The following is a 243,793-nucleotide window of genomic DNA, read 5'->3' on the forward strand; positions in this document are numbered from 1 at the left end:
GACCACAAAAAAGGCAGTTGCCTGTTACTGACCAGTGTGAGGATGAAATGTTGCATTATTGTGCAAACCCCTCTGCTGTGCTTTGTGGTTTTCATAGACAGGTGAAAGCAGTGCTCCCTAGAGAGGCGAAAGCGAAATTGCATGTTCTGGAGCCCAGAGACTGGGTGGTGGTAAAGGGTCACAGTTGAAAGAATTGGATGTCGCCAAGGTGGTTGGGACTGTTCCAAGTTCTGCTGATGGCCATGACCACAGTGAAATTCGCTGAGAGAGCCACGTGGATACATGCAAGACATTGCAAAAGGATGCCAGAATTAGAGGACAGCTCATCGACAGGTGAGTCAAACCTCAGCTATTAACCAAAGGGGATCCCTTCACCACTCTGTGGCATAGTCTGGGAAGGAGGGGGCGTGTACTTTCAGTGGCACGGATCTTGGCCCCAGTGAAGAAACTAACAACATCCAGAGCATAGGAAGGGCCCTCAGCAGAAGCAGCGAGGCAAGATGACACGCCTTAAGCACCAGAAGGGTGGCCTGAGGACAGTCATGGGTGCCCTGATGGTAACTGTATTGAACCTTATCATAGCAACATGGATTTTTGAACTATACTATTGCAGCTCTAGATGCCATAAAACAGCAATTAAATGAAACCTCATTAATGACAATGCAAAACAGGTCAATCTTAGAAACCATGCGAGCACCTGATGAAGGGGTCTGTACAGTAATTGGTGACCAGTGCTGCACACACATACCCATGAACACTGGGCCTGACGGAAATTTGACAAAAGCATTGGAGATGCTAAAAGAACTACAGGATGAACACATGTGATCCTGGGCCAGATCCAGCCAGTTGGATGTCATGGCTATTCTCATCAGATTGGAAGACTACATTGATTAGATTAGGGACACTGCATTCTGTTGTAATAATGATGTTGTTTGCTCTATCATGTTGTATCATACCCTTGCTGCAAAATATGGTAAAAAGATCGACTGCCTCTTTAGTAGGCTAATATACAAAGATGACTGATTATGATCCATATGATCCTGAAAAGCAGCCTGATTTGAACCCCGTCCCAGACTGGGTACCTGCATTCCACAAAGACACAGATTCTGAGGATGATACAGAAATATGATTACATAATGATTAATGGATTAGCCTAATGCTTGCAAGAAAGAAAGTGTCTTGACAAAAACAGCATTTAGCAATAGAAGTAATGTTTTTCATTGTATTACTACGGTTGAAATTTATGATAAAGTAGATCCTGTTAGTAGGAAATTGCTAATCTTTAAGTGAGCATAGAATGCTCAAAAGGAGGAAATTGTAATAGATCATAATCACATTTACTGTAAGTAGACTCATAGTCTCATACTGTGTTTCTGTGTGTGTGTGACTGAACACTCCCTGCATTTCTGAGAACAGTGTCGCCTCGCACCCCCGCCTCCTTGTGGTTATCTGACCAGAAACTCAAAAAGATAGTGTTGTCAAGGTTGAAACTGTCACAAGAGGCGAGGAGGATCTGGAGCAAGGAATTGTCTCTTTGCCTCTGGCGGGGGTGGCTGACTACAGCTGTGGCTGTCTACATCAATCCGTTATCAGAAATGCAGGGTGAAGGCATCCTAGTGCCCCATATAAGCTAGAGAATTTGAAGGATTCATGGCTAACTACCAGTTGGAGTTAAGAGTCTCTGTATGGTTTTGAGTCCACTTTGCAAGTGTGTTGATTAACCCTCTGGGGTCTGAGGGTGTTTTGGGCCCTGGAGAAGTTTTAACATGACTTGACATGTGCTTTTTTTCAGTTGCTTAAAAACATTAATGCCTAAAGTCTGATAACACTGTATTCAGCACAAACTGGGCTACAATATTATGCGAGCAACATGTACGTACATGTTTGTATTTTTGAAAAAACAAAAATGTTAAGTCACTGAAATAAGGCCATATAACACATACTAAACATTTGTTCACAAGACTTTAGGCTACAAGATCCAGTTCTCAAGAGTTTTTGCTACAAAATGACGTGAAAACTATCCTGATCACTCATTCATACATAACAATAGTCATTTAACTTTTGTAAGACACTTAGTGTTAGAAAGGCCATATGCAAGGAGGCATTGATGATCATGAATATTGATTTGATTCACACCTGAGATGACAAAGACCCCTCCCCTGGGCCTATCAATGAGGAATGTGACAGAGAATGAATGTGAGGAGACTTAATGATTGAATGTATTGTTTGTAGCTTATTCACAAAATCAATTTTAAGTTAAAAGAAATAATCTGACTATACATTTTCTTTATGTAAAGACTTTACTTAAACTTTAGACCTACACTACCATTTAAAAGTTTTAGATCTGTAAGATTTTATGTCTTTAAAAGTAGTCTCTTTTGCTCACCAAGGCTGCATTTATTTGATCCAGAATACAGCAAAAACAGTGATAGTGAAATATTTTTTACAATTTAAAATAACTTTTCTACTTGGATATTGTAAAACGCAATTTATTGCTCTGATCAAAGCTGAATTTTCAGCATCATTACTGCAGTCTTCAGTGTCACATGATCCTTCAGAAATCATTCTAATATGCTGATTTGCTGCTCAAGAATCTGCCGTTTTTTATATCATATAAATAAGCAATATCATACAGCATACAATGTAATACCTGCTTTAGCTGAAACACTTAAATGTAACTAAAACTTGCCTATTAGGACATTTCAAATTTCAATACTCTGAATACTGTCCAACTAGCAAAACATGTACATGTTTATATAAAATAGCATGTCAACTAAAGATTTACTCATCCGAAATTGTATCCTCAGCTGGATCAAGTCGCTCTTCAAAATGCAAACGTTCATCGGAGTCCCGCTCTTCTTAGAAAAATGTGAACTCATCACCATCCAGGACCATCTGTAGAGCTTCCTCACTGGTGTAGCATGCCATCTTCCAAATGCACAGGAAAGTGAATTAATATGATGATCAACTTGATGTTTAAAGGCATTGTAAACGCCCCCAACCACTTGCATAGATCGCCTCAGCACATTACCATATGAATAGCGCCCTCTGCGTTTGGGTGGGATCACATTAGTGATAATTAGCTGAGCCAGGAGAAACTGTACATCTCTTTAGTTTCATACAGATTACATTGCAGGAGAATTTGTTTTAAATTTGAGTTGTTTTATTTAAAAGTAGACATTTTATGCTTTCTTTAGACATACATTTCATGTTTGTCTGACAAGTAGTCGCTGAGTTTGTTCATTTTTGTGACGCGTTTCAGAAAGATGCTCGGAGACAGAGACAGCTGAAAGCGCACCCTGTTTATTTTCTTTATTTCACAAAAATACAAGGTTGTGTTATTGTGAGTGTACACAAGAGACCCTTTATAGTCTCTAATGATGCCTTACACTTATCTGTATTTTAAGTTGTTTCCGCTGTTATGAGGGGAAAAAAAAAAAAAACAGCAGAAAGCGCCGGCACGTCTGTCGACCCCTGAGGGTTAAATACTTATTAGAAAGGCACCACAGTCTTTGTCTCTTATTACAGAATTTGCACCACAATTTTTAAGGAAAGCAAGTTTCAGAGGAATAAAAAAAAAAAAAAAAAAAAAAAAAAAACACTAAATAGCCATTTAAAAAGGCTATATATCTTTTAGAATAAAGTGAACCAAGGACATTAAAACCAGGAACATGTATAGTACATGTCAATTTTTATTTTGTTCACTTTAAATCACATTGCTGAATAAGGCCATTAAATATCAGTAGGAGATAACTGACAAAAGATGTGCAACATTTCTGCATGGTCGTTTGAGGTCAATACATACATGAAACCTTTCTACAACGAGGATTTAAGGGGAAGCTGATGGAAATCTTTCTGGGAGATTTGTTTAGCTGTTCAGAAACAGCTGAACAGTTGACTAACCACAGCTATCAGCGACATCTCTGCAGAGTAGATAATGTAAAATGGAGCGAGAGGGAAAGAGGTAGATGCACTGTATGATAGATGCTGTTCTTAAGTGTAAATTAACTTCTCTTGGATATAAACAGCATTGCATTATGAACACTGCAGTGCTGCATTTACAGCTGAACTTGTACAAACGTAACTTCAGACCTGGAACCGTGCAAACCATACAAATATTCCTGAAGATATTGCTGCAGAACAATGAATCCTTGCTGCAAACGAGATTTTTTCTGCACTAACAAAGCTTTTGTCTTGTGTGCACATTTTATCATCATACATTCTTACCAATGCAACTAATTTAAAAGCAAAAAATACAAATTTACAGCATTTTCAAATTATGATTAGCAAATCAGTGAAATTTTACAGTGATGCTAGGCCTTCACTCAGAATCTCCTAACAATTAAACTCAATTCTTTGTGCTAACTCGCCAATACCTAGCCACGATTCTACTTTGCCAGTGGAGAAGACTAAATGTAAAATTCACAGCTTATCCTAAAATTTCTTAAGTCACAAAAGTATTCTTATACAGTTGTAAACTTGGTGACTTAAGTCTAGCTTTCTTGAGTTTCTAGAGGAATAGTTTGCCCAAAAGTGAAAATTTGCAGATAATTTACTCGCCCTCAGGCCATCCAAGATGTATCGGAGTTTTTCTTCATCAAAACAGAATTTAAGACTTTTAGGATTTCATTTCAGGCTTCCTCTTCTAGACAATGCAAGTGAATGTCCTCCATTTTTTAACGGCCTAAAATGCATATTTATAATCCATACGACTCCAGGCAACAAATAAATTTCTTCTGAACGCAAAGACTGATTATTTTGAGAAACAAAAACACTTATACTTGACTACAAATGTTCAGTTCTGTACAGCTCAGTGACATGCACTCATGAGAGGGATGACGTTAGCTCATTGATAAGGTCATGCGGAGTCAGGAAGCATGTCATTGTTTACAAGAGAACCTTGTGCCATTCACAAACCAAAACAATTTCAAAACACACAAACCCCCCCCCCCACACACACACACACCCAAATAATAAATGTAAACAGTAACGTGCTTCCCGACTCCTCCACGTGACCTTACATCATCCCTCTCATGAGCGCATGTCACAGATGTATGGAAGCAAACATTTGTAGTTAAAGTATATATTGTTTTGTTTCTCAAACTAATCAATCGTTTGGGTTCAGAAGAACTTTGTCGACTGGAGTCGTGTGGATTATTTTGATGCCCATTATATATGCATTTTGGATGGTCAAAAAAACAAACCATTCACTTGCATTATTTAGAAGGGGAGGCCTGAAATGAAATCCTAAAAGCCTTAAACTTTTGAAGAAAGAAACTCAAATACATCTTGGATGGCCTGAGGGCGAGTAAGTTTCAGTTTTGGGTTAACTAATCCTTTAACGTTGCTAGCAGCTTCATGGCAGAAACTAAAACAAATACAATGGATTCCCAGATAGCAAACCGACATAGAATCAACGTAGAAGCAATGTATCGTGAGGCATCAAACAATGTTGATCTCTGACGTTGATTCCACATTTTGCTCGAAGTCATGTTGAATCTACGTTGTTCACGCTATTGAAAACTAACAAAATCTAATTGATTTGCTTACCTGACATTTAAACAAAGTTGATTTCGGTTAAGTGATAACCAATATTTAAATACTCGATATTTTCTACTTTAAAAAAAAAAAAAAACTTGAATTATGGAACTTTGGACTCTTAACAAATGCATGCATGCTTGTCCATTAATTTGATAGATGTTGCAAATGTATCTTACAACCCACAGACAAATGCCTTTCAACTTTGTTAAAATCAAAATTGTGTTCTAGCATTTGTACAAATAGATACATGTGTGAAAACGAATGTTCCCTTTCGTATAAATATTTTCCAATTTGGGTATGCAACCAAAGGAAGATGTTCCAAATTAAGAGTCTTGAAGTATTGAAATGTGCATTTGTGGAACAAGCCATACACACATTCATTGACATCTATTGGTGTCAACTCCATTTGAATCTCGAGACTTCCTTTCCACTGGGTTTGACTTGCACGATCCACATGCAACTTTGTGTAAGCAACACAGCTACCACTAGATGGCAATCTCATTTTACATAAATGCCATCAGGCGGGCGTGGTTTATTCACAAGGTCAATGAGCAAGTGCTCTACAGTTAAAGCAAATGGAGGCTGACATCAGCACATAGGATCAGAGGTTTCTCAATTTCTCATATTGAACCAAGGATAACATTAAGAGGCAAAAAAAAAAAAAAAGCCAATTTTAGAGTGCACGTCCTATGCATTTGTTACATGTCAGTAGCTTCTAGTTAACAGGATTCCAATACCTGACTGATTCATTGTTTCTGGCACCAGTCAGCATTAAAGTCTGCTGTTTTAATCTTAACATTTATAGACTGACAGTGGGTTGCACCAACAAGGAATGTGATAAGCACTAAACTTTAAACCTTGTTTAAAAGTGATCACGGTTACAGTTGCGAGTACAATGGCTCAATTACCCGCTTCCCTATTGTTTACATGCGGAGACATGGGACACATGGATCTCTTTAACAGAAGGGGAGCATTAATTCAGCATTTAACAAGAGCACTTACAAGCGACAGGTCTTCGTTATTGCTTCCCTCTCATCAGTTGGCAGCCCTGCTCTGTCCGACTACAACAGTAGCGCTGACACTAGAGGTGGTGGTTGATCTGAGACCAGTGTGGTCCTTTTTTCTTAAATTATACTGCCATATTCAAGGCTTGTGACACTGTACATGCTGCGGAGACATTTTCATAACCTGCTTGATCGGCCCTGTGTATTAATGATCTACAGATAGGTTCAGAATTCACCAGGGCAGACAAAATTAATCTCAGATGAAGGTTTTAATCATGGGTTAAATTTAAATCTTAAATCTGGTTTAACAAATCAGATTTAAAAAAAGTGGTGCAAAATCTCAAATTAAGAAAATCTGGATCAACAAACCCTGGTTTAGCGAAGACGCCGGGACAGTAGTGTTAAGATCCAAGTGCAGTTTAATAAAGGCAAATAAATATTAAAAACAAGTAACAAAACAAAGAGCAAAAACAAAGGCAGGCAAGGGATCGATACACAGATAGGCAGTCCATAAAGGCAAACAAAGTAAGTCCAATAGTCAGAGGAGTAATCTATTAAACAGGCAGTAAATCCAAAACACTCACAAGAAGGCTGGGGAATTCGGAGAACAGGCAGGAGCCAAACACAGGGTAATCAATGATAGCAATAACGCTCAGAATCATAGACTAGGCAAACAAGACTTCAAGCTGAATGCATGGAAACTGGGAACTTAAATAGACTGGGTTAAATGTGATACAGGTGGAAGAGTAATCAGTCTGACTGGAGGATTATGGGAAATGTAGTTCATGAAATGTTAAAACTCAGGTGATGGCGACTTCTGGTGGCGTTCGGGGGAGATGGCAGGCACTGCAGGTGTTACACCTTGATTAGCTTTAAACTCTGCTTAATTTAATCCTTATTGGTGCAACCCACCCTGAAACTTTTGTCAACATAATTGTCAAATCATGAGTACAGTTCTTAATATTGTAGTATCCAAACACCTGGCACTGTCACATCCTTTCTTAGGTTTCACTTTGAGAAGCTGTTACTTCTTGGTCTCATGAAACACAATTAGATTGTAAAACTCATACTGTATTGTTCTTAAATTGTTTTTGGAAAAAATACAAAATAAAAATAAACAAGGTATAAATGCAGAAGAACAGCAGCACAGCTACAAGTGCCTTTATAAAACATGAATCATGTTTACAGGTGATTAACTGAAGAGCACATACCATAAATACTTTACATTAAGGTTTATACAAGATCTGCTGATGTAAAAATTGGTTTCCACATTATGTAAATGTAAATAATAAATAAGTTTTCCCCCCAATAAGGCAATAGATATGAATTCCGTGATATACTATTTAAAAATCAGACAATGATCTTAACTCATTGCTTATAACTTTTCAGATTTTTCCTGTGCATTGCCCATCAACAACACTAGACTCACCTTCTCCCAAACTCACTTGTTCCAGCTCCAGTACAGCATACATTTTAAAATGAATATGATCATTTATTGTTTTTTGATGTGAAGTCAGACTTTTTAAGTTATATTTCCATGTCTTCAAATAAAAGTGCAATAAACATTTACATAAATAATTAACATTGTCTTCTTTTGCCAGGAGTTTGTTTTGTGAAGATGAAAATAGAATGAAAGTTGTTATCATTTACTCACCCTTATGTTGTTCCAACCCATGACTCCTCTAGTCTCTTTACATACCTCCCTTTCATGGGATGTGAGTAAATGATGACAGTTTTAATATTTGGGTTAACTATCCCTTTAAATATGTAAATATTGTTTTACCACAGCATTTAAAGTAAGGTTTAAAAAAAAAAAGATTCAAATGGAAGTCTGTTTGCTGAAGAGGCATTTAATTTTATATGCACATAAACAACATGTGAAACAACATACAACTCAGTTGTTAGTACCAAGGAGCCGTCAGGAAATGTTGTTCCAGGCGGCTCATCATAGTCCAATGGCGGGTCATTTGGGACTGGGGAAAACACTAAGCCATCTCATGGCCCGTTTCTATTGGCCAGGCATTCACGGGGATGTTAGCCGGTGATGTGCGACATGCCGCGAATGTCAGCTGGAGAATCCGCCGGCCACTCTAAAAGAACCATTGCGCCCTCTTCCGTTGATTGAGGTTCCCTTTGACAGAGTTGGAATGGACCTCATCGGGCCATTAGAATGGTCAGCACACGGGCATCGATTTGTTCTGGTGGACTACGCAACACGATACCCGGAAGCAGTGCCTCTTCACAACATCTCAGCACGTAGTGTTGTGGAGGCACTCTTCAAAATGTTCTCCCGAGTGGGGATTCCAAAATAAATCCTCACTGATCAGGGCACTATTTTCATGTCAGGTAGACTATGCAAGCTGTATGAATTATTAGGTATTAAGTCGATTCGAAGCGTGTACCATCCACAAACAGACAGCTTTGTCGAATGATTAAATAAAACCTTAAAAAGTATGATTCGTAAGTTCGTACACGAAGATGCTCGGAATTGGGATTAGTGGCTCGAACCCGTTATTTGCAGTGCAAGAGGTCCCACAAGCCTCCATGGGGTTTTCCCCGTTTGAATTGTTATATGGGTGTAAGTCCCATGGTGTGTTAGACGTCATGAAGGAAAATTGGGAGGAGAGACCATCACAAAGCAAAATTTAATTCAATAAGTTCTTGACCTGAGAGCAAAACTCCACACACTGGGGTGTCTATCACAGAAGAATTTGCTACAGGCTCAAGAACGTTAGTCCCGGCTGTATAACGGGAGCTCAGCCACGTGAGTTTGCACAAGGAGATAAAGTACTTGTATTGCTGCCCACAACGAGCTCTAAATTACTTGCAAAGTAGCACCCATCTGGGGAGAGAGAAAGTGGTAAGGACATCCACCTGAGATTAACTGTGGCTAATTACAATTTCTATGTTCACAGTGAGAGTTGGGGGAGATAAAAGATGTCCCATTCCTCTGAAAGAGGGAGAGCTGAACCTGAGTACAGTCTGTGTGTTATGGAAGCTTCACTGTCTGGCTGAAAAGCAGCAGTTTTATGTTGGCCACTGAAAAGCGTTATTTTTGTTTGAGTTGCATTCAGAGTATGTAAATAAACTCACGTGATTCACTGAAGCTATCTCCCGCTTCCTCCTTTTGATTCCAAATACGAACATCTGTTACATCTGTTTAAAATGTTACGCAATAAAACAAGGCTGTTGCCATGAAGCCTTGTTATGCCTTACCAGTTGCACAAAGGTTCTATAGTGTCAATCTACAACAGGGGCCAGATTCACGAAACATTCTTAAGAAGAAAATGGTAGTTAAGAAGAATTTTGTTCTTAATAATATTTCATGAATCTGGACCCTGTGTGTGTTGTCAAAGCACAAGGAAATTTCTTAATGTTGTATCCAAACAGGTGCAGAGGTCAAGGAACTATCACAAAAATAAGAGAAGACTGATCAGTTAATTATGGACACCCAATAACACTCACAGGTTATCTATAAGAAAACAAAATAAGATGCAAGTTGACACATTGAGGATGGCTTTTGGCCGTTTGTTTTTAAATCCCTTCCTGCTAAATAATGAAAGACTCTATTAGAAACATTTTCAGGGTGCAGACCTTCTCTTATTATACTGGTACATCATTTCTCAGGGTTCAATGTCAAGCTGTAAGCTGTTACTTTTTGGTCTCATGTAAGGCATCATTGCAGAAGAACAGCAGCACAGCTATAAGTGCCTGCATTAAACATAAATCATGATTACAGACGATTAGCTGAAGAGCACATACTTTATATTAAGATTTATACAAGATCTGCTGTTGTAGAAATTGGTTTTCATGTAAATGAATTTCAAAAGCATTTCTTAAAAGTGATAGTTTACCCAAAAATGAAAATTCTCTCATGAAAAAAAAAACTCCGCCATGAACACCGCTGCCTCTCTACCGGATGAGCTAAATACTTTTTATGCTCGTTTCGAGGGAAATAACACCGCCCTCGCGGAGAGAACTCTCGCGGCTGAAGCTACAGAGGTTAGTTCACTCTCCGTCTCTGTAGCGGATGTAACCCGATCCTTCCAACGGGTGAATATCCGCAAAGCCGCGGGCCCAGACGGCATTCCGGGCCGCGTCATCAGAACGTGTGCGAACCAGCTGGCTGGTGTTTTTACGGACATTTTCAACCTTTCCGTCTCTTTGTCTGTAGTCCCCACATGCTTTAAAACATCCACCATTGTGCCTGTACCAAAACAATCAAAAATAACTTGTTTAAATGACTGGCGTCCTGTTGCTCTGACCCCCATCATCAGCAAATGTTTTGAGAGACTAATCAGAGATTACATCTGCTCTGTATTGCCACTCTCTCTCGACCCGCTGCAGTTTGCTTACCGCAACAACCGCTCCACTGATGATGCCATTGCATCTACAATACACACTGCTCTCTCCCACCTGGAAAAAAGAACACTTATGTGAGAATGCTGTTTGTAGACTACAGCTCAGCATTCAACACCATAGTGCCCTCCAAGCTAGATGAGAAACTCCGGGCTCTGGGCTTAAACAGCTCGCTGTGCAGCTGGATCCTGGACTTCCTGTCAAGCAGACGCCAGGTGGTTAGAATAGGCAGCAACATATCCTCATCACTAACCCTCAACACTGGAGCCCCACAGGGCTGTGTTCTCAGCCCACTACTGTATTCCTTGTACACACATGACTGTGTGGCAACACATAGCTCCAATGCCATCATTAAGTTTGCTGATGACATGACGGTGGTAGGTCTGATCACTGACAATGATGAAACAGCCTACAGAGAGGAGGTGCACACTCTGACACACTGGTGTCAGGAGCACAACCTCTCCCTCAACGTCAGTAAGACAAAGGAGCTTGTGGTGGACTTCAGAAGAAAAGACAGAGAACACAGTCCCATCACCATCAATGGAGCACCAGTGGAGAGAGTCAGCAGCTTCAAGTTCCTGGGTGTCCACATCACTGAGGAACTCACATGGTCCGTCCACACTGAAGTCGTTGTGAAGAAGGCACATCAGCACCTCTTCTTCCTCAGACGGCTGAGGAAGTTTGGAATGAACCGACACATCCTCACACGGTTCTACACCTGCACTGTGGAGAGCATCCTGACTGGCTGTATCTCCGCCTGGTACGGCAATAGCACCGCCCACAACCGCAAAGCACTGCAAAGGGTGGTGCGAACTGCCAGACACATCATCGGAGGTGAGCTTCCCTCCCTCCAGGAAATATATACAAGGCGGTGTGTGAAAAAAGCTCGGAGGATCATCAGAGACTCCAGCCACCCGAGCCATGGGCTGTTCTCACTGCTACCATCAGGCAGGCGGTATCGCAGCATCAGGACCCGCACCAACCGACTCCATGATAGCTTCTTCCCCCAAGCAATCAGACTTCTGAACTCTTGATCTCCCACGATCAAAATACCTCAGCACTGCACTTTATTACCCTTACTCTTATATCTCACACCGGACTGTCATAAATTATATTATTATTATTATATTATGTTCTCTCTTAACAACTGACTATCAACCGACAGCCTGAATGTCAATACAGTACAATACTGTACATTCTATATATATATATATGTATATATATATATATATATATATATATATATATTTACTTTTTTTTAATATATTTTTATTTTTAATTTTTATTGAATAATGTGTATCTATATAGTAAAAAAAAAAAAAAAACAGCGTATTGTATACTGTACAGTGTATGTTATTATTTGTATATTGTTGAGTGTAATTATGTGTATAACAGATGTTTAAATTGTGTTGTGTTAATTTGATGTTATTGTAAATTGGTATATGTCTCATCACTGTCACGACTGCTATGTTGATCGGAACTGCACCCAAGGATTTCACACACCATTGCACTTGTGTATATGGCTGTGTGACAATAAAGTGATTTGATTTGATTTGATTTGATTTACTCACCCTCCTGGCATCCCAGATGTGTATAACTTTCTTTCTTCTTCCCTTTAACACTCTTGTATTGTTATGGCAGACTAGTTCACTGTTATTCATTAGAAATACAAATGCTCTGTTAACCTTTTAAACATTCATGAAACATGAGCAGAACAAATTTTTTGTATAAATCGTTCTGATGTAAATTCTCAGATTCATTAATGTTTTTGTATTTTCAAAACACTAGTATAAATCAAAACCATGTATAAATCGTGTGTAAGACTTCCGAACGTGTTGTATTCTTTCAGGTAAACTGCCATGACTGCATTTTGATTGAAAAAAAAATTAACAAAAAAAGAAGAAGAAAAAGCTATGTTTACATTTTATACCATAGCCTATAGGCCTACTTATTTAGAAATGTTTCTTTACTGCTTGATTTTTTTTTTTTTTTTTTTTTTTAAAGTATAACAAAGTTGGAATGGAAACATCCCAGATTACATTTCAGTAAGCTGCATAGGCCGATTGACAAAGGTGGGCTAGGCCTACCCAAGATTGTTTTTTATTATTATTATGCATTCGGTCTCAGACATTTGGCTCATTGGTCGCTTCCACCTGAGAGAGCCCCTCCCTGGAAGTTCTTGCCCCTATTTTGCCATTGCAAAGTCTTTCTATCAAACTAACCAGAGAAGTTAAATTACACCCCGTTATCTCGCATTTACACTCGGTATGGACAAAAGTGTCCAGAGTGTTTAATTTGGACATTTATTTAAATGTTGCCTTGAGCATATGGCTGAACTCAAAATTATGTATTAATAAGTCCCCTTTCTGCTGGTCAGAGTGGATTGTGAGGGAGGTTAATACACTCGGTAACCTATATGAGAGCGGAGTGTTGAGATCCTTTGAAAATCTGGTTCAACATTTGGGGTTCCCAGATCTCAGTTCTTTAAATATTTACAGCTGCGCCACCTGCTCTCTACTATTTTTGGGAGTAGCATACACCCCTCTAAAGTGGAAGATACTCTGGGAGTGGTGATTACTGCTTTTCGAAAAGGTCATGAGGCATCAGTGTATTACTCCCTGCTAATTCAGAGTGTGGGAATGGAGCTTTAACTTCTCTCAAGAGATTATGGGAGAAAGATTTAAACTTGGTATTGGAGGAGGGAGAGTGGGCTAGGGTTCAAGGGTGTGCCTTACGCAATTCAAGATTTTACATTGATTCTATTGGGCCCCCCCTAGATTGTATAGGCTTGGTCTTAAAAACACACTCACATGCTGGTGATGCCAATCAGAGGATGGAAACATAACCCATGTCTTTTGGGGGTGTGGTAAGATCCAGGTACAGAGTATTGTGTGATGTATTGGGCACTCAGGTTTCATTTTGCCCCAGACTCTGTATTCTGGGCAATGGGGCGGCCATCGATGTTGAGAATAGACACATAAAGAGTTTGGTCCTAACCAGCGCCATGATCGCCAGACAGATTATTTTAAGGGGTTGGAGGTCGGCTGGAGCACCCTCATTTCAGGAGTGGTGCTTGGAGATGGGGAGGGTGTTTGGCCTTTTAAGAAGGGTCATTTTGAAGACTTGGGAATTAGAATTTATTTATGGAGAAATGGGGTGGAAATCTGATGTTGCTGGATGTGTTATTATTATTATTATTATTATTTTTTTTATTATGTGTGTGTGTGTGTGTGTGTGTGTGTATATAATCATGTACGACCCCTAGGATGTTGTTGGGGGCCAGGGTGGGGTTGGGTATTGGGAAGGCGAGGGGGAGGGGTGATAGTGGGGGTTAATTGTTGATTCTGTATATGTTTTTTTTTTTTTTCTGTTCAATATGTAAATCAATAAAATAAATGTAATAATAAAAAAATAAAAAAATAATAAAAAAAATAAAAAAAGTATAACAAAGTTTATCATCTTTTCCAGCAGAAGTGATTGATTTTTCTCAAAAAAATGACTGGTTGGACATTTCTTTTTTTTTTTATTTCTTTTTTTTACATAAGCTCTATAATTTAGGTTTCATTATTTAGTATAGGTATCAATACATTGCATTCAGTTGATAACATATGGTCAATGATAATGCTGTTAAACCCATAAATAAACACATTGCGGGCAGGTGCATATACAATACAATGGTGAAAAAATAGAAAAAGCCCGCACACTATTGTATAGCTTGCAAATCTGTAATATCTTACAATGTTTTAGTCAAAGATCTTCTTCAGGCATTCTTTTAATTTCTCAGAAGATTCTTCTTGTTGCAAGTATATCATTGTTACCATCATGATTTAGGCCCTTCCCGAGAAGTTTCACAGATGATGCTGGTGATGTGCTCAACTGAACCAGAGAAGGTTAATGGTGGTGGACATCCTCCTGGGAAATTTTTAACACTCATGTCAAACCATTTTTATTGACTTCTTGAACTGTTTGACTCACAAAAGAGCAAAAACATGCAATGACCAGTGCTGGGTAAAGTTACTTTTAAAAGTAACTCGTTAGAATATTGCGTTACTCCTTAAAAAAGTAACTAAATTAATTCAAAATTTACTTTTTATGGAAAGTAAAGCATTACTTTTGCGTTACTTTTTTTTCACCTCCACACTCTCTTCTGCTGTGCATTCAATACAAATACAACAGATATGTAGAGACATTACAGGTCATGCTAGCTACTGTACAATACTCATGTCAAAACAACATACCAAACAAACAGATATTTAGAAAGGAATAAGCCTGATGAATAAATGAATATTTTTCACTTAAACCATCTCAGTGCACACTTGTTTTGATCTGATCCACAGTGCGTACAGACGCCACTGTTTGATCACATACAACTGCAAACGCACATGTTGATACATCTTGAATGGAATCGTTTTTAATGCAACCAAATGTCTTCAAAATTGTATTTCACGAATCAAATTACTTGTTTATTATAGAACAAAAACTTTGAATATTTTAAGAAATTAAGACATTTTGTCCGCGTACACAAACCATGTAGTACGTTGCTCGCAGCTGCTGATCCAGAGTTAGCTTTTCTCATCCCATTCTCCCAGTTAAGTGGAGCTGTATCACGGAGCAGTTCGGCTGCATAAGTCAGTGAATTGAGTGAGTATTTCACCCTGTATATCATGCCGTGGCCAGTGGAAGACTAGTCTTATAATCCCTCTGCCTATATGCGTTTACTTTCACTCAGCCGAATGTTGAATGCTTTAACACAGAGCAGTTTGGATGCAAACTGATCCTAGAGAAGTACAGTACTCTGCAAAAGTCTTAGGCACATAAGATGTTTAACAAAAACATTTGTCTTAAGATGGTTATTTATATCTTTAGCTGTATTGTGTCAATAGGTAATATACATTTTAGACTCCCAAACATCCCTTCTGCAACTAGAATAGAACAGAAGAACATGTAGCCCTGCAATAGATGGCATGGCCCCACAGAGACCCCCACTGAACATCGAGTCAGTCTGGGATTACATGAAGAGACAGAAGCAATTGAGAATATATAGAAGAACTGTGGCGAATTCTCCAAGAAGCTTGGAACATCCTATCTGCCAACAACCAAGAAAAACTGTGTCCAGGTGTCCCTAGGAGAACTGGTGCTGTTTTGAAGGCAAAGTTAGTCACACCAAATATAGATTTAGCTTTTTTTTATGTTTACTAGACTTTGGATGATGTTAATTGAAAAATGAAAACTAATTATGGCACTATTTTTGAAGAAATCCTCACTATGCAACATTTTTCACAAGTGCCTAAAACTTTTCCACAGTGCTGTAGTTACGGATAGCTTTAAAACAAAGAAATTTGGATGCACAAACAGTCAGCAATCATTCCACGTTGTATGTATCTGTATAATCATGCCGTGGCCACAGGAAGTCTTCTCCGGCTTGTGCCTGTGCTATATTATACCACGAAAATGTGTGTTTAAACACTTTTAAATGCAGCCTACATGAATAGAATCAAAGTATCACTTAATCATCACTTCTCAATCATGGCCTCCTAATAATGCCCATCCATTAATTGGCTCTATAACTCTACTCTCTTCTCTCCACCAATAGCTGGTGTGTGGTGAGCATACTGGTGTACTGTGGCTGCCGTCATATCATCCAGGTGGATGCTGCACACTGGTGGTGGTTGAGGAGAGTCCCCTGTTCACTGTGTAAAGCGCTTTGAGTGTAGTGTCAGAAAAGCGCTATATACAGTAAATGTTCGTTCATTCATAATGTTCAATTTCAATAGACCATACTTATTGATGTAATACATGGACAAAATTATGAAAAACTAATGATAAAATAACATTTGTAAAATTGATTTGTCTGTAATTTAACAAGTTAGAAGGTCCCTTGTATAATAAATAACAGCATTAGCTGAAAGAAAATGTATTTAATAATTTATGCAAGCAAAATGGACATTATAACTGAACTATACCCAAATGAATTGAAATTAAAAGTGAAATAGAACCATGATATCGTGATGTATAGCAATATATCGAATCGTGACATGTGTTTAGCAATACGTTTCATATCGTGAGGTGGCTGGTGATACCCAGCCCTAATAAATAAACTGCAATGGTGATGTCAGAGTTGTTGTGTTCAGTCGACAGCTGTTGTATTGCATTGTCAGTGCTGTCTTGTTCGGTAGACAACTATATTAAATTACAGAGCCTGATTGGTTTCCATGATAGCAGGGCTGCCTGCTAATACTTCCTAAAAGGCTGATTTCATGTCTGTGATTCAGTTAGCTAGTTGTGTGTATTAATTTGCCGAACTGCTTGCGTTTTTAGCGACATGTACCTGTTTCAATCAGCTACTCTAGATGTAGAACATAGGCTAAATATAGAAAATTACTCAAAAGTTTCTTTCATTAAATATCGATATTGTTTTATCACCCAGCCATATCATTAGGTATAATTTTGGGAAAGGAGTTTCGCCCAGGGTGCCATACAAGCTAAAACCACTACTGTCTGGTCAGCGATCCTAATGAGCTATGTGGCTACACTACCCAATGTTTGTGACAGTACGATATTAGCTAGCTTTGTGTGTTAATTAAAGTGACTAACCATTGAGAATGTGTTCTTCCTGAAGTTTCTGCTTCTGAGGGCACAACCAAATGTGAGCACAAATGGTACGGCAGGTGCCATCATGTTTAATGGGACTCTTATCACATTTCGGGGTTTACGCGGTAATACATCATTGAATTCTATGAAAAAGGTCCGATCAATCATGACACATGGAGAAATGTGAAGCAGATATAATAAAACCATACAAATAAAACACAAATTCTTCCTTTAAGATATTAATAGTTAAGGTTAAAAGGCTTGAGTCGTTTTTGAAACATTCACGAGTCCTTTAAGTCGAGTCAAGTCCTGAAGTCATTTTCGATCAAGTCTGGAGTCGAGTCTGAAGTCTATTAAAATGCGACTTGAGTGCAACTCGAGTCCGAGTCTCTAACTCGAGTCCCCATCTCTGCACTGAAGGATAAAACAATTCAAATCTAAAGTAATATTCAATGATTTACTGACAAACTATTGTGTAAAATGATGAATAAAAAATACATTTTCCTTACCTTTTTCTAGCGACGCATCCACTGGCAGTTGGCCCCATGTAGAAAATGTGCATGCACAAAACGCTAACCAAGTTTCAACAAAGAAAAAAACGTTATGCTTTCAACCAAATCAGTCGGCGGTACATGTTAATGAATCAACCTCATTTCGACGTTGAATATATGTTATATTTTTGACCTAACAATGTTTTGATGTACCAATCAAATTGTGAATGTTGATTCAACATTGAAAATTGATTGACGACTGATCCCGACCATTACAACTAAAAATTGATGTTGAATCGATGCCACCTTGCTATCTGGGATTTGAGTACACTTCTTGGCAGTATTGTTCACTGGCATCTGTGCCTTCTCTCTTTTGAAAAGAGAATATGTGAATATATTCTTAAATGAGAATATATTTGATAAGAATACATTTGAATGTATTTAGGAAATCGGGACTTTAGTTGGGGATAGCGTTAACAGCAATCCCATAGTACGGGATCGTCCCGTATTTAAAGGGATAGTTAACACAAAAATGAAAATTTTGTCATCATTTACTCACCCTCATGCCATCCCAGAGGTGTATGACTTTCTTTGTTCTGCTGAACACAAACAAATGTTTTAGAAGAATATCTCAGCTCTGTATGTCCTCACAATGCAAGTGGATGGGTACCAAAATTTTTAAGCTCCAAAATGCACATAAAGTCAGCATAAAAGTAATCCATAAAATCAAAAAATCTCAATCATTATTTTACTATAAATTCTACTCCCTGCCCAGCAGGTGGTGATATTCACGAAGAATGCGAATCGGCAAAAACAAAAGAAGAAGAATGTGGAGTGAAAGTGGAGATTTATAGTATGCTGAAAAGCCTAAAATAGACTGTTTAATGCAGTCATAGATGCTGTTTTGGCTCACATTAAAGGTACATAACTATTTTAAAGGCAGGCTTTGTTGTTACAAAAAGTCAACATGTGTTCAATACCTTGGATTTGCAATAAACCTGTAGTTCCATGATCCAAAATCTTGACCACCAAGTTGTTGTGACCTATTTTTTTTTTTTTTTTTCACTCTTCTTTTCTTAGCCTTCATTATGATAGGGCTATTAGATCTTGGGCTTTGTACATTGTTCTCACCTCTCTTAGATAAAGGGAAATGAACAAATTCTCCAGGGACATTTAATGGCTTCCAGTAAACCTATGAAAGTCCCTGAGTGCCACTCCTGCTGGTCTCAGGCAGTGTTATCAAGTATCTATCATTTCTCTCTCAAGGCTAAGTGTTTCTGTGCTCCTCCAAGAGCTCCTCCAAGTGAGAGTGCTAAAATGCCTGGGAGATTGGACTCGCATGCGGCCCACACTGTGCTTATTGGAGCGATTTATCAAAGGATTGTGTGGAGAATTCCAAGAAGTAATACATGCAATTTCATACTTTGGCCAAGTTATTTTGTAATATTTCCTCAAGGAATTCACTGTGCTATAGTATTACAAGGCAAAATGTATATTAGCTTAATGATTTTTATTCATTCCAAATAAGCTAATTTTATAGAGGAAATGGCAGCAAGTTTTATTGGAGTCTTTAATACCCTGATAATGGCTTGGTATTTTCAAGTAAATTTTATTTTCCCTTCCCCCCAAAAAAAATAAAAAACAATAAATAAATAAATAATGGTATATCCATAGTTTCCACCAAAATACCTATTTCTGCAGTTATTAAATACTGTTACTAAATTACTGTTATTAAACACTAAGTGTGCAATCCTTTTATTAAAAATCACTGGTATAAGGAATGAAAACAAAATGACAAAGATTTTGAAAACATCTTAGGGGCCATTTACACAGAACGCATCTGTCTGCATTGTTTTTTTAATAGTTTTTTCTGTAAACACGCACTAGACTTGTTCTACGGCATGTCAAGTTATAAATAACTTAAACTTTAAAAAACTCATCTTGAGACCTGCGTTTTGTTGTATTCATTGTGCTGTGAATAAAGCCTTGACTGAACCAGATATTCCATCGCAGCACAACAGTAATGACTTCATGATTTTCTTTACTGATAAAATTTGAATCATCTGAATTAAAATTGGAATTATGCAATCGTCTTTCAAAGCACTTCAGAAAACAGTGTCTCATATTTTTTCTCATGAGAAACTTCAATCCTTTTCTGTCATAGTCATTAAGAGCTAACAAAACTTATTGAAACATCAAAAGCAACATGTTTGATCCAATACCAACTAAGCTCTTAAAAGAGGTGTTCCCTGTAATCTCAGAACCTCTTCTTAATATTATTAACTATCCTCTCTATCCTCATGTCCCAAGAAACTTTAAAATGGCAGTTGTAAAACCGCTTATTAAAAAGCCACAGCTTGATCCTGGAGAATTGGCTAATTATAGACCGATTTCAAATCTCCTTTTATGTCGAAAATACTAGAAAATGTAGTGTCTGACCAACTATGTTCATTTCTACAGAGAACTGGTATATAAGAACAATTTCAGTCAGGATTTAGGCCCCATCACAGTACAGAAACTGCACTTATCAGAGTTACAAATTACTTGCTCTTATCATCTGATTGAAGCTGCATTTCTTTTGCTTTTAGATCTTAGTGCTGCCTTCGACACCATAGATCACGACATTCTCTTGGATAGGCTTGAAAATTATGTTGGAATTTGTGGACTTGCATTAGCATGGTTTAGGTCCTATTTAGCAGACAACTTCCACTTTGTCTGTGTAAACGAAGAATTGTCAAATCAAACAAAAGTTAAGTATGGAGTGCCACGGGGATCAATTTTAGGGCCTCTGCTTTTCTTCTTATATGTGCTTCCCCTGGGAGACATTATCAGGATTTGTAGAATAAGTTTATGCAGACGATAGCCAACTTTATATTTCTTCAAAACCTGACAAAATTTCACAATTCTCCAAATTAGAGTATCAATGAAATCAAAGATTGGATGGCCAGAAATTTCCTTCTACTCAATTCCAACAAAACAGAGGTACTAATTATTGGACCAAAAACCTCAAAAAATAAGCTGCTAAAATATCATTTGACTCTCGATGGATGTACTATTACATCGTCTTCTAAAGCAAAGAACATAGGTATTATATTTGATACCAATCTGCCCTTTGAAAATCTAATTTTCAATTTTTGTAGAACAGCATTCTTCCACCTCAGAAATATTACTAAGTTATGACACATGCTCTCTGTTGCTGATGCCGAAAAAGGAATTAATGCGTTCATGACCTCAAGTCTAGATTATTGTAATTAATTACTGGGAGAATGTCCTGCAAGTTAAATAAATAAACTTCAGTTGGTTCAAAATGCAGCAGCCAGAGTGCTGACTAGTACCAAGAAATATGAACATATTAGCCCCATTTTATTGTCGTTACATTGGCTATCTGTTAAATTTCTTATTAATTTTAAAATTCCATTAACTACGTACAAAGCTTTGAATAGTCTAGCTCTGCAGTATTTCAGTGACCTTCTACCATGCTATATTCCATCGCGTTCATTACGATCGCAAAATTCTGGCCTGTTAATAGTACCTAGAATATCAAAATCCACAAAATCCACAAAAGGAGGTAGATCCTTTTCCTATTTGGCTCCTAAACTATGGAATAGTCTTCCTAACACTCTGTTCCTGCTTGGTGTCAGAATCCACTGCTCTGTGTCGGTAAGTGATAATGACTAAATTAAGTCGGTGCCAGCCAGACATCACTTCAGTCTACTACAATGGACTTCAGGGGATGAACTGATGCCAAAACATGGGATACTTCATGTGCCACTGCCTGAACATTGGACTTAGGATGGACCTCAACGAATCTCACCAAAATGACCAGCCGGTTGAACTGCGATGCACCTCACTAGCCTGCTTCACCTTGGTCTAATGATGGACTACACTCTTAAAAAGGAATACACAGACTATCAATTAATTGCCAACAAAAGCCTTCATTAGCCAAAGGACTAACAAAGGACAATGCATCTATGTGAACTTCTGAAGTTAATCCAGGATGGACATTAGTCATTAATCTTACATTTCATACAAAATCTTTGTTTAACACTGGCCCTTAACACTTACTTAGTTTACTAATTTTAAACCATGACTTGCACTACACACAAAATCTAATTCTGGCATTATATTCAAGCTGTTTAGCCAGAGGGGAACTGGCCCCCACAGTGAGCCTGGTTGCTACAAAGGTTATTTTTCTCCATTAACCAACATCTTATGGAGTTTTGTGTTCCTTGCCACAGTCGCCTTCGGCTTGCTCACTGGGGTTCTAAATACAGTTATTATTTACTTATTTACTTAAGTAATTATTTTTATTCACAATGTACAATAATATGTTTTATCAAAGTACACAATGATGACGCTAAGACTTTATAGATATTACAGTTTCATTTTCTGTTAAAGCATGATTTTCTGTAAAGCTGCTTTGAAATTGTGAAAATGGGTTGGTCTGAATGACCCTTTACACTGTTTGAAGTCAATCGTATTGTAATTTATCAGTGCCGCTTGATAAGGCAAACTTTACTATTATTATTGCTCATATTCATACAGAAATCTGATATATGGCAATACATGTAAAACACATATGAAAATGCTTATATATAGTTTTTACTAATGTGAAAAGTCACATGCTTATACATACAGTATATGAAACATTTATATTATCAAAATATTACATAAATTGCTGTTTTCATATATGTAACATATGAATATAACATATGAATATATACTCAATTATATGAACTATACATTTTTATGTGGCCAAAGGTGTGTGGTTATCATATGACACCATAGGCATCAATTCCCTATTTGCTGCACTGACAGCTTTCTCTTTTTCTGAGAAGGCTTTCCACTATACTTTATGTAGTAACATGGCTGCAGAGTTTTCAGACACAAGAGCATCAGTCAGGCACTGATGTAGGTCTATGGGGCCTGGCTCACAATTTGTGTTCCAATTTACCAGTGGCGTCTCAGGGTCATTATTTAGTGTGGGGCACAAACAGTCACTTAATCAATTTTTAACTGATCTTTGAAACATTGACAAATAATTCCAAATTCTGTCACAAATGTGCTTCTCATGTTACACTTTATGTTTACATCAGGGACTATGAAGTTCTGTACACTTGTGCATGTGTGTATGCGCTTTAACTGGCAAAGTTTAAAAACCTCATTTTAGCACAGCGGTTGATTGACAGGTAGAAGTTTCACACTAGAACTCATTGGTTTCACAGGACTCAAACAAGGGGTCAAAAAATAAAAGCTTATTATTATCTCACTGACTCGAATGAACAGTATAACAAAACTAATCAAAACGATGACAGACTTCCAATATTTATCAGTCATTGTAATCTAATGCAAACCAGTGCACCAACAACACAACACCTCAACACAATGGCATACAATTAACTGAAATGATGTACGGTGCACTTTATCTAATCCAACCAGCAGCACATTAGAATAAAATGTGCTTTTAAAACTTACCAATGAATTTCACTACACAGTTCTACTCTGCACACGGTAACTTCCGATGCTCATGTCAACAGCTTGACATAAATATGATCGAAGCTTTTGATTGGCTCAGGGGCAAAGACAAACTAGCCCCTCAGGCCATCGTTGAACGCTTGTTACACATGTGCATGTCGTTCTCCAGGTCTCCATTGATTAACATTGAGGATGAAGGGCTAGCCCCACGCATAGCAAATGAGAATGATTAAATGGCTTTTACTCAACATATCTTAATGATAATAGAATTTATCAAAAGAATATATAATGTTTTCTTGTATAATGGACTTAAAACACATTTAAGTTGCAGAAAATATATTATTTCTTAAAATAAATTTATGAGGATGCCATGCAATTTGCACAACAGCGCCACATCTGGCGGGGCTTTGCCCCACTTGCTCCTAATGTAGAGACTTGGCTGCAATTTACCACACAGATGCTCAGTGGGGTTCAGGTCTGTGCTTTGTGCAGGTCAGTCAAGTTTCTTTATGTCAAGTAAACCATTTCTTTATGGACCTCATTTTGTGCATTGTCATGCAGGAATAGAAAAGGGCTCCCAAACTGTTGCCACAAAGTTAATTGCCATTGTACTGTATGGAGTAGCATTATGATTTCTCTTCACTGGAATTAATGGAGTAATCAAACTCGTTAATGAGAAGGGGGTGTGCACAAACTTTCATTTATACATGGCCATTTATCAGATTTCTGTATTACTGGTCATATTGTTAGACATTTGAACAAAGTCCTAACCCTTAGTATTATATTTTGGTGTATATCCCAAATGGCACACTAAACTAGGGATGTCCTGATACCATTTTTTGGAAACCAAGTACAAATGTGAGGTTGGCTGGTATAAATGCACAACATAACTTTAATTAAAGCTGTACTATGAAATATTTTTTGGTTAAAAAATGAACGTCATGCTATTATTGAATGAGTACATAAAAAGAAAATCAGCATTCAAAACACTGCCCTTGCCTTATTCTAATTCACTATGATAAGCCTACAAAAATGGTTTGTATTTTGAGATATCAGGGTTGGATTTGATGAAAAATCGCAGGCTATCTTTTATCTTTGTGTTTTTATGTCATGTCCATAAATACAGAAAATAATTACTGTCTGTCGCATGTTCCCGTCTGAGAAAAATATGGTGTTCAGTCAGACCCATTGTTCAGGACATCAGCGTCAATACAGCAGACTGGACGGATGTTTATTTGTTAACGCTAAGCTTATATTGGTTGTCATGCTTTAATGAATTGAACATTACTCATCTGTTTTCTTTTGATGAGGCAGAGTGCCATTTTCCAGTTCATTTTATTATTTTTTTAGTCCAATGTAAATTCATCTTTTGGTTCCATTTGATAGTTACATAGCTTTCAGATTAAACCCATACAAATCTGAAATCTGATATATCAAAACAGATGAAATAAAAAGTAGGCCTATATAAAATGATATAAAAAAGTCACACGCACGCACGCACATGCAGCAACATATATTTAAAAATACGGAAAAATGACTATAATAAAAAATTGCTATATGTTAATTGCCATATATCAGATTTCTGTATGGGAAGACATTTGAAATACCTTTTGTCTTACACTGTTAAAGAGCATACAACACTTATATGTTTGTATGTTCACATTTATTAAATCATTTCAAATCAAAGAGTTTTTGCATTGTATTATTATTATAATTATTATTATTTTTACATTGCTTCAAAAACAATACCTAGGCCATACAGCAACAAGCATATTTAAATGTACACTCACCAAGCACTTATTAGGAACACGTTCACCTACTTATTCATACAATTTTCTAATCAGCCAATTGTGTGGCAGCAGTGCAATGCATAAAATCATGCAGATGCGGGTCAGGAGCGTCCGTTAAAGTTCACATAAAAAATGTGATCTTAGTGATTTTGACCATGGCATGGTTGATGGTGCCATACGGGTTGGTTTGAGTATTTCTGTAACTGCTGATCTCCTGGGATTTTCATGCACAACAGTCTCTAGAGTTTACTCAGAATGGAGCCAAAAACAAAAACGTCATGGTTACTTGCATAACCTCCGTTCCCTGATGGAGGGAACGAGATGTTGTGTCGATGTAGTGACACTAGGGGTCACTCTTGGGTAGACCCTACCCAACAGGGGAGAAGTTACTACAAACATGGAGACTGTGGCAGAGGGGGCTCTGCCCAAGGAAGACGCAGTTCGCCAACAGGGAAACTAATTAGCGGAAGATATACGTCGCATGGGGTTACCTTAGAGGGAACCGCCACAAGTGGAGCACCTACCCCAGAACAGGGCTCTTAGTTAGCACGTGTACTGGGCCGGCAGCAAGTCTCTCCAAAAACATGTCTGCCACAGGGCTCGGAAGAAGTCAAGCAGGGAACATAGTTTGTGAACACTACTGGGAATTAATGGCTCACGTCTTCAGCTCAGAGGAGGTGAAAAGGCACTATGTGCAAGCGATACACCCAGCTGGCTATCCCGGGCTTATCCGCTTGTATTGCATGCCACTACCCGGGACGAAACTGGTTCCACCCGGAGGTTGTAGAACCTCACAAGTTGTTGGGTGTTGCCTCCGCAGGGTTAGCAGAATTGCCAGCAACTCAAGGCAGTTGATGTGCCAACACAGCCGCGGGCCCGTCCATAAGCCGGCGGCTGCGTGCCCGTTGCAAACAGTGCCCCAGCCCATTTTGGAGGCGTCTGTCATGACCACGAAGTGGAGACCTGCTCTAGGGGAACGCCTGCCCGTAGAAACGTGAGGTTGGTCCAGGGGCTGAAGAGGCTGTGACAGACCGGCGTGATGACCACGTGATGTGTCCCACGGTGCCATGCCCATCTTGGGACTCGAGTCTCATATACATCAACCCGAGCGGAGTGGCCACCGCTGAGGATGCCATATGCCCTAGGAGCCTCTGAAACAGTTTCAGTGGAACCGCTGTCTTCTGTCTGAACACCTTCAAACAGGTCAGCACCGACTGTGCATGCTCGTTCGTGAGGCATGCCGTCAACAAGACTGAGTCCAACTCCAAGCCGAGAAAAGAGATGCTCTGAGGTGCTCTTTTCCCAGTTGACCTGAAGCCCAAGCCGGCTGAGGTGTGAGAGCACCAGGTCCCTGTGTACACAACACATCCCGAGAGTGAGCTAGGATTAGCCAATCATTGAGATAGTTGAGGATGCGAATGCCCACTTCCCTTAGTGGGTCAAGGGCAGCCTCTGTGACCTTCGTGAAGATGCAAGGGGACAAGGACAGACTGAAAGGGAGGACCTTGTACTCATACACCCAAACCTCGAATGCAAACCACAGGAAGGGTCTGTGTCGAGGTAGAATCGAGACGTGGAAATACGCATCCTTCAGGTCTACTGCCATGAACCAATCTTGATGCCGGACGCTCGCTAGAATGCGCTTTTGCATCAGCATCTTGAACAGGAATCTGTTTAAAGCTCGGTTCAGTACTCGCAGGTCCAAGATTGGCCGTAACCTACAGCCTTTCTTTGGTACAATGAAGTAGGGGCTGTAAAACCTCCTCTTCATCTCGGCCGGAGGGACAGGCTCTATTGCATCCTTCCGTAGGCGGAGAGCGATCTCCGCGTGCAAAGTAGCAGCGTTTTTGCCCTTTACCGAGGTGAAATGGACGCCGCTGAACCTGGGCGGACGCCTGGTGAACTGAATCACGTAGCCGAGTCGGACGGTCCGGACCAGCCATCGCGATGGGTTGGAAAGTGCAAGCCACGCTTCCAAGTTCCGGGCTAGGGGGACCAAGGGGACAATCTAGTCGGACGAATCGGTGGGTGGGGCCTCGTGGTGGGGCGGAGCCTGAGGTGCCATGCCGTGTCATGGCCATGCTGAGTTCAGGGACATCGAAGCACTTACCTGGCTCCTTGTGACTACCCCTGGAACAGCCTGGGACGGGGAGGAAGAGGTCTGTCCTCGTGACCCGTGGAGACTGTCACATTGGGGGTGGATTTGTGCCACAGCTGGGCGTGCAGGCACAAATCTTGGCGACGAGCAGACGGGGTGTGGGATCTTGAGCCGCGCCGGGGCAAGATGTGCCAGATAACCTCCGTCTGCGATTACTCTTTTATTCTACTTTTATTAAGTGCCCAAGGGCGTTCTCTGCAGTGCACCAGTGCAGAGGGGGGAGAAGCCGCTGAAATGCGCCGTCAGATCCAGCAGAGGTGAATGAACAGCCATGGAAATTCAGCTCAGTGAGCATCGACCGTTCGGCTCCGAAGAGAAAATCTGAATGAGTGGTTGCATACCAGCTCCTTTTATACCCGTATGTCCAGGGGAGTGTTATGCAAATACCACTCACCAATTTTCATTGGCCTTTTATCAAAGACCAGAGCCGTTTCGGGCTTCCAAGAGTGACCCCTAGTGTCACTACATCGACACAACGTTGAGTGAGTGACAGATAGGGAACAATGATTCAGCTCATAACAATTTAAAATATAATCTGCATGCACAATAAACAATAATACAATTAATTTACATCTCCCAATGAAACTAGTCATAAGCATATTTTCAGTGCATTTTTGTTTGATATTAAAGAAACTTATATTGCGCCCTATGCTCCTTCAAATCCTCGGTACACGCATGCTCATGGCATCAGCAGCTCACTCATCAGGCTCCTTGGCAATCCTCTGCAAACTTCGACAGTTATTTGGACCAGCTCATTCGGTTATTTTTGAGTTGGACACAACCAAAAAGATGACTTTCGATTCTGCCTGTAGGTTTGAGCCTTTCATTTCGAACAGGTTGTTTGGTTCACTAACCAATCTAGGTTAGAACATTAATAATTTGTATTAGTAACAACAGAGTAAAAATGGCTACTTAATTCTCGAGACCTTAATTTGCAAATGTTTTTAAAATAACAAAATAACAGAAACAAACATCTGTAGGTTTATAAATGTTTTATTCGGCTACTGCCATTAACATCTCAACACATAGTAAGTCCATGGTAATCCTCGGCAAACTTCGATAGTTCCTGGGACCAGTTCATTAGGTTCTTTTTGACAGTTCGACATGCTGTGTAGCCAGTAAGAACTTAAGCTATGCATATTGTGTCATCAACCTGGAACTAAAGTTCGATTTTGTGAACCGGCCCAACCGGTTACTTGCTGAGAATCGGCTCAAAAGAACGATCAAGAATCAGACATATTTATTGTTCATGTTAGTTGGTTGTTTACTGGGCAAATCGTTCGTCCCATTCATAGCAATCTGAGAGCATGAGAGGCAGGCATTATTGCATTGATTGATTGACAGTTGTAGGGCTTTACTGCTTGTTTAGATCAGTGTTACTATCAGAAATAATTGGTAATTATTTCTTTAGTTATTAATTAATATTTAAATTAAATAATAGAATCTAACTCAAAATCTCAGATGGGGCTCCTGTAAATGTAGTGCGCTATGTTTAGGAGCGGGTTTGGTTATTAGCAATAATTAATAATTATCAAAGATAATTATTAATTATTAAAATCAATAGTGTGTTGATTTAATCCTTTAAATCAACAATTATCAAAGATGATCATTAATTGTTAACATCAATGAAGCATTGATTAAAATTAACACTAGCTTTTTGATCCTTCAAATTCAACAAACATCAAAGATAATTATCAATTACCAAAAATCAATAGAATATTAATAAGGATTAATATTGCCGGGGCACCACCCTGGAATCAGGGACTAATAACCAGATAGTATAACAGTCTCAATATTAGATTGTTCTCTAAGGAAAATCAACATCCGAATATCGATTTTCGAAAAGAAACAATGAAGGCTTGAGTCCGAGCACTGACATCCTGTCAGCATTTGACACAGGTGTATGCAAAACAAACCAAAACACTTCTCTTTGAAATATAACAAAGTTTATTTATGCAGTAATATCAATTAATAATTAATACAATACAGTCAATAAACTTCCGACTTACAACTACAAACTAAACAGTGATATGATTAGATATGGAAATCAAAATAATCCTATAACACATGAGGGTGTGTGTGTATGAGAGAGAGTGTGTGTAAGGAGGGACGCGTACAAAATGGCGGACGTGAGTCTCGTGGAGAGTATGTCACATGAGACTTCCGGCCAGAGAATATGGCCGTGAATGTGGGCGGAGAGAAACCAGTCAATGGCATCTGCCAGTTTACTGCATGTATCCGCTTGTATGATAGCTTAGGGACAAAGCTGAGCTTTATCATGAAGCTATCTACTAGCCAAAAACGTGTGCGAGAATGTTTGTGAGGGGTCGCGTGTGCGCGCGCGTGTGTGTGTGTGGTTTGTATGAGAGAGAGAGAATAAAGTGACAGCCCCAAAGCCGATTTTGCGATCGTGGGAGAGAAAGCAGCTGTTAGTTTATCACTCAGAGACGCGGTGGACGGCTCGTAAACCGTCCTGTGGTCTTTGATTCTTTAATGGATAATCTCAGTATGCCGGTCTCACCCGCGATGGCGGAAATGCACAACAGTCCTATGTGGTTGGACTACAACACAGCAGATCTCATTCATGATAATTAAATACCTTGAGTATTAATCGGCGGTTAGTAAACTGTACAAGCAATAACCTTGATACACAAGAATAACACACTATAATATTCTATCTCTGCCCAGACGTAAACCTCTTACTTGAATTGCATGAGGATGCAGCTAGAATGTGTGTTCATCCATCCTTTAACTCCGACTCGGTTCCTCGAGGCTCAGGTGATGACGGGAGGCCATTTCCTCACTTTGTCGGAGGGCGGTATGGCTGCTGATTCTCGGCGGGCTGGCGGAAAAATCAGCAACATCAACTTGATTGAAGATGGAAGCAAAATCTTTTCTCTCTTCATTTCTGCAGGTAAACGGATGAAAATGCGGATTGCTCGGCGGTCTCCTTCGGATCCGTTAGAGTGTTCGGTGGAACACAGAGTAATCTCAACTCGTCCAGCGAGATGGAGATTGTATGGCCACAGTTTCAAGTTGGATGTTACTTCCTTGTGCCACGAGGCTACACCTGAGAGCAGGGATGACCTGCTTCTACACACGGTGAGCAAAGTTGCTGGAAGCTGGAAGTGTGTGGTCAGGCTTTTACGACTGTTAGACCTGCCTTTGTCTTCTATCTGAATACATGAGGCCCAACACAGTGTATTGAATGAATCAGCGCAAAGTGGAGCCAACGTCTCCCCTTACGTGACTTTTTGCTGTATTTGGTGGTTACGCTTTCTATATAGTAATGAGCTCTGAAACTATCGGCTGGTGTCACTGTATGATAGAGTGACTTTAGAAATATGACTGTGTAGAAGGTTCGTTGTCCTTCTACAAGGAACAGGTGTTAGAGATAACAACTCTGGTGATGAGCCTTACCGCTCTCTCTCTCCCACAGACAGACACACGACCACACCCCCGTCACCACATATCCCCATCACCCGCATCAGGCCAGGGCAACATCTGGCCTGCCCCAGTAGGTAGTAGCAGAGAGTGAGGACGGCCCACTTAATTGCCAGACACTTCTCCACGGTGCTGTAATTAGTCTCTCTCAGCTAGAGCTTACAACTAATGTACAGCACTGGTTGCTCTTCCAGCTCCTGCGAGAGCACTGCCCCCAGCCCTCTGTCAGATGCATCCCTCTGCAAAATAAAGGGGAGAGAGAAATTAGGAGCATGTAAAAGTGGCCCCCCCACAAAGCGCAGATTTTATTTTTAGGAAAGCCTGTTGGCACGACATGGATAGGGGGCCCCTTTTCTAGTAAGATCAGTCAGCAGGCTGGTGACGTCAGAGTAACTAGGCACAAACCTTCAGTAGTAGCCAGCCAGCCCCAGAAACTCACTTCCTTTTTGGTCTTGGGCCTCAGACACGCTGCGATTGCTGCGGTTTTGTTAACCTGGGGACGTACCTGCCCATGGCCCAAGTGGAACCCCAGATTCCAAACTTAGCTGGGAGATGAACTGCTGTAGTGTCACCAAATCGACTATCTCCAAGGCACTGCAGGCTCCCTCAGCCAGCAACCATTTCTGGCAGGCATCCCGGAGCCATTGTGGAAAAGCAAATGGGTGGCCATGTTTCCCAAACCTCAGGGACCTGAAACACTGGGGGCTCTGTTCAGGAGTATGCCCAGCCTGTTTCAATCCTTTAGTGAGCAAGGCTTCATGGGATTTGTAGATGTGGGCTCCGGGGTCGCAGCTGCAGCCCCCTCACGGTCCATCAAGCTTCGGAATGCCTGTCAGTCCTCCGCTTGAGCCAGGAGCAGGAGCAGCATTTCCAACTCCTGCTCCAGGCTCAAGTGGAGGACTGACAGGCATAACTCCATGAGGGCCTGATGTTGTGTTTGCTGGATGCCGGTGAGGGACTTGATGACTTCGCCCAGTGTGAAGACTCCATGACGACGTTGTCCTCCAAGAATTCTCAGGGTTCGGCACCACTGTAGAAGGTTCATTGTCTGGGTAATGAAGGAGTCAGGATGCAGCGAACTGTCAGCGTTAGTATGTTTATTACTCTTCAGCATCGTTCATAAAACAAACAAAAAGGCACTCAGTGGTCAAGTAGTCACACACACAAACGAGTAAAGGCTGCTATCGAGCACACACAGGTACAGTCTCTCTCTCTGGTCTCTCTCCATCACTCTGATGCAGGGGTGTAAAAAGTACTCAGAAATTATACTTAAGTGAAAGTATGGATACTGAGTAAATATTTTACTCAATTAAAAGTCCAAGTATCTAGCCAAAAACATACTTGAGTTAAAGAAAGAAAGTATTCACATTAATTTGTACTTAAGTATTAAAAAAGTAAAAAGTAACTTTTTTCCTAGCTAGAATCAAATCAAGAGAGGAAACTGTGTGAGTTAAGATGTTAAATTCGACTGGTTTAAGTCGCCTTTTTACTGTCTCTGACGATTGTCATATTTCTCCCCCAATGGCATTCGCAACCTGGTCCTAGAATCATGTTACAATAAACTTTTTATGAATGATTTTATTAAAATGATTTTTATGTGGCCTGTTGTATGTTACATGGCAATTTCGTGGTGGAGTGAACACTAGAGGCGCTAAAACAACAATTACTTTTATCCACTTTCACTCAAATCACAAGTAAAATGGCAGATTATCAGTTCATAAACACTTACTTTTCTCTCTGTTCCTTACGAAATGCTATCTTATGACATATAAACACTTTTACTATAGTGCATTACTCATTTTAACATTGGCATTACATAAACAATCTTGTAAATGTAGTTGGTTAAGTGTAATTAAATTGCACGGAAGCTCAACTGATAGACTGTTGCATATGCAACACAAAAGACCAGAGCACATGAGTCGACACGTGAGCCGAAAGTGTCATAGAAGCACCACAAAATGACATGGTTACTTCAGAAATTGTTTTTCATGTCACATTTGCTTTTTCTGACCCTGTCGGTTAGGTTTAGGTTTAAGGTTTAGGGTAGGGAGGTAAGTAGGTTTCAATCTCGATAGAACATTAACCTTAAAAACCTCATCTGTTTAGTAGAACATTTCACTCACTTTTAGCGCCACACAGTGGACATTTCACCTCAGAACTGCCCTGAGACGTGTAATGAACCACATCATTTTATTTTGCAAAAATGTTGCCAGTCACACAGTGTTCGTAGCATGGGAGAAGGCACTCACAAATTGCGATGTCAGAGCACCCAGCCCCTTGAAACAAAGAAAGATCCAAAAATTAAAAATGAAGCTTTGAAGAAAGTTAGTAATGTTGTTGGTTTTGATAATTGTATTCTAAGTTTTGTTACCAAACCTTGCTGTTGAGCAGATGGATGAATTCAATAAAATTCATAATTAATATTTACTCAGATTCCATTATGTTTATTATCATTATCATCATAATCATTGCTGGTTTTATAGATATTATTATAGTTAATAGTTGCCTAACAACAACAACAACAATAATTCAGCAAATAGGGAGTATAAATTCATAGATATGATTTAAATATGAAGGCAAGTGTAGAAATAAATGACATGTACACATTTAATTACAAAAGCTTTTTGTTATATATATATATATTTGCAACGTGAATGATAATTTTTGACTTATAACTGTCCAATCTGTAGAAGTAGCAGGTGTTTAGAATACAATTTTGTTCAAAAACCGTCAGTGTTTCTTATTTCGTGCTCATAGTTTTGAATAAATACATCACATTCAGTCGGGTGGTCACATACATTCGAGTCGCACAAATATTTAGACACAGCGCCACTCGACATTCTGCCATTTGTCAGTCTGTCGTTTGTCTGATGCAGTGAAAAGGCAGCATCAGTCCAGTAAGACGAAAATTTAATGAGTACTTTTCAAGTTTAAATAAAATTGTAAGGAGTAAAAAGTACAATTTTTTCTTTGGAAATGTAATTAAGTACAAGTATTCCATTTAAATTGCACTCGAGTAAAGTACAAATCCTCCAAAATAATACTTAAGTATATTACTTAAGTATTTTTACTCAATTGCTTTACACCCCTGCTCTGATGCCTCGTGCACCTTTTTATGTCTCCCTCTGCCATCACTATAACAAGAAACAGATGTTAGAGATAATGACAACCCAGGTGACGAGCCTTACCGCTCACTCTCTCCCGCAGACAGACACACAACCATGTCTCCATCACCACAGACTGCTATACACATTATTTGAGCTCACATTTCATAATATTTTATTTATGCACAGTCGATTATTTTTCACACCCAAATTTTTGAGGAGGCACTTCCTCTGCCTCCTCTGAGAAAACACCACTGATTGGTCTTGGCAGACTAGATCTGTTACACTGCTGCTGCTGCTGCTGTGGAGCAAGAAATGAGACTGGCTACTGCTAGAAAATACACATACATACTAAGACAAACATGTGGACCTGCTGCTGCTGCTCAATTAGACAAAACGCAAGACATATAGTATCAAGCATGTATGAACATGCTGCTGCACGAATAGAAATGACAAAAAATCCCCATGTAGCAGCTCTAGACAGGTGGAGGTGGGTTTCAGAGAATAAACACTCACAGAGCACTGCTGTGAAACCAGTCTGTCTGCAAAACTGAGCAATTTAAATGTTAGACAAAGAGAGAGACGCAAGTTGATTGGCAACCCGATTGCATGTCAAAGGACCAATAAGCTTACACCATGCGAGCCAATTGGCTTACCATGTCACATGTGAGTGAGCCTATTGGCTAACAGATAACAAGCTCAAAGAACCTATCAGCTTGCGCCACATAGAGTTGCATGGCTGAACTTTGGTCATTATATCGCCTGTGGGAAAGCATTAATTCTCTTCTGTCTTAATCTCTTATGAGATACTCATATTAATTCTAAAATCCTTTTTGAAAAGATAACAAAGTTTTAGTTTTGAGTTACTTACTATAATGAACGTAAACTTGCCCAAGAGAAAACTATTCAGTACAAACTGAATATATATATATATATATATATATATATATATATATATATATATATATATATATATATATATATGTTTGTTTTGTTTTTTTGTTTGTTTTTTACCAATTACACATTACATTAAAAGGTGATACTATATACATTACAAAAGCAAGTGACCCTTCAAAGAAAGAGAAACAATTTGAAAAATGTTTCAAAGAGAAAACAATTAAAGAAATCAATATAATTGTTTTTTTTCTTAGGCATAAATCTGCAGTCTGCTGAGAATAGCGTTGGTGGAAAAAGTACTACATTTTCATGCTTAAGTGAAAGTTCAGATAACTCACCAATTTATTAATTAAGTAAAAGTCATCCATTAAAATACTACTTAGGTGAAAGTAAAAAAGAACCTGGTTTTAAAACTACTTCAATGTCAAAAAGCAAAACTAAATACTGCAAATTCAAATGCATTCATCTTATAAAATGTGACCCATTCATGTTGATACATTTAAAGCCACATACTGTAATTGAGTCTTAGACAGGGAATGGAGTATTGTATGCAAGTGACTGCTGAGTACAATAAGCTATAAGAAACTAAGCTATTGTTCATGGAACTGAACATAAATAGCATATTATTCATTCAAACAACAGCATCATTAATTTTACTGTGTAATTTTAACACATTTACTTATTCTGTCCCTAAGCATTTTTGAGTTGAAGCTGCCCTTTTAAAAAGCTAACTACACCACAAGATATTAATAATAAGGCCTAACTACAATGAAGTTTTATCTTAAAAAAGAAAAGAAAAAAGCATTAAACCGCATTTGAACAGATACACTACTATGTAAATTAATGTAAACACATCCATGTAATTAAATCGGAAAATACAGTGGTGAACAGCATCGTTTAACTCAATATTCAGCAAGAAATAAGAAGACATGAAATGATGCAGAGGGCGTTCTGCATGCAACTTAAATCGTCCTTTAATACGGTTCATTTAAATTCTCTATAGTCCTTCATTAAAACATGCTTCACTGGTCAGATGCAGAGCTCATGTGCTTGCGTGTCTGAGCTTGTGCTGCCAACAGTCAAACACACTGTGTGCTGTTATATGCTGTTCCACTCTACTCTCTTTTAGCAAATAATGAAACAAACTTTTTTTTTTTTATAAGGGTAACAACAGTGAGAGGGTCTGTATCAGAGTAAAGAGTATTTATTTGGCAAAAAATAAATGAATAAGTTTTAAGAAAATGTAAAAATCTATGTGTATACAGTAGTAACAGTGACCGTACTAACTAAGGTATTTTGGTGGAAACTATAGTTATTGTGGAAAAGTTTTTTATGGGTTTTTAACAAGTGACCTCAACAGAGTGCCAGTATTTTAAAAAAAACCCCACAAGCCTAGGTAAGCATTCCCATTGACTCTGGAGGAGAGGACTCTTATTTAATTAAATGCCAAATGCTTTTATCTAATGCCGATGTACTCCCTAGTGTCAAGGAACTTTTTAAGGATCTGCTGTTTGGACCAAAGCCACTAATGTCAAGTATTTAGCTTTAGCTGATTGCTCGTAACAGAACCTTATTTACAACCCTCAAGGACAGAATTTATCTTCAGAAATATATTACTTTACCTGCCCTGTAGTCGAGGAAAGTAGAATTTAGTCATGTTTGCCTCAGTAATACAGAATTAATATCCTTTACCATAATCTATCTGTCCAATGTAAAGGGGCTGTCACACTACACTTCGCGCTCTATTCACTTCCGTCCAAACCCATACGAACATGGGAGACCAGAAACACAAGGTGGAAAATTCAAGTTTGGTGAACTCTGACCTGCGAATCGGGATGATGAGAAGATGTGTGACTAATATAGATTGAAACATCACACACTGATCGCTTGGCTTCCAAAGCTGTGTGTTTTAATTGTTGCTTAAAAGTGAGAAGACCGTAAATTCTAACATTTTTAATGTAATATTTTTGTTATTTATTACTTATTATAATGAAAAGTTATGATGATGTGCCATCATCCATTGAGTCCATTGCAATGTCCGGAATAATTTTGCCTGCTCAAAGCCAGGTGTGACCAGGGCTAAACAAAAGACTATCCTCTGGGACTGTAATTAGACATCACTTCAATGGCATAAGATTTTATTTTTCCCAGTGGTTTGAAATAAGTCATGGAAATGGGTTTGGGAAACCCAAGGGACACACTGTATTTTCCATAGGCTCATTCCGTGGAAATGTATTGATAAGATTGAAATAATTTGTGTTGGGATGCCATTTAAAGCATTGGCCGGGTAATACTGTGGTACAGCAATCAGTCTTATACCTGCTTTTTCCAACAAGAAGCAGTCAAATACATGTGCAGTCAACACCACAGTTGGCTTAAATTAATTTGTATGCCGTTTCAGCTTTAATAAATGTTTTTCACTATGTGCTTTCCAAACTAAAAACGAATTCCTCATCTACCCCTTACTTGGACTTGGTTGTTGCCATAAAGCTGAATTGGAATCCCAGTGAAGTTACAGCACACATTCGGCTAAACATATTTTTGTGCTTACATCTCAAAATGTCAGCTTAGTTCTGACTCAGTTAAACTGCTTTGTAAGACAGAGTATGTAGGATTTGATGCTGCTCAATCCAAGGTGGTACAGCCATGCCACTTGCCAGAAGATAGCAGTTGTGTGAGGAAATATTGAAGAAGCTTTTCCTATCTCTGTCACTGAAATGTCTGCAGCTTACGGTATTCACCTGGTTCTCAAATATTCATGGCTCGTCTTCCACTTGAGTGAAATTTGGATCATAGATTTATTAACTCAGTGGGGAAAAGAGGGAATGATGGATTTCTTTTATGACTCCATAAAAGAGCTGAAGGCAAATGACTGAAGTGTGAAGGGATTGCTTAGTGCAATAGGGCTCTAGCTTTGAAAATCATGCATTAACAGAAAATGAAACTGTAATATCTACATATAAAGTCTTAGAGTCATCATTGTGTAGTTTGATTAAATATGACTGTAAATTGTGTATAAAATAAATAATTAAATAATAATTGTATTTAGAACCCCAGTGAGCAAGCCAAAGGCGACTATGGCAAAACTCCATAAGATGTTGGTTAATGGAGAAAAATAACCTTGGGAGAAACCAGGCTCATTGTGGGGGCCAGTTCCCCTCTGGCTAAACAGCATGAATATAATGCCAATATTAGTTATTTATGTGCAGTGCAAGTCATGGTTTAATATTAGTAAACTAAGTAAGTGTTAAGGGCCAGTATTTAAACAAAGATTTTGTATGAACTGTAAGATTAATGACTAATGTCTTTGAAGTTCATCCTGGATTAACTGCAGAAGTTCACATAGATGCATTGTCCTTTGTTAGTTGGCTGATGAAGTATTTTGTTGGCAATTAATTGTTAGTCTACGTATTTCATTTTAAGAGTGTAGTCCATCATTAGACCAAGGTGATGCAGGCAGAGATCAGTGAGGTGCATCACAGTTCAACCGGTAGGTCATTTCAGTGAGGTCTATACTAAGTCCAAGGTTCAGGCAGTGGCATATGAAGTATCCCATGTCTTATGGTTGGAGTTGGCATCAGTTCATCCTCTGGATTTCATCATAATAGACTGAAGTGATGTCTGGCTGGCACCGGCTTCATTTAGTCTTCATCACTTAGAGACACATATCAGTGAAGTCCGACACCAAGCAGGAACGGAGCTCTTACCTTGAGACAAGGAAACAAATAGAATAATATTAGTGTAGATGCTATTCAATTTTAGTTAAAGATCATGATAAATGTTTCTGGTTCTGGCAGACCTAACTAAAGCAGCCTAATTGTGAGCTGATGGATAAATTATGTGTATGCCTGGCAAAATAGATGAGTCTTTAGTCTAGACTTAAACTGAGTGAGTGTGTCTGCGGCCCGAACAGTGTTAGGGAGACTATTCCATAATTTAGGAGCCAAATACGAAAAGGACCTACCTCCTTTTGTGGATTTTGATATTCTAGGAACTATTAACAGGCCAGTATTTTGCGATTGTAATGAACGTGATGGAATATAGCGTGGTAGAAGGTCACTTAAGTACTGCAGAGCTAGACCATTCAAAGCTTTATACGTAGTTAACAGAATTTTAAAATTAATACGAAATTAAACAGGTAGCCAATGTAACGGTGATACAATGGGGCTAATATGATCATATTCCTTAGTTCTAGTCAGCACTCTGGCTACTGCATTTTGAACCAATTGAAGTTTATTTATTGGACTTGCTGGACATCCTCCCAGTAATGCATTGCAATAATTTAGTCTTGAAGTCATGAACGCATTAATTAGTTTTACGGCATTGGCAACAGAGAGCATGTGTCGTAACTTAGCAATAATTCTGAGGTGGAAGAATGCTGTTCTACAAACATTGGAAATTTGATTTTCAAAAGACAGATTGGTATCAAATGTAACACCTGTTCTTTGCTGTAGGAGACGATGTAACTGCACTTCCATCGAGAGTTAAATGATATTTTAGTTGCTTATATTTAGAGGTTTTTGGTCCAATAATTAGTACCTCTGTTTGTCGGAATTGAGTAGAAAGAAATTTCTGGCCATCCAATCTTTGATTTCATTGATACACTCTGCTAATTTGGAGAATTGTGACATTTTGTCGGGTTTCGAAGAAATATAAAGTTGGGTATCATCTGCATAACAGTGGAATCATATTTCATGATTCCTGATAATATCTCCTAGGGGAAGCATACAGTATATAAGGAGAAAAGCAGAGGCCCTAAAACTGATCCTGTGGCACTCCATACTTAACTTTTGTTTGATTTGACAATTCCTCGTTTACACAGACAAAGTGGTAGTGGTCTGCTAAATAGGACCTAAACCATGCTAATGCAAGTCCACAAATGCCAACATAATTTTCAAGCCTATTCAAGAGAATGTTGTGATCTATGGTGTCGAAGCAGCACTGTATTGGCCTTTTATATGCTGCGTAATCTGTGTATAGAGTGAAACTGCAACTCTGTATATATCGTATATAGGTCATTCCTACAATTCGGTGATATTCCGGCTTTGAAAAATAAAACATTATTTTACAAGTATCTTAATGTCTCATCATTACAGGGGCATGTTAAAGATTGTATTAGTCATACTGGTCAAGCGAAATGACTTAAAAATTCAGATGTACATCCAGTTAAATGGGCAGCATCAGGGTGGAAATAACAGGATGGACATTCAGTGGATAAATTAGCCACTACATGGTCTGTGATTGATATCTAGCAAACATATTTGTAAACTAATATTGATGATTTTATTTCTGTTAGCATAAATACTGTATATTGAAGTTTTAAAATTACATTCCTTTCCCCACATATCTTTCCAATGTTATGCTTGACAACATATGACTAACACCACAAAATAAAGGACAACATAAATAAAACAAAGAAGTTGCAAACTTCAAATAACAAATATTTTGCAGAATGGCTGATGTCCACCTCCAGTGTGTGATGTCATTTCACAACATATATCTTCAATGAAAGTTCAAAGTATCATGACATAACAGGGTGGACAATAAGTCAAGGGATACATAAGAAACCTCCACTATCAGTGTAAAAATTACACATTAACCACAAACTAATACATTTTTGTGAGAGAATGTAACACTAAACTCTTAACTGTATAGGGGAAAAATAGAAATCCAATGATTTAGCATTTATTTTTGTCAAATATTTATGACGTGAAGTTTTGGGTACATGAGGAAATGACACAGTGCAATGGTTGAAAAGGATTTCAGTTATTTAAAATTTAGCTTTTAATCCCACATAAATGTTTAACATTATAAATAGTCTTATTCTTTTTAAAAAAACATCCCCTACTAAACTTAAAATGAAAAATGCTTTAATAAAACGATCAAGAAGACGAGAGAAAGGGAGAGAAAAGGTTTAACATGAAAATAGTATATTTCTCTCTGGATTAGTGTCGTTTTCTGGCAGTACAAAGGAAATGAAAGAAAATTACTAAATGTTTTAAATGAAAAGTGCCCCCCCCCCCCCCCTTACAATCCCAGTGGTGGAAAACAACTAACATGCACTCGAATGCTATATGTTTGACAAAATTCTCCTGCTTCTGACAGAAAACTTGACAGAAGACGTGTGCTGATTGTTATTTATTTTCCCCAGCCGCTTCTTTCAAGTGTGGTGTCCGTGTAAAGAAACAGCTGATATCTCACACATCTCATGCGAAAAGTGTGTTCATTTCTCTCGATTTGTGAAACATTCTCAGCAGTTTGGGTGTGTCGCTTATGGATTTTATATGGAACACAGTTTTTTCTATCAATTACATGATGATTCCTTAATTTACAGGATGTTTGGCAACATTTATTTAGCTAATTAACTGTACAAAATACTACTTCAGTGTGAGGGTGTCTCTCTCTCCATAAATATCTATCTATGTCTCTCTCTTTCTCTCTGTCTCTCTCTCTCTCTCTCTCTCTCTCTCTTTCTCTCTCTCTGTCCACTCACTGACGGCAGTGACAATGGTTGTCAGGCGCAGGGAATTTTAAATTTCGCACCATATAATGCACCAATTACAACAAAGAATCACCAGTTTCACAAAACAGTATTGAATACAGTTAAAATACAGTAGATTATGGACTTCTGATGCAGCAAAACAATGGGTATACCGAGGGTATATGCAAATATTGATCCTTAGAAGTCGTTATACCCAAACAGCCCTGGGAAAAAAGTACGCATACGACGTATACTTGCGTATGCCCCCGACTACACCACTGACCTGAGTAATAGAGTGGTGTAGATTGAGTAACATAAGCTGATTGCAGCATACAAGTGATGAGGTAATGATCTGAGATGTCACTGCTCTGCAGCAGAATTTCTATAGAATCAACATCAACTCCATATGACAGAATTAAATCGAGCATATGATTATGGCGATGAGTTGGTCCTGTCACATTTTGTCTGACTCCAAGAGAGTTGAGAATATCGATAAATGCTAATCCCAATGTGTAATTTTCATTATCTATGTGAATGTTGAGGTCACCAACAATTAAAGCTCTATCCACAGTAATTACTAGATCTAATAGAAAATTTGAGAAGTCACCAAAGAAATCAGAATACGGCCCGGGTGATCTATATACTGTAGTAAGTAAGGGAAAAAGATGACAAAGATTTTTTGTTTATACCTGACGGTGTCATGTTAAGGATTATTAGTTCAAAAGACTTAAACTTATATCCTGTTCTCTGAGTAACACCAAAAACTTCACTGTAAATTGCAGCAACACCTCCTCTGTGTCAGTGTCTGACATCCTTTTTGTAACAATAACCTGGGGGAGTAGATTCATTTAAACTAATATAATCATCCAGTTTAAGCCAGGTTTCAGTCAAACAGAGCGCATCCAAACTATGATCTGTAATAATTTCAATTACAATTAGTGCATTGGTTGAAAGAGATCTAATATTTAGTAGCCCTACCATTATGTGATGTTTATCTTAAATTCTTTTGTTATTTTCAAGTTTTAACTTAATCAAATTTTTTCTAAAAGTGAGGGGTATGTGTTTGGTAGTTCGGGAAACAGACACATCTCCATGTGATATCTAGGTGATACAGTCTTTATGTGTTGTAGTTTATGTGACCTGTGTAACGTCTCAAGGCATCTAGCAGACGTTTGGATTAGCCAGTTTGTCTGCTTCCTGACCTGGGCCCAACTTAGTCAAATGCTATCACTATTAAGACTATGATCCAAATTAATAGAGAGAAGAGTGGCACTTTCCCAGGAGGGATGGAGTCCGTCTCTCTTTATCAGGTCAGGTTTACCCCCAAAACTCTTCCAATTGTCTATAAATCCTATGCTATTCTCTGGACACCACTCAGACATCCAGCCATTCAGTGCACTAATTTACTATAAACCTTGTCAACACAATGAGCAGGGAGGGGGGCAGAGCATATTATAGTGTCTGACATCCTTTTTGTAAGTTCACCCACCTCTTTAACATTATTTCTAGTGATGTCCAACTGGCGAAGCCGGACATCGCTAGTGCCAACATGAATAACAGTTTTAGAAAATTTACGTTTAGCATTAGCCAGCACTTGTAAATTTGATCTGATGTCAGATGCCCAAGCCCCCTAAATACATTTAACAATAGTGGCTGGAGTCTCTATTTCCACGTTCCTTACAATAGAATCTCCTATAACAAAGGCGCTTTCAACATGTTTCTCAGTGGGTGCATCACTGAGTGGGGAGAATCAATTGGAAACCCTAACAGGAATGGGAGAGTGGTGTCGCTTTGCTGAGCGAGTATGCCGTGTTGCTCGCTGTTCTACCCGCATCCGAAACAATATCTACCGGCTTCTCTTTCTCACTGACCTCCACTAGCATTCGGTTTTGTGTCTCTAACTCATTAACCTTCTCCATCAGCCTGACTAATTCCTTACATTTATCACATGTAAAGCCCTCACTGCTGACAGAAGAAGCTATAGTAAACATGTGGCATGCAATGTAGGAAGAAACAACATGAGTGGATGCCATGACTTACCACAATTGTTTGTTGTTGTTGTTGTTATGGTTAACAGCACGAAGCACGTGGTAAAATGGCAAAGCTGAACGATGTATGATGTAAAACAAAGTAAAATGATGAACATTGAGGAATAAGCAATGCTAAGCAGGCTAGCAAGCTACACACAAATCACAGACACACTCAAGAAGCGGCTGCTGCAAACCAGAGAGTCAGAGATGTCACACGAGCGATAATGGTTATAAGATATATTTTTGTGCAATGCATAGGTTTTTAGTGCCCATAAAGAAGCAATGATACATACAAATTTTTATTAAAATTGACTTAAGCATTTTGACCACTATGCGGTGCTGACTCTGGACTTTTCAGGTATCCTCAGGACATGTTGTTTATAATGCTTCCCAAGTCCTCTTTCGATGCCACAAAGTATTGAAAAGATGCAATGTTTTTTGTTAAATTTCAAAATGGTGGACATAATGGGGCTAGCCTTGGAAACATTGGTATCGTTAGACTCCACGTGACCCAAAGTATCAAAAGGTAGCATAAATAAGGTTTCAAGTAGGTGGTGCTGTCATCAAACTTGGCATGACTACCCTCAGATCATGCTCCTAATGAAGTATACCAAGTTTTGTTTCAATAGATCAAAGCATTGCAAAGACAGTATAGCCTCCCTTCCTGTATTAGGTTACCATCATTAAATTTACATTGGTTTAACATCCAAACGGTAGCATAAATCAAATTCTGTTCAGTCATTTTTAAGCCCCTCAGTCTGAAGATTATCTGAACTATTTTTTGTGTGAATTTGACCAGTGGCCTGATGTGTAAACTTTGAGAACCCACAAAATGGACAATTTCCCACACACACATCTGGATTTATAAAAAAAATTAACTTGCCGTAAATATGTGCACACTGTCCACACACTCATGACTGTGCGTGTGCACTCATTTACTGGTGTGTGTGAATTGACTCCAACTGGCCAATTAATGAACTGAATTTATGAACAGACTCATTATAAACTGCCCATTATAAACCACCCAAATGTGAGTCTTGCCCACCCAATCAAACATTTGAGAAACACGGTTTTAAATAAAATATTAATTTTTTTTCGATTTGTGTATTGTTAAAAGCAATCTGGGAACGAGCTGTGTGTTGCAAATTGTAAATGTTACCCTGCAACCACTAGGGGTCAATATGTATGTTTATTGTTCACTTGTCTTTCGTTTGCTTATGGAATTTGTAGTTCTTTTCCTTGTCTTTTTTCATTGGTTCTTGATTTATTAGTTCTAGGTGTTCCTTGTTTTCTCATTAGTTCTTATCCATTCATGGCTGTAGTGGTTTGTTCTGTTCTCATGTTTCTAGTTTCTTGTGTTTATTTTCTGAGTTTAAATTGAAAGCCTGCACTTAGGTCCCCCTTCTGTTGTCTCATCTATTGGCAAAAATTACAGAAGACCTGACCTTCACAATGGATCTATCGGCTATGGAACTGTTGTCTCTGAGACAAGGAAAAAGAACCATCGAGCAGTACACTGAACAGTTCTGTGATCTCACCCATGTGCTAAATTGGTGAGACATTGAGCTAAAGGATATACAGGTTTAGGCTCAATGAACCAATAAAATCCTGTCTGCCATGATGTAGGTGTGAGCTCTCTTTGGAGGAATTTATTGATTACAACTTGAGGCTCACACTCCTCCTACACTGTGGGGTATAGCAGTACTCCTACTGTGACACCCAGCACAACCTCGGTGGTCCCTACCTCAGTGGTCTCTGCCTCGGTGGTCCCAGCTCCTGTGGTCCCAGTAGTCTCAATCTCAGTGGTCCCTGTCCCAGTGGTCTCAACCTCGCTGGTCCCAGCTCCGGTGGTCTCAACCTCGGAGGTCCTAGCTCTGGTGGTCTTAACCTCAGTGGTCCCAGCTCCAGTGGTCCCGGTGGTCTCAACCTCAATTGTCCCAGCTTTGGTGGTCCCGGTGTTTTCAACTTTGGTGGTCCCAGCTTCATTGGTCTCAACCTCGGTGGTCCCTGCCTCGGTGGTCCAGCTGACCACACCTTCTACATCGGCAGTTTCTCTTATCATTATCCCAGTGTCCACACCTGCCACAGACCATGAGCCAGCGTCCACACCTGCCACGGACCACGAACCAGTGTCCACGTCTGCCACTTACCACGAGCCAGTGTCCACATCTGCCACTGACCACGAGCCAGCGTCCATGACTCCTGCAGCCTCACCCTCCAGGTCTCTGCCTCCTGCGGCCTCATTCTCCGGGTCTCTGCTCCCTAAGTCTCCACTGGTTCTGCCCCTGAGTGTCCGACAGCTCCACCCCAGAATGTCAACGGCTCCACCCCATAGTTTCCAGTGGCTCTTCCTCAGAGCCTCCAAATGCCTTGCCCTCTGAGTCCTCAGCTGCTCTGACCTCTGGGTTTCTGCCTCCTGCGGCCTCACCCTCTGGGTCTCTGCCCCCTGAGTCTCTGGTGGTTCTGCCCCCAGAGTCTCCAGTGGCTCCACCCCTAGATCCTCCAAGTGCCATGCTCTCAGATTCCCCTAGTGCCATGCTCTCTGATTCCCCAGGTGCCTTGACTCTTGAGTCCCCAGGTGCCTTGACTCTTGAGTCCCCTAGTGCCTTGCTCTCTGAGTCCCCTTGTGCCTTGCTCTCTGAGTCCCCTAGTGCCTTGGCTATTGAAGCCCCTAGTGCCATGCTCCCTGAGTCCCCTAGTGCCTCTTGAGTCCCCTAGTGCCTTGCTCTGAGTCCCCTAGTGCCTTGCTCTCTGAGTCCCCTTGTGCCTTGCTCTCTGAGTCCCCTAGTGCCTTGACTATTGAAGCCCCTAGTGCCATGCTCTCTGAGTCTCCTAGTGCCTTGACTTTTGAGTCCCTCTCTGCCTTGCCCTCTGAATCCCCAGCTCCAGCAGCTTTGCCTCCAGAGCCTCCAAGTGCGCTTCCCTCTTAGTACCCAGCTGCTCTGACCTCTGAGTTCTTTGAGTTCCCAGCTGTCTTGACCTCTGAGCCCTCTGAGTACCCAGCTGCTCTAACCTCTGAGCTCTCTGAGTCCCCTGTTGCCTGGGCCCTGCCAGCCTCTCATGGCCATCCACCGGGTTCCCAGTGGTCACCTTCTGCCTTGCCTGGTCTGCCATGGTCTCCTGGCCATCCGCCTGGACCGCCTTGGTCTCCTGGCCGTCCGCCTGGACCACCCTGGTCTCCTGGCTTCCGCCTGGTTCACCCTGGTCTCCTGGCCATCCACCTGGTCCACCCTGGTCACCTGGCCATCCACCTGTTCCACCCTGGTATCCTGGCCATTTGCCTGGTCCCCCTGGTCTCCTGGTCATCCCCCTCGTTTGCCCTGGTCTCCTGGCCGTCCACCTGGTCCACCCTGGCCTCCTCTCCATCAGCCTGGTCTGCCCTGGTCTTGTGACCATCCACTTGGCCGACCCTCGTCTCTTGGCTGCCCTGATCCCCCATGGTCTCCAGCGTCCTGAGCCCCCATGGTCTCCAGATCCATCTGGATCCCTTGCACTGTCCAAGCCCCCTTGGTGTCCTGCTCCTATTTTGACCTATTTTTTTGAGTGTATATGTTTAGGATCATGGGGGGGTGGGGGGGGTTCTGTAAGGGCTACCCTGGCGACCACTAGGGGTCGCTATATATGTTTATTCTCACTTGTCTTTCATTTGCTTATGGGTTTTTTTAGTTATTTTCCTTGTCTTTATTCATTGGTTCTTGTGTTTATTAGTTCCAGGTGTTCCTTATTTTCTCATTGAGGGTGGGCTGTAGACCCCCCTACCAATCACAAATCAACACCAGAAATGCGTAGTGTTTTTCTGTTATTATCATTGGCCGAAGGCAACGACACACTCAAGAAGCGGCTGCTGCAACTCAGAGAGTCAGAGATGCCATGTGGGTGAGTGGTTATAAGAGATATTTTTGTGCAATGCATTGTTTTTTTTGCCCATAAAAAGCTTGGTGATGTCTCTAGTAGTGACCATGTGGCTGCTGTTAATGTACCTCAGGCTTCCTTTTATCAGATATCTCCCTCTCCCTCTACATCAGATCCCCCAAATAGCACTGCAGGTATTTGTGAAATACTGGACCTAAATTGTAAAGTAGAGGTCTGTGCTGAATTCTGCACAAGATTCTGTCCCACTCCGGTATCATAGGCTATATTTTTACAATTCCCACCCAGATTTCTTTTAATAAAAATTGGAAAGAAAGATAATTTTTTTTTTTTTTTTAACACACTAACATTGCCAAATATCTGACTGACCTTTAGTTGGTTTCAAAGTTTTATTTGTACCTTTCTTTAATAAAGCGTTAACATCCATAGCACTAAGGTACTTTCTGACGCATGGAGCACAAGGAAGAATTTTAATGAAATAGCCACCAACTCTGTGCCTGTAAATCATAAAAAAATTTTGTTGCTCTTGCGTAACAGACAAATAACATGAAAGACATTCTGTACCTTAAATACATAAAATAAATCTGAGGAACTTCTATTTTATTTTTTTAGATTGTAAGGGGGTTTAGTGGAAAGGAGGAGGCGAGAACCGGCTTGACAACTTAAATAACAATTTATTAACCAAAAAACACAACCAAAACACACAACGAAAACCACACAGTACAGCTGTCTGCAATTCTCTCTCTCGAACTGTCGTCCCCGGCCGCCTTTATCCCTCACGCGCCCCATCAGGCTGATTGGGGACCGGGTGTGTCTCATTCCAGCCCGGCCCCGCCCACCTCGGCTCTACCTAGATATTTATATTTTGCAGGAGTTCCACGAGTCATTTCTTTCTCCCGCTCCTGCGCATACATCATCCCACCCATACCTGCACTCAGCAATCATAACTTGTCCCACACTGCACTCTGTTGCGCCAGGTCCCACAGGAATGCAGGCCTCTATTATATAGAACCATCCCAGCCAGTATTAGCTGATGGTACCATTCGCGACCATGGCTGGATACAGTGTTTTGCAGAACGCATGCTTCTGTTTTCCCTGTTGTTATTCCGGTGTCGCTGAGAGATGCTGTCTGTCTCCTCACGTCTTACATCTCTTTCATATACAGTACATCTTAGGGTTAGGTTAGATGGTATAATTGCTTATTACATTTCTGTCAAACAGAAAGAATTGTCATCATTTAATATTATATAATTACTTTTTCAAGCAGTTCCCATCTGTGTGAAATGTTATGTTATTGATCTCTCCATCTAATATATTTCCTTTCAATCCATCCTTATTTTCCTCCTTGATATTATTTCTCCCCACTCCATCCTTGCATTCATGGGGACTCTGATTTGTCTTTGTAATTTGCTTTAATGCTGTAATTCTAATTACTCTGAAAGTGTATTGCTTTATTTTGTTCCTTGGTAATGGAGGTTGTATACCAAGAATAAGGTTGTCAGGGCCCACTTCAATGTTGTGATTATATACAATGTTTATCAAGTTTATTTATTTGAATATATTTTTAATGTGGGGAATAAGTGTAAAATATAGTTATATTGGGCCTTATTATCTTAACAATTATGCCATGTTGCGGCAGTTAAAAACATTAAATTAATAGTCTGAGTAAGCCCACCTATGATGCCCCCAAGCCCACTCGCAGCACTCAAATCAGAAGTAATTTTATGCAGCTGATATTAGGCTATGTTAATTTTATGTAATTTTTTTTAAATGTTTTAAATAAGCTGTAAAAAGTAAATATTTAGATATGCTTTTGGAAGACTTTACTGTGGCATCATACAAAGGGAACGTAGCCTACTTTTAATGACAGCGAGAATTTGTTTTGACTCGTAATATTTTCGATTTTCAAAGGACATCTGCTTGGAATTGTGTCCTATTACAGAAATCCCGTACTGAGGTAAAAGACAAAATTCAAGTAAAGATGATCTGTGATTCACCCTTGACTCTGACTGACGTGCAATGGCCTGGTAAAACAGACGCATTCCGAAGTCGAACGGCCCATTGAAAAACTGGTGGTCGGCTTGATTTGAACTACTGTATAGCCCCACTCAAATGCAGCACTGGACAACCTTGGCATAAAATGTGCTGCCTGCGCCTGCCCCATTTTCCGATAATTCTGATGAGAAAAGCAATGACAACCCTCTTCGTAATACTGAAAAAGATTATGAAAAAATACCATACAAAACATAAAAAGATAAGCTTACACGTTGCACATTTTATTTATTTTTAAAAATGCCTGTGATCTGATAATGTCAGACAGTGTTTTAGAATGGATTGGACAGGACTAACTTGGCAAGCTCCTCCCGAACCTTAGTTTAGAACTCCATTTAGACTGTATACATAGACGATTAAGAAAATATATGGTTTATCTACAGTATATTTTCCTAGGGATCGCTGGTATTTGTTTTCTGTATACTTAATCAGCCCTTCATCTGTACCTGTCATTTGCTTCAGGCTGGAGTCTCTTACAACAAATGCTGCATCTTTGCACAGAACTCTTGCAAAAAACAAAAAAAAAAAAACTAAATAAAATTATTCACACACACACACACACAAATCTTTTTCAAAATAGACAGTAGTTAATGGCAATACATCTCTAAAAACAGGCAATCCACATTATTGCGCTGCACAAGAGAGAAGCTTTAGCTCAAGAACACTTCACACTCAATTCAACAGTGCAATGATTGAACTCTACAACACTACAGACACAACCATGGAAATCTACAATGCACTACATGCACTCCAGCTTTTATTTTGTTTGTGAAGAATTGCAAGCAGTCCCTCGTTACACATTCAAACACTCATTATTGTTCACAGCTAATTAAATCTTACATTGGTCACATTAGAGGGAACTTACAATGTTTATTACACATTATTTTAAAGAGATTTGAAGGGCAAAGGATAGATCTATCTAAATGAGATTTTCAGCTCCCCAGGGGTTCGACTCTATGCCTGCAGAGAACATTGCTAAGAGATCTATCAAAATTTTTCCCTTTTTGACGTCCATTGCTCATCAATATGCGAAGTGCAGTTCAAATTGCATTACAGCATTTGCTTCTGTCTCCGTCTCTGAACAGGTTTTACTGGATTTTACACAGAGTAGATTAAGCTAGAAATATGTTTGCTCATCTCTATGCAACCCCTGTATTTGTTGGAGAGCTGTTTGATGAAGTGTTTGTATTTCACTCTCAGATGCAATCAGTGCTTGCATAAGTCACTTGGCAAATTATCCTACAAGTTACGGAGATGTGTGTGTCACTGTCTGTCATAGGATTGCTAGAAAAAGCGACATTTTGCTTACCACCTGCTTTCAGTGCGCAGTAATAGAGCAATTACTATTAAACCAGACAGATAGTACCAACATTTCTGAATAAGCCAAAATCTATATTAAGTGCAATTTACATAGAAAGGAGAAGAATGACAATGACTTACTGTATATTTGCATTGCAGTGCAGTGCTATATTTTTGAACAAACCCCTAACCCAAACTATAGTGTATGTCTCGTTCTGTACCGTTTGTGCTACAGACATTAAAAAATACCTGGCTTTTTTAGAAGAGGTGTGCTGTTACTTTTAATTTACGCCTGGCAGAAAATTAAATGGGCATATCTAGGGACCAGAAAATCAACGCACCTATTCATGTCATGACATTACATTACATTGCATCGCTAATGTCAGTGCCCGTTCTGGAAGGCATGCGAGCTCCTGATCGATTTTTTCCTGTCGGGAGAATTTACATGAAAATTGTTGGTGCTTGTGTAGCTCGTTGGTTTGCGTCATGTGAGAGGTACTGTGAGCAGAGCCGAGTGGCTTACGAGCAACTTATGACCTACCGATCATTTATACACATGACGAAAAAACTTGTGCACTGTCGGCTTGAATTTGTGAAGTGTGTGCAGTTGAACGAGCCGATTTTACAATCTACCTGAAGTTGACCAATCAGGAGTCAACAAAACAGTGAGCCCTGTACAATGTGTCATGTAATGACTACCATGACAGGGTCATCAGAGTTTATATTTTACAGAAGATCACTCAAGAGCTACAGGTGTCAGGAGGGTTGCAGTGCATTATAGCGAGCTAGCTATGCTGTTTGCAATTTCTACAGGGTTTTTAATTCATTCACACACAGCCTAGCTAGGTAGATCATGTTGATTATTGGTATGCTGGTAGAATTTAATGTTACCGTTTTGTTTTTTTTTCTGGTAATTGCATATAAAATGGGTGATATCAAAACAGTAAATGATGGCATAACTAGAATAGCACAAAAATTCTTGCGATTGCACCAGAATTTGCCAGGTTGTAAAGTAATTTACTGTCTGTACGATTAGCAGGTAAACTGACTAGGGCGCCTACACACTAGGGAAAGCTCTGACAGAGCATTTGACTCATGAGAATGTGTGAGGTCCGTTTGGAAAGTGTGTAACCAAGGGAAGAGCTGGTTTAGTGTAAAAACAAGTGGTAATCCAGTCACGGATGGATTGTGATCTAAAATATCACTTTTTGACAATGTGCCAGTAAACAATGAAACACTTCTCCAGGCTCTTCCTCTACAATAACTGTCTTTGTAGCCTGGCAGAGAAACATAATAAAGCACAGGGAATGAAAACACCACATGTCTGTCCTCCTTGTTTTTTCAATTTCACAGTGCAGCTTTCCAAGATTCTCATTGGTCAACACATGCCTATGTAAAGGTAGCCAGCTGGTATGTGATAGCTGTGCAGTGTGTAAACCTCACTCTCCTGGCCTTAAGAGATGCACTTGCGACCGAGGCTAGAGGACATGGCTTTTCTAGCCTCCTTGTTAGCGCGTCCAAATCCCATGCCAGAGATTGTCGTTTCGAATCCCGCTCGGGGTGGGTCAAGTAGGTCCAGTGACATTGGTGCCATGACCCAGATGGGAGTGAGGTTTAGGGGAGTGAGCATAATGGTAGACATAGCTTTTCTTTTCTCGCCGGTTTGAATCCCACTCGAGCGGGTCGAGTAGGACCGGTGACACCTATGTCAGAGTGCGCTGCAGCAAAAGTTGAAATGTTCTCAACTTTATGTCGCATGACAGAAGGTCACTTTTGCTTGTGTTCTCCCTCTCAGTCCTTCCGATGCACTAAACCTGTTGAAATCTATGAATTCATGAATTTGTGTCCTCTAGTGTGTACAGTAGGTGCCCTAACATGTGCAGGGGCTCACGACCTCTCTAGTAGTGAGTAGAACTTTATTCTTGCCAATTATGGGACATTCCAGCTCTAAATACAGGACTTTATTTACAGTGGAGCTTCTGTGAAAGATGCTGCGCAACAGTTAAGAGGTCCACCTAGAGCAGGGGTGTCCAAACTTTTTCGGTCGGGGGCCAAATGCAGAAAAAAAGGTGCCGTGGGCCACATCAGTGTAATAATTAAAAAAATGGCTGGAAGCTACTAGATTGCCACTATGCATAATCTTTATATTGTACGCTTAATATTATGCAAGTTTTAATCATAATTTGTGCTTTAGGGCAGTGTTTCCCAACCATTTTTCTGCCACGGCACACTTTTTACGATTAAAAAATCCCACGGCACACCACTATCCCACTATCCCACATAACCATTGTCGATAGTTTTCCTCTTCAAGAAGAATGTTTTCTGTCTGTCTTAGTAGCATGTTTATTTGTAATGTTTGAAATTTGGCAATGCAAAAAAACACGTCACATAGGCACGCTGTAAAATGAGGTCACAGATGACAAGAGCGCTAATTGGGAAATAAAAAAACAACAAATTTACGTCTTTTCCAATTTGTAGATTTGTTCTTGCAAATTAAATCTTGCAATGAAACAGCAAATACATTTTTTATTTATGTATTTATTTACCGTATTTTCCGGAAATAAAGTCGCGCCGGGTCAAAATCGCATTGTTGAGAGAAAAAAAACAAAAAAAAACACAATATAAGTCGCATCTCTGTATAAATCACACTTACAGAGGTTGGATGCTGCAGGCATTTGGACCCGGGAGCAACCGCCAGACTTTCCTTCAGCAGTTCAGATGTCAAATGCGCTTTGGAAGATTACAGTATCTCAGAATCTACACAGTGTCTCACAGTGGTTTTGGACTTGTTTTAAATGGGATAATTTGCTTTTAGTAATTGTGTATAGCAGTTTCTCATATTCGGTTTATGTTTCACGAGAGAAATGCGACAAGTAAACCACATCTGTTCATAACATCTGTAACTCTGTGCTATGCTAAATAAACAGCTTTTAGTCTGTGAGTAAAACAATACACCTGTTGTATTCTATTCATTCATTAACATTAGCATCTGTGGATATTTCTGATATTTGCAACCCTCTTTGCAATGTATTAATTATTTGTTTCACTGACTGAATGTTTTTACTACAAGTGTGATGAAACGTCATTTTGTGGGCATGTGAGGAGTTGCGTTTCTGAATTGGCAAAATCTGTCACTCACTCGACGTTGTGTCGATGTAGTGACACTAGGGGTCACTCTTGGGAGCCCGAGACACCTCTGGTCTTTGATAAAAGGCCAATGAAAATTGGCTAGTGGTATTTGCATACCACTCCCCTGGATATACTCACTGAGCTGAATTCCCACGACTGTTCATTCACCTCTGCTGGATCTGACAGCGCATTTCATCGGCTTCTCCCCCCTCTACACAGATGCACTGCAGAGAATGCCCCTGGGTGCTTCGGCAGAAATAAAAGAGAATATTTCTCTAAAAGAGTATATTTCTCTAAAAGAGTATATATCTCTAAAAAAGCGGCACACACGGAACGCCTTTTTAAAGATGCGTCTTTTTAAAGATGCCTTTCCATTTATGTGTTATTCCTGGTTGTGCTCGTTATCTCTCACCTTCTGACGGTCACGATCACTGTCTTTCGTGTCTGGGCACTGCTCACGTGGAGACAGTGTTCGTGGATGGGTCATGTACTCATTGCGAGAACATGTCCATGGCAACGATGCGGTCGCAGCTTACCTTCGTAAGAAAGCAAGCAACCCCAGAGGCTCCCCGCCTCGGCCCTTCTACCCACGGGTATGAGGCCAGCACGGCTAGCACTGGGGGCGATTTGGGGACCCCAATGGGACCACCTCTGCTGGGTATCCCCCCACGGACCTCCCATTCCCCAGCACGCTCGTCTGCCCCGATCGGGCTTCCAGATGAGTCCGCCGGCTCATCTCATGGCGAGTTCGACCTCTTTTTTGGAGCCCACGAAGGTGATGAGCTCTCGAGCGCAGCATCAGAGAGCGGGCTCGTCCAGTCGGATGCGGAAGCCTCAGCTGGGCTCCTCCCTTCGGGTGCAGTCACCCAGTCACAGGCTGACGCGGAGATGATGACATGCCTTCCCGGGCAGCTGCGAGCATTGGGCTAGAGTGGAACCCTCCGCTCTCCCCTGAACCCTCGCGGCTTGATGATTGGTTCCTGGGCTCGCAGCACAGCTCACAGCCACGCCCCACCCCCGTTCCTTTCTTCCCGGAAGTGCATAAAGAGCTGACAAGGTTTTGGGAGGCACTTTTTACTGCCCAGTCCTGATCTTTTAGCTTCCCCGCTCTCACTACCCTCGATGGTGGGGCGGCCAAGGGCTATTAGGCAATCCCCCCAGTGGATAAGGCGCTCGTGGTGCACCTATGCCCGCAGAGCGCCGCCACCTGGCACAGGCGCCCAAAGCTCCCGTCCAAGGTCTGTAGGTTTACGTCGTTTCTGACGGCCAAGGCCTACGGTGCCGCTGGACAAGCCACCTCCGCCCAGCACACCATGGCTCTCCTGCAAGTCCACCAAGCCAAGGCGCTAAAAGAACTGCACGAGGGTAGTTCCGCCCCAGGATTGATGCAGGAGCTGCGCTCGGCAACCGACCTCGCTCTCCGGGCGACGAAGGTCACGGCTTGGTCTCTCGGGCGGGCGATGTCCACCTTGGTGGTCCAGGAGCGCCACCTTTGGCTCAACCTGGTCGAGATGGGAGAGGCAGACAAGGCACGGTTCCTTGCTGCCCCCATTTCCCAAGTTGGCCAGTCCGGTGACACCGAGGACTTTGCCCAGCAGTTCTCAGCAGTGAAGCAGCAGACGGAAGTTATACGGCACATCCTGCCCCGGTGTGGCTCAAGATCCCGCACTCCGTCTGCTCGTCGCCAACGGCGTCCCCCTGCAGTGACTGCACCACCTCCGCCGCAGCCCGCCCCTGCGGCCTGGCACCGGCGTGGAGCCCACCGCAGGAAGCAGATGCCATCCATCTCGCGGCCACCAAGAGCCCGTGAAAGGCTTCGAAGCGCCCCTGAGACGGGCGACCCATGGACGATGAAACCCGCTGCTCTGGAGCTGGTAAGCAGACCACTACATCCCCCGGTGGAGGGCGGGGAGGAGAATCTTTTTTTACCTTTGCATTTAATTGCACTGCATGCCCAAGTGGCTGCGGTACCCAAGAGTTCAGCAAGAGCGGTTTCCTTGTTCCCTGGGTCACATACCCGGTGTGCACGGCCGTCATCACGACCACAGTCCAACACTCCATTTTGGAAGGTTTTGCGCTCCAGCGGCGGTCTCCCCACCCCTGAGTGCCCAGCTGTGGCACAAATCTGCCCCCGATGTGACAGTCTCCACAGGTCACGAGGACAAGCCTCTTCCTCCCCCGTCCCAGGCTGTTCTGGGGGTGGTCACAATGAGCCAGGAAAGTACTTCGATGTCCCTGAACTCAGCATGGCCACGACACGGTGTGGCACCTCAGGCTCTGCCCCACCTGCCGGTTCGTCTGATGAAATTGTCCCTCCGGCCGAGATGAAAAGGGGTTTTACATCCCCTACTTCGTTATACCAAAAAAAGGCGGTGGGTTGCGGCCAATCTTGGACCTGTGAGTACTGAACCAAGCTTTCCACAGACTCCCGTTCTAGATACTAATGCAAAGACGCACTCTAGCGAGCGTCCGGTATCAAGATTGGTTCGCAGCGGTAGACCTGAAGGACATGTACTTCCACATCTCGATTCTACCTCAACACAGACCCTTCCTGCAGTTTGCATTCGAGGGTCGGGCGTATCAGTACAAGGTCCTCCCTTTCGGTCTGTCCTTGTTCCCTCGCATCTTCAAGAATGTCGCAGAGGCAGCCCTTGCCCCACTAAGGGAAGTGGGCATTACTATCCTCAAATTTCTCGATGATTGGCTAATCCTAGCTCACTCTCGGGTTGTGTTGTGTGCACACAGGGACCTGGTGCTCTCGCACCACAGCTGACTAGGGCTTCGGGCCAACTGGGAAAAGAGCAAGCTCCTCCCAGTTCAGAGCATCTCTTTTCTCGGTTTGGAATTGGACTCAGTCTCGTTGACAGCGTGCATCACGAACGAGCATGCACAGTCGGTGCTGACCTGTTTGAAGGCGTTCAAACAGAAAACAACGGTTCCACTGAAACTCTTTCAGAGGCACCTGGGGCATATGGCATCCTCAGCGGTGGCCACACCACTCGGGTTGATGCATATGAGACCGCTTCAGCACTGGCTTCAGACTCGAGTCCTGAGATGGGCATGGCGCCGCGGGACACATCGCGTGGCCATCACGCCGATCTGTCACCGCCTCTTCAGCCCTTGGACCGGCCTCACGTTTCTATGGGCAGACGTGCCCCTAGAGCAGGTCTCCAGGTGCGTCGTGGTTACGACAGATGCCTCCAAAACGGGCTGGGGCACTGTTTGCAACAGGCACGCAGCCGCCGGCAATTCTGCTGGCCCTGCGGAGGTTCCGGCCGTTGATCCAGGGCAAGCATGTGTTCAGTCAGATAACAAGGCAACGGTAGCATATGTCATCCGTCAAGGTGGTCTGTGTTGTATGTCACAACTCGCCCGCCGTCTCCTCCTCTGGAGTCAGCAGCACCTCAAGTCACTGCAAGCCACTCACAACCCAGGCGACCTCAACACTGCAGCAGACGCACTGTCATGGCAGGTTACCCTCAGGGGAGAGTGGAGGCTCCACCCTCAGGTGGTCCAGCTGATCTGGAATCGATTCAGACAGGCACAGGTAGACCTGTTCACCTCCCAAGAATCCTCCCACTGCCCGCTGTGGTACACCCTGACAGAGGCACCTCTCAGTATAGATGCGCTGGCACACAGCTGGCCCCCTGGACTTCGCAAATATGCGTTTCCCCCAGTGAGCCTACTTGCAAAGACCCTGTGCAAGGTCAGGGAGGAGGAGGTCGTCCTGGTAGCACCCTACTGGCCCACCCAGATGTGGTTCTCGGACCTCACACTCCTCGTGACAGCCTCCCCTGGCGAATTCCCCTGAGGAAGGACTCTGCGGGGCCCAGTTATTAACCATCACATATGTGTGACAGTACATATGAAAGGGTTAATAATTAATCCAGCCCATTTTCTTGTTGAATGAGATTGAAGAACTTAACAAATAACTTGCCTCCTCCTCTCGTTCAGCCAGGCAGCAGATCCTCATTCATGATTCATGAATTAGATGTCTTGTCTTGTTCAGACTCAAATGACCGACTAGTTCAGTGAAGTGTTTATACATTCAGGGTCAAACCAATGATATTCTCCTTCACAGCCCACACTCGAATGCTATTGGCTCGCTCTCTAGTCAGTCTTTAAAAGCAGGACAGAGCAACATTAATTGAATTTGCATGTCTGCAAATGTAAAAAAGACACTTCTTATAACTGTTTTCACCACAAATGACATGAAAACAGGTTTTATTATTCTTATATATTTTTTTAAATGCTGTGCTGTACTTTTACCAAAACATAGAAAAAAGTTTAAGAAAAGCTTAAATATCTTATATTGTGCACCAAAGCACAACATTTCCATTCACATTTCTTGTCATTTTAATTGTATGTCTTCAGTAATTTTTACAGATCTATAAATTGGGGATTATGTTTTGTGCATACCTATAAACCGCCTTAGTGCATTTCACACTTTTCTCTCCTTGTTGGAGGTGATTGACTCACATGGCAAACTGAATGAACGACATGCCTCTACTCATTCAATCAGTCAGCAGATCCTCATTCACGAACGAGATTACTGAGTGAACAAGTATAGCAGTACATTCAGTTCATTCATGAACCAGACGTCTCACCTCGTTCAGACTCAAATGACAACTCGACCGTTTCAGTACATACGTTCAGGGGTGTAACCAATTATATGCTTCTTCACAGCCTGTACTCGAATGCTATTGGCTCATGCTATAGTCTTGTCAGTGAATGAGAAATATGAGGCAGTGTATGGAGCTGAACGAGAACGATTAAAGATATGTTAAAAAAGACAGTTTTGATTATTGGTTTCATTCGTGAACAAAAGTCATGGTTACTTTCGTAACCTCCGTTCCCTGATGGAGGGAATGAGATGTTGTGTCGATGTAGTAACACTAGGGGTCACTCTTGGGAGCCCCAAACACCTCTGATCTTTTTTTTTAAAAGGCCAATGAGAATTGGACAGTGAAATTTGCATGCCACTCCCCCGGACATACGGGTATAAAAGGAGCTGGTATGCTACCACTCATTCAGGTTTTGTGCTGAGGAGCCGAGATAAGGTCCCGGCCATTTCAGCAGGTAGTTCAGTGTTGTGGCAAGAGGGACACAACGTCTTGTTCCCTCCATCAAGGAATGGAGGTTACTAAAGTAACCATGACATTCCCTATCTGTCACTCACTCGATGTTGTGTCAATGTAGTGACACTAGGGGTCCCTATACAAACACCACAACTAACTGAATGGTGTTACGTGAAGTGACGGTGTGTGACGGGCAGACTGCTGTGTGCCTCGTGGCCAGCGCACCAGGCCGTCACATAACCTCCCCCAACGCTCTTTATGAGTGTCGAACAGTCTTTCAGAAACAAGTCGACTGCCCAACGAACAGGTGGACAGGCTAGCCCTGCTGAGGCCTCTTTTCCTTCTCTTTTCTCCCCAAAAAGAGTGGAAATTGTTAACTGACTGTGAGCCCTAAGTGTCTACGTTGGGGGGTCACTCCCAAGGGGAAGACACCACGGAGACCACACCCCACCCAAAAAAGGGGGGGAGGGGTATTTTGAGTGGAAATACGTCACATGGTCTTTACCGAGCCTTGTCGGAAGTATGTCATGTGGAGAGGTCCCATGGTAGGTCCTACCCAAAGGGGAAAGAGTTTCTACAAAGCATGCCGACCGGGGGCAGAAGGGCCCCTGCCCAAGGAAGATGCAGTTTACCGACAGGGAAATGATTTTGCGGAAAATATAACATGGGCTTGCCTTCAGGGAACCATTGCATGCAGAGCACCTACCTCAGTACAGGGCTTCATTAGCGCACTTACTGAGCCGGCAGCGAGTTTCTCCACAAACTTGACTGCCACAGGGCTAAGGAGGAAAGTCATCCAGGGATCACAGTCAAACATTTCTGGGAGTCAAGACCGCACGTCTTCCCCTCAAGGGAGGGGAAAGGCGCTATGCGCAAGGGGTACACCTGGCCAGTTGTCCCAGAACTTACCTGCTTGTGCCTGCCACTACTCGGGACGAGACCGGCTTAACCTGGACATTGTAGAACCTCGCAAAGGTGTTGGGTGCTGCCCAGCCCACTGCTCTGCAGATGTCTGCCAAAGAGGTGCCACTGGCCAGGGCCCAGGAGGCCGCCACATTCCTGGTAGAGTGGGCTCGTAACCCCGCAGGGGGTGGCACGTCCTGAGCCTGATATGCCATCGTGATGGTGTCAATGACCCATGTGGGTGATCCTCTGTTTGGAGACAGCTCTTCCTTTCCGCTGTCCACCAAAGCAAACAAAGAGCTGCTCAGAGCTTCTAAAGCTCTGTGTGCGATCCAAATAGATGCGTAAAGCTCACACCGGACACAGCAATGCCAAGGTTGGGTCGGCCTCCTCCTGGGGCAGCGCTTGCAGGTTCACCACCTGATCCCTAAAAGGGGTCGTGGGAACCTTGGCACATAGCCTGGTCAGGGTCTCAGGATCACGTGAGATTAACCCAGACTGAACTCCAGGCACAATTCGCTGACAGAGAACGCCTGCAGGTCCCCTACCCTCTTGATGGAAGTGAGCGCAGTCAAGAAAGTCCTTCCTCAGGGGAATTCGCTGGGGGGGCTGTCGCGAGGAGCATGAGATCCAAGAACCATGTCTGGGTGGGCTAGGATGACCTGCTCCCCATCCTCCCTGACCTTGTACAGGGTCTGTGCAATTAGGCTCACTGGGGGAAAGGCATACTTGCATAGTCCAGGGGGCAAGCTGTGTGCCAATGTGTCTATACTGAGAGGTGCCTCGGTCAGGGCATACCAAAGCGGACAGTGGGAGGATTCCCGGGAAGCAAACAGGTCTACCTGTGCTCGACCGAATCGACTCCAAATCAGCTGGACCAGCTGAGGGTGGAGTCTCCACTCTTCCCTGAGGGTAACCTGACGTGACAGTGTGTCCGCTGCAGTGTTGAGGTCGCCCAGGATGTGAGTGGCTCGTAGTGACTTGAGGCGCTGCTGACTCCAGAGGAGGAGACGGCAGGCGAGTTGTGACATGCAATGGGAGCGTAGACCGCCTTGGCATTTGATGTATGCTACCATCGCTGTGTTGTCTGTCCAGACCAACACGTGCTTGCCCTGATCAACTGCCAAAACCGCCGCTGGACGAAGAGTACTGCCAACAACTCTAGGCATTTGATGTGCCAACGCAGCCGCGGGCCAGTCCAAGAGCTAGCGGCTGTGTGCCCATTGCATACAGTGCCCCAACCCGTCTTGGAGGCATCTGTTGTAACCACGACTTGCCTGGAGACCTACTCGTGAGGCACGCTGTCATCGAGACTGAGTCCAATTCCAAACCGAGAAAAGAGATGCTCTGAATCGGGGAGAGCTTGCTCTTTTCCCAGTTGACCTGAAGCCCCAGTCGGCTGAGGTGCGGAAGTACGCGGTTCCTGTGTGCGCACAGTGACTCTTGAGAGTGAGCTAGGATCAGCCAATCGTCGAGACAGTTGAGGAGGCGGATGCCCACTTCCCTTAGCGGGGCAAGGGCTGCCTCTGCGACCTTCGTGAAGAGGCGAGGGGACAGGGACAGGCCGAAGGGGAGGAACTTGCACTGGTACGCCTGGTCTTTGAAGGCAAACCGCAGGAAGGGTGTGTGTTGAGGTAAGACCGAGATGTGGAAGTACGCATCCTCTAGGTCTACCGCTGCGAACCAATCTTGATACCGGACACTTGCTAAAATGCGCTTTTGCATCAGCATCTTGAACGGGAGTCTGTGCAAAGCCTGGTTCAGTACTCGCAGGTCCAGGATTGGCCGCAACACACCGCCTTTCTTTGGTACGATGAAGTAAGGGCTGTAGAACCCTTTCTTCTCCTTGGCTGGAGGGACAGGCTCTATTGTGCCATTGCGCAGAAGGGTAGCAATCTCCGCATGCAAGGTAGCAGCGTTCTCGCCCTTCACCAAGGTGAAGCAGACACCGCTGAGCCTGGGCGGGTGCCTGGCGAACTGAATCACATAGCAGAATTGGACAGTCCGCGACAGTCTTCGCTACGGGTTGTAAAGCGTGAGCCATGTGCCCAAACTCCAGGGCAAGGGGTACCAAGGGAATGATCACGTAGGACGTACCGGCGGGCGGGGCCTCGTGGCGGGGCGGAGCTTGAGGTGCCACGTCGAGGGGATTTGAGCCCCATGGCCGTGCTGAGTCCAGGGACATCGAAGCACTTACCTGGCTCCTGCTGCCCACCATAAGATTGGCCAAGGGGGGGAGGAGGAACTTCGTCCCCGTAGTCCACCGGAACCAACCCTGTGTGGGCATGTTTGTGCCACAGCTGGGCGCACAGGGGCGGGGGGGGTCTGCCGCTGGAGTGCCATACCTGCAAAAGTGGGACGGTGGATGCTGGTCGTGACGACGGGTGTGCGCACCGGACCTGTGACCCAGGAAATGAGAAAACCACTCCTTTTTCAAACTTCTGGGTACCGCAGCCTCTGGGGCGTGCAACGACAAAAGATTCTCCTCCCGGCCCTCCAACGGGGGATGGAGTGGTCTGTTCGCCAACTCTAGAGAAGTGCTTCTCCTCACCCCTGGGTCACCCATCTCGGAGGCATTTCGAAGCCTTTCTCGGGTTCTTAGTGGCCGCCGTGAGATGGGTGGCATCTGTTTCCTGCAGAGGGCTCCACACCAGAGCCAGGCCACAGGAGCGGGCTGCGGCGGAGCCGGTGTTATTGCTGCTGCAGGATGACGCCCTTGGTGACAAGCAGACCAGGTGCGGTGTTTTAAGCCACACTGGGGCAGGATATGTTGTAAGGCCTCTGTCTGCTTTTTCACCACTGAAAACTGCTGGGAAAAGTCCTCAACGGTGTCACCAAACAGGCCCACCTGGGAAATGGGGGCATCAAGGAACTGTGCTTGTCCGCCCCAAACACTTATGTGAGAATGCTGTTTGTAGACTACAGCTCAGCATTCAACACCATAGTGCCCTCCAAGCTAGATGAGAAACTCCGGGCTCTGGGCTTAAACAGCTCGCTCTGCAGCTGGATCCTGGACTTCCTGTCAAGCAGACACCAGGTGGTTAGAATAGGCAGCAACATCTCCTCATCACTGACCCTCAACACTGGAGCCCCACAGGGCTGTGTTCTCAGCCCACTCTTGTATTCCTTGTACACACATGACTGTGTGGCAACACATAGCTCCAATGCCATCAAGTTTGCTGATGACATGATGGTGGTAGGTCTGATCACTGATGAAACAGCCTACAGAGAGGAGGTGCACACTCTGACACACTGGTGTCAGGAGCACAACCTCTCCCTAAACATCAGTAAGACAAAGGAGCTTGTGGTGGACTTCAGAAGAAAAGACAGAGAACACAGTCCCATCACCATCATTGAGCCCAGGAACCAATCGTTGAGCCATGAGGGTTCAGGGGGGAAAAGCATCTTTAAAAAGATGCGTCTTTAAAAAGACATTCCGTGTGTGCCGCTCATTTAGAAAGAAAATATGCTCTATTAGAATATACCCTTTTAATATGTTTTGCCGAAGTGCCCAGGGGCGTTCTCTGCAAACCACAGATGCAGAGGGGGAGAAGCTGCTGAAATGCACCGTAAAATCCAGCAGAGAGAAGTGAATGAACTCGGTGGATGAATTCAGCTCAATGAATAGAACCGCTCGGCTCCGAAAAGAAAATCTGAATGAGTGGTTGCATACCAGCTCCTTTATACCCGTATGTCCGGGGGAGTGGCATGCAAATTCCACTCGCCAATTCTCATTGGCCTTTTAAAAAAAGATCAGAGGTGTTTGGGGCTCCCAAGAGTGACCTCTAGTGTCACTACATCGACACAACATCGAGTGAGTGACAGATAGGGAATCTAAGTTCTTGTAACTCAACAGGTAGAGCATGATATTAACATCGCTAAGGTTATGGTTTTGACTCTTTTGTGCGGAAACACAATCTGGAAAAATGTATACCTTGAATACCTTGAAAGTCACTTTGGATAAAAGTTAAATTTGGTAGCAATATTTGTTGGGTGGCACAATAAATTCAAAACACAGTGCTTGTAAATGTCTCAAGTGATATTCAACTTCCTTTAAAGCATTAACATTGCATGTTACTGTAACAACTTACAGTAGTGTCACGTTTATGTGTTTTGTTCTTGTTTTCATGTCTTTTATTTTAAAGTTTAGTTCCTGTTCAGGTCATGTGGATTCATGTCATGTGATTTCCTGTTTTCTCATGTGTTCCTGGTCATGTGATATCATGTTCCCCTCCATGTTTATGTGTCTTGTTTTCATTGGTTCATTGTCTTGTTATCTCTTTATCAGTTCTAGTTTGTCACTGGTTTAAGTTTAGTAGTCTTGTTATCTTGTTTTTAGTTCTGTCTGTTCATTGGTTGTCTTGTTACCCTTGTCCATGTATTTATATCCTCATGTTTCCCATGGTCCTTTGTCAGGTATTGTTAATGTAACATTGTTTGTGTACATCGTGTTATTGTTCCACCAAGTCAAGTCTAGTCTAGTCTAGTCTAGTCTAGTCTAGTCTAGTCTAGTTCATGTTTATGTTTTGTTTTTTAATCAAGTTAAGTTCATATTTATGTTTAGTTCAGGTTTGGATTTACGGTTTTTGGATTTCACTTACGTAAATAAACTGCACTTGGGTTCTTCACATCCTCATCGTCTTGTCTTCATCCTACCCCAATGTTACAAGTAGTTAATCTGCCTGTCTCAAGGTACTTTGCTGTCAAAAGGTTGTGTTTCCTCACAACTTACTTATTAAACAGCAGATAAAAACTTAACAAGAACAGCATGTAATATCCTAGAAGGCTCTGTGAATCAGAACAGCACTGGTCCAAACATGTAATTCATTATTCATTGAAAGGTATTATTTGCTCAAGATGAAATAATTTTTGGAATAAACCAATGACGTAATCTATACTGCAATCCCAGAATAATTGATTAGGATTTTATTTTAAAAGTATTTGGAAGAAGAAAATAAACATACATTTTTCAGTCTCCCAGGTAAATGCTTGAACACATTCTCACACTCACTCAAACAGATGCATACAATTCACAACTTGGTCTGAGTAAAAGTGATGGTCTAAGTGTAAAGCCATGTGGAAATCCATAAAGTGCAGCAGCTGTTAAGTCAGGGCATTGCCATTAGAGTCTGAGTGGAATTTCACATCTAAACATCTTGTGGCAGAAAAAAAAAAAAAGAAAAAAAGAATCTGTCTGTGACACACTGGCAGAGAGTTAAACAGTGCTATCTATAGCCTAACATTCAGAATGCTGAATACTCCAATATCTCTAGGCATATTTTCTGCATCATTCAGCCTCAGCATTTAGTTTGAGAAAGTATGAACTTTTTCTTTCTAGCTTTTGTCTTTGTATCACACTGTGTTAAAGGAACAATTCACCCAAAAATGAATATTTTGTCATCGTTTACTTACCCTCATGTTTTTCCAAACCCATAAAACTTAACTCTGATCAGTTACGAGACATGCTAGAATCAATGGCAATTTGCTTTATTAACGTATTGGCATGACACATCAAGATTTTCAGCATATTATGACTTAAATTTCAGCCTTTTCCTCATGCAAAGCTATTGACAACCCCTTGATCCTATTAAATGCAGCGCACAAGTGGTGTGGACTACTTTTATGGTGCTTTTTGTCCTTTTTGGAGAATGACAGTCCCTGGCCACTATATGGTGTTGTTGTATGGAAAAAAGTGGTGTGAACATTCTTCAAAACTTCTCTTTTTGTGTTCCACAGAAGAAAGTAATATGGCATTTTAACAACATGAGGGTGAATAAATGATGACAGAACTTTTATTTTAAAACTCTATAAAACCTGTAACAACTAACAAATCAAGACCCATTCTTCTGTTTGTAATCAAAGTATCTGCACAGTAAGCAATTAAAACTAATGAAAAATTACCATCCTCCAATAGAGCAGTTTTTAAAGCATGAGCATTTTAGGCCACACCTAATATAATTTTGATGTCACTTTTTGCACTCTTGCATTATAAAGTACAGTTAAAGCCAGCGATATCTTCTTGGACAGCAGAACAACATTTACATAACCAAACAGCCACTTATCTGCCTTCTGTTGCTCAGGCAGGGGTCCAGAAAAATTGCATTTGTCAGCGATTGCTGTTTTGCCCCAGAGGAATAATGTCATGGCCTCAGGACCAGCCCTGGCCTTCCATAATGAATGATACCAATTCATCAGTTGAACGACTTGGTGTGAAGGAAAAGCAGGTTTTCTGCTTTTGCATTTATGATTAGAGTGCGTAAGATGGGACACATTAGCTATTAAATTGTGCAGTTGCATTCATTACACTGAAAAGTACACAGAAATGCTGTTAAATAGCTGCACAAACTGTTTTTAAAAAAGAAAGCTGTAAAAGTATTGAAACAGGAAATTAAAGCAGGCCATATTGATGGGCATATTTATTTATTTTTATTTTTTTAAGGCTTGAGTTTACATCATGGCCCAGCAAAACCATGGCTTGCTTCTTGCTATGGCTAGAGTAAGAGTACGTTTTTGGACAAAAATGTGTATACATCCCTTCAAACAAGATTAGTCATCAATATTTTTGGTCTATTTTCCCAGAAGAGAAAGACTATACATTTTAAATGCATATATCTGTTTATTTTGTCAGCTTTTAGGGCTGTACTAGTATATAGATGGCCTCAGAGCTAACAGGTATGAACTAAAGGCCTCAAACTCCATTTTTGATTGTATCTAGTCTTTTAAGGAATAGCTAATCATTTACTCACCCATATGTTATTCCAAACCCTTTTAACTTTTTTTTTCTTCTTCTGTGGAACACAAAATTAGATGTTAGGCAGAATGTTCTAACCACTCACTTTCATTGCATCTTTTTTATTTAATTGTCATTCTGCCTAATATCTCCTTTTGTGTTGCATGGATGAAACAAAGAAAATCACAGGTTTGGAACAACATAAGGGTAACAGAATTATCATTTTTGTTTAAACTATCCCTTTAAAAACTCAAGCATGGCCATAGCACCAAATATTGAGCCTCAGGCACATAACTATTTTAAGGCCCCCTAAATAATTTGGGTGTGTGGTGGGGTAATATTTCGGGCCCTATTTTAAGACCACCACACTATGTGATATGTCAAATGTGTAAAGTCAATAGGCATGGCCATGAAGTTTTGGTAATTTCGTGCAAGCATGAGCTAAGTCTAGGCGCAAGTGGGCTTGGCAAATTTGCGGACGCAAATCGCTAATGGGCTGAGTCAAGTGCAATTAAATTCTGAGGTTCTTCTCCGGTTATTGCACCATTTGCGTTCAATATAGTCCATTACCTGTCAAGTCCAAGAGATATAAACAAAGACAGCACATACTTAAGAATTTGGTAGTGTAAATAGTCTGTATGAAATAAATTAGAAGAACAGTGTACGAAAGCCCTAACCACGCCTCCTAATTTGTATGCACGAGCAAGTGTAACATGATACCACTTGATTCTGCGCCAGTCACAAACATGCCCAGACATGCAAATTCACACAGAAGCAAAAGAAATTGAGTGGCTGGACTGTAATAGGGATTTGTGTATATATTATCTGTGAGGGATTGATTACAAGTAAGTTGTATTTCATTCTTTACCTTTGTATAATGTTTTTAAGTAGTCTTTGAACCATGAAACGATCATGTTTAGATCATAAATATGAAACGCATGACTGATTAGACACTCTTACTCTATTCGTAAATAGCTACATTTGTTACTGTAATACAACATATAATTTGATGTTTATTCATTATTTATGTCAGCCAGTACTATTTAACAACAAGTTAGAAGTTTATTACTGGAAATTGTGCATATTACTGATGTTAATGTTATTCTGAAGGTTTATATGTATCTGCTATTGTTTACAACCAATCGTTAATACATATGTGATAATTATCTGCACAACTTTGTTGGGTTAATTGTTATTGATGTACTCAAATTTGTTTCTGTTTTCTTATTTACTTGTAGACCACACGTATATCCTGAGTGCATGATATGTATATATACAGATAATTCCAATTAAACTCCTCAAACTGGGAACCTTCTCTTGAATGTTTCTCTTACCGGAAACATAATCACCTCTACTAGTGCTCCACCTGAACCTAAAGAGCCTCCCTGGGCTCGTAGAGATGGTCCTTCGAGCCGGATACCTTCTTTACATGAGTACACAGTAGAAATTAATACTAAACCTCTCAGTACAACAGATCCTGCAGTCCAACCTTGTTCTCCAAGAGAGAGACACCTTCCATCCCATCTGGCAGATTATGAAGTCCAGCTACCATCTAACCTACTTCCAACACAACATCATGCAGATAACCCATCTTCTCAAACCCCATCAAGATGTTCACCTAAATCCATTTTTCTGGAGCCACCTCCAATACAAAGTCAAGATCTCATCGCAGTACGCAAAGTAGATCCCCAAGACAAGGACTCTCTGACCTCCAATCAGCCATCTTGGAAGAGAAATTAAAAGCTCTAGACTTGGAAGAACTTCAACGCCAGATAGAAGAGGATACAACAGCAGATAAAGAATGTCAAAGACTTGATGCTCAAGCAAGAGAAGCACAACATAGACAGGAAGAAGCTACTAAAGCTAGAGAATCTTTAGCTAACACGTCGGCGTATAAAAAAGGTTCAGAATGAGCTTGAGGTTGCTAAATTGGTCTGTTCTCTTCTTAAACAGGATTCTCAAGAAGTAAATGAGCCTACCTTACTGTCCAGCACAGCCAGTGCCACTCACAAATCACTACTTGAGGTAAGCCTTTCACAGCAGATAGATGTATTAAGTGATGACCCTAAGTCATCTGCCCTGAAAATGTCTAGTCATGCTGACCCATGTCATGTTAACTTTGTTCCTGTGACCTCAGAATTACTTTCACCAGCATTACCTGTTGTGCTAACCACCGCCTCAGCTACTGAAGCACCGTTTAGTCCTATTGCTTCAGTCCCACAGATATTTCAATCTAACATTGGTCATCAACTCCTCTAACTGTTACTCAACCTACCTCAGTACACAGGACAGTCTATACTGATCCTTTACCACCCTACCCAGCTGTAGTGACTATGCAGCCCACTCATTCAGTCACCTCTGTTACTTATAGTCAGATACCTTCAATCAGTGCTCAGTCAACAGCTCCATTAGTGGTTCCTGTAGCGACAGGTTTTGTTTTACCTCATTGAACTCTGACTCTAATTTAGCAGCACCTTTTTCAGTCCCCCCAAATCAAGCCTCTCATCACCAACCAGCATTGTCTCCATCTCAAGCCCAACCACCTGGACTAGAAATGTTGGCTGCTTCTGCTTATGGCATCCCAAAGCCAGTTCTTCCTTACTTCGAAACTGGATGTGAAAGTGACTTTGCATTACTAAAACTGGCATTAGACAGTCTAATGCACAACCAGCCACATTTAAGTGAACAATACAAATACCAAGTTCTTTTAAGTTACTTGAAGCTTCCCAGTGCTCATGAGCTAGCCAAAGCGTTCATGTATGATCTCCGGCCATACACCACTGCATTACAAGTGCTACAGGATAAATGTGGTCAACAGCATCAACTTGTGCAGTGTGAGTTAGGTGCTATTCTTAATACCCCAGCTGTTAAGTTTGGTGATGCCGAAGCTTTTGATTCATTTCCCCTATCGATTCAGTCACTAGTAGGGATGCTCAGAACTCTAGAGGGCCCAAACAGATACGAGTTGCAATGTGGATCTCATGTCGATCGATTGTTGAGCAAATTGCCTCAATCCTACCATGATAGTTTTATAGAGTACTGTTTCAGTCGAGGTATTCTGCAAACCGGCACAGATCATACATATACCTTACCAGATTTATCTGTATGGCTACAGATGAAGTCACAAGCTAAACGTATTGCCAAAAGGGCCGCAACCCTCTATCAGAATGGTATGGCTAAGTCAGCTATGAAAGAACACAGAGTGTATTAGGAATGATCCACTTCAGTTTTCTACTCCCCTAATGGAAGCATGCCTTCACAAACGCCAACAAAATCTAAAGTGCCTTCCGAGACTCAACCGTATTGTCCATATTGTAACAATAAGGATAATTTCCTTAATTCATGCCTCTCATTCAAGAGACTAACCACAGAACAAGTAATGAAGTGAATAGTAGATGAGAAACGCAGTTGGAAATGTGGGTGAACACATATTCAGAAAATTGTACCCTGAAACGGACCTGTAAAGACTGTAAAGAGTTGCATTTGACCATTCTCCATGATGCAGCCTTACAAATCCAAAAGAACGTCCTTTTGGTAAATGCTCCTACTCCTCAGGTCTATTTAGACCGACCTAATAGATCTCAGAAGGTAATGCTGAAAGTGGTCAAAGTTCTACTTCATAACCAGGACAGAGTACTAGAAACATACGCATTACTGGACAACGGTTCTGAACGCAGCATTATCATAACCCAAGCAGTGAAACAATTGAACCTTAACACTAAGCCTGAAAATTTTTTACATTTCCACTTTTAACTGAACATTTTAATTGCTTCCAGTGTCTGGATTTTACTGTTTTGTAAAAATTACTTGAAAATATCTTGTTTGACAGAGTTTTCTATAAAGTGATGTTTTTGTGTGTTTTTTCACATTGAATCAATGTTACTAGGGACTACATGTGACTGTCAATGAGTCTCAGAAAGCAAATGTAAAACAATAGAGGACGTGCACACATCTTTAAAATGAACAACTCTTTCCCTTTGTTTTTTCTTTTTCTTTCTTTTATATTTGGCTCTAGAAGTACAGTCAAATTAACTAAAACTCCTCAAACAATAAATCAACCATTTTAAAACTCTCTAAATAGGGGGTCACGTGACGCCATGCAAGAGGCAGACGTGTGAGCAACGAGCTCTGCGCACTTTGCTAAGTTTTTAATTATTTTCATGTTATAATCTGGTGAATTTTGATACACCCAGTTACACATTTGCTCTTTGATGCAAAACATGGCATTTGATGTGGTAGAGTGGGATTATCGTTTTAAGATTTTGGAAATGTATGGGTTCGGGAGTACATTTATTGGTTGGATTAAGTTACTTTATAGACACCCTGTAGCAGTGGTACAAACAAATGGATTAATTTCAGATTATTTTACTCTGGATAGGGGCACTCGGCAGGGCTGCCCTCTTTCCCCATTATTGTTCTGTCTTGCCCTGGAACCATTAGCAGCCGCGATAAGAAAGGTGGATGATTTTCCAGGGGTGGTGGCGGGAGGTGTGTCGCATAAGCTTCTGCTTTACACAGATGATATTTTATTATTTGTCTCTGAACCTACTAGATCTATGCCTTGCCTCCACATATTTATTCATTCCTTTTCCAAGATCTCAGGATACAAAGTCATTTGGGCTAAATCTGAAGCTTTGGCTCTGACAGCGTACTGCCTAGTAACGGCTTTTCAGCCAAGCGCCTTCCAGTTGCCCAAACAGGGCATTAAGTATTTGGGGATTTTATTCCCAGCAAATTTGTCTGATTTAGTTAGTGTTAATTTTGACCCTTTAATAAAAAGGTTTTCGAGTGATGTGAGCAGGTGGGCTTCATTACATTTATCTATGATTGGGAAGGTTAATGTTATTTAAATTAATTGTATTCTAAAATTTAACGACCTGCTACAATCTCTCCCTGTAGATGTCCCCCTCTCTTATTTCAAGGAATTTGACAGCATAGCGAAGTCCTTCATTTGGAATGGTAAATGTCCCAGATTGCATTTTAATAAGTTACACAGGCCGATAGACAAAGGAGGGCTAGGCCTACCCAAGATTTTGTTTTATTACTATGCGTTCAGGCTCATTGGTCACTTCCACCTGAGAGAGCCCCTCCCTGGTTTGTTATTGAACAGGCAGTTCTTGCCCCTATTTCGCCATTACAAAGCATCTCTATCAAACTAATCGGAAAAGTTAAGTTACACCCTATTATTTCACATTTACACTCGGTATGGACTAAAGTGTCCAGATTGTTTAAATTGGACACTTATTTAAATATTGCCTCGAGCATATGGCAGAACCCAAGACTGTGTATTGGCAAGTCTCCTTTCTGCTGGCCGGTGTGGATTGTGAGGGGGGTTAATACACTCGGTGACCTATATGAAAGTGGTGTGTTGAGATCGTTTGAAAACTTGGTCCAACATTTTGGGATCCCCATACCTCAGTTTTATAGGTATTTACAACTGCGCCACCTGCTTTGTACTATTTTTGGGAGTAGCACACATCCTCCTAAGGAGGCAGATGCTTCGGGAGAGCTTTTGGAAAAGGTCATGAGGCATCAGTGTACTGCTCCCTGTTAATTCAGAATATGGGGGATGGAGCCTTAACTTCTCTCAAGAGAGAATAGGAGAAAGATTTCAACTTGGCATTGGAGGAAGGAGTGTGGGCTAAGATTCTTAAAAACGTTAAGTCTGCATCTAGTGATGCAAGGGTGCATCTTATACAATTCAAAATTTTGCATAGATTTTATTGGACCCCCTCTAGACTGTATAGGCTTGGTCTTAAAGACACACCCACCTGCTGGTGATGCCAATTGGAGGATGGAGACATGGCCCATGTTTTTTGGTGGTGTGTCGAGATCCAGAAATTCTGGTTGAAGATTCAGAATATTGTGTGCGACATGGTGGGCACTCAGGTTTCGTTTTGCCCCAGACATTGTGTTCTGGGCGATGGGGCGGTCATCGATGTGGGGGATGGCCATATAGAGAACTGTGTTCTGACATGTGTGATGATCACCAGGCAGGTTATTTTGAGGGGTTGGAGGTCAGCTGGTGTGCCCCCATATCAGGAGTGGTGCACGGAGGTGGAGGGTGGCAGCTTATGAGGAGGTGTCATCGGGAAGACGGGGTGGCTTGGATAAGTTTATTCGGAAATGGGTCAGGTATTTGGAGTTTTTGGAGGGCTCTCAGGTGGGGTGTGGAGAGAGTAGTGTATTATAGTTAGTATGATTATTATGTGTGTGTTTATATATGTATATGTATTTATGTTTGTATATGTATGTATGTATATGTGTATATATATATATATATATATATATATATGTATATATGTGTGTCGGTTTGATTTTTATTTCTATATATTTTCTTATGTTTGACCACAGGGTGGGGTCGGGGAGGGGGTTGTGAGGTTTAAATGTTGATTTTATATATATATATATATATATATATATATATATATATATTATATATATATATATAATGTTGTACATTTCATTGTTATTGTATGATTTAATAAAAATGTTATATCTAAAATGTTAAATCTAAATATGCATGAAAGTTTAACTAAATAATTTCAGGCAATGCAGTTTACATTGTCAGGGTAACTTGAAAAAAGTGGAAGGATTTGTATGTTCAGGAAAGTAGTGTTGTTGTTTAAAAATATATTTTTGTTTTTTTACAAAATGAAAAATGTTTACAAAATGAAAAATACAATATAAAATCTATTTAGTGCCTATGTATTTTCAAATTTAAAATGTTGAAAGTTGAATGAAATTCAAATAAATGATAAATAAAATAAATGTCATTTATGTGTCAAAAACAGTGTCTTCATTTTACAGTATGTAATTATTTTACAGCTATTGATTTACAGAATTCAAATGTATGCAGTAATGCCTGTTACAGTAGTATAATATTGTGATAAAAAATACAGCATCATATTACTCTGATGACAATTGCAGTACTGTGATTATTACTGTAATAACAATTACAGTATTTTATAGGTACTGTGATTACATTTACAGTAAGCATACTATGTAATTGTGACACCACGTCAGGGTTCCTGTGCAGAAAATGTGGAGACGGGGAGCAGTGACACGCTTCAGGTCAGATTTTTATTCTCTTTCTTTCGTGTGCAGCATATGTACTTTTTGCTGGCTTTCACTCAGTCAATGATTCATTCTCAAAATAAACATAAACTACTTCACAATACTTGATGGATTAAACACTCAATATAAACCGATGCCAACGCTGCACACTCATTCTCTCTTTGCCTCTCTGGTGTGTTTTGGCTGCTTTTTAGGCCTCTCCCCGCTATCACTGTAACAAGAAACAGCTCTTAGAAATCGTGTCAACCAGCTTGATGAGCCACACCACTCCCTCTCTCCCGCAAACAGACACACGACCACGCCCCCATCACCACAGTGATGTACTACAGCAACTTACTAGCTAACTGCTGCCAGCCAGATACTGTACATTTCATAGTGTTCTTTTTACAGTGTACTCCAGCGCTACTCAACACGTGGCCCGCAGGTCGCATGCAGCCCTCGAGCCATCTTTTGTGGCCTGCGTTATGATTTCAACATCAAAAATATATTTATCAATAGCCTATCAAATGTGCATGAATGGTGAGGTGTCCATTTTCCAAGAATATTTACGGTGGCTCTCTGTATTGCTGAAGCACAGCACAGTTAGGGAAATAAACTGCAAAAGGATGTAATGAATTAAATAAAAAACAAAGAATATCTGAGCATAGCTCGTGAGAGCGGAGGTCAGTCTGAGGAAACGTTCGTAGAAACAGTGGCTGTTTCTCAATGTGCATTCTTTTGTGTTCTTACGTTCTCGTGGATTCGTTCTACGTCATCATTCACTGCCGAAGTTCATAGTCCTTAACAATGCAAGTACAGAGGATGCAGAAAATTACCCGGATGTGTCCTTGATATCTTGGATGCATCATGTGTGACTAGTGGGTAAGAACTCGGTACTACGGTGGTAGACGAAGGACATTTATCGTTTAGCTTTTTTCCTCAAAAGTTTCCCTGATAATACCATTAGTTCTCTCACTGGATTCAAATGTAATTGCACAACAGGAAGATCGCAGCACATCTCAAAGCTCGCAATAGAAGCGTTCTGCTTCCTCCTGTCCTTCCGAGTTCGTTCTGCACAATCGCATTCTTGTCATTCACACATGCGCGCTCTCAATCTCACTTGAGAGTCACTCATCAGCGTGAATCTGTCAAACTTGTTTGCATAGCTCAAAGGATATATGATCGTCATGATAACAGTCATAGCAGGAAAAAATAATAGTTTATCCTGCAAAAACAGTGTTGAGACGCCTTCACACTAATGCTTAGGCCTATTAGTTTTTTACTTCACCACAAAACGCTAAAGAGGGTGAACAAATCTTTATTACTTATCACTGGAGCAGTTTTGGAGTTAATAATTGATATATCTCTCGTTTTTGAACGTATCTTATGTGAGTGTGTGTTGAACAGTCATGGTGTTTATTAGTTGACAATGTCTTTGACAGTAACTGTCATAACTGACCATATCTGTTTTCTATATTGCAGTAAATGTGGTAAAAAGTGGTTCTTTGAAAAATGAAAGCCAGACTATGAGAAAATGTAAATTTTTATAGGATTTTATATAGGCTTGTATGATATAATATAAAATGAATAATTCTTACAACAAAAATGAATAATTATATATACAGGTGCATCTCAATAAATTAGAATGTCATGGAAAAGTTCATTTATTTCAGTAATTCAACTCAAATTGTGAAACTCGTGTATTAAATAAATTCAGTGCACACAGACTGAAGTAGTTTAAGTCTTTGGTTCTTTTAATTGTGATGATTTTGGCTCACATTTAACAAAAACCCACCAATTCACTATCTCAAAAAATTAGAATGCCAATCAGCTAATCAACTCAAAACACCTGTAAAGGTTTCCTGAGCCTTCAAAATGGTCTCTCAGTTTGGTTCACTAGGCTACACAATCATGGGGAAGACTGCTGATCTGACAGTTGTCCAGAAGACAATCATTGACACCCTTCACAAGGAGGGTAAGCCACAAACATTCATTGCCAAAGAAGCTGGCTGTTCACAGAGTGCTGTATCCAAGCATGTTAACAGAAAGTTGAGTGGAAGGAAAAAGTGTGGAAGAAAAAGATGCACAACCAACCGAGAGAACCGCAGCCTTATGATTGTCAAGCAAAATCGATTCAAGAATTTGGGTGAACTTCACAAGGAATAGACTGAGGCTTGGGTCAAGGCATCAAGAGCCACCACACACAGACATGTCAAGGAATTTGGCTACAGTTGTTGTATTCCTCTTGTTAAGCCACTCCTGAACCACAGACAACGTCAGAGGCGTCTTACCTGGGCTAAGGAGAAGAAGAACTGGACTGTTGCCCAGTGTTCCAAAGTCCTCTTTTCAGATGAGAGCAAGTTTTGTATTTCATTTGGAAACCAAAGTCCAATTAGTCTGGAGGAAGGGTGGAGAAGCTCATAGCCCAAGTTGCTTGAAGTCCAGTGTTAAGTTTCCACAGTCTGTGATGATTTGGGGTGCAATGTCATCTGCTGGTGTTGGTCCATTGTGTTTTTTGAAAACCAAAGTCACTGCACCCGTTTACCAAGAAATTTTGGAGCACTTCATGCTTCCTTCTGCTGACCAGCTTTTTAAAGATGCTGATTTCATTTTCCAGCAGGATTTGGCACCTGCCCACACTGCCAAAAGCACCAAAAGTTGGTTAAATGACCATGGTGTTGGTGTGCTTGACTGGCCAGCAAACTCACCAGACCTGAACCCCATAGAGAATCTATGGGGTATTGTCAAGAGGAAAATGAGAAACAAGAGACCAAAAAATGCAGATGAGCTGAAGGCCACTGTCAAAGAAAACTGGGCTTCCATACCACCTCAGCAGTGCCACAAATTGATCACCTCCATGCCACGCCGAATTGAGGCAGTAATTAAAGCAAAAGGAGCCCCTACCAAGTATATATACAGTAAATGAACATACTTTCCAGAAGGCCAACAATTCACTAAAAATGTTTTTTTTATTAGTCTTATGATGTATTCTAATTTTTTGAGATAGTGAATTGGTGGGTTTTTGTTAAATGTGAGCCAAAATCATCACAATTAAAAGAACCAAAGACTTAAACTACTTCAGTCTGTGTGCATTGAACTTATTTAATACACGAGTTTCACAATTTGAGTTGAATTACTGAAATAAATGAACTTTTCCACGACATTCTAATTTATTGAGATGCACCTGTATATATACACATATACATATATATATATATATATATATATATATATATATATACTGTGCCGGCTGAGGCTTTTTTACTGTTTTATTGTTGTTTTTTTTAGAATTTTGAAATGTCCATTTCAGAACTCTGATAAATCGCTTCACCAAGAGGTGCACACCTACAAACTGTCTGTCTAAAGCAATCAAAATAATTACATCCAAAAGTTCCAATCTCACTAGCTGGATCAAATGTAACTTATTATCGACAATTGGCCAGTTTACTTGTCGGTCAGTACTTCTTGTCTGAGTGGGCGGTTCATTGTGTGAATGAATGTGAAAGGAGGCACTGTTTTATGAGCAGAGAGCAGAATTGCGGTTCTTAAGGATTTTATTTTACTTCACGCATGAAAACTTGGTGATTAGTTATTGGTTATAAAACATTCAGGGCTTTTCCTAAAACATTCGGGGCTTGAGCCCGGTAAGCCCACCCCTAGCACCGCCCCTGCTCTGTAGCACAACAATTTTCAGGCTCATCATATTCCCCCATCCACTGAATGATGACATTTGCAGTGATCAGAGCTTATTGTGTTGGCTGTCACTACATTAAATAATTCTCAACACTACATTAGGTTACATTCAGCATCGTGTAAATACAATTTCATGACAATCAAGTTTGTAATACTTATCAATAGCGCACTCCTGATAACCATTGTATTACTTGATTTTCTGTACAGAAACGCTGCTGGTGCAAAAGCATAAGCATTTTTTTCTGCAAAAGTTGTTGTGGCACACTGCTTCGGTTCAGCTCATGCACTGCTTTGGCGTGCACATTGCACAGTATCTTTTGAATAAAAGAATATTCTTGTGCTGTAATTTTTTGGAAGGGTACACCCCACGTTCAGAAATACGAAGAGAAGCTATCCTCAGCAAATGAGCCGATAAGAATAAAAATATACAGGGCCCTGCTGGAAGGACACTCTGGATATTGTTGGATCTTATGGCCTTCAAACACATATCTGATGTCATGGCAAGAATAGATAAAACAGAATGGAAATAAAGACCTGAAGTTAGCCATTGCTCAGTGTAGGGCTTTACTGGTTGTTTAGATCAGTGTTACTATCAGAAATAATTAATAATTATTTCTGTATTTATTAATTAATATTTAAATTAATTAATTGGATCTAACTCATTAAAACCTCATATGGGGCTCCAGTAAATGTAGTGTGCTACGTTTAGGAGCAAGTTTGGTTATTAGCAATAATTAATAATTATCAAAGATAATTACTAATGATTAAAATCAATAGAACATTGATGAGAATCAATGTTAGCTTTTTTAATCCTTTAAAATCAACAATTATCAAAGATAATCATTAATTGTTAACATCGATGAAACATTAATTAAAATTAACACTAGCTTACTGATCATTCAAATTCAACAATCATCAAAGATAATGATGAATTATCAAAAATCAATAGAATATTAATTGGGATTAACATTGACGGGGCACCACCCTGGAATTAGGGACTAATAACCAAATAGTAAAACAGTCTCAATATTAGATTGTTTTCTTTGGAAAATCGGCATCCGAAGAATATCGATTTTCGGGAAAAAAAACAATGAATGAAGGTTTGAATCTGAGCACTGACATCCTGTCAGCATGACACAGGTGTATGCAAAACAAACCAAAACACTTCTCTTTGTAATATAAACAAAGTTTATTTATGCAGTAATATCAATTAATAATTAGTACAATGCAGTCAATGAACTTCCGACTTACAACTACAAACTAAACAGTGATATGGTTAGATATGGAAATAAAAATAATTCTATAACACATAGGGTGTGTGTGTGTGACAGGGGGTGTGTGACTGTGTGTGTAAGGAGGGACGCGCACAAAATAGCAGACGTGACTCTCGTGGAGAGTATGTCATGCGAGACTTCCGGCCAGGGAATATGACCACGAATGGGGGCGGAGATGGCGTCTACCAGTTACCGCGTATATCCGCTTGTACGATAGCATAGGGACAAAGCTGGGCTTTAGCATTTATGCTATCTATGAGCCAAAATGTGTGCCAGAATGTTTGTGAGGGGTCGCGTGCCTGCGTGTGTGTGTGTGTGTAATTAGTACGAGGGAGAGAGAGAAGTGACAGCCCTAAAGCTGATTTTGCGATCGTGGGAGAGAAAGCAGCTGTTTAGTTCATCGCTCAGAGACGCGGTGGACGGCTCGTAAACAGTCCCGCGTTATTTGACTCTTTAATGGATGAACTCAGTTGCTGTCTCATCTGCGTTGGCGAAATTGCACAACAATTCAATTTAGTTGGACCACAATACAGCAAAACAAAATTGTGATAATTAATACCCTGAGTATTAATAATGAGTGGACATGGCGATCCGTAAACTGTACAAGCAAAAACCTTGAAACACAAGAATAACACACTATAATATTCTATCTCTGCCCAGACGTAAACCTCTTACTTGAATCACATGAGGACACAGGTAGAATGTGTTTTCCTCCGTCCTTTAACTTTGACCCAGTTCCTTGAGGCTCGGGTGATGACGGGAGGCTGTTTCCTCGCTCTGTCAGTGGGCGGTATGGCTGTTGATTGTCGGCAGGCTGGCAGAGAACTCAGAAATGTCAACTTGATTGAAGATGGAAGAGAAATCTTTAATCTCTTCACTTCTGTAGGCAAACGGATGAAGATGCGAATTGCTCGGCGGTCTCCTTCGGATCCGTGGACGATCTGAGTGTTTGGTTGAACACAGAGTAATCTCAACTCGTCCAGCGAGATGGAGATTGTATGGCTACAGTTTCAAGTCGGACATTACTTCCTTGTGCCACGAGGTTGCACCTGAGAGCAGCAAAAAGCTACGTCTATATTCGGTGAACAAAGTCGCTGGAAGTAATTTCACGAAACATTTCAGAGGTATTTCAACTCCTGATGATGTCATGTTTGAGGGACGTTCTGTTGTGTGCCTCATCCAATAGGAGTTGAGAGTTCAATCCTTTAGTGAGCAAGGCTTCATGGATTTGTAGTCTGTTTTGGACTCCCTTTGTTTGATTTTGGTGCGATTTTTATCAGTAAGATTTATGACTTAGAAGGTGGGGGCTTGAGTTATGTTTTTACGACTGTGTTAGGCCTGCCTTTGTCTTTTATCTGAATACATGAGGCCCAACATTCCCCCCTTTGTTCTGAAGAGTTGGTTGTTGTCCAGCATCTTTAGAGCAACTGAAGGGCCGAACAGTTCTTGTCAGTTCACAGTAACCTGTGGGTTACGCCATCCATGTATTCCTAACAGGAAAGAAAAATGGTTGCACAGTCCATACAGTTCCTTAGAGTTCACAGAGGCTTTATCATCTGGACAGAGATTGAGGCACATCTGGGCATAGAACTTCTTGCTAATTCTAAAACTACATTCATCACACATAAACATTTCAAGTTATTGGAAGGCACAGCATTAACCGTAACACAGTCCTTTGTTGTTCTTTGGTCATAACACAAAATCAAAGTAGAACCTGACATTGGTTACTAGGAACAAAATGTTAGAGGAAAGGAGGGTTAAAGGTTAAAAGGCTTATCCTTGGAAATGATGGGGTTAACCTGTGGGATGGGCTCAGACTGGTGTGTAAAACGCGGCTGTATGAGAAGTGAGTCCAGTCTGGCCTGTAGGTGTTGAATGTACCTGTACATGGCGTGTGCAATAATTGCGATGATGATCCAACTACTAGGGAGGAGCCAGAGGGCAACCAAACTGATAGGGTGTTCTCGGTAAGATGATGATCTGCTTATGAGACTAGGAAATATAGTGGTCAAGCCAGTCGGTTTGAGACTGAACTTCACTAATTCCATGCCTCCAGCCTGAAGCTTGTGTAGAACGGTGTCATCAATGGTGAGGCTGTGACCTCTTAATGCGTCCATGATCTCAATTTCTGCGTTATTTTTGTCGACGTTGAGATGATGGAGGACAATATCGTCAATGTACACGGTGGCAATGTAACGGGAACCGTTAAGAACACTGTTTGGTTTAGTAGCCTTAGTTTAGTGGCCTTAGTTTAGTGGCTGTATCATGGCAGTCATATGACTTCGGTGGCTGGTGTGTTAACGAGCCAGCGACTGCCTGCTCGCTCTACCTTTGTCTCTGTTCCTTCATCTTTGATGGACATGCTACCATGACACTTATTCAGGGAGGTAGTTAGTCACCTCTCTAACAAAGGGGTTGCGTTTTGACAAACCCAATGAATGTACTTTGTCTTGGTACACCTGTTTAGGTTAGGGATAAGGTAGAGCGAGGGGTCCTCATCATGGTAGGTGAGTGTTGGTGGTGTTTTGAGGTGAATGTGTGCATTACCTCTCTGAAAACCAACATGAAATACAGATTTTAGTCTATATCTATTCTGCCTATGATGGTAGATTGAGGATAAATCCTATTTTGAGGTTCTGAGGATTTACATGGATTGGAATTTCAATGCCAAAACTATATGCCATGTGTATCTGTGAAGGTTGCACAACGGAGATAGTAGCAGATCTAAGGATTTGTTCGACAAGGTCTAGGGAGACCAGGTAAGCTGGAATCCTTCCACCACTCAGACTGTTGACTGAGGAGCTAATTTCCCTGAGGTCCTGCATTAGATCTCTAACGATACACGCATAAGTTGTTTTCTCTGACAAAATCCCTAAAGAGTGCAAAGTGTTATTGATAAGAACGGATTGCAAATTTACAGTGACTATAGTACCCTGAACGGTTTTACCCAGGCCCTGTAATTGTTCTTATTGGAGTCGTCGTCTCTGCTGGATTTTTGGACGATGGCGATGTGTGCATCTGAAGCTGGCGAACTGTTTTCTGGACCAAGTGGCCACGGTATGTCAACCTGAGCCCACGTGTCCACGACGGCAGTCAATGAGCGGAGCCAATCGGTTCAGTAGGTCCTGGCCAACTAACAGTGGTTCTGTATTAATGGGACATATGTAAACAGGGTGTACTAGCGTCATCCCTTGAAAGGTGTTAATCCAGGCCCGTTTTGTGATAGACGACCTATCTTGCATGTAGCTTGTGATGCTTACGTTACAGGTCTCTGTCTATAACGGTTTGCCAAGGGAGAGCTTTGCTCTAGTCACCTCTGCGAAGGTGTTTGAACCCATTAGACTATTTCGGAACCGGTGTTGAGTAGTGTGTGGGAGCGGAATGACCCATGTGTCAGGCGTTGCCCTTACGGTACAGATCGCCCAAGAAGGTCAGAAAAGGAGGGTGTGGAATGTTATGAGTGACTGTTTTGGGGATCAACTTGGACACTGTTCCCCTTTTCCCGACCTACAAAGTAAACTTTGGCGTTAACGGGAGGGGGTACATCGTCTAGTCATACTGATGGAGTTTCAGTGCCGTGTTCCTTTGAGGAGGTCGACGGACCTGGTGAACAACGGAGCACATCAAGCTTAGTTACTAACTCAGTCAAGCATCTCCTAATATCCTCCATTTCCTCTCTCAAATCTTGTTCTTTGAGGGGATTTGAAACCTTGCCTACCCACTCACCTTCTTGTTTGGGTGTTCGTTCGAAACGCGTATTTCTTTTCGGCCGGTGAACGTTTTGTTGTTTAGGCCTGCCGTGACCCTGGGGGTGTGTCTGGTCAACACCCCCTGGTTCTGTTGCCTACCCTGCTGGTGGGGTGATCGGCACCTCTGGGGTCCTGTTCTAGCATTCACCTTAATGCAAGGCATTTTGTTGCCTTCAAGCGCTAGGTCTGCATATTCTGAGGCTTGAATCCCCAGGGCTCTGGCGTCACCTTCGTGCCCTCGGGCAGGGCGCACGCGTGTCTCCCATGCCTGTTGCGCATATCTTCTGATTTCCTGCATGGTGGGGTTGCCCATTTTGCAGTGCATCGTGACGTCATATCGCACGCACTCATGGAGGTTGTGAAGAAAAAGAGACTTGAAAGCTCGTCCCTCCTCCAGAACTGGTTCATTACTTCCTTGGAAGTACGTGGTTCTCAGGCGTCTATAATACTCACGTGGATGCTCGTGCCTCTTCTGGGTGATGGCGAAAGCAGCAATGGTAGCGGAAGCTTCGTCGATATACAGCGAATACTCCTCGCGTAGGGCTTTACACAGAGCTGAGTAGCGGTTTCGCGTACCAGTCGGTAGCGTTTCCATGAACGCATGGACACTCCTTACCGTGGTCTTCCATATAAGCTTGAGTTTTTCACGCAGCGTAAGGCAAATCAGACAGGCAGTGCTCAATTTCCCTAAGATAATTGTCGATGTTTGAATCTCAATTACTTGGGTCAAAGCATTCTATGTCCCCTGCGAGGGACTCGAGTTGTCGGATGCGCAAGCGTTGGTGTCGGTATGACCACGGGTCGTCCGAGTCATCCGAAACATCATAGTCATTCGGATCGCTATAGCGATGAGGACGACTTCCTCCCCTTCATGGTGGGGAAGGAGTCCAGTCAACATATGGGGGTGGACCCCGGGTTGCGTACAGCTCCCTGTCTAATGGGATATTCGAGCCGCTTACACCACTCTGGGCTTGAAAATAATCGTCCCCCCTCCGTGGTGTGGAATCAGTCGGTTGGAAACGCAAGGTGGCGTGACTGAAAACTGACTGAGGGGGCAACTGTAAGGAGGGGCACCTGCATCCAACCAGCGGGCCGCTGGAGGATTTTGAAAGGTGTCTTGGAGGACGAAGTCAGAGACTGTACCACTAGGGGCAGCTCGGCTCCTAGCGTGTGTTCCTGGGTTTCTCAGGGGCACATTTCTACACGTTTTGCTAAAAAGGGGGCCCTCTTCTATGTCAGATGTTGTGCTGTGCGTTTCAGCTGCACTTACCTGATCTGACTCTACTTTTAGCTGGGCAGCTTGAAGCTGCCTGCACAGGGTTTCATTTTCCTCCTGCATCCGGGCATTATCTTCCTGTGCCTGGACTTTCTCAGCTTGAGTGCACCTAATTTCTTGGTGCAGGCTGAGATTTTCCCTCTGCATCGCATTGTAGCTGCTCTGCAGCTGGGCGAGCTGGGCTTGGTGCTCGGCGGTTTGCAGTTGGGTTTTGCGGTGATGAAGAAGGAACATTTGGCCCACTAGGTCCAGGATTGTGCGCACTGGCTTCCCGACCGGGTTGTTGACATAATCAACTAGTTCCTGCAATGCTTCATCACAACGACTAATATTGTTGCCGTTAAGGTTATCTCTCTCCTCTATGGAGAGACGAAGGACAGCAGCAACTATATCTTGCAGTGCTGGGTCAACTAACCTCTGTGGAGCTTCAGCTCCAGTCACGCAGGGCGATTGGTGACTCATTTTACTGGGGCCGTAAAAATTCTTGTGATAGTGGCTCTGACAGCTTGTTGTTTTACAGTTGATATAAGGCTAACACGAAAGCACAGTTGAGAGGCTTCGACGTGTGGCTTACGGTCTACTGTTATGTAATGTGCAAATTTCACTGTGTTCTCTCTTTGGTGGATGTCAATGAAGTGACTTGGCACCTCTCTGTAACATTTAGATGAAAGCGTTAGGAGTTAAATAACAACAACAGCACGTTTTAAGCAGACTATAGTAAATTTACCAACCCCTAATTCACTCTTAAGAGCACTTTCACACCACACTGGCTTATGTTTGGCAAGTTTTGAGAAGTAAATTGTCAAATAGAACCAAACTTTGAAGTAAGGATTCAAGTTATTACTTTGGATTCTTATGCATACACACTTTGACAGAACTGGCACGTAGGATGCCTCACATGGGACACCAATTATTATGTAGGGCTTTACTGGTTGTTTAGATCAGTGTTACTATCAGAAATAATTAATAATTATTTCTGTAGTTATTAATTAATATTTAAATTCATTAATTGGATCTAACTCATTAAAACCTCATATGGGGCTCCAGTAAATGTAGTGTGCTATGTTTAGGAGCAAGTTTGGTTATTAGCAATAATTAATAATTATCAAAGATAACTACTAATTAAAATCAAGAGAACATTGATGAGAATCAATGTTAGCTTTTTTAATCCTTTATAATCAACAATTATCAAAGATAATCATTAATTGTTAACATCGATGAAACATTAATTAAAATTAACATTGATCATTATTGATCATCTTATTGATCATTCAAATTCAACGATCATCAAAGATAATGATCAATTATCAAAAATCAATAGAATATTAATTAGGATTAACATTGACGGGGCACCACCCTGGAATTAGGGACTAATAACCAAATAGTAAAACAGTCTCAATATTAAATTGTTTTCTTAGGAAAATCAGCATCCGAAGAATATCGATTTTCGGGAAAAAAAAACAATGAATGAAGGTTTGAATCCGAGCACTGACATCCTGTCAGCATGACACAGGTGTATGCAAAACAAACCAAAATACTTCTCTTTGTAATATAACAAAGTTTATTTATGCAGTAATATCAATTAATAATTAATACAATGCAGTCAATAAACTTCCGACTTACAGCTACAAACTAAACAGTGATATGGTTAGATATGGAAATAAAAATAATTCTATAACACATAGGGTGTGTGTGTGTGACAGTGTGTGTGTGACTGTGTGTAAGGAGGGACGCGCACAAAATAGCGGACGTGACTCTTGTGGAGAGCATGTCACGCGAGACTTCCGGCCAGGGAATATGACCGCGAATGGGGGCGGAGATGGCGTCTACCAGTTACGATAGCTTAGGGACAAAGCTGGGCTTTAGCATTTAAGCTATCTACGAGCCAAAGTGTGTGCCAGAATGTTTGTGAGGGGTCGCGTGCCTGCGTGTGTGTGTGTGTGTGTGTGTGTAATTAGTACGAGAGAGAGAGAGAAGTGACAGCCCTAAAGCTGATTTCGAGATCGTGGGAGAGAAAGCAGCTGTTTAGTTCACTGCTCAGAGACGCGGTGGACGGCTCGTAAACAGTCCCGCATTATTTGACTCTTTAATGGATGAAATCAGTTGCTGTCTCATCCGCGATGGGAAATTGCACAACAATTCAATTTGGTTGGACCACAATACAGCAAAACAAAATCGTGATAATTAATTCCCTGAGTATTAATAATGAGCGGACATGGCGATCCGTAAACTGTACAAGCAAAAACCTTGAAACACAAGAATAACACGCTATAATATTCTATCTCTGCCCAGACGTAAACCTCTTACTTGAATCACATGATGACACAGGTAGAATGTGTTTTCCTCCGTCCTTTAACTCTGACCCGGTTCCTTGGGGCTCGTGTGATGACGGGAGGCCGTTTCCTTGCTCTGTCAGTGGGCGGTACGGCTGTTGATTGTCGGCAGGCGGTACGGCTGTTGATTCTCGGCGGGCTGGTGGAGAACTCAGAAATGTCGACTTGATTGAAGATGGAAGAGAAATCTTTAATCTCTTCACTTCTGTAGGCAAACGGATGAAGATGCGAATTGCTCAGCGGTCTCCTTCGGATCCGTGGACGATCCGAGTGTTTGGTTGAACACAGAGTAATCTCAACTCGTCCAGCGAGATGGAGATTGTATGGCTACAGTTTCAAGTCGGACATTACTTCCTTGTGCCACGAGGTTGCACCTGAGAGCAGCAAAAAGCTACGTTTATATTCGGTGAACAAAGTCGCTGGAAGTAATTTCACGAAACATTTCAGAGGTATTTCAACTCCTGATGATGTCATGTTTGAGGGACGTTCTGTTGTGTGCCTCATCCAATAGGAGTTGAGAGTTCGATCCTTTAGTGAGCAAGGCTTCAAGGATTTGTAGTCTGTTTTGGACTCCCTTTGTTTGATTTTGGCACGATTTTTATCAGTAAGATTTACGACTTAGAAGGTGGGGGCTTGAGTTATGTTTTTACGACTGTGTTAGGTCTGCCTTTGTCTTCTATCTGAATACATGAGGCCCAACATCAGTGATGTATTGGGGGTTACCTTTCTGAACCTGGGAGTTAATTCTGTTTTGTTTACAACCATCTTTTAAGAGTTTGATTGTATATTACAAATGTTTTGTGATTTTATCAAATGTAATGAAAATTTTAGAGTGAGACAAACCAACAAATACCACAAAATACCACATAATGCATCAAATGGATTGCTAACATTTGTGCTGTTGTTTTCCAATCAAAAAGTTAATAGCAATATTCCCAAGACTACATGTTTTGTTTGAAACATTTTGTTGGAGAAACAAATAAAATAAATTAATAAATAAAATAGGAAAAACCTGGAATATTTCTTAATAAATTGCCAGTTTTTGATTTTAGACATAGCAAAAATGGCATCATCTGAACCAAATTCACACTTGTTAGATCTTCCTGTATTTAGCTGACCAGAAATTAATCTTAAACTAAAGGTCTGTCTGTATGACAGAACATTATACCTGGAAATGCGGCGCAAGCAATATAGTACTATCAGGACCTCGCCATGCATGGAGGGCCCACAATACACAAGACATACAGTATGTCCTTGTTACACTCAGGGAACACCCATCAAACGGTTCTCCTTCATATCAAATTTTCCCATAGCTATTCTGATTGCATGGGATTTTTGGTAAACACCTATTTGAATAGATCTAGACTTAACTACTAAAAATGCACTTACACTGTTAAACCTTAGTAAATAAACTATATTTCCAAAAGACATCGAATATCGAATATGATATTGATCAGTATCTCCCACACAGTCACACGTCATGTGAATTGTCTGGTAATGGCTGTACTTTGAAAGGTCAGCAACAAACAGGGTCAAATTGTTGACAGGATCAAAGTTTAAACAATCATCTATAAGATTCACATTACATCTGCTGACCTGCACATAACCTGGCACCATGAGTAACCAAGAAGGTGTATAATACCTGGAGTAAGCTATCCAGTAGCATTTCCATTTCCATTTAATCTCAATAGCAATTGATCGGCTGGGATGTAAACACCTGAAAATACACAACCTACATGCTGCCATCTTTGCTATTGGGCACACCAAACAACATCTGACACCGACAATCATGCCACGCTCCAAATTTCTGAGATCACATTTTTCCCCATTCTGATGGTTGATGTGAACATTAACTGAAGCTCATGACCCGTATCTGCTGATTTTATGCACTGCACTGCTGCCACATGATTGGCTGATTAGATAATGGCATGGATGATTGTTGGTGCCAGATGGCTGGTTTGAGTATTTCTGTAACTGCTGATCCACCTGGGATTTTCATGCACAACAGTCTCTAGAATTTACTCAGAATGGTGCCAAAAACAAATAACATCCAGTGAGTGGCTGTTCTACAAACGGAAACACCTTGTTGATGAGAGAAGTCAACAGAGAATGGCCAGACTGGTTCGAACTGACAAAGTGTACGGTAACTCAGATAACCGCTCTGTACAATTGTGGTAAGAATATCATCTCAGAATGCTATTCTGAGATGCGGGTTGTGCTGTTTTGGTGGCACGAGGGGGACCTACACAATATTAGGCAGGTGGTTTTAATGTTGTGGCTGATCGGTGTAGATATGTATATATATAATATACAATCAAAAGTACTTTTGAATGGCCGTCAATGGAGAATGATGAATTTTGTCCCCAAAATGTTGTAGTTTTAGCATCTACCACATCTACCATGTGCACATACCAACCAGCTGTACATTGACCTCTTGGTGGTGACATTATAGCTTGATGCTTCACTTCATAGAGTTATTAATTAATTGGGGAGTGATGACATGAATCATGTAAAAGGGACTTTAGACTTTTATTTAAAAAGGAGTAAATTCCATCTGTGTAGACTAGCATGGGTGTAATAATTTGGAGGCATCATTTATATTTAGTATATTGGCCTAATACATATTTAATTTATTGCCCCAAGCATTACCTAACTGCTTTGCAGCATGGTCCAATTTATTTTCCTGTCTTATCCATTAAGTAATTTAGTTGAGTGCTTATAGGTCACATTAAATGCAAGTATTGTCAAACGCCAACCACTATGTATTCTCAATAGGAAAATGGATAATAAATGAACTAACTACTTCCTCCTAATACGTTTTCCCTGTGTTATGGCTTTTTGATCCATAGTGGAGAATACACGCATGCAACAATCTCCAGGGATTGCTATCACATTACACATATTGTGCATGTCGGTTCACAGATTTCAATAGATTCATGGAATGTTACTTAGGAGATGTGCATACAGGACAGTGGAGCAGCTCCCCCAGGCTGCCTTTTCTACACGCTTTCCTCATAATTTTTCCAAAAAGATTCAAGCAACCTCCGCTACAAGCCTCTGCAGCTGCTCTTACACAATACATGGACACACTTATTCCAGAGTGTCAACTGTATAAAACACTTCAACTGTAGCCTAGCGAAGTCAGTTTGAATGACTAGATATCCAATTAACTCTATATATGCATGAACTCAAGATGGTGGCATGAGTATGTCATTTCAATTTTGATGCAAATTGAGCATCATCTTGACACACTTTCACCACTTTATAAAATGTGCCTTTCAGTAGTTCATATGTTAATGTAAGCTTGTGTTGAAGCAGTAAACGTATTTGGCTTGCTGTCTGTATACTGGAGGGCTCGGAGCTCGAGACTCGACTCGAGTCCTGATTACCCCCCGGACTTTACTTATTTAGATAATGATCTAGAGAATAGGTGGAGATGGGGTGGAGGTGGGATGTCAGGAGCGATGTCACAGGAAGCAGGTATGCAGCAGCTTATATACTCCTGCTCGTGGGCTGTGATTTGTCAGATTAAAATTAACATGCTCCTCCCGAACCTCTATTAATTAACTCAATTTTACAAGACTGTATAAATTTGTCTTAATATTGTTGTGTGATCGTTGGGCCGCAACATAAAGTCATGAAACAGTGTTCATTTTATTTCAATAATGTAATTAATTTATTTCCATGTGAAACTTGATTTTATCCACTGATAATTGATCGGATCAGGAAAAGTGGGCTTGGTGATGTCAGCCGAAAAGGAAAGTTGTTTCTGAGGTGGAAAAAGTTATAACATTTTGATGAAAGATAAAGCAGACAAAAAAACAAAATGTCAACAAAATTAAGTGGTGACTACATTTTTGAAGACAAAATGCAACTAGCTTTTGTCTTTCTGTGCACAAAATACATTTAGGTGTAATTTCAATTTGTCACTAAATACTACATTTTGTGTCACTTAATTTATTTAGTCCACTAAATTAGGCATTTTACTCTTGGTGCCACATAAGGAGCATCCATCCATCCATCTTCTATAGCCGCTTGTCCTATATAGGGTCGCGGGTAGTATTGGAGCTCATCCCAGCTGTCTCTGGCCAAAGGCAGGGAAACACTCTGGACAGGTGGCCAGTCCATCACAGGGCAGCACACACAGATATACACATTCACACTCTCACTCAAACGTATGGGCAATTTAGGGTCTCCAATTAACTTAACCTGCATGTCTTTTGGACTGTGGGGAAACCGGAGAACCCGGAGGAAACCCACACGAACACGGGGAGAACATGCAATCTCTACACAGAAAGGCCCAGTTGAGCCAGGACTCGAACCCGGGACCTTCTTGCTGTGAGGCGACAGTCATAAGGAATATGCATTAAGAAAATGCTGTAAATACGTTTAATTTTAGTTCCCTATCTGTCACTCACTCGACGTTGTGTCGATGTAGTGACACTAGGGGTCACTCTCGGGATCCCCAAATACCTCTGATGTTTGAGAAAAGGCCAATGGAAATTGCCGAGTTGAATTTGCATGCCACTCCCCCGGACATACGGGTATAAAAGGAGCCGGTGTGCAACCACTCATTCAGATTTTTTCTTTGGAGCCGAGCGGTGTTGATGTATTCCATTGCCAATCCATTCGCCTCTGTAGAAAGCAAGCGATCTCCACGGCTGTTGGATTTCATGGCGCATCACAGCGGTTTCTCCCCCTCTCACACAGATAAGTGCGGAGAACACCACTGGGCGCTTCGACAGTGCGCGTTGAGCGCTAAAAGAGTATATTTCTCCCTAAAAGAGTATATATATTCCCTAAAAAGTGGGCACTGATGGAAAGCGTCTTTTTAAAGCTGCCTTTCCGGTTATGTGAAGATCCTGGTTGCGGTTGTTATCTCTCTGCTGCTGACAGTCACAATTGCTGCCTTGCGTGTCTGGGCTCCAGACACGCTGAGACAGTGTTCATGGATGGTTCATGTCCGCACTGCAAGAGCATGACCATGGCCACTTTGCGATCGTGGCTTTCCTTCCTCAGAGGGAAAGCCACTCCAGTCACTCCAGCCACTCCCCACCCCAATTCTTCTACCCACGGGCACATGACCACAACGGTTAGTGCTGGGGGCGATTTGGGGACTTCAATGGGAGTAACTCCACCAGGTGAATCCCCACAGACCTCCCATTCCCCAGCATGCTCGTGCACTCTGGTTGAGTTCTGGGATGAGTCAGGCAGCCCGCCTCAGAGCGGGTTCGACCTCTCATTCAGTGCTCAGGAGGAGGATGAGATCTTGATAGCAGCATCGGAGACCAGGCTTCTTCAGTCCGATGCAGAGGACTCAGCTGGTCTTCCGCTTACGGGTGTGGTCGCCCAGTCTGAGGCTGACGCCTAGCTGACGGCCATGCTTGCCCGGGCTGCCGTGAGCGTCGGGCTAGAGTGGAACCCTCCACCCTGTCCTGAACTCTTGCGGCTTGATGATTGGTTCCTGGCCATGCTCCACCCCGTGCCTTTCTTCCCGGAGGTGCATGAAGAAATCGCGAAGTCGTGGCGGGCACCTTTCACTGCCCGGACCGGGTTCTGCTGCTCTCACCACCCTTGACGGGGGGGCGGCCAGGGGCTACACAGATGTTCCCCAGGTAGAGCAGGTGATTGCGGTGCACTTGTGCCCGCGTTGCGCCGCCACCTGGCGGAACCATCCTAGGCTTCCATCCAAGGCCTGTAAGACTACGTCGTCTCTGATGACGAAGGCTTAAAGTGCCACGGGGTGGGCCGCCTCCGCTCCACCAGGCCAAGGCATTCAAAGAGCTGCACGAGGGTGGTCCTGACCTGGGAGTAATGCAGGAGCTGCACTCGGGCTCTCGGGCAGCACGGGCTCTCGGGCAGGCGATGTCCACATTGGTGGTCCAGGAGAATCACCTTTGACTCAACCTGGTTCACTTCCTTGATGCCCCCATTTCCCAGGCTGGCCTTTTTGGCGACTCCGTCGAGACTTTGCGCAGCAGTTTTCAACATAACGCAGCAGACCGAGGCCATTCAGCACATCTTGCCCCAGCGTGGTTCAAGATTGTGCACCCCGTCTGCCCATTGCCACGGCGATCGTCCTATGGTGGCAACATCGGCTCCACCGCAGCCTGAGCCAACAGTTCGGCCCCGGTGTAGAGCTCCCCGCAGGAAGTTGACGCCCCTGTCTCATGGTCCGTGACCAAGAACCCTTGGAAGGCTTCTAAGCGTCCCTGAGATGGATGACCCAGAGGTGAGGAGACTCACACCACATTTGGAGGTGTTAGACAGACCACTCCATCCCCCGGTGGAGGGACGGAGGGAGAATCCTTGGTTCCCTTTTTTGAATTTGCTGCACACCCGAAGGGCTGCAGTACCCACATTTTCAAAAAAGAGTGCTTTCCTCACTCTCTGGGTCATACACTCAATGTCTTCAGCCGTCGTTGTTACGACAGCCGTGCACCAAGCATTCACGGCTAGGGCATTGCAGGTGTGGGTTTCCCGCCTCCACGCACCCAGCTGTGACACACACACACCCATGCACAGGCAGTTGTGGCTGGCTATGAGGACGCTCAGCCTTGGCACCATGCCCATCTCAGGACTCGAGTCTGAAGCCAGTGCTGAAGCGGTCTCATATGCATCAACCCGAGGGGCGTGACCGCCGCCGAGGATGCCATATGCCCCATGAGCCTCTGAAATTGTTTCAGTAGGACTGCTGACCCGCGAACAGATCTCTTGAACCTCCACATCTGGCCCTTGGATGGGACGCAGAAGATCTGTGTGGCCTACCACCCGCGGTGGTAAACACTATCACTCAGGCCAGGACCCCCTCTACCAGGCGACTGTACATCTTGAAGTGGTGCCTATTCACGAATTGGTGTTCTTCCCGAGGCGAAGACCCACTGTGGAGTGGTGGTGGCGTAGTGGACTAAAGCACTGAACTAGTAAGCAAAAGGTTGTTGGTTCAATCCCCACAGCCACCACCATTGTGTCCTTAGGCACTTAACTCCAGGTTGCTCCAGGGGGATTGTCCCTGTAATAAGGGCACTGCAAGTTGCTTTGGATAAAAATGTCACATAAATAATAAATAAATAATAATAATAAAAAGAGTTGTGCATTCAGGTCGTTGCTTTCCTTCCTGTTGGAGGGGCGGCTGTCCCCCTCCACCTTGAAGGTGTATGTAGCTGCAGTGGACGGTAAGTATTTAGGGAAGCATGACCTGATAATCAGGTTCCTTAGAGGCACCAGGAGGTTGAATCCTCCTAGGCCACACCTTGTTCACTCGTGGGACCTCTCTTTGGTCCTGCTGGTCCTACAGAGAGCCCCTTTTGAGCCCTTAGAGTCAGTTGAGCTGAAAACCCTCTCCTTGAAGACGGCCCTCCTGACTGCGCTCACCTCCATCATGAGGGTTGGGGACCTGCAAGCATTCTCTGTCAATGATACATGCCTAAAGTTGGGTCCGGCGTACTCTCACGTGATCCTGAGACCCCGGCTGGGCTATGTGCCCAAGGTTCCCACTACCCCATTTAAAGATCAGGTGGTGAACCTGCAAGCGCTGCCCCGGGAGGAGGCAGACCCAGCCTTGTCGTTGCAAGATATGCACTTTGCGTATCTATTTGGACTGCACAGAGAGCTTTAAACGCTCCGAGCAGCTCTTTGTCTTTTTCGGGGGACAGCAGAAGGGGAATGCTGTCTCCAAACAGAGGATTGCCCACTGGATTGTGGACGCCATCACATTGGCATACCAGGCCCAGGGTGCGCTGTCCCCTATGGGACTACGAGTGCACTCTACCAGGAGCGTAGCCTCCTCCTGGGCCTTGGCCAATGGCACCTCTCTAACAGACATCTGTAGAGCAGTGGGCTGGGCAACACCCAATACCTTGAGCCGGTTTCATCCCGTGTGTTGGTAGGTACAAACAGGTAAGGATGCGGGCAGCTGGCCGGGTGTACTGCTGGCACACAAGCGCCTTTCCCTTTCCCCAGGGGAAGACATGCACTCTTTCATCCACGTGAGTTTCCGGGATCAGTGAACCCTGGATTCCTCCCTCAGCACCTGCGGCAAGCAAATTTGGCAGAGGAATTCGACGCCAGACCCAGTACTTGTGTCAGTATACCCTGTTCAGGTCAGCCCCTGTACTGGGATAGGTGCTCCATATGCATTGGTTCCCTATCAGCAACCCCATATGACATAATCTTCCACGGTACAGTCTCCCTGACGGTAGACCCATGTCTCCCCTTGGGCAGAGTCCCCTCTGCCACCGGTCGCCATGTTTGTAGAGCTCCGTCCCCTCCAGGTAGGACCTACCACATGCGATACTGCCGATAAAGAATCGGTTAGCCCATGTGACATATTTCCACACAATTACCTCCCCTCCGCTGTGTCTTTTTCCAAGGACACCTACCCGGACATGAATACGTTTGGCCCCAGCTGGAATCAAGCGAGTTCTTTCTCCGGGAGAAGAAAGAAGAGAAAAGGCCGAACCAGCTGGTGCGGCCTGTTCCCATTGTGGGCACGTCTGACCCCCCCTTTTATGCTTTCGGGGGGCGAGGGTCCATACGACGTGCACGGGGCATTGGGAAGGTTACGATGGGGCCGGTGCACTTGTTACTTGGCACGCAGTGGCCTGCCTGCACCTGCACCACCGATCCATGTAACACAGTTCATCTGGTTGTGGCGTTTCGTATAGGGACCCCTAGTATCACTACATCAACACAACGTCAAGTGAGTGACAGATAGGGAATGTCTAGGTTACTGTTGTAACCCCTGTTCCCTGATGGAGGGAACAAGACTTTGTGTCCCTCCTGCCACAACACTGAACTACCCACTGTGATCGCCAGGACACTGTCTCGGCTCCTCAGCATAAACCTGAATGAATAGTTGCACACCAGCTCCTTTTATACCCGTATGTCCAGGGGAGTGGCATGCAAATTCCACTCTCCAATTTTCATTGGCCTTTTCTCTAACATCAGAGGTGTTTGGGGCTCCCAAGTGTGACCCCCAGTGTCACTACATCGACACATGTCTCGTTCCCTCCATCAGGGAATGGGGGTTACAACAGTAACCTAGACATTTTCTGTTGACTACAAATGGAAATTCAAGTGAAGAACCTAGCTAACTATTAAGTCTTTGCCATACACTCACTCAGCTGAGAGATCTGTTGTGGTAAAAAGATCCAGCCAAATCAACATAAGCCTGAAAACCCAAGGGTTATTCCATACCATCACACCACTAGCTAACATCATATAGGAAAGTCTTTAAATCCTGATTGCTCCTACCCAATTTTGCTAGCAAGAGTCATATTGGATTTCACAGAATTTTAAGCCCTATATTATATAACGTGCTTCTAAATAACAAAGCACTGCTTGCCGCCTCATAAATTGTGGTGTATCAGGGGAGATCTTATTAGGATTTGTGGAGCACTGGGTCAAGTCCCAAGATGTCAAAATCTTCAGAATTTATGCTAAGCACAACATAAATGCTCATTCTGAAGGGAACTACTGTATGTGAATATGTTGACAGATTTTGGTTAATACTCTTCAACCTTTTAATATATATCAATTTATTTTAAATAACATAGTTAGAACCATCTTAGCATATTTTGGAAATTAAAAGCATCATTTTATATCTCCCCATTCCATTTCACCAGTCATGATATCCATGCTGTGCATTTTTGTCTGTGATAATCTGTAACCATAGTAACACAGACTTGTGTAAAATGGTGATGTTAACAGTGCATGAGCACTGTAATGCCACAGATGAGCACTTCCCTATATTCAAAGCAGTGTGTTTAGTCTCATCTCAGTTTTGTATGCTGCTGGTTCTTTCTAACATGAGAAATGTACAAGGAAAATTGAGAAAAACTGGACACAGTTTACAGAGTTTTCTAGGGTCAGGCTTGATCAAGAATGGCTTCTCTGGAATCCAAATTCCTAAAGGACTAAATACCAATTAAGATGGGTCTTGTGGTTTCCACAATGGGCTATGGAACTGGACTGAGCATCATGGCATTCTGTTTTCTAATCATTTTCTAACACAAATCTGATTTTAGGAAGACCTGAAGCAATTTGTTGCTGCTACAGAGTGTGTGACCTGATAACCAGATCTTATTTGTCTATGTACTGTAGCATCGGCCCCTTCTGCTTGTGAACACACTATAAAAAGAATGAGGAGTGGGTCATAACCAAAGAGTCTGATACCAGATAATGACTTTGAGTCTATGGTACACCAACAGTAAAATTTGTCAAATTACATGCTTCATGCAAGGTTGTGGAGATTTGTGGTCTATGGTGGATTTTGGTTTGAGCTTGGTTTCGTTTGACAATTTTATTTGCTCTTGGTCAGTCAAAGCATCAATAAATGTGTGCTGGTTGTCGGTTGTCTATAGGCAATTACTTGGTTGTTGACCATCTATCAGCCTTATGCAGACTCTAGCATAGCTGTCCATGGTGCTGAAATGTGGCTGGGATCATAGAGGACGCACCCTTATGAAACAACATTGTTGTTGGACCATGAACTGAGAACTAAAGTCAGTAATATGAACATCTGTGCATCTTCCAGATGGTTGCACCGACACTGTGTGCTGAAAACATATATTTTGTCATGCAGTCCTCTTTTGTCCATTCATCTCAGGGATAGCTCAGCTAAGCATGCAAGTCAAGCTGAGCATGCAAATCAAGCTAAGTAGCTTAAAGAAATAGCATCTTTAGAGTTATGATACTTAACAAACTAGCATTTCGCTGTGTTTTGGGGGGGAAGGGGAATATATACTGTAGATTCAGTCAATGCAGTCTTCACATGCATGAATCATGCTCCATTCACACAACATTGTGAGATGCACTGGACTTTGGTGAACATAAGAAGTCACTCATGTAGACACTGTACACTTATGCTTCAACTAATTCTTTAAGATATTAAGACCCTAAGGGGCAAACTACTGTTGCAAGTAAGAGCATAGCTTATCCAACAACAAATACCCCATAGTGACTGGTTCAACCCCTTCTTCTCAGCTTTTTCGAAGAGGTTGAAGAAGCATAAACTGGTTTCTTTACATTCATGATCCAAAGCCTGTCCTTCTGAACTGTTTAAACAGGATGAGAATGTAATTAAGTATCTGCTTTAACATTTGTAAATGATAAAACAAGGGATTAATATAATCTTATTTTATAATGTGAACGCAAATAAGATGTAGACTCTTTAAATAAATGGTAAATGATTAACATTTATTGAATGTCTTGCTGCTCATACATTCATTCATAAAGAAACCACTTGACAAAACAAACCAAAAAGTGAGAATTATGCAATTATATCATTTATGTGCTTAAACATTGATAAAAAAAAAATATCTTAAACTTATTTTATGAAGTGGCTCTATAAGCATCGTGATTTTTCTCCATGGCTCTGAAGCACATTGTAAAGGTATGATTTGCAAGAAATTGACCTCTTTCACACCACCCACCTCACATTAATTACATAAAACGAGTAAAACAAACAAACAAACAAACAAACAAACAAACAAAACAAAAAACAAAACCAAAAAAAAAAAAAAAAAAAAAACAATATTGTGCGTAATGTTATTTTTCTTTTGAAGAAAATCAGGACAAATTATTAAAATAACACATTGCTCGGCCACACCCCTACAAACGCTTGTCAGATTAACGCGCATTATTATCTCTCTCTCTCTCTCTCTCTCTCTCTCTCTCTCTCTCTCTCTCTCTCTCTCTCTCTCTCTCTCTCTCTCTCTCTCGCATCTCCTTCTTCATCCCCCTCACGATTGAGAAAAAAAAAAAAAAAAAAAAAAATCGCCGGCGTGAAACAGATGTGAAAGCATCATTGGAGTCTGAGTCCTTTACAGTATAGAGAATAACCGACAAAACTCCGCGTTCACCGATAAATTCAGTTCGTCCAAAAGACTTCTGGACTGAGGACTTGAGGACATTTTACGTCTGCTCACGACTGGAAAGTAAGTTTTGCGGAAACGGAGTTCAATAATGAAACCATGTTGCACCGAACTTAAAACAGTTGACTCATACGAGTAATACGTCGAAAAAACTATTTTCTAGCAAATAATAACTTGAAAGTATAAAACGTCATTGATTTCTTCATTGTATACACTGTTTTGGTCACACTTTACATGATTGTAACATGGCAACTATAATGTCAAGGATTACTCAGTTTATGAGAAACACATCATTAAATAGGCCTACCAAATTTAAGATAACTGTTTATTTAATTGCATTTGATATGTGATAGTGTAGTTATTTGATGCAGCTTGGCTAATGCGCTGAATAAGAGACGCACTGCTGCAGAAGAAACGCAAGCTGCTGTGCGTCTAAAAACGTTATAAACCAGCTATATCTGAGTATCGTAATCTAATGATCTTTATTCCACGTCTTGATGAGATTAGATTTAATTATATGAACACCTGCCTCGTGTATATATATTTTTTTCAATAAAATATATAAAAATGCTGTATACATTTATTTATAAATAGTAAATGGTGAGCATTACATTACTTGTTTAAGAATCAGCAGAATCTTGTGAAACTCGTCAGCCATCATTAGGGAATATATTGAAAACTACATGCATTAATTCATAAAGAAACCAGTCACTAGAAGAAAAACAAAATAAATAAATAAAAACCTTTAGGAGCATGTCATTATTGTTGTGCAATTACGTATGTGAGTGTGTTTTGAGATGACAATTATGCCGAGTAATGGACAAGAGCAACATTTATGGACAACTATCCATTGATGTTAATTCTTCATTAATAAATTAAAAAGTACCTTGGGGAAATAATGTAAATGATAACAGTCATTATTAGGTGGTTCTTCTTATTATTTAGAGTGGTAATGAGATCATTATGCCAATGAAAACACAATTAAAGGGTGTTTGTATATATATTATTTCTTTATTGTTATTAGTTTTTAAGGGTCTGTATAAAACCATGCTACAGTAGTGTCACATGATAACAGTGATGACATCCCATGGTGCTTACAGTAAAAAAAAAATTAAAAAGTGTTAACTTTACTCATCCATGGTTTAGCACCTTCAGGATTATTCTCTAAGAGTTTGAGGATGGATGCAGATGTCGGGTTAAATGCTCCAAGCTGTGTTTGGCTCAGATGGGGTCCAACTTTGGGTCTCAGGTTGTCTTTAGCAAGCGCTTGTGGGAAAATGTTGGCTTCTTTTGTGACTCTGCTTGTCCACACTGCTTAATGAGTGTTTCTTGATGTGAATAATGATTCAAGTACTGTAAATTTGTGTTTTATAGCCTGCAAGTACATTTATTAATTCCACTGGTGATGGAGAGAGGAGGGCACTCAATTTGTTCTGGCAGACTCCTGCACTGGTAGACCTTAACATGCTTTACAGTACTGGCAACGGTGTTGCCAGCTTATTACTGTAAAAATCTATCTGATTACAGTAAGTAAATGCTGTGTACAGTCATTTACTGATTACTGTATTTGGCAGCTGTGGAATAATACAAATAAAAATTTTACAGTAACTAGCTTTAATAATGCCATGCATTATTATTTATTTATTTTATTTTTACCGTCTTAAAAACACAACACATGCAGCGTGAAAAAAAGCAGCAAGATGCGACGCAATGAACAAAGATGGACGCAATAGACTAAAACTTAAAAAAGAACGCGTCCCGAGACACTCGTGTTCACTATTCTGTTGTGCTCCATCTTGCTGTTTTGGGCACAAAAACGCATTTTGTGAGCGGCTACATATGTTATAAAGATTCTGGAGCTATGTGAAAAACCCCAAGTAAAATTTTATAGCATCCTTTCAATAACATCCAAGTTTTTTTCATTTCTCTATAAACATTTTGCTTGAGTTATCGTCTTATTACTGCTTGTACTTACTTAATTTGATGTGTTCCACTTAAATTATGTGAGACTCTAATCTGCTCAAATGAAGCTTTCCTCAGACAGCAGCGCTTGGCATCGGCTTTACCTGAGGCTTTACCCCGGGGGTTGAGGGAGGCAGAGAGAGAGGGAACAGGGCTAAGATTTGCATTAATTACCGTTACCAAATGTACAGATTATCTAACTAACAATACTAAAGTTAGAATTTAAAATATAATATCCACCTTTTTCCTGGGGAAACGAATGTGGGTGGAACTTCCGCCGGAAGTCGTTCTATAGCATTCCCTAGCTCTGGCTGCAGTCATTTTAGACCCTGTTTACAGCTAGTAATAAGACGTGTTTTTGATGATCCTATCGCAAATGATCAGCACCAAATAAAGTTGTAAACAGGGTGCAAAATATTTTGTTATTGGGTCACAAAAATATACAGAGGTAGTCAAAAACCACGTCGCAAGGAGTTTAAAACGCTGTCCTGAGTCATCCTGGATGGCAGCGAAGCTCCACCTCTCTCCAGTCACTCACCCACCGAACAGAGTTTAAACTTGCATGCGGATTTACAAGGAAATAACCATCCGATCAGAAAACTTGAAAAAGCTTGAAAAATTTGACATGAGGGATGGCACGATGACAAGCACACACATCTGAAGCTGAACTAACACAGGTACTCCACTAAAACAACAGATAATTTTGCTCAAAATGTTGTGTTTGTGCTTAGATTAAATCTCAACTGCATCTGAGAGAACCAGTGCACCAGTTTTGTTTGCGCTTTTGCACCGGTTTTGTTTGCAGTTTATTAGCATTAAGTAACACACTGATATAGTGATTGATGTATGTCCCCATGAAATCACACACACTCTCCTCAAAATCTCAACACCGCAACAAAAGAATGAATGGACGTATGATGCAACAACAGCTGTGTTTACTTGACAACGGAAGTAACGCTCATATTTCTCGCAAAGCATCATAGGATGTAGGAAAAAGGTGGATAGAGGCAAGTTCAGTGGCATAACTACAGGAAGGGCATGGTTTGTAGCCTCCTTAGGACTGGACATAAGAGGAGGCTGGCGACTGCCGGCCAAAAGGGAACGATAAAAACGGCCGCGGGCCCAACGTGGAATGAAAGGCGGAAACAATCAAGGAACAAAATGGAGAAATAGCATTCTTCAGTTTTGATGGTTCCTCAAAATGACTCAGTCCAATTTAAAACTTGGCTGGAGTTGATGGATTGCTGAAGTTTTATTTTAGACAATAAATGATACAGTAAGGCTTGAAGATCCTGTTTAATAAATCATATCTCTGCATAATGCTTGACCTTGGTTCTTTTTTATATTTGTCAAAATCATAATTTTATTGTGTTGAGGCAACTTAATCTGTAGAGTTTTCAGCTTTTTACCTAACAGTTATTTCAATCAAGAATCACACCAATCGTCCCTTCACAATCATCTTCTTTGATAGAATCAAGGTTACAGTCAGAACAGAAATGTTCCCTTTCAAGTCGATTATTTCGACGCTGTGTAAGTAGCTGATGCTATGTGAAACGAGTGCCATAATATTGTGCTACTGATTCACATGCAATACTTGCAGTGCTCACTAGCCAACGACAAATAGGAAGGAAGAGGTAGAAACAACCAAGTTGCCAACCTGGCAAAAACATTACCAACAATGGCTATATTTACATGTACACCAATACTTAATAAAATAAACATTTATCTTCATTGTTTTACACCCTGTATGGCTGAATACAATTTTCTTTGCAACTGGCTTCTGGTGACCTCTTCTGGACATAAATGGATACCACACTTGTTTATATGCTTTAAAACACTTATTGCTTTACCCTCTGGGGGCAGTGTTTTAAAATTCGGTCAACATATATCAATTTCGGCAAAAGAAAAATCGGCACACACTTGAAAATTTTTATGTGAGATCGGGCTGATTATTTTGTGGTATATGGTCTTTTTATATCGCCAACATTCAATTCAGACTGCAACCGGACATTCACAACTCGGGATTATATGTTTTCTTTTGTCGTGCAGCTGTAGATTCTGCAGTGGTTGAGCACCACTGCTGGAAAACAGTGCAAGAACGGTAGTGAAACATTGACATATAAACCCTCAAGTTATAAAACTTGGCAAAGGTGTAGGGGAAGCCCATCCTGCTGCCAGACAAACGTCCTTTGCCCAAGCCCATGAGAAAGCCTTGCTGCTGGTAGAATGGGCCTTAACATCTATGAGGCACTGCATGGCTTGTGAAATGTAGGCATGAGCGAAACTTAAGTGAGCACAACGGCATCAACAACCCAGTGAGACAGTTTTTGCTGTGAGACCGCCAAAGCTTAAGCACGGCCTCCAAAGCAAGAACTGATCTGACAGCCTGAACTGACTCATTCGGTCAACATACATGTGCAATGCCCTCACTGGACAAAGAATATGCAGCTTTTCAGCCATGTCCAACTCAAATGGAGGAGAAGAGTATGCTTGCAAGGTGACAACCTGAGCCCAATACCTTGGGCACATAACCTTTTCTAAGCATAAGGACTGCTTTCGACAAGTCCGGTCTAAATTCTAAGAAAGAGTCTTTGATGGCCAAGGCCTGGCAAGGCTTGTGTTTTCCATTAGTATAATTATCTCAACACCACTAAATAATAAGGTCCAAAATACATTTAAATGAATGAATCCAAAGCAAGTAGCGGCACAGTCATTAGAGATAGTAAGCTTACCGCATCTAGTGGCTCAAATAGGGGACCTGTAAGCACATTTAACACCAGTGCTAGGTCCCAGGCTAGGACAGTAGTGGGGTTCAAATGTCTAGCTCTCCTCAAGAACTTGCATGCCCTCTGACAAACCACCCAGAGGATCATGTCCCACCACTAAAGCAGCGATGAGCATGGATGGAGAGAGTCCCACATCCAAAGGCTCCTGCAGAAAGCAGAGAACCACCTGCACAGGGCAGCGCTCTGGGTCCTCTCCTTGGGAGGAACACCAGGCAACGAAAAGCAGCCTTGTTGAGGGAGCTTTAGCTTGTATGGTGTCTTGACAAAATGGTCAAAAATTGTGCTACATAAGCTTTTTTTAGTAAGTAACTAACTGAAAGATTAATGCTGCCATTTAACTTGCAATTTTACTGAAGCTGTCAATAGATTAAAAAAAATTATCAAATACTTGCATTGCCAATTAATTAATCACAATTACATATATATTACATACTGGCTATAAGAGGTCCCAAGTAAAGATAATTCTGTATATAATAATCCAAATTAATATAATAATACACTGTATATAATAAGTACAATAATGCAATTCAAAGACATTACATTATTGTTTCATTTGAGTAAAGGATTGATTAGACAGTACAAAAAGTTTTTTTGGCAGAACATGTATTGTCAACAGCCTTAATTTGTACCCAGCTGTCACAGCAAAAGAAAAAGATAACAGAAATGAAAAGTTAAAAAAAAAAAAAACTACAAAAAAAAAAGGCAGATGCTATTTGCACCCCAGTGCAGATATAATGGTATATGCTATTTACACCCCAGTGCAAATAGTGGCAGACATTATTTGCACCCCAACCCTGGTGCAAATAGTGGTAGATACTAACTGCACCCTGATGCAAATAGTGTCAGATACTATTTGCAGCCATATTTAAATACTAACATACAGTTTGGGCATCACTGCAGTGTGTTTATTGTGTTTATTTAGAGTCCCACAGACACACTACATTAATCCCTGCCTCTAAACATAACCTTATACTTACCTTAGAAACAATTATGGCTACCCCCTGTTTATTGACCAAACCTTAGTCCATGAGAAGAGTCTTGGTCGACCAAGTTTTGATTGGTCGGTTGGTCGCAGAAAAAACTCCACAGGAAACCGACGAACACCAGTATTACCGCTAGGTGGTACTATAGGGTCATTTTCGTTAAGCAGGGTTATGGTTACATAATAAAGCAAGACACCTTGATTTCAAACTTTGAACTTTATTTTTATTTATTTTAACTAAAAATTCAAATGAAACTGAAAAAATAAATAAAATAAGTGCAATTAAAATGTGTGTTGTTCAACTTTTTGAAAGATGGCTTTACAACAGTTCAACATCTCTCTGGCAAAGAGCCTACTTCATCTGTGAATTCTCTACCAGACGGGTATTTCGTTGTCTGGGAAAATACATCATGTGTGTAAATAAATTTGTTTTGTTCCCTCCTTCACGAGATATATATATATATATATATATATATATATATATATATATATATATATATATATCGCAATATCCAATTACATCGGCAACACCCGGGCTGAGGGATCGGTGAATATTCTTGCTTTAGTGAATTTGCATTGAAAATGTAATTAATTTATTTAAAAAACTTAAATCAAATACATTTCTAAATTCAAATTGCATTCCAAACGAAACAAAAAAGCAAATAAAATAATGAAGTGATATATATATATATATATATATATATATATATATATATATATATATATATATATATATATATATATATACTGTACATACACACACTACCGGTAAAAAGTTTTGAAACACTTGACCGAAATGTTTCACATGATCTTAAAAATCTTTTGATCTAAAGGTGTATGCTTAAATATTTGAAATTAGTTTTGTAGACAAAAATATAATTGTGCCACCATATTAATTTATTCCATTATAAATCTGAAATTTTATTAAAAAAAAAACAAAACACTTTTTGGACCAAGTAATAAAGAAAAGCAGCCAATAAATGCCCAGCATATAGATGGGAACTCCTTCAACACTGTTTAAAAAGTATCCCAGGGTTATACGTCAAGAAGTTGGTTGAGAAAATGTCAAGAGTATATTTCTGAAAATTCTAGGCAAGGGGTGAGTACTTTGAAGATGCTAAAATATAACACAGTTTTGATTTATTTTGGATTTTGTTTAGTCACAACATAATTCCCATAGTTCCATTTATGTTATTCCATAGTTTTAATGACTTTCTATTATTCTAAAATGTGAAAAAAAAAAAAAAAATTATAATAAAGAATAAGTAAGTGTTTCAAAACTTTTGACTGGTTGTGTGTATATATATATATATATATATATATATATATATATATATATATATATATATATATATATATATATATATATATATATATATGTGAAGACATATAAACAATTATAAATGTAAAAATAATAATTATAATGATGATAATAATCACTGAAATATAAATCATAGTTATTTTATGTTTTAATCACAGATGTATAGGCTGCAGAGTTGTGGTCACAATGAACTGCTCTGTGGAAATAAAGCGAACTGAACTCAAAGCACCTCCTGAGCTGAGATGTCTGAGGACATTTACAGCACTCTCATAGATGATACTGTTCTTGCAAAAATCAGAAGACTGAAACAAAGAAAGAGTGAGGAACTTTTACATGCGTGTGTTCCACGAGACTGCACGCCTCCGTATAAACATACATGCGCATAGACGGCTTTTCTGTCATCTGTTCTTAATATAATAAAGCATGTTTCTTCAAGTGTGTGTCTGTGTGTCAATGGGCAAATTATTTGTAATATTAATTTGATAATAATAATAGCCTAATAATAATAATAATTTAATACATGGGAAAATGAGCCAAATATCGTCTTGACATTGTCAAAGGCATCAGCTATTGGCGATCACTCTGACTATCGTCGATCCCCGAGATCATCGTCTGTCGGCACAACCCTAATGTGCATTTCTCTCTATAAATTAACAAAATGTTCAGACAGTCTCCTTGCTGGTTTTTCTGACACATTCAGAATCATTACCACTTTTGGCTGTATTGCTGTGGTTCTCTTCGTGTGTGCGCTTGTAAAATTTATATTTTAAAGGCAAATTATTACGGTTTAGTATTTCTCTGTAATATAGGACAGTGTTAGCAATGTTACTTATAAAATTCTTTCTCAGCCCTGGATCTCAAACCATTTTCTGATGCCCCCCAAAATATATACATTTAATTAATTAAATTAATATCATAAACGTGCGACTAGTTGACTAATGGCATAAATTAACGTCTACTAGTCGACTAGTAAAATCTTTGGTTGGGGGCAGCCCTAGAAAAAATAACCTTGGTTTTACTACAGTAACCATGGTTTCATCATGGTATTTTATTTATAAATTTACAGTAACCACAAAATTAACCATGGTTACTATATTAACAACATATTACTGTTGAAACACCATGGTTAATTGCATTAAAACTATGGTTTCTGCCAAAAAAAAAAACAACAAAAAAAACATGGTTACTACAATATTACTCAACAGTGTTGCAATCTACATACAAGCGATGCTGAGCCGCAGGAACGAGTGCGATCGACAGATCACCCTCCCTCAGGTCAAACCCTTCTCTGCACTCCTCGGCATTCACCATGACCAAATCACTGCGATGAAATCAACATTTATATTCATTTTTATCTATTATTTTAAGTAGTATTTTAGGAAATATTTAGAGTGGAAATAGGAAATCGGATGGAAAAAGAGTGGGACAAACGCAGATTCAAACCACGGTCACTAGGACAACAGTACACATTCACATACCATCTTTACACCCCACGCCACTGCAGTGACATCTATTGTTTAGTTTGGTGTATATTTCTGCGGTTCCACCAGACCATTGGGGTGCTGCACTGTGTGGAAGATACTATTTATACCACAAATAGACACTCTGCAAAAAAAAAAAAAAAACGGTATTACCTTTGTCCTGTCTTCAGCTTCAAATTGCAACGATAACTGTTACTGTAATTTTATAGCATTCTGTGGTTTAAGCCACGGATTGCGATCAAAAAGATAGTATTTGTCTAAGAATCTCTAGCTGCCTGGAATAAGCACACTCATTTGTATATTCCTTTGTAAGTCATTAGTGTTCAAGACCTCAGTCAACAGGTAACTGACCCCTGGGACAGTCTGTTTGCATACCTTTGTCCTATCCCAACAGATAACAGCCAGGGGAAATTACTCTTTCTCAATGTTTAGCTCCCTGTCTCTGAGAGTATATTGATCCTGTTGAGGTACTAAAAAAATCCCACAAAGCTGAAAACATCATACCATCAGCAAAACTGGATGAAGTAAACATTTTTGTCTTACCGAATTAACTTGTGTACAGTAGCTTCACCAGGTTATCACTAGAAAATATTAATGTTTACACTGGTGGCCAGGAGCGTATTTGCTTGAACAGAAGCTGATATATTTCTTCTAGTGCACTCAGTTCTCAGCATTAGCAATGATTGCCTTATTATTTGACTTTGTTTGGCTGGTGTGGTGTAATGATTAAGGCACAGGGCTGGTAACTGGAAGGTTGCTAGTTTGATCACCGCAAGGAGTGCGCAGTGAGCAATCACATAGTGCCCCTGAAGCAAAGTACTTAACCCCAGGGATTGTGCCTGAAATTGGTTCATGGTGTCGTTCCTTGGCAACATTGTGTGAATGTCACTGAAACAAAATCCACCAGCCCTGGTTGTGTGATGATAAATATAGATTTGATTCTTCTTCTAACACTTTATCTTCTTTATCACTTGAGGAGCGTTCATCACTGGCATTACTGTGTCGCCCGAGAAGGGACTACAAATATCAGAAATTTCACTTAAAATGTTCATGACCAGTCTACAGTACAGTTGTGGTAGGTTACATTGAGAAAATGGTCCTATTCGGCTCTGGTCCATTGACCAGGACAAAAGATAAAGCTTTGATACTATTGAATATGTCCCAGCTGGAAGATATTTTTAGGCTGCTTGAGGAGACAATGTGATGAGCCAAAAATTATCATCACAAGTGTGTCATTCATCTTTTGGCAGACCATTCCTTACACCAATGTTAAGAACAAGAATAAAGAAATCAAGGCACACAGTGACATTGACAGATGGAGATGGATCCCTTTTATTTTTCTCGAAATAACACAAACAACACAGTCTGCAATGATATCAAGACTTTCCCACAGACAAAAGGGAAAGGGAATGCACGGCTCACTGCTGAAAGGGTTACTTATGGCATCAGGCAACTTCAAAGGCCCACTCCAGCTGATAGCCCCCATAAATAGCGAATTTGAAGGGGAATTTTAAATCAAAAATGTATTAATATTTCACCTCCACATTGATTCATGCTGCCACTGAAGGCATTTTCATCTCTCCTCTGAATCAATTGTAAGAGGAATTGCGATGACTTTATTCCCAAGATCCATGACATAATTTTTAAACATTTTATTGTATAGTCTAGCATTTTCTTTTTTTAAGTTTTCAAACATCTTCATTTAAGTCTGAAAACTAAAGAGAAGGAAGTAGATAGAAGTAAACAAATACTTAAACATGAAAAGCTTTGACAACATTTTAGATATGCAAATGATTTGTCATCTGTGTAATCTTCATATATATATTTTTTAGCTGCTCTCATGAAGTCTCAAGGGAACACATTCTTCTTCTGCAGCATTTTTGAAAATAACTTTGTTTATTCTTGCATGACCTCCCAATGAAAGTATTCTTTGACAGCAAGAGACACATTAAAATGTCCATGTAAGTTATTGCCTGTCCTCATTCAGATTTTGTTAACTTGGCTGTCAACAGATGGTGTGATTTAATATAATTTGCAGAGGGGCATTGTGTGACAGCACTTGCGATCCAGTAGCCAGAGAGTCACTCTTTCAGGTGAAGGACAGGGTGAAATCAATTTTCATTAAAACTGGCAGGACTTAAGCATCAGGCCTGTGTTAGCATGAAAGTGTTCAATGCAGAGCAATCTACTTAAACTCTGACAGGTTGCATATTGCACATTGCTTATGGAATTACAGCCCACCCTAGTGTGAAAAGCTGAATGATGTGCCTAGGTTTATTTTTAAGAAGGCCTCAATGTCATGCTGCACTGGACCAGCCAAAGGCAAAATAATGCTTTGAGACCATTTAGAATTTGCTAGCACATGGTTGTGCAGCCATGCCACATGGAAAATATCTCTTGGTAAAAGATGAATAAAGTTGATTTTGAGCAGATATCCAAAGAGACCCAATTAGGTTTAGAGGTCAACACAGAATAGTACACATTATCTTTTTGGACCAATCTTGTCAGTTCTGGCCATGATTGAATTCCAAAGCAGGCATTCCTGGATGAAATGCTATGTTGATCAATCTTTAGATTAGTGTCCCTCTTTTACATGAATGGCTATTATTTTTAATCAGTGCTGCATGTTTTTAGCAGGTAATTAATTCAAAGAGGAAATATGGATGGTTATGCACTAAGAAGTAGCAGTTTGACTGACTCAGGGATCTAGTTGACTTCATCTTGCAGTATATATTCAGATGAACTGTATATGTCGTCAAATATTTCCAAGCATATTTCGAATGTAAGCAGTAGTTCTTATTCAGAAGGCTTTCATTCACATGGTTTGCTGTGCTTCCAGTTACCCACACAAATACCTCATCTCTATGTACTTGTTCATGTAAATGTTCTATTTTAACTGCCTCATCTTAGATAAAAAAAATAAGATATTTTCAGTTTTTTCCCCTCTGAATTTTTAGCAATGAGTGCTGGAACAGGCGGCTCTTAAATTTAGCCTTGTATAACATCATGCTCCCAAACCATGTGCTTTTTCTTTTTTCTCGCTCTCTGATTTACTGGAACTGTAGAGTGAAATGCCATTGAGGGACTTTGTAACCAAGGCAACAAACAATAGCTGAGCTGAATGGTCAGATTAGTGTGCAAGGAGTAAGGGGCTTAAACTTTTTTTTTTTTTTTTGTTTTTTTGCTTTGTTTGTAAAATATTGCTTGGGTGGGAGCCATGTGGTGACAGTCATTGCTAGCACGTTAAGATATTGCCACACCTTATCTACAGTAAAGCTATTTAAGACAAAACTATACAAATCTTCTTTCTGTAGCTTTCACACAGACATATTCATAATAAACTAAATTGGATAACATGACATCCCCATTCTACTGAGTTACTGACAAGCGGCATCAATTCAAATGTGTTTTACCTTTTCATATAGCAAGACTGATTGTATACTGCACTAGCAGCCTCAAAGACATGGTTCTGGTCTTGTGGAAACCATGAAGAAATTGTGTTCACACAATCAATGATGATTTAATCATTCAATCTTTAATTCTGAGATTGCATTTTCCCTATAAGATTATATTTTTTACTCCACTGATGGTTAGACTTAGGGTTGGGGTTTGGGTTAGGTCATATGGTTAATAAATTATTCTTGTTGACTGTATTAAAATATTTACAACTAAAACTAAACTTGCTCCAACTTGCTTTTGGCACCACTCTGTGAACATTTTACCTAAAATCTGGAGCTCACACATTCACATACGTTAAGCAACACTTCAAGCTTTGGCCACAGTGAGATCAGTCTTGGAGTGAAATAAAACAATGTTTTAAGTTCCTGATTGTGAGTGCTAGTGAAAATAATTCCACTATCAGTATTGACCACACAGTTCTATATCTGTTCATTCCTTATTTTAGGCTGTTGTTTATGTAGAATTTATGATTAGATGAGATGTATGGCAGACTTCCTGCAGTGTGTTTATAATGAGCTAACCAACTATTTTAAAAGCAGCTTTTTCTCAATAGCAACAGCAAAAGCAAAAAAATAAATGCTGTCAGGTTGTGTACAGTGAGCTGCCTCAGCAGGAGTGCAGTCAAACATACACACATACTCAGGCACACACACACACTCCATTGGTACTAGCGTAGCCTGACTAACGGGGGCATTCTCCTCCATTAACCAAGCTGTTTCTCACCTTCATCACTCAGCACTCCTCATCCTCCCACCATACTGACCTCTGTCATCCATTCTGTGAATCATCCCTCTCTTTCTCTCTCTCTGTAGAGCTGTATGTTCCAATCACACTCTACTCTGACATAAAAACTTTGACTAGTCACTGTCCAGTTAATACCAGCACCACAGCAATGCACCACCATTTATATTTAGGCCGTGGCCAAAAACACTCTTACACGCAATTGACTGGGAGAGATAATCAAGTGAGGTGTTCTCTTTCACCCGTGTGGGTGTGAGGATGCTGAAATTCATCCTTTGTAAAGCCTAGTGGGGTTGTTTTGAGCAGTGAAACTGCTTTAAGCTCTATTAACATATGCTGCAGAGGGCAGTTTTGTTGGCTCACAATGCTGGTCTGTACACTGATCAGAACAGCAGTCCTTTTTTGATCCTTTCTCTCTGGCTGTGACTGCCTTAGGCTGCTGCACTATTAAACAAGACACCCAACACTGCGAAAAGATAGAAAGTATTTCCAAGCCTCAATGCCTACTTATTTTTACACTTAGAGACAAGCAAAGACTTTTTGGAAAGTCTGAAGTTTGGTGCCTTTGCACACAGCTGCTTTTATGCAGACTAGACATTTCATAGACTAAATGTTCTAAATTTTCATAGACTAGACATTGTCAGAGACCTTGATAGACCTAAATTGAAGGCTTTACAATATCAGTTAGTGGTTTTTATATAATGTTGTGTTTATGATGAACATCTGTGAAAACCATTCATGGGGCGATATAATTAATGCAGCCTGATTTTATGAAAATTATGTGACTGTGGCAACATTTTTCAAATTACATTACGTTCTTAATTACACGTATTGCACCAGTTCTGATGTGAAATGTCTACTGTGTGGCGCTAATAGAGAGTTAAATGTTCTCTCAAAAAGATGAGATTTTTAAGATTAATGCTCTGTCCAATTTAAAATAAACAAAACCAACATTCCTACCCTAAACCTTAAAGGAATAGTTAACCCAAAAATTCTCTCATCATTTACTTGCCCTTTATGCCATCCCAGATGAGTATGATTTTCTTTCATCTGCTGAACTCAAATGAAGATTTTTAGAAGAATTTCTCTCAGTGAAGAATAGCTCATTTGGTCCATACAATGCAAGTGAATGGGTGCCAAAATTTTGAAGCTCAAAAAAATCACATAATTCAGCATAAAAGTAATCCATAAGACTCCAGTGGTTAAATAATGTCTTCAGAAGCTATAAAATAGGTGTTGGTGAGAAACAGATCACTTTCACATTCTAATTCTTGTATTTTTGGTGATTCACATTCTTCATGCATATCATCCCCTACTGGGTAGGGAGAAGAATTTCAAGCAAAAGTACTTAAATATTGATCTCTTTCTCACCAGCACCTATCATATCACTTCATATCACTTCTCAAAACACTGGAGTCATATGGATTACTTTTATGATGCCTTTATGTGCTTTTTGGAGCATCAAATTGTTAGCACCCATTCACTTGCATTGTATGGACAATCATCTTCTAAAAATCATAATTTGTGTTCTGCAGAAGATAGAAGGACTCTATGGCTCTGTGGCTCAGGTGGTAGAGTGGGTTGTCCACTAATCACAGGGTTAGCAGTTAGATTCCTGGCCCACATGACTCCATGTGCCGAAGTGTCCTTGGGTAAGACACTGAACGGCAGACTAGTGCCTTGCATGGCAACTCTGCTGTCATTGGTGTGTGAGTGTGTGTGTGAATAGGTGAATGAGACACAGTGTAAAGTGCTTTGTAGAACTGCTAAGGCTTAAAAAAAAGCACTATATAAGTGCTGACCATTTACCATAGAAAGTTACACATCTGGGATGGCATGATGGTGAGTAAATGATGAGAGAATTTTCAGTTTTGGGTGAACTATTCCTTTAAATCTGAACCTAATCAATAGTCTGTTTTTTGTCTTACATTTGCTTTGTTAAATGTTTTTAATATGTATCCTGTTTTGAGTTTTAAATAAACAAAATTGACATCCCTAACAGAAACCTTATACCTAAACGTATTTGATATAATAAGCAAATGTGAGGTGAAAAATGCAATTGCTGAAGCAACCATGTATTTTATTGGTGGTTCTATGACACTTTTGTAACGACTCACGTGATCTGCTGGAATCATCCTTCAGTCTTTCACATTGCAAGTACTATGCTTTAATAGTTTAGCTTACGCAAAAATGTATCATGTCTGAATAAGCTTGTAAATGTTGTTGGTTATGTTATGCAAATAGAAAAAAGTGTTTTTATGTCATGATATAGCATTGTGTGAGGAACATGATGAAAAGTAATTTTTTATGAACTGATAATCAACAGTTTTTTTTCGTAATTTGTGTGAAAGTGAATAAACGTCATTGTGCTTCTATTGTTTATTTCACTAGGAAACTGTAGTGATACATAGAATGAGCCAAATCATTTTGAAAAAATGTTATTATAGTAATGTGATTTTAGAAGACCAGGTTAAATTAATGACTGATTAATTGTGAGGTACAGTGCCTTGCAGAAATATTCAAAGTTTAAACCCTTAATATATTCTCTCATTTCACAGAATTATAGATGCTACATTAAAAGTGTATTCTCTTCAGAAATATATTTAGAAATGTAAATATGTAAATGTCAATGATTTGAATTATGAGGAGAGACTTTTCAAGGGTCTGAATACTTTTGTAAGGCACTGTATTTAAGGTATAGTAAAAAAAACAACAACAAAAAAACATACAAAGTCTGAATATGTACTATTGTTTTTTTTTATTTTTTTTATTAAGTTCGGTCCTCTCATTTAGGCATTGAATTCAGGGGCCAAAAGAGAGATTTGTAGAGAGATTGAGAGGAAGGCACTGCTGTTCTTGGGTAAAAGCTGGCAGTCACCCTTTTGAGCATCCAGGACAGATTTTAGCAGACAGCATGTGTGAGACATTCTTCAGTTCCCTGAGGACAGTGGTGTGTGTGTGTGTGTGTGTGTGTGTGTGTGTGTGTGTGTGTGTGTGTGTGTTAAATATGGCAAAAACAGAGCAGAACAGGACAGCTTTTTGGATTATTTGTGCATTTATCCTTCTCTGTCTGACATTTGAACTTTGTACATGCTGAGGCAACACTGAGGGACCTACCAATCTGCCTGTCATTTCTCTTTTTTTACAGCTTTCTATACTGATATAAGACTCCTTAGCAACCTGACCATATACTGATCATATTAACTTTTTACAGCATATATTTTCTACATCAGTTTCACTGCTGAAATAATCAGGCTATGAGAATGCATAAATGCCACAGTAACTCTTGCAAAATTCAGTATTTGGCTGTCTTTCCAAGCTGTAATTTATTTGTGGGTCAGGTCCAATCTAATTACAGCATTTTCCAGCACTCTCAGATGTTCAAAGAAAGCACTCAGAGGCATGGGCCACAGTAAGACACTAAAGACCAAGGTTGATGGCTACAGAAATCACTCATATTAAAAAGATTGCTTGAGATGGAACTCTAAACCTGATCAAATAAAACTGCAACTGGATGTTATGCTCGTAACATTTCATTGTACTGGAAGTCATCATATATCCTCATAAGGTTGGAAACAGCATGTGATCAGAGCATGTGGCGATGCTATCCATGAAACAAACAGCCTGACATGTTTCACTTGGCTGTGTGTGATGCAAACTTTCTGTGCATTTTTGCAGAAGGTCACTTGGAAATAATGAGTAATAATTTTAGTACTGTGAGGATACAGCTTGTAGATGATGATGATGATTAACACATTGTTGATGATGAGCATTTGGAGCATTACATAATCACATCAATATAATTAACAATAATAATAGTAATAGTAATATTAATAATAACAACAACAATACATAGTTCTCAGTATTGTCGATGTGAAAAAGTTGCATTTTCGTCTCTAATGAAGTCTGTGTTCCCCTTCTGTCACTCACTCGACGTTGTGTCGATGTAGTGACAATAGGGGACGATCTTGAGAGCCCGAGACACCTTCAGATCTTTGAGAAAAGGCCAATGAGAATTGGCGAGTAGAATTTGCATGCCACTCCCCCCGACATTCAGGTATAAAAGGGAGGCTGGAATGCGGATTCATTCAGATTTTTTCTTTGGATCCGAGCGGTTGTATTTCAGTGTGCTGTTGGATATACGGCGCATTCCAGCGGCTTTCTCTCCACTCTGCACTCCACTGCAGACTACGCCCCTGGGTGCTTCGACAGCGCTTTAAAATAGTTTATTTCCTCTAAAGAGTATATTTCCTCTATTAGAGCAGGCACAGTGACATTGAACTTCTTTTTAAAGACACGTATTTTTTAAGATGCCCTTCCGTCTCTGTGCAGTTCCTGGATGCGGTTGTTACCTCTCTGCCTCTGACGGTCACGATCAATGCCTCACGTGCCTGGGCCAAAATCACGTTGAGGAAGCGTTCGTGGATGGTTCATGTTCTCATTGCGAGAACATGACCATGGCAATGTTGCGGTCGCGGCTTTCCTTCTTTCGAGGGAAAGCCACTTCAGCTGTCTCCCCCGCTGGTCCTTCTACCTACGGGTACGAGGCCGCCCTGGTTAATGCTGAAGGCAATTCAGGGGCTTCAATGGGCACGGTTCCACCGGGTAAACCCCCATGGACCGCCCACTCCCCGGTACACTCGTTTGCGCCCGTCCAGTTCTGGGATGAGACAGGCAGCTCGCCTCAGTGCCAGCCTAATGTCTCTTTTGGAGCTCGTGAGCTGGATGAGATGTCGATCGCTGCATCGGAGAATGCCTTGGTGATGTCGGACGCCGAGGACTCGTCCGGGCTGCCGCCTTCGGGTGTGGCAGCCCAGTCTGAGGCTGACGCGGAGCTGACTTCCATGCTTGCCCGGGCCGCCGCGAGTGTTGGGCTTGAGTGGAACCCTCCACCCGCCCCTGAGCACTCGTGGCTTGATGAATTGACGACGCCCCCTCCAGTCCCCTTCTTCCCGGAAGTGCACGACGAGCTGACACGATCGTGGAGTGCACCTTTCGCTGCCCGAACACGATCCTTCAGTTCTTCCGCTCTCACTACCCTCGACGGTGGGGTGGCCGAGGGTTATGCCGCGATACCCCAGGTGGATAAGGCGATCACGGCACACCTGTGCCCGTTGAGCACCACCACCTGGCAGAGTCACCCGGCACTCCCTTCTTGAGCCTGCAGGACGACATCGTCTCTGGTGACTAAAGCCTGCTGCCGGTCAGGCCACCTCCCCCCCGGAACGCCATGGCCCTCTTACAGGTCCATCAGTCCAAGGCTACACGAGGGTAGTTCTGATCCCGGTGTGCTACAAGAGCTGTGCTCGGCAACCGATCTCGCCCTACGTGTGACTAAGGTCACAGCACGCACACTCGGGCATCTGATGTCCACGCTTGTGGTCCAGGAGCGCCACCTGTGGCTGAACCTGGTCGAGATAAGGGACGCGGACAAGGCGCGGTTCCTTAAAGCGGCCATCTCCCAGGTTGGCCTCTTCGGCGACACCATCGAGGACTTCGCCCAGCAGTTCTCGATGGTGAAGCAACAGACGGAGACCATTCAGCACATCTTGCCCCGACGTGGCTCAAGAGTGCGCACCCCGTCTGTTCACCGAGGGCGTCCCCCTGCGGCGACACAAACTCAATCAGCTCCGCCCCAGCCCGAGCCCAGCACTCGGCTCCAGCGTAGAGCCCCCCGCAGGAGAGGGACACCCTCTGCTTCTCGGCCGGCCATGAAGACCCCCAGGAGGGCTCCCAAGTGCCCCTGTGACGGGACACCCGAGGATAAAGACGTCTGCGGGAACTATAGAGCTGGTAGCCTGACCACTCCATCCCCTGGTGGAGGGCCGGGAGCAAAATCTTTTGTTCCCTTTTTCTTTTCTGTTCGCCGCACCCCTTACGGGCTGCGGTACCCACATTGTTAAAAAAAGAGCAGTTTCCACTCTCCTCGGGTCACACCGCCAGTGCTCACAGTCCCTGTCCCCATGACTACCAGACACCGAGCGCCTGCAGCCTGGGCTTCACGAACGCGCCCCCCCCACCTTCGCGTGCCCTGCTGCATCACACAAACCACACCCCCGGCCGGCTGGTGATGACGAGTTTCGAGGATGGCCCGAGAGGCCCTCCTCAGTCGCCGGCCCGCCTTACGCCAGGCGCGCGGAGCAAGGAAAGTGCTTTGAGGGTCCCCTCAGCGTGGCTGCCTCGGGTTGGAGCACCACCAGATGCGATCCTTCCATTAGTGCCCCTTGCCCGGAGTTTGGACGCGTGGCTATCGCTTTCCAATCCGTCGCGCTGGCTGGCCAGAACCATCTGACTCGGCTATTCGATTCAATTCTCCAGGCGCCCGCCCCAGTTCCACTGCATTCTCTTCACGTAAGTGAAGGACGAGAGCACCGCCGTCCTGCGGGCGGAGATCGCGGTCCTCCTACAGAAGGAAGCGATAGAGCCTGTCCCTCCAGCCGAGGTGAGACAGGGGTTTTACAGCCCTTACTTCATCGTTCCCAAGAAGGGCGGTGGGTTGCAGCCAATCTTGGACCTGCGAGTTCTGAACTGGGCCTTGCACAGACTCCCGTTCAAGATGCTGATGTAAAAGCACATTTTGATGTGCATCCGGCATCAAGATTGGTTCGCAGCGGTAGACCTGAAGGACATGTACTTTCACGTCTCGATTTTACCTTGACACAGACCCTTCCTACTGTTTGAGTTCGATGGTCAGGCCCCTCGCGTCTTAACGAAGGTCACAGAGGCAGCCCTTGCCCCGTTAAGGAAGTGGCCGTTCGCATACTCAATTACCTCGATGACTGGCTGATTATAGTGCACTCTCGAGAGTTACTGTGTGCACACAGGGACCTGGTGCTCACACACCTCAGCCGTTTAGGGCTTTGGGTCAACTGGGAAAAGAGCACGCTCTCCCCAGTTCAGAGCATCTCTTTTCTTGGCATGGAGTTAGACTCGGTGTCAATGATAGTGCGCCTCACATGCAAGCGCGCGCAGTCGGTGCTGAACTGCCTGAACTTATCCAGGTGGGAAATTTTGGTCCCACTGAAGTACTTTCAGAGGCTCCTGGGGCATATGGCATCCTCAGCGGTGGTCATGGCACTCGGGTTGATGCATATGAGACCGCTACAGCACTGGCTCCAGACCCGAGTCCCGAAGTACACATGGCACTGCGGCACATATTGCATGGCTCTAGGTCCAGGTGCGTCATGCTCCAAGACAGGCTGGGGTGCCATGTTCAACAAGCACGCAGCTGCTGGCTCCTGGACAGGACCTCGCCTGTGTTGGCACATCAACTGCCTCGAGTTGCCGGCAGTACAGCTCACCCTGCGGAAGCTATTGTCATTGATCCAGGGCAAGCACATGTTGGTCCAGACAGACAACACGACAACAGTGGCGTGTCGACTCCCAAGGTTAGGGAGGATGAGGAGCGGGTCATTCTCGTGGCTCCGTATTGGCCCACAGACCTGGTTCTTGGACCTCACACCCCTCATGACTGCACCTCCCTGGCAAATTCCCCTGAGGAAGGACCTTCTTTCTCAGGGACGGGGCACCCTCTGGCACCCACGCCCAGACCTCTGTAATCTCCATGTCTGGTCCCTGGATGGGACTCGGAAGACCTAACTCTTCTACCGCCCGCAGTGGTTAACACGATCACTCAGGGCAGAGCTCCTTCTACAAGGCAGCTGTATTCCCTGAAGTGGCATATCTTCGCTAAGTGGTGTTCTTCCCTTAGCGAAGACCCCCAGAGGTGCACAGTCGGGTCAGTGCTATCCTTCCTGCAAGAGAAGTTGGACGGGCGGCTGTCCCCCTCCACTCTCAAGGTCTATGTATCTGCTATAGCAGCACACCACAACATTGTTGTAGGTAAGTGTCTCGGTAAGCACGACCTGATAATCAGATTCTTGAGAGGCGCCAGGAGGTTGAACCCTCCTAGGCCGTGCCTCTTTCCCTCATGGGACCTCTCCGTGGTCCTTTTAGGCCTACGGAGAGCCCCGTTCAAGCTCCTAGAGTCAGTCGAGTTAAAGGCCATCTCATTGAAGACCGCCCTCCTGACCACTCTCACTTCCATCAAGAGGGTCGGGGACCTGCAAGCATTCTCTGTCAGCAAAGAATGCCTAGAGTTCGGTCCGGAAGACTCTCGCGTGATCCTGAGACCCCGACCGGACTATGTGCCCAAGGTTCCCTTTTAGGGATCAGGTGGTGAGCCTGCAAGCGCTGCCCCTGGAGGAGGCAGACCCAGCCTTATCATTGCGTGCTTTGCGCATCTATTTGGATTGCACGCAGAGCTTTAGACGCTCTGAGCAGCTCTTTGTCTGCTTCAGCGGACAGCGGAAAGGGAACGCTGTCTCCAAACAGAGGCTTGCCCACTGGATTGTGGATGCCATCATTTTGGCCTACCAGACCCAGTCCGTGCCTGCCCCCTTGTGGGTTCAAGCACACTCCACAAGGAGTGTGGAATCTTCGTGGGTACTGGCCAATGGCACCTCTCTAGCAGACATCTGTAGAGCAGCGGGATGGGCAACACCCAATACCTTCGGGAGATTTTACAATCTCCGGGTTGAGCCGGTTTCGTCCTGTGTTCTTTCAGGTAAGAACAGGTAAGTTTCATTACGCGGGGCAACTGGCCAGGTGTACCACTTGTGTATAGCGCCTTTCCCCTTCACAAGGTGAAGCCATGCGCTCTTCTTTCCCATGCGTGTTCACGACCTGTGAACCCTGGATGTCCTTCCTCCTAGCCCTCTGGCTCACGAATTCAGCGGAGGAATTCGTAGTCAGACCCAGTACGTGTGCTAACATGCCCTGTACTGGGGTAAGTGCTCCACAGGTCTCAGTTACCCCGGTAACCTTCTGTGATGTATCTTCCGTGGTACGGTCTCCCTTTTTCAGTAGACCAGCATCTCCCTTGGCAGAGCCCTCTCTGCCCCAGTCACTGCGTTTGTAGAGCTCCTCCCCTATGAAGGGCAGGACCTACTGCCGCGCCTCTTCCATGTGCAGCCTTAGGCCCATATGACGTAATTGACACTTTTTTACCCTCCCCTTCAGGGCAGGGTGTGGCCTCCATGGGGTCTTTTCCCCCTGAAAGAATAGGAACGGAAAAGAACGCCTTCCCCGGCGCATTTTATGAGGCCCCAGCCGAATCTAATTTTCTGTGGAGAGAAAAACTTAGAGAGAAAAGGCTGCGGCTGGCGCGGCCTGCTCCCATACTAGATACATCTCCTTCCCGCCTCAGGGTTGTTGGGAATTACATGATGTTTTGGGGCGTCTGGGGAGGTTATGTGCAGTCCGAGTGCATCTGTTCCTACGCTCACAGTAGCTTGCCTACACCTGCATTGGCAGTTCACGTAACACAGTTCAGCCATTGTGGTGTTTCATATAGGGACCCCTAGTGTAACTACATCGACACAACGTCGAGTGAGTGACAGAAGGGGAATGTCTCGGTTACTGTCATAACCTCCGTTCCCTGATGGAGGGAACGAGACGTTGTGTTCCTCTTGCCACAGGCTGAACTACACCGCTGAAATGGCCAGGACCTTATCTCGGCTCCTCAGTGCAAAAACCTGAATGAATCCGCATTCCAGCCTCCCTTTTATACCCATATGTCAGGGGGAGTGGCATGCAAATTTTACTTGCCAATTCTCATTGGTCTTTTCTCAAAGATCTGAAGGTGTCTCGGGCTCTCAAGATCGACCCCTAGTGTCACTACATCGACACAACATCTCGTTCCCTCCATCAGGGAACGGAAGTTATGACAGTAACCGAGACGGTCTCTTTGAACGTGTTCCTGCTGACCTCTTTATTTATTCTTGGGTCTTTTGCATCACTTTTTTTTCTCATTTATTTATTTGTTTATTTATTTATTGTATATTTGTTTCCTTGTGGATCCCACATAGATTGGCAGATGCTCATTTTTTCCCCATTCAAAGTCGTAATGTTTCTGAGATTTAGTATGAAATGCCATCTTCTCACTTTGGGAGACAAAGACATTTTCCCAGAGGAGTTGGGCTCATTTTTGTTTTGTAGTTTGATAACAAGAGAAAATGACATTGTCTTTATAACATTATTAACATGCTCTTTGTTAGCAGATCTGTTGATAAAGCAAAGTGTCACATTTCATTGCTCCAGAGAACAAGCAATATTATATATTTTTATGAAAGAAAAAAAAAATCCATACCTCTTAAGACCTTTAACAAAGGAACATTTTGTGCTTGTGAGGCAACATTTGCATAAGATGGGAACTTTCTCCTTCAAAATTAATTTACAGCTTACATTTTTCCCTTGAAGTAAACGTTTTTTATATTATACTGTTTATTTTTTGCTGTCTAGCAATAAATTACATTACATTTGAAACTGATTTTATATGTGTATTATTATTTTGTCTGGCCAAGGTTAAAATCTGAAAATGTTAATGAGTCTTCCTCTGCTCTGCAAAGCTAATGTGGCTAATTCTTGTTTGATTAAACATCAGAGATCCTTGCAGAAGTTTTACAAATCCAGTAATAATCCAAATTTCCATTTTAAGTTCTGATTTCCATAGCATACTGTACATGAGTTCAGCGTTAACTACCCCTTGTGACTGGACACCAAAGACTCCAGAAGCATTTGGCATGCAGTGGAATTCTGTTCATTGATACATATTGCTGAGACAGACCGATCCTTAATGAGTTGTTCATCTCTACCCGCTGTGCTCTTCTGGTAGAAGACTGATTTCTACAACTTAAAGAGAAATCAGAATGCAAGCTTCAAGGCAGTGCTTTCAAGATTAAACTGGAAAAATAGTAGATGGTGCCCTCATCTCCTTTTGAAAGGAAAAGGCCAACAAACCCTTAATTAAAACCACTGCCAGTTATCAAACGAATCTGATTCCTGGCCTGTTTTTCTTTAGGACAACAGGGTGTTCTACAGGCAAATGTGGCGTGGATTGCCAAATTGTAATAGCAAAACCCTGGAAAAATATCTACTGTTGTTCTCAATCGTAAACCAAACATTGAAAGCAAATTTTACATTAAAGCATAAATTGTACTATCTTGATTGCTTACAGTAAGTGGTATTTCTAAAGGGAACCTAACCCTGCAGGAGTTCTGATTCACCTTTCTCTATCCATATGTTTTATAAATGGATCTTGCCTCTTTATTCATTATATTAACAGAGTGCTGTGGCTTTATGAAGGGAACTGGCTTTCTACATAGATGCCATGTTTCAAACCTTTTGTCTACCATCCTGATTAAATCCAGTCCCAGTTTCAACTCAGATATCAACTGGGTTCAACCAGACTTTATTTTGAACTATGCTGCAACATTTTTCTACCAATGCTTTGCTTTCAAAAGTGTGGATTTAATGTAGAAAATGACCTATTACCAACCATCATGGGTGAAATTGCTTCAAAACAAGTCTTACAAGATGTCCATTATAGCAAGCAGGCAACAAGTCATTTGGCAATAATACATTTGTATAGATGTTAATGTGACATTGAAACTGTTTCTGCCAAACATTCAATGTTGATGCTAACAGTCAATTTATTCTCACAATCCTTTATTGCACTCTCCATCACACAGCCAATCAAACTGACTTCTTCAAAATGTGAAAGAGGACTATTACTCCGCAGGCATTACTGTTCCATTCTGATAATGGACTGCTTTTGCCTTTTATTGCGTGTTTAGAATCTTTATCGGTCTCAGCTTGTAGTGCAAAATGCATCAGTGCAAAATCAGTTTTAAAAACAGTGATTGTTTGGGAGTTGTTTCCTGTCACAAATGGAGCCCACATCTGTTGCCACAATGAAGAGTTAATTTTGAAGAGGAAGTTGTTAGCATAGACTGACTTCTCTAAATCTTCTCTCTCTCTCTCTCTCTCTCTCTCTCTCTCTCTCTCTCTCTCTCTCTCTGGGTGTGTGTTGCCTGCTGGGAGTGGGTTTTGTTGAGAGTTGGGTGAATTGTTGAGATCGAGTGCTGAAAACCTTTGTGTTTTTCTGGAATTCTTTAAACTCTTTTTCATTTGTTTTTCCCTCATAAGTCAATCTAATATATTTTAGGGAAAGACATTTGTAAATCTGATTTCGGTGAGTTTAGCCAGTATGGCATCTGCTCCCGTACAAGGAATGTCACCTCTTTCCTTACGCAATGGATGCAGGTGTCAGGAGTTCTAGCAGGAAGGAGGACCCAAACGCAGGAATGCTTGCAGGAAACAAGCGGGCAGGGTCATAAGAGCGCATGGCAGAAAAAACACAACAGAGCCATGCACTCAAACACAAAACAGAAATCAACACATTAACAGATAACAAGAAGGAGAGGGCTGTCAGACCGAGGTCATGACAGTACCACCCCCCACCCCCACGGTTGCCACCTGGTGTTCAAACTAGACAGGCCAGGCCGAGGGATAGATGACAGACCAGTGAGGGTGAGTGTGGGAGACCAGGGGGATGATATGGGCCAGGGCGGAGCAGAAGGCTATGGTGGAGCTGGAGGAAGAGGAGGCCTAGATGGACTGGGAGGTTAGTGCAGAGCTGGAGAAGGACCCAGAGGTCTGGATGGACCGGGAGGCCTGGGACGAACCGGAGGGGAACCCGGAGACCAAGGCATTCGTAGGGGACAGGACTGGGACAGACAGTTCGACGACCGTTGGGGACAAGACTTGGTCAGACTGAGTGAGGACTGCAGAGGGCTGGTCAGACTGGGCAGGGACATCACAGGTCTGAACAACAGGCTGGTGTCTGACGGGTGCTGGCAACTGGGTTGAGCAACAGAATGGTAGCTGGTGTCTGATGAGTGCTTGTTACTGGGCTGTGTAACAGACTGGTAGCTGGTGTCTGATGGGTGTTGGCCACTGGACTGAGAAACAGACTGGTCGCTGGTGTCTGATGGGTGCTGGTTAATGGGATGAGTAACAACCTGGTAGTTGGTGTCTGATGGGTGCTGGACACTGGACTGAGCAAAAGGCTGGTCAACAGCCACTAGGGACTGGACAGGATAGTCGATGGTCACAAGGGACTGAACAGGCTCATTGAAGGTCACCAGGGGCTGGACAGGATCGTCGATGGTCACAGGGGACTGGATAGACTTGTTGATGGCCACGGGGAACTGGACAGATTTGTTGACAGCCTCAGGGAACTGGACAGGCTCATCGACAGCCACTGGGAACAGGACAGGCTCATCGATGGCCACAGAGAACAGGCTCATCGACAGTCTCGGAAAACTGAACAGACTCGATGACCACGGGGAACTGGTTAGGCTGTGGTCGGGCAGCGACTGGGGAAAGGCCTCCATGGCTGGGAACACTGGCAGCGACTGGGGAATGGCCTCCATGGCCGTGAGTGCTGGCAGCGACTGGGGAATGGCCTCCGTGACCAGGAACGCTGGAAGCGACAGGGGAACAGCCTCCATGGCCGTCAGTGCCGACCGCGAATGTAACAAGGACTAAATGAGGAGACGTGGCAAGAGGACATACTAAGTGCACATACTTTCATTCAGAAGGCAAGTGTTTATGTTTCTGACTTCACCTGAGTGATCTTTGGAAGTTTCTTTCCGTGTCAGTCATGGATAGAATACATGCATGGTCTACATGAGCACCGAGAGCCTACAATGCTTTGAATGCAGAGATTTAGGACACAAACGCTTCTCATGTCTGCACAAAAATGGAACTAATAGTCGACAGCCATTTGTGTCAACATCTGAAAGTGAGGAAAACAACAACAACTCTAATTCTGAGACAAGGGAATCACCACAGAGTTCAAATGGGAAGGCTGAAGGGACTTCAAAGGAGGTAAACGAGCAAACTGAGGTGAGTGGAAATTATAACACAAAGCGAGATGAATAACCTGGATGCAGTTGTATTGTTGATAGGAATGTAAGTGATGTTACTGTCGAAAGTGTGAAAGTGGATGATATTGAGAAAGTGACTGAGGTTGGAGAAACAGCAGAGACAGTAGAGGATGGCCTAGGTGATGAGCTGGATATTGTATCCCAATGTACTGATGAAAGTATGATGATGAGCAATTGTCAGATGTGTCTGAATTGTCAAAAGCTACTGAAAGTGACTTTTATGTATATATATATATATTAAACACTTTTTGGGAGAACTGGAATGATGAGAAGAGTAGGTTTGATAATATTATTCAGTGGTGGAGCATTGGAAAAATGCATATCAAAGAATTTTGTTAGCAGTATGCTCCCTATCCAACTGTTTGTTTGAAACGGACCTTGGAGAGGCTTGAGAATGAAATTCTTGTTATTGATAAGGATATGATGACATATATTTCTAATGATCAACAAAAAAATGTGGACTGAAAAGAAACATAAGTTGAATTCCATTTTAAATGAAATGGTCAAAGTGCTCTTGTGAGAAGTAGGTTTATATCAATAAGAGATATGGATGGTCCTACTTCCTTTAAAAAAATAAATTAACAAAACTGGAATGTAAAATTGCACAGGAAAAACAGATGTACAGCTTGAAAAACAGCAATGGACATGATATTACGGATCCTGTGGAAATGAGAAGAATAGCTGTGGACTTATATTCACAATTATATTCTACTGAGAACACAAATGAGCAGAGATGAACTTTTACAGGATCTTCCCTGTTTAACCCAAATGCCTTGCCAACAGATTAAATGCTGTGTTACATGAGATTATACACAAAGACCAATCATACTGCATAAAAGACAGATCCATTAGAGACAACTTGCATTTAGTATGTGATCTTGCCTTCAGTAATAATATTAAAATAGGTATTTTATCGTTGGACCAGGAAAAGGCTTTTGACAAAATCGACCACAACATTCTTTTTTAAACCCTAAAAGCTTTTGGTTTTAGAGAAAAGTTTATTTCAGTGGTTAGAATTATGTATACTGATGCAACACGTATGGTGAAAATGGCAGGTGGTCTTAGTGTTCCTGTTAAAGTACAAAGGGGTATAAGGCAGGGTTTTCCACTTTCTGCACAACTTTATAGTATAGTTATTGAACCCCTTCTTTGTAAATTACGAAGAGACGGGTCTGCAGGTAAATGGTTTAACTTCAAGTCAGTGTATAAATGATGTAACAGTTATTATCAGAAATGACAGAGACGTTCAGCTATTGAAAGACACTTTAGAATGTTATAGAAAGGCTTCATCTGCAAAGGTAAATTGGGTAAAAAGTGATGCTCTTTGATGTGGTTCAGATGATAATGGACCCTTACTTCCAAATGATCTGCAGTCGAGAAGAACTGGATTTAAGAATCTGAGGGTATTTTTAGGAAAAGAAGAATATACCAAACAGAACTGGGAGTGTAGTGGAGAAGGTATTTACTCGGTTGTCTCGCTGGCAATGGCTGCTACCCCAGCTATCCTACAGGGGGAGGGTCTTGGTTTGTAACAACCTCGTAGAATCATCACTATGGCATAAAATGGCAATTCTTGAACCTCCTGAAGGTCTGTTGAAGGATATTCAGCATCATCTAGTAAATTTATTTTGGTCTGGACAACACTGGTTGAAAGCATCCGTGTTATATCTTCCCGGACAAGAAGGAGTCCAAGGTTTGGTGGACATTAGGAGCAGAATAATGGCTTTCAGACAGCTCAGAGACTCCTCTATGGGGAGAATGTGAGCTGGTCTAAGCTAGCCTGTGCCCTCTTGAAAAGAGTGGGAAGAATGGGAATGGACCGCCATCTTTTCCGTATGAACTGTGAAAACCTGGACTTAACTGGTTTGACTTCTTTCTATAGGTCGATGTTGAGAGCTTGGAGAGTCTTCTGCATTTCTAGAGCGCAAAATGGCATTAAGGGTTGGTGGCTTAAGGAAGAGCCTTTGCTATGTAATCCTGAAATTTACTTTTATTTGTTACATTCTGCATCCCTGAAGAAGGCTCTATGGTCTGCTGGCATAACTAAAGTAGGACATCTAAAGTTAGTGGGTGGGTGGATGGATATTTGCAGAGAATTTCTAGACTTGTAGACTTCAGATTCTAATCTAGGCTTCAGATCATTTTGGATGGTAAAGAGGGATTCCAGTTTTTTAATTTTTACCTTCTGACTATAAACTGTTTTTCAAAACACATGTTGCTGAATGGCAAGAAAAGAGGGGATGATTGCTTACCTTCAGAACACCCAAACTGGATCTTTTTAGTGATACAGGGAAAAAAAGCACTCACATAACAATATGTGTTATAACTTCATGAACTGGAGAAGATAAAAGAATAGAAGTGGCAAGTGATTTTTGGTTTAGGTGCTTCCCCTAAATGTAGCTGGAGGACCTTGTACAAGCCCCCCATTGAGAAAAGGTCTGGTGACCTGCACTGGCAGATTGTGCATGGTATAATAGCTACAAACAGATACAGAGCACACCTTGATCCACAAGTAGGGGAGCGGTGTCCTTTTTTTTATGAATAGGAAACAGTGTTTCATTTGTTTCTCAATTGTGAGAGATTGGTACCTTTGTTTCAAAAACTAGAAGAGTGGTTTGAAAGGTTATGAGTGGTGTTTTCACCCATAATCTTTATTTTCTGTTCTAAGTATGCTTTTATTAAAGGGGACGTTCATGTTTTATTAAATTATTTATTTGGACAAGCAAAACTGGCAATGTGGCTCTCATGTAAAGGCAAAGTGACAAATATAGGGTCCGCTGATGTTGTATCAATTTATAAAGGGCTAATTAAATCTTGATTAAAAATAGAATATGCTTTTTATGATCTAATAAAGGATATGGAAACTTTTAAATGTAAGTGGGAGTTTATCAAATTGTATGATGGTCTTGTACAAATCTATGTTTAATGCAAGCTTCATAAAAGTTTGAGTGTGTGCATAGATGGAATCTTTTTCACCCCCTTTTATTGTGTTGTGCTTTGAACATGTTATTAATATTTTTATCTAATCAATGTTTTAAATCTTTGTTATTACAGAAAGGTTCAAGTCAAGTCTCTCTCTCTCTCTCTCTCTCTCTCTCTCTCTCTCTCTCTCTCTTTGTACTGAGAGATGGAAGTAAGGCTTTGCTCAACTAAACAAAAAATGTGAATAATATATGAATAGTGTAGGGCCTTGGCCCACTCAAAATGGCAGCAGAGACCGCATGGCCCTTTGTTCTATGATCAAAGGAGAGACATTGAACTCAGTTTCCCAGGATCCTTCACAAATTCACAACTGGATGTGAAGTCCCGCCCATGGACCCAGTCTCAAACACCACTGGTCGAAAGCGGCCTATGACCGATGACGTAAATAAAACCAGCGGACAGATGAAGTTCGGCCTCTCTGTGCTAAGCTCTGCCTGGCTGTTAAGGGACATCTGTACTGTGCACGTACTGAAGGAGTTTTCCCTCCGTTTTGGACTGAGTTTTTCTAACCTCACCATTTGGCCACGGTAAAGTAAGATTAATTAGCTTTGTTCAAGTCTTATAGTATACTTATATCAACCGGTTCAGTTTCACTGTAAAGCAACAGTGAATTTATTTTGAAAAACGGAAAGGCGACCAGTTTCCCTTCTCCCTCTTTTTCATTCAAGGTTGACTACTTTCTGCATTCTTCTCCATCGCTGGATCCGAAGAATAAAGCAGAGACGCGTCTTTTCGCTGACGAGCGTAAGACAAGGGACCATCCAGACCATTTCTCCTGACCGCTCAATGCAACAGGAATTCCACGGACAACCCTACTGAAATCACACAGGATTTCCCAAGTAAGGTTTGATATATGGGCAGATTTAGTTTAGAAACTGTGATTTTTTTTCTTGTGAAACTAAATCGTATTTTTGATTCTAAACGCTGATGTTTTGAGTATATTTGTATGTTAAACTCTGTCGCTGTTTCGAGTTGGGAGATTTGTTTTAGTGTCTTTTGGGGTTACGTTTGTTTTGTTGAGTGATCTGAAGTAGTAATTCAGTCCCGCTGTTACGAGCGGTTACCCTTAATTAAACTGTGTGCACTTTTCCTCTCTCTCTCGCTCTCATTCTCTCTCTCTCACTGATATTCATTGAGTGAGCGGCGCCGCGGTTTGTGTTCGACTCAGGCTGGTGAACCAAATTCTCCCGCCTGTTTCGTCAGTTCCTTTGTGTGTCCGCTCATTTCCACCCTCACGTGGTATCAGCTCCAATTTGGATCTAACCCTCCATTTTGAACCTGATCCTCCATTTTGATTCCTTTGTTACCGCATCTGGACACACACACACACACACACACACACACTCACACACACACACTAGCATATAGCTCCCCTGTTAGTTTAGGATTTCCTTGATTTATTTTTGGATTATATTCGGATAGTATTGGCTGTGTTCACTGGCTGGTGAACCAAATTCTCCCGCCTGTTTCGTCAGTTCCTTTGTGTGTCCGCTCATTTCCACCCTCACGTGGTATCAGCTCCATTTTGGATTTAACCCTCCATTTTGAACCTGATCCTCCATTTTGATTCCTTTATTACTACGTCTGGACACACACACACACACACACACACACACACACACACACACACACACACACACTAGCATATAGCTCCACTGTTAGTTTAGGATTTCCTTGATTTATTTTTGGATTATATTTGGATAGTATTGGCTGTGTTCACTACTGCTTGATTATAATAAATCTTGTTATATTATAATAAGTACTCCTGTTTGTTTTTGTTTGAATGTTGTGTTGAAGCCAACCTCTGCCACGTGAAAAACTCCCAAGTTACCTCAGAGTACGGTTATTTTATTGGTGTTAGAAACTAACTGTAACTAGATTACTATTAGATTTGTATATCAATAATTTAACTAGTTTTTCCCCTTTTTGATTATTTTGATTAACAATTAAGATACTCAACCTACAGGGTAGATTTTGTTTTATGAGACTCAATCAGTAACTTGCTATCATTTTTCTCTTTTCAAAGAGTGGTGCCCCGAGAATAGAATTTAATGAGTTAAATTCTATTTAATTACTATTTAATTATTTAATTGTTATTTGATTATTCCATAATTAATAACAATTAATTATTCATTATTTCTGATAGTAAAACTGATTTAAACACCCAGTAGCACCTACAATAGAATAGTAGAGTAGAATATAGAGTAGAAAAAAGATAAATTGAAGATAAACATCATATAAAGGTAGGTCTACTAAACATTAGATCTCTTTCAACCAAAGCACTAGTTGTAAATTAAATCATAGAGATCATAATTTGGATGCACTCTGTTTAACTGAAACCTGGCTTAAACCAGATGAATATATTCGTTTAAATTAATCTAATCCCCCAGGTTATTGCTATAAAGATGAGTCTCGTATGAAAGTTCGAGGAGGAGGTGCTGCTGCAATTTACATTGAAATTTTTGGTGTTACTCAGAGGACAGGATATAAATTTAAGTCTTTTGAACTAATAATGCTTAATGTGACAAAGTCAGATACAAATAAAAAATCTCTGTCATCTTTTACCCTTGCTACTGTATATTGATCACCCAGGTTGTATTTTGATTTCCATGGTGAATTTGCAAATATTCTATCAGATCTAGTAGTTACTGTGGATAAAGCTTAAATTGCTGGTGATTTCAACTTTCACATAGATAATGAAAATGACACATTGGGATTAGAATTTATCAATATTCTCAACTCTCTTGGAGTCAGACAAAATGTGACAGGACCAGCTCATTGCCATAGTCATATGCTAGATTTCATTCTATCATATGTAGTTGATGTTGATACAATAAAAATTCTGCTGCAGAGTGAGGACATCTCAGATCATTATCTTGTCTCTCATATGCTGCGATCAGCTAATGTTACTCAGTCTACACCATGCTATCGTTCAGGTAGAACTATTCCTTCGACCACTAAAGACAGCTTCACTAATAATCTTCCAGATTTATCTCATATACTCAGTAAGCCAAAAAGTCTGAGAACTTGAAGTAATAACAGAAAATATAAATACAGTCTTCTCTAGCACTCTTGATAAAGATTAAAGAAAATTAAAGAAAAAAATGATCACACTCATACTCTCAAGAGAACAGCTCGGAAAATGGAGCGCAAGTGGAAGAATACAAAATGAGAGGTATTTTGCGTGTATGGAAGGATAGTGTCTGTAGCTACAGACAGGCACTAAAAGCTGCCAGGTCAGCATATTTTAGCAAAGTCATAGAAAATAACCACAACAATCCTAAGTGTTTATTCATTACTACTTTGTCGCTACACAATAGTAATGACTTCATGAATTTCTTTACAGATAAAATTGAAATAATCAGAAATAAAATTGGAATTATGCAGTTGTTTGTCACAGTACCTCAGAAAACAGTGTCTTATCATTTTCCTCACGAGCAGTTTCAGTCCTTCGCTGTCATAAGACATGAACAGCTAGCAAAACTTATCGAAACATGTATGTTAGATCCAATACTGCAACAAGGAAGGACTCTGGGAACTGGATTCTTCAAACACAGGTAGGGAACTTTTAATTGACCACTTCTCTGGTTTACAGCTTCAATAACACATCAGCTTCACACTAACTCATCAGTTTCACACTAACACATCAGCTTCACAGCAAGGCTCTCGACCCAGTCTCTCTCTCTCGATCTGGTGCTGGCATGTTCCTTTTATGCCGGTCTCCCCAATCTCACTACAATTAGAGACAGGTGTTATTCATAATTTGGCTCAGGTGTATGCACCCTTACCGCTCTCTCTCTCCTGACGGATGCTCGACCACGCCCCCCCCCGCCACATATCCCCACCACCTGACTCAGGCTGGGGAGACATCCGGACTGCCTACCACTCCACCCCCATTTCTGGATAGGAACTCGGCGATAGCCATCTGCGCTCCCAGTCTGTGGACCACCTTGAATTTAAAGGGCAGGTGTTCTGCACGTTGGTATCCTTCATGCAGTGGAGCCATTGTTGTGGGGCATGATCTGAGCAGAGAGTGAAGGCCCGCCCCAGCAGGTAGTAACGGAGAGTGAGGACCACACACTTGATGGCCAGACACTCCTTTTCCATGGTGCTGTACTTTGTTTCCCTCAAGGAGAACTTGCGGCTGATATACAGCACTGGACGCTTCTCCCCCTCCACCACCTGCAAGAGTATGGCCCCCAGCCCCCAGTCTGAAGCGTCCGTCTGTAATAAAAAAGGGAGAGAGAAATTAGGTGCATGTAAAAGCGGCCCTCCGCAAAGTGCGGCTTTAACCTGCGTAAATGCCTGTTGGCACTGCTCCGTCCACTGGACTGGGTCTGGAGCTCCCTTTTTAGTGAGATCAGTCAGCGGGCTGGTGATGCCCAAATAGTTAGGCACAAATCTCCTATAATAGCCAGCCAGCCCCAGGAACTGTCTCACCCCCTGTTTGGTCTTGGGTCTTGGGCAGGTCGCAATTGCTGCCATCTTGTCGATTTGGGGACGCACCTGTGGCCCAAGTGGAACCCCAGATACCGTACCTCCACCCACCCAATCGCGCACTTCTTAGGGTTCGTTGTGAGCCCCATCCATATCAGTGACCTCAGAACCACCCTCAGATGCTGCATATGCTGCCACCAATCATTGCTATAAATGATGATGTCATCCAAATAGGCAGCGGCGTAAGCCAAATGCGGTCTGAGGATTTGGTCCATGAGGTGCTGAAACGTGGCCGGAGCCCCAAACAAACCGAATGGAAGTGTCACAAATTGGTGTAACCCGAACGGTGTGGAGAAAGCCATTTTTTCACAGGAAATTGGTGACAAGGGGATCTGCCAATAAGCCTTTGTCAAATCCAGTGTGTCAAGTAAAAACGAGCAGTGCCCAACCGATCGAGCAACTCTTCAATACGAGGCATTGTTTAGGCATCAAATTTAGACACCGCATTGACTTTTCTATAATCCACACAGAACTGTACAGACCCGTCGCTCTTAGGCACCAGAACAAACGAGCTGGACCAGTCACTGTGGGATTCCTCTATTACTCCCATATCGAGCATTGCATCCAATTCTTCCCAAACTATTTTTTTTTATGTTCGGGCAATCGGTAGGGACAGGTACGTACCACCACCCCTGGCTCAGTCTTGATGTGGTGTTGGATGAGGTTTGTGTGACCCGGTAGAGGGGAAAACACATCTGCGAATTCTTGTTGTAGTTTGGCAACCTCTGCAAGTTGGTACGGTGAGAGGTGGTCCCCGCAAGTGACCAGGGTGATGTGATTGTTCTTTATGTTTACCTCTGGCCCAAGCTCCGCCCTCTCTGGAACTACCATAACCAACATCACCGGGGCCGCCTCCCTCCACAATTTCAGGAGGTTGAGGTGATAAATTTGATGTGTGCCCCCTCTATCAGTTCACTTTACCTCATAATCGAGTTCCCCCACTTGTCATGTGACCTCAAAGGGTCCTTGCCACTTGGTGAGTAATTTGGAACTCGATGTGGGGAGTAATACAAGTACCTTATCTCCCGGTGCAAATTCCCTTAGCCAAGATCCCCTGTTATACAGTCAGCTCTGTCGTTCTTGAGCTTGGAGCAAATTCTCCTGTGTTAGTTGCCCCAAGGTGTGGAGTTTTGCTCTAAGATCAAGAACGTACTGAACTTCATTCTTACTGTTTGAAGGTCCCTTCTCCCAAGCTTCGCGTATGACAGCAAGCACACCACGCGGGCGCCACACATACAGCAGCTTGAATGGGGAAAACCCAGTGGAGGCTTGCGGGACCTCTCGTACTGTGAATAACAGGGGATCAAGCCATTTGTCCCAATTTCTAACATCCTCATGCACGAACTTACGAATCATGTTTTTAAGGGTTTTATTAAACCGTTCCACCAGGCCATCGGTTTGTGGATGGTAAAAGTTGGTGTGGATCGATTTAATGCCCAATAATTCGTAAAGCTCGCATAGTGTTCATGACATAAAGGTTGTGCCCTGATCGGTGAGGATTTCTTTCGGAATCCCCCCCGGGAGATTATTTTGAAGAGTGCCTTTGCAACACTTCATGCTGAGATGTTGCACAGAGGCACTGCTTCCAGATATCATGTTGCATAGTCCACTAGGACCAATACAAAGTGATGTCTGCGTGCTGATTGCTCTAATGGCCCGATGAGATCCATGCCAATTCTCTCGAAGGGGACCTCGATCAGCAGAAGAGGGCACAATGGCACTTTTGGGGTGGCAGGTGGATTCAACAGCTGACTTTCGCGGCATGCCGCACACCACCTGCGGACATCGCTGCCAATGCCCGGCCAATAAAAATGGGCTATTAGGCGGTTCAGTGTTTTTCTTTCCTCTAGATGACCCGCCATGGGATTATAATGAGCCGCCTGGAACACCATTTCCCGATGGCTCCACCGTATTAAGAGCTGGGTTGTATCTTCCTTTGTTTGAGCATCCTGCGTCACTCTATACAACCGCTCATTTATAATTGCGAAGTAAGGATATGAAAGTGCGACATTCGGCTGGAGTTGTTGACCATCAATCACTCTCACTTGGTCAAAGGAGTGCTTGAGGGTTTCTTCTCGTGACTGCTCCAAAGGGAAATCCCCTTCGGGAAACCCCCCGAGGATGGGAGGGGCTGCAGTCTCTCCCCCCTCACGTCATCCTGACGTGGAGCTGATGAAGACGGCCCCGGCTCCGCCTCCCCTGCCAGAGCATCACACATTTCACATCTCATCGCTTTTGTGCAGGACCCATCCGCACAAATTCCCTTTAATACATTTCTGAATTCAGGCCAATTAGTCCCCAAAATCAGCAGATGGGTGAGGTGGAAACTAAACGTGGCCTCCACTCTATGCTTTGTTCCCCTAAATTTAATAACAAGGGTCACCACAGGGTAGTTGTGAATATCCCCATGTACACATTTCACCCTCACCCTTTTAGTTGTGCCCAAAGCCTCGTGTTGAACCAAGCATTGGTGGATAGTGGTCTGGTTACAACCTGTGTCCACCAAGGCTTAGTGTGTACTCCCCTTGATTCTTACCAGTATGCTGTACTCTCCAGACCAATTGGGGGCAGCCTGTGGTGCGTCGGGGATCCGGACTACACTTCCCAGCTCCATCACAGGACACTGATCCCGGAAGTGTTCCAGATCCCCGCAACGGCAGCAGGCCGCCCAGGCGCTACACTCGCACTTGTGGGGGCGGGTACATTCACCTGAGGGGGAGAGCGGGTAGACCCTGAAAGGGATAAACCGGCACAAGCGAGGAGGCGGCTTCGGCGGTAGGTTTCCAAGCCTCCGGGGTGTAGGAACAGGGCCTGGAGAGAGGACAGAGTGAGAGGGGAGAGGGAGTGGAAAGAGATGGGAGAAAACACGGGGAGGGGAGAGAGAGAGAGAGAGTGCTCCTCTGAGCTTGGGCATGCCGCCATATGGTCCTCCACCAGCTGGACCACTTCCTCCAGCGATGCCGGGCGATGGCACTGGACCCACTCCACCATCCCTTCTGGAAGTCGGCATATCAGCCATTCCAGCACAACCTGGTTGACCACTCCCTCAAAGTCGTGGTTCCCCGCATGCAGCCATTTCCGGCAGGCATCATGGAGCTGCTGAGAAAAGGCAAACATGTGACCGGCCCCTTCCATCTCCATCGAGCAGAACAGTTTACAGTATTTCTCTGGGCTCTGGCCGACCCGCTGCAGGATGGTCTTCTTCAGTTCGCTGTAGAACAGGAGATTAGCCACTGGCAGTTGTTGTGCTGCAAGCTGGGCTTCCCCGGACAGCAGAGGGATGAGCCGGGCCACCCACTAAGCATGCGGCCAGCCCCAGATTTCAGCGGTACGCTCAAACATGTTCAGGAATGCATGACCTGCCGGTCCTCTGCCAGAACTCTAAGGATCTCGTGGAAGTGCCATTCTTGATCCTGGTGGAGTTCAAGTAGAGCCTGTTGGTGGGTGTTATGTAGGTTGGAGAGGGACTTGATGATGTCAGACAGCAGGAAGAACTCCATGGGGCATGCAGTCTTCAAATCAGATCCCGGGTTTCAGCACCAGTGTAACAAGGAAGGACACCGGGAACTGGATTCTTCAAACACAGGTAGGGAACTTTTAATTGATCACTTCTCTGGTTTACAGCTTCACAATAACACATCAGCTTCACACTAACTCATAAGCTTCACACTAACACATCAGCTTCACAGCAAGGCTCTTGAGCCAGTCTCTCTCTCTTGATCTGGTGCTGGCATGGTCCTGTTATGCCGCTCTCCCCAATCTCACTACAATTAGAGACAGGTGTTAGTCATAATTTGGCTCAGGTGTATGCACCCTTACTGCTATCTCTCTCCCAACGGATGCTCGACCATGCCTCCGCTGGCACAAATACCAACTAAGCTCTTAAAAGAGCTAATCCCTGTAACCTCTTCTTAATATTATTAACTAATCGCAATCCTTAGGACATGTCCCAAGAAACTTTAAAATAGCAGTTATCAAACAACTTATTAAGAAGCCACAGCTTGATCCTTGATGATAGACTGATTTCTCCCGTTTATGTCGAAAATATTAGAAAAGGTAGTGTCCTCCCAACTATGTTCATTTCCACAGAGAAATAGTATATATGAACAATTTCAGTCAGGATTTAGGCCCATCAAAGTACAGAGACTGCACTAATCAGAGTTACAAATGACTTGCTCTTATCATCTGATCGCGGCTGCATTTAGCATTAGTGCTGCCTTCGACACCATAGATCACGACATTCTCTTGAATAGGCTTGAGAATTATGTTGGCATTTGTGAACTTGCATTAGCATGGTTCAGGTCCTATTTAGCAGACCGCTACCACTTTGTCTGTGTAAACGAGGAATTGTCAAATCAAACAAAAGTATGGAGTGCCACAAGGATCAGTTTTAGGGCCTCTGATTTTCTCCTTATATACTGCTTCCCCTGGGAGATATTATCAGGAATCATGGAATAAGATATGCAGACGATAACCAACTTTATATTTCTTCAAAATCTGACGAAATTTCACAATTCTCCAAATTAGCAGAGTGTATCAATGAAATCAAAGATTGGATGGCCAGAAATTTCCTTCTACTCAATTCCGACAAAACAGAGGTACTAATTATTGGACCAAAAACCTCTAAAAATAAGCCGCTAAAATATAATTTGACTCTCGATGGATGTACTGTTACATCGTCTTCTATAGCGAAGAACTGAGGTGTTATATTTGATACCAATCTGACCAAATTTCTAATGTTTGTAGAATAGTATTCTTCCACCTCAGAAATATTGCTTAGACACGACACATGTTCTCTGATTGAACGTAAATTTATACTTAATATACACTAATAAACTAGAAAGCACCCTATTTTATGTAAAAGAATTGAAATATAATGATAAACAGTAGAAAGACACTTAATATTTCACTTCAAAACAGAAGGCAAGGTCGCTTTAAGGCTGTGAATAATTTATGTAGTACTATACTAGTTCATTTACATAAACCGCCCAAATAAATGTAATCACAAAAATGAATCAGAGTTCCCAATGCTAAATATAAGGAAATCATTTATTTTAACCAGTTCATTTACATGAACTGTCCAAATGAACCGATTCACTTAAATTATTTGGTTTTCCCAGTGCTGCATGAGAGAGAGAGGACAGTTTAGGTGAGCATGTTTGATTACTCCCTCGGCTTCATTACTGCTTTCGCAATACAAAGTGACATATTGCAGTAATTCTCGTTGGAAATTGTGGAACTCATTGGAAAACTGGATAAGCTACATGATTGTGAAAATAGCTGAACAACTGTCAAGCTACTGAAAAATGTAGCTGCGCTAGTAGTGTCACTACATTTAGTTAACTACTCACCAACACTGGGGAAAAGTTTTATTGTGAAAATGATACTAAAAAGTGCAGACTGAATCTGAGCACACATGCACACTTAAACACACACTATTTGGATTACAAGCACGCTACAATGTACAGCCTGTAACGTCTCTCATCCCCCAACTACAGCAGTCAGCATTCCAACCGGACCTTCAATTACTGTGCAAGCAGCATTCAAACCGACTTCATTATGTATCTAAAGTGACAGCTTAAAATATTTCTTGTAATGTCAATTTTATGCAAGCCAATTAAAAAGTGTGTAGCTGAAGCAGCATGTGAGTAATACAAATCTAATGAGATTAGAAAATATGCATGGTTGTTTGGTATGGGTGGTGGGTGGGGGAGAACATTCATAAACTCCTACTTCTGTAATGAAAAGACATATTTATAGCAGTCATTTTGGAGAACATTCTCAAGAGTCACTGAAAATGTACACACATCACTCCCCTGCACCCTTTCTACGATTCATTTGGCCATCTTACAATGAAACTGCAGTCAATATTTAGTGTGGTCAAAGATGGGGAAAGGCAAATAAAGACAGAGTAAATGCATAACTCTGTCATATGAGAATGCAAAGCCTGAAAGAATCAATAACACATTTATGGGTGTAAAAATTATCTTTTACTAGTTTCAATAATCATTCAGTGTGTTTCTTGTTATGATGGTGGTTAGAGAACAATGCTGAAGTATGGTCAGCCTTCAGTCATCATGGACATTTTGGGAGGGATATTAGTGATCACGCTGGTTATGCTTGTTACCAGTGGTCTTTATCACAAAGAAGGATTTAGTGGCTAGCTTGGTAAACTTAGTTTGAGCAAACTTTGAATTTGCGGTACCAGTAAGGTGGATAGGTTTTCGTCTGGGTTCATTGCTATTGTCACGAACGCCAGTGAAGATTCCTCAATCGGCCACAGGAGTTCTCACTTGCCTGAGTATTAACATTGGACTACATTTCTCAAGTGCCCACACACCTGGACTGATTACTGCACATCTGTTCCATATCACTCAGACTATTTAGCCCGGTGTGTGTGTTCACTCTTTGCGAAGTCTTCAAAGTCTTGTTTGCCCCAGCTACATTTCTGAGCATTATTATTTCGAGTTGTTCTGCCTGTGTTTGACTCTGCCTTGGATTACCTCTGTACAAAACTTTGCTGCCTGCCTATCACTGTGTTTGCCTGGACTATTTCTATTGCTGTTTGCTGCCTGCCCCGATCCTCTGCCTGTTATGCCACGTTTACTGCCCTGCCTCTGATATTGTTGGTTGCCCTAGTTATTCGACCCACACTTGTCTGTACTCTGAACTTGCTGTGTTTCAATAAACTGCACATGGATCCCACTCAGCCTGAGTCCGTGTTACAGCTATAGTTACATATGCTAAATGGCAAATCTGCTCTGGGGTTGGTTATGTTCTCAATCACAGAACACACACAGATACTGAACCAACAAGCTGTAAGCAAAGTGATATCTAATTTAAAGCACACTTCAAAGAACAGTTTTAAAAATCCACACAATCTGCTTTTTATAATTATTTATCCATGAGATTTTTGGCAGTCTCACATTTTATTTAAAGTTACCTTAATTGTTTTCCTGATCAGTTATCCATTTGACCATAAAATGAATATGAAAAAATAAACCTAACATAAGTCTTTGAAATAGCAAGTAAGATTTATACATTGTCTGTCAATAATAATTGATTTTAATCACTGTATCACTCTACTATATATATATATATATATATATACACTATATTGCCAAAAGTATTCGCTCACCTGCCTTTAGACGCATATGAATTTAAGTGACATCCCATTCTTAATCCATAGGGTTTAATATGACGTCGGCCCACCCTTTGCAGCTATAACAGCTTCAACTCTTCTGGGAAGGCTTTCCACAAGGTTTAGGAGTGTGTTTATGGGAATTTTTGACCATTCTTCCAGAAGCACATTTGTGAGGTCAGACACTGATGTTGGATGAGAAGGCCTGGCTCACAGTCTTCGCTCAAATTCATCCCAAAGGTGCTCTATCGGGTTGAGGTCAGGACTCTGTGCAGGCCAGTCAAGTTCTTCCACACCAAACTCACTCATCCATGTCTTTATGGACCTTGCTTTGTGCACTGGTGCGCAGTCATGTTGGAACAGGAAGGGGCCATCCCCAAACTGTTCCCACAAAGTTGGGAGCATGGAATTGTCCAAAATCTCTTGGTATGCTGAAGCATTCAGAGTTCCTTTCACTGGAACTAAGGGGCCAAGCCCAGCTCCTGAAAAACAACCCCACACCATAATCCCTCCTCCACCAAACTTCACAGTTGGCACAATGCAGTCAGACAAGTACCGTTCTCCTGGCAACCGCCAAACCCAGACTCGTCCATCAGATTGCCAGATGGAGAAGCGTGATTTGTCACTCCAGAGAATGCGTCTCCACTGCTCTAGAGTCCAGTGGCGGCGTGCTTTACACCACTGCATCCGACGCTTTGCATTGCACTTGGTGATGTATGGCTTGGATGCAGCTGCTCGGCCATGGAAACCCATTCCATGAAGCTCTCTACGCACTGTTCTTGAGCTAATCTGAAGGCCACATGAACTTTGGAGGTCTGTAGCAATTGACTCTGCAGAAAGTTGGCGACCTCTGCGCACTATGCGCCTCAGCATCTGCTGACCCCGCTCTGTCATTTTACGTGGCCTACCACTTCGTGGCTGAGTTGCTGTCATTCCCAATCGCTTCCACTTTGTTATAATACCACTGACAGTTGACTGGAATATTTAGTAGCGAGGAAATTTCACGCAATATAGTGTATATTCAGATATATTACAGCTCTCAAAATTAACATGTTAATACATGTGATTTATTAAAACAGGTTTAACAGTTTTATTTTTGTTTTTTTTTACATGATTAACACATTTACCAATTTGACACAGGATTCTGACATTTTATTCAGCTCCTTGGCTACGTTCACACAGTCAGTGTTTGGGATTTACAATCTGAATGCGGTTGTCACTCTCGTAAATAACCAAAGTGTGGGTGAATATAACCGCATTAAGCACTCAAAACAGGACTGACAACCGTATTTTGCTGCTGTGTGGACATGGCCCTTGTGAGTTGCCACATCAGCGATTGCATGTCAATAATCAAGTGATGAAGAAAGGACATCTTAACCGTAATTTTTTGTACAAAACAGACACAGATGGGACTTGTGATAAACCGCATTCACACGACTCGCTGGAGTGAAGCATTAGCATTTCCCTGGCATTACGTTGTGCTTTCGTCTTACCAGACAGTTTGAATGAGGTATCATAAGGTGTATAGTGACAGCGCTAAAAGCAAAACAAGACATTTTCTGCGAGTGCTTTTCATGTGGAGTCCAGAACACCGCAAATCATGTAAATGCAGCTTCACGATTGCTGTAGCAAAGTGGATAGCCACGATTAATATTGTGGAGGATGGGGGGCCTGGGTAGCTCAGTGGTAAAATACACTGGCTACCACCCCTGGAGCTCGCTAGTTCGCCAGTTCAAATCCCAGGACATGCTGAGTGACTCCAGCCAGGTCTCCTAAGCAACCAAATTGGCCCGGTTGCTAGGGAGGGTAGAGTCACATGGGGTAATACCTTGATTCAAGATTTTAGATCTTTACTAAGGTGAAGCAAGTGCTGTTCACAACAATATACAGATTTTTAGGTTTTTATTTATTTATGTTTACAGTTTTACAATATTGTAACCTTGGTTGACAAGTTTTTCAAAGCCTGTTGTGCTGGGGGTTTGGAATGGGTACTTGCAGGTGCTTCAGGACTATCTGGAAGCAATTGTATACAGCATACATTTTAATAAATAAATAAGTTAATGATTTAAAACAACAATTACATTTAAAAACATTTAAATCAATACTCGTGTGTCATTCATGCAATGTCACGTGATGTAAATTACAGCTATGGATGCTGTTGCACTCACCTGAAGGTTGTAACATTTTGTCACAAAAATGGAGCAGTTCCTTGTGCCAACTAAGCAGCCTTGTAGTTTTACATCAGTGCCCATTTCCAGTGAGAATGAGGATGAGGATATTAATATGATTACCACCTCCTGAGATGGAGAATGGGCCAGATTCAGAACAGATAGCTTGTCGGACACAGAGCAGTCCATCACCGTGATTGCCATGGAGATGGCAGCTAGCACAACTGCAAGTTTCAGTCATGTTACCAACACAAGGTTAAGTGTTAGTGGACCTATGGATGTTAGCCAGAATCCAGATGAGAGACCAAGGTGCCCTCTCCACAAATACCCAACCCAGACATTTGGAAACCAGCAAAGAAGCTTCCAGTCTGGTTGGTTTGATCAATATGCCTGGCTGGAGTATTCAGTGGATAATGATGCAGCTTTCTGCTTTTCATGCAGACATTTTGTGGCCATGGGTGGCCATCGGTTTCATTTGGAGTCAGTGTTTGCCATTTCTGGATTCCAGCACAGCAGTGTTTCAAAGCCCATAAGTGCTGCACCTAAGTTTTCTATGGAGGCATGGTGTGAGTTTTAATAGAGGAAGCACAATGGCTTAAAAATACTGAACATTATATATAAGAGACATTATAAACTGGTCGAAGAAAATCGGCACTGTATAAAGGCTGTGGTGGAGAGTTTGCACTACATGGCTTGTCAGGATATTGCTCAGCATGGCCACAGAGAGGTGACCAGTCGGTGAACAGGGGAAACTTTGTCAAGCTCCTGAATATAATTGGCATATTTGACCAAACTGTTACTAAAAAGATAGCGGACAATCCGTCAAATGCAAAATAAACTCACCACGAAGTACAAAATGAGATCATCTGCATTATGGCTGATATGGTAAGGAAACAGATTAGTGAGGAATTGAGCGATGCAGGGTATTTTGCCTTAATTGTAGATGAGAGTAAATATATTAGCAAAAAAAAAAAAAAAAAAAAAAAGAGCAGATTTTGGTGGTAGTCTAATACCTGCATGGAGGGAATGCTATGGAGGAATTTATAAACTACTTCTGCAAAGTATTAAAACAACTCTCAGTCATTGCAACATTGATGTCAACGCTTGCATCGGCCAGTGCTATGATGAAGCAGCTGTAATGTCAGGGTCTAACAAAGGGATGCAGGGAAAGTTCCGAAAAGAGATGCCTTAGTACCGCGGGGAGTACTCCGTGTGAAAACTTAAAATTCTCACATGTAAGACACGTTCGCAAAATCACCACCAGGATGCACAAAGGGACACTTTTGTCACCATTGTTTAGTAGTGTGAAGAAAGTGATATATTATGATTAAATTGTTAATATTATTATTTGTATTTTTTCTTTTTTTTTTTTTTTACATTTCGATGTGTAGAAGGTGATCTAACAATGCAAAATTAATGGCAGCATTAAAGTTATAGCTTATTTAGCTCATTTATTGATATAGAGAAAAAAAGGCTCGAATGTCAGCCTTTTTCAATAAATTTAAACTTTTGCTTCATATACTATATTCGTTTTTTAAATTATCTTTCTGAAAATCAAAACAAAACAAATACATTGTGAACACTCATAATTTCATTTGTTAGCCCTAATGAAAAAAACAACAACAATGCATTTAATTGGTGCCGTTAGCCCGTGTTATAATTGACCCGGCCAGTCGGCAGTGTTACACTAAAAGTGTTAGACCCGCTCATATTTATATATATACACGTATATATACCTTATGTGTGTGTGCTTATTTTGTTGTTTTTAAGTAATATTGTTTAAAGTTACAATGGTTGGTGTGGAGTAGTTAAAAACAGAAGTTCTTTGAAAGTCACATATGGGCTGATAGCTCAGGGGCTGTGCACTTGTATACTGTTACTGTCTTTTCCTGCAAATCGCGGGTTCGAGACCAGTTTTACTTACCTTATTGTCTGTTTGGATACACGTAGAATGTAAACTATGTCCAGCAGATTCACAAGAAGCCATTTTGTGTTGTGGCTGCTACTGACACTGTGTCCTGTAAGATTATTGTTGGTCATTTGTTCATATTATACTGTATATATATTTTACATGGTATATTTATTGCCACAATTGTGTTTTAAAGATAAAATAATTGCCGATACAGTCGCATAGGGCGGCAGCATTCATGATTACATTACAAAGTAAATTATTTAACTTATTTAACATAGCTTTTTGTTACATTGTATTGCGCATACTGCGTGTAAATAATGAACATGACGTCTGAGCAAGATTTGTTCTCCTTGCTCCACACTATTTCCAAATTTTCTACAGTTGCTGGTGTGTTTGTTGTTTTATTTTTATCATGCCTGCCACTGCGCTGTGATACTGGGGGTTCCCTCTATGTCATTCTCCAGTGTTACGTGGGGCTGAGTTCTGAATAAACTTTCTACATAATGTTGGCATCCTTGTACAGATGAAAATAAGTGGTATAAATTGCTAAATAAAATAAAAATAAAAGACGATCAGCACAATTTAGCACAGCGTTATCAGTTTGAGCTATTCGGCGGCGACAACACTAGCGAGCATCTTTTTGTTCAAATGAGGTTTTATTCTGTGTAAAATGGTGCACATTATCAAGCGATGTTAACGGCATGTTAACTTGTGCTTCACATTCACAATATGATGTTAACTTGTACTTCACGTTCACAATATGATGGTCTTGTCAAATTATGACATTGTATGAAATCTGAATGTCCTTTCTCATCTAAACGCTGCTCCCAAATACTATGTGACATTATAAAATTAAAAAGTGTAAATATATTTTTTTCAGTGTATGTTGCTAATAATCGATCATGTTCTTGTCTGGCAATATATGAGTCCCCACTGCACCTTATTCAGCTCAAACAAAAGATTTAAACACCTCCTACCCCCATCGAGTTAAGGTGTGAATTGCTGAAGCTGTGGGTGTCCAAAGCGTATGTATGTCTGTTGAAAAAGAAAATTCTAGAAAAATGTTCTGATAAAGTGTTAAAAGGGTTGCAAAGTCCTACACTGATCAGTCCTGACATCCTCTACAGATATAATAACCATAGTATCACCATGGTATTTTGTAGTAAAATAATTGTAACCACAAAATTAAACTTGGTTACTATATTAACACCATATACTGTAGTAACACCATTGTTAAAATCATCAAATCTATAGTAAAGCTACCTTTAAATTATTTTTTTATTTATTATAAATAGTAATAAAGAAAATATTAAGAGTGAAGTCAAGAAACAGAATGGGAAAAATAATACGCCAAATGCAGAACCAAACCCTGGTCGTACAGACACCGGCACATCGACATTAAGCTCCACGCCATTGGAGCGACACACACATGCACTTTGTTGTGTATTTCTACATTGCCAATATACTATTGGGTTTACATCTGAAAGCAAATAGTCACTCTGAAAAATAATCAATATTATTAAGCTTTGGGGCAACATCGATTAATAGCAAATATTAACTACAAATAAAATACTGTAGCAAAGACTCCGGGGCAGTAGTGTTAAGATCCATGTGCAGTTTAATAAGGTAAATAAATAGTAAAAACAAAGTAACAAAAGAAAGAGCAAAAACAAAGGCAGGCAAGGGATCGGTACACAGAAAGGCAGTCCAGAAAGGCAAACAAAGTAAGTCCAATAGGCAGAGGGGTAATCCAATAAACAGGCAGTAAATCCAAAACACTCACAAGAAGGCTGGGGAATTCGGAGAACAGGCAGGAGTCAAACACAGGGTAATCAATGATAGTAATAACGCTCAGAATTGTAGACTAGGCAAACAAGACTTCGCGTTGAATGCGTGGAAACTGGGAACTTAAATAGAAAGGGTTAAATGTAATACAGGTGGAAGAGTAATCAGTCTGACTGGAGGATTATGGGAAATGTAGTTTGTGAAATGTTAATACTCAGGTGATGGCGACCTCTGGCAGCGTTCAGGGGAGATGGCAGGTGCTGCGGGTGTAACAGAACCCCCCCCCCCACGAACAGCTCCTGACATAAGGAGGTTGTCTACGTCGGGGTCTACCTCGACCTCTGGGAGCGGGTCGATAAGGGAAATTGCGGTGAAACTCAGTGATGAGATTAGGGTCCAGAATGTCCTCAGAATTAGTCCAGGAACGTTCCTTGGGACCGTAGACTTCCCAGTCCACCAAATATTGAAGTGTCCAACACCGGCGTCGAGAGTCCAGGAGCTTGTGTACCCGAAAGTCTTCTTCTCTGTCATTGAGGAATGGAAGGGGTCTCTGAGGGTCTTGAGAACCTTCCTCTCTCGGAGGTGCCGCAGGTTTGAGCAGGGACACGTGAAATATAGGGGGAATACGGTAGTTAGCAGGGAGCTGAAGTTTAAATGATACAGGGTTAATTTGACTGAGAATTTTGAAAGGGCCAACATAGTACCTGGGACTTAGTTTCTTGCACGGGAGTCATAGATGAAGATCTCGGGTTGATAGCCAGACCCGTTGTCCAGGAGCATAGTTGGGACCTGGGCGGCGATGGAGATCGGCTTGTTCACTTTGTCAACTAATGGCATGTTGTAGGTGGATATGAGCTTGGTCCCAGATAGCCTCGCTGCGTTGCATCCAGTTGTCGACAGCGGGAACATCGGAAGGTTTCCCGGAACAGGGAAAGAGTGGTGGTTGAAACCCTAAGATGCATTTGAATGGTGTGGTTCCAGTGGCAGGTTTGATCAGAGTTCTGAGCATATTCAGCCCAGGGAAGGAAACGGTTACAGTCATGTTGGTTGACTTGACAGTAGGCTCGGAGGAATTTACCCAGGTCCTGGTTTAGCCATTCGACTTGACCATTAGATTGAGGGTGATAACCAGAAGTTATTATTTTATATTATTTGTGTACACTCACAATAACAACAAAACCTTTTGCTTTTGTAAAATAAAGAAAATAAACAGAGTGCGCTTTCAGCCGTCTCTGTCTCCGCGAGCATCTTTCTGAAACACGTCACAAAAATGAAGTGAAACTCCGCGAATGCTTATCAGACAAACATGAAACATATGTCTAAAGAAAGCTTAAAATGTCTACTTTTAAATAAAATAAGTCAAATTTAAAACAAATATTCTCTGCAATGTAATCTGTATGAAAAAATGCAATGTACAGTTTCTCCTGGCTCAGCTCATTATCGCTAATGTGATCCCACCCACCAGCAGAGCACGCTATTCATACGGTAATGTGCTGAGGCGATCAATGCAAATGGTAAACGCCCCCAACAATGCCTTAAAAAACATCAAGTTGATCATCAGATTCATTCACTTTCCTGCGTGTTTGGAAGATGGCATGCTACACAGGTGAGGAAGCTCTACAGATGGTCCTGGATAGTGACGAAGAGTTCACATTTTCCTCAGAAGAAGAGCGGGAATCCGACGAGGAACGTTTGCATTTTGAAGAGCGTCTTGATCCAGCCGAGGATACAATTTCGGATGAGTAAGTCTTTACTTACATTAGTTGACATGCTATTTTATATAAACATGTACATATTTTACTAGTTGGACTATTTCCAGACTTGCCAGCCAGTATTCAAAGTATTGAAAATCCTCCAGCGGGCCGCTGGAGGATTTTGAAAGGTGTCTTGGAGGACGAAGTCAGAGACTGTACCACTAGGGGCAGCTCGGCTCCTAGCGTGAGTTCCTGGGTTTCTCAGGGGCACATTTCTACGCGTATCGCTAAAAAGGGAGCCCTCTTCTATGTCAGATGTCGTGCGGTGCGTTTCAGCTGCACTTACCTGATCTGACTCTACTCTTAGCTGGGCAGCTTGAAGCTGCCTGCGCAGGGCTTTGTTTTCCTCCTGCATCCGGGCATTAACTTCTTGTGCCTGGACTTTCTCAGCATGAGTGCACCTAATTTCTTGGTGCAGGCTGAGATTTTCATTCTGCACCGCTTGATAGCTGCTCTGCAGCTGTGCGAGCTGGGCCTGATGCTCGGCGGTTTGCAGTTGGGTTTTGCGGTGATGAAGAAGGAACATTTGGCCCACAAGGTCCAGGATTGTGCGCACTGGCTTCCCGACCGGGTTGTTGACATAATCAACTAGTTCCTGCAATGCTTCATCACAACGACTAATATTGTAGCCGTTAAGGTTATTTCTCTCCTCTATGGAGAGACGGAGGACAGCAGCAACTACATCTTGCAGTGCTGGGTCGACTAACCTCTGTGGAGCTTTAGCTCCAATCACGCAGGGCGATTGGTGACTCATTTTATTGGGGCCGTAAAAATTCTTGTGATAGTGGCTCTGACAGCTTGTTGTTTTTCAGTTGAGAGGCTTCGACCTGTGGCTTACGGTCTTCTGTTATGTAATGTGCAAATTTCACTGCGTTCTTTCTTTGGTGGACGTCAATGAAGTGACTTGGCACCTCTCTGTAACATTTAGATGAAAGCGTTAGGAGTTAAATAACAACAACAGCAGGTTTTAAGCAGACTATAGTAAATGTACCAACCCCTAATTCACTCTTAAGAGCACTTTCACACCACACTGGCTTATGTTTGGCAAGTTGTGAGAAGTAAATTGTCAAACAGAACCAAACTTTGAAGTAAGGATTTCAAGTTATTACTTTGGATTCTTATGCATATACACTGTGACAGAACTGGCACGTAGGATGCCTCACACGGGGCACCAATTATTATGTAGGGCTTTACTGGTTGTTTAGATCAGTGTTACTATCAGAAATAATTAATAATTATTTCTGTAGTTAATAATCAATATTTAAATTAATTAATTGGATCTAACTCATTAAAACCTCATATGGGACTCCAGTAAATGTAGTGTGCTACGTTTAGGAGCAAGTTTGGTTATTAGCAATAATTAATAGTTATCAAAGATAATTATTAATTATTAAAATCAATAGAACATTGATGAGAATCAATGTTAGCTTTTTTTTAATCCTTTAAATCAACAGTTATCAAAGATAATCGTTAATTGTTAACGTCGATGAAACATTAATTAAAATTAACACTAGCTTATTGATCATTCAAATTCAATCAAAGATAATTATCAATTATCAAAAATCAATAGAATATTAATTAGGATTAACATTGACGGGGCACCACCCTGGAATCAGGGACTAATAACCGAATATTAAAACAGTCTCATTATTAGATTGTTTTCTTAGGAAAATCGACATCCGAAGAATATCGATTTTCGGGAAAAAAAACAATGAATGAAGGTTTGAATCCGAGCACTGACATCCCGTCAGCATGACACAGGCGTATGCAAAACAAACCAAAACACTCCTCTTTGTAATATAAACAAGGTTTATTTATGCAGTAATATCAATTAATAATTAATACAATGCAGTCAATAAACTTCCGACTTACAACTACAAACTAAACAGTGATATGATTAGATATGGAAATAAAAAGAATCCTATAACACATAAGGTGTGTGTGTATCAGTGTGTGTGTGTGTGTCAGTGTGGTTAGTGAGAGAGAGAGAGATTATTAAGTGACAGCCCGAAAGCTGATTTCGCGATAGCTGGAGATAAAGCAGCCGTGTTCATCACTCAGAGACGCGGTTTTACGAGCGGGGCTCGTAAAAGTCCTGTGTTATTTGACTCTAATGGATGAACTCAGTTGCTATCTCACCCGCGATGGCGAAAATGCACAACAATCCAATTTGGTTGGACCACAATACAGCAAAACAAATTCGTGATAATTAATACCCTGAGTATTAATAATTAGCGGACATGGCGGTCCGTAAACTGTACAAGCAAAAACCTTGAAACACAAGAATAACACGCTATAATATTCTATCTCTGCCCAGACGTAAACCTCTTACTTGAATCGCATGAGGACACAGGTAGAATGTGTTTTCCTCCGTCCTTTAACTCTGACCCGGTTCCTTGAGGCTCGTGTGATGACGGGAGGCCGTTTCCTCGCACTGTCGGCGGGCGGTACGGCTGTTGATTCTCAGAGGGCGGTACGGCTGTTGATTCTCGGCGGGCTGGCGGAGAACTCAGAAATGTCGACTTGATTGAAGATGGAGGAGAAATCTTTAATCTCTTCACTTCTGTAGGCCAACGGATGAAGATGCGAATTGCTCGGCGTTCTCCTTCGGGTCCGTTAGAGTGTTCGGTTGAACACAGAGTAATCTTAACTCGTCCAGCGAGATGGAGATTGTATGGCTACAGTTTCAAGTCGGACATTAATTCCTTAAGCCACGAGGTTGCACCGGAGAGCAGCAAAAAGCTACGTCCGTATACGGTGAACGAAGTCGCTGGAAGCAACTTTGGAAGCATTTCAGAATTATTTGAAGTCCTGATGATGTCATGTTTGAGGGACGTTCTGTTGTGTGCCTCATCCAATAGGAGTTGAGTGCTTGATCCTTTAGTGAGCAAGGCTTCATGGATTTGTAGTCTGTTTTGGACTCCCTTTGTTTGATTTTGGTGCGATTTTATCAGTAAAATTTACGACTTAGAAGGAGGGGGCTTGAGGAATGTTTTTATGACTGTTAGGCCTGCCTCTGTCTTCTATCTGAATACATGAGGCCCAACAATTATTACAGATCATAGTTTGGATGCACTCTGCTTGACTGAAACCTGTCTTAAACCGGATGAAAATATTATTTTAAATGAATCTACTGTCCCATGTTATTGTTATAAACCTGAGCCTCGTCTGAAGGGTCGAGAAGGAGGAGTTGCTACAATTTACAGTGAAGCGTTTGGTGTTACTCAGAGGACAGGATATAAGTTTAAGTCTTTTGAACTAGTAATGCTTAATGTGACACTGTCAAATAAAAATAAAAAATCTCTGTTTTCTTTTGCCCTTGCTACAGTAGATAGATCACCCGGGCCGTATCAGATCTAGTAGTTACTGTAAATAGTGCTTTAATTGTTGGTGACTTCAACATTCACATAGATAATGAAAATGACACATGGGGATTAGCATTTATCGATATTCTCAACTCTCTTGGGGTCGGACAAAATGTGACAGGACCAACTCATCGTAATCATACGCTAGATTTAATTCTGTCATATGGAGTTGATGTTCATACTATAGAAATTCTACAGCAGAGCAATGACATCTCAGATCATTACCTTGTCTCTTGTTTGCTGCGATCTGCTAATGTCACTCAATCTACACCACACTATCGTTCATGTAGAACTATTCTGTCGACCACTAAAGATAGCTTCACTAATTCTTCCAGAATTGTCTCACATACTCGGTAAACCAAAATGTCTAGAAGAACTTGATGTAATAACAGAAAATATAAATATAATCTTCTCTAGCACTCTTAGTTTGAAGTTTTTCCTTGCCATGTTTTCCTGATTTATTCCCTGATTACTATATATATATATATATATATATATATATATATATATATATATATATATATATATATATATATATTGGTTGGTTCTTGTTTGTTTGTTGGTTTGTTCGTGTAAGAGTGTGACGTACAAATTTAGCCAGCAAACTGCTGTAGCGTTTTGTTTCCTTTTTTGCTCAAGTGTTTGATTTTAATCATTGTTTCTTTTTCCTCTTCTTCTGGATATAATAAATATAAATAGTTCTGCTAGTGGAACCCCACACTCTCATCTCATCCTTCCCAATAGTGTGACAGAAGAACAGACCCAAAAGATGGATCCAGCAGAACAACTCGAGTGACTCACACAAGGGTCTTCTTCGGTGGAGGATTATTGTGCAAGGTTTTGGAACTTGGCCTTTCAAGTGAACTGGAGTGAAAGAATCCTCAGGACCATTTTCTGTTTGGGACTGAATAAACCTGTGAGGTCCCTTTAGGCTCCGATGGTCTTCCCCTTTGGGACTTCATTGCTAACATCGTAATGGCTGGCCTTCTGCTATCTACTCCAGTGGTCAAGAAGATTTCTTTAACGGAGGCCATTTCTCCAGTGCCCACGCCTGCCATGGTCAACGAGCCAGCACCCACGTCTGCCACGGTCAATGAGCCAGCGCCCATGCCTGTCACGTCAACGAGCCCATGCCTGACATGTTTAAAGAGCTAGTTTCTGAAACCTTGCCCATCCCAGAGCCAGCTTTTTGAATCCGTGTCCGTCCCAGAGCCAGCTTTTGGAGCCGTGTCCATCTCAGAGCCAGCGTTTTGAAGCCGTGTCCGTCCCAGTGCCAGCATTTATGCCTGCTCCAGCCCTAGAGGAATTTTTGAGGGGGGCTACTCTGGTTCCAGTGGTCTCTGAGTTCCCTTCAATGGAGACCACTTTCTCCCCAGCCTTGGTGGTCCTGGAGATCCCCTTCATTGAGCCCTCCATGGCTCCTCCCTCCAAGCCCTCCATGGCTCTGCCTTCCGAGCCTTACATGCTTCCCCCGCATCGTCTTCTGAGACTCCTCTTCCAGCGGCTCCACCTGCCCCTGAGACTCCTCTTCCAGCAGCTTCGCCCGCTCCACCTCCAGTGCCTCTGTCCGCTTCTCCTGGGACTCAATTCCCTGATCCTCCTTTGGCTCCGCCTGCTTCTCCAGCGGCTCTGCCCGCTCCATCTGAGACTCAGTTCCCTGATCCTCCTGTGGCTCCACCCACTCCACCTTCTCTTCCTGCAGCTCTGCCCACTCCACCTCCGGCTCCACCTCCTGAGTCTCAAATCCCTGATCCTCCAGCGGCTCCTCCTCCTGAGGCTCAACTCCCTGCTACTCCTGCGGCTCTGCCCACTCCACTTCCTGAGTCTCAAGTCCCTGCTCCTCCTGCAGCTGCACCCACTCCGCCTCCTTCCCTGGCAACTCTGCCCTCTGAAACTCCCAGCCATTTGTCGACTCTGTCCTGGTCTGCTTCGACCTACCCTCCTCCTCTGTCTTTGGGCACCAGGAGTCAACCTTTGGGTGGAGGGGGGGTTCTGTCACAATATGAACTCCTTTTTGTCATCTTTCTGTTTTCAGAGACTCTTATGAAAACAGAGACTTAAGTTTTACTTCCAGATGTCTCTAGTTTATTCATTACAAAATTGCTCTGAACTCTGTATGGTCTTACTATATCTCTACAATTATCAATAAAGCAAGCAATAGGCCCAAGGTTTTGTTTGACATGATAAATAAGCTCACCCAACCTCCAGCTCATGTCCATGCATCTAATGAGCTTTGTTGTTCTTTCCTGAATTATTTCCAGGAAAAGATGAATGCTGTCTGCCAGTGCTTTATAGATGAGGCTTCAGATTTTAGTTTTATGCCACACCACTCTTGTCTAGTTTTACTCCTACAAACCCCTCCTCTGTCAGTGACTTAATACTGATGTCCAATTCTTCATCTTGCAGACTTGATCCTGCTCCCACATCCCTCCTCAAATTCTGTCATTCTGTCATCTCTGCACCTATCTCACATTTCATAAACAGATCACTAGCTTCTGCTTCTCTCCCTTTACCACTTAAAACTGTGGCAGTAACTCCAGTACTTAAAAAACCTAACTTGGACCCTACTGTTCTTTCTCATTTTCACCCTATCTCTAACTTACCAATCATTTAAAAAATACTGGAAAGAGTTGTTGCCTCCCAGTTAAAATCTTTCCTTATTCAAAATGATCTTTTTGACCCCTTTCAGTCTGGCTTTTGCCCACTTCACATTACTGAAACTGCCCTTGTAAGGGTTGTCAATGACCTACTACTCACTGGTGGCTCTGGTTCTCTCTCCATTCTTCTATTACTTGATCTTAGTTCTGCTTTTGATACTGTTTGCCATGAATTACTTCTCTCCCGCCTCTCGGATGTTGGTGTCACTAGTGTTGCTCTCTCCTGGCTTTCTTCATACCTCATGGATAGACAGTTTTACATTTCAATTCAAAATTATCAGTCACCTACTGTTTCCCTGAAATTAGGTGTCCCTCAGGGATCGGTTCTTGGAACTCTACTATTCATTATATATATACTGCCTTTGGGCCAACTCATTTGCCGCCACAGTTTCAGTTACCACTGTTATGCTGATGACATTCAAATATGTACAGCTTGTAGATATGCTCCCACTCTCCAGACCGGTCCACTATCAACATGTATAAATTAAATTAAAAAAAATAGCTTAACTCCAAATTCCTAAAATTGAACATGGATAAAACTGAGATCATTATTATTGGAACACCAACACTTACGAAAAAAATTTATTGGTTTACCTGCTAACTCTATTGCTAGGTTGCAATATATTCAAAATTCTGCTGCTAGAATTCTTACACATACCAAGCACTCAGCTCATATTACTCCATTCCTGTTTGAACTTCACTGGTTACCAGTTTTGTTTTGCATCAAATATAAACTAATCCTGCTTACATTTAAATAATTTCATAGTCTGGCACTTCACTATCTTAGTGAATTGCTTCTCCCCTACAACCCGATCCGCTTGCTTAGGTCTTCTGGGTCCAGACTCCTTTCTGTCCCTAGATCTCGCCTCTCTACTATGGGTGGCAGGTCATTCAGCGTAGTGGCACCCAGTATATGGAATTCACTCCCCCTGACTCTTCGCAGCATCTCTTCTATCTCTGAGTTTAAATCTCAACTTAAAACGTTTGTTTACTCAGTTATTTATCTTAATGTGTTATGTATTCACTCTAAATGACTGTGCTATCTGAACTGTGTTTTTGTGACTGTTCTTTGTTTGTGTTTTATTGTTTTACTATTGTAAAGTGTCCTTGAGCTCTGGAAAGGCGCTATATAAATTAAACTTGTTATTATTATTATTAATCTTCATTTGTGTATATATAGCCCTCATGTTTCCCTTAGTCTTGGTCAGTTCTTGTTTGTTTTCTTGTTGGTTTGTTTGTGTAAGAGTGTGACGTACATATTTAGCCAGCAAACTGTTGAAGTGTTTGATTTTCATCATTGTTTCTTTTTCCTCTTCTTCTGGAAATAATAAATATAAATAGTTCTGCTATTGGAACCCCACACTCTTGTCTCATCCTTCCCAATAGCGTGACAACTTGACTTGACAAGTAAGTCTCAAGTTCTTGCATTCAAGTCTCGAGTCAAGTCCCAAGTCAAAACAGGCAAGTCCCAAGTCAAGACAGGCAAGTCCAAGTCAAGTCACAAGTCCTCAACTTTAAGCTTCAAATCTTAAGTCAGAGATTAGTGTCTGAATATGAATTACTATAGTTAATGTATACTAATGTATATCAGGAAGTTTTTTAAAGTATGTTCATTACTTCCCAGTTCAATTTTATGTGAGATAAGGTATAGAATGTTTTCACTAAGGCACCGATCTATCTCCGTTTTATTTGTCTGCTTAGAGTGTGTCTTAAAGGAATATTGCGGGTTCAGTACAAGTTAAGCTTTATCAAAAGCATTTGTGGAATAATGTTGATTAAAACAAATGTATTTAGATTCATCCATAATTTTCTTTAAAAAAAAAAAAAAAAAAATCAAGGTTACAGTGAGGCACTTACAATAGAAGTGAATGGGGGCAAATTTGTGGAGGGTTTAAAGGCAGAAATGTGAAGCTTATAATTTTATAAAAGCACTTAGATTAATTCTTTTGTTAAACCTCATATTATTTGTTTGTACAGTCATTTTAGGGTTTGTTGACATTACAATTACGTCATGGCAATGAAGTTGTAAAACTGGCTATGACTTTGCACAGAAAAAGTTAGTAAGTGATTGTATCACACTAAAATCTTGTTTACACACATATTATTTGTTATGTGGCTATATTTTTGAAAAAGTGAGTATTATAACGTTCAAAAATTGGCCCCTATTCATTTCTATTGTAAGTGCCTCACTGCAACCCAGATGTTTTTTTTGTTTTTGTTTTTGTTTTTTAAAGAAAAGGCCAAATCATTGATTTGAGTTGAAATAATTTTATTTGCTTACTTGTAGAGATCGCAAAGTGATCCGAGAAGCAGGAAAGATGATTGGCAATACCTGGATGACCGGTCTGATACATCTTTATTCCCGGACGTGCAGATGTTACTCGGAAATATTAGACCGCTAGATAGCGCCATTTACCAATCATAATGTAGTACTCCAGAGTTCCATGTAATAAAGAGTTATATGTAATTTATTATTAAAGAAATGTTCCGAGTTCAATACAAGTTAAGCTTAATCGACAGAATTTGTTGATTTGCATTATGTTGATTACCACAAAAAATTATTTAGACTCGTCCCTAAAATAATGCTGTTACAGTAAAACACTTACAATGGAAGTGAATGGGGCCAATACATAAATATTAAAATAGACAGTTTCAAAAGTATAGTATATCCAGTACTTTAACTTCATTGTCATAACAATGTAACTGTGGTAAACCCATCTGGTAAATGCCAGTAAATCCCTGATTTTGTTGCACTAAAATCATATTAACACATATAACATTTGCGTCTAGTGATTATACTTTTGAAACTGTGTGTATTTAAATTTTATGGACTGGCTTCCTTAATTTCTATTTGTAAGTGCCTTGTTTTAACTGCATGCAATTTTTGCTAATAAAATAAAAGAAGGATGAGTTAAAATAATTTTTGTGGAAATCAACACTATGCCACAAATACAGTCGATTGAGCTTAACTTTTTTTTCAACCCGGAATATTCCTTTTAAAAATGGCACTGTCATTTTAAGAGAGCAACGAGCATCTCACAGACTTGCGCAGGTGTCTCGGTGTATTACCGAGAGAGAAGTCACTCTTTTTTTAGCGCATCCATGCTATTTGTGATTAAAATGTATATTTCTTTTTACTTTTTTATCTGACTGCAAAGAACAGAAGGGATATTAAAAGACACATTATTCAATGAAAATGGAGTGTGGGATCTCAACTTCGATAGACACATTACATGGAAGAAATGTTCTGTTTTAATCTCAAGCACTTTTCAACAAAACAAGGTATTCAAGTACTTTTCTAAGTACATTTTTAAAAGCTAAATTCAAGCACTTTAAGCACTTCAAGGACCTTGTGAACCCTGTAAACAGTGAAGAAATAAGTGCAGGTTGGGTAAAATAAATGTAGAAAGATTATGATGTTTGATGTTTGTTGCAAATAAAAAAATAAATAATAATAATAATAATAATAAATTACGAACCAACAAGCGTTGATGATTCATAAATTTTTGGTTTGCAATATATCAAAATTCAATATATTGTCCCATCCCTAGTAGCTAGCAAGCTAACCCATCTAACATGATAAATTAAATGCTTCTGAACCATATCTGACATGTTACAGTTAACAGTCTCAACATACAAGGTTTTCAGATGCCTCACGACATTGGACTTTGTTGTTAAAGTGTCTGTATTTATTGAACCACATGTTCTGCATGTTGCAATCCTTTTGTTGTCTTCGATATTGTATTCTTTATATCCAAATGTTATATTTCCAAATGATATAACCTTTCGTGTCATTTTGGCTGAGTCGTCCTTGATTGCGCAATCTGCAAACTTGGTACTGCTCTCGTGAAGTTGATTGGTTGGTTGTATGATTGGTTGAATGTGCGTGAGCATGGAAATGCAGATTTGAAAATCAAATGAATTGTTTATTGGGGAAATTAATCACTGATTTGCTGCAGATTTTTTTAATGAACAACTCTGATCTTTGGTTTTAGAAGGTACAAAGTCTTTTGCAAGTTATAGGGCTTGAGTCCTAGCCAAGTCATAAGTCATTGTTGTCCAAGTCTAAGTTGAGTCACAGGTCTTCTTTGATTATGTCAAGTCGCAAGTCATCAAATTTGCTGTCCACAACCCTGTTTATTTGATTAATGATTTATTAAATTATTTATTATGCTTAAATTGGTCATCAAAAATGCTTATTCATCAAAACAGTTAAAAAAAAAAAAAAAAATATATATATATATATATATATATATATATATATATATATATATATATATATATATATATAATTTGTGCATATCAATTAATATTCATAGCTTTTGCCACTTTGTGACTGTCATGAGGGCACGGGGCTGTCCCTCACCGCCAGTCACTCGCTCTCACTCGCCTGCGTTTTAATCAATCACACCTGCAGCTCATCTTCACCTCGTTTGGACATGCACTTAAGCCGCACTCTCACCCTCAGTCACTATCTAGCCTTATTGTAAGCATCATGGTCTCTCCCTTGGCTCAGACAATGTGACTTTCAACAGCTCTGCAATTTGCCTACCTGTGCTTCGATGCCCTGTTCAGTTTCTCAAGATAAGTGATATGTTTGTGTTTCCTGTTATGGATCCGTGCCTACTACCATTACCCTGTGTTTGACCTAAAGTCTATTGTCTAAGACTTTATTCCTATCCTGTGATTCCCTGTATACACAACTTACCTGTTTCTCCTGAGTTTCCTTTAAACTCATGCATTTGTGTTCATCACAACTTCTGTGGTGTCGTTACAGTGATATCACAACCAACTCCCAACTGTCCCCATCATTACAAGATAGTAAAGTAAAATCAGCCATCAAATGCCCAGCATGCTTAAAGAACTTGTTTAGTCTTGTTTAAAAAGCATTCCAGTTGGATGTCCTCATGATGTTGGTTTAGAGAATACAGCTCTGCACTCTCTGGGCAATCTAGACAAAGGGTGGCTATTTTAAAAGGACCTATAAGAGTTTTGATTACAACATTTCCATACTTCCTTTTGTCTTTATGGTTTAGATGACTTTACTGTTCTAAAATGTGACTATATATAAAATAAACAATGAGCTGGTGTATCCAAACTTTTGACTGGTAGTGTATAGTTCAAATGGACTTTTTTTTTTTTTTTTTTTTTTTTTTTTTTTACAAATGTTTACACAATTCAGTAAGTGTACACAATACTGTATGTGAAACACACATGCAAGCAACACCAACAGGAGAATCCATTAAAAAAATATTGGCACACATGCAGTGAAAACATCTGTGAAGCATTTGTGTCTAGATCACTAGGTCTGTAAACTAAACATTCTTTGAATGCAGTCAAACAAATCCTGCACTCTCAACCATATGGTCAGGAGTTGGACTTATGGTGAAGATGTATTTAAATGTACCACTTCAGCTCCATATACCACATGAGCTTTGTCTGTCACAGCTGCTATGGCTTCAAAATATAAATAAAGCATAAAGCTTGACTGTAAGGATGCTGCATGTTCTAAGAGGCTTTGAATGAACTCTAATGATTCTTAGTGAACATCCAGAGATTGTGGACACTTTTAACCTAGTTTTATATTCCTCTCAACAAATATTCAGTGAAGCCTCATCCAGTTGCAAAATGTATTATGTTTATATGGGCAATATATGCACCCTTGAATTTAATGTAATATCTGTTGCATTTTTGTCACTTTCCAATGTGATCTGAGTATTTGTAGTTTTCCTTATGTAAAGTGTGATTCTAGAACATGTACATTTACTTAAGTTTGCATAGACACAAACATACTGTACAATATTGAAATATTGACAGCATCTAAAATGTAGTAATTGATAATATGAACAACTTTATAGATGTAGCTACAAATGTTTTCAAACCTTTTTGAATCCATGAATATTGAATAAAATGAATTGGTAGATTTTATTGTACAGAATTTATAATCAATGAGATTAAATGTTCAATGTCTTCACATTCATTTAACACATTTTATGCATTTACCTACAGTAGTGCTTGAAAGTTTGTGAACCCTTTAGAATTTTCTATATTTCTGCATAAATATGACCTAAAACATCATCAGATTTTCACAAGTCCTAAAAGTAGATAAAGAAAACCCAATTAAACAAATTAGACAAAAATATTATACTTGGTCATTTATTGAGGAAATGATCCAATATTACATATCAGTGAGTGGCAAAAGTATGTGAACCTTTGCTTTCAGTATCTGGTGTGACCCCTTTGTGCAACAATAATTGCAACTAAATGTTTCCAGTAACTGTTGATCAGTCCTGCACATCGGCTTGGATGAATGTTAGCCCATTCCTCCGTACAGAACAGCTTCAACTCTGGGATGTTGGTGGAATGTCGCTTCAGGTCCTTCCACAACATTTCTACAGGATTAAGTTCAGAACTTTGACTTGGCCATTCCAAAACGTTACCTTTATTCTTCTTTAACCTTTTTTGGTAGAACGGCTTGTATGCTTGTTGTCGTTGTCTTGCTGCATGACACACGTTCTCTTGAGATTCAGTTCAAGGACAGCTGTCCTGACATTTTCCTTTAGAATTAACTGGTATAATTCAGAATTCATTGTTCCATCAATGATGGCAAGCTATCCTGGCCCAGATGCAGCAAAACAGGCCCAAACCATGATACTACCACCATCATGTTTCACAGATGGGATAAGGTTCTTATGCTGGAATGCAGTGTTTTCCTTTCTCCAAACATAATGCTTCTCATTTAAATCAAAAAATTATATTTTGGTCTCATCTGTCCACAAAACATTTTTCCAATAGCCTTCTGGCTTGTCCACGTGATCTTTAGCAAACTGCAGATGGGCAGCAATGTTCTTTTTGGAGAGCAGTAGCTTTCTCCTTGCAACCCTGCCATGCACACCATTGTGTTTCGTTTTGTTTTTTTTATCCCCTTTTTCTCCCAATTTGGAATGCCCAAAACCCAATACTTAGTAGGTCCTCATGGTGGCACGGTTACTCACCTCAATCTGGGTGGCAGAGGACAAGTCTCAGTTGCCTCCACTTCTGAGACCATCTTATCATGTGGGTCGTCGTGCATGACACCGCGTAGACTCTGCATGTGGAGGCTCATGCTACTCACCGCAATCCACGCACAACTTACCATGTGCCCCATTGAGAGCGAGAACCACTAATTGCGTCCACAAGGAGGTTACCCCATGTGACTCTACCCTCCCTAGCAACCGGGCCAATTTGGTTGCTTAGGAGACCTGGCTGGAGTCACTCAGCACACCCTGGATTCGAACTTGTGACTCCAGGGGTGGTAGTCAGCGTCAATACTCGCTGAGCTCATGCACACCATTGTTGCTCAGTGTTCTCCTGATGGTGGACTCATGAACATTAACATTAGCCAATGTGAGAGAGGCCTTAAGTAGCTTAGAATTTACCCATGGTTCCTTTGTGACCTCGCAGACTATTACACGCTTTGCTCTTGGAGTGATCTTTGTTGGTCGACCACTCCTGGGTAGGGTAACAATGGTCTTGAATTTCCTCAGTTTGTACACAATCAGGTCTCACTGTGGATTGGTGGAGTCCAAACTCTTTAGAAATGGTTTTGTAACCTTTTCCAGCCTGATGAGCATCAACAACTCTTTTTCTGAGGTCGTAAGCAATCTCTTTTGTTTGTGCCATGATATACTTCCATAAACATGTGTTGTGAAGATCAGACTTTGATAGATCCCTGTTCTTTAAATAAAAAAGGGTGCCCACTCACACCTTATTGTCATCCCATTGTTTGAAAACACCTGACTCTAATTTTACCTTCAAATTAACTGCTAATCCTAGAGGTTCACATACTTTTGCCAATCACATATATGTAATATTGGATTATTTTCCTCAATAAATAAATGACCAAGTATAATATTTTTGTCTCATTTGTTTAACTGAGTTCTCTCGATATATTTTTAGGACTTCTGAAATCTGATGATGTTTTAGGTCATATTTATGCAGAAATATAGAAAATTCTAAAGGGTTCACACACTTTCAAGCACCACTGTAATTTGACATTGTAATGGTTTCATTTTGTTCTGTGTGATTTTTGGTGTCATACTCAACTCATTCCATCATGTAAAGGATTCCATCACCAACCATTCTCGTTAAATGCCGAAATTACGCTTTACTCTCGCTTCTCTTCAAGAGAGCCATCTCTGTTTGGTGTCTCCACATGTAAAGGATGTGGAAGTTGGTGACTGCGCCGCCACCAAGAAAAGCCGCCGCACTCGCACACTGATAAACATCTCTCAGAGGGCTGACGGCACATCCAGTGTGGGTTGCACCAACCAGGATTAATCTTAAATTTTGATTAAATAAAGGTTTATCTGATAATTCTGTTACACTAAACTTTAAGCCTTGTTTAAAAATAATCAGGGTTACATTTTAACCATCAATTGGATCATGATTTAAATTTCATAGTTAACCTGAATTAACTTTAATCCTGTTGCTGCAATATTTTAAACTCTTATTTAAATCTCAGTTAAATATGTAATCTTGCAGCTGAGATAGTTTAAATAAAAAAAACTGACCTACAATTAAACATGAATAACTAGGTAAATGAACAGTGGATGTTCCATTAGCCCTCTGTGAAATGTCTATCATATTATTTATGTTTATTATGGTCCGAAATATTGGGCCTTTGGCCGCGATGTGTGCTTTCAAATTTGGGGTGCGAGTGTAGCGGCTCGTCTCGGTGGTGGTGCGATTACCCGCTTCCCCATCCTTTACATGCGGAGACACGGGACAGAGACGGGTCTCTCGAAGAGAAGCAAGAGGAGAGCGTTATTTGGCATTTAATGAGAGCGGTAACAAGCAACAGGTGATCGTTATTGCATCGTCAGTAGGAAGCCAGGGCTGTTAATTTCTGGCCACAATAGTGGGGCTGAGGGTGGGTTGCACCAATAAGCATTAAATTAAGCAGAGTTTAGAGCTAATCCAGGATTTGTTGTTCCAAGTTTTATTTTAATTTGAGTTGTTCTGCACCACTTAATTTTAAATACGGTTTAACAAATCAGAGATTAAACTTTTAACCCGTGATTAAAATGGTCACCTGCAATTAATTTTGTCCGCCATGATGGATTCTGAATATATCGGTAGATCGTTAGTACACAGGGCCGATCAAGGAGGTTAAGAAAATGCCGTAGCAGCGTGTACAATGTACCCTCTGTCCAGTGTATCCACATGTAAAGGATGGGGAAGCAGGTGATTGTGCTGCTACCGAGACGAGCCGCAGCGATCGCACACCGAAACTGAAAGCACACACTGCGGCCTACAGCCCAAGATTTCAGACCATAATAAACATATATAATATGATAAACATCTCTCAGAGGCCTGACGGCACATCCACTGTTCATTTACACTTTAATTGTAGGTCCGTTTTTTATTTAAACCACCCCAGCTGCAAGTTTAAAGTTAATCCCTAACTGAGATTTAAATAAGAGTTTAAAGTATTGGGGCAACAGTTAATTCAGATTTACTGTCAAATTAAAATCAGGATCAAATTGATGGTTAAAATGTAACCCTGATTATTTTTAAACAAGGTTTAAAGTTTGGTGCAACAAAATTATCAGATAAACCTTGATTTAATCTAAATGTAAGATTAATCCTTGTTGGCGCAACCCACCCTTAGCGTGCTGTCCATAACGGAGGGGCTCAAACACAGGACTGGGCTTAAGCTGTGATCCACACCCCCCCCATCCCCCCAATGTTGCCTATGAATACATATGAATAATAATGAGATCAGATGTGTGTGTGTGTGTGTGTGTGTGTGGTGTGTGTGTTGGGAATTTTGGGAATAATTATGAGACATGTCACAGGATATAGAAGATTCTTGGTTACTAACTGATGTGCCAGTGCTCATGTGAGAATAATACTATTCTCTTCTCTTTCTCTTCTTCGGTCTCTGCTCATTTTTATCAATCCTCACAACTCATGATTGATGTCTGTAGCAAGCCTATATTATTGTTCTCTCTTTCCACTAGTCTCTATTTTCTGTATTTCTCTATGGTCTGCAGAAAGGTTGAAATGGAGTCTAATGTATCAGGTATTGGGTTTAATTAGCATTCACCGTGCCCTTAGGATAGTAAAGGAACTTTCATTTATTTTTTCTTAGAAATTTTTTGTTTCGAATTAAGTTCTGGATTTCTTTCGAGAGGCAGTAATGAGGGGATGATGATGATGATGCAGAATGTAGTTCTACCCTGCTGTGTTCTCCCTCTCTCTCACTCTCTCTCACTTTTATGGAGCTCTGTTTGCTTCTCCAAGAACCTCATGTGTTTGTAGCCAAATAAATTCTTTGCTTTTTACACAGATGAATGGTTCATGAAAAGAGAGGGAATGCTATGTGGGCCCTGATGTGATTGGAGAGAAACTGATCCTGCAATTATACAAACTCTATTATGAATTACTTCATTATAATTGCATCACAGCAGAGCTAAAACCAGGCCAGCAAATTGAAGACAAATCACTTTGTCTAAAACATGTTGTGCTTTATATGTCACCATTGAAATAAATGGTTCTCAACCTTTTTTTGATGAATGTCCCCCTACTTCATTCCCCTAAATTACAGTTAGTGTTACTATAGTAAAGGGTGGTGATGTAGAATTCTGTGCCAAATTCAAATGGTTTCCGCTGCTCGCGCCTTGCTTCTCACTGATTCTCGCAAAGCTGTGAGTTTAAGAGCTTGAGCTTTAAGAGCTTTGCGCTCACACTGCTTCCATCTACAGAGCCATACAGGTGCATTAGCCGAGGTTGTGCCTCCACCTGTGTATATGACGCTGCTAAACCAGATACTTCAGATGCGTCACTAAACTTCAAAATCAGATGAACTGCAGTACAAATGTATACCAACCCGTATAATTGAGAACCAACTGATATACTCCAAGTCTAGATAAACATTTTAATGCAAAGAGGAACTTTACAATAGATTTGATTATTATGACTGATAATCGCCCCTCCATTTGTGACCTAACGCCCTCCTCTCTATTAATTTGCTCTCAGCGACCCCTGGCATCCTTTAAATGCCCCCTGGGGGGTGGTACCACCCCCATTTAGAACCCCTGATTTAAATAAAAATCAGCATTGATTATATAGACTATAATACATATAAAAACAATCAAATCAAATCAAATCACTTTATCAAATCACACAACCATATACACAAGTGCAATAGTGGGTGAAAGTCTTGGGTGCAGTTCCGAGCAACATAGCAGTCATGACAGTGATGAGACATATACCAATTTACAATAAACATCAGATTTACACAACACAATTTACATATCTAATATACACATAATTACAACACAATATACAAATAATAATATACAATGTACAGTAAACAATACACACAATATAGAATACACATTATACAATAAAAATAGTATATATAGTATATATAAATATACAGTAGGTTGTATTGTACTATATTGACATTCAGGCTGTCGGTTGATAGTCAGTTGCCAGTGTGTTATTTATGACAGTCCAGTGTGCGATAATAAGATTAATAAAGTGCAGTGCTGATGGATATTGATCGTGAGAGATCAAGAGTTCAAAGGAGGAAGAAGCTGTCATGGAGTTGGCTGGTGCGGGTCCTGATGCTGCGATACCGCCTGCCTGATGGTAGCAGTGAGAGCAGCCCATGACACCTCCGATGATGTGTCTGGCAGTTCGCACCACACTTTGCAGAGCTTTGCGGTTGAGGGTGGTGCTGTTGCCGTACCAGGCAGTGATGCAGCCAGTCAGGATGCTCTCTACAGTGCTGGTGTAGAACCGTGTGAGGATGTGGCAGTTCATTCCAAACTTCCTCAGCCGTCTCAGGAAGAAGAGGCACTGATGAGCCTTCTTCACAATGGCCTCAGTGTGGACGGACTATGTGAGTTCTTCAGTGATGTGGACACCGAGGGACTTGAAGCTGCTGACTCTCTCCACCAGTGCTCCATTGATGGTGATGGGACTGTGTTCTCTGTCTTTTCTTCTGAAGTCCACCACAAGCTCCTTTGTCTTGCTGACGTTGAGGGAGAGGTTGTGCTCCTGACAACAGCGTGTCAGAGTGTGCACCTCCTCTCTGTAGGCTGTTTCATCAAAGTCAGTGATCAGACCTACCACCGTCGTATCATCAGCAAACTTAATGATGGCATTGAAGCTATGTGTTGCCACACAGTCATGTGTGTACAAGGAATACAGGAGTGGGCTAAGAACACAGCCCTGTGGGGCTCCAGTGTTGAGGGTCAGTGATGAGGAAATGTTGCTGCCCATTCTAACCACCTGGTGTCTGCTTGACAGGAAGTCCAGGATCCAGCTGCACAGCGAGCTGTTTAAGCCCAGAGCCCGGAATTTCACATCAAGCTTGGAGGGCACTATGGTGTTGAATGCTGAGCTATAGTCTACAAACAGTATTCTCACATAAGTGTTCCTTTTTTCCAGGTGGGAGAGAGCAGCGTGTAGTGTAGATGCAATGACATCATCAGTGGAGCTGATGGTTGTGGTAAGCAAACTGCAATGGGTCCAGTGAGGGAGGCAGCACAGAGCAGATGCAATATCTGATTAGTCTCTCAAAGCATTTGCTGATGATGGGGGTCAGAGCAACAGGACGCCAGTCATTTAAGCAAGTGATTTTGGATTGCTTTGGTACAGGCACAATGGTGGACATTTTAAAGCATGTGGGGACCACAGACAAGGAGAGGGAAAGGTTGAAAATGTCCATAAAAACACCAGCCAGTTGGCTCGCGCATGCTCTGATGATGCGGCCCGGAATGCCGTCTGGACCCACGGCTTTACGGATATTCACCCGTCGGAAAGATCGGGTTACATCCGCTACAGAGACAGAGAGTGAACTAACCTCTGTAGCTTAGGCCGCGAGAGCTCTCTCTGTGAGGACAGTGTTATTTCCCTCGAAACGAGCATAAAAAGTATTAAGCTCATCCAGGAGTGAGGCAGCAGTGTTCATGGCGGAGTTTTTATTCACTTTGTAGTCCGTGATGATATTAATTCCCTGCCACATGCTTCTAGAGTTGGTGGTGTTAAACTGTCCTTCAATCTTGTCCCTGTACTAGCGTTTGGCTGCTCTAATAGTTATGCAGAGTGAATAACTGGCTTGTTTATGCTCCTCCGCATTCCCGGAATTAAAAGCGGAGGGCCACGCATCAAGTGCCGTGTGAACATTGCTATTTATCCATGGCTTCTGTTTGGGGTAGATCCGAATTGTTTTGGTCGGAAAAACATCCTCTGCGCATTTTCTGATGAAACACATTACACTATCAGCGTAAATCTCAATCTCGTCATCAGAGGCGGACCAGAACATCTCCCAGTCCGCGTGATCAAAACAGTCTTGTAGCGTGGAATCTGATTGGTCTGACCAGCACTGGTTCGTTCTGAGGGTGGGTGCTTTCTGTTTCAGTTTCTGCCTGTAAGCGGGCAGAAGCAGAATAGAAGAGTGGTCCGATTTGCCAAATGGTGGGAGGGGGAGGGATTTGTAGCCATCCCGGAAGGAAGAGTAGCAATGGTCCAAAACCCGGTCCTGTCGTGTGTTGAAACTGATGTGTTGGAGGTATTTTGGTACAAGTGATTTGAAATTGGCTTTGTTAAAGTCCCCGGTCACAATGAACGCGGCCTCAGGGTGTGTGGTTTCCTGCTCACTTATACTCCCATATAGTTCCTTGAGTGCCCGGTCTGTGTCGGCTTGTGGCAGGATGTACACAGCAGTGATATTGACCGCTGTGAATTCCCTCAGTAGCCAGAATGGTCGACACAGAAGCATGAGAAATTCCAGATCAGGAGAGCAGAAAGACTTGATAGAATGTACGTTCCTCTGATCACAGATTTGTTGATCATAAAACATACACCACCACCTCTGCTTTTACCTGAGAGGTCTTTTGCTCTGTCTGCTCAGTGCACGGAGAACCCAGCGGGTTCGATGGCTGAATCTGGAATCTCAGCAGACATCCAAGTTTCCGTAAGGCAGATATTGCAGCAGTCCCTCATCTCTCGTTGGAAAGAGATCCACGCTCTCAGCTCGCAGATCTTGGTTGTCCAGAGACTGAACATTTGCCAGTAGAATACTGGGTAGCAGGGGTCGATTTGCGCGACGTCTTACTCTGATGAGAACGCTGGCTCCCCTTCCCCCTTTCCTTCTGCGTTTCCGAGGCTGGGCTGCCCAGACAAAGGGCTCCGCTGGCGTGTTTGTTAACAGCGGGTCGGCATTGAGGTATTTAAAGTCCGGTTTACGGTGTGCATTTGCAGAACCAATGTCCAAAAGTGTTTTTCTGTCATAGACAATAAGGCAGACAACATCCAAGACAAAAAACATAAGAATTATAAACAAAACAAACAAAAAACTGCAATGTTGTGTTGGAGCTCGCAACGCAGCAGCCATACTTTGTGCCATCTTGAGTCCAAATTATATACCATTAACTGGATATGTTCTCAGGATGTGGAACTACAACTGATGCTTATTCCAATGGTCTCACAGTTAATCAATGTATTACACAAACCCATAAAGAATATCAGAATATGAGTATGGACTACATTTCTGGTCCTTAAATAAATATATTTGTTTGTTTGTTTTTTGTTTTTTTGTCCTTTTTGGAGCTTGATGGCCACTGTATGCCTTTATTGTATGGAAGTCAAGTCATATTTATTTGTATAGCGCTTTTCACAACACTCATTGTTTAAAAGCAGCTTTACAGAAAATTATGCTGTAACAAAAAAAGATGCTATTAAAGTCCTCATTGTGCGGTTCAAATTAATAACCAGATTAAAAAGCTTGCCATAAAATTATAGTCTGTAGGCCCCCAGTGAGCAAGCCAATGGTGACTGTGGCAAGGAACAAACTTCATAAGATGTAGATAACAGAAAATATATGTGTGTTCATTATTAAAAATTTATCCTTTTGTGTTCCATAGAACAAAAAAAAAGTTTGTTCTGGTTTGTGTATCTGTTGCACATTTAGTTTTCAATAGCACTGCATTCATCTTGGAAGCACACACACAAACACATTATTTTTTATTGTAGTAAAATTATTATTGTGGTTGATTACACCACCTCCTGGTAAGGGCATGAGGAACCCCAAATATCTGCAAATGCCAGCAAGGAGTGAGGCCAAAAATTATGTAAGAAAATGAATACAAAATGTATTATTGCAATTCTATAAATGCATACAATTGCATAGTAAGAATAAAAAGATAATAAATTATTAAATTTAAAAGACCACATTAAAATAGAATGGTAGTTCTCCCCAAACAGGAAAGTCGAGGCTGCTCACACACACCACCTCATCCCGCCACCTGTAAAGAACAGAGGGAAAGAGACAGAAAGCCAACATTGTACACATGCAACACATCAACCATAACACTCTTAAAGGCCTCTAGTTATCACCTTTAATATACCACACAGCACCAGCATTATGCATACACGCCACAACAATGTGTCTCACAAGATGCGGTTCCCCAACGCAGAAGGAAAAAGAAGTGTGTTGACACAGACCTGGCCTTGCACAAGTCAAGTCAAGTCATTTTTATTTGTATAGCGCCTTTCACAACACATATCATTTCAAAGCAGCTTTACAGAAGATCAGGCATTAACAGAATATATAACTGTAATATCTATAATATCTTAGAGTCATTATTGTGTAGTTTGATCAAATACGATTGTGAATTGTGTTTAAAAATAAGTAATTAAATAATAATTGTATTTGTAACCTCAGTGAGCAAGCCGAAGGTGACTGTGGCAAGGAACACAAAACTCCATAAGATGGAGAAAAATAACCTTGAGAAAAACCAGACTCACTGTGGGGGCCAGTTCCCCTCTGGCTAACATCATGAATATAATGTCAATATTACTTATGTATAGTGCAATTCATGGTTTAAAATTATTAAACTAAGTAAGTGTTAAAGACTAGTGTTTAAAACAAAGATTTTGTTTGTATTTTGACTAATGTCTTTGAAGTCCATCCTGGATTAACTGCAGAAGTTCACATAGATGCAATTGTCCGTGTTAGTTGGCTGATGAATGGTTTTGTTGGCAATTAATTGATAGTCTATGTATTCATCCTCTGAAGTCCATCGTAATAGACTGAAGTGATGTTTGGCTGGCACGGCTGCTATTAGTCATCATCACACAGCAACATGTAGCAGTGGAGTCCAACATGAAGCAGGAATGGAGCTGGATCCAGCTGGTTCTGGTGACCTCAGTATAGGAGTTCCGAGGTTGAGACAGGGAAACATATAAAATTCCGGTAGATCTAACTAAAGCAGCCTAATTGTGAGTTGAAGGATAAATTAGGTGTATGCCTGGCTAAATAGATGAGTCTTTAGTCTAGACTTAAAGTGAGTGAGTGTGTCTGCATCTCGAACAGTGTTAGGGAGACTATTCCATTGTTTAGGAGCCAAATATGAAAAGGATCTTCCTCCTTTTGTGTATTTTGATATTCTAGAAACTATTAGCAGGCCAGAATTTTGTGATTGTAATGAACGTGATGGAATATAGCATGGTAGAAAGTCACTTAAGTACTGCGGAGCTAGACCATTCGAAGCTTTGAACATAGTTAACAGAATTGTAAAATTAATACAAAATTTAACAGGTAGCCAATGTAACAATGATAAAATGGGGCTAATATGATCAGCACTCTGGCTGCTGCATTTTAAACCAACTGAAGTGTATTTATTGATCTTGCTGGACATCCTCCCAGAAATGCATTACAGTAATCTAGTCTTGAGGTCATGAATGCATGAATTAGTTTTTTGGCATCAGAAACAGAGATCATGTGTCGTAATTTAGCAATATTTCTTAGGTGGAAGAATGCTGTTCTACAAACATTGGTAATTTGATTTTCAAAGGACAGAATGGTATCAAATATAACACCTAAGTTCTTTGCTGTTGAAGATGATGTAACAGTACATCCGTCAAGAGTCAAATTATATTTTAGTGGCTTATTTTTAGAGGTTTTTGTCCAATAATTAGTACCTCTGTTTTGTCGGAATTGAGTAGAAGGAAATTTCTGGCAATCCAGTCTTTTATTTCATTGATACACTCTGCTAATTTGGAGAATTGTGAAATCTCATCAGGTTTTGAAGAAATATAAAGTTGGGTATTGTCGGCATAACAGTGGAAACTTATTCCACAATTCCTGATAATATCTCCCAGGGGAAGCATATACAAGAAGAAAAGCAGAGGCCCTAAAACTGATCCCTGTGGCAATCCATACTTTACTTTTGTTTGGTTTGACAATTCTTCATTTACATAGACAAAGTGGTAACAGTCTGCTAAATAGGACTTAAACCATGCTAATGCAACTCCACAAATGCCAACATAATTCTCTAGCCTATTCAAGAGAATGTTTTGATCTATCGTGTCGAATGCAGCACTAAGATCTAAAAGCACTAGAAGTGAAATGCAGCTGCGATCAGATGATAAGAGCAAGTCATTTGTAACTCTGATAAGTGCAGTCTCTGTAGTATGATGAGGCCTAAATCCTGACTGAAATTGTTCATATATACTATTTCTCTGTAGAAATGAACATATTTGGGAGGATACTACCTTTTCTAGTATTTTCAACATAGACAGGATATTTGAAATCGGTCTATAATTAGCCAGTTCTCCAGGATCAAGTTGTGGCTTCTTAATAAGTGGTTTGATAACAGTCATTTTAAAGTTTCTTGGGACATGTCCTAAGGATAGCAAGCAGTTAATAATATTAAGAAGAGGACCCTTTAGACGAGGCTCATGTTTATAACTGTCACGATTCACTGTTGTCTGCCCTGTGTTTTGCCCTGTCATCTGTTCCCCTTGGACTACACTTCCCATAATCCCCTGCCCTGATCACTTCCAGCTTTTCCCTATTGTTCTCACCTGTGTTTCATTTAGTCATTAGTCTTTGTGTGTGTATATATATATATATATATCTAGTGGCGTACTTTATTGAGTTAAGCCGAGCAAACTTACCCATCAGCGAATACTCACATCATTTTAGCATCGTTTACAGACACACTGGTTTTGCTGATTCCCACTTGAAGTCAGTCTACTGGACCGGACTCCTAGCTCACAGGTGGAGGGATTTGCCGGAGACAGGAAACTACACTTGGGAGGAATACTTGAGTTTAACATTGGAAACACTCGCTTCAGAGGATCCTCCTCTCTCAATCCCGATCCCAGCTTCCAAGTCTTCCACGCCTCAGCCTGCTCCATGCCATGTCATAGCCACGCCTCAGCCTGCTCCATGCCATGTCACAGCCATGCCTCAGCCTGCTCCATGCCATGTCACAGCCACGCCTCAGCCTACTCCATGCCATGTCACAGCCACGCCTCAGCCTGCTCCATGCCATGTCACAGCCACGCCTCAGCCTGCTCCATGCTATGTCACAGCCAAACCTCAGCCTGCTCCAAGCCATGTCACAGCCATGCCTCCGTCTGCTCCGTACCCTGTCACAGTCATGCCACACTCAGCTTCACGCCACATCACAGCCACGCCTGAGCCTGCTCAACGTCACTTCACAGTCAATTCTGAATCTGCTCCACGCCAGGTCACAGCCAAGCCTCCCATGGCCCCTGTCTCCAAGTTGAATGATCTGCCATTGATATCGGTGCGTTGGGCCATAAGAAGCCTTCCTCACAAATTATCAATGCCCACACCTCCTATGACCACAGAGGTTGTTCCCAAGTCTCTGTCTATGCCCATGACCACAGAAGTAGCTCTCGAGACTCTGCTCATGTTCACGACCACTGAGGTCACCTCCCAGTCATCCTGGACTCTTAGCTTTGTGCCTGCCATGGCTCCGCTTGCCACGGCTTCGCCCCTTGAGCCTCCTATGGCTCCGCCTTCCACAGCTCCATCCCTCGAGACTCCTACGGCTCCACTTTCCACAGCTTTGCCCCTCGAGCCTCCCTCGGCTCTGCCTTCCATGGCTCCGCCAACCAGGTCTCCTGATCCAGTCCCTGAGGTGGTCTCCTGGCTGTCCACCTGATCTGCTCTGGTCTTCTGGGTCTCCTGGCCATCCGCCTGATCTGCTCTGGTCTCATGGCTGTCTGCCTGATCTACCATGGTCTCTTTGGTCTCCTTGGTCTCCTGGCCATCCGCCTGATCTGCTCTGGTCTCCTTGGTCTCTTGACCGTCCGCTTGATCTGCTCTGGTCTCCCTGGTCTTTCGGCCCTTCACCTGATCTACTCTGGTCTTCTGAGTCTCCTGGTTGTCCGCCTGATCTGCTCTGGTCTCCTTAGTCTCTCGACCGTCCGCCTGATCTGCTCTGGTCTCCTTGGTCTCTCGACCGTCCGCCTGATCTGCTCTGGTCTCCTTGGTCTCTCGGCCGTCCGCCCAATCTGCTCTGGTCTCCCTGGTCTTCAGGTCCTTCACCTTGTCTGCTCTGCTCTCTTTGGTCCCTGGCTTCATCTTGGCCCTGCCTCCCTTACCAGCCTTCATTGGGTGTCAGGAGCCTATGTCACAATTCACTGTTGTCTGCCCTGTGTTTTGCCCTGTCATCTGTTCCCCCTGGCTACACTTCCCATAATCCCCTGCCCTGATCACTTCCAGCTGTTTCCTATTGTTCTCACCTGTGTTTCATTTAGTCATTAGTCTTTGTGTATACATATGCCCTGTTGTTTGCTTGTTGGTGGTCAGTTGTTGTAGATGTATATTTGTTTTGATCTCCATTTTATCGACCAGTTCCAATCATTGATGTTTCCTTTGTTCCTGTGTTTTCCCCCTCACGGTTGTTTTATTTGTTCCTGTGTTTATCCCGTTATTTTGTACTTTATTTATTTATTATTAAAGTTTGCCACACCTAGATCCAGCCTCCCGTAACCTCCTTCCTCACGATACAATAACCTGGGGGAGTAGATTCATTTAGACACAAAGCCACGAGGCATGCTATAACTCACAAGAGGAGAACACATCATACGAAATCAAAATACAAAACAACAGTATTCAGTGTAGATAAATGTAGAATAAATTACCCAGATATAATAAAAATTCAATATCTAAAAAATAAATACATAGAAAACAAACAGAAAAACAGTATCTGGTCCTTTTAATAATAATTTATAAATAATAATAATAATAATAAAAAAAAAACAGTGCACGTTAATTGCCATCCACATAACCTACTATATAACAAACCTATTAACACAAACAAAAAAATAGGAACATACTGCATAAGGATACACAACTGCAATAAAAACAACTCCAACACTGCAGCACTTAGTCCCAAAGACTCAACCATAAAACGCAAATAAACTATGCATAATTTATATATACTTATTACACGGCTCTCTGGAATAATCAATTCTGATTGGTCATTGGCACCATCCAGCGGTCAGATATAGCTCTGTAACTACCACACATCCTGGGATTTAGACGTATCAGACAGCTCATCCGGGTTCTGTGAGCCATCATTCCTGCTTGTTGGCTCACTGTACGATCTCTACAAGTAAGCTAATAAAATAGTTTAAACTCAGATCATTGTTTCATGTGCATTTATTTGTTTATTTGGCAAGTAGTTTCAGACTGTCAGACTGTCATTTTTACAAAGTAAACACCAACAGAACTCAGACGCAAACCGGAAGTGGATTTCACCTGTTCATTTAGTCAGACGGTCATTTTTACAACGTAAACACCAACAGAACTTCTCAAATTTACATAATTTCAGCACAAATCAATATTTTATGTCCATGTATTTATTTATTTGGTTAGTAGCCATGTAATAAGCAGGATAATGTACAGTGAGTCAGTTGTTATCGCAAAATAAACCCCAGCAATAAACTCAAACTGTTTGCCTGAAACTTCATTGCTTGAATCTCCAGACAATTTCTGCAATGAATTGGATGCAGGGACATGCACAGACATTTTGGGGGGCAGGGGCACAAGTGGAAAAAAAGAGCACTTCTCATAATTATTTATTTAAAAAACATTTTTTAAACAGAACGTTAAATATATTAACACAACTCTGATTCCCTATCTGTCACTCACTCGACATTGTGTCGATGTAGTGACACTAGGGGTCACTCTTGGGAGCCCAAGACACCTCTGGTCTTTTATAAAAGGCCAATAAAAATTGGCGAGTGGTATTTGCATGCCACTTCCCCGGACATACGGGTATAAAAGGAGCTGGTATGCAACCACTCATTCAGATTTTCTCTTCGGAGCCGAACGTTCATGCTCACTGAGCTGAATTCCCACGACTGTTCATTCACCTCTGCTGGATCTGACGGCGCATTTCAGCGGCTTCTCCCCCCTCTGCACTGGTGCACAGCAGAGAATGCCCCTGGGCGCTTTGGCAGAAATAAAAGAGTATATTTCTCTAAAAGAGTATATTTCTCTAAAAGAGCGGCACACACGGAATGTCTTTTTAAAGACGCGTCTTTCTAAAGATGCTTTTCCGATTGTATGTTATTCCTGGTTGCGCTTGTTATCTCTCAACTTCTGACGGTCACGATCACTGTCTTTTGTGTCTGGGCACTGCTCATGTGGAGACAGCATTCGTGGATGGTCATGTTCTCATTGCGAGGACATGTCCATGGCAACGTTGCGGTCGTGGCTCGCCTTCGTAAGAAAGGAAGCCACCCCAGAGGCTCCTCGCCTCGGTCCTTTTACCCACGGGTATGAGGCCAGCGTGGCTAGCACTGGGGGCGATTTGGGGACCCCAATGGGACCGCATCCGCCGGGTATCCCCCCGCGGACCTCCCATTCCCCAGCATGCTCGTCTGCCCCGATCGGGCTTCCGGATGAGTCCGCCGGCTTGTCTCACGGCGAGTTCGACCTCTTATTCGGAGCCCGCGAAAGTGATGAGCTCTCGAGTGCAGCATCGGAGAGCGGGCCCATCCAGTCAGAAGCCTCAGCTGGGCTCCTCCCTTCAGGGACGATTGCCCAGTCACAGGCTGATGCGGAGATGATGACATGCTTTCCCGGTCAGCCACGAGCGTAGGCTAGAGTGGAACCCTCTGCTCTTCCCTGAACCCTCGCGACTCGGTGATTGGTTCCTGGGCTCGCGGCACCGCTCAAAGCAACGCCCCGCCCCCGTTCCTTTCTTCCCGGAAGTGCATGAAGATCTGACAAGGTCGCGGGAGGCAATTTTTACTACCTGGTCCCGATCTTTTCAGCTTCCCCGCCCTTACTACCCTCGATGGTGGGGCAGCCAAAGGCTATTCGGCAATCTACCGGTGGATAAAGGCGCTCGCGGTGCACCTATGCCCGCAGAGCACCGCCACCTGGCGTGGGTGCCCAAAGCCCCCGTCCAAGGCCTGAGGGTTTACATCGTCTCTAACGGCCACAGCCTACGGGTGCCGCTGGACAAGCCGCCTCCGCCCTGCACGCCATGGCTCTCCTGCAATCCGCCAAGGTGCTAAAGGAACTGCAAGAGGGTAGTTCCGCCCCGGAAGTGATGCAGGAACTGCGCTCGGTGACCAACCTCGCTATCCGAGCGACGGAGGTCATGGCGCGGTCTCTTGGGCAGACGATGGCCACACTAGTGGTCCAGGAGCGCCACCTTTGGCTCAACCTGGTCGAGATGGGCGAGGCCGACAAGATACAGTACCTTGCTGCCCCCGTTTCCCAGGCGGGCCTGTTCGGCGACACCGTCGAGGACTTTGCCCAGCAGTTCTCGATGGTGGAGCAGTAGACGGATGCTAGCTGGCATATCCTGCCCCGGCGCAGCTCAAGATCCCGCACCCCATCTACTCATCGCCAAGGGTGTCCCCCTGTGGTGACTGCACCGGCTCCGCCGCATGGAGCCCACCGCAGGAAGCAGACACCACCTGTCTCGCGACAGCCAAGAACCCGTGAAAGGCTTCAAAGTGCCCTTGAGATGGGGGCCCAGGGACAATGAAACCCGCTGCTCTGGAGCTAGTAAGCAGATCTCTCCATCTTTTTGTTACCTTTTGCATTTAATTGCGCTGCATGCCCAAGTGGCTACAGTACTCAAGAGTTCAGCAAGAGCGGTTTCCTTGTTCCCTGGGTCACGTATCCGGTGTGCATGGCCGTCATCACGACCACTGTCCACCACTCTATCTGGCAGGTTTGGCGCTCCAGCGGCGGTCTCCCACCCCTGAGCGCTCAGCTGTGGCACAAATCCACCCCTGATGTGACAGTCTCCACGGGTCACGAGGACAGGCCTCTTCCTCCCCCGTTCCAGGCTGTTCCAGGGGTGGTCCTTCGGCCTGTCCCTGTCTCCTCGCATCTTTACGAAGGTCGCAGAGGCTGCCCTTGCCCCGTTAAGGGAGTGGCTGGCTAATCCTAGCTCATTCTCGAGACATGTTGTGCGCACACAGGGACCTGGTGCTCTCACACCTCAGCCGACAAGGGCTTCGGGTCAACTGGGAAAAGAGCAAGCTCCTCCCGGTTCAGAGCATCTCTTTTCTCGGTTTGGAGTTGGAGTTGCGCCTTACGAACGAGCGCGCCCAGTTGGTGCTGGCCTGTTTGAAGGCGTTCAAACAGAAAACAGCGGTTCCACTGAAACTTTTTCAGAGGCTCCTGGGGCATATGGCATCCTTGGCGGTGGCCACCCCGCTCGGGTTGATGCATATGAGGCCGCTTCAGCACTGGCTCCAGACTCGAGTCCCGAGATGGGCATGGCGCCACAGGATACGTCGCGTGGTCATCACGCCGGTCTGTCACCATCTTTTCAGCCCTTGGAGCGACCTCTCATTTCTACGGGCAGGCGTTCCTCTAGAACTGGTCTCCAGGCACGTCGTGGTCACGACAGACGCCTCCATAATGGGCTGTGGCACTGTTTGCGATGGGCACGCAGCCGCCAGCCTCTGGACGGGTCCGCGACTGCATTGGCACATTAACTGCCTCGAATTGTTGGCAATTCTGCTTGCCCTGCGGAAGTTTCGGCCGTTGATCCAGAGCAAGCACGTGTTAGTTCGGACAGACAACACGACAATGGTAGCATATGTCAACCGCCAAGGTGGTCGGCACTCTCGTTGTATGTCACAACTTGCCTGCCATCTCCACCTCTGGAGTCAGCAGCACTTTAAGTCACTGCAAGCCACTCACATCCCGGGTAACCTCAACACTACAGTGGATGCACTGTCACGACAGGTTACCCTCAGGGGAGAATGGAGACTCCACCCTCAGGTGGTCCAGCTGACTTGGAGTCAATTCGACAGGCACAGGTGCACCTGTTCGCCTCCCAAGAATCCTCCCCACTGCCCGCTCTGGTACGCCCTGACTGAGACCCCCTCGGCACAAACGCGCTGGCACACAGCTGGCCCCTTGGCATGCGCAAATATGCGTTTTCCCCCAGTGAGCCTGCTTGCACAGACCCTGTGCAAGGTCAGGGAGGATGGAGAGCAGGTCATCCTGGTAGCACCCTACTGGCCCACCCAGACGTGGTTCTCGGACCTCATGCTCCTCGCGAAAGCTCGCCCCTGGCGAATTCCCCTGAGGAAGGACCTTCTCTCTCAGGGACGGGGCACCCTCTGGCACCCGTGCCCAGACCTTTGGAATCTCCATGTCTGGCCCCTGGACGGGTCACGGAAGACCTAAGCAGTCTTCCACCTGTGGTGGTAGACACGATCACTCAGGCTAGGGCCCCCTCTACGAGGCGCCTGTATGCCTTTAAGTGGCGTCTGTTCGCTAAGTGGTGTTCTTCCTGATGCGAAGACCCCCAGAGATGTGCAGTCGGATCAGTGCTTTCCTTCCTGCAGGAGAGGCTGGAAGGGAGGCTGTCCCCTTCCACCTTGAAGGTGTACATTGCCGCCATAGCAGCACACCACGACGCAGTCGACGGTAAGTTCTTAGGGAAGCATGACCTGATCATCAGGTTCCTAAGAGGCACCAGGAGGCTGAATCCCTCCAGTCTGTGCCTCGTTCCCTCATCGGACCTCTCTGTAGTTCTTCAGGGTCTACAGAGAGCCCCCTTTGAGCCTTTGCAGTTAGCCGAGCTTAAGACACTCTTCTTGAAGACTGCCCTCCTGACTGCGCTCACTTCCATCAAGAGGGTAGGTGACCTGCAAGCGTTCTCTGTCAGCGAAACATGCCTGGAGTTCGGTCCGGGTTACTCTCACATGATCCTGAGACCCTGACCAGGCTATGTGCCCAAGGTTCCAACCACCCCTTTAGGGACCAGGTGGTAAACCTGCAAGCGCTGCCCCATGAGGAGGCAGACCCAGCCCTGTCTTCGCTGTGTCCGGTGCATGCTTTACGCATCTATTTGGATCGCATGCATAGCTTTAGAATCTCTGAGCAGCTCTTTGTCTGCTTTGGTGCACAGCGGAAAGAAAGCGCTGTCTCCAAGCAAAGGATCGCCCACCGGCTCATTGACACCATAACTATGGCATATGTCACCCAGGACATGCCGCCCCCGGTAGGGCTACAAGGGGTGTAGTGGCTCCCTGGGCCCTGGCCAGGGGTGCCTCTCTAACAGACATTTGCAGAGCAGCGGGCTGGGCAACACCCAACACCTGTGCAAGGTTCTACAACCTCTGGGTGGAACAGGTTTCGTCCCAGTTAGTGGCACGCAACACAAGCGGATAAGCCCGGGATAGCTGGCCGGGTGTATCGCTTGCACATAGCGCTTTCCACCTCCCTCAGAGCTGAAGACGTGCACCATTAATTCCCAGTAGTGTTCACAAACTTTGTTCCCTGGTTGACTTCCTCCTAGCCCTGTGGCAGTCGAGTTTTCTGAGAGATTCGCTGCCGGCCCAGTACACACGCTAACTAAGAGCCCTGTTCTGGGGTAGGTATCTTCTGCTAATTTGTTTCCCTGTTGGCAAACTGCGTCTTCCTTGGGCAGAGCCCCTCTGCCCCAGTCTCCATGTTTGTAGTAACTCCTCCCCCATTGGGCAGGATCTACCTTGAAGACTCTCCACATGGTTGGAAAGACCATGTGACGTATTTTTCCACTAAAATATCCCCCCCCCCCTTTGGGCAAGGTGTGGTCTCTGCTGTGTCTTCCCCTTGGGAGGGACACCCCCCGACTAGACCTGGTGGCCCAGTCGGATAATCCCCCTTCTGTTTTAGGGAGTGGAAAAAAAGAAGGGGAAAAGAGGCCATGACTGGGTTAAGCCTGTCTCTATCTTTTGGGTAGTCAACTTGTCCCCAAAAAGGGCCGTTCGACACTCATAACTATGTTGGGGGAGGTTACGTGTCGACCTGGTGTGCTGGCTATGAGGCACACAGTAGTCTGCCCACCACACACCTCCAGTTCACGTTACACAGTTCAGCCAATTGTGGCGTTTCGTATAGGGACCCCTAGCGTCACTACAGCGACACAACGTCAAGTGAGTGACAGAGAGGGAACGTCATGGTTACTTGTGTAACCTCCATTCCCTGATGGATGGAATGAGACGTTGTGTCCCTCGCCACAATGCTGATCTACCCGCTGAAATGGCCGGACCTTATATCGGCTCCTCGGCATAAAACCTGAATGAGTGGTTGCATACCAGCTCCTTATATACCCGTATGTCCGGGGGAGCGGCATGCAAATACCACTCGCAAATTTTCATTGGCCTTTTATCAAAGACCAGAGGTGTCTCGGGCTCCCAAGAGTGACCCCTAGTGTCATTACATCGACACAATGTCTCGTTCCCTCCATCAGGGAACGGAGGTTACACAAGTAACCATGACGCTTCCTTACCAATTTATTTTAATTCCCTCACACTCACGCAATTGTTTCATACTCAACAGATTTCTACAAAATAATCAGTTCACACAGAAACCATGGTCTTCTTTAGTATTCACCTCAGAACATGGTCACGATGTCCCTGGAACGTCAGCCAAGATACTTAAAAATGGAACTTTACCAAGACTTTGTCACAACGTTGTCAGAAAGTAATGTCACGCTGACGAAAGGACGACTAACTGTGATGTCGTCAGAACGTACTGTGTTTGCTGGGATGAAATGTACCTTGTTTCTTAAAATTAGAGGAAGAATTAATGCTGATATCTCGACTGACTTGAGCATGCTAAAGTCACATGACACGATCAAGCAATTGTCCTTCTTCATTACGAAAAGCCCTTACAGGTGCAGCCGAAGTTGTTCAGGTGTTGTATCGCTGTTTGACGCATCCTCCACATTCATGATGATTAATAGCAGTTGGTGCAGATCTACCGCTGCCGTTTAATGTTCTATGCGTGAGAATCTGCATATTTAAACGTAACATTTCAGGGAAAAAGACTCTTGATGTAAGTCATTAACTGGGGAAGTTCTGTGGTGATATGCTTTAGTTGTTTTGTTTATCCTATTCACCTGCAGTGCCTAGTCAAATGTATGCAAATTAGCTAATTTTAATTAGTTAATGCCTAATTTGTATATCAATGTGGCGATTGTGATGACGTTATTAGACACAAATTTGACTGTATTCACCTGTAGTGTCTCCATTAAGTACAGTACATTAGCCTGTATGGCCATGATATATTGCCTTAGTTAAACTTTAGCTAACTTATTAAATTAGCTAGTAGCTCATCAGTAATGCATGTTAGCAAGACACAAGTTAACCATATTTGTCTTTTGGCTAATTAGCTGTAAAGTCGAGGCACTGGTAGCTTAGTCTTTTGTTCATCACCACTCACCTCCACACAAGCCAAGAAAAACACAACTGGGATAGGAGCTGGGAGGGGCTGCTACCTGCCTGTCTGCCTGTCTGTGTGTCTGATGTGCCGATGTGTGCTGCACTGCTGTGAATAGACACAGAGGGAGAGAGAGCAGGAGAGAGGGAGGGAGGGAGGGAGGGCATCAGAACTTGACAAAGTCTCATCTCCCAACCTGATATTTGGATTTTTTATTCAATAAATATATTTGTTTGACAGGGAAGCTGTGTGCAAACAGGAATATATATATATATATATATATATATATATATTCATTTATTTAAAAAAAATAAATAAAATAAAAATAAATAAAAAGCACCCCAGAAAAAAGAGCACTTTCTCTCAAGGAAGAAAAAGGCCAGGTGCTCAAGCCCCCTTTGATGTCTATGTGTGCACGTGCCTGGTTAGATGGACAACAGAAGTTCTTGGAGTTTCTGCTTTGCTTCTGATCTGGAGTGAGTGTTGCAGTCTCACTCACAATAGCGAGGGCTAAAATCCAGGGAGAAGAAACTGATTCCATGTCATCAGCTTCAGACAACTTTATCACACTCATCCATAAAAACATCCTCATTCATGCCAACAAATGTATTTCACCAGCAGTATAATTTTTTCCAGAACAGGTATTTTAAAGGGATAGTTCATCCAAAAATGGCAATGTTGTCATCATTTACTCACCCTCATGTTGTTCCAAATCCAACTTCCTTCTGCAAAATACAAAAGGTAAAATCTTGAGGAATGTACTTATTTTTCCATGCAATGGTAACGAATGGTGACTTGAGATGTCAAGCCTCAAAAAGGATTCAATATCACCATGAAAGTATCCCACACAATTGATGCATTATTCCAACTCTTATGAAGCCATATGATGGCTTGTGTGAGGAACAGACCAAGTTCAAAATCATTATTCATAGAAAATCTTGACATCTGCCCTTGCTCTTTTTGGCACATATACTGTAGTTAATACTCGTTCACACTGGCTATGTTTACATGTAACCTAATAATCCGTTAATAATCTAACTGAAATCTCATTCGGACTGAAAAACCTTCATGTAAGTACCTCAGTTGATCCTATTGAGCTAGATCTGAATGAAATTCCCCTCTGAATTAAAGGGGTGGAGTAGACCTAAAATATTCTGTTAGAAGGATATTAGCCTAGTAAACCTTGGACTCTAACTATTTTCACAAAGGCTTCAGAAATACCTTGCGCACATGCGCAGTGCAGTGAACAGTGCTTTAATGAATGCAAAACTGATTGTGAATTACACATTACTGCAACAGGAACCTAATTTATACAAAGAAATAGCAACACTCATTATTGAGGGAATGGGGGCTTTTTGCTCTTTGATGACTTCCCATAAAGCAAAAAAAAAAAAAAAAAAAAAAAAACAATCATGTAATTCTAAAATTCCATCTGTAAACAACTCTCTCATGCAGTCTTTATTTCGTACTTTTATCCTGAGATGCATAGTTATTGGAGTGGGAATGGGCAAGAGGCTAATATGGTTGAGCCAGACAGGATATTGGGACTCTGCTTCTCTTCATTTTCTGAGTAAAGCGACTAACATAAAAATTAAGCTTTTCTGGTATATGTTTAGCACAAACAGCAATTACTGTCTTAAACTTTGCTTGTTCATGTGAAAACTTACGTTATTTTTGCTAGAAATAAAGGGTGGGCAAAATTTATTTTTCTCAGGATTTATTAATTTTGTGTTCTTTATTGGAACTAAAATGGCTCAGAAGAGCTCATCAATTTGAGACTAAATTTGATTTGCCTACCAGGGAGTGTGCTTGCACTGGGAGAAAGGAAAAAATAAATCCTAAGGTGTCAAATGTTTTATTCTGATTCTATATTCAAACTGCATTCTCAATACCATTTTTTTCAGTTCCATCAGTAGAAAATCCCTAATGAAACAGATGCTGATGGTATTGACCGGACCACACAAGCCACTGTAAAACATCTCAGAATATTGATTGCCATATCTGCCCCACTCCAAAGATGTGCAGGCTTGATTTCTAGATGACAGTGCTTTATATACATGCTGTTGTACTCATGCTAAATGGCCCATTATGCTGCTTCTGTACTGTCAAAGCATATGGGCATGAAGGGAGTGTCTTATAAATGTGCTTTAAGAGCACAGCTCAACTTTACATTGTGCCAAATAAATGATAGTCAGTAAATGAAAGAGAAAAAGAGGGTTTGTTTGAAACAGATGGCAGCTGCCTCACTGCCCACTGGCTTAACAGACAGCGCTTTGTATGAAGATACTGTGACGAGGAGGAGGGCATGGCCGGGCCATGAGGGTGCATGGCCAGTGCTGAATCAGATGATCAGTGGGAGAGCAAGATAAAGAGGGGCCAGAGGCGCCAGTTCGACAGAGAGAGAGATGCACACGTCCGCGCTGCATGTGTGTGTGTTTGTTTATGTTTGTTTTATGTTGCGTTTTACCATTAAAATTTATGTTGACTTTTCAGCCAGTTCCTGCCTCCTCCTTGCCCAACCTTTATCTGATACAGACCCTTCTTAAGTAAACCAGTTTTAAACTAGGAACTTTACATCTGATGATCTAGAACAAATTCAAGTGAGCTTTAGACATAACCAAGTGAATATTTAATATTTAATTCCCATAAAACAATTCAAGTGAGCTTTAGACATAACCAAGTGAATATTTTATATTTAATTCCCATAAAACAAACGCAAACAGTATTCATGTTGCATCCAAGTTACAAATGTATTGTATGTAAAAATGTGTAAATTTCGTTGAACAATTTGCCACCAAAAATGTGTAACTTCTGGGGAAAATTGAAATGTAAACGTGGAAGTTGAAGCCACTTTAGCTCTTTTATTAAATGAAATAACTGTATTCCCATATAAATTCTATAGGAATATTTTTGGTAAATGTGTTTCCATTGTAGTTTATGTGCATGTCTTCTTATCAAATAAAAAAATCTATTCTCCTTGAGTGAGCTTAAATGTTTTTATGAACATTTAGGTGATTTTATTAGCAGGCTTAGGTGTTTCCATTCAGCATTTTATTTTTTGTATTTTTTATTCTTTATTTGCAATATCCAAACATTTGCATAAAAATACGTAGATGAAACTCAGATAGTAACCAGTCATATCCAAAGAGGACAAAAAACAAGTAGTCGTCCATTTGACAACAGTATATTCTGAAGCTTTTGAAGCTTTTTTTTTTTTTAAGTAAGTAATTCACTGATTACCTTCCCCCCATTCCTCTCAAATCTCATTCACACTTCAGAGCTACATCAGAAGGGTAGATTTAGTAAATAATGATTAAAATTTCAGTATGTTCCTCACACAAAGCTATTTTATTCCTTCAGAAGACTTGGAATATAGTGCACAATTCACATGGACTATGTTAGTAATTGTAATGCATTTTTGTCCTTTATTAAGCTTGACAGATCCTGGTCACTGTATGCATGTGCTGTATGGTAAACAGCAACTACTTGTTCTTTCATTTTCCAAGGAAGTAAAAAGTCATTTGGGTTTGAGATGTGTAAACAATGACAGCATTTTCATTTTTGGCTGAACTACTCCAAAAGAAAACAAAGGAAATAAAGTGTAATTAATCACAGAGAGCTTCGTCACTTACAAAACACTCCTTTTTATGTGCATATACATTTACAAAAATGAACAAAAAGAGTGAAAAAAAGAATATGAACTACTTAAAGAGGGAGATAAATTGAGGACACAATTTATGCGTGCCTCTGAGAAGACAGTATGTACAGCAAATCAGAGAGCTTATCCTGTTTCTGCTTTGCTGTGTTTGCATTACTGATATTATTTCAAGGTATACTTTATAGACCATGCAGTGCTCATCCATCTGATGATGAAAACTAATTAAGTCAGGTGTACAACAAAGGAGACCTTAGCTTAGGCTTTTTGTATCTTTTAGTCCATCTTTGAGTTTTTAAAGCTTATATGTCATTTTTGTTAAAATACTTTCTTATATCCAAGCTTAAAGTAATAGTTCACCCAAAAATGAAAATGCTCTCATCATTTACTAACCCTCATGCCATCTCAGATATCCCATAAGACTCCAGTGATTAAACCTGTATCTTCAAAAATGATATAAGTGTGGATGAGAAATCAATATTTAAGTCTTTTTTACTATAAATCTCCACTTTCACTTTCACGTTTGTCTTCTTTTGTTTTTGCCATTTTGCATTCTGCTTGCATATCGTGACCTACTGGGCAGGGAGCAGATTTTATAGTAAAAACAGACTTAAACCCGGACTTAATGACCTACAGAGCTGAAATATTCTTCTAAAAAATCTTCATTTGTGTTCAGAAGAAGAAAGGAAGTCATACACATCTGGGATGTACGAGGGTGAGTAAATGATGAGAGAACGTTCATTTTTGGGTGAACTAACCCTTTAATATGGAGACAACTATAAGTAAACCATTCGTAGGTTGATTTTCATGAAAAGTGCACAAACTCGGTCTATTTCAAACATTGATCGTAGGCGGTAGGCCAACCCATCACAGCAACATTGGCTTAACCAATGGTGTGATTTGGGGGCAGGACTATCTGTTTGTTTGACCAAAGGCAGACAGAGGGTGTATTCAGAAATTTGTTTCAAAACAATATTTATTTTTGCGATTCCATTTGGTGACGTTAACGTGTCAGAAATTACACACTTCATCCTCAAAACTTAACTAGCATCACATTTAAAGTCCTATAAAAATCTGTTCACATTTAGAGGTGCTATTCAGTCTGTTTTCCAATCAATCATGGAAAAACTCTAGTCAGCAAAAATCCAGAGTTGGATTTTTATAGACTGCAGAGTCTCTCTGCAGGACCTTGCAAGTATCTATACAAACTGAGACACTCTCTGCCATTTAGCCTGGCTATAAACAAGTCTCACTTTAAGCAAAAATAAAGAGAGAGTTTGGTGTCTAATTTAATTTATCCCTGCTAGGGAGAAGGGGAGCACAGTGATTTAGTCTTTAAGTGTGGTCAGAAGCTCACAAAGGCCTTTCAGTTGTCTTTACCTCCATGTTTCCTTTGCCCACAATCATTCAGTTGCTCTTTTTCCCTGTCTGAATCGTTACAGCGGCATTGTCGAGGGGAAAGCATTTTTTCCCCTCTCTTTTTCTGAGTGCTTCAACCTAAAGAAGCTGTTTTGATTTTTATTATTTTCATTCAAAATTAGATTGGTTGTGCTCTTGTTCTTTGGGGCCACCAAATTTGTTTTGTTTGCAAATGTCAAAGGCGAGTGTTTATGCACCATTCTTTTTTCCCTTCGGAATGAAAATGATTTGAAGTGAACATGCATATTAATGCAGAATGGCTGGTGCAAATGAGTAATACATTTTCACACAATGTGCAATGAATTATGAGTGCAGATTACTTGAATTAGTTTGCTTTATAACCTAACCCCTCTTTCATACTTTTTTCTCCTTTGAAGGCAGGGCGGGCCATGCCATTCGGCTGTTTAAAACCTGGCGAGAAGAAGGACTACAACAGTCCTATTGAAATCACAGAAAAATATGATCTGGGGCAGATTGTTAAATCGTAAGTGAAATTTTGTAGTTGTATAATTTTGAGTTTAATCATCTGAAGTTATATGGTGTCACATATTCTCTGTTTTTTGTATTGACTTTTATGTTGAAATTCTGGTTTAGTTCCCTGTTCCTGTTTCCTGTTAGTTTTGTAGTCCTTTGTAGTTTCTTTTCATGATTAGTTTTCCCCTGATTGTTTCCCCAGGTGTTCCTCGTTCCCTTGTTTTCCCTTGTGTATTTAAGCCCTTGTTTTCCCCTGGTTTTTTTGTCAGTCTTCATCTGTATTATGCTGTGCTTTGTTCCCTGTGTTTTGTTTCATTATGTTCTGAGTTACCTGGTTTACCTTTATTTTATTTAAAAGGCTGCATTTAGATCCTCATTCCTCACCTGTCTCATCACAGAAAGACTGACCAAGAAATGAATCTAGCGGCCATCAGGGTTCTGCTCCTTCAGCAAGGGGACCGTCCAGTTGAGGATCACGCCCATGAGTTTTTAGAGCTGGCAAATGTAGTGCACTATCCAGACCGCTCTCTGGTGGTTTTCTTCCAGGTCGGTCTGAATAGTGCACTGAGAGAACTCACGCCTCCAGCTGATCCTCACTGGACGCTCGGCGATTATGTGGAGAAGGCTCTGGAACTTAGCAGTTCCCCTTATACAGTGGATTATGGCGGGAACTCCGGGCCAAAACCTGCGTCCACGGCCCCTGTCGCAAAGTCTCCCACGGCCTCTGTTGTATGATCTGCCACTGATGTCGGTGCGTGGGTCCATGAAGACCCTACCTCAAAAATTGTCTACACCCACGCCTACCACGGTCAATGAGCCAGCACCCACACCTGCCACGGTCAACGAGCCAACACACATGCCTGCCACGGCCAATGAGTTGCCAGCCTCGCCCGTCCCAGAGCCAGCGTTGCCAGCCTCGCCCGTCCCAGAGCCAGCGTTGCCAACTTCGGCCATCCAGAGGAGGAGGAAGAGAAGTTTCCGTTCCCAAGTCTCTTCCCATGTCATTCCCGAGTCTCATCACATGTTCACGACCAAGGAGGTAGCTTCCGAGTCTCTGCCCATGCCCACGACCACAGAGGTCGTTCCTGAGTCTCTTCCCTTGTTCGCTACCATGGAGGTCATTTCCCATTCATCCAGAACTCTTTGTCTCGAGCCTCCCATGGCTCCGTCTTCTACGGCTCTGCCCCCAGAGACTAGTTCCCCAGCGGCTCCGCCCGCTCCCCCAGAGACTGTTCCTCCCGCGGCTCCACCCACTCCCCCAGAGACTCCTCCTACAGTGGCTCCGCTGCCTGACCCTGTCCTGCGGCCGCCTCCCAGGCCTCCTGACCCTGTCCTGCGGCCGCCTCCCAGGCCTCCTGACCCTGTCTCGCCTCCCAGGCCTCCTGACCCTGTCTCAGCCCTGTGGTCGCCTCCCAGGACTCCTTACCCAGCCCCTACCTTGAGGTCATCTCCTTGGTCTCCTGGCCATCCGCCTGATCTGCTCTGGTCTCCTGGCCGCCCGCCTGATCTGCTCTGGTCCACTTGGTCCTCCGAGCCTGCAGCGTCATCCTGGCTCTCCATCCTTCCGGTTCTGCCTTGGTTTCAAGCCTCCATGACTTTGCCTTGTTCCTCTGCTCCCCTTGCCCCTTTTGCCCCCTTGAACTACCTGTTTTCCCCCACACCCCATGGACCATTTGTTTTTGTTTTGTGGAGCATCTGGAATCTGCTCCTTAAAAGGGGGGCTCTGTCACATATTCCCTGTTTTTTGTATTTACTTTAATGTTGAAATTCTGGTTTAGATCCCTGTTCCTGTTTCCTGTTAGTTTTGTAGTCCTTTCTAGTTTCTTTTCATGATCGGTTTTCCCCGATTGTTTCCCCAGGTGTTCCTCATTCCCTTGTGTATTTAAGCCCTTGTTTTCCCCTGGTTTTTTGTCAGTCTTCATCTGTATTATGCTGTTCTTTGTTCCCTGTGTTTTGTTTCATTATGTTCTGAGTTACCTGGTTTACTTTTGTTTTATTAAATAGGCTGCATTTAGATCCTCATTCCTCTCCTGTCTCGTCACATATGGATGTTATTTAACTTGATTATTCTTTCTTGTTTTTTCTTTGTAAGATATTGACACAATTCAAGAGATGTTAGGCAGAATGTTCATATTGCTTCTCTTAATGCCACAAAAGGGAATGGGGACAGGTGCTGTCAAACTCTTTTAAAAAAGAAATAATAAATAAAAAAAAAACACCTCAAATACTTGGACCCCAAGTCCAAATGACTAAAGTCTTCTGAAGCCATCTGATAGCTTTTTATGGGAAACAGATGGAAATTTAAGTTACTGTTATCTAAAAATCTTCTCCACCACCATTGTCTTAATGAAATTTGTGAACTAAGGCAACTATTAATTTAGTCACAATTCTTGAGCCACATTCAGGAGATCCTTGGCATACACCCCAATGGGCCGACCAGCCTGGGGACAGTCCACAAATGTGAAATCCTGAGTTGTGCTTCAAGAGACAGTCTCCTGCCGGACAGGAGCTTGGTGGAGGAACAGACCCAAGAGTAGGAGCTGACTGCCCGCTGGGTTCAAAACTGGTCAGATTCTTTTGTCAGAAGAACCCAAACGCAGGCAGTCAGAGCTCTTTTACAAGCCTTTATTAAGACAAAAAACACAAAAGGTAGCAAACAGAAAACTCCCATGAGGAAAAATTTAAAACAAAACAAACTGGACAAATTAATTAACAAGAGAACAAAACAGAAGCACTGGACCTGAATCTAATAACAAAAAACTGAATTAGAAAACCGTGCTAAATAACAGTCCGACTGAGAACAAGACAGAGCAGACAAAGGGAAGAATCTGACACAAGGGAAATATAAAGGGAGAGAAATTAAGAAGGTAACGAGGGAACACAGATGGGGACCATAAACTAATAATCAAATAGGTAACAAGGCAAACGAGAGGGTGGGGTTATCACTAAAGACAAGATAGACACAAATGCACAAGGAAATGAGAAAACAAAACCAAGTACATTTACATAACACGAGACAAAACACAAGTGCCTGGACTCAGCCACAGAGTCAATAAACCAAACCAGCCAAAGTGGCTGAATCCAGACACAAGACACAACACGTACACGTACAAAACTAAGGGCAGAACCCTGTACTGTTGGACTGACTCCTCAAGTTTTAAGATAAATCCTCAATATCAAACAGTGCAACATTTTACCTCCCTTACATGTCACTTAAAACATTTTAATAAACTTATACTGTACTAAATTTTATTTCTTTTCAAGGGAGGAGTTCTGTGAGATCTTCAGGGCAAAGGACAAGAACACACTCAAAATGTACACCTGCAAAAAATTCCTAAAGAAAGATGGAAGAGAAGTGCGGAAGGCTGCCAAAAATGAGATTCTCATCTTAAAGATGTGAGTTACACACAGTTCTTCTTCAAAATTTACCTTTAGAATAATTCTAAACTGTGCCCTCCTCTACAGTCCAGCCCATGTCTGCTCTTAATTTCATTTATTTAAAAAGAGCTCAGCTCAAAACTATATATATATTTTTATTTAATTTAAAAACAATGTAAATATAAACAATAATAATCATTAAAGTTCCATTAAACACTCACTCTTTTCCCTAAGATATGCTTTGTGTGCTGTAGCAGCTCCCAAAACTATCTTAAGTTGATTTGTCCTCAATTTCCTTCTACAAAATAATGATTAAAAAATATAAAATCTGCATCTTTGCATCAGTTGTAGTTCTTTTAATGTGTCATCATAGAAGAAGAATTGCATTCAATTTATTAACCTTTTATTGCACTGTAATGAGTAAGATGTTTATTTACTGTGATTATAGCTTGGAAATGGCTAATTTCATATCAGTATATCCGGCACCACTAAATCTAAAGTGCCATGGCAAAAGAAGTTATATTCTGTCTGATTCATCAGATTTTCTCAGGCAAATGTGTAAACTGAATTGAATTTGACAAGATAAAAAGACGTGAAATAAAACAGACAACAAGTCTTTTTATTGCATTTTGTTCGGTGGCTGCACACAAAAACAAACAAACAATGTAGTCCAATTCACAAATAAATATCTCTTATGAGCTAGTTCTTTTTTTTTTTTTTTTTAGTAATTTTATTTTTTACTATTTATTTATATATTCATTTATTTTTTAGTGTTTATTTGGGGGCTCCCCTGCTGCAAAAAAACTGAATTCTGTAGGAAACACTGATTTAAGACACATTATTCCAGTGGTTCCAAAAGTGTGAGGCACATGTGCAAATGATTGATATATTTCAGCTGGACTGTTGAGTCTGTAAAAATGTTTTGATTAGTAAAGGGGGGCTTGACTGGAAAGGTTTGGGAACCACTGCATTATTCCTTTTATTGTTTTAAAAGACAAGTTAAACAACAGACATTTGATTCTAACATAAAGGATTTCAACTCTGTAAAACCATTTGCCACTGATGTTGGCCATCAAGATTTACAGACCTCTTCTCTCAAAAATATACATTGGACACCTAATGCAACAATGGGTTTCCTTAAACATACCAAACATGTCAAAGCTTTGAGATGCAAAAAGACTATAATAATAACTAGATAGTAAAGTTTGAAGACAAACTTTATGTTGGCTTGACAAAGCCTTGCCTGAAAGATTAAAATAGTTTGAAGAGTTGGAAGTTTGAAGGTGTTAATGTCAAACAGACAGAAGGAACATCCTACAGATAGACAGCCAGCTGCAAGAAGTCCTATGCAACCCTACCCCTTGCTTATTTTTCTGAATGGCAAACTGGTTGCAAGGGTAACTCCATCTGGTTGCTAGGCAGTTACCAAGGTGGTACTGAAAAGGCTCCTTGCTACCCTGAGTCAAATAAACAAAACCATAAGTCTCTACAATGTTCTAGTGCAGAGATATGTGATTTGTTACTTGGTTGCTAGGGTAACACCATCTGGATGCTAGGCAGTTACCAAGGTGATGATAACAATGCTCCTTGCTAGCCTGAGACAAATAAAAAAAACAGGAGTCTCTATGATGTTCTGATGCAGAGATATGTGATTTGTTACTTGGTTGCTAAGGTAACCCCATCTGGTTGCTAGGCAGTTAACAAGATGATACTCAAAAGTCTCCTTGCTACCCTGAGTAAAATAAAATAAACCCAAAGTGTCTACGATGTTCTGGTTCAGAGATATGTGATTTGTTACTTGGTTGCTAGGGTAACCCCATCTTGTTGCTAGGCTGTTAACAAGGTGATAATAACAATGCTCCTTGCTAGCCTGAGTCAAATGAACAAAACCAGAAGTCTCTATGATGTTCTTTTGCAGAGATATGTGATTTGTTACTTGGTCGCTAAGGTAACCCCATCTGGTTGCTAGGCAGTTACCAAGGTGATACTCAAAAGGCTCCTTGCTATCCTGAGTCAAATGAATGAAACCGGAAGTCTCTACGATGTTCTGGTGCAGAGATATATAATTTGTTACTTGGTTGCTAGGGTAACCCATCTGGTTGCTAGGTAGTTAACAAGGTGATACTCAAAAGGCTCTTTGTTACCCTGAGTCCAATGAATGAAACCAGAATTGTCTACGATGTTCTGGTGCAGAGATATATGATTTGTTACTTGGTTGTTAGGGTAATCCCATCTGGTTGCTAGGCAGTTACCAAGGTGATACTCAAAAGGCTGCTTGCTGGCCTGAGTCTTTCGAGCCAACAATGACGTCTCTATGATATTCTGATCTGGAGATATCCATCTAAGCTCATTTTAACGGAAGTCAATGGGTTTTGGTTGCTAGGGGGCACTAAATGGTTGCAAGGGTGTGGCTAAGTATTGTCCAGCATGATATTTAAAGGCTCCTTGCTGGTCTGAGTCAAATAAGCCAAAGTTGAAGTTGTGGTGCAGAGATATGTGTTTTGCTATACGGTTGCTAGGGTAAGTCCATGTGGTTGCTAGGAAGTTGTCAGTGTGATCCTAAAAAGGCTGCTTGCTGGACTGAGTGTATTGAGTCAAATCTGAAGACTCTATGACATTCTGATCAGGAGATATCCATCTAAGCCATTTTGAATGGTAGTCAATGGGTTTTGGTTGCTAGGATGCACTAAATTGTTGATAGGCTGTATGCAGTTGCTAGGGTGTTAAAGTGTTGGAGTGAAAGAAAGAATAAAAAGAGTAGAGTGATGGAAAGATGACTGAATCCTCTAAAGGAGTTATTACAGGGAAAATTTGTATTCATTTATAAAAATTAAAAATTAATTAGCCAATTAAAAATCAGTCCTGTTTGGAAGTCCCATACAGGGATACCGGAAGTCTGATCAGTTAGAAAAGATACAGCAACCCGAGTCAGAACAGTCTGAAGGTCTGACCCAAGTTTTGTGGTTGTAGGTTTAAAGCTCTAGGAGGAGATACTGTTTAAATTTTGGCTCAGAATAATAATAATAACTAGATAGGTACATTTTCTGAAGAAAATGTGAGTGGTGCTTGCCGTGGCAAAATTTCTCACCACAATGTCCCACCAACTGCCCCAAGTTGAAAGAGGCCACCCCCATGACAGTAGGATGTTTTGGTGCATAGATATTGGTGTTGTTCCATGGTTGCTAGGGTAACCCATCTGGTTGCTATGCAGTTACCAGGGTGATACTTAATAAGGCTACTACTACTTCTTCTTCCGTACAAAATTTCAGCACCTAACTCGTCCCGCACCCTTTGACGAACACCCATGAATGAGATGTCAAATCGACCGGCCTATTGTGCTATGACTTTTCTAAGGGGTGGGGGGTATGTTGCATCCCTAGGGGGCACAAAACTGTCCCAAAAAGTCCCATTGACTTAACATTGGAAAAACATTTGTCAGATCATATCTCCTGATGTTTAACAAGGCCCCTTGCCATCCTCAGTGAAATAAGTCAACCCGGAAGTGTCTACAATGTTCCGGTGCAGAGATATGTGATTTGTTACTTGGTTGCTAGGATAACCCCATGTGGTTGCTAGGCAGTTACCAGAGTGATACTTAATGAGGCTCCTTGCTCTCCTGAGTGAAATAAGTCAACCCGGAAGTCTCTACGGCATTCTGATCCTGAGATACCCATCTTAGTGATTTTGAATGGAAGTCAATGGTGTTTGGTTGCTAGGGTGCTCTAAATGGTTGCTAGGGCGTGGCTAAGGAGTTCCCATGATGATAGTTGTAGACTGATTGCCCATCCAATTAAAACAAGCCAACTGTCATGTCTCTAGGACATTCTGATCCGAAGATATCACACTCTAAGTGAAAGCAATAGTGTTGGTTGCTAGGGTGCTCTAAATGGTTGCCAGGGCGTGGCTAGCCAGCGAACAGAGAGATTCTTATTGGTTGCTTACTAACCTGACTCATAAGAGCCAATCCCCAAGTGTTTACGACATTCTGTTCTGAAGATATCCTTCTGAGACATTTTGAATGGAAGTTAATGGGGGGTGTTTGCTAGGGTCCCATAAATGGTTGTTAGGGTGTGGCTATGCCATTTCCAAGGTGATACTTAAAGAGTGATTGGTATCCCGATTTAAATGAGCCCGCCCCCATGTATCTATGTCATTGTGATTGGGAGATATGATCTGGCAGCTTTCTTGCATTGACTGCCATAGTAGGAACAAAATTCTCTTCCCATAGTACCCTATGGGAATTTTTGGTATGGTTTTTTGCCCCCCTTTTTACCTCCTGGGGTACATTTTACCCCCAAACACAGGGTATGTTCGAACACGGCTTGCTAGCCCGAATCAAATGAGAGCACCCACATGTGTCAAGGACATTCTAATCAGAAGATATCACACTCAGCCATTTTGAATGGAAGTCAGTGGGGATGGTTACTAGGGTGCTCTAAATGGTTGTTAGGGTGTGGCTAAGTAGTTTTTTCAAATGGATACATGAAGACTGATTGCTCACCCACATGAAATAAGCCAACTGCCATGTCTGTAGTATGTTCTGATCCAAAGATATCACTCTCAGCCATTTCTAATGGAAGTCAATAAATCTAGTTGCTAGGGTGCTCTAAATTGTTGCTAGGGTGTGGCTAACCAGTGACCAGAGAGATTCTTATTGGCTGATTACTAATCTGACTGAAAAGAGCTAATCCCCAAGTGTCTACAATATTCTGTTCTGAAGATATCCTTCTGAGCCATTTGAATGGAAGTCTATGGGGGCAGTTGCTAGGGTGCCGTAAATGGTTACTAGGGCTTTGCAAGCACCACTAATAATAATAATAATAATAATAAGTATGTGAGATTACAATAGTGATGCTTTGCTCCACAAGCACCACTAATAATAATAAGTATGTGAGATTACAATAGTGATGCTTTGCTTCGCAAGCACCACTAATAATAATAATGTAGGGCTTTACTGGTTGTTTAGATCAGTGTTACTATCAGAAATAATTAATAATGATTTCTGTAGTTATTAATTAATATTTAATCAATTGAATCTAACTCATTAAAACCTCATATGGGGCTCCAGTAAATGTATTGCGCTATGTTTAGGAGCAAGTTTGGTTATTAGCAATAATTAATAATTATCAAAGATAGTTATTAATTATTAAAATCAATAGAACATTGATGAGAATCAATGTTAGCTTTTTAAATCCTTTAAATCAACAGTTATCAAAGATAATCATTAATTGTTAACATCGATGAAACATTAATTAAAATTAATACTAGCTTATTGATCATTCAAATTCAATCATCAAAGATAATTATCAATTATCAAAAATCAATAGAATATTAATAAGGATTAACATTGACGGGGCATCACCCTGAAATCAGGGACTAATAACCGAATAGTAAAACAGTCTCAATATTAGATTGTTTTCTTAGGAAAATCGGCATCCGAAGAATATCGATTTTCGGGAAAAAAACAATGAATGAAGGTTTGAATCCGAGCACTGACATCCCGTCAGCATGACACAGGTGTATGCAAAACAAACCAAAACACTTCTCTTTGTAATATAAACAAAGTTTATTTATGCAGTAATATCAATTAATAATTGATACAATGCAGTCAACAAACTTCCGACTTACAACTACAAACTAAACAGTGATATGATTAGATATGGAAATCAAAATAGTCCTATAACACATAAGGTGTGTGTGTGTGACAGTGTGTGTGTGTGTGTGTGTGTGAGATTAGTAAGAGAGAGAGAGAGATGATTAAGTGACAGCCCTAAAGCTGAAATCTTTAATCTCTTCACTTCTGTAGGCAAACGGATGAAGATGCAAATTGCTCGGCGGTCTCCTTCGGATCCGTTAGAGTGTTTGGTTGAACACAGAGTAATCTCAACTCATCCAGCAAGATGGAGATTGTATGGCTACAGTTTCAAGTCGGACATTACTTCCTTGTGCCACGAGGTTGCACCGGAGAGCAGCAAAAAAAAAAAAAACTACGTCTATATTCGGTGAACAAAGTTGTTGGAAGCGAATTCTGGAAGCATTTCAGAATATTTCAACTCCTGATGATGTCATGTTTGAGGGACGTTCTGTTGTGTGCCTCATCCAATAGGAGTTGAGAGTTCGATCCTTTAGTGAGCAAGGCTTCATGGATTTGTAGTCTGTTTTGGACTCCCTTTGTTTGATTTTGGCGCGATTTTTATCGTAAAATTTACGACATGGAATGTGTGGGGGCTGAGTTAGGTTTTACGACTTGTGTTAGGCCTGCCTTTGTCTTCTATCTGAATACATGAGGCCCAACAATAATAATAAGTATGTGAGATTACAATAGTGATGCTTTGCAAGCACCACTAATAATAAGCTTATGTAGTAGAACAGTATGTTTACTTTTTCAAGCCAACATAATAAGCTTATGTAGTAGATCAGTATGTTGGCTTTGTCAAGCCAGCATAATAATAACTAGATAGGTACATTTCCTGAAGAAAATGTGAGTGGTGCTTGCTGTGGCAAAGTTTCTCACCACGATGTCCCACCAACTGCCCCAAGTTGAAAAAGGCCACCCCCATGACAGTAGGATGTTCTGGTGCAGAGATATTGTTGTTGTTCCATGGTTGCTAGGGTAACCCATCTGGTTGCTAGGTAGTTACCAATGTGATACTCAAAAGGCTCCTTGCTAGACTGAGTCAAGCCAAACAGGAAGTTTCTACGATGTTTTGGTGCAGAGATACTGTATGTGTTTTGCAACTTGGTTGCTAGGGTAAGCCCATGTGGTTGCTAGGCAGTTGCCAGGGTAATATTAAGAAGGCTACTTTCTGTCCTGAATCATACAAGCCAACAATGAAGTCTATGACATTCTGATCCTGAGATCCTGATACCCATCTAAGCTATTTGTAATGGAAGTCAATGGGATTTGGTTGCTAGGGTGTTCTAAATGGTTGCTAGGGCATGGTGAAGTAGTTTCTATGATGATACCTGAAGTCTGAATGCTCACCCAATTAAAACAAGCCACCTCTCATATCTCTAGGACATTCTGATCCAAAGATATCACTCTCAGCCATTTTGAATGGAAGTAAGTTCCATTTTGTTATGGCTAAGGTGCCATAAATGGTTGCTAGGGAGTGGCTACGCCATTTCCAATATCATACTTGAAGACTGATTGGAAGCCCGAGTGAAATGAGCTCTATGTCTCTATGGTATTCTGATTGGGAGATACAATCTGACCAATTTCTTGCCATTGTCTTGTCATAGTAGGAAAAAAAAAATCCCTTACCATAGTATGCCTATGGGGCAGATTTGGGCCGGTTTTGCCCCCCAGTGGTACATCTTACCAATGTAATGTTATGGTCGAAAACTCCTTGCTAGGCTGAATGAAAGGAGTCCACCCTCATTTCTCTATGAAATTCTGATCCAGAGATATAATCCATCAAAGTTCATCGCAATGCAAAGTCTATGGGATTTTTTGGGCTGTTTTTTGCCTCCCAGGGGTGCACCGTATCCCCAACCCCTCAATAGGCCGGTCGATTTGACACTCATTCATGGGTCTACGCCAAACGGTGCGGGACGAGTTAGATACTGAAATTTTGTATGGAAGAATAATAAGAAGAATTATTTGAGATTATAAAAGTGATGCTTTGCTCCACAAGCACCACTAATAAGCTTAATAGTAGATCAGTATGTTGGCTTTGTCAAGCAAACATAATAAGCTTATACAGTAGATCAGTATGTTGGCTTTCTCAAGATGGCGCCGAGTATGTCTGCTGCATTGCGAGCTCCGAAACAACATTGTAGTTTTTTGTTTGTTTTGTTTACAGTTCTTATGTTTTTTGTCTTGGATGTTGTTTGCCTTATTGTCTATGACAGACAAACACTTTTGATCATTGGTTCTGCAATTACACACCGTAAACCGGACTTCAAATTCCTCAATGCCGACCCACTGTTTACAAACACGCCAGCGGAGCCCTTTGTCTGGGCAGAAACGCAGAAGGAAAAGGGGAAACAGAGCCGATGTTCTCATCAGAGTAAGACGTCGCGCAAATCAACCCCCGCTACCCAGTATTCTACTGGCAAATGTTCAGTCTCTGGACAACAACCTCTGCGAGCTGAGAGCGCAGATCTCTTTCCAACGAGAGACGAGGGACTGCTGCATTATCTGCCTTACAGAAACTTGGATGTCTGCGGAGATTCCAGACTCAGCCATCAAACCTGCTGGGTTCTTCGTGCACCGAGCAGACAGAGCGAAAGACCTCTCAGGTAAAAGCAGAGGTGGTGGTGTATGTTTTATGATCAACAAATTCTGGTGTGATTAGAGGAACGTACGTTCTATCAAGTCTTTCTGCTCTCCTGATCTGGAATTTCTCATGCTTCTGTGTCGACCATTCTGGCTACCGAGGGAATTCACAGCGGTCATTATCACAGCTGTGTACATCCCGCCACTAGCCGCCACAAACCGGGCACTCAAGCAACTGTACGGGATTATAAGCAAGCAGGAAACCGCGCACCCCGAGGCCGCGTTCATTGTGACCGTGGACTTTAACAGAGCCAATTTTAAATCAACTGCACCAAAATACCACCAACACATCAGTTTTAACACACGAGGGGACCGGGTTTTGGACCATTGCTACTCTCCCTTTCAGGATGGCTACAAATCCCTCCCCCGTCCACCATTTGGCAAATCGGACCACTCTTCCATTCTGCTTCTGCCCGCTTACAGGCAGAAATTGAAACAGGAAGCACCCACCCTCAGAACGATCCAGTGTTGGTCGGACCAATCAGACTCTTTGCTACAAGACTGTTTTGATCACGAGGACTGGGAGATGTTCCGGTCCGCCTCTGATGATGACATCGAGGTTTACACTGATAGGATGCGCGGACCTCCGCTTTTAATTCCGGGAACGCGGAGGAGCATAAACAAGCCAGTTCAGGAACAATATTGAAGGACAGTTTAACACCACCAACTCTAGAAGCATGTAGCAGGGAATTAATATCATCACGGACTTTAAAGGGAATAAAAACTCCACCGTGAACACCGCTGCCTCTCTCCCGGATGAGCTAAATAATTTTTATGCACGGTTCGAGGGAAATAACACAGCCCTCGCAGAGAGAGCTCTCGCGGCCGAACCTACAGAGGTTAGTTCACTCTCCATCTCTATAGTGGATGTAACCCGATCCTTCAGACGGGTGAATATCCATAAAGCTGCGGGTCCAGATGGCATTCCGGGCCACGTCATCAGAGCGTGTGCGTACCAACTGGCTGGTGTTTTTATGGACATTTTCAACCTTTCCCTCTCCTTGTCTGTGGTCCCCACATGCTTTAAAATGTCCACCATTGTGCCTGTACCAAAGCAATCCAAAATCACTTGCTTAAATAACTGGCATCCTGTTGCTCTGACCGCCATCATCAGCAAATGCTTTGAGAGACTAATCAGAGATTACATCTGCTCTGTGCTGCCTCCATCACTGGACCCATTGCAGTTTGCTTACCGCAACAACCGCTGATGATGCCATTGCATCTACAATACACACTGCTCTCTCCCACCTGGAAAAAAGGAACACTTATGTGAGAATGCTGTTTGTAGACCACAGCTCAGCATTCAACACCACAGTGCCCTCTAAGCTTGATGAGAAACTCCGGACTCTGGGCTTAAACAGCTCGCTGTGCAGCTGCATCCTGGTCTTCCTGTTAAGCAGATGCCAGGTGGTTAGAATGGGCAGTAACATCTCCTCATCACTGACCCTCAACACTGGAGCCCCGCAGGGCTGTGTTCTCAGCCCACTCTTGTATTCCCTGTACACACATGACTGTGTGGCAACACATAGCTCCAATGCCATCATTAAGTTTGCTGATGATACGATGGTGGTAGGTCTGATCACTGACAATGATGAAACAGCATATAGAGAGGAGGTGTACACTCTGACATGCTGGTGTCAGGAGCACAACCTCTCCCTCAACGTCAGCAAGACAAAGGAGCTTGCGGTGGACTTCAGGAGAAAAGACAGAGAACATAGCCCCATCACCATCAATGGAGCACCAGTGGAGAGAGTCAGCAGCTTCAAGTTCCTGGGTGTCCACATCACTGAGGAACTCAAATGGTCCGTCCACACTGAGGCCGTTGTGTAGAAGGATCATCAGTGCCTCTTCTTCCTTAGACGGCTGAGGAAGTTTGGAATGAACTGCCACATCCTCACACGGTTCTACACCAGCACTGTAGAGAGCATCCTGACTGGCTGCATCTCCGCCTGGTACGGCAATAGCACCGCCCACAACCGCAAAGCCCTGCAAAGTGTGGTGCGAACTGCCAGACACATCAACGGAGGTGAGCTTCCCTCCCTCCAGGACATATACACCAGGCGGTGTGTGAAAAAAGCTTGGAGGATCATCAGAGACTCCAGCCATCCGAGCCATGGGCTGCTCTTACTGCTACCATCAGGCAGGCGGTATCGCAGCATCAGGACCCGCACCAGCCGACTTCATGACAACTTCTTCCCCCAAGCAATCAGACTTTTGAACTCTTGATCTCTCATTATCAATATACATCAGCACTGCACTTTATTAATCTTATTATCTCACACTGTACTGTCATAAATTATATTCTCTTAACAACACACTGGCAACTGACTATCAACCGACAGCCTGAATGTCAATACAGTACAATACAACCTACTGTACATTTTATATATACTATATATACTATTTTTTTTTTATTGTATAATGTGTATTCTATATTGTGTGTATTGTATAATGTACATTGTATGTTATTATTTGTATATTGTGTTGTGTGTAATTATGTGTATATTAGATTTTAAATTGTGTTGTGTAAATTTGATGTTTATTGTAGATTGGTATATGTCTCATCACTGTCACGACTGCTATGTTGCTTGGAACTGCACCCAAGAATTTCACACACTGTTGCACTTGTGTATATGGTTGTGTGACAATAAAAGTGATTTGATTTGATTTGATTTAATATATAATTATATATGAAGACATTTTCTCTGAAAGGCTGATCTGCCACGAGTGTGTCTCTCATGTCACTTTGTTCTTGCAATGCTGCATTCCGATCCCTTCTCACAAATCACAACAGCTCATGAATAAGGCACAGAGGAAAAGAGTTCACCTGTAGTTTACGCCTTTCTTTGCTTGCATAAACATGTCTTTAAATCAGCTTATTATTTCTTATGTACAGTGTTCTAACATTTATTTATTTTTCCTGACATGACCCATTGTTAAAAACATTAGCAACACTTTATTTTGTCCATGTTCCAATGTTACTTATTGCTAATATGAGTTAGATTATAGCAACTAGAATTTAAAGGTACATTTGCATGTGGCACATGATTCAAAACCTTCCATTTTCTTAGGTTGTTTGTTTTCTGGGAATCAATCCTTGGGGTTGGTAGCTCCACTTGAACTGTAAGAAGTCGAAATTAGAATTAAAATATTAAATGATAAAAAATGCTTCTTAGGGGGTCTTTAAACTTAGTAACTTAATGTGTTTTTGCTGATCGGTTTGCTATCCGATCATAAAAAGAATGTGAATACCTTCTGGGAGGTGGTTTGAGACACATTCCAGACGAAACTCATTCAAGTGTAAATGCATTTGGCTGTTCAAGCCAAAAATGTAAACTTCATCAAATCAGCACAGGGGAAATGCAAAATTCACAGTAACAGCTGCAGTATTTACATAGGACTTGCATCGCGCAATAAATAATTAATTATTAAACGGATGCAATCGGATAGCAATCTGATCAGAAAAAACGCATGAAGTGGCCAAGTGTAAATACTGTCTTAAAAAGTTTTCAAGCAAACTTTCAACTACTTTTATTAACGTCTGAGTGCTGCAAACTTGTTTGTCAATCTCTCTTCTCCAGGGTGAAACACCCCAACATCCTCCAGATGGTGGACATCTACGAGACCAGGAAGGAGTACTACCTCTTCCTTGAGCTGTAAGTCCTGAATTCTGTTTTTGAGAGAAATGGTTCTTCAATATGTTATGTACAGGGAGTGGTGAGGTCTATGATCTATTTGAAACAAGAAAAACTTCTGCAATTAATGATAAACATGCTTGCAAACTGGCGTGCATGCAAAAATGACCTTGTTTACATGAGTGCACCTGACATCAACACTTTGGGCTGTCAAAAGCTGCGCATGCAGGATGCGCTGCGGTGCCAGGTGAAAGTTTAAACAAGTCAGGAGAAAAGGCAGAGGAAAAGAAATTGTGTTCTTATGTGTATTTTCACTAATTAATGTGTGAAAGTGAACGAGATTTGAGGACGGGTTAGTCTTCCGCGCCCCCCTTGCAATTCCTCCGTGCCCCACACTTTGAGAACCACTGTGTTAAGGACATAAATAAAATGAATGATTTGACTAAAATACTAAAATGCAGCATAATCAATGGCAAAAGCAAGCAGAAGAGAACAGAGGAAAAAGAATACGCATGTAGTTTATACAGAACACAATTGCCATGAGACTAAGCATTATATGTTAAAGAAGTAAACCACAATGTGGTTGCGATTTGTTGCGATGGCAGTTGTCGCTTGTGTGGACATTTCAGAACGTCCCTTATCACACCTGCAACAGTATTAGGATGTTTTAGCACAATGAGTGGACTTTTTAGACAGCCCCTTACCCGCATTAGGCAACATTTACCCCGAATATCAAGGTTAAGTTAACGATCTTGAACAATTTCACCATGATAGCATCTGACCAGCTTAAAATACAGGACGTATTGATTCAATACTGGACGCAACATTTCATCTTTAAAAACGGGACGATCCCGTAGTTTACGGGATGGGTGCATCCCTAATATGGACATTGGTTGAAATATTGCGTGGATGTACAGTAAATGCGGTCAATGAATAGATTTATTATGAAAAGAATATGAGTTGTTGAATATGCTGCACTTACTTTTATAGAAAACCTTGCCAACCACACAAAAACATTCCTTATGAATTAATAAATAAACAGATAAATAACTTGGGTATTCACTTTAATTGTATTCTGTCTCACCATAATAGGATATTTGTGGGCATTCTGTAGGTGGAGTTCATGGGTGCATGATTTTAAGATGAATTTATAAAGTGGGATGCATTTAGGAACATTTTTTGTGTATCCTCCTTTTTCCTGAACATGGAAATGTTCCAAGATTCGACTGTTTTCAATTTCCTGTCTCCAGTGTTTTCGCACGCATCGGCATGTATTCTTAGCTGGTAATGTGATGTTTAATGTATTACATTTGTAAACATTTTCAAAAACATGTGGCTTTAAAGTGCTGGTACTTAAAGTCGAGATGACTGTTTTTTTTTTTGACTGTGCCTCAACTACTTTGAGTTGATATGACAGCCAACAACCGCACAAGTTGAACCTGAAATTAAATTTTACTCCAAATAACACTTAAAAGGTTGTTGTTCTCTGGCTTACATTGTGTCTCAAGACCAGACACACAAAACAGGCTATTAGAAGAATCATCATAGTGCCACCCACTTGTTGCTCAGGAAAATGTGGATACAGACGTTTTATTAATCATTTGTTGGAAAGGTCTTGTGGTGGTAAAGATCTCTCTTCTATTCATGTCAACAGTGAATTCACAAAGCTTAAGTCATAGCTGTTATCATCTGAGACATAACAGAAATAAACCCTGTGCTCAGACTGTCCAAGCATGATTATACCACTGCGTCCTTGTCACATTCCTACCTGTCTGTTTGGATTTGCATTCATTATTGTAATACCTTGTCCCTGCTGTTTTCTACATCTATGGCATGGATTGGCTGATCTGTGCCAACAATACCTGCATGATCAAGAAAAGACTTTGAAGGTGCCAACGTGTACAGCAGGGTGTAAATAATTCAAAATCGCACAGAAATAGCAGCTCAGCATTTTGTGTTCACCTCAATGTTAATGGGGTTCGTGGTGGTAGGGTAGCCTTTAGGGTTCATCCTGTCACCATAAAGGTTTACCCCTTTACCATTGTGCCTTATTGCACTATAAGTTGCTTTGGATAACAAATAACATCTTCATTGATCATCTGACATATTAGAGTTCATTTTACTTTAAAAACATCCAGTAAGTTTCAGAAAAAGCATTAATTGTCACCAAGCTGCAAAAACGGCTTGTCCTCTACTTCTGTGACTTTTCTATGTCACACGGGGGCCTTCATTAATGCATAGCCACCTCCACAGCAAGAGATCAACACCATCTTTTACATCATTGCACCACTGGCCCCTCCCACTGGCGCTCAGTCACTCCAAATAACACTTAAATGGTTGTTGTTCTCTGGCTTACATTGTGTCTCAAGACCAGACACAAAACAGGCAATTAGAAGAATCATCATAGTGCCACCCAGTTGTTGCTCAGGAAAAATGTAGATACAGACATTTTATTAATCATTTGTTGGAAAGGTCTTGTGGTGGTAAAGATTCTCTTCTATTCATGTCAACAGTGAATTCACAAAGCTTAAGTCATAGCTGTTATCATCTGAGACATAACAGAAATAAACCTTGTGCTCAGACTGTCCAAGCATGATTATACCACTGTGTCCTTATCACATTCCTACCTGTCTGTTTGGATTTGCATTCATTATTGTAATACCTTGTCCCTGCTGTTTTCTGCATCTATGGCATGGATTGGCTGATCTGTGCCAACAATACCTGCATGATCAAGAAAAGACTTTGAAGGTGCCAACATGTACAGCAGGGTGTAAATAATTCAAAATCGCACAGAAATAGCAGCTCAGCATGTTGTGTTCACCTCACTGTTAATGGGGTTCGTGGTGGTAGGGTAGCCTTTAGGGTTCATCCTGTCACCATAAAGGTTTACCCCTTTACCATTGTGCCTTATTGCACTATAAGTTGCTTTGGATAACAAATAACCAACTGATAATGTGTCTGTTCAATTCAGCATTTCAAATGTATTGTCCCATTTGTCTTCACCTGCAGAGCCACAGGTCGAGAGGTGTTTGACTGGATCCAGGATCAAGGCTATTACTCTGAGAGGGACACCAGCAATGTTATTAGACAGGTTATGGAGGCAGTCGCTTACCTGCATAGCCTGAAGATTATTCACAGAAACCTAAAGGTACACAGCACAGCACCCTCTGGTGGCCACCAGTAGCACATTCACACCTACATAATATTACTTCAAGTGACATACAGTGCATCCGGAAAGTATTCACAGTGCTTCACTTTTTCCACATTTTGTTATGTTACAGCCTTATTCCAAAATGGATTCAATTCATTATTTTCCTCAAAATTCTACAAACAATACCCCATAATGACAATGTGAAAGAAGTTTGTTTGAAATCTTTGCAAATTTATTAAAAATAAAAAACGAAAGAAATCACATGTACATAAGTATTTACAGCCTTTGCTCAATACTTTGTTGAAGCACCTTTGGCACCAATTACAGCCTCAAGTCTTTTTGAGTATGATGCTACAAGCTTGGCACACCAATTTTTGGGCAGTTTCTCCCATTCTTCTTTGCAGGACTTCTCAAGCTCAATCAGGTTGGATGGGGAGTGTCGGTGCACAGCCATTTTCAGATCTCTCCAGAGATGTTCAGTCGGGTTCAAGTCTGGGCTCTGGCTGGGCCACTCAAGGACATTCACAGAGTTCTCCCGGAGCCACTCCTTTGTTATATTGGCTGTGTGCTTAGGGTTGTTGTCCTGTTGGAAGATGAACCTTCACCCCAGTCTGAGGTCCAGAGAGCTCTGGAGCAGGTTTTCATCAATAATGTCTCTGTATATTGCGGCATTCATCTTTCCCTCGATCCTGACTAGTCTCCCAGTTCCTGACGCTAAAAAACATCCCCACAGCATGATGCTGCCACCACCATGCTTCACTTTAGGGATGGTATTGGCCAGGTGATGAGAGGTGCCTGGTTTCCTCCAGACATGACACTTGCCATTCAGGCCAAAGAGTTCAATCTTTGTTTCTCATGGTCTGAGAGTCCTTCAGGTGCCTTTTGGCAAACTCCACGCGGGCTGTCATGTGCCTTTTACTGAGGAGTGGCTTCCGTCTGGCCACTCTACCATACAGGCCTGATTGGTGGAGTGCTGCAGAGATGATTGTTCTTCTGGAAGGCTCTCCTCTCTCCACAGAGAAATGCTGGAGCTCTGTCAGAGTGACCATCGGGTTCTTGGTCACATCCCTGACTAAAGCCCTTCTCGCTCAGTTTGGCCAGGCGGCCAGCTCTAGGAAGAGTCCTGGTGGTTCCAAACTTCTTCCATTTACGGATGATGGAGGCCACTGTGCTCATTGGGACCTTCAATGCTGCAGAGATTTTTCTGTACCCTTCCCCAGATCTGTGCCTCGATACAATCCTGTCTCAGAGGTCTACAGACAATTCCTTGGACTTCACAAAAAGTGAAGCGCTGTGAATACTTTCCGGATGCACTGTAGTTACTAATAGATCGTGTTTAATTTTTTAGTTAATCATATCTTCCCTTTATCTGTTAACAAAAGCAAAGGGGTGAATGTCACAAAACAAAATCTATCAAGAACATGTCCGGGTCATGTTTCACACCAAAAGAAAGAAATAAGAAATTGTATTTCAATAATGAAATTTACAATAATTAGATTTAATAGGAGAAATGTGCTTAAATATCATGGAAATAATCCTGAAATAGATGTGATTAACCATTGCTCATTTATCTGATGGCTGACAGCCACAAATAGTTTTGCATAACTTTGGTCATTAATAATATATTGTATTATGATTATTATTATTACTTTTTTTTTAGTTTGCTCAAGAAAATGTTTCTTGTATCTGGAAAAGTTTCCTTGGAACACAAATGAATGATTATCCAGTATTTCTGTTTTGAGAAAATAAAACGCAGGAACCATTAATTTCATCTTGTCATTCTCATTCCATCAAGCTTGAGAATCTGGTGTACTACAACCGACTGAAACATTCTAAAATAGTCATCAGTGATTTCCATCTGGCAAAACTGGAGACTGGACTCATCAAGGAGCCCTGTGGAACCCCAGAGTATCTGGGTAAGAATCTCTTCAAAACAGGCAAAACCTCTTTAAAACTCCATGAGGATAGATGCAGCAGATGGTCTTTTTTGGACAACAACAACAACGACAAAAAGAGTTTAAAGAGAGCCTACATGATTTTCTGGAATTTACATGTCCATACTAAGTTGTTAAGTTTTAAATAGCAGTGGTGACCAGAGTGCTCATGCATCAATATATGATTTTTCCATGTCCATTTTGTCAACCAGCCCCAGAGGTCGTTGGGAGACAGAGATATGGCCAACCTGTGGACTGCTGGGCACTTGGTGTGATCATGTACATATTGTGAGTCCAAGTATTCTATTTCCTATTGACATAAAATCCCCAAATGGTAGATTTGTTCAGACACGGTTAACCAGGTCTGGTAAAGCCAGACTTTTCAGTATCAGCATTCTCACTTTAACCAAGATCCACCCATTTAAGGGACAGTTCACCCGAAAGTGGACATTTTTGTAATCATTTACTCACCTTTATGTCGTTCCAAACTCATATGACTTTCTTTCTTCTAACTTACACAAAATGAGATGTTTGGCTGAATGACAGCCTCAGTCACCATTTTCTTTTGAAAAAGGATTCCAACTTACTGCAAGGTGTCATGTCATGAGGAATAACATTTTCATTGATCATCTGACATATTAGAGTTCATTTTACTATAAAAACATCCAGTAAATTTCAGAAAAAGTATTTATTGTCACCAAGCTGCAAAAACGGCTTGTCCTCTACTTCTGAGACTTTTCTATGGGGCTTTCATTAATGCATGGCCACCTCCACAGCAAGAGATCAACACCTCCTTTTACATCATTGCACCATTGGCCCCTCCCACTGGCGCTCAGTCAGTAAACAGATGGGCCTACTATTCCTGCACCTCAAAGGGGATTTACACAGGACTATATATAATCTCTTTTCTATATAATCATGCAATAGAATTCCCTGTCTGTCACTCACTTGACGTTGTGTTGATGTAGTGACACAAGGGGTTCGATCTTGAGAGCTCCAATCACCTTTGCTTAAAATAGAAAAGGCCAATGAGAATTGGTGAGTAGAATTTGCATGCCACTCTACGCCCTGGACATACGGGTATAAAAGGAGATGGTGTGCACCTGCTGGATTTACGGCGCATATCAGCGGTCTCCCTCACATGGTCGAGTGTTGTGCTTCCCCTGGGCACTTTGGCAGCCGAGTCTACAGGTGCTAAAAGAGTATATTCTAAAAGAGTATGTTTTCTACTAAAAGAGCTCACACAAACGATTGGCATCTTTTTAAAGATGGCCTTTCGCCTTTGTGCTACTGGATGTGGCTGTTATCTCTCCCCTCCGGATAGCCACGAAATCTGTCTCGAGAGCTTGGGGTGCCAGCATGCTGAGGCAGCTTTCATGGAGGGGTTATGTTCTCATTACGAGAACATGCCCACGAGAACGTTGCGGTCACGGCTCACTTCCTTCTTCATGAAGCAAGGAGCCACTGTGGCTGCTTCCCAACCCGCTCCGTACTGGGCTGGAACTCAGGTGGCTGGGTCGGCGAGCTCCGCGGGCGATCTGGATGTGGACATGGGAGCGTTTCTGCTGGCTCAGCCCCCACAGACCTCCCATCCCCCAGCACGCTTGTTCTACCCGGAAGAGCTGGAGAGTGATGCAGACGGTCCGCCTCAGGGCGGATTTAATGTCTCATTCGCGGCTCGTGACGAGGATAAGTTATTGGTCGCGACATCGGAGGATGGGCTTCTGCTGTCGGAAGCAGACGAATCTTCTGAGCTCCCGCCCACGGGCGGTAGAGCTCGGGATGAGGCGAATGCTGAGATGCCAGCCGTGCTCTAACATCGGGCTAAAGTGGAACCCTCCACCTTGCCCTGAGCGATGATTGGTTTCTGGGATCAGAGCACAACTCACGGCCGCGCCCCCATCCCGGTGCCTTTCTTCCCGGAAGTGCACGAGGAGCTAACGAAGTTAGCGGGCTCGTCCATCCTAACTACCCTCAACGGCGGTGATACGTCGAGCTTCCCCAGGTAGAGTGCGCTGTAGCGGTGCAGGGCGCAGTCACCTGGAGGGACCGACCAAGGCTCCTTTCTATGGCCTGTAAGTTCTCTTCCTCGTTGGTGATGAAGGCTTACGAGGCCGCGGGTTAGGCCGCCTCCACCCTGCACGCCATGACCATCCTGCAGGTCCACCAGGCCAAGGCGTTGAAAGATTTGCATGAGGGTAGAACCGACCCAGGGCTTATGCAGGAACTGCGAACCATGACCAACCTCGCCCTATGGGCGACAAAGGTCACGGCACGCACCCTGGGCCAAATGATGTCCACTCTGGTGGTCCAAGAGGATGATGTGTGATGCCGAGAAGGTTCGCTTTCTCGATGCGCCCATCTCCCAAGGGAGGCTTTTTGGCAACACTGTCGAGGACTTCGCCCATCAGTTCTCGATGGTGAGGAAGCAGACCAAGGCGATCAGACACATCCTGCCGCAGCGCGACTCGGCTGCTTTCAGGCCTCCGAAGTCTGGGCCGTTCTCCTGCAATGCCGGCTTGGCTCCCGCACCATTGGAGCCCGTATGCCAGCCTCTGAGAAGAAGATCCTCCCACAGGAAGGCAGCTCCACCTGCCCATCAATTGGCCACCAAGGAAGACGGACAGGCTACGAGGCGGCCCTGATACAGGCAACCCAGGGATGAGATGTCTGACTCCGACGCATGGTGATTATGAAATCACCGGGTTCCCTCTGGGCCTCGGCACCCGCATGGTCAATAAAAGAGCAGTTCCCTCATTCCCTGGGTCAGCGTGCTTGTGACGGCCAGGCCCTGGAAGTCTTTCCGGTCAACCAGTCGGATGCGAGTACCTCGCATGCCCTTGTTCTCCGTTGAGAAATGGCCGGCTTGCCTGCCCCAGCCACCGGCCACCATTGCGGGCTTGCGGAGCAGTACGTCCCCCCTGAGTTGTCTTTCCAACGGGGCTCCTGCTCTGCCTTGCCGTGAACAACCCTCCCCGGGTGCAGTAAATCCAGTCGTACCCTTGGTGCCACTGGCACGGTACCAGGAGACCTGGTTAGTGCTCTACAGTCCCTCGTGGTGGCTCATCAGGACGATTCGTCTTGGGAAGTGGCATCTCTTTGCGAACTGGTGTTCTTCCTGTGGGGAAGACCCACAGAGCTGCGCGGTCGGGTCTGTGCTGTCTTTCCTACAGGAAGGGCTGGAGAGATGGCTGTCTCCCTCTACCCTGAAGGTGTACGTGGCTGCTGTAGCAGCGTATCACAATACATTGGATGGGAGACCCTCATGACAGCATGATCTGATCACCATGTTCCTCAAGGAAGAGGTTGAATCTTCCTAGACTGCGCCTGATTCCCTCTTGGGATCTCTCTGTGGTCCTACCTGCCCTACAGAGAGCCCCCTTTGAGCCCCTGGAGCAGGCCGAGCTCAGCACTTTGTCACTGAAGCCGGCCCTCCTGGTGGCGCTCACTTCCATCAAGAGGGTGGGGGACCTACAGGCGCTCTCTGTCGCCAGTGAATGCCTGGAGTCCGGGCCGGCATACCCTCATGTGATCTTGAGACCCCGGCCCGGTTACGTGCCCAAAGTTCCCACCACTCCCTTTCAGGACCAGGTGGTAAACCTGCAAATACTCCCTTCAGAGGAGGAAGACCCGGCCTTGTCATTGCTATGTCCAGTTCGTGCCCTGCACATCTATCTGGACTGCACACAGAGCTTCAAACGCTCGGAGCAGCTATTCGTCTGCTTTGGAGGGCAGCAGAAGGGGAAAGCTGTCTCCAAACAGAGGCTGGCCCATTGGATTGTGGGTGCCATTCCTTGGCTTACCAGTCACAAGACCTGCCATGCCCCTTGGGAGTCCGGGCATACTCCACTAGATGTTGCATCCTCCTGGGCACTGGCAAGGGGAGCCTCTCTAGCAGACACATAGAACTGGTTTCGTCCCGAGTGTTACGGGGTAACAGCAGGTAGGTCGGGCAGTCGGTTGGGTGTACCACTTGCATTTACACCTTTCCCCTTTTTCAAGGTGATAATATGCGTTATTTTGTCCACAACAGTTCCTCGTAACTGGTGAACCCTGGATGCCTCTTTAAGTCTTAAGCACTGTTCGGTGATGAACTCAGCAGAGGAGTGACGCCACCAGGCCCAGTACTCATGGTATGCCCCTTTTCAGGTGAGCCCATGTATTCGGGCTCAGTGCCCCATACATAGTGATTCCCCTCTTGGTAATCCTGTGTGACGCGTTTCCACTGTTTGATTTCCCCTCAGGTGAACCCTGTGTTTCCCCTCATCAGAGCTTTGAAAGAGCAGTTCCCTCGGTGCTCTGCTTCGGCCACTGTTGCTGTGTACCCTCTCTGTAGATAGGGTCCTCCTGGTGGTATCATTCCATGTGTGAACGTCCCCGTTGGTAAGTCCATGTGAGGTATTCTCCAAATGTTAACCTCCCTCTGGTATGATGTGGTCTCCATACTGCCCTCCCTCCTGGAGAGGGAAGAGCACTTCCCAGCGTTATTCCAGAAGGTGCCCGGCAGGAAATTGCTTAACTGCAAATATCAGGAAAGGCTACCGCCTGTAGCCTCCTTGTGTAAGTACCTCCTCCCCCTTTAATGGGACTAGGGAGACGCCTTACCTAACTCGCTGGAAGGTCACGACATGTGACCTAGTGTCACTACATCGACACAACGTCTCATTCCCTCCATCCGGGAACAGAGGTTACATCAGTAACCTAGACGATTGTTGTCATGCGTCTCGCGCCACTTTCTAAAAGATGCTGTATCAAATTATAACTCTTAATTCTTTTTCAGTCTGCTGCATTTTTGCTGCTTTGAGTATAAACACGTCCTGGGTGCATTCTTGCTCCCCTCTGCACAATTTTTTTGATTGTTTGTTTATGTAAACATGCAGTAGATGGTTGTCTTTGAGCGTTTTGATGCTTTTCCGACGATGCACATTTTAAAAGCGGAAAAACTTCTAAAGATGCACCTCGTTCTGCTTCATTCCACTGCTGCGAATGAAGAGCATCCCGTCTTGTATGTAAACAGACACAGAAGATGTGAGAACTGCATCCCGTACTGTGTGTAAACAGATATAGAAGATGTAAGATGTCATGTCTGTGAAGACCAGCATCTCTGCCTTGGGCTTTGTTGGAGCAACCCAACATTAGGAAAAGATCGGCTAAAGTTGAATAGTTCCTGATCGCTGGAAGATCTCAAAAATAGGAGCCGAAGAAATAATGTACGGATTGTTGGAGTTCCTGAGCATGAAGAAGGCAGAGATATGGTGAAATTCCTAGATGAGCTCTTCCCGAGTCTGCTCAATATAACAGGCCATAAGCTGGAAATTGAGCGAGCTCACAGAGACCCGGCTCACAGATCTGCTGAGGGAGAAAGGCCCCAATCAATTCTGGCCAAATATCTGAGATCATCCGATAAAGATCTTGTGTTGCGCGAGGTGAGGAGCAAAGGAAAGCTTTCTTGGAAGAATCACAATATTTTCTTGTTCCTGGACTTTGCGAATTCGACAAGAGAGAAATGCAATTGATTCAAGGAGTGTAAGAAACTCTTGCATCAATGGAAGATCACTTTTGCACTGATGTTTCTGGCCAAACTGAGAATAGATACGAAGGATGGCTGCAAAGTATTTACGTGTCCCAACCAAGCACTGACCTTCATAAATACATTGGAGTAAGCCATTTGATGTTTCTCATGTGAGTGGATTGACTCGCTGAACATTCACTCGACTGTCTGAGGAAGCTGGGCACCATTTTTGTTTCTGTTTGTGTTGGTTCTGCCTAGTGGCTGGTGTTTGTTTTGTGGAATAACACTTCTCCTTCAAGAAACTTTTGCATTGATGGAGGATCGCTTTTGCACTGGGGTTCCCGGCCAGATTGAGAGTGGATGCTGGGGATGGCCGCAAAATATCTACATGCCCACACAAAGGATGTCTTTTATAAAGTTGATGGACTGAGTATGTCATGGTATATTTTTTTATGCAGCCTCCAATTTGACACTTGACCATCCAAGGAACCAGGATGCCTGTTTTGTTTCTTTTTGTGCTGGTTCCGCCTAGCGGCTGGAGTTTGTTTTGTGGAATAACACTGCTTCGGGATAGTTTTGGATGAATCTGTTCATTCCTTGTGCTTATGCCTCCTGTTGGCTTGAGTTTGCTTTGAGTATTTTTGCAGGACATTGGAATGATTACATCATCTGCTGCACTCATAAACAGCCAGCTCACTGAACACTTGTTTGTCTGTCCGAGGAAACTGAACACCTTTATATCAGCTGGAATCTGTTTTGTGGAGGAACACATCTTCGAGACTGAATGAATCTACACATTCTTTGTGTTTATTCTGCCTATTGGCTGGGGTTTGTTTTACAAAGTATTGTCTGTTATGTAATTTTGCCTTACAAAATTTGTGCAGAAGCACCGGACTTGAGCAATCCGACGGCAAAGTCGCGGGGGCTCTCATAGGCGTACATGGACCTTTTGAGTTTAGAGGGATTGACGCCGGTTGGCGCTGTCATGCGCGGGGTTAATGTGCACCTTTTTCTTTTTTCTGTTTGTTTGGTTCGGGGGGGGGGGGGTATTGATTGTTGCACTAATGTTGGAATGTGGTCTGTATAATTTTGTTTTTGACACACAATTTATTTTGTCTATTATATAAAAATGTCAAATGTTAATATGAGTGGATTATCTTTCTCCACATGGAATGTTAATGGGTTGGGGCACCCCATAAAAAGAAGGTAGGTTATTTCTTTTCTTAAGTGTAAGAAATGTGATATAGTGTTTCTTCAAGAAACACATCTTTCCTCTCAGGAAGCTGAAAAATTTGAGGCTGTTGCGAAGAAGGCTCACCAGTGCCTCTTTTTCCTGAGACGGCTGAAGAAGATTTGAATGAACCACCACATCCTCACATGGTTCTATACCAGCACTGTAGAGAGCATCCTGACTGGCTGCATCACTGCCTGGTACGGCAACAGCACCGCCCTCAACCACAAAGCCTTGCAAAGGGTGGTGCGAACTGCAAGACACATCATCGGAGGTGAGATTCCCTCCCTCCAGGACATATATACCAGGTGGTGTGTGAAAAAAGCTCAGAGGATCATCAGAGACTCCAGCCACCCGAGCCATGAGCTGCTCTCACTGCTACCATCAGGCAGGCAGTATCGCAGCTTCATGACCCGCACCAGCCGATTTCATGACAGCTTCTTCCCCCAAGCAATCAAACTTTTGAAATCTTGATCTCTCACGATCAATATACATCAGCACTGCACTTTATTAATCTTAAAATCTTATATCTCACACTGGACTTTTATAAATGTATTCTCTCCTAACAACACACTGGCAACTGACTATCAACCGACAGTCTGAATGTCATAAAGCACAATACAACGTACTGTATATTTTATATATTCTATTTTTATTGTATACTGTGTATTCTATATTGTGTGTATTGTATAATGTATATTGTATATTATTATTTGTATAATGTGTTGTGTAATTATGTGTATATTAGATATGTAAATTGTGTTGTGTAAATCTGATGTTTATTGTAAATTGGTATATGTCTCATCACTTTCATGACTGCTATGTTGCTCGGAACTGCACCCAAGACTCTCACCCACTGTTGCACTTGTGTATATGGTTGTGTGACAATAAAGTGATTTGATTTGATTTGATTTGATACTGGCAAGGCTCCAGGGCCAGATGGCTTTGCCACTGAATATTTAGATCTTATGCTACAGAACTGGCTCCACTTTTGTTAGAGGTTCATACGGAAACGTTAAAGAATAGAAAGCTTCCTCCAACCATGATACAAGCCCGGATCAGTCTGATTCTTAAAAAGGACAAAGATCCAAGCGAATGTAAAAGTTACTATCCAATTTCCCTGATCCAGCTAGATGTAAAAATTTTGTCAAAAATTCTGGCTAACCGATTAAGTAAAGTTATGACATCTCTTATACATATAGATCAGGTGGGGTTTATTCGGGGCCACAGCTCTTCTGACAACATTAGGCGTCTCATCAATATTATGTGGTCAGTGGCGAATGATCAGACTCTGGTCGCGGCCATCTCACTTGACGCTGAAAAGGCATTTGATATGGTAGAATGGGATTATCTTTTTAAGATTTTGGAAATATATGGGTTCAGAAATACTTTTATTGAATGGATTAAGTTATTTTATAGACACCCTGTAGCGGCGGTACAAACAAATTGATTAATTTCAGATTATTTTACTCTGAATAGGGGCACTAAGCAGGGTTGCCCTCTTTCCCCATATTTGTTCTGTCTTGCCCTGGAACCATTAGCAGAAAGGATTTTCCAGGGGTGACGGCGGGAAGTGTGGCACATAAGCTTTTACTTTACGCAGATTATATTTTATTATTCATCTCTGACCCCACTAGATCTATGCCTTGCATCCACAGAATTACCAATTCCTTTTCTACATTTTCGGGATACAGATTTAATTGGTCTAAATCCAAAGCGTTGGCTCTGACTGCATACTGCCCAGTAACGGCTTTTCAACCGGGTGCCATTCAATGGTCCAAACAGGGCATTAAGTATTTGGGTATTTTACTCCCAGCAAATTTATGTGATTTAGTCAGAGTTAATTTTGACCCTTTAATAAAAATGTTTTCAAGTGATGTGAGTAGGTGGGCTTCATTACATTTATCAGTGATTGGGAAGTTTAATGTTATTAAAATGAATTGTATTCCAAAATTCAACTACCTACTACAATCTCTCCATGTAGATTTCCCCTCTCTTATTTCAAGCAATTTGAAGTATAGCGAAGTCCTTCATTTGGAATGGAAAGCGTCACAGGTTACATCTCAATAAGTTACATAGGCTGGTTGACAAAGGTGGGTAGGCCTACACAAGATTTTGTTTTATTATTATGCATTCGGTCTCAGACATTTGTCTCATTGGTCACTTCCACCTGAGAGAGCCCCTCTCTGGTTTGGAATTGAACAGAAAGTTCTTGCGCCTATTTTACAATTACAAAGCCTTTCTATTAAACTAACTGGCAGTGTTGTATTAAGTATCCATTTGTCATATCATGGAAATTAACTCAAGTAAAAGTTAAAGTAGCTCATGAGAAAATGACTTAAGTAAAAGTATCAAAGTAACTGATATCAAATTTACTTAAGTATCAAAAGTACATGTAAATTGCATAAATTACGGAACAATTCATTAAAGCCATGGCAACTTATTTGAATTGCGACTCAAGATGGCGCCGAGTATGGCTTCTGCGTTGCGAGCTCTGACACAACATGGTAGTGTTTTGTTTGTTTTGTTTACAATTCTTATGTTTTTTGTCTTGGATGTTGTCTGCCTTATTGTCTATAACAGACAAACACTTTTGGACATTGGTTCAGCAATTACACACCGTAAACCGGACTTCAAATTTCTCAATGCCGACCCGCTGTTTACAAACACACAAGAGGAGCCCTTTGTCTGGGCAGCCCGGACGCGGAAACGCAGGAGGGAAAGGGGAAACAGAGCCAGAGTTCTCATCAGAGTAAGACGCCATGCAAATCGACCCCCGCTACCCAGTATTCTACTGGCAAATGTTCAGTCTCTTGATAACAAGCTCTGCGAGCTGAAAGTGCGGATATCTTTCCAACGAGAGACGAGGGACTGCTGCATTTTCTGCCTTACGGAAACTTGGATGTCTGCGGAGATTCCAGACACAGCCATTGAACCCGTGGGGTTCTCCGTGCACCGAGCGGACAGAGCTAAAGACCTTTCAGGTAAAAGCAGAGGTGGTGGTGTATGTTTTATGATCAACAAATCCTGGTGTGATCAGAGAAACGTACATTCTATCAAGTCTTTCTGCTCTCCTGATCTGGAATTTCTCATGCTTCTGCGTCGACCATTCTTGCTACCGAGGGAATTCACAGTGGTCATTATCACTGCTGTGTACATCCTGCCACAAGCCGACACAGACCGGGCACTCAAGGAACTGTATGGGATTATAAGCAAACAGGAAACCGCGCACCCTGAGGCCGCGTTCATTGTGACCAGGGACTTTAATAAAGCCAGTTTCAAATCAGTCGCACCAAAATACCACCAACACATTAGTTTCAACACACGAGGGGACCGGGTTTTGGACCATTGCTACTCTCCCTTCCGGGATGGCTACAAATCCCTCCCCTGCCCACCATTTGGCAAATCGGACCACTCTTCCATTCTGCTTCTGCCCGCTTACAGGCAGAATCTGAAACAGGTAGCACCCACCCTTAGAACGATCCAGTGCTGGTCGGACCAATCAGACTCTACGCTACAAGAATGTTTTGATCACACGGACTGGGAGATGTTCCGGTCCGCCTCTGATGACGACATCGAGCTTTATGCTGATAGCGTAATGTGTTTCATCAGAAAGTGTGTAGAGGACGCCATTCCAACCAGAAGCCATGGATTAATAGCGATGTTCGCGCGGAACTTAATGTGCGGACCTCTGCTTTTAATTCCAGGAACGCAGAGGAGCATAAACAAGCCAATTATGCCCTCCGAAAAAGTATCAGAACAGCAAAACGCCAGTACAGGAACAAGACTGAAGGACAGTTTAACATCACCAACTCTAGAAGCATGTGGCAGGGAATTAACATCATCACAGACTTTAAACGGAATAAAAACACCGCCATGAACACCGCTGCCTCTCTCCCGGATGAGCTAAATACATCTTTGCTCGTTTTGAGGGAAATAACACCGCCCTCGTGGAGAGAGCTCTCAAGGCCAAAGCTACAGAGGTTAGTTCACTCTCCATCTCTGTAGTGGATGTAACCCGATCCTTCTGATGGGTGAATATCTGCAAAGCCGCGGGTCCAGACGGCATTCCGGGCCGCATCATCAGAGCGTGCGTGAACCAGCTGGCTGGTGTTTTTATGGATATTTTCAACCTTTCCCTCTCTTTGCCTGTAGTCCCCACATGCTTTAAAACGTCCACCATTGTGCCTGTTCCAAAGCAATCAAAAATCACTTGCTTAAATGACTGGCGTCCTGTTGCTCTGACCCCCATCATCAGCAAATGCTTTGAGAGACTAATCAGAGATTACATCTACTCTGTGCTGCCTCTCTCTCTAGACCCATTGCAGTTTGCTTACTGCAACAACCGCTCCACTGATGATGCCATTGCATCTACAATACACACTGCTCTCTCCCACCTAGAAAAAAAGAACACTTATGTGAGAATGTTGTTTGTAGACTACAGCTCAGCATTCAACACCGTAGTGCCCTCCAAGCTTGATGAGAAACTCTGGGCTTAAACAGCTCACTGTGCAGCTGGATCCTGGACTTCCTGTTAAGCAGACGCCACGTGGTTAGAATAGGCAGCAACATCTCCTCATCACTAACCCTCAACACTGGAACCCCACAGGGCTGTGTTCTCAGCCCACTCTTGTATTCCTTGTACACACATGACTGTGTGGCAACACATAGCTCCAATGCCATCATTAAGTTTGCTGATGACATGACGGTGGTAGGTTTGATCACTGACAATGATGAAACAGCCTACAGAGAGGAGGTGCACACTCTGACACACTGGTGTCAGGAACACAACCTCTCCCTCAACGTCAGTAAGACAAAGGAGCTTGTGGTGGACTTCAGAAGAAAAGACAGAGAACACAGTCCCATCACCATCAATGGAGCACCAGTGGAGAGAGTCAGCAGCTTCAAGTTCCTGGGTGTCCACATCACTGAGGAACTCACATGGTCCGTCCACACTGAAGTCGTTGTGAAGAAGGCTCATCAGCACCTCTTCTTCCTGAGACGGCTGAGGAAGTTTGGAATGAACCGCCACATCCTCACACGGTTCTACACCTGCACTGTAGAGAGCGTCCTGACTGGCTGTATCTCCGCCTGGTACGGCAATAGCACCACCCACAACCGCAAAGCACTGCAAAGGGTGGTGCGAACTGCCAAACACATCATTGGAGGTGAGCTTCCCTCCCTCCAGGAAATATATACAAGGCGGTGTGTGAAAAAAGCTCAGAGGATCATCAGAGACTCCAGCCACCCAAGCCATGGGCTGTTCTCACTGCTACCATCAGGTAGGCGGTATCGCAGCATCAGGACCCGCACCAGCCGACTCCATGATAGCTTCTTCCCCCAAGCAATCAGACGTCTGAACTCTTGATCTCTCATGATCAATATACATCAGCACTGCACTTTATTACCCTTACTCTTATATCTCACACCGGACTGTCATAAATTATATTATTATTATTATATTATGTCTCTCTTAACAACTGACTATCAACCGACAGCCTGAATGTCAATACAGTACAATACTGTACATTCTATATATATATATATATATATATATATATATATATATATATCAATTTTTAATTTTTATTGAATAATGTGTATCTATATAGTAAAAAAAAAACAGCGTATTGTATACTGTACAGTGTATGTTATTATTTGTATATTGTTGAGTGTAATTATGTGTATAACAGATGTTTAAATTGTGTTGTGTTAATTTGATGTTATTGTAAATTGGTATATGTCTCATCACTGTCACGACTGCTATGTTGATTGGAACTGCACCCAAGAATTTCACACACCATTGCACTTGTGTATATGGCTGTGTGACAATAAAGTGATTTGATTTGATTTGATTTGATTTGATTTGACTCCAGAGGAGGAGACGGCGGGCGAGTTGTGACATACAACGAGAGCGCAGACTGCCTTGGCGGTTGACATATGCTACCGTTGCTGTGCTGTCTGTCCAAACTAACACGTGCTTGCCCTGGATCAATGGCCGGAACCTCCGCAGGGCGAGCAGAATTGTCAACAACTCGAGGCAGTTGATGTACCAATGCAGTCATGGGCCCGTCCAGAGGCCGGCAGCTGCGTGACCATTGCAAACAGTGCCCCAGCCCATTTTGGAGGCGTCTGTCATGACCACGACGTGCCTGGAGACCAGTTCTAGAGGAACACCTGCTCGTAGAAACGATAGGTCGGTCCAAGGGCTGAAAAGATGGTGACAGACCGACATGATGGCCACGCAATGTGTTCCGTGGCGCTATGCCCATCTCGGGATTTGAGTCTGGAGCCAGTGCTGAAGCGGCCTCATATGCATCATCCCGAGCGGGGTGGCCACCGCCGAGGATGCCATATGCCCCAGGAGCCTCTGAAAAGTTTCAGTGGAACCACTGTTCCCTGTTTGAATGCCTTCAAACAGGCCAGCACCGACTGGGTGCGCTGGTTCATAAGGCGCGCCATCAAGGAGACTGAGTCTAACTCCAGTCCGAGAAAAGAGATGCTCTGAACCGGGAGGAGCTTGCTCTTTTCCCAGTTGACCTGAAGCCCTAGTTGGCTGAGGTGTGAGAGCACCAGGTCCCTGTGTGCGCACAACATGTCTCGAGAGTGAGCTAGAATTAGCCAGTCGTCGAGATAGTTGAGAATGCGAATGCCCACCTCCCTTAACGGGGCAAGTGCAGCCTCTGTGATCTTCGTAAAGACATGAGAGACAGGGACAGGCCGAAAGGGAGGACTTTGTACTGATACGCCTGACCCTCGAACGCGAAATGCAGGAAGGGTCTGTGTCAAGGAAGGATCGAGACATGGAAGTACGCATCCTTCAGGTCTACCGCCGTGAACCAATCTTGATGCCGGACACTCGCCAGAATGTGTTTGTGCGTCAGCATCTTGAATGGGAGTCTGTGTAAAGCCTGGTTCAGTACTCACAGGTCCAAGATTGGCCGCAACCCACCGCCTTTTTTCGGTACAATGAAATAGGGGCTGTAAAACCCTTTCTTCATCTCTGCTGGAGGGACAGGTTCTATCGCGTCCTTCCATAGGAGGGTAGTGATCTCCGCACGCAGGGTGGCAGCGTTTTCGCCCTTGACCAAGGTGAAGTGAATACTGCTGAACCTGGGCGGGCGCCTGGTGAACTGAATCTAGTAGCCGAGTCAGACGGTCCGGATCAGCCATCGCGACGGATTGGAAAGCACGAGCCATGCGTCCAAGTTCCGCGCGAGGGGGACCAAGGTGGGGCGGATCGGTGGAGCGCGAGGTGCCACAGCATGTTGTGGCCATGCTGAGTCTAGGGACATCGAAGCACTTACCTGGCTCTTTGTGACCACCCCCAGTACAGCCTGGGATGGGGGAGGAAGAGGCTTGTCCTCATAACCCGTGGCGCTCAGGGGCGGAATGGCCACTGCTGGAGTGCCAATCCTCCAAGAAAAAGCCTGTGGACAGTAGTCGTGTTGACGACCGTACACACCGGGTATGTGACCCAGGGAGGAAGGAAGCCGCTCTTTTGCTGAACTGTTGGGTACCGCAGCCACTTGGGCATGCGGCGAAATCAAACAAAAAGGCAACAAAAGTTTTTCCACCCGGCCCTCCACCAGGGGATGGAGTGGTCTTCTTACCAGCTCCACGTGAGTGGGTTCCCTCGTCCCTGGGTCACCCGTCTCAGGGGCGCTTCGAGGACCTCCGTGGGTTCTTCTGCGCTGGCTGTGAGACGGGTGGCATCGGCTTCCTGCGGTGGGCTCCACGCCAGGGCCGGTCCGAAGGGGCAGGCTGCGGCGGAGCCGGTGCAGTCACCGCAGGGGGACGCCCTTGGCGACGGGCAGACGGGGTGCGGGATCTTGTGCCAGATTGCCTCTGTCTGCTGCTTCACCGCCGAGAACTGCTGGGCGAAGTCCTCGATGGTGTTGCCGAATAGGCCCGCCTGGGAAATGGGGACAGCAAGGAACCGTGTCTTGTCGGCCTCGCCCATCTCTACCAGTTTGAGCCAAAGGTGGCGCTCCTGGACCACTAGTGTGGCCATCGTCCGCCCGAGAGACCGTGCCGTGACCTTCGTCGCCCGGAGAGCGAGGTCGGTCGCCGAGCACAGTTGGACAAAAATTTGGTCCAACATTTCAGGATTCCTAGATCTCAGTTCTTCAGATACTTACAGCTGCGCCACCTGCTCTGTACTAATTTTGGTGGTGATTACTGCTTTTGGAAAAGGTCATGAGGCATCAGTGTACTACTCTCTGTTAATTCAGAGTCTGGGGGATGGAGCTTCAACTTTTCTCAAGAGATTATGGGAGAGAGATTTAAACTTGGTATTGGAGGAGGGAGTGTGGGCTAGGATTCTAAAAAATTTCAAGTCTTCATCTAGAGATTCAAGGGTGCGTCTGATGCAATTTAAGATTTTGAATCGATTATATTGGACACCCCCTAGATTGTATAGACTTGGTCTTAAAGACACACCCACCTGCTGGCGATGCCAATCGGAAGACTGGAACACAACCCATGTTTTTTGGGGATGTGTTAAGATACAGGAATTTTGGTTGAAGATTCAAAGATTTACGTGTGACGTGTTGGACACACAATTTTCCTTTTGCCCCAGACTCTGCATTTTGGGTGATGGGGAGGTCATTAATTTTGGGGATAGCCACTTGACAGGTTGGGTCCTGGCCGGAGTTATGGTGGACGGGCGAATAATTCTCAGGTGGAAAATGGCTGGGGCACCCTCGTTTCGGGAGTGGTGTGGAGAGATGGGTGAGGTTGCGGCATTTGAGGAGGCGATCCATAGAAGGTTGGGAAAGTGGGATTTGTTTAATAGGAAGTGGGGTGGATATTTAGATTTTTTGGAGGGTTCTTGTGGAGGGGCAGTGGAGAGGGATTTTTGATTTTTAATTTTTAGTTTGATGTGTATGTGCACTCATGGTTTTTGAAAGTATATTTTTTTTAGTTTGTTTCAATTTTTTTTTTTTTTTGTTATAATTGTAAGTGACCACTGTAATGTGTGTTTGTGACATGGGGGGGATGTTCGGGGGGGAGGGGTTTAATTTAAATAACTGATTCCGTATTTTGTGTTGTGTTTATTGGTTTTTGTTCCTGATCGCGTCAATGCAGGATTGTGTGTGGCACATTTCACTGTGGATTTTTATGTGTTTAACACATTTCAGCATGGATTGTGTGTTTGGCTCATTTCAGCATGTATAATATGTGTTTTTGGCTCATACCAGAATGGATTGATTGTGTCACAATATGATTCATGCTTTGCAATGGGACTGGGGTTGCCACTTAAATATAAAATAAAGGACAATTAAATGGGGGGGGGGGGGATCATGGCCCCTAACCACATCCTCCACAGTTTTAGCAATAAATGCGTTGTTAATATGCATTATTAATAAAAATATATCCTTTCTTATATGCTAAAATGAGAACTTTCCTGACCCATGAAATATAAAAAAAAAAAATAGATCATTCATATGTTAAAAATATATTTATTAAAAAATCTTCGATTATTTGTCTTCTTTATCTTATTTATGTATACATTTTGGATGGTTTATACATATTTTTTTAATTATTTTATAATTTGTATTTATTTTATTTGTTTATTGTTTTCCTTCACCTGTACTTATCTTTATGATTGTATTCATATATTGTTTGATCTTATTGAACATCTATATAGAAAAAACAGTTTTACCACCATTTGTGGACTTTTCAGACGGTCCCTTACCACACTCTCCACAGTATTAGCACGTTTTAGCACAATGTGTGGACTTTTCAGACATGGAAACATGGTGAAACAAGGTGTGGGGCATGATCTGGTGAAAACATGGCGTGGAGCATGAAACCAGGGCAGAGCCCGTGGGGGGTGGAGCCATGAGAGGCTCGAGGGGTGGAGCCATGGAAAGCGGAGCCGTGAGAGGCTCAAGGGGCGAAACCATGGAGATCTGGATACCCGGAGAGTAGCCGAAGACTCGAATGGCCAGCGTGGAGTTGGAGGCAGGGAGGACCAATGTGGCGCCGGAGGCTCAGAGGAGCAAGGCGGAGCTGGGGGATCGGAAGACTGAGGCAGAGCCGGTTGGGCTGAGGACCAAGGCGGAGCCATAGGGATGGATGTCCCCGGTGGAGCTGAAGGATCAGAGAGATGAGGCGTAGCCAGAGGAGGGAAGAGCCAAGGCAGAGCCAGGTGACCGACAGACCAAGGAGGAGCTGGAGGGTCAAGGGACCTGGAGGGACAAGGGACCTGAAGGACCGTGGTGGAGCCGAGGAAATGTAGAGCCGAGGTGATGTCGAGGGATCAACAGGCCAAGGCGGAGTCCAGGGCTCGGAGGGTCTAGGCGGAATTGGAGGTTCAAAAGTTCTCAGCGTCTGGGATTTCTCAGAGGGTGATGATCGAGCCGGTGGCTTGGGGGGAACTGGCTGATCAGGAGAACTCAGGGTGGGCACAAGGGCGGGAACCAATTCCAACTTAAATAGCCCAGAGAGCGATGGCTCTGGAATGGACGAGGCTTGCAACGCTGGCTCTGGGATGGACGAGGCTTGCAACGCTGGTTCATTGGCCGTGGTAGACGTGGGCATTGGCTCATTGGCTGTGGCAGGCTTGGGCATTGGCTCGTTGACGAGAGGTGAGCCTGAGACATTGCATGGAGCAGACTGAAGCTTGGCTGTGACATGGCATGGAGCAGGCTCAGGCGTGGCTGTGACATGGCATGGAGCAGGCTCAGGCGTGGCTGTGACATGCCATGAAGTAGACTGAGGATCCAGGGCAATAGATGGCGCTATCTCTGTGACCATGACATGGGACTCTGGCTTGGCGGCCATGACTTGGGACTCTGGCTTGGCAGCCATGACATGGGACTCTGGCTTGTTGTCAACCTCCCCCACAGTGAACGATGAACCACATATTTGTAGGGCAAGGTCGATATACTGAGCCAGGCTGTGGGTACTCTGACCGCCTGGCATCAGGGACGAGATTGGCTCATTCAGTCCAAAGCGAAAACAGTCCTTGAGGGCAATCTCATTAAAATCATTCCTGCTGGCCAGAGCACAAAAGTCCTAAACATATTCTTGAATGGAAAAATTTTCCTGGCATAGATGAAGAAGTTGAACTGCTGGGTTCATCTTGGTCGGTCGAGTATTCTGTAACGTACGCTTAGCAATGACAGGCAGACGAGGACGATGATGATGTGAGAACTCAAGTGCAGTTTTATTTCCAAATGTGAAATCCAAAAATCCTAACTACAAACGTGAACAAACATAAACTTGACTAAACTTAACTTAACTTGACATGACATGACATGACATGGCTTGGCTTGGCTATGAAACTTGACATAGAACGCTGTACACCAACAATGATACATGCAAACAATTCTCAACAATGGACAATGGCAAACATAAGGGTTAAATACTTGGACATGGGAGAACACATGACAAAGATAACCAATGAACACTAAGAACTCTAAACAAGATAACAAGACTGCTAGCATCCTAATGAAACAATGAGCCAATGGGGACAAGACACAAGAACATGGGAAACTCATGACCAGATCACATGACAAGGAAACAGGAACTAAACTTTCAAAATAAAAGGCATGAAAAACATAAACCAACACATACAACCCTGACAGCAGCTGGTTCATTCTCTTCTGATTGAGTTTTAAATATACAGTATATGGCTGTATTTGAGGTGCTGCACGATGTTAGCCAATCATAACTAGGGCTGGGTTTTGATACACATTTCCTAATTCAATTTAGAATACAAGCTCTTGATTCAATTCCAATTTCGATTCGATATTGATTCATATCGGAATATTTCAGTTATAATGTCCCTTTTGCTTACATATGAAAGAAATTCTATCCCAGTGAATGCTGTTAATTATACAGGGGACCTTCTAACTAGGCATATTATGAAATTATTAATTTTACTAATTGTATTTTATTAGTTTTACATCATTTGGTCATATTTTAGCTTTTTAAAAATGAACAAATCCATGTATTCAATCAATAAATATGATATTATATTGCATATATGATATTTTGTTACATGTTTATTTCTCACAGTCATGAGTGTTTTGTTCATATTTTGTATTCATGTCTGTTATTTTACCATGTCTTTTATTTTGAAGTTTGGTTCCTGTTTCCTGTGTCATGTCGTGTTTCCACTGTTTTGTCATTTGACCCTTTTGTTCTATCATGTGTCCTGTCATCATTGGTCTTTAGTTTATTAGTCTTGTCTTGTCATTGGTTCCTGTTTTATTGTCTTGTCTTGTTTATTAGTTCTGTTAATTCATTGGTTGCCATGTTATCTTGTTACCCATGCCTGTGTATTTAACCCCTCATGTTTGCCTTTGTAATGTCGCATCCTGGTCTGATTATTGTCTTTGTTTATTCATAGTCTAGTTATATTCTTCAAATCTAGTCAAGTCTTTTGTTCTAGTTTATTTTGTATCTTCTGTTATTGTTTATTAAACTGCACTTGGGTTCTCACAACATCATTGTCTTCATCTTTGTTTGTTCCTGTCTTCAGCCTGCCTCTGTTACATTATTGTTTAATTTAATCATTTGTTCTTTTCACAAGTATTTACATTGATTTACAAAACCATACATTTCTAGTCACATAGTGTGAAATTTGGTTGCAAATGCGAGTGGTTTCCTCTCATTTTAGTAGAGGGTTGCACATAGAGTAAAAGATAGTTCTTGGGATTTAAGACTCGATATCGAGATTGTTTTAATGAAGACTGTGATGCATCAGAAAATCAATATTTCTACTCACCCGAAAACCTCAACGTTTCAGTCAGAGGGCAGAGACCAAATGATCATTATATATATTATATTACTAAATTATGACTGTTTTAGAGCAAAAAAACCTTCACTAACATTATATATGAACCTAAGGGAAATAATCAAATAATAAAAAAATAAAAAGAGTATGTCATGACCCTTTTAATGTCTCCTATTATGTTTCATGAAAAAAAGAAAGTTATAAAGGTTTGGAACAACATGTGGGTGAGTAAATGATGAGAATGATAGTGAACTATCCCTGTAGATGGGCAGGGACCCTCATATCAACATATTTGATACAAATAATCGCACCACCTAGGGAAACAGTGGAAGAAAATGTGCTTAGAATTTTTGGTCAGAATTTCCATCCGTGAAAAATAAATAGTTTGCCAATTTGTGTACAATATGCATGAGATGGCTGTCACTAACCAGACTATTCTCACAGTTTGTAATGATTTGATTAATCTAATGAACAGGCTTTCTGGTAATCCTCCATTCTACGATGAAACAGATGAGGATGATTACGAAAACCATGACAAGAACCTCTTCAGGAAGATTCTTGCTGGAGACTATGAGTTTGACTCACCATACTGGGATGAAATTTCAGACTCTGGTACTTATTATGAAAAATACTGATAAGACCTCATATACTTAGTAGAGCAGAAACCTTCCTTCCTTCATTTTAACTTTGATTTTGATAAAATTACATAAACATTAGTGTTATACAGCTTATATATAACTTGCTCAGAAAGATTCTCTTCAAAACATTTTACTCTGTCATTACAGTAGTTGACTTGAAAAAGAAAACTCACCATAGAAGCAGACAATTCACACTAATGTGCGCTATGTTGCCCCTTGCAGCAATGCTGAGAATGCAACTCATACTTGAGTTGTTTTATGAATTGCGGTCTGAGACATTTCAGAATACAACGACATTAGGAAACAAGCTTGCATAGCTAGAAGCGTCTTTGTTTCAAAGCATCTATACTTTCAAAGAGTATGTTTCAGGATTCTCTCCAATAGACATCTTGTCTTTCACTGTTTTATAATTTCAGATTCCAGTAATTCTAATGAAGAATACTGATAAAACCTCATATACTTGGTGGAGCAGAAACCTTCATTCATTTTATCCTTGCTTTTTATAACATTACGTAAAATTGTTGATTGTTCACTGAGGTGTGTCTTCCATCTTGTTGGTCTACAGCTAAAAACTTAGTTTCACGTCTGATGGAGGTGGACCAGGACCAGAGACTGACTGCTCAAGAAGCCATCAACCATGAATGGTACGTATAGTATTAATCAACTTACAATATATTGGCATTTCAATCTATTACAAAAAAGTTGTGTATTGCCCTTTTTTGGGTGTAAATATGCTTAAAATGCAACTTTCCAGTACATATTATGAGCTGTCTTTTACTTTTAAAGGATTTCTGGGAACGCTGCTTCAGACAAGAACATCAAGGAAAATGTGTGCGCACAAATCGAGAAGAACTTTGCTAAAGCTAAGTGGAAGGTAAGTTCTACATGCAATTTACTGTTCTTTTTTAAAGTGATAGTTCACCCCAAAATGAAAATTATCTAATCGTTTACTCACCCTTATGCCATCCCAGATGTGTATGACTTTCTTTCTTCAGCAGAACACAAACAAAGATTTTTCGAAAATATCTCAGCTCTGTTGGTCCTTACAATGCAAGTGAATGGTGATAAGACCTTTGTAGCTCCAAAAACCACATAAAAGAAACATAAAAGTAATCCATATGGCTCCAGTGTTTAAATCCATATCTTCAGAAGTGATATAACAGGTGTGAATGAGAAACTGAACAATATTTAAATCCTTTTTTACTCTAAATCTCCACTTTAACTTTTACTTTCAGATGTGAAAAGTGAAACTAAAAAGGCACCACATGTGACTTTCAGATGTGAAAGTGAAAGTAGAGATTTAAAGTAAAAAAGGACTTACATTTTGATCTGTTTCTCACTCACAGCTATTATATCGCTTCTGAAGATATGGATTGAACCACTGGAGTCTTATGGATTACTTTTTCTTTATGTGATTTTTGGAGCTACAAATGTCTGATCACCATTCACTTGCATTGTAAGACCAACAGAGCTGAGATATTCTTCTAAAAATCTTCATTTGTGTTCTGCAGAAAGTCATACAAATCTGTGATGGCATGAGGGTGAATAAATGATGAGAGAATTTTCATTTTAGGGTGAACTATCCCTTTAAGGACCCCATGAAATGGCTTGATGAGTGCAGTTTTCTGTCCTATGTTGATGTATTTGCTGATGAAACAGGAAATTTGGGTAGGACATACTGAAAGGCTTCTTTCTTATAAAAAAAAAAAAAAAAAAAAAAAAAAAAAAATTAAATAAGTAAATAATTTAATTAATTAATTAAAATAGCCAACAGACTTTAGTTACGTCACAGCCATGAACCATGATTTGCTACTTGCTAGTCAAGTCAGGTGGGAGGGGATGGATATTTTTATTCTACAGAGCATTTGATTGGACAAAAATCTGCGTAGTATGGGTTGAGTCTTCAGTCCTTTTGGTTTATTTCCCAGAAGTCACAGACTGTAAATTTAAAATGCGTATATCTGCTTTAAGTTAATTTTTTCAACTTTTAGGAGTACACTGGCAGAAAGATGGCTTCAAAGCTAATAGACGTGGACTTTTTTTACATTTTTTTTTTTTTTTTGTTTTGTTTTGTTTTTTTTGTTTTTTTTGAGATAGGAAGTTTTGAGTTATGAAAACTTCTAAATGAAATCTTGATTATCACCATCCTTCAGAAAGCTGTACGGGTCACGACCATGATGAAGCGTCTCAGGGCACCAGAGCATCAGACGGCACCACCACCAGCATCAGCAGCGGCCAGGCCAGATGCAGTCAACCCTGCAGCAGGGGCCCAGGAAAACCCCCTGGATACATCGGAGGCATCCATAGCCCCAACAAGCACTGCTGAAAACAATTCTGCAGGCAGAGAGCCCCCTACCGTGAAAGCTCCTCCCAGTAACGACCCAGAGGCAGCGGCCGCTGCAGCCCAGCCACCAACTGAGCCCATACTGCACGTCCCAGCTCCCGAACAGCCCGATCCCACATCGAGATGCAATGGAGAGTCATTAGCCCCGCTGCCGTCAGCCACAGACACAGGAGAGGAATAGAGTGGTTAATTACGCTACATCTCCCACCTGCTTTAAGATCCTGCTCTACATAAGCAGCTAGAGCATGCTAATACTGAATCTGCAGCACATGGCATTAATATCAACACATTCTTTCACAAGCTGACTTTACTAACACTTTTACTAGCCACATCCCAGCAAGCATCTGTTTTCTATTAAATCACAAAGGTGTATGACTTATATTGGAGGCTTTTACCACTTTGTAATGTTTGCATAAAAAGAAAAAAGCTGTTTTAAGCTTACATTAAGCTAAGATTGGGAACTTCAGCACAGAATTTTTTTTTTGTTTGTTTTTTTTTTTTTTTTGCATATAGTACTATAGGAAACATATATAAAATTTACTTTATTTAATTTATTTTATTAAATATATGTAATTACATTTATTTTTAGTTTACTTTACATTAATTTTATTTGTTAATAATCATTCCACCTATCTTGCTATGTTACACAAGCTAAGTAGCCAAGTGATCAGAGAACCACTTTTCATGTCTTGTCAGACACTTTGGATTTTTGTGGTGTAAAGTTTCTGTAAATATTTTCCTAACCTCAGTAGATTACACATAGCCAAAAACAGCATGCTTTTTCAGATCTGCTATATATGACATACATGTCCAGGTAACTGATGGCACTAGCTTTATGTGGACATTTCATGTCTTGATCAAACAAACACTCATGAAATGTAGTCAGTTTAAAGGCATTTATATGGAAAATATGTCTGCAGCACTCTGCATCAGCTAAGGCGGCTAAAATCATCTCATAATACTAATGGCAAATTAACGGTTAAGACATGTGGCCCAATAAACGGAGCAGAGTAGGTAAAACTAACAAATACCTTAAATCTGCTAGGTAGCTAGCCACATGAAAAAAATTATTTGTTCTTATAATGTATTATAAAATAATTTGCATAAATTGTAGATGTTTTGAAGAATATACCTTTACATTTTTAAAGTATAGATCCACACACATAATGCATAGATTTTTGTTTTGCGCAGTAAATTAAATACTTTGGGCATTAACGCCGGCTTTGAGACCCTTTTGTTGGGTATAATGTATTTACTCATTTAGTCATTACATATTTTTTCTTGAACATCCCTCTACTTAATTATGATGCCTTTTATTATATTGTGTTCTAAAGCATAAAATTATGTTTTGTTTTGTTTTTTACTATTTATCATAATCTTTTTTAACTGAACATACAGCTTTTCAAATTGCAAATGGTATCAGGCATCAGATATTTACTAATACATTCAAATAAGTTGTTATCATGTATGTTTAACCATTTCACACCCTATTAGAAAGGCATTCAAGGTCAGACTACAAAATATACGTATATATATATATATATATATATATATATATCTGCAAAGATATTTATCTGCAAGATAAAATAAGAACTTTGTATTTTCTGCATTGTCAGCACATTTAATGTTGCTGTGTCCTCTGTTATATTAGAAATGCATTAAGAAAGTATTTATACCATAACATGACTAACTTATATAATAACCAAAAACCCTAACCCTAGTAACCCTAACTCTATCCTAAACCTTAAGCCTAAAAACCCTAACAGTCCTATTCTAACCGCAACCCCAACCCTAATAACTTTGATTTGTGCAGCACATATTACAGGATAGTTTCTTTTGTCTTATTTTATAGAAATGCCATATTTCTCTAAGAAACATACTTTAGGCTTTGCAGGTACGTGAATGCAGATGCAAGCGTTTGTGCAACGCATTGACAGCACGTGTTCTCAACATACTTAAGATGCATTCTACCCTCTGTATAGAATTCCCTTCAAAAGTTGCATAACTAGAACACTCTGCATTCACAAACTTGCAAAGAGTGCCTTTCAGGCCTATCTCCAGTAGACCTCTTGTCTTTCACTATTTTACAAAACTTTAAGGTACTTTCTCATTTACATAAATGCTTCACTTTGACATATGGAGTTTACTTACGTTTATATAATATTGGAAAACTCATTTTGTCATAGTCTATACATGAAAGGTTTAATGTGTTTTCATTGTATCTCATTTCGATTTTAGCACAGAGAAATGGCAGGTGATGTGAGATTACAAGATCTTAGACAGTGCAAAAAGAAAGGCCGTCCTCTTAATATGAGCAATAGTCTACAACTGCGATATTGTGATGCTACTCTCAATGTCAGTGTCCATGTGAAAAATCTCAATGTTTGATTGGTGTCCTCCGTTGAAGTGGCCCATTGGCAAAAGTGGTGATGTCAAACAGGAAGAGAAAGAAGGGCTTAGATCATGTTTACCATGCCTATCAACTGAACACCAACTAAACTTTGTGATAATCTTTAGATTTACTTCAAGAGGACAGCTTGAAGAAATAGTCCACCCACAACACAAATTCTCGCAGGAACGAGCTTCTCTCATAACGCTTATGAACGCGCAATAGACGTCAAAATTTTCACTGAAACATTACTTCAATTGCAGGCTTTTTCTTAACAAAACATCATATGCCATCAGAAGGCTTGAAATATGACACATGATTCACATGGGCTACTTCAATGACACTTTTGAGTCCTTTTTGAAGCTTTAAAGTTATTTACATTTTAATGCCATTGTATTAAAAAGACGGATAGGAATATTCATCAAAATTTCTTCTTTTGTGTTCCCCAGAAGAAAAATAAGTCATAAAGGCTTGGAATGAATGAGAGTGGGTAAATTATGGCAGAATTTTCATTTTTCCTTGACCTGTTCCTTTAAGCTAGTGCACCATAACAACTACTGTGGAATTATTGGATGGAGCCTCTTATGTAAGTGAACAAAAACAGAAAAGTGACATGAGAGTTTTCTCCTTCAATGGCCAACTATTCGTAATTGTGCAGTGTTTTAATTTTGAACTGAAGAAGGCCTTGATGTACAATTATGCTCTGTCAGTGGTCTATTGATTTAAAGATGACACAAGGCATGGTTTGTGTACAGTATGTGCTGTCACAGGTTTAGACTCAGCTTTGATATACTTTAGATCTCAGAGATCTTTCGATTTTTGTGTCATTGTCATTTTGTATTTATTTATTTATTTTTCTTCTTTTTCATTTCTCTTTGATCTTCTACAGTATTTCCCTTCTAAATATCTGTCTCAAAACCATATTTGTTCTAACCTGAGATTTTACCTGTTATTTGTTATTCTGCATATAAAACTGCTGAAAGCTTCTGAATTAGTAAGATCTAAAATTACTAAAAAGAGTCAGAAGCAATGTTTTATGTAGGTCTGAAAATACAGATTTTTATAGCATTCATGTATATTTTCATCACAACTATGTACTGTGTAACAATTCAAATCAATTTTTTAAAATAGTGCTTTACAATTGCCTTTGGTGTTTGATGTCTGTTGATTTCCTCATTCTCTCTGATGTTCTTCTCAGTGTGGTTGACTATGAACCTGTGAATACACTGAGGACTGGCCTCTCTTAACTTTAACCTCTGTATTCTTCAACTGACTTTTATGCTTTTAAAGAAAATAAACATCCTGTATGGCCATACATCTGTAGTTGTAGATATCTGTTATATGGCACCAATAAACAAGTTTTATTGATTTTAAGTTGCTTACAATGTGAGGGTCAAGATTTGAACCAGGGGCCCACACACTTGGGATACAAGGGATAGTTTACCCAAAAATAAAAATTCTCTCATCATTTACTCACCCTCATGCCATCCCAGGTGTGTATGACATTCTTTCTTCAGCAGAACATGGTTGAAGAAAAATATCTTAGCTCAGTAGGTCCTTAAAATGCAAGTGGATGGTGAACAGTTGGCATAAACATCATCCGTACGACTCCAATGGTTTAAATTAATGTCTTCTAAAGCAACACGATCGCTTTTGGTGCAAATAAGATCAATATTTAAGTGCTTTTTAACTATAAACAATTGCTTCTGGTCAGCAGCAGTATATGCATTCTAGAGAGCACTGAGTTCACGTGGTCTCTCATGTGACGAATTCGTGTTGGCATGTTACAGATGTAATCTCAAGTTTTCTTCTCGACTGAGACATCCAGGATAAGCACACAAACACACCATTGTGAGTAAACAAACAGATACAAATACACATCTAAACCAAAACCAACTAAGCTTCTGTACAGAGTTCGAAAGAAAAACATGGTTACGTCACACGCGCATACTGCTGCTGACCAGAAGTGATGCTTTATATTTTTTTATTCAGTTAAAAAGTACTTTAATATTGATCTTTTTCACACCAAAAGTGATTGTATTGCTTTAGAAGACATTAATTTATAACATAATGATGTTTAGGTTGACTGTCTGTTCTTTTTGGAGCTTCGAAAGTTGGATCACCATCTACTTGCATTTTAAGGACCTACTGAGTTGATATTTTTTCTATTTTTCATCAAATGTGTTTTGCTGAAAAAAGACATACCCACCTGGGATGGCACAAGGGTGAGTAAATGATGAGAGAATTTTCATTTTTGTGTGAACTTACCCTTTAAGGTATCACTGGACTGTCCAGTAACAATCAAGTACTGAAGTAACTCTGTATTTAGAATTTAACAAAATTGTATTTTGAGAGGTAGAGAGCAAAAATACAGTGCCCACACACTTTTTCCAGCAATATTGGTTCTGGATGTGTTTTTTCCATAAATTTTTTTTTCCATTGGTATTTAAAAATAGTCTTCATAAAAGCGTTCAAAGCCATATGAACTAAACCAACCAGCTCCAGGTGAATCACAAGATTACAAGTTTTGATTGAGGTACAAGTCCCTGTAAATTGCACTGACATGATGAGTGCAGGTTTTTTGATGTGTTGATGTATTTATTACTAAAAGAGGAAGTTGGGTTGGGATGTATCGAATAACTCATCCTTTTTTCCAAAATAGCCAATAGGCTTTGGTTTACGTTGCAGCCAGCAAAGCCACAATCGTACCACTTTTCCAACAAAATGGTGCTGTTTCTCCTGTCAGAGCCATTGGTTGACCAGGGGAAATGAGAACTGATCTCAAAAAGGGCAGCCTCAGGGTTTTCTTGAGATCCAAATGATTATGCAACTTTTTATGGTACAACACAACCAGCCCACAAACAAACACAGTGCATCGTGGTCTTTGTTTACCGAGTTTTAAAAACAAACTTTGAATTTAAAAATGAAGTTTTGCAACATCCAAAGTAATTTATCTGTAATTGATCAGTAACGTTAATATACATTTTTACATGGAAATTTAGACCATGTGGTTCAGTGGCGTGAGGCTCCCTGCATGCCTGGAACTAACGCAAAACAAAGTATTTCAATTTCTGAAAAACAAAACACAAATAGACACCTGGATTGCAGCTCTGAAGTGAGATGAAATAGTTAACAGCTTAAGCCAACACCACACTAGCCGATTTTTACTGTGATGTTCAGGTGTGAGCTTCATTTACATAATTGGTTAATTTACATAACCCTAACCCTAAAGAGACAAAGCACGCATTAGTGTTTGTCAGCAGGAGGCCGTTGATCACTTGACCGTCTGGACTCCCTGCTGAGTAAATGGCTACAAAACAGCAGGTCAGGCTTCCTTGAAAAAAATAATTCTGTCACCAGGGCGGAGTGAACAATGAGCTTCTTCTTTAACTGAAGAACTGACAAGATGTCAAGATGATCTGAACGTTTTCATCACACTCAGCTGCATATCATCACAAACGCTGATTGTAATCCATAGTAATTTTGTCACCAAGCGTTTTTCCTGCATTTTCCCCAAACACTAAAATGAAATCAGAAAGCGGAAACACAACAGTCTGTTTTTATTGAACGTAATTTCTTTACTCACTGAAAGCTGCATATGGACATACTGTACGTTTTCAACAGCAAGCCTTGAGAGAAACCCTCTGACAAAATCGAGTTGTTTGGAGTCTGCTAGTGTGCTGCCAGCATAAGTTATAATGGGAGTAATCAAACTTTCCTGACTTTTCCGCTAAGGAAAAAAAAAAAAAACATTGTCAGCTTATAATCACCTCTCCCTTGTAGCAGCACAGTGTCAGCATGATAATGGCACACAGTTGGATAAGTCACTTAAGGTACATGTTGGATGTTTCACAAAATAGTTGAACAAACTCAGAGTAAGTTTCAGTTTAACAAAACCAGATTCAAACCGGTTTATATTGAGTTCCCTATCTGTCACTCACTCGACGTTGTGTCGATGTAGTGACACTAGGGGTCACTCTTGGGAGCCCGAGACACCTCTGGTCTTTGATAAAAGGCCAATGAAAATTGTCGAGTGGTATTTGCATGCCACTCCCCCAGACATATGGGTATAAAAGGAGCTGGTATGCAACCACTCATTCAGATTTTCTCTTCAGAGCCGAACGGTCATGCTCATTGAGCTGAATTTCTACTGTTCATTCACCTCTGCTGGATCTGATGGCACATTTCAGCAGCTTCTCCCTCCTCTGCACTGGTGCACTGCAGAGAATGCTCCTGGGCACTTCGGCAGAAAAAAGAGAGTATATTTTCTGAAAGAGTTTAATTCTCTAAAAGAGTATATTTCTCTAGAAGAGCGGCACACATGGAATGTCTTTTTAAAGATGCGTCTTTTTAAAGATGCCTTTCTGATTGTGTGTTATTCCTGGTTGCAGTCATTATCTCTCAACTCCGGATGGTCATGATCACTGTCTTTCGTGTCTGGCCGCGACACACATGGAGGCAGCGTTCATGGATTGTTCATGTTCTCACTGCGAGAACATGACCATGGCAATGTTGCGGTCACGGCTTGCCCCGGTCCTTCTACCTACGGGTATGAGGCCAGCGCGGCCAGCACTGAGGGCGATTTGGGGACCCCAATGGGATCGCCTCCGCCGGGTATCCCCCCGCGGCCTCTCATTCCCCAGCACGCTCGTCTGCCCCAGTCGGGCTTCCGGATGAGTCCACCGGCTCGTCTTACGGCAAGTCTGGCCTCTTTCTCGGAGCCCACAAAGATGATGAGCTCTCGAGCGCAGCATCGGAGAGCGGGTTTGTCCAGTCGGACACAGAAGCCTCAGCTGGGCTCCCCCACTCGGAGACGATTGCCCAGTCACAGGCTGATGCAGAGATGACGGACACGCTTTCCCATCAGCCGTGAGAGTTGGGCTAGAGTGGTACCCTCCGCTCTCCCCTGAACCCTCGCGGCTCGATGATTGGTTCCTGGGCTCGCGGCGCTGCTCAAAGCAGCCACGCCCCGCTCCAGTGCCTTTCTTCCTGTAAGTGCACGAGGAGCTGACGAAATTGTGGGGGGCACCTTTACTGCCCAGCCCCATTTCCTCAGTTCCCCCGCCCTCACTACCCTCAATGGCGGGGCAGCCAGGGGCTATACGGCGATTCCCCCGGTGGATAAGGCGCTCGCGGTGCACCTATGCCCACAGAGCGCCGCCACCAGGCGTGGACGCCCAAAGCTCCTGTCCAAGCCCTGTAGGTTCACGTCATCCCTGACGGCTAAAGCCTACAGCGCTGCTGGACAAGCCGCCTCTGCCTTGCACGCCACGACTCTGCGTGGAGCGCTGCCCCAGGAGGAGGTAGACCCAGCCCTATCGTTGCTGTGTCCGGTGCGCGCTTGACGCAGAGCTTTAGAATCTCTGAGCAGCTCTTTGTCTGCTTTGGTGCACAGTGGAAAGGAAGTGCTGTCTCCAAGCAGAAGATCGCCCACTGGCTCATTGACGCCATAGCTATGGCATATCACACCCAGGACATGCCACCCCCGGTAGGGCTACGTGCTCATTCTACCAGGGATGTAGCGGCCTCCTGTGCCCTGGCCAGGGGTGCCTCTCTAACAGACATTTGCAGCGGGCTGGGCAACACCCAACATCTTTGCAAGGTTCTACAACCTCCGGGTGGAACTGGTTTCGTCCCAGGTAGTGGCACGTAATACAAGCGGATAAGCCCAGGATAGCCAGCCGGGTGTATCACTTGCACATAGCACCTTCCACCTCTTTTGAGCTGAAGACGTGTGGCATTAATTCCCAGTAGTGTTCACAAACTATGTTCCCTGGTTGACTTCCTCCGAGCCCTGTGGCAGTCGAGCTTTCGGAGAGACTCACTGCCAGCCCAGTACACGTGCTAACTAAGAGCTCTGTTCTGGGGTAGGTGCTCCACATGTGGTGGTTCCCTGTAAGGTAAACCCCATGCAATGTATATCTTCCGCTGATTCGTTTCCTTGTTGGCAAACTGTGTCTTCCTTGGGCAGAGCCCCCTCTGCCACAGTCTCCATGTTTGTAGTAACTCCTCCCCCGTTGGGTAGGATCTACCATGAGACTCTCCACATGGTCGGCAAGACCATGTGACATATTTTCCACATAAATATCCCCCCCCCCCTTTGGGCGAGGTGTGGTCTCCGCGGTGTCCTCCCCTTGGGAGGGACACCCCAAACTAGACATGGCGGCCCAGTCGGATAATCCCCCTTCTTTTTTAGGGAGTGGAAAAAAAGAGGGGGAAAAGAGGCCACGACTGGGTTAGCCTGTCTCTATCTTTTGGGTAGTTGACTTGTCCCCAAAGGGCCGTTCGACACTCATAACTATGTTGGGGGAGGTTACGTGTTGGCCTGGTGTGCTGGCTACGAGGCACACAGTGGTCTGCCTGTCACACACCGCCAGTTCACGTAACACAGTTCAGCCAGTTGTGGCGTTTCGTATAGGGAACCCTAGTGTCACTACATCGACACAACGTCGAGTGAGTGACAGATAGGGAACGTCCTGGTTACTTGCTTAACCTCCGTTACCTGATGGAGGGAACGAGACGTTGTGTCCTTCCTGCCATAATGCTGAACTACCCGCTGAAATGGCCGGACCTTGTCTCGGCTTCTCAGCATAAAACCTGAATGAGTGGTTGCATACCAGCTCCTTTTATACCCGTATGTCCGGGGGAGTGGCATACAAATACCACACTCCAATTTTCATAGGCCTTTTATCAAAGAACAGAGGTGTCTCGGGCTCCCAAGAGTGACCCCTAATGTCACTACATCGACACAACGTCTTGTTCCCTCCATCAGGGAACGGAGGTTACGCAAGTAACCAGGACGTTATATCACTATAAACCTTCTCTGTCAACTCACCGTTGTAATCTGGGTTCGTAACCCTGAAGCGTATGCACATGAATACCATTTGCCATGAACAGCCAATGCACGTGTGGGACAATGAGTAAATGTAATGTATAACATGAGACCCCCCTCCATTCATCCTGGTTAAAAACATTTAAATACTATTTCATTTCATTGTGTTCTTATGTTTATATGCTGTATAAAATTTAATTTTCATTTTGTTTAAAGCTAATTTATTGACATGCACAACCTGCAAAACAGATTAATTATGATATTTATACTCAGGTGACATTGAACAACCCCTAGGGTCCTAGGTAAGAGGCACATGCTTTGTGTTATTCAGTATGAAACCGTGTGCCTGTGTGAACACAGCATCTTACATGCTGCTCATGTTTTGTAATTTCAGGTAAGCGATAATTGCAATACATGCATGAACATTTGCATAAGAGGTGCGCAAGTTAAATGCATTAGGTTACAGCTGTGGATCGCTGAGTATATGAGTTTAAATCAGATGAATTGTGTGATTTGTGAAGTATTACACACAAATGTGTCTTCCATAATTGTATATTTTCCTTGTTTTAGACCACAACAGAGCTGTGTCGAGTTTAATGTCTGTATTTTTTAATATCCAGTGTCATTTGTAGTTAAACATGATGACAGTGCAGAGAATGTTAAAGTAAATTGCTGTGTTGTGTTATTCAGTATGAAATCATGTGCCTGCATGAACACAACATCTTACATGCTGCTCATGTTTTGTAATTTCAGTTTCAGTCACAGTAAAGAACCTTGATTAACACTCCTTAATCACTGTCATTATTGGAGTGTGTTACAAAACTGGCGAGCTGGTCCCGGAGGACTAACTGTGCATGAATGAGAGGCAGAGAGACAGAGACACATGTGCGGAGGGATTGCACTGAAAATGCGCTGTCGAAAAATGGAGCTGGAAAGTTTGCAGGACAGGGTGAGTGAAGGTTTACTACACCTGCATGTCGAACAGCTGAGCGAAGTGTGCATTTCCGAGAAAGTGCCCATTTCTCTAGGTAAGAAATAGCATATGTTAATTCTCCTAATCAGTGAGTCTGTGGACAATATTATTGAATCAGAAGAAGAAGAGGTTGCAAAGTGGTATCTAAATAATTTGCTGGAGCATGCAACACAATTAAGACAGGGGGATAAAATTTTAGAGGCCATATTAGAGACATCTGAGTCAGATGAACTTGAAAGATTGCAAAAACAGTATTCAGAGCTCCAGCTGAATTTTCAAACCTCCACCGAAGCACTAACTGAAAAGATCAATAGACCGAGTGAAAAAGTGGGCAGTAGAGGACCCACTTTGACAACTGCTCAAAAAAGTGAGACACCCCCCCCCCACTCGTGAATAGACTACCTGAGGTCACAACAAGGAGAAAGTTCAAACTATGTGGCCAGATAGGGAAAAGAGGCCAAAAGGAGAAACTTTCATATACCAATTTAATGCATCAGATTGATATGGGGCTCAATAAGGGAAACAATGAGTCAGAACTGATTGATGTGGTTGTGAAAGCCATCAGCCCTGGCCTCAGCTTACGTGACATGCTGGAGATAAAGAGCAATTTCACCCTAACCCAGTTAAAAACTTCTTAAATCTTAAAGGGGCACTTTAAGGAGGACAGCTCCACTGATCTCTATCACAAATTGGTAAACATTAGTCAAGACATTTGTGAATCCCCTCAAAACTTTACTTGCATCCAGATAGGTAGGATTAGATGAACAGTGCAGCCCTGAGTTCATACAGAAATTTTTTTTTTGTGATCTGTCAGTACCGGGCTGTTGAGTGACCATATTAAGTTTCAACTTAAGACCTACGTGAATGACCTGCAGATAATAGATGAGGTACTCACTGAAAAGATTAATGAAGCGGCACATGTTGAGTATGAAAGACAAGCCAAACTCAGGAAAAACAGTAACAAAGTCACCAAAGTCAGTGAGATACAGACTAAAGTCAAAATCCTTCAGAAAAACAGCTATTCAGGAGGAGCTATTGCAGGTGTCCAAAACTCTTCCGCCCAAGTTGTTAAGAGTAAAGTTTGGAAAGCACCAGCTAATAGTCAGAAAGACACTGAACTCTACGGAGTAGTAAAACAACTAAAAGAGGAAACGGAGGAAATAAGAAAAGCTATGCATAGATATCAGGGGTCTGCTGTTCCTTCAAAATGGAGGGCAAAGAAGGGGTGCAGTGTGTGTAGAGAAAATAATTGTCATAGGATTAGACAACTAGAGGCAAGAGAGACTACTATACGGCAGGCACTGGATGATAATCTGGAGAGCCCCAACTGTGTGAGTCACCTTTCTCTCCATTGTCATTTAAAGTTATTCAACCTAATTGGAAAAAAAATTGCACTATAAACTGCTTCATAGATGAAGTTGCATCCAAGGCATTGTGGGGTACAGGATCACAAGTATGCCTGATCAATGAGGAATGGAGAGCAGATCATCTCCCACACACTACAATGCATAGCATGGAGGAAATCCTGGGGTGTGGAACCCTAGTAGGGAAAGTAGTCAACCAAACATCAATTCCTTTCATAGGCTGGGTGGAAGTCAAGTTTCAGCTGGGAGAAGAGGAGGCCAGCGTGAATTATTGGTGCCTATGCTCATTTCACATGACCCTGGAGTGGCAGAGGAGCCGATTATTGGCCATAATTTCATTGAACAGCTACTCAAAATTGCAGTGGTATACCAACAACAAGCCCAACAGCAGTCAGCAAATATTTTTTCCCTGGACTGTAAAAAGTGAAGTGTTAATTCAGCTTATCCAGAACAACAGTGGCGAGTTCAAGGAAGGGATAGTCAGAGCAGCTAGACTCAGAACCAGGATTCCAGCAGGTCACATGAAGTAAAATGTAGTGTCTGAACAGCCCCACTTCCCCTGAAACAGGAAGTTGTCTTCGAGCCGACAGAGAGCCAGGGTTGACCAGGTGGACTGAACATAGTGGAAACCATCATCCAACTGCAAAAAGGAAGCTGGTCCTGGGTCACTATACCTGTTACAAATTACATCAGTCATGACTTCACCCTCCTCCCTCACACGGCACTAGGTCACATTCAGCAAGTGAAAGCGATATACCCAGTTGAAGCTAGACCAGTTCAGATACTGTGCTATGAGAGGTCAAGCTCCAGTGGAGGCCTAGAGAACAGTCAAAAAGAGCAAGAACAACAAGTGTTAACAAGCACAGATAGGGTGATCCCAGCTCTGAAAGATGTAGAAAGGTGGGATCCCCCAGTCTCTCTGACACACTTGACACCAGACCAGTAGAGTAAAGTGAGACATGTGCTCAGAGAGGAGTGTGGTGCTTTCTCAAAGGACGACAGTGATGTGGGCTGCATTCCCTCTTTGCAATTTAAATTGCGGCTGAACATACACATCAGTGCCCAAACCGCTGCACAAAGAGGAAAAAGAGTATCTTGACGATCTGCTGAACAGAGGATGGATTAGAAAATCCAGGTCAACATACTCATTGTCAATCGTCTGTGTACAGAAAAAGGATGACAGTCTCAGGCTTTATTGTGATTATTGGGAGCTGAACCGAAAGTCCATCGCAGACCGTCACCTGATACCACGTGTGCAGGATGTACTGAACAGTCTAAGCGGGAGTGCCTGGTTTTCAGTATTGGAACAGGGTAAGGCTTACAATTAGGGGTTCTTGGAGGAGAACAGCCAACCACTCACAGCATTTATCACTCCTTGGGGGCTCTATGAGTGGGTCCGGACCCCCTTCGGCCTGTCCTCAGCTCCCGCAGAATTTCAACATAGCATTGAGGGGTGCCTAGTCGGGCTGGGGGATGAGATATGCCAGCCTTACCTAGACGACAATCTGTTCCACAGTCGTACATTTGAAGACCACCTGAGCAAAATTCAAAAGATTCTATGTTGTTATCAGGAGCATGGAGTGAAATTGACACAGAAAAAGTGTGAGGTGTTCAAGGATAGTGTGTAATTCCTTGGAAAGATTGTACCCAGAGAGGGATGTACCATGGACCCAGCCGAGCTAGCTCCAGTACAGGCCTTGAAAGACAGAAAGCCATCAACCATTGGAGACCTGAGAAAAGTCCTAGGATTCATCTCCTACAATTGAACATACATCCCAAACTTCTCACTAATTGCCAAGCCCCTGTACAGCTGGTTATCAATTGATAAAGCTCCTGGCAAAGAAGCCAAACAGAAAATGATGTGTAAGTCTCGATGTAAAAACAAGAAAATGGACCAGTTGTCATCCAGTCATCCAATTACTTGGACAGATCAACACCAGGAGGTGTTATGTCAGCTGATTGACTTCCTGTTGCATCCACCTGTTCTGGGTTATCCTGACTTTGAAAAAACATTCATACTCCACACTGACGCCTCGCAGGAGGGATTAGGAGTGGTTCTTTATCAGATACAAGCCGAGAAGCTTGTTGTCATCGGCTACGTTTCAAGAACTATAACAGCCCCTGATAAAAACTATTACCTTCATTCAGGAAAGTTGGAAATTCTGACAATGAAATGGGCAGTATGTGAGCATTTCCAAGAGCACTTACACTATGCACCATCATTCATTGTCTACACAGACAATAATCCATTAAGATACGTGTTGACAACAGCCAAGTTGAATACTACAACACACCGCTGGGTGGCTGGGTTAGCTGAGTTCAACTTTACAATTGCGATGCAGATGGGCTTTCTTGAATGCTGCTTGATATGGAGAAGTTTATGCATGCTTGCTCACAGGAAGTAAAACCTGAAGTTATCATCAGCATCACACATGCACTGTGTCTGCAGACCCAAAAGCAAGAACCTTGGTTGTGTCCACTCAGTATTGCTTCCATGGTTGCCAAAGAAAGTCAGGAGAGAGTAGCATCCCCATTCAATGAACTAGCCAAAGCACAACTGAGTGAAGCCCAGAAAGAAGACTCAGTGCTTGGAAAGGTCAGAAAATATGTATTAATGGGGCAGTGGCCAAATATAAAGGGGCGAAAGACACACGAAGACATCAGGATTTTGGCCAGAGAGAAAAGAAAGCTGTGTGTAAGTGAAGTTGGTGTTTTGTACAGAAAAAACAGTAAACCGCCACCAACTAGTGTTACCAAAAAAATTTCATCAGTTGATCTATAAAGAGATACATCAAGAGATAGGACACCTAGGCATTGAGCGGACAATGGCTCTCATCCGTGACAGATTATTTTGGCCTCAGATGCAAAGAGATGTCAAACACTATATCACCAAGGTGTGCAGCTGTCTAAAGCAAAAGAGGACGAATAAGCCAGTTAGAGCACCACTGACAAGTGTGGTAACCACATATACCTTCAAGATGGTGTCTACTGACTTCTTACACCTTGAAAGCTCTTAAGGAGGATATTAATATATTTTGGTGATTATGGACCACTTCACATGGTTTGCTCAATCGTATGCCTGTACCAACAAGGCAGCCAAAACAGCCGCTGAGAAAATCTTCGGGGACTTTGTCCTGAAGTTTGGTTTCCCTACTAAGTTACCATAACCAGGGCAAAGAATTTGAGAACAAGCTGTTTACAAAACTGGAAGAGTACGGTGCGATACAGAGTTCACACACCACTCCCTATCACCCTCAGGGAAACGGCCAGGTAGAGCGGTTTAATAGAACACTCTTATCCATGTTGAGGAACTTGACTGAGGAGGCCAAGACCGACTGGAAAAGCTCCCTGGCAAAAGTGGTTCGTGCGTATAATTGTACACACAGCGAGGCGACTGGTTTTGCGCCGTACTACTTCCTTTTCAGCAGAAATCCAAGACTCCCTATCAACATAATGTTTGGCCTGACACCAGGTGACCAGGATCCTTCTCCAAGTGAGTACACAAATAAATAGAGATCCCGAATGAATGATGCTTATCGAATTTCATACACAAGTAGCAAAAAGTGAGAGGAAGAGAGCAAAAGAATACTTTGACAGAAAAGTGTATGGAGGAGAATTAGAACCAGGACGGAGAGTACTAGTGAGAAATTGCACAGAAAGAGGAGTTCCGGGAAAGCTAAGATCGTACTGGGAGGACCAAGTATATGTAGTGACAGGGAGAAAGCAGAAAGACAGTCCGGTCTATGATGTGAAGCCAGAGAAAGGAATTGGAAGAACCAGAGTGCTCCATAGAAACACGTTGCTGCCCTGTGACCTCTTTCCAATAGAGGGGTCTGAACCTGAAAA

The 243,793-nt window shown here is 42.1% G+C and overlaps 1 protein-coding gene across 3 annotated transcripts; it reads left to right on the forward strand.

Moving 5' to 3' along the window:
- The first annotated feature begins 97,640 nt into the window (after positions 1 to 97,640).
- LOC127428329 (caM kinase-like vesicle-associated protein) lies at positions 97,641 to 232,084 on the forward strand. Of its 3 annotated transcripts, XM_051676648.1 has the most exons (12): positions 127,568 to 127,717; positions 127,859 to 128,029; positions 185,438 to 185,544; positions 188,799 to 188,930; positions 200,775 to 200,849; positions 203,838 to 203,976; positions 205,775 to 205,895; positions 206,126 to 206,201; positions 225,883 to 226,019; positions 226,611 to 226,689; positions 226,832 to 226,919; positions 228,199 to 232,084. In XM_051676648.1, the coding sequence occupies exons 3-12, from the start codon at positions 185,450 to 185,452 to the stop codon at positions 228,568 to 228,570; spliced, it is 1,314 nt and encodes a 437-aa protein (XP_051532608.1). In that variant the 5' UTR covers positions 127,568 to 127,717; positions 127,859 to 128,029; positions 185,438 to 185,449; the 3' UTR covers positions 228,571 to 232,084. The 3 variants fall into 3 exon arrangements, with proteins under 3 accessions (XP_051532609.1, XP_051532608.1, XP_051532607.1); XM_051676649.1 differs by lacking the exons at positions 127,568 to 127,717; positions 127,859 to 128,029 and adding an exon at positions 97,641 to 97,746; XM_051676647.1 differs by lacking the exons at positions 127,568 to 127,717; positions 127,859 to 128,029 and adding an exon at positions 135,151 to 135,273.
- Positions 232,085 to 243,793: the final 11,709 nt, after the last annotated feature.

This window comes from Myxocyprinus asiaticus, chromosome 37, assembly GCF_019703515.2.
Source record: "Myxocyprinus asiaticus isolate MX2 ecotype Aquarium Trade chromosome 37, UBuf_Myxa_2, whole genome shotgun sequence".
NCBI lineage: Eukaryota > Metazoa > Chordata > Actinopteri > Cypriniformes > Catostomidae > Myxocyprinus > Myxocyprinus asiaticus.

Excerpts from the sequence above, each read along its gene's own strand:
- LOC127428329 (XM_051676647.1), top strand. The coding sequence starts at position 135,193 with ATGCAGTCTTCAAATCAGATCCCGGGTTTCAGCACCAGTGTAACAAGG. Across the intron at positions 203,977-205,774 it reads TTATTCACAGAAACCTAAAG|CTTGAGAATCTGGTGTACTA; the intron begins GTACACAGCACA and ends CATTCCATCAAG. Across the intron at positions 226,020-226,610 it reads GGATGAAATTTCAGACTCTG|CTAAAAACTTAGTTTCACGT; the intron begins GTACTTATTATG and ends GTTGGTCTACAG.